Source organism: Ursus americanus, chromosome 25 (genome assembly GCF_024610735.1).
Source record: "Ursus americanus isolate L20-20 chromosome 25, mUrsAme1.1.p, whole genome shotgun sequence".
Lineage (NCBI taxonomy): Eukaryota > Metazoa > Chordata > Mammalia > Carnivora > Ursidae > Ursus > Ursus americanus.
The window spans coordinates 28,794,538-29,043,401 of record NC_142151.1 but is presented as its reverse complement, the minus strand read 5'-3'; the positions used below and the strand labels follow the sequence as shown (position 1 = coordinate 29,043,401).

At 39.4% G+C, this 248,864-nt stretch overlaps 2 protein-coding genes and 1 long non-coding RNA gene across 21 annotated transcripts; all 3 read left to right on the top strand.

Annotated features, from left to right (window-relative positions):
- Window positions 1-40,935: 40,935 nt before the first annotated feature.
- On the top strand, window positions 40,936-43,232 carry LOC148107799 (uncharacterized). Its single transcript, XR_015721572.1, has 3 exons — window positions 40,936-41,179; window positions 42,644-42,755; window positions 42,836-43,232. It is a non-coding gene; the product is annotated as an uncharacterized LOC148107799 (long non-coding RNA).
- Window positions 43,233-52,578: 9,346 nt separating this feature from the next.
- CAPRIN2 (caprin family member 2) lies at window positions 52,579-99,047 on the top strand. 17 transcript variants are annotated; one of them, XM_045811802.2, is made up of 19 exons: window positions 52,579-52,762; window positions 54,154-54,419; window positions 56,283-56,345; window positions 66,860-66,946; window positions 72,837-73,075; window positions 74,347-74,429; window positions 76,460-76,627; window positions 77,689-77,732; window positions 78,622-79,293; window positions 81,238-81,360; window positions 82,714-82,795; window positions 84,496-84,551; window positions 86,917-87,021; window positions 89,138-89,284; window positions 92,019-92,187; window positions 93,507-93,689; window positions 94,419-94,519; window positions 96,723-96,786; window positions 98,125-99,047. In XM_045811802.2, the coding sequence occupies exons 2-19, from the start codon at window positions 54,168-54,170 to the stop codon at window positions 98,691-98,693; spliced, it is 3,207 nt and encodes a 1,068-aa protein (XP_045667758.1). In that variant the 5' UTR covers window positions 52,579-52,762; window positions 54,154-54,167; the 3' UTR covers window positions 98,694-99,047. The 17 variants fall into 17 exon arrangements, with proteins under 17 accessions (XP_045667758.1, XP_087711874.1, XP_087711873.1 ...); XM_087855748.1 differs by lacking the exon at window positions 52,579-52,762 and adding an exon at window positions 52,839-53,050 and having other exon boundaries at window positions 93,567-93,689; window positions 98,081-98,284; XM_087855747.1 differs by lacking the exon at window positions 52,579-52,762 and adding an exon at window positions 52,839-53,050 and having other exon boundaries at window positions 98,081-98,284.
- An 11,500-nt stretch (window positions 99,048-110,547) lies between these two features.
- IPO8 (importin 8) lies at window positions 110,548-181,799 on the top strand. 3 transcript variants are annotated; one of them, XM_087855737.1, is made up of 26 exons: window positions 110,548-110,890; window positions 114,334-114,366; window positions 116,402-116,483; window positions 122,110-122,266; window positions 124,684-124,842; window positions 125,882-126,038; window positions 129,271-129,360; window positions 130,517-130,611; window positions 131,241-131,325; window positions 134,020-134,154; window positions 135,780-135,879; window positions 138,732-138,808; window positions 139,093-139,209; window positions 139,909-139,998; window positions 141,731-141,896; window positions 142,901-143,061; window positions 143,912-144,037; window positions 147,941-148,007; window positions 151,333-151,458; window positions 152,115-152,212; window positions 155,680-155,775; window positions 167,330-167,550; window positions 168,789-168,994; window positions 171,231-171,434; window positions 171,981-172,097; window positions 179,812-181,799. In XM_087855737.1, the coding sequence occupies exons 1-26, from the start codon at window positions 110,807-110,809 to the stop codon at window positions 179,907-179,909; spliced, it is 3,147 nt and encodes a 1,048-aa protein (XP_087711863.1). In that variant the 5' UTR covers window positions 110,548-110,806; the 3' UTR covers window positions 179,910-181,799. The 3 variants fall into 3 exon arrangements, with proteins under 3 accessions (XP_087711863.1, XP_045667725.1, XP_087711864.1); XM_045811769.2 differs by lacking the exon at window positions 114,334-114,366 and having other exon boundaries at window positions 110,551-110,890; XM_087855738.1 differs by lacking the exons at window positions 110,548-110,890; window positions 114,334-114,366 and adding an exon at window positions 114,391-114,591.
- Window positions 181,800-248,864: the final 67,065 nt, after the last annotated feature.

Below are 248,864 nucleotides of genomic sequence, written 5' to 3'. Positions count from 1 at the left end.
GGGTGGAATTATTTTATCATAGGATACGCGTGTGTTCACTTTTCAGAGATATTGGCAAATGATTTTCCCAAGTGTTCGTACTGTTTTGTACTCTACCAGCAGTGTATGAGAGTTCCATTTGTTCCATATCCTTGCCAACAATTGTTATTTATCATCTTCTCATTTTAGTCGTTCTGGTCACATTTTAGCTTTGATCCACATATCCTTGATGACTGATGAATTGAGCACATTTTCAGGTGTTTATTGGCCATTCATATAGCCTTTTATGAAATATGTGCAATGTCTTGTCTTTTCCTAGTTGACTATCTTTTTTTTCTTACTGATTTGTAAGAGTTTTATACGTATTCTGGATATTAATCCTTTGAGTGCCATGTTTGTGTGTGTGTGTGTGTGTGTGTGCGTGTGTACATAAATGTGTGGCAAATATCTTCTCCCTCTCTGTAGGTTGCCTTTTAGATCTCTTAATGCTATCTTTCAGATGTTCTTAATTTAATTTAATTTGTGTAGGGAGTTGTGCCTGGCTTGGTCAATTCCAGGTTTGGAGGAACTGAGACCTGAGAACTGTTTTTTATAGTAATTCCAAATACTTTCAAATAGATAACTAATTATCGTTTTTTTCCAGCTTTGAGGTATAATTGACAAGTAACATTGTAAGATATTTAAAAGTAAACAATGTTATTATCTATACACACACACACACACACACACACGCACGCATATATAGTGAAAGTGTTCCCCAAATGATTAACATAGAAGCTCTTCATTTTAATACAAACTAATTTATCACCTTTTTCTTTCATGTTTATTTTATTTTTTTTAAGGATTTTACTTATTTAGGGGCACCTGGGTGGCTCAGTCGGTTAAGCATCTTCCAGGGTCCTGGGATCAAGCCCTGCATTGGGCTCCCTGCTCCACAGGGAGTCTGCTTTTCCCTCTCCCTCTGCCTGCTGCTCTCCCTTCCTGTGCTCTCTCTCTGTCAAATAAATGAATGAATGAATGAATGAATGAATAAATAAATAAATAAATAAATAAATAAATAAATAAATAAAATCTTTTAAAAAAAGATTTTATTTATTTATTTGAGAGATAGGGAGAAAGAGAGATTGGGGGAGCAGAGGAAGAGGGACAAGCAGATTCCATGCTGAGTGCAGAGCACAGAGCCCAATGTGGGGCTCCATCTCACTATTCCAAGACCATGACCTAAGGCCAAATCAAGATTTGGAAACTTAATTGACTCAGCCACCCAGGTGCCCCTGTGGTTATGTTTTTATGTCTTCTTTAAGAAATCTTTGCTATAGGGGTGGCTCATGATCCTGGGTCCTGGGATTGAGCCCCACATCTGGGATTGAGCCCTGTGTTATGCTCCCTGCTCACTGGGAAGTCTGCTTCTCCCTCTTCCTCTGCACCTGCCCCCTGCTTGTGCTCTGTCTCTTTCATGCTCTCTCTCAAAAAGAAAGAAAGAAAGAAAGAAAGAAAGAAAGAAAGAAAGAAAGAAAGAAAGAAAGAAAGAAAGGGAGGGAGAAAGAAAGAAAGAAAAAGAAAAAAGAAAAAGAATCTTTGCTACAAGGTATCTTGTGAAATGGACTTTATATGTAATGGAAAAGGAGGCTTGCCATTGAAAGGAAGTACGGGAAAAATAGCATCATATGGAATGGTCTCTCTCCAATCAAAGGAGCTCAGAAAGGAGCATTGCTTGGGATTTATAGGCTCTGAAGTGAAACTGCGGAGTGTGCTCTCTATAGAAAATACTGCCAACTTGACCCTTACTGTAGTGCATATTCCCGGTATCAGCTCTGCCAGACAGCTTAGAGAACCAAGCTGCCCTGATGTTTTACTCATCGGAGGGAGAGAGCTTTTAGACCTTCACCATGTGTAAAGCCTATATTTTAGTTATTTATTATTAGTTATTTATTTTTTCATATTGTGAGAGAGAACTCACTACTTGGTTAGATATAGCTTTCTTCTTTTATGGATTAATATACATATATATATATATTTTATATATTCGGTGAGTAAGTTCACACGGTTTTCCTGGACTGCAGATACCTCATGTTATGTAGGGTGCAATGGGTGCATTAAACATGACCCTCCTTGCATCAGAACAAATAACCATAGCCATGAAGCCAGGCTGTCTGGCTTTAGAAAAAGGTATTCTCATTGTAAAGATAATGGTACATTTTTAAGAACAAAGTAAAAAATCACGTGTAAGTCCAGTTTTCCATTCCCGACCCCCAGTGTACTAATAGCCTTGTCTTTGTCATTGGCTGTGGAGCTCAGTATCTAGTCCTGCCCTATTTAATTGAGAGAGAGATGGAGAGAGAGTGCACACAAGCCAGGGGAGGGGCAGAGGGAGAGGGTAAACCAGACTCCCTGCTGAGCAGGGAGCTCCACGCAGGCCTCAGTCCCAGGACCCTGGGATCGTGAGGGACGTTTATCATCATCGTCATCATCATCGTCATCATCAAGGCAGATGCTTAACCGACTGAGCCACTCAGGCGCCCGTTTTCCTAGTTTAATCGGCACAATCCAAATGCCAGCCAAATATTCAGTCATAAAAAGGAATGAAGCACTAATTCCTGCGGCACCGAAGTGCCACAACAAGGATGAATCTTGAAACATGTTGCTAAGTGAAAGAAGCCAGGCACAAAAGGCTACATATAGTATAATTCTATTTATCTGAAGCACCCAGGACAGGTAAACCCATAGGACAGAAAGTAGATTAGTGGTTGCCAGGGATGGGAGAAGGGGGCAATTGGGAGTGATTGCTAATAGTATGGGGATTCTTTTGGGGGTGATGGAAATGCTCTGGAACTAGATGGTGGTGATGATTGCCCAATCTTGTGAATATACTAGCAATTTCTGAATTGTACATTTTAACACTGTTAAAATGGTAAATTTTGTTTTGTGAATTTTATCTCAGAAAATTTACCAAAATAATTTGGCTTACAAGGATGTTCACTAAATTTTTTTTTTAAAGATGTTATTTATTTAGGGGCACCTGGGTGGCTCAGTTGTTAAGCGTCTGCCTTTGGCTCAGGTCGTGGTCCTAGGGTCCTGGGATTGAGCCCCGCATTGGGCTCCCTGCTTGGCGGGAAGCCTGCTTCTCCCTCTCCCACTCCCCCTGCTTGTGTTCCCTCTCTCACTCTCTCTCTCCCTAAAATAAATAAATAAATTCTTTAAAAAATAATAATAACATGTTATTTATTTATTTGACACGGGGTTGGGGGGGAGCAAGCACAAGCAGGGGGAGCAGCAGGCAGAGGGAGAAGCAGGCTCCCCACTGAGCAGGTACCCCAAATTGTTTAATTTTTTGTTTTTTAAAGAAGATTTATTTATTTAGAGAGCATGAGTTGGGGGAGCAGCAGGGGGAGAGAATCTTTCACATGGATTCCCTGCTGAGCACGGGCCCAGCGTGGAGCTCAGTCTCACAATCCTGAGATCATGACCTGAGCTGAAACCCAAAAGTCGAACGCTTAACCGACTGAGCCACTCAGGCACCTCTAAATTGTTATTTTTAATATAAAAAAAGAAGGAAAAGAAAACATTTTAAATGTTCCATGATGGGATATTCTTGAATAAATTGTGCTACAGACATGTACAGATTTGTAGACATTAATTTATTGACATAAAGTTCATGATATTGAGTAAAGAAGAGCTAGTTAAGGAATGACAACAAAATAACACAACAGTGAGAGACTGGGAGGGCATGCACTAACATGTCAGATAGCTCTGGGTGGTGATTTTGTTCCTTTCTTCCCTTCCCCTTCCTGCCTTCCCCCTTCCTCCCTCCCTTCCTTCTTTCCTTCCTCCCTTCCATCCTTCTTTCCTTCCTTCCTCCCTCCCTCTCTCCCTCCTTTTTTCCTTCTTTCTCTCTCTCTCTTTCTCTCCTCATTTTCTCTGATTTTTCCACAATAAACTTAGGCTGTGTTCTTTAAAAGTTATGTTAAAAACAAAGCTAAAGAGCCAGAAGAATTATATTTCATGCAGAGGTGATCCCAACTCTAGCTCTAAAATTTGCTCCCCAAATTTCCCTCTACCCTTTCTCTTTCCCTTGACAGATTATGGTGAAAGAATTGGCAAGAATGGAGGAGTCTAGAATTCTGAAGTCCTATGCCACCTGGGCTCTCGGGCTTGTCCAAAGCAGTGTTTTCCTCAAAGTCGGGAAAACATGACAATTGAAGCGGAAGGAGAAGGGTCTCTAGGGAATAAAGAAATCGATTTAGAAAATGTCATTAGGCAAATGGTGCCTATAACTGCTAGAGTGCCTGCTGCTTGACTATTTCCTCTGGCCCTTCATACCTCTCTAGTGTAGGAGGTAAAAGAGACCAGTGTGTTGGCAATAAAATTGTTATAGCAGCACCTGGGAGTGCTACTGTAATTATGGGTCTCTGAGCACTTTCCTGCAATTCCAGTTTTCAGATGTTTAGAACTACGTTGTAAACTCTTCATCCACATTGAAACTTAGCACCTTTGATTGAAGCCCAGAGATTTAATTGTTAAAAACAACACCACCTTTTGACTGGAGGGAAAAGAAAAATAGGACTGAACATTTTTGGAGCTTGGAATATATTCTCCCACATCATTTTGCTTTTCTAAAATGAAAACTTTTACACAGTAGTCTTTATTTATTATTTATTTTTGGCACGTTAGTCTTCTTGTATCCTTAGCAGACTTAAAAACAATATGAAAAGTTAATATCTTGCAAAGCCATTTTTAAATGACTTATTGGTGAATGTTGAACATTTCTAAACACTCCAATAAATGATAAAATAAGTTTTACTATCAGCCACAAGGAACAGAGGAGACATTTATTAGCTCTTTACTGGTTGTGTAACTTCAGGAAATTTACATAACCTCTGTGCTTCATTTTACTTTCCCCAAAACAGGGATCATTATAGAACCTCCCTAACTGTGGCCGCCGTGAGGTGCACTGCTGTGCAGCTCTGGGGAGCGCTTCAGCTCTTAGGACCTTCAGGAGCCCCCTCGGATTTTGAGGCAAGATCATGATGTTCCTAGGTAGCCCCCCAGCCAGTGACTGAGCTCAGTGGGAGGTGGGCATCACCATTTCAGCCCAAGAAGAGACTCCTTCTTGGAGGGTGGGCAAGCGTTGCTCCAGAGTTCCTGATGGCCAAGGCGTCAGACTGCATCGAGGTCAGTGAGGCTCTCCCCGTCCAACCTGACATTTAATAAATGTCAAATCTGCAGTGTGGTCTGAAGACTGCCTGCCCAATCCTACTTTTCCACCTTTTCCCTCTCATAGGCATGGTGCCCCAGTAAAGCTCCATCTGCTTCCCAGACGGTCCAGCTGACACAGATGGGTGGTAAACTTTAAGTGGGATAGTACATGACAAATGTAGATGAAGTCTGGCACATAGTAAGCTCTCTCAACGAATGTTTAATATTATGGGCACCGTGTGATTGATTTTAAAAATGAGTTTTTATTTTTGATCACCACTGTTTTCTCATTCCTGGTTTGTTTTTCACCATCCTTTCCTACTGGTATGTAAATGTGATTGCATATACACTGATTATGATTTTAAAATTTTTTTTTATTTTTTATTTTTTTAAAGATTTTTATTTGTCTACTTGAGGGAGAGAGACATGGAGAGCACAGAGGGAGAGGGAGAGGGAAAAGCAGACTCCCCGCTGAGCAGAGAGACTGACACAGAACTCGATCCCAGGACCCTGAGATCATTACCTGAGCCAAAGGCAGACGCTCAACCTACTGAGCCACCCAGGTGCCCTGGTTTTTTGTTTTTGTTTTTTAATAACAGTTTTATTGTGGTTTCCTTGTGTGAAGAAAAAATTTAAATTCTGGGGGCTCCTGGGTGGCACAGCGGTTAAGCGTCTGCCTTCGGCTCAGGGCGTGATCCCGGTGTTATGGGATCGAGCCCCACATCAGGCTCCTCCGCTGGGAGCCTGCTTCTTCCTCTCCCACTCCCCCTGCTTGTGTTCCCTCTCTCGCTGGCTGTCTCTCTCTCTGTCAAATAAATAAATAAAATCTTTAAAAAAAACATTTAAATTCTGGCTAGCATTTGGCGAAGAAGTTAAAGACAATATAACAAAGAGAGGAGAATATTGTGCGTGGAGTGAATATAACAGATTCTGTGAGGGCAGAAAATTTTATTTAATATTTTTAAAATATTATATGTTGTATTCTCTTAACCACTCACCTGCTTCCTCTGCTCCACAAGAGTTCTTCGTCAGCACTTAAAAGTTCGCTTTTAAGAAGAGCCTTGGGTCCGTAGCTTAATCTTTTGATAAGCTAGGCATTTTTATTTCCCAAAAGATTTTCCAGAACTATGCCTTCATTAGTTTGTCCAATTCAAATTTAGGCTTGTTCAGCTTTTATCCTTTTCTAGTAGATTAGATTGGTTAGATTTTTCTATGTCATTTCCAAGCTTATTGACCATTTATTTGCAGTCATTTTTAAAATATCTTCTGTGACATGATTGCCATCATGACCAATTGTTGACATTTCTCTCTATCCCCCCCTCTCTCTTTCTCTCTTTTAGTTTTGCTCTTAAGGCCTTTCACCTGATTGTATGAGGCTCACCCAGATTCTCAGGATAATCTCTTTTAACTTAAAATCAACTAACTATAGATGTTAACCACATCTAAAAAAATACCTCACCTAGATGGGTGTTTAGCTGAGTAACTGGGGTGCTATATCCAGGCCAATTCGGCACATAAAACTAGCCATCACACAGCACATCAAGTTTCTTTCTTGCTGTAGGTCAGGAAATATAACAGCCATTTCTACTTTCCATTTGTTTATTCATTCCTTTATTCAAGAACTATATCTTTTTTTTTCTTTTCGAAGTTTTATTTACATTCTAGTTAGTTAACATACAGTGCAAATTTGGTTTCAGGAGTAGAATTCAGTGATTCAGCACTTACATACAGCAGCCAGTGCTCATCATAACAAGTGCCTCCTTAATGCCCATCACCCATTAGCTCATCCCCCACCCACTGCTCTCCAACAACCCTCAGTTTGTCAAGAACTGCATCTCGAGCACAAGCCATTTACCGGACACTGTGATAGATGCATGGATACATATTCTAAGATTCAGACAACCGACTTATAAATGACTGTTAGAATACAACCTACTTGTAGTTGAGACCCTATTTTATGTTTTTAGGGCTATCGTCTTATTTCTTTTTGAGTTACTTTATTTCCCTCTAGGACATAGACAGGAATGTATTCATTTTCATGGCTTTCATAAATCTTGAGTAGTTCCTTGTCAAGTAAATATAAATATGTCTTATCAAAAACAACATTTAGATTAAACCAATTGTTTTACCAAAACAGTTGAGCTCAATGGTTATTGAAGAAGAAGAGAAGGGCACCTGGGTGGAGTGGTTGAATGGTGGAGCACAGGGGACACAGTTGAGCGTTGGATTCTTGGTTTCGGCTCAGGCTGTGATCTCAGGGTCCTGGGATCCAGCCCTACGTAGGGCTCCATGCTTAGCACAGAGTCTGCTTAAGACTCTCTCTCCCTCTCCCTCTGCCCCTCTCCCACGTGATTATGCATGCAGGTGCTCTCTCTCTCTAAAATGGGTGAATAAATCTTTAAAAAAGAAAGAAGAAAGAAAAAAGAAGAGAAATCTCAACCTAATTTGGCAGCTTATTTCCAAAATCAGAAAGGACCAGCCTTGTTGCATAAATGATTAAAAAAAAAAACTTTTTATTTATGTATTTGAGACAGAGGGAAAGCAAAGAGGGAGAGTGAGAGGGAGAAGCAGAGAGCCCGATGTGGGGCTTGATCGCAGGACACTGAGATCATGACCTGAGCCAAAGGCACACGCTTAACTGACTGAGCCACCCAGCTGCCCCATAAATGCTTTTCAAGCCACTTCTTCCATTACAGTTGCTAATGTCCCATCATTACCCAAAGTAAGTCACAAGGCCGGTCCAGTTGCAAGAGGTGGGGAAATAGAATCAACATCTTTATAGAAACTGTTGCAAAGAATTTGTACTTATTTTTGTTTTTTTCTCATATACTACACAGTTTTGAACATAATATGCAGCATATGACAGTTTGGAGCTAGTCAGAAGATCACACCAATGGAACCCAACTGGACATACGCTGGGTTATATGGGCTTTCCCTGCCATTCCATGATACCTGGTCACTTTTTAACGTAAAGGGAAAAGCTGAGGATTATGTAGTTAAATCAAACAAACCAGCTAATTCAAGCGTAAAAAAAAATATTTGAAACCGGAATTATTGATTTTCCCATTACATTAACCAGACACCTTGTCAACTGTGCCCCTTGTTTTGAAGATCTTAGACCTACAATTTAAATTACTGCCTCTTTCCTTTATCCTTATGCACATAACCATTCCATTAACCGTTGGAAAAATACCCAAATGTCCTTCTTTTCCTTGATTATACACCCTCTAAAAGATTACTCTATTATTTATTTATGTATTTATTTATTTTTAAAGATTTTATTTATTTATTTGACAGAGATAGAGACAGCCAGCGAGAGAGGGAACACAAGCAGGGGGAGTGGGAGAGGAAGAAGCAGGCTCATAGTGGAGGAGCCTGATGTGGGGCTCGATCCCATAACGCCAGGATCACGCCCTGAGCCGAAGGCAGACGCTTAACCGCTGTGCCACCCAGGCGCCCCTGCTCTATTATTTAGATTCAGAATAAAACATTCTACTCACCTGGCGATACCTTTTTATGTTTTCTTACATAAGTAAACTGAAAGATACATGTGCTATGGTCGTTGTTCCCCCACCCACCCCCTACCCCATGGAGAATTACTTAGTTTCTGCAATAAAACATGCTATGCTTTAAAATTTGGCAAGAAATAATGAAAATACACCCTTCCACAAAGTTCTGCTGGGACACCTGAGTAAGCAGTAGTTCAGATACTACTTAGCTACGCAAATTCAACCATAACTTTCTAATTCAACTGTGCGCTAACATTCAGGATCTTGCAATGTGACCCTACTGATCTGAAAGAATGAATGCACCTTTAAAGAATGAGATTACTAGCTTCCCATCAGCAGGCTTAAAGGCTCAGTATTTTCATGGCTGTGAAATAAAGCTTTGAAAGGAGCACAGTTAAAATACCACTTTGCCAGAGGAGGAGAAGATTCAACTCAAACATATTTCAGTTCTCTTAAACAAATTTGGCCTGGGGTGTGCACACATACAATTGGTTACTTTCCTCAGTGAATGTTGGACAGCCACATGCCCTAGAAGAATCTGGCTGTGTTCAGTTCCAATTAACAAAGGGCATTTTTCAAACACCTCAAGAGTGGTATAAACAGTTGAGAAGGGTGTTCATTGCAGAAGTAAGCTGGTTTATCAAGTGAATATGTGAATGAGCTTTGTAAACGTCACAAAATGCTCTAAAAATATTTGTTCTCATTCTTTTTGTATTTGTGTGCACAATACATGCACAAAGACTAATACATTCCACCTTCCACAAAATGGTTTTGCAGTGTGTTGGGCTGAAAATGAAATCATTTTGGTAATGCTCGTGGTTAACATTGTCAGATAATTTAGGTTTGAATTCTGGCTCTTCCACTTTCTAATTACGGTAATCTGGGCAATTTATTTATTATCAGTTATAACTCAGTTTCCTTAGCTATAATATGGAATAATAGTAGTGATCTACTTTGTAGGGCTATAGTGAGGACTAAGTTAATTAATACATGTTAACATTTGGACCGGTTCCTAGCACATTATAAATATTCAGTATTATATTTAAGGTTTAAATAATTTTTATCACATAACACCAAGGCATAAGCATTTCCCAAAATAATTTAAAACACGTATTTAATGAATGTGTGACCGAATATCATATTCCATTGAATAGCTCTGCCATAATTTACTTGACCAGTTCTGTTGTTGAATATTGTGATTCCAAATTGTTACTATTATCAATATTATTTTGATGACTATCTTAATGCCTAAAGTCTTCTCTGCCTTTTGGATTATTTGATAAAGTAGATTAAGTTGATTCCTACAAGTAGACTGTGGTGACCAGCCTCCAATATGGCCCCCAACAATCCCCTTTTCCTAGTATTCTTGCCCTTGTCAAAGTCTTCCCCACCTCAAACCCACACTAAATAGAGTTTTTTTGTTTAACCAGTAAACATGGTGAAGGGTGACCTCTGAGGCTAGGTCACAAAAGTCACCATGGCTTCTTTTCTCTCTCTCTATGGGATCACTCAAGCTGGCAGCAGAAAGCTGACATGTTGTGAGGATGCTTTGGTATCTCCATGGAGAGGTCCTTGTAAGGAATTGAGGCACCTGCCAGCTGCTACGTGAACGAATTGTCCTGACAGCAGATCTTTCCGCCTTGGTTATGCCTTCAGATAACTGAAGCCCTGGCCAAGAGCTTGAAAAACACTGAGCCAGAACCATCTAGACCAAGCTACTCCCAGATTCCTGACCTGCGGAAACTATGTGACATAAATGTTATTGTCTATAGTGAATGTAGACAACAGTATTGTATTATAATCTTCAAACCTGCTAAGGGACTAGAACTTAGTTATTTCAACCACTAAAAAATGATAATTATGGAACGTGATACAGGTGCTAATTATCACTGCAATGGTAATCACATTACAATGTATAAATGTATTAAATGTACATGTTATACACCTTAAATTTATGCAATATTACGTGTTAAATATATCTCAATAAAAATGTGCTATAAGATGCTAAATTTGGGGGTAATTTTTCATTCAGCAGTGGATTAGTAATATACAGACAAGCTGGATTAAAAGGTAGAACATTTAAACATCCTCGATAGTGTTAAATGACTTTCCAGAAATGTGAGATTGATTAATTCTCATCGGAAATATGTGAGAGTGCTTATATTATTATACCTTCATCACCACTGACTGCTCAATTTTGTAATCTTTGTTAATTTCATAGAAAAAAGTGGACATTTTGCCACTTAAAATTTTTGCTTTTAATTGATCTCTAGTGAGATTAATATTTTTTTCTCACAGTCTTTCTTTAGCCTATTTTTTGGAGCAGTTTTAGGTTCACAGTAGAGTACAGGAAGGTAGCGAGGTTTCCCATTCACCCCCTTCCCCACACATGCACAGCCTTCCCTACTCTCAGCATCCCTCAGTAGAGTGGTATATTGTTTACACTCGGGAACCTACACGGATACATCCTGATCACCCTCGAAGTCTGTAGTTTACATTAGAATTCACTCTTGGTGGTGTGCTTAGGTTAATGTTTTCATATTTCTTTTCCATTTGTATTTTCTTTTCTTTCTTTTTTTTTTTTTAAAGATTTTATTTATTTATTTGACAGAGATAGAGACAGCCAGTGAGAGAGGGAACACAAGCCGGAGGAGTGGGAGAGGAAGAAGCAGGCTCATAGCGGAGGAGCCTGATGTGGGGCTCGATCCCATAACGCTGGGATCACGCCCTGAGCTGAAGGCAGACGCTTAACTGCTGTGCCACCCAGGCGCCCTGTATTTTCTTTTCTGGGAATCCTCTTTAATATATAGTTTGTTCAGTCTCCTTTTGGGATCTTAGAGTTTTTCTTAGTAGTTTGTATGAACTCTTTATATATAAAGGACATTAATCATTTAAATTATTTGTTATGTTTTTCAACTGGTTGTTACCATTTGGTTTTGTGTTTAATGATACACCAAGGTTTAAAATTTTTATGCAGTCAAATGGAATGTGATATTTTCTTTTGTGTGTAAGTTTAGAAAGTCCTTTCCTATTCAAGGTAAAGGTAAATATTCATGTTATAGTTTTTGGTTTTTTTATACTTGGATCTCTAATTCATTGAAGTTTATAATTTTTTTGTATCACCCAACAGGTAGTTATCTTTACAACACTATTACAACACTATTTATGCAGCAAATGGAACAAATTTCCCCCTCTTTCCTGTTGATAGTGAATTTTTATATATTAAGTCCTGTTAAAATCTAGTGCCTGTTTCTGTGTTATCTTGTTTCAGTGAAAAACTCTTCTTGTGTCAGTGTCGCTCTGTTTCAATTACTGTGGTTTATAATGTTTTAGTAATCGAAAGGACTAGTTAGTAGAATGACCTTAAGAAGTATGACCTCATGGTCTCACAAACTGCAGAGCTTTTCAGAATGCAAAGAAACGCCATTCAGAAATGTTGAAGAGTTGGGTGGCCCTTCACCTAGCAGAGTAGGAAAGAAGGCAAAATTTCATAAAGATCAGAGGTCTGTGGAGCTGGCCAGAAAAAACATTTTAACATTCTAAGAGCCACAGAAATGAAAAGTGCAATCAAGTGTTTTAGCAGCCTGGGGGAGACTCGCAAACTTCCATGAGTAAATGGAAGAAAGAAGTCATGAGATGATTCAAACCCAAGGATGTAAATGAGTTCTGCTGCATAAACAAAGTTTGGCCAATAAATTAGTTTTCATATTTTTGTGCCTGTTTGTCAAACTATGGAAAGTAAAATTCCACTGCAAAACTAACTGAGCTTGGAAAGCTTCTGTGGACATTCCTGGGATAACTTAATATTTCAGTTGTAAGTTTCAGGTTTTCAACTTTTGAGTCAATTCTGGCAATTGCGATTTTTCTACTAATCATTCAATCGATATTCAAACAATACTGAGATTTCTGTTTATCTGCATATACTGATCTTCATTATTTTGTAATAAAACATTTCCAGTATATTGCTCATTTCTTATTTTATTTATGTTTTTCTCTCCTTTGTGTGTGCATATCGAATTTGACAGGAGATGTTTATTTTGTTTGTTTTCTTTTTCCCCCCCAAAACACCTATTGGATATATCAATTTTACTGTTTTTATTTTCTTTTAATTTAATTATATTTAAAAAATATATATATATATTTTTAAAGATTTTATTTATTTATTCGACAGAGATAGAGACAGCCAGCGAGAGAGGGAACACAAGCAGGGGGAGTGGGAGAGGAAGAAGCAGGCTCCTAGCAGAGGAGCCTGATGTGGGGGTCGATCCCAGAATGCTGGGATCACGCCCTGAGCCGAAGGCAGACGCTTAACCGCTGTGCCACCCAGGCGCCCCTATTTTTTAAAAATATATTAACTACTCTTTTTTATGAGTTGTATAGCTCGACTTTTTTTTTTTTTAAGAAAGAAAGCATTTCAAGTTTAAGGTCATTTAGCACTGAGTATAGATAGATTGGTTACATTTCCCAAACTAAGTTTTCCATATATTATTCTCATTTTCATTATTTCACAAATAGTTTAATATTATATTTTTGTCTTTGCCTCATTATTTTACTAAAAAAAAATATTAAGTCCCGACTAAGCAAATCACTTCTTTTTACATTCTTAAAAAGTGGAACAACTCTTTTTGTTCCATACTTCTCTAAAAATAGTTTTTCAAAATTGTGCCAGAGCCGAATGTTGGGAAAACCAGTAGAAGTCACTGCAGTTGAGTCATGTAGTTCACATATTTGATGCTGCTTCCGTTATGTCCCAGATTAAACCAACTGATTTAGAGGATATACATTTTATACTATTTAACACTGAACAAGAGTGTAAAATGAAAGACGTAAGAAAAAAGGATATTTTTGACATCAGCTAATTTGTGCCACAGCTAATACCTTGGATGCATGATTCAACTGCAGAAATGTAACTAAAACAGCAGTTTCATTTGCCCAGAGCGGTAGAAAGGTACAGGTGAAGGTTATAGAATGCAAAACCCGTGGGAAGGAGGAGCCACGTGACTATCATCTTCGGGAGAAAAGCAGCTCTGACCCCAGCTGCTGAGCCCTCAGGCTTCCCAGTGGCCATCCTGGGGGAAACATCCTTACTGCCCCCCCCCCCCCCAGGGCTTTTCCTGCTGATCACGGGGTGTGTGTGTGTGTGTGTGTGTGTGTGTGTGTGTGTGTGTGTGTGTGTGTGTGTCACTGCAGCGACCTGGAAAGGCCTCGTGGATCACAGAACCCAGGGCCCTTGAGACCGAGGCACAGCCTAGAGCATTAATCTGTGCTCTGCTTCTTTTTCTGTACGATTGGGAAAGATTACTGCCCTATTAAGGGAAAACCTAGCAAACTCGACAAAATATCTCCACGCTTAAGTGCTTAACCCTTGTGTCCTGTCCTCTGAGCCCCATCCTGATCCCACTGAGTCCTTGATACAAATACAAAAGGAGATGAGCCCCAAAGAAATCACCATGGAAAAAAAGAGTGATGGGCTAGCCTCTTGCGCAAGCAGGAGAGATCTTCTTACTTTGCGGTTTCCAGGGACAGTCCCGCCCTCCTCCTGCGATCCGGGTATTCCTGAGCCCCCAGCCTAGCGCGCTCTTCATCGAGGTTGGGGTCATGGACTCGGAGCCCCTGATAGAGCCATGGAACCAGGAGTGAGGAAGCCTCGGGTCTATCACTGGCTGTCTCGTGGACAGATTATGGTGAGATTTTTCTTTTTTTTTTAAAACAAGCCTGCATCAGTTTTATTGAAGAAAACTCATGTGTGATTTACTTTCCACCAGTCTGTTGTGGCATGTTTCTAATGATATCAGAATCACCAGTAATGGCCAGTGTGCCCACTCTGTAGTGTTTCGCACGCGCTGGGCCCAGCTCGGTGTCATTGCCACCGGACGGGTGGACACCAGTGTTGGCCGACACGGCGTAGCATTCTAGCTCGGATTTGCTCAGGGCCGCGCAGGCGTTGGCGAGGATGACCAGTTTCGCTTTGCCCTGTCTGATCGTTTTCAGAGTCTACTTGTACCCAGCAAGTTCTTCCCACTCTTCATAGAGTTGGAGCCTAGAGTTGATCAACTCCAGCAACTTGTTCTACAAAGCAAACATTTAACATGGACCTGAAGGCCTTGTTTTTAACCATCTCAAAACCAGATCCAGCTTTCTGGAAGCCAAACCCTCTAATAAAAACTTGTAAGTCTAGGGTCCCAAGTCACTGAGGAGACATCTCGTTTCCTCTGGGGCTCATCTAAGCCAGTGGGCATGCTGTCTCTCCTAGTGTGAGTACTTTTGCAAGCCACATTGCCTCTCTGGTCCCGGTTTTCATCATTAAAAAAAAAAAAAAAAAAAAAAAAGCATTGGGATTGATGATCTCTGAGGTCCCTTCCTGATCCCAAATTCCTGACTTGATTTTCAGGAGTTTGGTCGAAGAACACAGCCTGGGATCCCGTCATGCCTACCCTTCCGTTTGTGAGGCTCTGTTGACTGCTTAACATGCTCCCATGCTCTGAAGGCTTGCGAGAATCTCACGCTGTCTCCATTCGACAGAGTGGAACTGGGAAGCTTCCAGAGGTTATGGACTTTATCCAGCTCATACAGCTAACAACCAGTGTAACTGAGTTCAGATTCTGGTTGACCTGACTTTAGAGCCAAGTCTTCTTCGCAACACATTACAACGGACTCTGTTTCCTGCTTGCTTCTGGATTATTTTGTCCTAGTCTTTACAAGTCAAGAAACTAAAATGAGAAAGAGTAGAAAATGTTCAGATTTTAGACGTCAATGAAGTTGTTTTTTTTTTTTCTGAAGATTTTATTTATTTATTTGACAGAGAAAGAAACAGTGAGAGAAGGAACACAAGCAGGGGTAGTGGGAGAGGAAGAAGCAGGCTCATAGCGGAGGAGACTGATGTGGGACTCGATCCGAGGACTCTGGGATCACGCCCTGGGCCGAAGGCAGATGCTTAACGACTAAGCCACCCAGGCATCCCCTGAAGTTGGTTTTTTTTAAAAAAATATTTTGCTCATTTATTTGACAGAGAGAGCGCTCGAGAGCGCATGAGGGAGAGCAAGCACAAGCAGAGGGAGTGGCAGGCAGAGGGAGAGGGAGAAACAGGCTCCTTGATGAGCAGGGAACTTGACATGGGGCTCGATCCCAGAACCCTGGGACCATAACCTGAGCTGCAGGCAGATACTTACTGAGCCACCCAGGCAACCCTAGAAATCAATGAAGTTTTTAAAAAGGAGGAGGAGGAGGAGGAGAAAAGCAACAGACATAGCTGTTTGGGATAGTTCAGACAAACAGCAATGATTGAGAATTCCACAGGGCAAATTTTGGGAACTAGTTCTCCCCATCCCGCCCCCTCACTCCCAATTCCTTTTTGAAAGAAGGACTTTCTGTAGCTAATGATACTTTAGAGGGCACTAAATCAATGGGATAAATCATGTTTAAACATAGTGTTGATAAAGTGTCTTGTATTCTCAAGTTGTTGCCTTGTTTTAATAAATGAAATCAAGACATGATAAATTTCTTATAGTTCATTGTGCTGTAGCTCCATTCATTACAACAGTATTTGTTTATTTTTAAAGATTTTAATTATTTATTTGAGAGAAAAAGTGAGAGAGAGCATGAGCAGGGTGAAGGGCAGAGGGAGAAGCAGACTCCCCCGCTGAACAGAGAGCCTGATGCTGAACAGAGAGCCTGATGCGGGGCTTGATCCTGGGAGTTTGGGACCCTGGGATCATGACCTGAGCCAAAGGCAGATGCTTAACCGACTGAGCCACCAAGGCACCCCCAAAAGAATTTAAAAGTAACTCTAAACTAATGTATTTCTAGATATTGCCTATATAAATCATGCCTCTATACTTCATATACCAACCTTGATCATTTTATAGGTCACAGAAGGTTAAAGTTGGAGGGAAACTTACGTGTTAATTTTTCTCTCCCCAAATACTAATGTGACATCATATCTGTGAATGCTCTAGGATCACTGCACATATATTCAGTTGTTCTAAAATGTTGGGGAGCGCCTGACTGGCTCAGTCGGAAGAGTGAGCGATTCCTGATCTTGGGGTTCTGAGTTCTAGCCCCACACTGGGTGTAGAGATTACTTATATAAATAAATATTAAAAAAATAAAATGTTTGGAAAGAGGTAAGAAGATTTAAGCTCACTTTAGAATTTTGTGTAAGGTCTAATCTTCTATCTTCAATTGAAATTATCTTTGAGTTTTAAAAATATGCTGATATTGACCAGATGGATTTAGCGTACACATGTCTGAAATGCGTTTAAGCTCAGAAATTGAGGCCATCTGTGTATTTGTTTGTAACTAGCTCCCTCTAGTGAGAATCATTCAAAATTGAATGGCTCATTTCTGAATCTTTGAACCGGTAAGTTTTTGAAGAGCAGTTTTCAATTTTTAAGAAGTACAAATTCTTGAATTATATTCTTTGTAGAGTCCCGGGTAATAGGCTAATGAAATTTTTGTTATTGTAGGGCCTATTTTGGAAATAATTTACAGTGAAAAACAATCCAAAGACACACATTATAAATTAGCTATGTGTCAACATCATAACTGCAACTTTTTAGAGAAGTAATAAAATTGACTTGAAAGAGAAATCTTGGCAGAAAAGTAAAATACCAACAGTTCTGGAGACAAGAGTTGAGTGTGGGGCTTCACAGAAGGGTGGTGATGAGATTGCTACAGAATTCATGAAGGCTGAAAAGAATAACCTTGTTAACAGTTTACAAATCACTTGCACTTGTTTTCATTTGCTCTTTGGGCTATCTTGTGAGGTCGGTATTATTCTCTTATTTTGCAGGTCAGGGAACAGGCTCAGCAAGGTAAGCGACATGCCCAGTGTTACGGAGCATTGTGGATGCTGTGGTTTGCCAGCCAGATTTCCCTTCAAGGCTGAGGTACTCATTCCTCCAGTTCCCTGACTGGGGGCCGGGGGGGTGTGTGTGTGTTTGGGGTCATTGGCAGATGCCTCTCAGCTGGACTGCTTTCTGCAATTGTCCTCAGCCAAAGAAAGACACTTCACCCAAGGTTATGCGATACCCACCCCGAGCCCCCCCACTCACCCCGGGACCATGCGTATCTGATGACTGGCTCATCTGCTGACAAAGACTTGCCCACCCTGCCTCGATGTGGGGTATCTTGTTAGAGCTATGCCAGCTTCAGTGCTCCCATGGGAGCTGCTGAGACCTCCCCTGAGCTGTGATACAGTTCAACCCTTTTGTCTGCTGGGTCTTTCTTTCTCCACCACCCACAGGTTCTGTTTCTGCAAGGACTCTCTGATAACCTCTGCACAGAAACCTCAGTGTCTTAGAGTCTGCCTCCCGGTAAATCCATCCTGTGACAGCTGATCCTGGATGTGGTCCTAGGGAGCTGTCTCTAAAATGAGATCTTGTTTCTGGACCTGGCTGAATGTAATAAAGATGCCCTTGCTGGTCGTAGGGGGAGCCCAGGCATGCAGTTCCAGTGCGATTGTTAAAACTTGGACAGGTGAGAACTGGGATGGGCTTCTGATGGAAGGCAATGAATGCATTGGTAGATGCAATGTCCCGGGGATTTGAGGGTTTCAGGGGAAAATTAAGTAAGAATTGCGGAATTAGATGGTCATTTCTTGGAACCACAGATGTGTTGGAGAGGGACAAGGAAAGGCTAGGATGATTACTGGCCAATACCATGGGAAATGTGCAGCCGGAGTGCTGCTTTGGCTGTATCTAGACTCCTAGCTCCTATAGCCTGGGAGCAGTAAAGCTGGAGACTTAGAGATGATAAGAGTAGCAGAGTGCCACAGAATGCAAATTCTCAAAGGTAGTGAGCTTGCTGTATCCAGGCCAGGGCCCTGACTGGGAAGGAGTGAGACTTTGGTTGGGGACATCTGGGTCGACGCACTAAAAAATCTTGACTCCTCAGTTTCCCTTGAACCCTCTGGGCCTGCAGACAGGATGCACATCTTCCTCTTTTTCTTTTCTTTCTTTTTAAAAAATATTTATTTATTTGAAAGAAAGAGTGCATGAGTGTGAGAGGAGAGGGGCTGAGAAAGGGGCAGAGGGAGAGAAGCTCAAGCAGAGCCTGGCAAGGTTCCTGGATCCCCAGACCCTGAGATCATGACCTGAACTGAAACCAAGAGTTCCACACTTAACCGAGTGAGCCACCCAGATGCCCCGCACCTCTTCTTCTTTAAAGACTAGTGCCAGGACGTCTGGGTGGCTCAGTCCGTTAAGCATCGAACTCTTGATTTTTGACTCAGGTCATGATCTCAGGGTCGTGAAATCGAGCCCCCTGTGGGCTCCATGTTGAGCATGGAGCTGCTTAAGCGTCTCTCTCCCTCTGCTCCTCCCTCCCTCCTACCCTCTGCTCCTCCTTCCCTCCTTCCCTCTTAAAAAAAAAAAAAGTCTAGTGTCTTTCGTTTATTTGCAGATGGTGCAGAGGATCTTGCCTCGGAAGAAAACCGTTCCCTTCTCAGGACGCACTTCTCTCTCCTCTCGTGGCCGTCAGGCCCCTGACACAACACAACACAATGTGGCTGAGAAGGGCTGGGCCGGCTAAGGGAGAAAGGGGCTATGCTTGAAGTCGTGGTAGGACCTGGTCGACACGTGGCCTCCAGGAGTAGGAGCAGCGCATGCGTGGAACTGGATCCCGAGGGTGCGCAGAATGTCACAGCGGAAGAGGGGAGTCTGTTCTTAGCCAGCCGCGCACGCGCTCGTGGCGCAGGAGTTACACCTTGACGAGGACCCCAGCAGGTGGCGCTCATACACTGTCAGTTTGCCTCCTCGAACCGGGGCGGGGGGGAGGATTCGCCCCCATGAAGTGAGGTAGAGCTGGAAGAACAGCCGTGACAAACGTGACGAACGGTGATGGATGGAGTCAGAATGTCCAGAGAAGTGGGGATGCGAGATTGAATATACTATATAGACCAGAAACCCCACCAGGCTCTGTTCTGTGGGAGGGATACTCCGCTTACCCTGCGTTAAAGGGTGGCCTGGTGAGAAGGTAACAGCATCACTGAGAAGTTTTTTTTTTTTAATTATTAATTTATGTATTTACTTAAAAATTTTTTTTCTTGAATAAATTCGACATGTAACGTGTAAGTTTAAGGTGTACAGCGTGTTACTCGGATGCATTTGTATGTTGTAATATGATTGCTGATGTAGCAATATTTATCACGTTACATAATTATCGTCCAGTAATATCACCTGTGTTCATTGTACTGCGCATTAGGTCCCTGTGGCCTATTTACTACTCCAGACGCATTTGTACCCTTTAAACACCAGCAATCTTATCCCTCCCCTCACCAAATAGCTCTTGTAGCTACTCTCCAGAGCTCTGAGGGCCAGGGCCGATGGTAGGAGATGCTGTTCCAGAACTGGGCTCACTGATGGTAACGGGCTGGTGGGGTCCTCAAATAACCGAGGCCAGGTGCCCCAGCTCAGGGCCATCAGCAAGGTGGGTGTAGTTACCGTAATGAGCCGCCGAGAGCGCACCGGCGGCAAACACGGAATTACAGTGTCAGAGTCAGGAACGGCTTCGCCCCACCTCCGGAATCATACCCCTTGGGCTCAGCGACGCTTGAAACTCCTCGAGGTGAGATCTCCACGTTTCAGGGTTGGGCTCTAACTTTTGTTTTCCGTTATTGTTAACTGTCTTTTGAGCCTTTCTCAACAATGAAGTCCCAGGGCCCTATGGCACCCGTTGCATGAGATTCTTTAACTTCTTCCCGATGCCTCAGAAGAGGGCCACCCATTCCCACCCATTCCGGATTCTAGACTTACTGCTCTTGTGAGAGTGGGGAACAGCCACTCCAATCGTGTTATGGGTTCAGACGAGGAACTCCGACTGAGAAAATCTGCAGTCTACCTATATCCTTAACTTCTTCTTAACCTTTTCCAACAGTAATTCTTTCCTTTAAAAGATCCTGTTTCTCCCCAAACCTTCTCAAAAAATTTTGGGGGGCCATTCTCAACATACTTCTGTTTCTCAAGCTTGGAATCGGGCTGTCAAACTTTCAATAGCTTTCATGTCTGTTCCCTCACCCTTCAGCCCCAAATTCCTCGTCCCTTTGGAATCACTAGAACTCAGGCTTTTGAATTGCTTTCTTTTAGTGAAGGCGACATCTCAAGGGAGCTCCTCTCCTCTCTCCTGACCTTTCTTTGCCTCAGAACACTAATTATTTTGCAACATTTATATAAACACATATAAATAATCTAGTTAATTATGTAAATATAAAATTGCATGTAATCACTTTATTAGTAGGAGTAGGAATCTTCCTAAACTCAGATATGCAAGAAGGGTAACTTAAAAATTTTTTGTAACAGGAGAGTTTCTGACGCTAAGCCTTCATTCAGCCCAGGTGTGAGGCTTGATCTCAGTCATGTCTAGGGTTCTCTGCTGGCCCCAGCCCCTGGGGTTTATTCAAGGTCAGATGGTTTTGCAGAGTTCCCTGGATGGTGGTTACTCGTGTGGTTTCTCTGGTCCCTGCTTCTCAGCCTCCTTTGCCTGCCCCTGCCCTTCTGTTAGATCCCTACGTTTTGGGGGGAGCCCAGGGCTCAGGGACGGCTCTGAGCTCAACTACAGTCTCTGTAGATCATTTGCACAGCCTAATCTGGACATAACAAGTAAGAGCTGAAGCTGGATGTCTTGGGAGAGGATTGGGCTGGGAAAAGAGATTTGAAGATAGAATTAATTAATCCTATGATAAGAGTCACAGTTGATTGCCAGATCATTTCTCTCTAGCACCCAGACTTCTCCAGTGCCTCAGAAATAGAGAAAATAGATTTAAAGCTTTCCCCCTGTATTTATTTCTTCCTTCCCCACTTTCTCCCCTCCGTTCCTCCTTTTCTCCCTTCCTTTCTTCCATAAATACTTACTGAGTGCCAGCTATATGCCAGGGAAAGGACTAGATCCTGGGAAATGTATTTTTTATCTCTCTGGATACAAAAGATGTATCATTTAGAGAAGTTTTTGAATGACTTATAGTCTTCTCTGAAATCATCTACTTAACTGTCATCTATTTCAACTTGAACTGTCTTCCGTTATTAAATGGACCACTGTTAAGTGTTGTGATGGTACTAGAAAATAAGTAATTTGTAAAGCATTTGCACAAATGCTAACCAGGCTTACTACTTTGGTTTTCTGTATTATCTACTTAGCAATCGAAGCAACTCCTTAATTTAACATATGATGTTGAAAATAATTTTACAATATTTCCAATTAAGTTAATTTTCACATTGCTTTTGTGTTCTTTGTCATCACATGTAGAATGCTAAAATTCTATTTTGCATATTATTAATGAATATGGTGTGTGTTTCTCCATTTGGGTCAATAAGAACTCATTATTACCTCATTTCAGAAATGAGTTCAGTGCTCAATCTACAAGTTACACAGTAACCAACTCCTCCGAATTAACCACAATTCAGAGTTACGCTAACCAGCCGCTTTTCCTACCTTTGTGCCGATCTGCAAGAAGTCAACACTTAATGATTTACAACAGCTAAGTAGGTTGGACAGAGTTTAAATGTCCATTAGCAAGAAGTCTGACCCAGAACCAAGATGGGTCATCACAGAAACGAAGAAAGTAGGAAATTATGCAGTGTGGGCCAACTTTATTCAATCTCTGATTTGTGATTGGAGAAGGCCATTGAGGTGACAACCCTACTTCTTATTTAATAAAAGACTTAAAAAATGGGAACAATATTTGTTCTGTTTTCAAGTTCTGCTAATTATTGAGACTATTACCAAGAAAAGTATATTGTAAAAGCCAATCTATGGAGATTATCGGGAAATAAAGTAATGTTGCATGGGAACATCTAACTTACTGAATTTTGATTGGTGTTTGAGCTACCAATTCGGTTACACTATTAGGATATTCTGATAAAAGACAACTATTTTTCTTTTCTTTTTAAAGATTCGTTTATTTGAGAGCGAGTATGCGCTTCTATGCTAGCTGGGGGGGGGAGGGGGCAGAGGGAAAGGGAAAGTCTCAAGCCGACTCCCTGCTGAGCTCAGAGGCCCCACCCATGGCTCCATCCCAGGACCCTGAGATCACAACCTGAGCTGAAATCAAGAGTCAGATGCTTAGCTGACTGAGCCACCCAGGTGCCTGGAAAGACAACTATTTTTAAGGGATAAATCTGAGAGAATCTCATAATAGCTTCATTTGGGCATTTAAAAAAGTCATGTTGTTGCCATGGAAATATTCTGATGATTTACATGGCTGTGCCAGAGCTTTTTTATTTGTCTATTAGAATAGATAAATTTGGCTATTTGAATAGACTTCCTTTACAGAAGTGTTCATTTTTATGTGGCTAATAGGCCAATACAGATATTCTCCAAAGAATATCATCATCACGAATCAAATAAAATTAGCATACTAAAGATTCATATTTAACTGCTGAAAGTGTTCTTGGGTCTAAATCAGTCCATCAGTAAGGCTTTATTAAACACTGACTAAGTGCTTGGCATCCTTCTGGGTACTCAGGGGTTATGAAACGCCACACCGACTGAACACCAAGATCTAATGGAGAGCTTTATGAAATAAACCACCACAGGTCTGCAATCCCAATTCTGAAGATTCTAATTGGTAGGGTTTGGCCTGAAGCTCCTGGGAATCTTTTTCTTTTTTTCTAAACCTCCCTGGTGATTGTGATGCGTAGTCAGGACCAGGACCCTCGTCTGCAGCAGTTGTCCCAGCCTGGTCCCTGAACCCACTCATCAGCATCACCTGGAACTTGCTAGAAATGCAAATTCTCCAGCCCCACATTACTAAATCACAGACTCTGGAGAGAACATTCTGTGTTTTTAACAAGCTCTCCAGGCAATTTACTGCTTGATAAAGTGAGAGAATCGTGGCCTTTTCTCTGGACTGTGACGGATGCCCTAGGTTCTCTCTTTGCTGCAGAGCTAAGGGAATAGGACTTGCTTTTTCTCCTTGGGCACGGAGCCGGCCACTCTACCCTCCTCTTCATGCTCCGCACACCTGAGGAAGTGGGGAAGGGAAGCCTGCGCCTCAGCTTCCTGCTTCCTTGCTGCTTGGGAAGATAATATACAGACAGAGTCCCTTTTGTCTTCAAGGAAAACAGGAAGGGGATAGAAATAATAACCGATCTGGGGAACAGGCAGAAATTCTGGGATTTCAAAAAGTCTGTCCTGGCCCCTGGCCTTTTATCCTCTGTTTTTATTCCTGACCAGGGGAAGTCACACCCTCCCAGTTTTTCTCACTTTACCTTTAGCAAAGCCATGACTCTTTACAACAACTCAAGGTCTAAAAATAACATAAAGCCAAGAAAGTGATATCCCCTTTTGGCATAAGTTTTCTTTTTACTTTTTAATAGAAATTGTTCTAAAACAAATTTTATTTAGTACATTCTGGATTTTTCTTGATCATGTCATGTAATTATAATAAAAATTAACTGTCCTATCCTACAGCAAAGAATAATATCATGGACTATTGAAGACTAAAGATGTGTTTGTCTGTTAAATAATTCTAGATGTCTAGGATTTTTTTTCTTGTATTTTTTTTAATTTTTGTCTTTCCTCTCACCTTCAAGCTATCAGCAAACATGCCCAAGTATCTTTTTCAATATTCTTTCCCCTCTAATTTTTTGCTTTCAATTTCAGAGGGCTGGGAAACCAGAAAACAAGTTTGTCAGAACTATGTTTTAAGTGGGTATAATAAATTGGCAAATTTTATTTTTTACTGTTAATACTCAATGTTAGTGAGGTCGTATTAAAGTTAATACTTCCTGGGGTTCCTGGCTGGCTCAGTGGGTAGAGCATGTGACTCCTGAGTTCAAGCCCCACGTCAGGAATAGAGTTTACTTAAAAAAAAAAAAAGACCCCAGAAATGTCTTAAAGTACATATTCAATATTCCACAGGTCTTGAAGGGGAAAAAAATGATTAAAATTCTTTTTTTTTTTTTTAAGATTTTATTTATTTGACAGAGGGAGACACAGTGAGAGAGGAACACGAACATGGGGAGTGGGAGAGGGAGAAGCAGGCTTCCCACTGAGCAGGGAGCCCGATGCGGGGCTCGGTCCCAGGACCCTGGGATTATGACCTGAGCGGAAGGCGGATGCTTAACGACTGAGCCACCCGGGTGCCCCAAAATGATTAAAATTCTTTAAAGAAGAGTGACGTTAATACTTCCTGATATTGCTCAAGAAAACATCAATTAACGTGATCCTTTGGGAAAGCAACTCGGCAATATATGCCAAGCTTCTTAAAATTTTCATATTCTTTGTGGTGCCTGGGTGGCTCAGTCGGTTAAACATCTGACTATTGATTTTGGCTCAAGTAATGATCACAGGGTCTTGAGATTGAGCCCCATGACTGGCTTGGGAGTCTGCTTGAGATTTTCTCCCCTCCCTCTGCCCCTTTGTCTGCCCCTCCCCCTGTTTGTGCCCCCCCCCAAATAAATAAATCTTTAAAAAAAAAAAGAAATTCATATTCTTTAATATACTGTTTTTACTTCTAGAACTAATATAAAGAAATAATTTATTACAAAAAATATTTATCCACATTGAAGTTTGTTGTTTTATCATTTGTAATAGAGAAAAGCTGGAAATGACCTAAATACTTAATAATAGTAGAGTTTTCTTGTTGTTGTTTTTTTAAAAGATTTTATTTATTTGACAGTGAGAGAGACAGCCAGCGAGAGAGGGAGAGGAAGAAGTGGGCTCCCAGTGGAGAAGCCTGATGTGGGGCTCGATCCCAGGAGTCTGGGATCACACCCTGAGCAGAAGGCAGATGCCTAACGACTGAGCCACCCAGGCGCCCCAATAATAGTAGAGTTTTTAGATAAATTATGGAAACTTTAATCAATGAAATTATAAATACCCACTGAAACTGATAAATATAAAGATTCTGAAGTAATGTTAGCATATGTGCATACAATATAATATTAAATAAAGAAGGCATTTCGCCCATCCACTGCAGAGCTTGGGAATAATATAATAATAATGGCTAAGTGTTTTATACAAGTTACTTCATTCAAACCTCACAAAAGGCCCTGTTAAGTGAGTACTATTATAATCTCCATTTAATAGATGAGGAAACCATTTCTAAGAATTTAAGGAGCTGGCAAACAATTGTCATTAGTATTCAAACCCAAGCTAGGTGGGTCCAAGAGCCTCTGCTTCTAACCAGTGAGACTTTAAATAGCAACATCCCAGTTGATGCTTGCTGTACTAGCATAATTATTTTTATTTTAAAAAATATTTTATTTTATTTATTTATGTATTTATTTATTTATTTGACAGAGAGAGAAAGAGAGAGAGAGCACAAGCAGAGAGAGCAGTGGGCAGAGGGAGAGGGAGAAGCAGGCTCCCTGCTGAGCAGGGAGCCGTATGTGGGGCTTGATCCCAGGACCCTGGGATGCTTAACCGACTGAGCCACCCAGCTGCCCCTGTGCTAGCATAATTTCTCATGACGCCCCATTGCATCCTCATAAGGCCCAACTGAGATGATAAATCCTATGGTTACACCAGCTCTACGTGACCGCAGCTATGCTCTAAAATGAGAAAGAAATTCTCCAAGGATGAGAACCTGAGGGTGTTCTGGGACTGAACATACATGGAATCAGAAGTAAGAGGGAACTAGTGACCCAGAACATGATGGAGGTAAGAAAGCAGATGATCACAAAGGAGCAGTGACCAAGTGGGCCTCATGCCCAGACGCTGTCAGGCCAGGGAGGGGTCTAGGGGAAATCAGTATGGGGAATAACAGGTTACGAGCAGGAAGAGTGACTTCAGGTGTGACAGACTGCAAAAATGGTCACGATACATCTCCCAGCAAGAGGTGGTATCTGTTTCTCCACCCTTTGAATCCAGGCTGCTCTTTCGACTTTCTCTGAGCAAAAGAATGTGATGGAATCGACACTGTAGGAGTTCTAAACTCTGCTACCATGTGAATCAGCCTTGGCTAGCCTGATGGAAGATGAGAGATCACACAGAGAAGGACCGAGGGGCCACAGTTGATAAGCCAGCCACCTGTCAGACATGCAAGCAAGCAGGGCCACTTAGGACCAGCCAAACAGCAGCCCAGCCAACTGACTGCATATCCAGCAGCTGAGTACAAATGCGTGAGCAGGACCATAGCAGAACTGCCCACTGAGCCCAGTCCAAATTGCTGACCCGCGGAATTGTGAGCTGAATAAACTGGGTGTTATTTTAAGCCGCTGAGCTCTGGGATGATTTGGGATGCAGCAAAGCTAACTAATATACCCTTGCAAAGATCCCCAACTTCCACTCCTCAAAGGTCTAGGCAGTGTTTCTTTGGGGTATCTGTGCCAGGCAGGAGCAATGCTTGGGACGGAAGGGTAGTGACTGTGTATCTAAAATCCCTACCTGCAAAAAATCAAAGATCCCTGAGCCCAGAAAAATCAGCCATGAAATATCTTACCCAAGAAGATGTGTGCAGTCCCTTCTTCCAGAAGATAAATCACATATATTGCAAAATGAGATAAGAACAGAGTAAATTTTGCCAAATACCTAAGAAGCCTTTCTTTATTCAGAAGCTATTCATTTTCGTTATTTAATGTTGCTGTTGAAGAAGAGCCTGCCCATTAGGCCCGTTCTTCTATGTAACCCAAGTACTAGAGTTACAACTGCATTGTTACCACCGGCCATAATTGTTGCCCCAAGAGAAGTTATAAAGAGAGGACATTTCCCCCCTTTGAAGCAGACACTTGGACATGCCACAGATTTGGCTGTAAATTGCAGACAAACCCCCTGTTTCATTGCCAAGATAAGTGAATGAGATCAGAACTGCTTACGTGTTTGCAAAAAGTAATTGATCTCACCAGCAGAAGGCAATCTCCAGTGTTGTCTATGTATTCATTTTTTGTGGAGGTGAAATTCACAGCTTACAGAATTAACCATTATAAAGTGTACAGTTCCGGGGCATTTAGTGTATGCACAATGTTGTGTAACTACCACTTCTCTCTAGTTTTAATACTTTTTCATCATAGGGGTGCTTACGTGGCTCAGTAGGTTAAGCACCTGCCTTAGGCTCAGGTCAGGATCCTGGGGTCTTGGGATCGAGTCCTGCATCGGGCTCCCTGCTCAGCAGGGAGTCAGCTTCTTCCTCTCCCTTGCCTCCCACCCCCCCCCCCCGCTCATGCTCTCTTTCTCTCAAGTAAATAAAAGCTTAAAAAAAAAGAAAAAAATACTTTTTCATCATAAATACCCATACACGGAAGTGATCACTGCCCACTCCCCTCACCTCCTGGTAACCATTAGTATGCTTTCTGTCTTCTACGGATTTGCCTATTCTGGGTAGATCACATAAAGGAATCATTCAATTATGTGACCTCTTGTGTCTGGCTTCTTTCTTAGCATAATGTTTTCCAGGTGCATGTATCAGTACTTCCTTACTTTTTATGACTAAATCATATTTGATCGTATGAATCTATGACAATTTCTGCATGTATTTATTGATGGGCGTTTGGGTTGTTTTTACTTTTTGGCTATTATGAACAATGCTGCCATGAACATTTGTGTACAAGTGTCTGTGTGGACATATGTTTTCATTTCTCTGGGTATATAGCTCAGAGTGGAATTGCTGGGTTATACGGTAATTCTATATATAACTTTAAAAAAAAGGATTTATTTATTTGAGAGAGAGAGCTAGAGAGTGAGCGAGCACAGGGGTGGGGGATGGTAGGAAGGGAGAGAGGAGGAACCCCAGCAGATTGCCTGCTGAGCTGGGAGCACAATCTGGGACTCAGTCCCAAGACCCTGAGATCAGACTGGAGCTGAAACCAAGAGTCAGATGCCCAGCCGACTGAGCCACCCAGGCACCCCTATATATAGAATTTTTTGAGGAATTTCCAGCATTGTTTAAGATAGAAAATACCCTTTAACTGGCTTCTGTGTCTTGGTGTTCTGAAATTTTGGTGCCCTGAAACTTTCTCTCATTATCCATTACAAAGAATTAAAAATAGGCCTAAGAAGAAAAAGATTACTGTTATTTTCAAACGATGCACGAAGATTAGAAAAAGATCTAAAAATATTTATTAGGCAAATAATAAAATTGTATCACAGGTGAACAATATTAAAAGAGATCAAGAAAAACATTTCTATAGTGATAAAAGGAACATCGATCCAAGAAGATATAATAGTTATGAGGCATAATAGTTATGTGGAACCAGCCACAGGTCTGTGATACAAATCAAAAGTGGGTGGAACTACAAGGAGAAATGGACAAATTTATAATTAGAATGAGATTTTAAGCACACTCTCTTTTGCAGACTGACAGATCGTATTTGCCAAAAATCAATTTTTTGAGAATTCAACTAACACAATGAACAGGCTTTGTCTAGTAGGTATATATACAAATCCGAGCCAAATCCATCGCTTTCTAATCAGTAGTTTCTAGGCTTTTGTTCGGCACATACATGGAGCTGAAGCGAAGTGGCTCGGCTCGCGTTGCAGAAGGATCGCTGGCTGATGGAGCCAGAGTGTGGGGCTTTAGTCTACCGCCATCAACGTGCTCAGTGACTTGGACCACTCAAGCCCTGGACCTCAAATGTCTCGTCAGTAAAATTCAGAGCTTTACCGGATTCAATTAATTAGGCAAGTATATACAGAGCGTCTAAGTTGACTCGGGCACTAAGCCAACACGGGGAATAAAAGGGTGACCCAGACAGTCTTTACCTTCAAGGAGCTCAGTTTGGTGGCAACAGGGAAAAATTCTGTTTCGTGCAGTGGGTTGAGAGAAGAGCAGTGTGAAGTCAGGGTTCTTTGGAACCCTTCTTGGAGAGTAAGTGATGCGTCAGGGAGACTTAAGCTTGCCCTTGAGTGAGGTCGACAAACAGGGAGGAAGCGGAAGCCTTCAGGCCAGGGGTCTGATGTGTGCAAAGGCCCCAGTGAGGGAGAGGTTGGCCAGTCCAGGGAATCCTTGTGTGTGGTTGGAGGGCTTCATGCTAGTGGGAGAATAAATAGCAGTAGGGTTGCAGAGCGCCCCTCTGAAGGGGTCCTGTGAGATTTCTCATGAATCGGGGGCCTTATGAAAGATTTCAGATGAAAGACGGGGCAAGAGCAGGTCCATTTCTGTATCAGGAAGCGCATTGTGTTTAAGTTTGGTTTTGAGGAGAATAACTACTATGACTCATTGTTCAGGTTACATACCGTTAACTATGTTGAATCAAAGGCGTCAGGGAAGCGCGCTTGTCTCTGGTACCTATAATTTTGGATTGATGGCTGAATGCTGAATGAATTCTATGTAAACATACATTTAGAAATATGTCTATATAAACAGGCATACCTCTTTTTATTGCTCTTCTATTGGACTTGACACATATTGCATTTTTTTTTTTTTTTACACAAATCGAAGGTCTGTGGCAGCCCTGCATTGAACGAGCCTATCGGCGCTATTTTTTCCAGCAGCACGTACTTACTTCATGTCTCTGTGTGTCACACTGTGGTAATTCTCACAAGATTTCAAACTTTTTCATTGTTAGTATATTTATTATGGTGATCTGTGATCAGTGATTACACCTCCCTGAACGCTCCGACGATGGTTAGCCTTTTTTAATACTTTCAATACTTAATGAAGTATTTTAAAATTAAGGTATGTACATTGATTTTTAGACATAATGCTATTATACACTTAGTAGACTACGGCTTAGTGTAAACATAGCTTTTATTTTTATTTATGTAATTTATTTCTTTATTTTTGTGAGTAAAGCTATAGAAGTTTATTAAGTGAAACTACGGAAAACAGCTCTCAAGAGTGAGGGGTCCTGAGGCTCTTTAGGGTTGGTCCTTTATAGAAAGCTAAGCAGCAAACTTAAATCCTTTTAACATCTCTATTGATAACACTTTCAGCGGCTTACTTCCTTTTTAGGGGCTGGTTATTCTTTGTTGGTCACAGGTGATTATCATAAAGACCCCCACCCCACATGCCTAGGGCAGGATAGTCCCATTTGTCCCCTTACCTCTGGTTTCCCCACACCTCCATATTTTTGGGATTTCTGTGAGCCTGATCACACAGCCCGCTATCTATCTTTCCCTGCCTATCTCTTCCTGTCCCTTACTCATTCCTGCCCCTGGAATAGTAACCCTAACTGCGTGTTAGGGAACAAACGATGACTGCTCCGGTGCTTCCTGCTGAAATGGGGCAGCGGGCCATGTGGCAGCTAGAATCTGTCCAGGGTCGGTCCTGGTGCTTGTGGTATGGCTCCAGGTTCATGATGGGCAGCACACGGTACGTGCATCAGCACATGGAAAAGGATGAACAGTTAGGCCCCAAATTATGATCACATCCCTTAGATAAGATCCCCAAGTACCAATAGATAAGTGGATATCTTGATCTTATTTAATTGATCACAAATGTCCCCTATTAATTAGGACACATTGCAGAAGTTAACTGTAATGTTAAAACAACACACAAGGAAATTTCACACGCCAAATGTTGTAGCCATAGTTAACAGGCAATTGTGGTTCTCGAGAAGTCCTTCTCTGAATTTATTTAATTCTTGGCTGAGTGCATTATGTGCCTGGGAAGTATCATTTAGAATCCTGCTGAGCAAGCAGACTGCTTTGCTTATTTTATATCGCAGTCCTAATGTAAGGCCTGGAAGTGCCATAGTGAGCTTTGAGGCTCTTTTTACCAGGAGGGCTAGTGTATGCTTGGCTAAAGCCTTTGTTTGCAATTGTATGTCAGTAGAGGTGGCTCCTAGGATAAAAGACTATGAGGGATGAAACTATCAGAAGTCCTTTTTGCTTGAGGTTTAGCTGAGCAATATCCTAATTGCAAGGAATCACTGGCAAATGGGAGAAGACTTGTCTCAGGAGATAAGCTCATCTCCAAGTGCATCATCTAATCTAATCATAAAGAAAGTGGAGCCAACCATTACCTCCATGGGGTACGATTTTATCATCCCAGCCACATAGAATTGGTCAAGGTGATAGCTGAGTTATACAATTGTCAGGGACTCTATCCCATTTTCCAGTTGTTCAAGTTATCATATGCCCTTGGGGTCCTGTTGTCCCCACAGAATGACAAGGAGATTGTCTACACATGAGCTATTGTGACAGATTCTCTGAAGTTTACCTCAAGTTGTCAAGCTTAGGCAAACAACATTCAAAGACAATCAGAACTAAAATTTAGCATCCACAAAGGTGTGTTATCAAAACGTAATTTGCCTCTCTAGAATAACCCTCATTTCCAGAGATAGCCAAATAAGACTAATTTGTTTGAAAAACAAGTCCAGTTTTAACAAATGGCGTAATCATTTACATAAGCTCAGCAAGAATGATTTATCTTTGAGAATCTGCTTTGCTGGAGCTTTTTATAAGGACTCTCTCTAGGTTGAACTTTTAGTAGCCTCTCCAGGCCAGAAGCCAAGCCAGGTACTTGCCATCGGACATGCCTGCAATACCTGTAATGTGGGCGATTTCTCTTCACAAGGTCCCCAATATATCCTGAGGCTCCTGCACCTGCCAGGAGGTGACATTCTTTACTCACCTAGTGAGGCTGCTGGGAACTCTGTACGCAAGGCTATCAGGCCAACATTTCCAAGGGCCTTAATGGCTCCACATTTCATAAAGTCAATCTCAGTTGACTGAGTCTATGCATGTGTCTCTCAGATATGACATTCCAGTCAAAGCCTCGGTAAAATAACAATGTTCCAGTGGTGTCCTGTTACAATGGAGAACAGATTGTTATCGAACTTACGCAAATGACTATGGTTGCCATGGAAGAAAGAATACTTTGTGAGACCTTTTGAATTTCAGAGGGCTCAGGTAGAGAGCAAAGTTAAATACTTCAATATGTTTACAAATGAATACTTTATCACGTTTCTGTAAGTCATATCTTAAAAGAAAGTTTTCCTTAATCTAGGAGAGCAAACACTAGAGAATCAGCAATGTTTTAAACAAAGAGTCACAAAACTATAATCATCTTTTTAGTTTATTTGGTCCCGTGTTACTAATTCTTGTTTAATTTGAATGTAGCCTTTTAGTTAGTTCTGGAAATTCTTACCTATTTCAGTTTTGATCTTAAAGATCTCAAAACCTCTATTTGTCCTAAAGTCCTTTTTATGAACCTCCTTGAAGATGAAACTCATTTTGCAGGAGAATAAGGACAATTATAAATGACAAAAACTCAGAAATGGACATTGTTAATGATCTGATAGGAGAGGTCATTATGATGCAATTGACAAGGAAATTCAGTTATTTCTATGACACATACCAGAATATCGAGTGCCGATGACCTTACACCGGAATGTAACATACCAATTAGACAAGCCTAATTAGTCAACGAGACTTTGTTCATGATTTAAATCTTGAGGAAGTTTGTTAAAACCTTAGAAAGTTTTGAAGCCCATGCCTAAATAGGGTTAGGGATCAAAGACCTGACAAAGGAAAAACATAGAAACTGTTTTTCTGTGCAGACAAAAGAGAAAATAGCTGTTTACATTTTATCAAGAACATCAACAATTCAAGAAAACTTTGTCTTTTTAACAGAGAGATAGCAGACTTTCAACCTTACACCAATGTACTTTAAAATCTCTTTATTTTAATCTTAGTCCGTTCTGACCACACCTAAAATTCCCTTCCAAAGATTTCCCTTCACAAATTTAGAACTTTCTTTTGCATTCAGATTTTGTCCCAAGCCATTTCTCTCCAAATAAGCATCTTATTTAGGGCAAAATTACCTTCTTTTGCCTTCAACAGAAACGTATTCCCATTCCTTATATCTTGCTTATATATCTCCTACTTTTCTACACACAGAGTTGCCAAATTTTGCACTCTTAGAAATCTTAGTCCCAGTGAAGACTAAATACTAACCAATTGTGAACTGTCACACCGGAATTCTTTAGATGACAAATTTATGAACCAGTTAAACACAAAACATGTTTACAGCAGATTTAAATATCCTTAGTTTCTTTGCAATATAAGTAGTCAAAAGCATAAACCTACGTCCAGTAATCAATGATTTAGCACCTTATCCTATTTGGAAAAGACCTAGATGTCCAATGAATTTAATCCCAAAGACTTTGAAAGCTCTTCTAACAATTTCCTGTTAAAATTTTGATGAGACATACAATTAACCATCATTTTAGCCATCTTTTTGCTAACAAATCGCAACAGAGAGAAGACGAGCTTATTTGACCTTCAGCAAACCTTGGCAGAATAAAAGTTTCACATTTAAGGCTGGTAACTTTAAAGACATGTCTATCTTAATTAAGCCAACAAACTTAACTTAGTTTAAATACCAGTTATGTTCCACCTGGTCCATTTTTAAAAGTCAATCAGTTTGCTCCCCATTGTCAATTTTTACCTGAGACCCTCGTGGGGAAATGTGAAGTGAGCAGCGTAGGTAGGCCGAGCCCAAGGTACCGACACAGGAGCGGGTGAGGCGGACGGAAGAGGCAAAGTGCTGCCGGAAGACAGAGAGAAAGCGTTCCCAGTTTTAAAGCTCGTCCACTTGGACAATGAGTAAACGCCATGTTTATCTGCTAACAAGTGGGGTTAGGCAATCCATGTCAGCTCGGAGAAGATGGGGAATTTCCCCGAAACAGAGGGAGTTTCAGCAGCTGCTCGGGAATATTCCTTAAGGTCCCCGTCCTGAGGTAGACTAACCACAGTTGGCTCACTTATAGCCATTAAGCTGGGGAATGAGTGAGGGAGAAGTCCCCCCATCTCTTAGGAGGAACAGTGAGAGAGAGTCAGCATCCCCTTTGCTAGGGATGGCTTGTGTTTCTTCCAGCAACCTGGGTTTATTTGGAGGAGGCCTATTTAGACAATTATCCAGTCTGTCAGGAGGGAGTTTACTGGTCTGGTTACCACGAAACATGTTCTGCAAGAGGCCCTGAGGTCTGGGTCCTGATTGAGAGCCCTGAAAGCCTGGATGGACCTAGGGTACCTCCATCTATTCGCCCTGTTTCCTGCAGAGGAGACCTGAGAGCTCCCACTGCGGCCGTGCAGTGAGTGTTACAGGAGCGCAGGCCTTTCCTAAACTTGCAATCCAAATTGTTACCAGTGGGTGAAAAGGCACCCCAAGGGAGAGTCCTTGGGAACTGAAGAAAAGACCATGCCTTGCCATGAAGGTCACGCCTTATTTTACCTTGCCTTTAGAACCTGCCGTTTAACCCATGGAAAGCACTACAAAAGTTTTACAAGGGGAAATTACCCAATTTTGCAGTACCCAATAGAGAGGAGCCCCCGCGGAGCATGGTTTGTTCCCATCTCACGATCCCGGTAGGAGTCACCCCGTACCTGCTATAGAGAGGTGGCTATGAGGGCATCCCTACACACCAGCTCTCCCCAGTGAACCAAGGTGTCCCATGGTTTCCTATCCAAGGTCAAAGAGTGGCCTAACATCTTGGGTTGAGGGGGGCTCAGGCGGGTGGGAGTAGCCACTCTTACCCATCCGTCACCTGACCCTCCTTTTCTCCTCTGGATCCCCCCCCGCCAAATCTGGCCCAATCATAAAGGCTTAGTGAGGTTAACAGCTTGAACTTTGATTCGACTATGTTCCCTTGCCTTACCCCTATGTGCTTTTTCCGTCCGTATACCTGAGGTCCCATTTGCAAGCATGGCCTGTTGAGGGGTACAGACCCCGAGATTTAGCATCATCATAATTTCGTATTTCTGTTGAGACAAGAAAGCCTCAACTATATGACCCATTAAAGTCCCAGCCGCTAATGCAACCAATCAAGGAATTGGCTGGCGGTTTGTAATTCCCTCCTTAATGCCCAAAGTATTCCAAGGGGAATAAATGCCAGGAAATATTCGGCTCCCTCCAACGTCACATATGAAGAGAGAGCTCTAATCCCACTTGCTGGTAACGGGTTTTGATCCCTGGCCGTGATTAAACCTACGTTGGACCTAACAGAAAAACGTATGTCTTCGCAGGCAGCAAAAATGAGGAAAAGATTCTCCTCCTGACCTAAGTTCTCAGGACAGACATCTTTAAATGTAAAAGCCTTGTACCTACACAGACGACACTCCTCCTGAAATGAATCCCTGATCAAAAGGGCACACTGACCATCAGAGACGGTAGGGGCCCTCCTGTAGCAAAGTCCTTAAGGTGGGAGAAAGCCGTTTAAAAAAGCCAATGAACAGAAGCTGAACTGGGGAGGGTTAGGCCAGCATACCCTTCTTTTGAGGAAGAGGGATTGACCAAACATTTGTCCTGAAGCCTGTCACCTGAGACTTCAGACTGGGGGCTGTGCTATTTGCCTTTAACTGGCCGATAGGGGCCCGGTTTTGCTGTTTATGAGAAGAGGTCATCTAAGGGAGAGACGTCTCCCAGGAAAGAAAAGAAAAGAGTCTGCTTTTACTCACCCTGCAGTGGATGTGATCCCGGGTTTTGGCACCAAAATAAAGTGCAAGAGCGAGGTTCTTGTCTCATGGAGTCGAAGAATAAATCTCGTGGACAACGGAGAGTGAGTAAAGTGATAGAAGTTTATTAAGTGAGGGGCGCCTGGGTGGCACAGCGGTTAAGCGTCTGCCTTCTGCTCAGGGCGTGATCCCGGCGTTCTGGGATCGAGCCCCACATCAGGCTTCTCCACTATGAGCCTGCTTCTTCCTCTCCCACTCCCCCTGCTTGTGTTCCCTCTCTCGCTGGCTGTCTCTATCTCTGTCAAATAAATAAATAAAATCTTTTTTTAAAAAAAATGAAGTTTATTAAGTGAAGATACAGAAAAAGCTCTCAAAAGTGAGAGGGGTCCCAACAGCGTTGCCTGTAAGCATAGCTTTCGTGTGTACTTGGAAACCAAAACATTCCTTTGACTCACTTTATTGTGATATTTGCTTGACTGCAGGATTCTGGAACCGAACCCACAATACCTCCAAGGCTGCCTATATGTAGCTATTTCTGCTTCAGCCTTGCCACTGGCTCACTAGGGTAAACAGCTCAGGCCCTTTTATTTCAGACACAGTTGCCCTTGGCACCTTTCCTTACCTACCCGCCGAATACTTCCCACGTGCCCGACAGATGGTAGTTGCTAAGGTCTGTCGAAGGGAAAGACCACCACTCAATCCTTAAATAAAAAGCTAGATTGAATCCTCAAGGAAGCACGGGTTTCTCCGCAAAGCAAGGAGCTGATCTAGAGAGCGTCTGGGAAGTGTGGAGTCGAGGGATTGGTGGACTTTCAGAGGCAGGAGTGGGTTGATGCCAGCTGAGGAAATCTGCTTGCTTAGCTGAGAACGGTGTGACTTGGCTGGGTTTCCAAAAGCATGGGGCCATTTCTGGCTGACGTTCAGAAGTCTGTTTGTTCACTTAGGGAAGTTGCCATTGATCCATTAAACCAGTTCAGAACTGGTTCTGGTGGCTCCTTGTTGCTCTAACTACAGAACATTTCATCTTTTCCTAAGAGGGTGGGAACGTCTTTATTTTCAGGTCTCTGCCTCCAAGAAAATCGTAATCTATGTGGAGGACAGACGTGCAAGCAACACACAGATACAGCGTAACAGGTTAAAAGCACAGGTTTCTTGCTGAACCTGGAAGATTGGATACTCACAGTCACCTCCGCTCCTTCCTGAATCCCCACCCGGATGATATTTAAGGAATTAAAAAAGACCTCCGAGGAGGAAGAGAGCTTGAGGGGAGACAGCAGGAGAACAGTTGAGAGATGTCAGTCAAACTTGGGAAGCCAAAACGCAGCTGGGCAATTGCTAACGGATGGAGCAGCCCAGAGAAAGCTGACACCACACAGCCTGCAGAGGGGGAAACAGGAGGCAGAGCCCTGCTGGAAGAGCCTGGAAGATCTCAGGAATTGTGCGGTTGGTCATCTCGGAGGGCAGGGTGAGAGGCAGGGCTGAAAACGGAAAGATGGGCTGAAATTCTATAAGTGGAGCAGTTAGGTCCCAAATCCCTTTTCACACCACAGGCAACCAAGCAACCCACCCCCCAAAGAAAAGGGAATGGTATTGAATGGACGGACTCCAAGTTCAGGCAGAGGGGAAAGACAGGGAGCCCTGCAGAAAGCAGGAGGACTAAGTGGAAGTCAATATCTTGCAAAGTAACATTCCCAAGCATCTTCCCCTAACCTGACTCCCAGAATGCTCTCAGCCAGGTTGACACTTGCCACGGTCAGGAAGTCTACCACTTCCCCACACAGATTTTCTCGTTAGGTTTTAGTGTCTCACTCTGAACTATACACGAACGCATAAAAATTACAAGACATTTGAGGAAAGTCTCCAACATGAAAATGTAGAGATAAAAACACAGAAAAGAATTTGGAGGAAACTGAGACCGTAGACTAATCAAAAAAATTAAGACCTGTAAGTTATGGTCTCAGAGTGATGAAAGAAGCTTTTGCATTCATGAAGAAAGAACGAAATGTTTCTTAAAAGCCATATTTAAATGAATAAAGTGATCTCTTGAAAATAAAAAACATGATAGAAATAAAAAAAATCAATGGACAGAAATTAAAAAGAAAATCACTAAAGGTCACATACTAGTTTTATGACTTTGGGGATATTATTCAACCTCCCTGTGTCTTAACTTCCTTCTCTATAAACAGCGATAAGTAACTCACAGTGTTGCCACGAGTATTAAATTCTATGAAATGAGCACATAGTTATTGTTATATGTTTTTTTCACTTGCTGTCTTACCATATTATCGCAGAGCAGATACCAGTTTGTTGTTCAGTCTTAACATGTAAATAAGCTTATTTGGATAATTGCTACTTTTTAACTCATTGATTTCTTAGAAAAATTGGTCTTTGCAAAGAACATGGAAAAGCATGTGATTTACTCAAAAGTACATTTAAAACTAAACCAGTAGTAATTATTTCTAAGAAAAAGAGGGCAATGGGAAATTCATGAAGCCTATTTTTTTTAAAGAAATAAAAAAAATTTAATATAGTTCCAGTCAATGTACCTAGTTCTTTTCAGCTCCCTCATTTCCAAACCTGGGGGAAGGGACTGCTTCAGTTTCTCTGCCTCCTCTTTGTGATGAACAAGGTATAAAAGTGTCTGCTGTATCAAACTTTAAGCTTCATATTATCCTTATTATTATTATTATTATTTATCTTGACAAATTTGGCCTCTTTTCACCTGGCTATGAGCAGAAAGAAAGTCCTTGATTTCCTGGCTACAAGGCATGCAGAGTGGAAGATTGCGGGTTGAAATCCACTTATGTTTTATTTATTTTTTATTTTTTTCTAAAGATTTCATTTATTTACTTGAGAGAGAGAGAGTGAGCAAGTGAGCAAGGAGCAGGGGGGAGGAGCAAAGGGAGAAACAAACTCCCCCCTGAGCTGGGAGCCCAATGTGGGGCTCGACCCCAGGACCCTGGGATCATGACCTGAGCCGAAGGCAGATGCTCAACGACTGAGCCACCCAGGGGCCCCAAAATCCACTCATTTTCTAAAAACTATATATTCAGCAGCTATTCCCATATGTCAGACACTATATTAGGGGCTGGTATTTGTTTGTTTTTCATAATTTCACTTTAAAAAATATAGAAGTAATTGGGGCACCTGGGTAGTGCAGCGGTTGAGCATCTGCCTTCGGCTCAGGGCGTGATCCCAGTGTTCTGGGTTCGAGCCCCACATCAGGCTCCTCCACTAAGAGCCTGCTTCTTCCTCTCCCACTCCCCCTGCTTGTGTTCCCTCTTGCGCTGGCTGTCTCTCTCTGTCAAATAAATAAATAAAATCTTTAAAAAAAATATAGAAGTAACTGAAAAAAAACCTTTTAAAAAGTAGGATTGTGAATTAAAGGTGAGGAAATCTCTCAAAAAGTAGAAGAGAAAGACAAAAAGATGAAAAATAGGAAAGCAAATAAAAGAAAATTAGAAAATCAGCTTAGAAGATACAATATCTGAATAGTGGAAGAGAGAGGGAGAAATAAATAAATAAATATAAGACTAGATAGATAGTATAGCTGGAAGGAGGGAAGAAGTTACCAGATAAATTATTTTATTATTTTGTTTACAATTTAGTTTAGGTAATCTCTAACACAACATGGGGCTTGAACTCACAACCCCAAGATCAAGAGTCATGCTCTACCCCCTCAGCCAGCCAGGCACCCCTTAGAGAATCACATTAAATAGCACACTTTCCTCTAGGAGGAGAAGGAGATGCAAGTGGGAAAAGAGGTGAAGAGAGAATAAATAAAATAAGAGAAGGAACTTGCACAGACCAATGATGATAAAGTGCTAGGAACTGAGCAGTATAATTAATTCAAACTTCTGCATCCAAGAGCCATAATTAAGGCCAAACCAAACTATGTGATTCAGAGATCATAGGAGACATCATAAGGGGTCTCCAGTCTAAAGATAAGCAGTGTCGGATTAAATACTAGAAGGCAACCTACGCTAAGAGTCTCCCTATCATCGATGACTCCTGCCTTTCCCTCCTCCTCCTTATGCAACCAGGCATTTGGGTGCTTCCAACTTTCTTCTCGAATTAGTCTCCACTTCTCTTGGGTCTCCATCACGAATAGACTTAGGTTCAATTTTCTTGCCGCTGCTGCTTCACAGGCGATGCCATGGTCCTCCGCTAGGAAGACGGTCCTGTCTGACGATCTCTCTTCGTGTGGTATTGAGCTAGTCATGACCAATGCTGCAGTTTATGTTAACGTCTCTTAGTCATTTTGATTGTCCAAGGCTAATTTTCTAGCACATTTCTCAGGAGGAGTTTGTGGGAATACTATTCTCCTTTCTACTTGGGAGAGATTATTTTAAACAATTGATGGGGTTTATCTTGTGAATGCCTTATGTAGTGCCCTACTTCCTTTCCCTAGGCTGTCCTCATGGTCAAGAACTCTCATGGGATATGTTCTTCCAACTCTTTACTGGGACTCTAGAGTAGATAATGTCATAAGAGTGGAAACTGTCTTCATAGGAGTAACTACCAATTATTGAGTCTTAATCATATGCCAAACAATGTGTTAAGTACATCTATCAGCTCATTTAACCATCAAAACAACACTGGGAATTATTATCCCATTTTAGAAGTAATAAAACTGAAGTGGTAAGAAGCTGACTTACACTTTGCTAATGGTTTTATCTACCTGTGTCTGAATGTAAATCTCTTTCTTAGAAAAAAGAAACTGCATCAATGGATATGGATGGATCATTGATCAATGGATCAATTATTATTTCTCCTCCTGTGTGGTTTAACTTGTTAGTTGTTAGGCATTTTGAAAAAAAAAAAACTATTAAGAAGGTTTTAAAAGTCTACATCTTAAAAAAAAATTCTTATTAAAATCAATGTATTTATTTTCCTTTCTTCTCTATGTCCCAAGAATCATTTCTTTCTTTCTTTTTTTTAAAGATTTATTTATTTATTTTATAGAGACAGCAAGAAAGAGAGTGCATGAGCATACATCAGAGGGAGGAGGGACAGAGGGAGAGAGAATCTCCAGCAGACTGCCTGCCCAGCGCGGAGCCCTATACAGGGTTTGATCCCACAGCCCTAGACCATGACCTGAGCCAAAACCAAGTGTCAACTGCTTAATCGACTGAGCCACCCAGGCATCCCCCAAGAATCATTTCGTTGTCAGCCTACAGGAATACAGTGTGCATTCTCTCAGGATTCCTCCTAAGATTAAGGTAAATATTCTTTTTTTTTTAAGATTTATTTATTTAATAGAGAGCATGAGTAGGGGGAGGGTAAAGGGAGAGGGAGAGAGAGATGAAGAGAAGCAGACTCCCCGCTGAGCATGGAGCCTGTGGTGGGGCTCAATCCCATGACCCTGAGATCAAACCTGAGCCGAAATCAAGACTCAACCAACTGAGCCACCAAGGTGCCCTGGTAAATATTCTTATTTTTAAATTTATTTTTATTTAAATTCAAGTTAGTTAACATATAGTGTAGTATTGGTTTCAGGAGTAGAATTTAGTGATTCATCACTTACATATAACCCCCAGTGCTCATCCCAACAAAATATTCTTACTTTTAAAATAGGTAATTCACGGAATTTATCCTAGCACAGACATCGGCTTTAACGCTTTAATTAAAGCAGCATAGTTTTAAAGAGATTAGTTTCCAATAGACTGAAAAATATCAATATTGTGATGAGTGAGAAATAGATAGAGGAACATTCAGATCAAATAATAAGAGGAATCTCAACTACTTTTGGGGGGGTAGAGCTTGCCCATCCCACTTTTGCCTGATTTTAATTTCAAACAAAAAGAAACCAGGGAAGGCATTTCAAATTGGATGGCTAGAAAGGGACACTGGAAAGGGAAATAGGGAAGTGACACAGAGAAAGTAAAGCAGCTAATAAAAGTTACATTATTAAGCCAGTCTCTTTGTAGGAAATTCCTGGCAGCTAACGCAACATACAAGCTTCAGAATGATCCCACCTGAGGGATGAAGGACCTGAGAAATCATGGGTGAGGGCTGCTGCGTGTGGGTGTGGGGGGGGGCGTAATTTCCTGTGCATCTGATCTCCCCCACAATCCTACAGAGCACCTTGTGCAATTGGGGATGGGAAGGGTAAGTCGTCAGGCACAAGGATACAGATGCTGACAGCTGTAAATCACGGGAACACACTGACAGGTGTTTGGAATGTGAGCAGGGCTCATGGCAGATGCCACACGTGGTCATGACGGTGAGGTCAACAGGCCTCATTGTATGTTGCTGAGGGGAATCTCAATGGAACCGCTTTTACTGGGGGCGGAGTGATTTGGAAACACTTAACCAAGTACAACTGATTCAGGAATCCTGCCTTTAAGGATTTCTCTGCCAGAGACTCTCACAAATGTGCAAAATGGTATAAAAATAAGGCTATTCCTTGCAGCATTATTGGTCAAGGCAAAAGGTCGGAGATACCCTTAGTATTCTTGCCTAGAGGACGGGCTAAATAAACTGCTGCCGTGAGACATGAAACTGTGCGAACTGTTTGAAAGAACGAGGAGGCGCGTGGACAGTGATACCGGAGGACTGCGAAGATACTCGGTCAGGGGAGAAAAAACTGAGCTGCAGCGGTATTTGTATGCAAACATTTGGCTAAAAAAGACTGTTGGTGGTGGGAGAATGTGTATTGACTGTATTTGCATCAAAATCTACAGGAAGGTACACAAGGAACAGTGCGGGTTGCCTTGGAGGAAGGAAGGGAGGAGATGAGCGCGAAGGGAGTCATTTCCTTCTGCAGAGTGGCTGTACTGCATTAGCTATTCAAAGGTAAAATTTAAATAATTTACAAAGAACAGTTGATCTTGAGGTTAGGAGGGAGCTACTCAAATTTTGTTGTGATCTTTCAGTGATGAGAGACAAGTGACATCATCAGACCTGTCAGGACAGACTGGCAGTGAGGAGGGACCCACGGCTTCAGGGAGCCAACGATTGAAGAAAATAGAAGTGGGAACAAAAGTTTGGTTCCCAAACAATTCCAAACAACAGGGAAGATTATTCAGCTGTTACCCACTCAGACAATGTACTTGGGTCGATGGGAGACTTGCTCTGAAGGTAATAAGCAGGGGAGTATCTGTTCTGTGTCTAGGTTCTGGATGTCTCCGTGGCATCCATGCGTCCCAGCCGGTGTTTACCCTTTTGCAAGTCAACCTGTCTGAACTCAGCACATCGTCTTATGCTCTCACACACCGAGCCAGTATTTCCCCTGCCTTAAATCATTCCCCACAACTAGAGACCACTCTGTGTAGCGCGAAGACTGCTGGAATTATTCAGACTGACCAACCCTACCCTGGTTACTTTGCGTGCCTTGTCTTTCCTGCATTAAACCCCAACTACGGCCCTGGCCTGTGCCTTCCCCTCACTCCCACCTCTGCCTCCTCACCAAAACCTGATGCCGCCCACGTGGCCCTGTGTGGTGTGGCAGGCGCCCTCCTCGTGGGAAACGTAAGTAACACAGATCTTCTTTCAATGGCACTGACCTCTCTGGGCTGTCCCTCGGTCACCTTCACAAATGAAAACCCCAAAGGTACAAATGAGACAGTATCAAATTTTGGATAGTAAACATTATTGGGGGCAAATTTTGGGGTTGAGAAGAATGCAAATTATCTCAGACTGTTTTCTAGTCCGGGCTCTTCCTAGGAAAACAGAATCTGTGATAAACTGAGGAACTAAGCACTGTAAGACAACGGAGAAAGCAAGATTGCTTTGTCTGTGGCCCAGTTCCAGAATTAAACCCGGGTGAGACAAGGATTTCTGAGACAAGAAAGAATGAAAGACTCAGGAACCAATGGATTATGCTGCCCGGCAGCTACGATAGTTCGTGTGCATGAAACATGAGTTCTGGGCCCCCCAGGAGAAATCGTCATGGTTAGGGCTTTCCTTCGCCTTCTACACTTCACTGTTCTCCGCCATTGGAGTATATACGTTTCCACTGACGACAAAACTAAAACCAGAGTCCTTAAAAAAAAACCCTAAAAAAAAACCCCAAACAGCTTTATTAGGATAAACCCCACATACCATATATGTTCGTTTCCAAGGGCTGCTATGACAAATTACTACAAACTAAGTGGCTTAAAACAGCAGAAATTTATTCTGTCACAGTTCTAGAGACTACAAGTCCAAAATCAAGGTGTCAGCAGGGCCATGATCCCTCCAAAGTTTCAGGGGAAGAATCCTTCCTTGCCTTTTCCTAACAATTCCTAGTTTCTGGAGCCTATTGGCAATCTTTGGGGCTCTTTGCCTTGTAATTCCAGGGTTTCAATCTCTAGCTCTGTCTTCCTATGGTCTTCTTTTCCATTTCTCCTCTGTGTCTTCAAATCTCTCTTCTTTTTTTTTGAAGATTTTATTTATTTGACAGAGAGAGAGAGAAAGAAAGCACAGCAGGGGGAGCGGCAGATGGAGAGAGAAAAGTAGGCTCTATGCTGAGCAGGGAGCCCGACACGGGTCTCGATCCCAGGACCCTGGGGATCATGACCTGAGCTGAAGGCAGATGCTTAATTGACTGAGCCACCCAGGCGTCCCTCAAATCTCTCTCTTCTAACGAGGACACCATTGGATTTGAGGCTCGCCCTCATCCAGTATGACCTTGCCTTAACTTGATGACATCTGCAAAGACCTTATCTCCAAGTAAAGTTATATTCTCAGGTACTGGGGTTAGCACTTCAACATGTCTTTTTGGTGGACACAAATCAACCTACAGCACTGTACCATTCACCCCTTTAAAGTTTACAATTTAGCGGTTTTTAGTATATTCGCAGAAGTGTGCAACCATGACCACTCTCAACCTTAGAACATTTTCATCTCCCCACCAGGAGACCCTATATAGTTAGCAGTCACTCTTCATTTTCCCTCTAAAACCACCCCCAAGCCCTAGACAACCACTAATCTACTCTCTATGTCTATAGACTTGTCTATTCTGGACATGTCACATAAATGGAATCATGCGGTATGTGGCCCTTTGTGCCTGGCTCTTTTTCTCATAGTGCCGTGTTTCCAAGGTTTGGCTTTGCTGTGTCCAGTGTACTTCATGCTTTCTGATGGTTGGATAATATCCCTTTGTAGGAGTACACCACATTCTATTCATCCACTCCTCAGTTGATGGACATCGGGATTGCTTCTACTTTTTGATTATTTGAATAATGCTGTTATGAAAATTTGTGTTTCGACTTTTGTGTGGAGATAGGTTTTCATTTCTTGTGGTATATAGCTAGGAGTATACCCTTGGCACTGCTGGGTCACGCGGAAGGAAACCGCATGTTTAACTGAGGAACGCCACACCGTTGTCCAGAGAGGCTACACCATTTTACACTCTCACCGGCAGTGATTTTTTACCCATTTTAAAATTAGTTTGTCTTTATATTATTTAGTATAAGAGTTCTTTATATTCTCTCTTTTTTTTAAAAGATTTTATTTATTTATTCGACAGAGATAGAGACAGCCAGCGAGAAAGGGAACACAAGCAGGGGGAATGGGAGAGGAAGAAGCAGGCTCATAGTGGAGGAGCCTGATGTGGGGCTCGATCCTAGAACGCCGGGATCACGCCCTGAGCCGAAGGCAGACGCTTAACCGCTGTGCCACCCAGGCGCCCCATGAGTTCTTTATATTCTCTTATATAAAAATGTGTTAAGAGGCACCTGGGTGGCTCAGTTGGTTAAGTGTCCAGGTCTTGCTCTCAGGGTCATGAGTTCAAGCCCCATATTGGGCTCCATGCTGGGTGTGGAAACTACTTAAAAAATAGTAACACAATTTTTAAAAACATATTGTATATAATATATAATACAATATGTATTTTTAATGATACAAGCACCTTATCAGATATGTGATTTGCAAGTATTTTTCCAATTCTGTGGATTGTCTTTTTTTTTTTTTTTGGTGGGCAGCAAAGCAAGAAACATTGAGCGATAGCAAAGTGATAGTACAAAGCTCCCAAAGACAGGGGACCTGAAAGGATTGCCACCAGAGTTTTTAAGTCTAGGGGGTTTTATGGGCTTGTTGACAGGCTGTTTTATATCTGATTAACCCTCCCTATGCCTGTCATCAATCAGGCTTTTGTCACCTATCTATCCCGTGGGAAAGGGTGGAGGGCTCCTTCCAGGGAGGTGCAAAATCCTTTCAAGGGCGGTTTCCTCTGGGGGGGGTTGTCCCTGCCTGCCTGCCTTTCAGTTATCCTTCATCATTCCCCCCTCTGAAGAGGTAACCCTAACTAATGTTAGGGAAGAAGGGCAACGATCAATTGTAGCTACTTCCTGCTCATCAGGGGCGCTGGATGGGGCAGTAGTCAGGGTTCCTCTCGTCTGATATATCAGGGGGTCCCCTGTAGATGTCTGGTTTGACTTCCGCGTGAGGCTCCATCTGAACCACCACCATTTGGAGTTTGATGACCTTTACTGGTTAGTTGTCCTTAATAATGGTGGATTTCCTGGACGAGCCCCCAAAAACATTGTAAGATTTTTTTCTCCGTCAGTGCCCATGGTTCTTGGTCATGCCACTTTGAAGAATGAAGAGGTAGACCAGATGGAGTGGTGGGCAGCAAAGCAAGGTTTATTGAGCGATAGCAAAGTGATAGTACAAAGCTCCCAAGGAGGAAGGGGACCCGAAGAGGTTGCCCCATTTTCTTTTTTCTATACAATTCTACATTCACATTTATTTATCTAATACAATGAAAATACAAAGAAAAAAGCTAACATGTCTCAGTAAGTAAGGGACAGAGTTTGCTTTTTTCCCAACCTTTTAAACCTTTCATATTTTACCCTAAAAACTGCTGTTACGCAACAACATTTATACATCACAGTGTTTCCACATCAAAACTGATGGCAAAGTTCCATGTCTCAAGGAAACTTTTTTTTACTTTTCATTTTCTTGATGTGTCCTTTGAAGCACAGAATGTTTTCGATTTTGATGAAGTCCCATTTATCTGTTTGTAATTCTATTGCTGTGCTCTTGGTTGATGTAGTTATGGAATTTAGGTGAGGTTCGGTGGGGTAGAGTCTGGAGCCAACGACCAAGAAAGAATTCTTGACATCCTGCTGCAAAATGGTGGTTTTACTAAAGCACGGGGAGAGGGTCAGTGGGCAGAAAGAGCTGCTGCCCCAGGGTCTTGAGGAGTGGCTGATTATATACTCGGGAGTTGGGGAAGTAAGGAAAAAGGGAGGTTTCAAAGGAACTTTCATATGCTACAGAGGACCAACCTAGAAAATACCTACAAGATGCCAGAGGCCTTGCCATTGTCAAGTTAAGGTTGTTTTCCCCTCTAGCAAGTTACTAACATTAAGATAGTTGGGAGATTCCTGGAAGAAGGTCACACATGTCCAACCCAGGAGTGGGGGTTGCGGGGTATCAGCTTGGGCTTTGTCTTCAGCCAGCCTTTTGCTCCCTCATCAGTGGTGTCACACCTATTGCTTATTGAAAATGAGTAAATAACTTATGTGAGAAGTTCTGGGGTAACAAAGTGATGGTGAATAAGAAGTATTTTTCAAATGGCAAAAGAAGCTGTACTCTCTTAGGATAAGTTTTTCATGTTTCATTTAGGATTCTTGTCCTTTTTTGAGAGCAAGAATTATGCAGATGACCATTTACTCAAATATTTACTATCATATATTATTGTTGTGGTTCCTACTTGGATGATTAACATTTCTATTAAATAATGAGCTATCACCTAAAAGCCTATTTTTCTAATTTCTAACTTGTTCACAGGAAAGTAAAAAGAGAATTAATATCATATGAAATTCTATCTCCCAAAGCCAACTCAGAGTTAAAATTTGTGGGGCACCTGGCTAGCTCAGTTGGTAAAGCATGTGACTCTTGATCTCAGGGTCTTTTTTTTTTTTTTTTTTAATTTTTAAAAAGATTTGTATTTATGAGAGAGAGAGAGAGAGCGCGTGCGCACAAGCTGGGGGAGGGGCAGAGGGAGAAGCAGGCTCCCCACTGGGCAGGGAGCCCCATGTGGGACTTGATTCCAGGACCCCAGGATCAGGACCTGAGCTAAAGGCAGATGCTCAACCTACTGAGCCACCCGGGCGCCTCTGATCTTGGGGTCTTGAGTTCAAGCCCCATGTCGGGTGTAGAGCTTACGTTAAAAAAATAAAAAGTTAAAATTTGTTTTAATAGAAAAATGCTTACTATATTTTAAGCAAAATCTAGAATTACCACATATGTTTAGTTCGTTCCCATTTTTGTAAATAAAATTATACAGGTATTTGATTTGCTTGGAAATAAATCTGGAAGTTAAGCAAAAAAATTAATAGTGGTTACCTTTGGAGAGACATTTTCTGTCTCATTTGACATCCAGAATAAACATATGCTATAAACAACAGAGGAAAATATCTTCTAGCCTTTCCTATGCATATAAAATTAAACATTTTACAAAATCACAATTGTACTAAATAATGTTTTATGTCATGTTATTATCCTACCTTTTTAAAAACTTCACATGTTACTGAATATTCTTTAAAAAGATTATTTGTATTGCTGGAATTATAATTCATGGGTCAGAGTCACCTTATCTAGCTATTACTCTATCACTGAATGCCTAGGTGGTTATCATTTTTCATCACTTAAAAAATGCTGTAATTAACATTTTTTTTAAAGATTTTATTTATTTATTCGACAGAGAGACAGCCAGCGAGAGAGGGAACACAAGCAGGGGGAGTGGGAGAGGAAGAAGCAGGCTCCCGGCAGAAGAGCCTGATGTGGGGCTCGATCCCATAACGCCGGGATCACGCCCTGAGCTGAAGGCAGACGCTTAACCGCTGTGCCACCCAGGCGCCCCTGTAATTAACATTTTTCTACATAAATTATTGTCTATATCTCTGTTTATTTCCATAGCCAGGTTCCTAAAATAAGGACTATTGGGTCAAAAAATAAGACTGTTTGAAGATGTCTTACTGACCAAATTCCTTTGAAGATGTAGTAGTACCGAATTGTTTGTTCCTTTTACCTTCACTTCCGCCAGTGTAATTAAATGCCTTCTTCTATATTTTCTATGGAAATAGCAAGGAAAAGGGGTGAAAAACTTGGGATGCCCATTGCACTAGTAGGCAGGAAACCTAGATTCTTTAGGTCCTTGGAAAACTCCAGATGTCCAGAAGCTTCACTTGTCTTATCTTCAAGATAAGGGAGGGATTTCACAGCCCTCAAGTTCTCTAGTTCTCCTCAGGCTACCAGGAGAAATGTGGGGCCGTGCGCTGTCAGAAAAGCAGCAAATAAAGATACCTCAGTGAAGGATTTTCGTGGTCCCTTACCAAGAGCTATGCTTTCTCTTTTTTTAAAAAAAGATTTTAAATCTCTATACCCAACGTGAGGCTCAAACGCACAACCCTGACATCAAGAGCCGCACGCTTCACTGACTGAGCCAGCCTGACCCCCAAGATATGCTTTTTCATAAGTGAACTAAAGTCTTTAAAAACACTATTAAGCAGGTATTATTAGGTGTGTCTTATAGCTCAAGGACCTGAGGCCCAGAGAATTTGAGTAACTTGCCCCAGCAGCCAGATCGTGAGTTTTAGAGCCCATCTCTTCAAGTGGCTGGAAGGGAGAGAAGCACAGCCAGAATCAGCAGGAATCGTGAGAGAGGACCGAGTGGCCGTTGGAGCTCAGCAGAGGCCGAGGGACGGGCTTGGGAAGTCTTGGTGGCGGGTGCCAGCCACCCCACAGTGAAACCAATAAGCAGCTGTAGGAGACGATAGAGCGGCAGGCAGAGTGGGGGTTAGGACACAAGTAATCCTCAGAGAGTGAGTTTACCCCAGCCCAAAGATTACTGGCCTAAAAACCAAGACTGAAAATGTTTCATTGCAGGCTTAATAATTCTGCAAAATAAATAAATAAATAAATGAGATCACTCAACTAAAGGGCAGGAATTAGAATGAAATCGAGTTTTGTGTGGCTCCGAAGTCCGTGTTGTTGACACTTTACAATATTTGGAAGTTGGACAGAAATTGTATATTTATGGGCTTGATGTTATTGACCACACACATTCGCAAGTTCTACACTGATCCTTTCTCTCCTAAGATTTTATATATATGTTTTTTTTCATAATCTCTATGCTCAACATGGGGCTCAAACTCATGACCCCAAGATCAAGAGCTGCATGCTTCTCCAACTGAGCCAGCCAGGCGCTCCAAGTATTTTTCTTTCAAAGGGACTTAAAGGTGAAGCACTATTAGCGCATTAATTCCAATACCAGAAAAACAGTATAAACCAAACCACTGGGAATGTGGTATTATAATTTTATGAAAAAATAAGCCCACACGAATATTAACTTTAGAAGCTATAGGAATTCTCTCAAAAATGCCTGAAACTATTATGGCAACTTTTTTTTTTTTTCTGCCTGAAGTCTATATTGGCCGGTCCTTTATTTTCATAAGTTTCTCTCCTCAGATATTTGCAAAGACACCTTATGAATCTGAAAGCATGTGAAAGTGCAATATTTTAAATAATTTTACTTGGTTAAATGTTTCCAGAGAATCTCTTTCTTAGCCTTCTTGTTATTTTTCTTGGCCCCCTTTTTCTTCCATGTTAACAGTTTGCAAAGCCTTGTAGAGCCAGGGAGAAGCAGATTTCTATCACCCATAACAACATTTCTAAGATCATTTCTTGTATCTCCACCCATATGCTTCCAGCTTCAGCATCTTTTGGTGAATTAATCTTTCCAGTTTCGACAACATGAAGCTCCACTGATTTTAAGGGACTACAGTATAACCATCCCTGCAGGAAGCATACATTTGCCAGACAATGCATATTTGAAATCTTCACATTTTCAAGGGTTGTAAAGTTTGGGGGTTTTTATAGAAATCAAACAAACCATCCATTACTTTAGTATTTTTGTTTTTCTATTTTATTGACTTGGTTGTTTTTGCTATTTATTCCTGCAGCTTTTATTGAATTCCCACTCAGCTCCAAGAGAGGAGGGGCTACATCTGTCTCACTCACCATTATATCCCAATCACCCAACACATAGCAGATGCCCAATAAATATTTGTCTCCCCCCAGGTTCACTGAGATATAACTGACATATAATGATAAATATTTGTTGAATGAATGAATGTATTCTTTCCCTATGGATTGGAAACATTAAAAAAAAATCCCTTTTTAAATATAGTACTTCTTTGCTAAGCTTGGAAGTGACTTTCCACAAACACCTTATAGTTGGCAAGACAAATTAAGGTGCCTTGGAAATTAGGGAGTGGGGTAGAGGAACATAGATGATAAATTTGTGCTTTGGGCATGTCGTTCCAAAATAAGCCAGATTCACTGGCTTAAAAGATCTTCTCTAGCAGGGAAGCTTTTTTTCTGAATCACTTTTTTCTTTTTTTCAGAAGACATCACTGCAACTTTATTTACTGAGGTACAATCTGCAAATGTTATGTTATGCTTATACAGACTCTATCTTACTGGACTTGAAATTTCATTATTTTTGCTTTTGCATTCCTTCTCGATTCATTTTCTGAATCCATTTTGGGAATTAAATCCATACAGATTTACTCCAAATTATTCCTTTAATGGAATATTTAGGACTTATGGCCAGATCTATATGACCCAACGGATAGTTTTTTCCTGGTCAATTAGAAGGCAAACATAGCATGATTAATATGACTGAAATGCCATTCTTGGGTATTAGTTCAGGCTACAACAGTCATAACCCGTGCTGTAACTTTGTGCCTTCTCATTGATCCAAAAGTGTGTCCTTCACTTTTTTTGAAACTATGTCCAGTATTTTGTTTCCTTTAATGTTCAGCAGCTTCTGTTCTCTCTAGTTATAAACAATGAAACAAATGGACAGTCTAATATTTGTCTTACCCTCAAGGTCAGACATGGGATTCAGAGATTCAAAGCTAAAATGCAACATTCAGGTACATTACTCAATGACAAGAACACAGATAATAAGTGGCAAAATACTGTATCAAGAAATGTTAAAAAATCATGGTAATTTTTGTGTGGGCTTGGCTGACACTTTTTAAACTGGACCATTGTTTCCTTGATTGTATTTTTGATTTTTCTCCATTCTTTTCTTGCTGGCCTAAGTAAATTTTATCAGAGCTTCAGGGACAGGACCTAAATCAATTCTGTGTGGTGTAACAGCTGGACACAAGTTGGGGCCAGATGTCGCTGGGTGGTCCCCCCCCTTATTTGTTTCGTATGAGAAACACCATGCCTTTCCAGACTTTTCCGTTAATTTTATGCAACCTTACCAAGATTTTTATCAGTCTTTTCTCCGAGCGCCAACAGATCCATCTGCTTCAAAGCAGCAAATGACATAGCCTAAATAACCATAATCCTATATCGAGGGTCGCGCGGAGTCTCACTCCGTTTTTATGGCAAAGCTGATTCGGGGCATTCTGCTCTCACAGGCTGAGTCCTCTCTGAAGAAACTGTGATTTTCCCCCTCCTACTGTGAAGGATGGAATCTAGGCGAGCAAAGGCACGCCAGCATTTCAAGAATGCGCACCTAAACCACCAGAGGCTTGAGCTCGTTTCACTGGCAATGCCACATAGGGCGCGCCGCCCTTCTCCGACGATCGAAATCACCTGTTCAAGGTCGCACATTCACTAGTTACCGCCTGCAATCAGCAAGGTCGGGCAGGGCTGCTGGGTCTACAGCCGGTTGGCTCTCGGGGACACACTGGGCCCACCTGGGGCCCCGCAATCTGCGCAATCGCAGGGAGAACGCGCCCTCTCGCGACCGACTTCCCGCCGCAGCCCGGCGTGGAACAAACGCCCTCCCGGGCCGAGACCCGCGCCGGCGGCGGCGGCGGCGGCGACTGGGGCACCGGAAGGAGGCGGTGCGGGGCAGCCCGAGGATGCGCGTGCGGGCGGATGGGGGCGGGGCGCGCCTATATCAGCCCCGCGCGGCGGAAAGGGCGGGCCTGGGCAAGAGCGGCTGAGTCGGCGGAGCGCCCGGCGCCGCAGACGCCGCCAGCGAGGACAGGGAGGGGAGAGGGAGGAGGCGGGAGGAGGAGACGCAAGTGCGGGGTGGCGCCGGTCCACCTCCGCAGCTCTCCTGGCTCCCGCCGGCTTTCGAAGGCGGGCCCGGGCTGCGGCAGCGGCAGCGGCCTCGGGGGCCTGCGGAGGTGAAGCCGAGCTGCGGCGGCCTGGGTCGACGCGGCGTGGGGAGGCGGCCCACCCGGGCGGGGTGGGCAGGGCTGGGTGGCCGCAGCGGCAGAGAGGTGGAAGGGCGGCTCGGCATCCTCGGGGCGGGGCCGTCGAGGGCAGGTGGCCAGTGCGTTTTGTTTCCAGGTCGGCCTCCCCAGAGGCACCTGCAGAAGGGGCCCCAGCCTGGTGCCTCGGCGTCCGGAAGGCTGTGGGAAGGGCGGGGGTCGGTGCCCTCGGGGCGCTGAAGTGGCCGCCCTGTAGTGGCGACTCTCGCGCGGGCCCCTGCGGGGATTGAGGATCGGCGCTGGCCTGCATGGGGCCTTTATGTCCTTGCTTTGGGGGTGCTCCGTAAGGGGATGCGTGGGGGTGAAGGAGGTGCGAGGACCACTGACCAGGGCGGTGTAAGGCTCGCGACGATGAGCTTTTAAACTGGTGTGGTGTGAATGGTTATGGCTTAGTCTAAACGGAACAGAAAACCAAGTTGGGGCTCTTGCAGGTACCTCGCTACAAATGTCCAATAGTGACGGACTTGCCTTGTAGGCCCCCGAGCAAGCAAAGGGAAGTTAGGGGTCTTGTTCAAGAAGCTACTCTTTAGTGAATGAGGCTGTGAAAGAATGTGTGCTCGGGATTTTCTCTTAAATGGCGTTGTTTATGACTGCGTTGGGGCTAGTGGTGAGGGATAATGTAAAGAGGTTTGAAAGGCTGCCTTAAGGTCCTAATGGGGAGAGCTTATTTTTTGTGTGTCATCATTTGACCATAGAAATTATTCAGAATGTGGATTGCCCTTACGAGAGAAGAGGAGCTCTGAAGCCATTGCTTGATTAGCAGTTCTCCCTCTGTGGAAAGTTGGATTTCTGGAAACATCCCCTGTATTGTAGATTTTGCCTACGTAAAGGCGCTAGTGCTTGGCACTAATCACCTTAAAAGTAGTGAAATAGAAGCACCATTACTGGGTTTTGAGTTCACTTCTGTGGAAGAGAATTTTGAGGGAGTGGGTCTAGACTTCTCAGGGAAGTTAAAGTTTCCTTGTATTCCTCTACCCTGAATTTACTTTTATATCTAACTTTTTTTCTTCCTTCAGCTTCATCTGTTTCAATGGTGCAACTCTCTTCATCTCCTTTTGGTTACCAGTCACCTTCAGGCCGTTCAGAGGAGGGAAGAGAGGGGAATATGAAGTCAGCCAAGCCCCAAGTGAACCACAGTCAGCATGGGGAAAGCCAGCGGGCCATGAGCCCCTTGCAGTCTGCTCTCAGTTCTGCTGCCTCTCCTTCCCAAGCATATGAGACATATATTGATAATGGACTCATATGCCTTAAACACAAAATTAGAAACATTGAGAAAAAGAAGGTAACTATTCCCCTCGCATCCTTGTATATGTACCATCTGTAATAAGTAATAAGGGCCAGAGAACTGACATTTTTACTTCCTAAAAGACGTAACTAACCTTGGGATTTAGCTGGCTGAAAACATACAAGCAGGTTAAATGTTAGGTATATTAAACATTTTCTGTTTGATTTTTCAGCGTAACTGAAAATATTCTTCATAGTAAAATTATTATGTATGCTGCTGTTGAAATACTTGAAGAGCTAGCAGCTTTAAGTCAGATTCTTTGAGTGTAGTATTAATGTTTCTTTTCATAGATGAGTAATAGCCTGATTTTTTAAGCTTGTTTTCCTTGTGACTTTCTGCAGCGGTTGATATTGCAGTATAGCTGCTGCAGTCATTGGAAGCCTCAACCACGGTAGAGCCAGAAAATGTTTTAGCACTAATTTTTGTGTTGCTAGGTGATCGTTTAAGATTGGTAGGTGAAAGCATTGTAGAAAGCCTTATAAAGGGACTCCTTATAATCAGCCTAACGTTACAGTAAATGCTGATGTAAAGATCCAACTCATTGCTCATTTCCTGAGTCATGGAGCCTGTGAAGCAGGACTGCACGTTGCTTTGTTGTGTCATGATTCTCTCTCGCTTGTGATAGTAAGGTGAGTGACTGTCTGGACCTGGGAACTCTTACATGGTTTTATTCTATGACCTAGTTAAACCTTAGGAAAGTTGCTTTTAATGGAGGAGCGTGAAGAGATTGAGTCTAGTTGACTCTGTTTCTCTCCCCGCGACCCAAGGTAGTGAAGAAAGGCCAGTTACTAGTAGCTTCTGTGTAGCCCTAGCTCTCACCAGTTGTCTTTTGAATGCATGCAGTGATGCAGTTAATCCCAAGCATGATAAGGTGAGTGTGCCTGGGTCAGCAGAAATTCCCTGCCACTATGGGAAACTAGTCAAAGCAGGATCCATGCAAAGCAGGATCTGTCGGTGGAAACTCTTTAATGTCTTTTACCCCCGGCAGAGGAACTACATGTATACGTTTATTCTCTAGCTGAACTATAGTACCTGTTTAATTTTGAATACTTATCTGGTCAGTACCAATGCTTTTGTTTCAAGCTTCTGGGAAAGCACTTTAAAGCTATAAAGCCGGTATGGGAGGAGCCTAAACATTGCTTTTGTATTTACTGAAATACATACCAAATTTAATATGAAAAAAAGATTTTGAATTAAGGCTATTATAATGCTAGAGAAAATATCTTTTGCGTTTCTATACTTCCATTAAGAAGTTTGCTATTGGACAAATGCCACATAATTCAACAGGTAACTAATAGTTTAAGCATGAGGTTGGAGGAGGATTTCTCAGCCTAAACGCTATTGACATTTTGTGCCAGATAATTCTTGTTGGTGGGGGGAGGGGCTATCTGGATTGTAGGGTGATTGGCAGCATCCCTGGCTTCTACCCAGAAGATGCCAGTAGCACTCTCCACCTCCTTCCCATCCTCCAAGCAGTGATAACCAAAAATATCTCCAGACATTGCCACAGATCCCTGAGGGTCAAATTTGTCCCTGATTGAGCACCACTGGGTTAGGGGCATATGATTGACTAGTTAAGTCCCTATGTGTTAAGTAGTCTTATTATAAACAGAGGCCACCAAGAGAAAAGAGTTTCATTACTGCTTAACTTTCCTAATTCCAGACTAATGTTGATTGTGTGTAATATTTTTTTCCCTGACTGGACCTTACCTGCAGTTGCTGCTTGCCTTATAGTAAACTGGTATTCTTACAGATTAATAGCTTACTTCAAGAACTTTGTTTTCTTAAGAAGCAGACTGTTAGTTTATTTCTTTAGAATTTTATATCAGACTATAGCAGATACAAGTTTCTCTTTTGTAGCTCAAACTTGAAGACTACAAGGATCGCCTGAAAAATGGGGAGCAACTTAATCCAGACCAGTTGGTAAGTGGTTTATGATCCTTTGGTCACACTTGCTCGTTTTTTTTTGTTGTTGTTGTTGTTTTTTCCTTAATAAAACTCTATATGGGTTTGGTGAGACCAAAGATTTGAGAAGGCCAATAAAGAAAATCCACTGGATTTTTCAAAAGACTGTCTTCTTCATGAGATCTGACGGATTACTTTTGCACTAACAGAGGGTATGGATGGGGTTGTGGGTTGTTAAATTTAAGAGTGAAAATGTAGACCATCACTAAGAGTTAACGTATGGATTTAAATTAAACTTTTGCTAGGGAGGAATGAAGAAGTGGAGGGAAGACTAGCTTTCCACTGTTCACTGATTTACTCTAAAGTGGTCATCTTTCTGCTCTAAAATGTCAAAGAATATTCTAGCTTGACTAGGTTTTCTCCTTTTTCTTCCCCCTAATCCCTTTTGCGTTCTCCCCTTACTTTTCTATCATAGATTGCTATGAAACCTCTCAGGGGGCACGTGTATCTGATATCTGGCTATCTGGCCTTTTTTTTTTTTTTTTAACCTTACTTTAAAAGAGTATTTGCACCTTTTAAAAATATATTCTATGGTATACCTGGCAACTGCAAGTTTTATCTAATGTGAAAGAGTTTTTGCGATATGAAAATAAAAAAACTGTTTAATGGATCTTTGCCTAATCACATCTCTTGGCTAGGAAGGGACAAAATTAAGTTATTCGATCTAGTCTGTAGATCTGTTGTTGTCTTCTTTTTTAGCTAAGATTTTTGGTTGTGTATCAAAAATACTGGCATTCAGGGTCTTTTCCCTTGCCATGTGGACTCGTCTTCACTGACCTAGAATTTTTGTGATGTAGGAAATTACAATTTTGCTGAGGCACAGATTTGAATTGTGTGAGCTCCGAGAATGATGTGCTCACACTGCTGGTGAGAGGACTTAGCTGGACATCCAGCATTTCAACATAGCTTTGTTTTCAACTGGCCTGGTATGTTCAATGATTTTTAAAGTGATAATACTTTTCTTAGTGTAAATATCCTTGAAGGAAGTGTTCTGTTATAGTAGTATGTGATTTTGGGGAAACGGGGGGTTAGGGGTAGGGAGGTTGGTGGTTCTCATGGTAGCTCTCTAAGAAATAAATGTCAAGGACAAGATATATTTCCGACTTCCAGCCAGGCAAACTCTAAACTCAGTCTTTCAGTACTGTCTTAATAACTACATGTTGCTTCTATAGGATTCACTTTGAATTCTCGAGTTAAATGCTGACAACTGCCAAATTTACATTGCCAATAGATAAGTCCTCGAAACTGTAGATTTCCTATGTTCAGTTGCCTATTTGGCATCTCCTGACTTCACCCTGCCCCCCAAAACCTGTTCCTCCTCTAATTAGTGATGTCAGTTAATGGCTTGAGGAACTAGAAGGATGGTGTTGGCAAGGAGAATTTCTCATCTTTCTCCTAATAGAGACCACACATCTAGCCCATTAGCAAGGTCAGTTCTCCCTTCAAGGTAAATCCGGAAACTGGCCATTTCTCAAATTCCGCTCCTGCCATCCTGGTCTAAGCCGCATCATCTTTCATCTACATTACTGTAGTGTCTTCCTCACAGGTCTTTCTATTTCTGTTCTTTGTCCAAGCCTGTTCTCAGCACGGTAGCTTCAGTACCCATCATGGTAGCAAAATGTCCTTACTGTGGCTGACAGAGTCCTATAAAAGATACTCCCTACGTCCTTTCAACATCTTTATTGCATTTCCTGCACTTCATCCCATGCTAACTTCATTCCTGCTACACTGGCCTCCTTGCTATTCCTCAAACATCCCAGGCACACTTCTGTTTCAGGGCATTTGCACGTGCTGTTCCTACTGCCTGGGATGCTTTATTCCCAGGTGTCTGAATGGCTCAGTTTTCAGTCTCCTTCAGCTTTTTATTTGAAGGTCATCTCAGTAAGGCTTGTCCGCACAACACTATACCTCCATTCCCCCATTCACGCTCCTTAGGTCTTTGCTTTAATTTCCTCTCTTTTAAGATTTTTTTAAAAAGTTTTTATTATATTATGTTAGCCACCATACAGTACATCCTTCGTTTTTGATGTAGTGTTCCATGATTCATTGTTTGTGTATAACACCCAGTGCTCCATGCAATACGTGCCCTCCTTAATACCCATCACCAGCCTATCGCAATCCCCCACCCCCTCCCTTCTGAAGCCCTCAGTTTGTTTCCCAGAGTCCATAGTCTCTCGTGGTTCATTCCCCCTTCTGTTTATCCCCCCTTAAATTTTTTTTTTTAAAAGATTTCATTTATTTGAGAGAGAATGAGCGCTTGGGGGGGTGGGGCAGAGGGAAAGGGGGAGAGAGAATCTTAAGTGGACTCTGCACTGAGTGTGGAGCCTACGAGGGGCTCCATCGCATGACCCTGAGATCATGGCCTGACTCAAAATGAAGAGTCAGATGCTTAACTGACTGAGCCACCCAGGCATCCTGCCTTGCTTCTCTGACCAGCTGTAAAATTCATTTTGTTTCTCTTGAAATGAAAGTTCCATTAAAGTAGAAATTCTGTCCATTGCTGTTTTCCTAGTACTTAGGATACTTTAGAGCATATAGTAAACATGTAAAGTATTTGTTACGTATAGATTTACTAAATAAAAAATGATAGAATGTTTTTAGATATAATTAAGCATGTAGTTTGTGGTACTTTTGAGAACTAACATATACAAGCAGTATATATTTGAGGTAGAAATTTAGAAAATGCAGATAAATGGGAAGAAAAAAAATGTAAAAATCTATGATCTGAACCCTCAGAGAACCGTCATCAGTAGTGTAGTATTTAATAAGTTCTAAGTTTAGGGTTTTTTTTGTTTTTTGTTTTTGTGAGTAAAGCGATAGACATTTGTTAAGTGAAGATACAGAAAAAGCTCTCAAGAGTGTGAGGGAGTCCAGACAGGGTTGCCTGTCTGGCAATGAGGGCCTTCAGGGTTGGTCTTTTATAGAAAGCTAAGCAGGAAACTTAAATTCTTTTAACATCTCTATTGATAACACCTTCAACGACTTCCTTTTTAGGGGCTTGTTATTCTTTGTTGGTCACAGGTGGTTATAATAAAGACCCCCACCCCACCCCACCCACCTAGGGCAGGGTGGTCCCATTTGTCCTCTTAGCGCTGGTTTCCCCACACCTCCACATTTTTGGGATTTCTGTGAGCCTGATCTCACAGCCCCCTATCTTTCCCTGCCTATCTCTTCCTGTCCCTTAGTCATTCCTCCCACTGGAATAGTAACCCTAACTGCGTGTTAGGGAACAGGCGATGACTGCTCTGGTGCTTCCTGCTGAAATGGGGCAGCGGGCCATGTGGCAGCTAGAATCTGTCCAGGGTCGGTCCTGGTGCTTGTGGTATGGCTCCAGGCTCATGATGGGCAGCACACGGTACGTGCATCAGCACATGGAAAAGGATGAACAGTTAGGCCCCAAATTATGATCACATCCCTTAGATAAGATCCCCAAGTACCAGTTTGGTCAAATAGGTAGTGGATATTTTGATCTTATTTAATTGATCACAAATGTTCCATATTAACTAAGTTTAGTTATTTAAGTTGGTAATAATTTACATAGTTCAGAAATTAGGAAATGTTTTATTACTTATTTTTTAAAGATTTTATTTGTTTATTAGAGTGCATGCAAGCATGAGCAGTGGGAGAGGGAGAAGCAGACTCCTTGTTGAGCTGGGAGTCCCACACGGGGCTGATCCTAGGACCCACAGATCACAACCTGAGCTGAAGGCAGATGCTTAACCTTCTGAGCCACCCAGATGCTTCAGAAATGAGGAAATAGGGGCACCTGGGTGGCTCAGCCATTAAGTGTCTGCCTTCAACTCAGGTCATGACCAAGCCCCACATCGGGCTCCCTGCTTGGAGGGCAGCCTGCTTCTCCCTCTCACACTCCCCTTGTGTTCCCTCTCTCGCTGTCTCTGTCAAGTAAATAAGTAAAATCTTAAAAAAAAAAAGAAATTAGGAAATGCTTTAAAAGACAGTTTTTCTTTTCACCATGTCTTTTGTTCACTTCTTATCTTACAAAGTCCAGTAGTCCCCCTCCCCCGCCTTATTTGTGGTTTTGCTTTCCCTGGTTTCTGTTACCTGTGGTCAGCCGAGGTCTGGAAGCAGAAGATCCTCTGATGTACGGTCAGAAGGTCAATAGTAGCCTAACACTATGTCACAGTGCCTGCGTCCTTCACCTCACGTCATCTCACCATGTAGGCATTTTATCATCTCCCATCATCACTAAAAGGGTGACTACAGTACAGTGAGATATTTTGCAAGACCACATTCATAAAGCTTTTAGTACTGTAATATTGTTATAATTTTTCTATTTTATTAATCTTTTTACTCTGCCTAATGTATAAATTAACCTTCATCCTAGGAATGTGTATATAGGGAAGGAAAAAACAGTATATATAAGGTTCAGTACTATCTGTGGTTTCAGGCATCTACTGGGGTCTAGGAACACATTCCCCCATGGATAAGGGGAACTATTGTAATGATTGCTAGTAGATTCTTACATATCTGTCCAGAGTGTTGTCTCTATAAGCGAGCAGATATTCTTCTTCCTGCCTTCTCTTCCTCCATTTTCTATACAATTTAGTTTAGCTATAGATACTCTTGGGGCCTTTATTCTTGGCCCTTACTTTTTTTTTTAATAGACTATTTTTTGAGCAGTTACGGGTTTATAGCAACCCTGAGCAGAAAGTTAAGAGTTGTACCCACTGATCCCACATGTGCACTGCCTCCTCTACCATCAGCATTACTTACGAGAGAGGTAACATTTATTATAATTGAACCTACGTTGACACATCACCATCATACCAAGTCCATAGTTTACATTAGGGTTCATCTTATGGTTTTGTACATTTTGTGGGTTTTTGACAAATGTATAATGGCACGTATCTACCATTATAATATGTAAAATAGTTTCAGTGCTCTAAAATCTGCCTTGCTCTGCCTGTTCATCCACTGCTTCTTTTTCAATACCATGTCAGTGTTTCCATAATAACATAGTCTTTAAGGATTGAATTGTTTTATGAAACTCTCTCAGCCTGGTTCTTGTTTTGGGTGGGAGGTTTTGAAAATATTCTGTCTCTTTTTTTTTTTTTTTTTGAAATTGATTATTATTATTTTTTTTTTGAGTCAACTTTTCAAAACTTTTCTTTGAAAATCACTTACTTCATCCAGCTTAAAAAACTTACTTGCATAGATTGGGGCAAAGTAATTTTTGGTAAAAGTCTGTCTCTCTCTTACTTTGTTTTTTTCTAATTTTGTATGATTCTGTTTCCTCAGTTTACTTTTAATTAAGTTAGCTAGTTTGTTTTTTTTTTTTTAAGCTAGCCTCTGGGTTTATTTTAGTTTTTCTCTTCTCCTTTTTTCTTTCTGCTTTCCTTTGGTTTATTTGCTTCATTTTCTAACTTTAAATTGCATGGTTTCCTTTTTTCCCCATTGGTATGCATTTAAGGCTGTGAATTTTCCTTCCAGCACTGCTTTAGCTAAAAATTGGATACTGACTGTATTTTCAATATTGTAGGCTAGGAATTTTGTAATTTCAGTTTGTAGTTCTTCATTAACCCAACATATATTCTTAATATTGCAAGTAAAGCTTTCTATGATCTGCATGGCTATTATAACCTCTGTAGTAGTAACTTTGAAGTAACCTGTCAAGACTAAGCTAAAGATTAAAAAGATTTCATTAAGATTTTTAGTACAAACCTAGATTTTTCTTTTGAAACAGGGAGAAGATTGTCCTTTTTTTCCCCAAAGATTTTATTTATTTGAGACAAGAGAGACCGAGAAAGCAAGCAAGCACGCTGGGGGTGGGGGGGCAGAAGCAGGCTCCCCGCTGAGCCTGGAGCCCAGGAGGGAGTTGGGGGGGGATCATTCTGGGATCATGACCTGAGCCAAAGGCAGCCGCTTAACCGACTGAGCCACCCAGGCGCCTCAGAAGATTGTCTTAATGAGGTTTTTTAGAGGCCCACTCATAACTTAAATATCTATTTTGGTTCAGCTCTGGATTTGAAATGGAGAACTGAGATTCAGGTGAGTGCTTGAGCAAATGGCAAGGGACACTTTCAGCTTCATTGAAGTTTTTATTTTTAAAGACTTAGGATTTGGTACCCATCTCTGGTTGCTAAACTCTGACCTTATGTTATATGTAATGCACAATGCAAAACTCATTAAATAACACGGAATCTTTTCTGCTTTGTAGTCCCACAGCAATTGGCCTAGTCAAGGCACACCACCCAAATGTTATGTAGCCTTTCTAATTAACATCCTTTTCTTGAGACCTTCCTTTTCATTTCACCAGTCCTATTCCCGCTAGTGTTCTTTTTTTGAAACAGAAATCTCAGTATATAATTCTGTTCGAAATTTTTAAAATTCTATTCAGAATCTTCAGCATATTTGTGACTAAAATCGTGTTCTGAACTGCGTTTTATTATTTCAACAATAATACATTAAGTATTTATGCTGGGAGGTTCTGTGCTTAATGTTAGGGTTATAACCTAAGGGGAAATGTGATCCTTGTCCGCATGGATATAGTGTGATGGAGAAGAGGTAGGAAATAAGTAAATACAAATATGATAGATGTTAGAGTGAAGTACAGAGTGATAATGGATTATAATGAGGAATCTAACCTAGTTTGGAGAATTGAGGACAGCTTCCTTGAGAAAGAAAGTGCTTTAGTTAAGACCTAAAAAATGAATAGGACTTAGCAAGTTCAAATGGAAAAGGAGGAAGAGCAGGCTAGGCGGATGCTAGCATGTGTTATGGGCCTGAGTGGGAAAAGAATGATTTTACAAAGAGCCTCTCTAGGAAACTGGAAAGAAAGCCAGTATGGATGGAATAAAGTAGTTGGAGGGGGAAAGCCACTTAAACATACATCTTTGTTTGCCATTTAAAGGCTTTGTGTTTTTTCTTAAGGTTATCAGAAATGATACAGATAGGTTTTAAACAGAGCAGGACTATAGATCTGTAATTAAAGAAAATCACTTTATAGGGTGAGTAATGGTTTGGAGATGGTAAGTGTGGATGTAAGGAGACTAGATAAGGGTTGGCTGTAGTCTGGGTCAGGGGTTATAGGTACCTTGCTGGTACCAAGGTAGCAGCAGGGAGGGTTTGAGTAAAGTAGCCGGATTTGAGAGGTGGAATTAACATAGCTTGGTGACAGGATATAGGAGTAGAGGGAAGAGCCAAGAATGTTTCCAGGATGGATGGCAAAACCATTTATTGGGCCTGGAAACACTGGGGGTGAAGGTTTTGGGAGGATAGGATAAAGAGCTCAATTTTGGGCCATTGATTTTAATGTGCCTGTGAAACATTAAGGGGTGATATGTAGTAAGTATGTAAGATACAGGTGTGGAGCACAGAGAAGTTTGGTTAATAGATACTTCATCTCTATGGCTGCTAATTGAAACCATGAGAAAAGATGAGACTGTCTTGGGTGAGAATATAGAAAGAAAAGCCTAGGACATTTGACATTTGGTGTTTGAATAATAAACTAAAAATACTTACAGTGAGCTTAATCAGGGTCAGGCATCATTTTGAGTGATTTATAAATATGAAATCATTTGAATTGCCCAACATCTCTAATGTAGGTCCTATTTATTTCATAAATGCTAAAAACAGAGGTGAGAGAAGTTCATGGAAAAATTACTGGTAAATAAACAGCTGGCGAAATGGGAGAAGAATGGAAGTTTAGTGTTATTAAAAACAGATGTTTGTAGAGCAAGAGGATGCCTTCATCTTGAAGTCTTCTGAGAAGTAAACCAGAATGAGAGCTATTAAAGATCTATGGGTTTGAAAGGTGGTGTTGACATTGCTGACTGCAGCCAGTATAGTTCTGCCAGAATGGTGGAAACAGGATCCAGGTTGATAAGGGCTGAAGAGGAAATGGGAGACCCTGTAGACATTTTTGAAATTTTTCTGAGACTGGAAAAGGTGGTAGCCAAAAAAGTACTTTTTATTTTTCTAATTTAGGCTGGGGGAGACTTGAACATGTTAAATGCTGGTTTAAGCATCAACAGAGAGGGAGAAACTCAAGATTTTTAAACGGGAATCACAGAGTAAGATTTCATATGAAAGCGTAATTGAAAAGGATCCAGAGCACAGGTAGAAGAATACCTCCTCCAGTAAACAAGGAAAGGGAGAAGAAAGGATGGATGCACATTGGGTAATGGGAAGTTGAGGTGGTTCCCATTTGATGCTGCTTTTCTTGAATCAAAGTTGATACCATTTGGGAGTAAATATGAGGAGGTTGTTTCCGTCTGGTTTTACATACCTCTAAGGGCTGTATACTATGGTTGTGTTGTCTGTGCATTCTTGGTTCTATAGGAGGAAAGCCTCTTCACCTTTGTTTATTATGAAACATGATCCCAACAAAATGCTGCCTTAGGTTATATTGCACAGTAAAGCCAGCATTGGAATCTACCACTCAACTCCAGCAGTACATTTACCTATCATGGGGTACAGGGTATGCCCATAGTTAACTTCATAGGTAAAAATGCCATACTCTTCCAAAATTATTTTGCTAATTTATGCTAACACTGGTAGTATCATAGGAGTTCTTATTATTCTATATTTTTGTAAAGATTTAGTATTATTGGGGCATCCGGGTGGCTCAGTTGGTTAAGCGTGTGCCTTCGGCTCAAGTCATGTTCCCAGGGTTGTAGGATAGAGCCCTGCATCGGGCTCCCATCTAAGCAGGGAGTCTGCTTCTCCCTCTCCCCTTGCTCATGCTTGCTCTCTCTCTCAAATAAATGAAATCTTAAAAAAAGATGTAGTATTATCAGACTGTTTTTAAAACAGCTTTTCGAAGTATCATGTACATAAAATTAACCCATTTTAAGTGTATGTCAATGTATAGTAAATTTGTAGAGCTATGCAACTTCATGACAATCTGAATTCAAACACCTGTAACCCCTCCAAGTTCCTTTTTGTATCCTTATTTGCTTTCTAACTCTGTAAGTTTGTCTTTTCTAGATATTTCATATAAGATAGTCTTTCCCATATGGCTTCTTTGACTTAGTGTTATGTTTTTGAGGTTCGCCCTCATGTATCATCATGTATCAGTAATTCATTTCTTTTTATTGCTGACGAGTATCCTTTGAATGGTTATTCCACATCTTCTTTATCCGTTTACCTGTTGCTGTATATTTGGATTGTTTTTATTTGGGGCCATAATGAATATGCTGCTATACAAATTTGCATGTAAGTCTTTATGTGGACATATGTTTTCTTTTAGGTAGATAGCTAGTAGTGGAGTACTGTATTACTTTAATTATGAAGACTTTAAAATATATCTTTTATGTGGTTCGACAATTTCCCCATCTTCTTCTGTTTCATATTATTGGTCTTCCATCTAGATTTGAGTTAGTCTCATTAAAATCTACGCTTTTTCTAACTACCACCTTTGCTCACCAGTGAAATCTTTTTTGTTGTTGTTGTTCATCTATGAAATCTTTAAAAAAAAAAAAACTCCTTTAAATTTACAATCTTTCTGTTACAGTACTTAATTTCATTTTTTATAGGTAATTGTTTACAAATCTTTTCTACCATAGTATAATTTTTTTTTAAAGATTTTATTTATTTATTGGACAGAGAGAGACACAGTGAGAGAGGGAACACCAGCAAGGGGAGTGGGAGGGGGAGAAGTGGGCCTGACGCGGGGCTCGATCCCAGGACCCTGGGATCATGACCTGAGCTGAAGGCAGACGCCTAACAACTGAGCCACCCAGGCGCCCCTAAATTTTTTTTTTTTTTGAAAGACTATTTGAGAGAGAGGGAGAGCTCCTGCATGTGGGGAGGGGTAGAGGGGGAGAATCTTTAAGCAGATTCCCTGCTGAGCATGGAGCCCAAGATGGGGCTTAATCCCATGACCCATGAGATCATGACCTGAGCCAAAACTGAGAGTCGGATGCTCAACTGACTGAGCCACCTAGGCGCCCCAGATTTCTTGAAGTTGCTTATTCATCTGTGTCATGCTCACTATGCTTCTTGTGTACTGTATTTGAGTAGTGAGTGAATATTGACAGAGGAATTCTGTTGGCTTATTGCTCTTAAAAACAACTGGTCTCTGTGACCTTGCACTTTATAGACAGGAACTCAGCTCCTTTATTATGGCTCAGATTATTAGTATAAAAATTGAATTTTTATATTTATTTTTAAATTTTTAGATTTTTTTTTTTAAGGGGGTGAGGGGCCCAGGGAGAGAGAGAATCTCAAGCAGGTGCTCAGTCTCACAACCCTGAGGTCATGACCTGAGCCAAAACCAAGAGTCAGACACTTAACTGACTGAGCCACCTAGACTCCTAAAAATTGAATTTTTAAATTTAACTTTATATAACTTCTATTAAATGCTCTTTCTTCCTACTTTTTTGAGTAAGTATTGTAAATGGCTAGTTCATAAAGTTTTACGTCTTCTGTTGTTTTTATAGGAACACTTATTCTGATGTATTTGTACTTAGAAGTTAACAGAATTGATGTTTTCTTATCCTATTTGGTAGGAAGCAGTGGAGAAATATGAAGAAGTACTACATAACTTAGAATTTGCCAAGGAACTTCAGAAAACCTTTTCTGGACTGAGCCAAGATGTGAGTATGTTTTCTTTGCTTTTTTCTGAAACCACTCTATTGATCTTGAGGAAAATATTAGTGTCCATTAATGATGTTCTGTTACCATCCATCTAATTCCTGCTGATATTTTATTGGGGTTGACTATAACTAATGTAGAATTAGTGTTTCCAGATTTCTGGAGTCTCAAGAAAACACAAATGTATCTAAATATGAGATACTGTGAATAAAGTATTTGTTCTTTAATGTGTATTCACTGTGGTGTTACAACAATCATTGAAAAGGGAATAAAAACTGTTAAATGGATACATTCATGAACAAGATTTTATTTTATTTTTTTAAAGCAGTCATTTTTATTTTGTTTTTTAGAAAGGGAGAGAGGGAGGAGGAGGGGCAGAGGAAGACAGAGAATATTAAGCTCTCATGACCTTGAAGTCATGACCTGAGCCAAAATCAAGAGTTGGACACTTAACCAACTGAGCCACCCAGGCATTCCTATGAAAGAGATTTTAGAATATAGGTTTATAAATTTATATAACATAGGCTTGTAAGTTTAGGATTATTTAACATATTAGGAACAGAATTGGTAAACTTTCTCTTGACACCATGATAGTTACTAACAGGAAGATTTGTAATCGTTGTTAAATAGAGTTAAGTCTGGTTTCACAGCTTGTTAGATTCTTGGTGTTGGCAGTATAAACTTTTATCTCTGACAGATTTAGTTAGTAATTAATAGGAAGCCTTAAGCATTCATTAATGAAGTATTCTTTGCTCCTTTAGAATTGTATTAAAAGGGGGCGCCTGGGTGGCACAGCGGTTAAGCGTCTGCCTTCGGCTCAGGGCGTGATCCCGGCATTAGGGGATCGAGCCCCACATCAGGCTCCTCTGCTATGAGCCTGCTTCTTCCTCTCCCACTCCCCCTGCTTGTGTTCCCTCTCTCGCTGGCTGTCTCTATCTCTGTCAAATAAATAAAATCGTTAAAAAAAAAAAAGAATTGTATTAAAAGATCCTTTAAAGATCATATTCTAACAGTTAAGGAAATTTTTTTGTAAATTCATTTCTGTGGTGGGGAACATGCTACCTAAATTTTTTGGATGTCTGTCTTTCTTTCTTTCTTTCTCTCTCTCTCTCTCTTTCTTTCTTTCTTTCCCTCCTTCCTTCCTTCCTTCCTTCCTTCCTTCCTTCCTTCCTTTTTTCTTCCTTTTCTTTTTTTTTTTTTTTTTGTAATATTTTATATATTTATTTGAGAGAGACAGAGCATGAGCAGGTCAAGGGGCCCAGGCAGAGAAATAATAAGCTGACTCCCCACAGAGTGTGGAGCCTGATGCAGGGCTCCATCCCAGGACCCTAAGGTGATGACCCCAGCCGAAGCCAACGCTTAACTGACTGAGCCACCCAGGTGCCCCTGGGTATTTTCTTCTTGTATGGTGAACTAAAAATTCTCTCTTCCATTCATTCCTCTGGCATCAGAAAACCTCCCCAAACAAAAAAAGCCAACATATCATTTCCAGGCTGAAGACATCTACCGTCTTAATCCTTGTAATATTGTTGCTCTCTCTGGATGTTTGACTTAATTAACTCTTAAAAGGTAGTGTGTAAATCTAAAGTAACCTAATATAGAACAATTACTTTCTGTTTTCTGGATAATTCTGTTAATGCAAGTTTAAGATTGGGGTGCCTGGGTGACTCAGTTGGTAGAGCATCTGACTCCATCTCAGGGTCCTGGGTTCAAGCCCCACACTGGGGGTGGAGCCGACTTTAAAACAAAGTCTAAGATGATATTAGTTCTTTTTGCCAACCATAGCATACTTTAACTCAAGTTTACTCATTTATCATTTAATTTTAGTACTTTCTGTGAATTCCACAGTTATTTAAATATTTGTAGGCTATTTTAGATAAAATACTTTCAAATCAAATTTTTTTCTTATACATGTGTGATTGCCCCTCCCATGTTAGATTTATTTAGTTTTGACCCACTTTACTGTAAGAAAATATTTCATACCTTTCCTGTGGTTGGGTGTTTGGAAGTGTACTTCTATAAAAGTTAAAATTTTCTATTAACTCTCTTTACTCAAAAGTTATTTGATAATTTTAGTTTTTTAGTCAGGTGTTTATTTTTTCAAAGTATGGGTTTTTTTTTTAATTCTTTTTAGATTTAAGTTTTTTTTTTTAAACAACTTCCATGTGCCAGGTACTTATGTAAGTTCACTTGATTTTTACAGCAATCTAGAAAATAGATGCATAAGTAGCGTGGTTTTAAAGATAAGAAATCTGATGCTTAGCACAAAAGGGAACTTCTTCACAATTGTATTGCCAGTAGGTGGTAGAGTATAGGGCCCTAACTATTTTTTGCTTCTAAAAACCATGTTGTTTATACTAGGACATAGTATCTTTCTATTTACATGTTCCTCTACTGCTCTTGTGTGGAGGTAGTTACCACTTCACCAAATTCTATTGATACCCATGAGGTTATTTTTTTCTCATTTATACTGTGGATTTACTTTCACTTTAGGTGAGGTGTAAAGTACTTTGGAACATGCCTTAATGAATCAAGACTCCAAAGGTGCTTGCTAGTTACCTTCCAACATAGTACTTTTTGGACTTTCCTTTTTACTAAAGTCTTTCTTTCATCAAACCTCTTCTATGAGAGTCAGTTTTGCAGTGTGTAACATTTTCTTTCCCTTCAAAGTAAAGTTGGAAGCCTCTCTGTTCTTCCCAGCTATATCTCTGTCTTCGTGACATGAGCTCTGTCCCTTGGTGGGGATTTATCATTCTAAGAGGGATCAGAAAATTAATTTTATTATTCAGTATGATTTGTCGATAATGGTTTATTTCATGTCTTCTTCCTTCTTTACAAATCAGTCCTCAGCTGAAAGAAGAGAAGAAAATGTAACCTGACTTAGTTTCTACATAAATAAGAAGAAATAGGCTATTGTTAGTAGTTTTCTGATTATGATGTAGGAAACAGCATACTTTCTTACTTGGTACTTGATTGATTCAACAAATATTTGAGGTCCTTTCATCTGTTAGGCTCTGTGCTGGGCACTAGTGATAGATACTGGTAAACAACAGAGATATAGTCCCTGTCATCACAGAGCTGAAACCTAATGGAGATGCAGCTAAATATAAAAAGATAACCATTGAATGTAATCGGTACTTTGATAGGGAAGTTCGGGGTATCCTGAGCTGGTAAGAACATCTCCTCCAGCCTTGGAAATGGCTAACCAGTGAGGTAATCATGGGATACAAACTTGAAGATGCCCTAAGCATCAGTTGCATTTCCCTGTACCTTCATGAAATTGTCCCAAGAGAATCCCACTGTCTTGGAGAGCTAGAATTGCCATCTCTATTCTCTTTCTTCCTCTCAAGCAGAAACTGAGAATCCTGTAGTTTTGGTAAATGTTAATTGGCTTAAGTTCATACTGAGGTCTTGGAAAAAACGATTCTGAGCCTTTGGAATCCTGAAAATATCTTAGTCCACATAACCCCAACCAGTCCTTTGCTCATTATCAAGATTTTACCTTCACCTACTGTCTTTTTTTTTTTTTTTTATATTTTTTTATTATATTATGTTAGTCATCATACAGTACATCCCTGGTTTCCGATGTAAAGTTCAATGATTCATTACTTGGGTATAACACCCAGTGCACCATGCAATACGTGCCCTCCTTACTACCCATCACCGGTCTATCCCATTCCCCCACCCCCCTCCCCTCTGAGGCCCTCAGTTTGTTTCTCATCGTCCATAGTCTCTCATGTTTCATTCCCCCTTCTGATTACCCTCCCTTTCTTTATCCCTTTGTTCCCCTACTGATCTTCCTAGTTCTTATGTTCCACAGATGAGAGAAATCATATGATAATTGTCTTTCTCTGCTTGACTTATTTCACTTAGCATTATTTCCTCCAGTGCCGTCCATGTTGCAGCAAATGTTGAGAACTCGTTCTTTCTGATAGCTGAGTAATATTCCATTGTATATATGGACCACAACTTCTTAATCCAGTCATCTGTTGAAGGGCATCTCGGCTCCTTCCATGCTTTGGCTATTGTGGACAATGCTGCTATGAACGTTGGGGTGCATATGGCCCTTCTCTTCACTACGTCTGTATCTTTGGGGTAAACACCCAGTAGTGCAATGTCTGGGTCATAGGGTAGCTCAATTTTTAACTTTTTAAGGGACCTCCACACTGTTTTCCAGAGTGGCTGTACCAACTTGCATTCCCACCAACAATGTAGGAGGGATCCCCTTTCTCCACATCCTCTCCAACAATTGTTGTTTCTTGCCTTGTCAATTTTTGCCATTCTAACTGGCGTAAGGTGGTATCTTAGTGTGGTTTTGATTTGAATTTCCCTGATGGCTAATGATTTTGAACATTTTTTCATGTGTCTGTTTCACCTACTGTCTCTTATCCCTGGTAGTAGCACAAGTTAAATTTATTAAGTGACTTTCATACCCCCTAGAAAGGAATTAATAATACCGTAATGAATCTTTTCCTGGGGTTTCCTCCCATCTTCATCTGTTAGGATTTATGAACATGTCTTTTGTAGAGTCTTCAATATGATGGTGTATCAAAGTACTTTAACCCCATATAGGAAAAATGTTCTTTTAGATTTTTGTTTTGTTCTCTTAATCTTCATAACTTGGAAAATATCCAGTAATGATGGAAATACTACAATTAGAAAAACAACTCTGGGGAGAAAAGACGTTTTAGGTTTCTTACTGGAAATAGATGATACTTTTTATTAATTGGTATTTTATAAATGGGAAGCGACTTTTGAGACCCATGTGTTGTGTCAGACTTTAAGGGATTACGTTTTTTTTTTAATCCTTTTTTTAAGGTTTTATTTATTTCTTAGAGCGTGAGAGCACAAGTAGGGGGAGCAGCAGTAGAGGGAGAGGGAGAAGCAGGCTCTGGTGCCCCAGGGAGTACGGTTCTGAGCTTTAGAGTAGACTCAGGGCTGCTCAATCTACGTACACTTTTACTTGATGGAAAATTTGTGTTCCGGTAACTATCCATATATGTTTGGTTAGCTAAATACTGAAAAATATAGCTCCATACAGACTGATGAACTATTATGAAAACCTTTTTTTTTTTTTTTTTAAAGATTTTATTTATTTGTCAGAGCACAAGCAGCGGGAGTGGCAGGCAGAGAGAGAAGCAGGCTCCCTGCTGAGTAAGCAGCCTGATGTGGGACTTGATCCCTGGATTCTGAGATCATGGCCCAAGCTGAAGGCAGATGCTTAACTGACTGAGCCACCTAGGCCTCCTGAAAATATCCCTTAATTTTATTTATTTATTTATTTATTCCTTAATTTTAAAAATATCTCTTAATTTTACTTAAAACTATTTGCTGTGGATGTTTTTTAGCGTTATGCTTATAAGACATTTTATTTGTTTGGTTTTCAGTTCCTTATGCTTTAGCTAGTTTTCTTTGGTTTGTTGAAAATTGACCATTTTAGTTGAAATATTCTTCTCCTAGAACAAGAAATTTAAAAAACAAAACCAAAAACTTCAAAACCAAACTGAAGCATTTTCTTACAATCTTTGGCCTAAAAAAAGGCTTGATATACATAAATATGGAAAAGTTAAATTTTGGGATTAATATGTATATCAGTGATAGGAACTTTGTTTCTTATCATGGTGTTACCAGAAGTACTAAATACAGCCTGGAGTTCGGAGATATTTGGACTTTCTCAGCTCCGGTTACCTGAGACGTACCGCCTTATTACTCAGGCCCTTCCTCAACTGAAAAGGAAAGGGATTAAATGACCCTGTCAGTTTCATAGTTTTTATATACATGTGAGATACATCATCTAATCTCAACTCTTTGGGATTAGACTTTTGTGGACTCTGAATTGCTAATATGGGGAGGTAGAGAGTTGTCAATTTAAATTAGTATTTGTTTTAACAGCTACTTAAAGCGCAGAAGAAGGCCCAGAGAAGGGAGCACATGCTAAAACTTGAGGCTGAGAAGAAAAAACTTCGTACTATACTTCAAGTTCAGTATGTATTACAGAACTTGACACAGGAACATGTGCAGAAGGATTTCAAAGGGGGCTTGAATGGTGCAGTGTATTTGCCTTTAAAAGAACTTGACTACCTCATTAAATTTTCAAAACTGACCTGCCCTGAAAGAAATGAAAGTCTGAGGTAAGCTAATGAAAATATTTTCCTAAAAGAGAACATAAAACATTTTAGCACAGTTTTTTAGTTTTATATAGAGTATTTATATATACACACACACATAATAACATATGTATTACAGCGTATATAGAGAGACCGAGAGAGAGAAATTAAGAAAGCATTCATTTGATTGACCATGGCAAACATTGGCCAGACCAGACTGTGACAGTGTTGATAGGCTGTCTAGAAGGAAAGTCAATTTGAATGATCTCATGAATGTGCTTTTTTTTTATTGGAACATTGATTTAAAAAATGTCTAATCCAGTTTTACCTCTGTACAAGTATTAACCATAAACTGATTATTATACTTAAAGTTTTTATCTCAGGCTGTTGTATTACCTGAGAGTCTTTGCCTTTTTTACTACTGCTGTACTTAAGTGGAGGTAAATAAAATTTAACTTGGCCAGTATCATTAAACTTTCAGACTGAGAATTATTTGGTGGTCTTCTTACACTGTGAATAAATACTGAGAAGCATATCTAATAATTTAAGAGACAAAATCAGCAAATCGAGGCTATCCAGTTTATCCCCCCATAGTTATCCATTTGCTGGTTTTGGTTTGATGGAGGAACTCAGCTGATGAACAGATCCCTGTGCTTCTGCTTTGTTAGGTATAGGTCCTTCCAGTGTTGTGTCTCTTGGGCTTGCCCAAGCACAGTCAGATTTCAGTTGTTACTGGAAATTAGTCCTGTATCAGGGGAAAAAAACCTAATAAAACTTAATTTTAACCTATATATAGCCATATAGATTTTGTTATTTCCATTCTGATAGTCTAGTCCATCATCATTATCTATGTGGCTGTTTCCTTACTTCACTTTGATGGCTTTAGGGAGTGTAGCTTACTTTAATGTTTAAGTGAAATATAATTTGGAAAATAAGCTGCTGTCTTTAAAGCGAAATGTAGCTCTTAATATTGCCATTCCACTGTTCTCTCATCTAGGACATATACTTGATGAGTTTTTAAACTCTTTTTTGTCTATTCTTTAATAGTTCTATGTGGTAAAATATTTTAGTTGTTTTAAGAGAAAATGCTTATATTTGAAATCCCTAACTGGGCGTCTAGTCGTCTTTTATAAAATTCGAACTTTTCATTTTGAGAGAGTAAGAAGACAGTAAACATTGAATGTTTTGACTGTTGATGAGCTGTACTGTATAAATTGTATTGCTCCATATAGATGTGTATATATATGTATGTACCTCTAAAGCTACTTTGTTCTGCTGCTGCTTTTCCTTGTCAGTGTTGAAGACCAGATGGAGCAGTCATCCTTGTACTTTTGGGACCTTTTGGAAGGTAGTGAGAAAGCAGTGGTAGGAACGACATGTGAGTTTCTCTACTCTGGACTTATGCAGTAAATACTAGACTTTATGTTTAGAAGTTTAGGACTCTCTTGTTTGTTGTTCGTTTGTTTTGATATTGAGGGCTGAAACTGTGTCAGTCCATTAGAACTTAACATGTCTGGCGATACTATATTCATTGGGAGAATGATCTCTGTTTAGTTCTGTTAAAAGCAGCTATTGTATAATTGTACTCACTAAAATGGAACCCAGGGAGAGTTTTGAAGTAGCAAGTCACTATGATTTGGGAATAAGAGCTAAATACTCATACTGGCTTGACCATTTTGGGGTTCAGTTCTCTGCATGGTAACTTGTTCTATTTAGGAATCACAAATCCACACATTGTTAATAGTAAGTCTTATCTACTGGATGTGTCTAAGAAAATATGAATGATATGGGTACATAGTTTATTGAAACATTGTTGTCTATCGATCTGGAAATGATCTGGAGAGAAAGAGTCCTTTGGGCTTCCTAAATAGACTTTGGCCAAATGATCAAGTAAAAATGGACATGAAGTACATAGTTTTCTGTACTGGCTTAGGATAATGAAAATACTAGAAGCTAGTAAAACATTTTGTTACTCATGATTGCTTCCTTTTGAAAAATATCTAAGTATGCAGTATAACTATCTCAAAATTTCTAAGTCCTTTCAAGTTTAAATCATAGAAATTTTTTTCTTGGTTAGAATGCAAAATGATAATAACTTTGGGACATAGTTTGGCAGTTTCTTATAAAATTAAGTGTATGCTTACTATGTGACCAAGCAATTAAACTTCTAGTACCCAAGAGAATTGTAAACATACATTCACATAAGTACTTGTACATGAATGTTCATATCAGCCTTATTAATGACAGCCCCACACTGAACACAGCCTAGATGTACATCAACTGGTAAAAATTAATAAACCAAATTTGGTATATCCATACAGTAGAATCTACTCAATAATAAAAAAGGAATGAACTATTGATACATGAAACAACATAGATGTGAATCACAAAATAATTATGCTGAGTGAAAGATGCCAGATCAAAAAATGAGTATATACTATATGGTTCCATTTATGTGGAATTCTAGAAAAGACATAACTAGAATGATAGCAGGTCAGTGGTTCCCACGGTGTGGGTGGAGGGGATTGATAGGGGCATGAGGGAACTTTTGAGTTGATGAAAATGTTTTATATCCTGGTTCTGGTGGAAGTAATGTGGCTATGTATCTGTTAAAACTGTATGCTTAAAATGACTTGACTTTGTTTTTGTAAATTACACCTCAAAATTGATTTAAAAAAGAATCTATGTCATAGTACTCCTGTGGAAGAAATAATAGACCCAGATCAAATATGGATACTCTGTTTAATTTGGGAATTATGTTTTTAGTGGATATTAAAAATGAAGTAGACTTTCAGATCTGTTTATGGTACAGCGAATTCAATCATTTTAAGATTTTTTCTTATCAAATAGTGATATGCTAGGAGTCACAGAGAGCATAATTCAAGAGTAAAATCTTTATCATGGGATTTTGCAATTTAAAAATCCTTTAGAGATTGTCCAAGATAGGGTTTTCTAATGGTTATGTTTGAAGAGCTTTTACTTCTCTAAGATTTTAATTACTTGGAGGGTAGAGTAATTGTTAGTTGTGAGGTCTCAGGGACAGATAGGAGAAACAGCTTTTCTGTCAGCTCGGAATAGATGTGTGCTTTTGTAACCTGTTAGTCTTTGATTAGGGTCTCTGATTTTAGCCATTTTTCAAATGGTGGAAGTGGCGGCCCAGAGAAAGTTAAGTGACTTGCTAAACTTTAGGATTCTGGATCTTTAAAATTTATTTTGATTGACCATGACACAAAGATGGACTGCATATTCACTCTGCAAGGTACTGACCAGTTCTTTGAATTCCCCCAATGTAGGATATTATAATGATATACTGTAACTAGGATAAAATTATATTAGGATTTCTGTTCCAAATAATTTCAATGAACTATTAGGTTATGTGATAACTAAGTCTTAATCACTCTTTCTTAGACAAACACATGAAAGATCTGCTGTCTAAATTGCTGAACTCAGGCTATTTTGAGAGTATCCCAGTCCCAAAAAATGCTAAGGAAAAAGAAGTATCATTGGAGGAAGAAATGCTAATAAAATCAGAGAAGAAAAAACAATTATTGAAAACTGAATCTGTCAAAGAGTCAGGTTTGTTGTGATCTCAGAAATTCTTTATAGTGGTTGCATTTTTAATACTTAAACAAAATGAGTCAAATCATTGTAAAAGGATTGCCTTATTTTGATATGTTCATTTCCTCATGCATGGAAATCTTTACTTGGCAGCAGGATAAGCTTAGGTTTGGTATATGTCTGTAGGCTTAATTACCATATTTATGGAGTGAACCTTAAGAGAAACATAAGGTTATTCCTTGTTACAAGAGAATACACTGTTCAAATGAGACCTTTATGGAATTTGAATGGATTTCTTGGTTAAATTATCAGTAAGATAATTCCATTTAAAATTGTTGTTTAAAATGCTCATAGTAGAATTCAAAATGGTAGTAGAATGAAATATAAATAATCTAAGGTTAACATATTCGGATAAAATGTGCCAAAGTCAGTAAAAGAAATAAACTTTTCAAAATTCACTTTACTGGGGGGAAGAGATACTTCGAGTCAGTGGCATTTTTGTTACTGTTTTTTGGGACTCTGTTTATTTAAAAAAATATCACTTCTATGTAGGTAGTCCAGGGTAGGGTTCCAGTAGCCTCTACTAGCATGATTCAAGTTATTTCTCATGTTTATTTTCTATTAGTTCTTAACACTAAGTCTAATGCTTCAGTGTCTCCATTCCCTTACCACCTTCCATTCCTAAACTGGCTTTTAGGAGGCCTTTAAGGCCTCTGTTTCAAGCTGAGATGACTAATTTTTACCCCATGGCCTGGAGCTGTAGTGTCAACTTGAAAGGAGCTGTATTTGTGCATAAGAGGAGATAGTCTTATTTTCAACTAAAAATCAGTTTATAGCTGGAACTTGACTTTAGAAAAGTGGCATAGAAGGAGAGCTGCTAGTTTCAGCTAGTTTCAGACCACATGCTTTTGACCAACAAGCAATAGTGGGGATTACTCCTGCCATGAATATATTTCACTATACTATCCTTTTTCTCTAACTCTTCTGAAATATTAGAATAAATTACAGTTGTACTCAGCCTAAAAACATGTGGTTTATTTAGTATTTATTTAATACTCAAGGGAGTATTATCTTTCCAGAGTCTCTTATGGAACTTGCACAGCCAGAGATACAACCCCAAGAGGTAAGTTTCTGAAAGGTAATTTGCTGGTTTTGGTTTTCGAGACTTTGTATAGTGTGTTTAGGAGCTGAGGCTCTGGAACTAGATTTCTGAAGCTTGAATCCCAGTGTCGCAGGCTTACTAGTTTAGTGACTTTGGGTAAGAGGTCTAGCCCAGCTGTGTCTGTTATCATATATAAAATGGGGATCATAGTAATGCCTGCCTCATGTTACTGTGAGGATTAAAGGGGTTCGGTTCTAAATTGCTTGGAATTTGGCTTGGTGCACATTAAGTGCTCAAGTGTTAGCTGCTGTTCTTGGCCCTTGTGTTAGAATTTAAAGATGGGTAGGATTTTGCTTTTTGTCAGAATTACTCACATTGGTAATTATTTGTTCTCTTTCTGAAGTGACATTAAAATTCTTGAAAGCTGAAAAGAACTGAAGAGTCAGTCACAGTATGATTGATACATAATAGAAATAAAGAAAAGGCTGGTAATTCAGGAAACATAAGGCTTAAGGTTAAATAGTGTAAATGGGTGTAATTGAACTATCCTGTGCCTTAACAGTTTAGGGAGTCAGGTGGGCAGAGTGGTCTAAGGTTGGCAGAGGCAGAATAACCTTGGTAAAAGAGCCCGAATCAAGCAAACGTGGCACTCTGATGTGCAGTTCTGCTAGTTTTAGGTGGTCACGTATACAGATTGCTGCTTTTGAAGTATCAAAGGTGGTATTTCTGTTAATTGAGAGAAAAGGAATGGACAAAGAAGATGGTCTTTTCAAGTAGAATAAGGACAGACGTTTCCAGTTAGCATAGTGACTCAGACCAATGGACGTAGGAATGCTAAACAGAATTCAGTGTTCCCCTCAAGGTCTTTTAAAGATTTTGTGACTCAACCATGTTTTTTTCTCTGGTCTAGTTTCTTAACAGACGCTACATGACAGAGGTAGATTATTCAAGCAAACAAGATGAAGAGCAATCTTGGGAAGCAGATTATGCTAGAAAACCAAATCTCCCTAAATGTTGGGATATGCTTACTGAACCAGATGGTCAGGAGAAGAAACAGGAATCCTTCAAGTCCTGGGAGCCGTCTGTTAAGCACCAGGAGGTATCAAAGCCTGCAGTTTCCTTAGAACAGAGGAAACAAGACCCAAAACTCAGGTCCACTCTACAGGAAGAGCAGAAGAAGCAGGATGTCTCCAAACCCAAGTCAGCCCCTAGCCAGTGGAAGCAAGAAGCTCCTAAATCCAAAACAGGATATATTCAAGAAGAACAGAAGAAGCAGGAGACACCAAAGCCTTGGCCTGTTCAGCTGCAGAAAGAACAGGATCCAAAGAAGCAATCTCCAAAGTCTTGGACACCTTCTGTGCAGAATGAACAGGACATCAAGTCATGGACCACTACCATGTGTGAAGACCAGGATTCAAGACAGCAAGAGACTCCAAAATCCTGGGAAAACAATGTTGAGAGTCAAAAACACCCTTTAACACCACAATCACAGATTTCTCCAAAGTCCTGGGGGGTAGCTCCAGCAAGCCTCATACCAAATGACCAGCTCCTGCCCAGGAAGTTTAATACAGAACCCAAAGATGTGAGTTTGTATCAGTCTGCTTTGGTCAATATAGGCATAAATAAGGACTTGTAATAATTTTTTAGTCCTAAATCTGCAAAACCCATGTTAAGTTAATGTATAAAGTATTTCACTTTACTCTTTCATGCATAATTTATTGTTTTCCCTAGAAAATTGGAAGTAGACGTAGTCTGTGTTTTGAGCCTAACCTTCGATGAAATTTCCAGTTAAAATATACTGTTCGAATGCCATAATTTTAATGACACGGTATGACATAAAAATAGTGAATGGTTTGGACAAGACCATAATGTGAATAAGTGAGAAAAGTAAATGCATGTCACAGGATGAGGATCTTATTTTACTCTGTTTCACTCATTATCTTCCACCTGGCACACATGACTTTCTGACAGAAGTTGTATTTCTCTGTGTTTTCTTGCTTCTCTTTCACTCATTTGTAATCACTCAGATTAGCCTGTACTCTTTGGTGGTTTTGTGGTTGCAGATATTCCAGAAGGTGGGATAGGATGTGAATTAGATTGCTACTTCTGTTTCAAAATGAGAATTTTCTGGAGATAGAAACTATAGACTTTAAATAATCTGTAAATAGGTTTTGGAGTATGAGATTTAGTTCAAATATAATACCTAATTCTGTTAATGATAAATAAGCTATTTCAGGAAGATAAGGTGGATTATAATGAATAATCCTTGGATGTGCTATTTAGTTAAGTTTCAAGTTACTTACCCCTATTTAAATGCAAACTTGTTACAAGCTTGTTTGCTAAGAAATGTGAACTTCTTATGTCTTATTTCATTAACCAGATATCACACAACAGTAGTTGTAATATATTTTGAGAAACTTATTTTAGAAAACCAATTTAATATCTCAGTAAAGCTGTTTTAAAAAACCCAATTTAAAATTCCATTAGGTATTGCAGCACTGAGCTTTTTTTTTTTTTTTTTACCATACCAGAATATTATGCTATTTGTTGAATAATATTTAAAATTAGGAGTGTTTAGTTGGAAAGGCCAAAACTCATTTAATTTGCTTTTATGGTACCGATGACATTATATTGAAGTTGCAGGGCCTTTCAGTGTCTGAGAGGACACTTTTCTGTACAGTACACTATCTTTCTATCTGTCTTGCAATCTCGGCCATCTAGAACATGACTAAGTACAGTCAAGGGTAAAATAGAGTTCAAAGCTAAAAGATAACGTGAAATTAATCACTAAAGCTCGTACTTTTCTCCTAAGAGTCTTTCATATATTCATTTAGGGCCTGTTAACTCTTATTTTATGACACTTTTGACAGGCTTAGCTGTGTGACTTCCGAGTGAATAAGAAGGTGGGGAAGAGCTTGGTAGGGGAGGCACACTGGCAGCTGTAAGAAGTTAACTATATAAGCATTAGATCTTTCAGGGTATACAGCATTTGTAAGTGATTTAGTGTAAGGGCTAACCTCTTTGTAAACATCAGTAGCTCCCCAAAGTATACTTAATCGATAACAAAATGTAACAGTGTATTTCCTCAATTTTAGGATGTATATGTATACAGTATTTTTACATCTTAATGTTTCTGAAATCAGACATTTAAAAATGGGATGTATATTTAATGTAGCAATTTTTTTCTCTGGGGAAAAATCACTTGTGTATCTTACAGTTAGTGGCATCTAAGCTGATAGTCTACAATGAAGAAACTTGTCAAGGAAGTTCTGTAATTCTTGGTGTTCCCTTTAAAAAGATGATGTTTTAGAAATATTAAAAGTGTTCTGAAGGGGAAAAAGTGTTCAAAGGTTGCTTAAATTATTTAGAAAATGTATTTATGTGGAAATTCTTCATCTGAGATAAATCTGAAATGGACTTTGCTATGTGTTTTGATTTCATTAAGATGTAGTGATAAGCTGAGTTTCCTAAATTAGGCTGCTGAATGTGGATTTCACTCTTCCTACATTGTGGGTTTATTTTGTAGGTGCCTAAGCCTATGCATCAGCCTGTAGGTTCTTCCTCGACTCTTCCAAAGGATCCAGTATTGAGGAAAGAAAAACTGCAGGATCTGATGACCCAGATTCAAGGAACTTGTAACTTTATGCAAGTATGAGTCATTCTTAAATGAGTCTTGAATGATATTCCTGGGACTACTAGCTTCTGATGTGAAGCATTTATAGTGAAATCGTTAAGAGCGTAGGTTCTGGTGTTCAGAATGCAGGTGAATCGTGGCTCTGCCGCTTCCTAGCTCTCACAGTTCAGTAGGCAGGTTGCTTCACTGTCTCAGTGTCTTTTCTTGAAAAATGAGGATAATCGTTTCTTACGCCTAAGTTTGTTGTAATAAAATGAATTAAACATGTAGAAAGTGTAAGTGTTCAAATATAATTTGTCCTGTAGATCATTGGTAGTTTCCACTCAGACTTTGAGGACCTGCTCTGTGTTGGTATCTGGTAGGTGCTAGTGTGCATCTAAGACATTTATCTCCTTCAATGAGTTGATATTCCAGTTGTAGAAAATTGTAGTGTATGACAATAGTTAAGTGCTAAATTGTGTTGTACTGAGTCTTACAGAATTTCAGAGTAGTGTGATATTACTGAGGGAAGAAGTAGACAAATAAGATATCTTTTGTGTAGTAAAAAGATCTTGAACTTTGGAAGGAGATCTGTGTTTAAATCCCAGTTCTGCTATTTTCTAGCTGTAAATTCTGTGGCAAGGTATTTAGCCTGTAACCCTCTACTTACGTGAAGATAAATGAAAGAACTAAAATGGTTACTAAAAGTGTAGCTTAAGTATTTAAAATGTTGGAAACATTTCTGGGAGAACCAAGATGGGCAGATGGGAGATGAGAATGGTTTCTCACTATGAAAGTTTTAATAATAGCATGAGTTAGTTTAGTGGTTGAGGTAAGATAATTAAACCCTCGTTGGTTGGACATAATAAAAGTGAGGTTATAGGATTCATGCTTAACATTTAAGTCCTCAAGTCAAGGGGGTTTTTTGTCCTTTTTTTTTTTCTTCCCAAGGTAAGCCTTGGAATTACTTGACATAATTTTACGGTTTGACAGTTACTTTAGATTTTAGATTTTTTTTTTTTTTAAAGATTTTATTTATTTATGTGACAGAGAGACAGCCAGCGAGAGAGGGAACACAGCAGGGGGAGAGTGAGAGGAAGAAGCAGGCTCATAGCAGAGGAGCCTGATGTGGGGCTCGATCCCATAACGCCGGGATCACGCCCTGAGCCGAAGGCAGACGCTTTAACGACTGCGCCACCCAGGCGACCCCTTGATTTTAGATTTTTAACTCTTTTTCTCTTAGTAAAGACTAAGTTATTAACATTTTGTGATAGTTACTAGCTAGATTCTTCATAGCTAATAGCTGTGGACGGCATCATGAATAATTTAATAGTAATAGCTTTTAAATGAGTGATTGTTTCTAATCATGATTTAAAATCTTGTCTTTAGGAATCTATTCTGGATTTTGACAAACCTTCAAGTGCAATTCCATCGTCACAACCGCCTTCAACTACTCCAGGTAGCCCAGTAGGTAGGTACTGATCCTTAATACTCAGAATAAACATGCATAGGTTGAACAGTTGTTTCCCTTTACAAATAATTTTATTCTGGATATCTTAAACTATGTGTGTGAATTTATTCTAAATGTATCTATATGTCATCAGTTATGTAAGGGTAGATTACCATTAAGACATTAGTATACTCATCTGTTTGCAGTTTATTATTTTTAAAAATTTATTTATTTTTTAAAAAGATTTTATTTATTTATTTGACAGAGAGACAGCCAGCGAGAGAGGGAACACAAGCAGGGGGAGTGGGAGAGGAAGAAGCAGGCTCATAACGGAGGAGCATGATGTGGGGCTCGATCCCAGGACTCTGGGGTCACACCCTGAGCCCAAGGCAAACGCTTAAAGATTGAGCCACCCAGGCGCCCCTTATTATTTTTTTTTAGAAGATGTTTTTTTCTTTTCTTTCTTTCTTTCTTTTTTTTTTTTTTGAAGATTTATTTGTCAGAAAGAGAGAGGGAGAGTGAGCACGAGCTAGGGGGAGAGGGGAAGTAGGCTCCCTGCTGTGCAGGGACCCTGATGTGGGATTCGATCCCAGGACCCTGGGATCATTACCATTAAGACATTAGTATACTCTTCTGTTTGCATTTTATTTTATTTATTATTTTTTTTAGAAGATGTTTTGTTTTTTTAAGATTTATTTATTTGTCAGAGAGAGAGAGGGAGAGAGAGCAGGAGCAGGAGAGAGAGGGAGAAGTAGGCTTCCTGCTGAGTAGGGACCCTTATGCGGAACTCGATCCCAGGACTCTGGGATCATGACCTGAGCCGAAGGCAGACGCTTAATGGACTGAATCACCCAGGTGCCCCTCTGTTTGTATTTTAGAGAAAGTCTCCAGATGTTTGAACGGAGATGTGCAATGGCCATTTTTGCAATTTTTAATGTTCTTTTTGAAGTGACTGGAGTCCTTTCCACTCTATAAATCTAGTGTTGGAACTTTACAATCCTAATTATGAGTGAAATTACCTCAGTCATGTTGGTACTCTGATTAACACAGTAACTAATGATGGAGCTTAGAACCGAATCTGATCTGACGTTCAAACTTTAGGCTTTCTTGCTCTACGCTCATTTATCTCAGGGGAGGAATGAGGTAATTAAAGCCATAGTCCAGTTTGTAGTGAGTCCCAGACACCAACTAGTAGATCGGTGTAGTAATTTCTGGGTGAGGGAAGGAGAATAGAGCGTAATTAACAAAAGTGATGGACATTGACAAGAAGAAACTAAACCAAGAGTGTGTAATTGAAAAGTGTAGTAATATACATGATCAAATAGAAAAAACCGGAAAAGACCTATGATCCAGCTAAGACTTACTTTGAAACCTGGACCTTGAGTGTAAGCAGTTGATTATAATTCATGATAGCTCAGATTTTACCTTCCAGATTACTAGTACTAGTTAGTTTTTAAAGTAATGGTTCTTTTAGAAACCTCGAAATGCTGCTTTTGCCCATTTAACTTTAAAATACCATTATGTATCACAGAAGGGACTAGTATTCTGTTCTTCTCTGATCCTCTCTTTTTAAAGCTCTAATAGAAAATTCATGATGAGCCTGAGATCTAGTTCTTCCAGCTACTGCTTTTTTGGTAAAGTAATAACTTCAGTTCCACTCAGTGGGTCGCATAAACTTTTCTCCTCCCTCAGTATTTTACTGTTGATTTCACTCTCCGCAGCATCTACAGAACAGAATCTATCCAGTCAAAGCGATTTTCTTCAAGAGCCATTACAGGTAATTCTCCAAAGTAATATGTCTTTGCTATTGAGGGAAGAAACTCTTGCTTTGGTAAGAATGATCAGACTTGCTGATTTCTAATATCTAAATGACTGAAAATGTTCTAGGGATAATATAGTTTTTTAGCTTAAGTACAACTAGTCCTCAAAACATTACCTCAATACCATGGGGAAGACATCTGTTAGAAAAGAAGGCTAACCGACTCTAGTAAGGAAAAAGCAAGTCTGAAGAATTCAGAGGTACCTTGTCTGGCAGTCTTACTTTGCCACTGAGCTCCCTAAGTCACTTCGTGTAGGAACATCGTAAAGGGTCTAAAGAAAGATACTAATTTTGTTTAACCCATGGTTAGCTAATCTCCCACCTCCCTCCACACATAAGAGTTAACCTTCTGAGGAACTGATCTTCACAGAACACACTTAGAGATATAAAGGGACCAGATCATTGAGATCGCTGATGCCGCATTGCATTTCCATCATCAGTCGTTCGAGGTTTGCTAGTTTTCTGCTCATTACCTTTAAAAAAAAAACTTGTCATGATCCCTCGGAAAACCTTATGGCACTTTTCTTAACAGTAACAGCTCTGACAGGTTAAATATTTTGACCAGATGGCTCAACAGTTGTTGCCTTCCTGTCCAAAAACTTCCGAGTAAATACCATTTGTTTACAGTGGTTTTTATATTTAGTTTGATAAGGTGTGGCTCTGTTTTTAAAATGTATTTGTCGAGCTGCTCGTTGCTTTAAGGGTTCCATTTTATCTTTTAACTGTTAGGTTCTACATACAAGTTAAATGTTTTTGAAAAGCCACTGGTCTAGTTTAGTACTTCTCAGGGGCAGGTCTGTGGATGGCTGCATGAGAAGCACTTGATCCCTTTAATAGAGAGATATATTCCTAGATATCACCTTAGACCTATCGGATCAGAATTTCTAGGGATATTACCTAGTCATCTATTTATAATAAGCTTCCTGGGTGGAATCTGCACATCCATTTTATGGGAACCACTGGTCTCCAACGTCATGTTTACTCACTAATACCCAAAACTACCTTCAGCTGGTCCGCTTAAAGAACAGTAATAAGGAAGAACTGTCTTAACTTCCGAGTAATACTAAGGCGAAGAATGTGTCTTTATTTTGTTGTTGTTAAGTGAATCTTTTAGCTAAAATTCAAAAGCTTAAGTATGAAGTGCCCTGAGTTGCCTTAACACAGCATTTGTAAGTCTTTCTCTGGCAAGAGAGAGTTGTGTCCCCACATCAGCCAGTCCCAATTGTTTTGGGCAGTTGTCTCATCATTCTAATGAGGGCCAGAAGAAAGACCTAGTTTTAGAAACACTACAGCCTCGTAATAGTTCTAATATTTTGGTCAGATCTAAGTTATACCTATTTATTTAGGTATATAAAATGTTCTAAAGTATTTCAAAAATCTTTTTTCTTAAGACCGTTTTAAAACTTGGTCTCCATTTCCTTCCCAGGAAGTGGCCTGTTATGATGACCAGCTCTAGAAGGTCACTGCAACGTAACTGCAATTTGGTTGCCATTCATTAGTTTCCACTTTACCCATTCTACTACTGGGGCTTCTGAGAATCACATCAAAGCATATTTAGATAAAAGGAGTAGATGCACTGACACTTGAGACTGTGCAGTTGCTAGGTTTTTATAGATCTCTGTTATGTTCTAATATCGTGCCATAGAATTATTTTCTAGCCACTTCTAGTTTTTTATTGGTGACAGTTGTCACAGCCTTAGTTCTGTGTTTCCAATTTTTGTTTATAAATACTGTTAGCTTTCATTTTTTGTTAAAATTTTGATGCCGCTGTGATTTATGTAGAGCGGATCCTTTCTATTTGTGCTTCTACCTACCTCTTTAAGACATTGGGAGCGCCGAGTCAAAACATAGTTACAGTCCCTGGCAGAGCTGTGCCCAGAGTGTTAAATGTACCCTGAGCTGCTTCTGGTGAAATGCTGTTGGTGCCAGATGGAAAATCTGGACCCAGGTTTCCAGGGCCAAGAATCTTGATAAGTGAGGACGGGATTAGATGTGCAGCTTTGGTGACCAGTCCTGGAAAGGCACTTTAGCTGACTGCTGGGGTTTGGCTCTCAGCTCTAACCCTTAATTTTTGCGTGATCTTGGGTTAATTACCTCACCTTCCCTAGCCTCTGCCTTCTTATTAATAAAATGGGGATAGTTGTATCTGCCTCACAGGGTTATTATTAGGATTCAATATATCATTACTATGTGTGAAGTGTTAAGCATTGTATTTGGCACTAGTAAGTGCTTGGTAATAGTAACATGTTGGGAAGCCCACGGCCCAAGAAATAAAAAGTGAACAAAATGTCTTTTACAATGTTTTATATTTTCCCGTGTCTAGGCTGCTTCTTCTTCAGTTACTTGTAGCTCAAATGCTTGCTTGGTTACTACCGATCAGGCTTCTTCGGGATCTGAGACAGAGTTTATGACCTCAGAGACTCCTGAGGTAATAAGAGACCAATTGTCTTAATTTCTTTTCTGTCTTAAAGAATAGCAGAACCAGCTTACCTTATGCATTACAAGCACGATCGGTTGAATGATTTAACATTTATACTTTACTCATGTATTGCTTTCTGTAGATGTTGTGGTCCTGGAGATTACACAGGTAACTTTGTTGTGACTTTGTCATATAAATAGACTTAATAGTGTGTTGCCTTACCAGATACAACAAATAGGTCTAAGTTGCTGATATCAAAAAAGATGAAAAGTTCTAGATGGGAGAAGGTCAAGTTTCTCACTATATTTATATCGAAGAAATCCTTAGTGGAAAAATCTACTTCTGTAACTGAAGACTCAGTAAGTTTATAGTGTTAGTATTAGCACTGCCTCCATTGGAAAGAGTTACGTTCTCTTTTTGGCTAATTTTGTCAAGAGCATTTTGATAGTACAGTTGACCCTTGAACAACACGGCTTTGAACTTACACTAGAGGTCCACTTATACTAGAATGTTTTTTGGTAAATACAGCATAGTACTATAAGTGTTTCCTTTTTTTAAATTTAGTTTTTATTTTAATTCCAGTTAGTTAACATACAGTGTTATATTAGGTTCAGGTATACAATTTAGTGATTCAACACTTCCATAGAGAACCTGGTATTCATCACAATAAGTGCTGTCTTTAATTCCCATCACCCACTTAACTCATCTCCCCACCTACTTCCCTTCTGGTAACCATCAGTTTGTTCTCTGTAATTAAGAGTCTTTTTCTTGGTTTGTTTCTCTCTGTCTCTCCCCTCCCCCCTCGTTTGTTTTGTTTCTTAAATTCCACATATGAGCGAAATCGTGTGGTATTTGTCTTTCTCTGACTGACTTACTTTGCTTAGCATTATACTCTCTAGCTATATCCATTCATTGCAAATGGCAAGAGTTCATTCTTTTTTATGGCTGAATAATATTTCATTTCATTTTTGTGTGTGTGTGCGTGCGCGTGCACGGGTGCACACATACATTCCACATTTTATTTACCCATTCATCAGTTGATGTGGTGGACACTTGGGCCTTATGATTTTCTTAATATTTTTCTCTCGATTACTTTATTATAAGAACACAGTATATAATATATATAACTTACAAAACATGTATTAGCAATAGGCTTCCTTTCTGTCACTATAGGCTATTAGCAGTTAAGTTTTTGGGGAGTCAGAAGTTATATGCAGATTTTTGACTGTTGCAGGGGGTCAGCACTCCTAACCCCTGTGTTTTTCAAGGGTCAACTATATTAAGTTTGTGCTTTCAATTCTAAAGTGACAGTTTTTGCTAAGTTCGAGCAAATCCTTGAAGTGGATATAGCAAGATACCATGATTTTTTTGGATTAATTTAGCAACTCTTAGGTTTTTAAAAATTATTTCTGGCTATTATTACAAGAGAATGTATTCATTATAGAATATAAGGAAATATAGATACTCATTAAGTTTTATGGTGCAGACTTGGTCTAAATTAAAATTACTTGGTTCCTCATTTTAAGAAGAGGAAAGTGTGACCAAGTGAGTCACAGCTCTCTACTTCATAATATGATTGGGATTGGTTTTTTGGTATCTCTTTAAGCTTTTGGATTTGTAATCTGTTACATCAAGGACTTGCTTATTACCGTAGATAAAGGATGATTTAAATTAGATCAGGTTTGATTTTCTTTTTTAGGCAGCTGACATAGAGATCCAGGAATAAGACTTTAAAATCAAGAAAAATTAACATTGACTAAGCAACTAACCTAAGATTCTTCTTAATTCTTCTGTATAGATTTGAAATAATATTAGATTCTTAGCTGGAAAATACCATTTCAGGGTTTGAAAAGGACTAGGTACTCATAAAAAGTTGAGCATCTCATTTGTTAGACTGATAATAGTAAGACTCTTTGACCTAGTCAGCAAGCTGTGCAAAGCAGATGCTAGTGTGCGTCCTCAGCAGTTGCAATTTGGAATTGTAAGCAAAAGCTATTCTTTTGCATTCCTGTGTCCAAATGTCATCCTATAGAACTTGCTGACTTAGGCCAGTCTGGGGTTTAGTGTAAGTTAACTGCTTGTTATGTGGCAGGTGATTGGCTGATGCTGCATTTCTCCTCCCCAGGCAGCAGTGCCCCCAAGCAAGCAACCGTCTTCACTAGCTTCTCCAAATCCTCCCATGTCCAAGGGCTCTGAACAGGGCTTCCAGTCTCCTCCAGCGAGTAGTAGTTCAGTAACCATTAACACAGCGCCCTTTCAAGCCATGCAGACAGTGAGTATGAAGCGTGAATGACGAGTGCACTTCATTGTTCCTGTTAAAAAGCCATTGCTTCTCTTACATCCATTATTGGGTACTAAGTATGTGAAAAACTTTGCCTTTGTATTACTCTTATTTGGGTTGATAATTTACTTTTGTCAATGCAAATACTGTTTGTAGTGGAAGAGCATTAAATCCAAAGCCTTGAGAATTTTGAATGGGTATTTTATCAGAACATTTTCCCCTCTCAGAAAAATAGTAGCAGGCAAAGCTGAGGATCCATATTAATTAAATGAAATGTGTGGCTGAGAAACATAATTTTCTTTCCCTTTTATTTATTTTTTAAGATTTGTTAGAGAGTGAGTGGAGGGGAGAGGGAGAGAGAAACCCAAGCGGACTGAGCATGGAGACTGATGCAGGGCTTGATCTCATGACCCTGAGATCAGACCTGAGTGGAAACCAAGAATTGGACACTTTCACAGACTGCACCACCCAGGCACCCCAAGAAACATAATTTTCTATGAACAGCTTAATAATACTAACCATTACTAATATCACACTAGTGATGTTCGTAGCATCCATAACCTGAAATACAGGACACGTTATTGGGTGTTCTATCATTCCTGAAACTTTGTTTTGATTTCTTCTTGATCTGGTGCTGGTTTTTGGATTCCAGTTTGTTATTCTGAATTACATATTCCTCTACAAATTAAGTTTAAAACTTTTTTTAAGGTAATATTACAACTAGGTTTATATATTTATTCTGTCAAATAGGATAGTATAAAACAGCTCTTTAGGGAAAAAAAGTCTTAGCTTGTAAGTATCTGATGATGCTTTAATGCCCCACTCTAGGTAGTTTTGAGTGATGATGGAGGGCTGGGGTCAGTGGAGTGGCCTTGGAAAGCAGATACAATGCAGGGAGATAGGTTGGTAAATTCAGAAACCTGAATTCACTAATCTTATCACTTCCTGCTTGGCTGCTTGAACTGCTTAGTTTTTGTTTTCCCTCTTACCCTGTCAGTCCACCCTGCACAGTACTGCCACGTTGGTTTTACTAACTTCCTAATTAAAAGCAAACAGTGATTCATTACAGAATGAAATTGAAAGTCTTTTGCTTGACAATAACTGTGGAAGTCTGGTATAACCTTCCAGGCTAGTCTCACGTACTTCTTTGTATGTTCTTGTCACAGTACCTTTTTTTTACTCACGCCAGTCTGTCTTCTCTACCTGTTCGACTCCTTTCCAGTATGAATTGGTTCTTGTTTGTTCATTAATTCAACAAACAGGTAGTCATGAAATCAGACACAGTTCTTAGTCACTGGAGTTGGATTTTAGCAATGAAAAAGAGACAAGTCTTGGTGCTCAAGAAGCTTACGTTTCGTAATAGAGGGCTAGAGAGAAAAATACTCGTATATATAATACTATGAAGTGGTGTATGTTACAGGAAAAAATGGAGCAGGGTAAGGGAGCTAGAGAGTAATGGAAGTGCTGTTTATAGACAATGGCCAGAGTTTGGACAGGTCACTGCCTGCCATGTGGTAGGAATTTAGTAGATCCAGATTTTTTTCGTTCATCTCTAATCTTTCCGAAAAGTACCCTCTTGCCCTGTGTAGCTTTCATTCTCAGTATCCATTATAAGATAATAATAGTAGCAGGAAAATTAATTTTTGTACTTGAGTTTATATCTGTTAGAAACCAAATAGAAGTGTTTTCTTTGCCATGGTAAAATATGCATAACATAAAATTCACCATTTTAACCATTTTTCAGTGTATAATACAGTGGCATTCAGTACACCCACAGGGTATTCCTCTCTCTCTCCAGCTCCTGGTTACCTCTCCTCTCCTTTTTGCCTCTGACTTTTACCTATTCTGAGTGTTCATATAAATGGAATCACAGTATTTGCCCTTTTGCGTCTGACTTGTTTCACTTAGTACGATGTTCTCAAGGTTTTCTGTGTTGTACCGTGGATCAGAATTTCATTCTTTTTTATGACTAAGTAGTATTTGTACGCATATACTACTGTTTTTTAGTGTGAGGCTTGATCTCACAACCCTGAGATCAAGACCTGAACTGAGACTGAGCTGGGTGCTTTAACTGACGGAGCCACCCAGGCACCGCTGTGCTGCGTTTTGTTTATCCATTCAGCTGTTGATGGACACTTGGGTTGTTGCCACCTTTTGCCTATTATGAATAATATTTTGTTCTTATGTGTAATAAGAAAATTATCTAAACTATATAGATTAGAACCAAGCTATAGATGTTTTAATCTTAGCATACAAAACCTGAATCTCTGCTTTCAGTTCTTTTGGGTGTATGTTAGAAGTGGAATTGCTGGGTCCCATGGTAATTCTATGCTTAACTTTTTGAGGAACCACCATCCTGGTTTCTACAGTTCGTTGCACCATTTTGTATTTCCACCAGTAACGCACAAGGTTCCATTTACACCACATCTTCGCCAACATGTAGATTTTTGTTTTTTGTTGTTGTTGGTTTTTTTTTTTTTGTAACAGCCATTCCAATGGGTATGACGTGGTATCTCATTGTGGTTTTGATTTGTATCTCCCTAATGACTAATGATGTTAAGCACCTTTTCGTGTGCTTATTGGCCATTTCTCTTGGGGAAAAATGTTTGTTCGAGTCTTTTGCCCATCAAATACAGGTTTTTGAATGTTGCAGAATTTTGTTAGATGTCACGCTTAATTTTCTATGAAACTTCACAGATGACTCGGTGTACCCTTGTCTTTTAAGGTATTTAATGTTAATGCACCTCTGCCTCCACGGAAAGAACAAGAAATAAAAGAATCCCCTTATTCATCCGGCTACAATCAGAGTTTTACGACAGCGAGTACACAGACACCACCCCAGTGCCAACTGCCAGCGATACACGTAGAACAGACTGTCCTTTCTCAAGAGACGGGTAAGATCTTTGCATATGATGTTTTGAAGACCTAGAGGACAGCTGACTGAATGGAAAGCAATGCGCTAGTGATGGTTTAGGGGTTCTTTCTTGACTAGTTAAGCATTATTTCTTCACATGTTCAAGTGTTGAGAAACACTTAAATGCCTTTTTTTCTATTTAGTTAAGTTCACCTCTTAATTTTGTGTCGAGGCAGCCCCTGGGTGGTTGATTTCACCTTGAAGGAGGCTCATGTTTTAAAATCTGATTGCTTTGATTCCCATAGACAGTGAGAGAGAGGTTGGTAGGGCCCTAGACGGCTGCTTTTATGAAGGGTTTGAAACCATTCTGTTGAATTTTTTAGTGCACACAGATAGCTATCTGGTCTTTTCTCTTTTCTTCCCTCTTAAAGCATTAAGACCAAGATACAACTTAGTGTGTTTATTCCACTGTTTGCTTGGAGATGAAAACCTATTTTGCTCTTCCATGCTATTCCGATACATGAAAGAATAGGCAACTTTGTAGTTATTTCCTAGTTTAATAAACACCTGGAGATTTTTAGTGTTGGTATTTCAGACCCCTTTTGAGTTTTCTAAAACTTAAGCCTAAGTAAGTGAGTTGGGCATTCTGGGTACTTGGTTCATCACGAGAGGTACTAAATGTAAATCCTTGGACCCAGCCACCCATGACCCCGTTCTCTTCTCATCTGTGCTTAGGTGAAAACATAGGGCAGATGATTTACATAAGGAATATTGGTCACACGCTTTCTTAATTACAGTATTAGAATTCATTATCTTTTACTCCTTGATTGGAATATTTAGCCTTTTTTTCTTTAATTGTGGTAGAATATACATAAAATTTCCCATTTTAACCATTTGTAAGTGTACAGTTCTGTGACAGCCAGATTGTTGTGCAGTCAACACCGGCATTCATCTCCAGGACTTTCTCACCTTCCCCAGCTGAAACTCTGCCCACTTAACACGAGCTCTCAACTCCCTCTCCCTACAGTCCCCTGGCAACCTCCATTCTACTCTGTGAATTTGACTCTTCTAGGTACTTAACCTAGAGTGAGTGCAGTCATACAGTATTTGTCCTTTTGTGACTGGCCCGTTTCATTCAGCATAATGTCTTCAAGTTCATCCATGTTGTAGCATGTGTCAGAATTTCCTTCCTTTTTAAGGCTGAATAATACATACATACATATATATAGTACCTGTGTGTTTTTTTTTTTAAAGGAGAAAATTGTATTAAAGGTTTTGATATACAATGACTTTTAAGTATAAAGAATATTAAATCTTTGTTACCATTTAACTCTTGGACTCTAAAACTGTTTCCTTAAGCAGCAAGTTATCCTGATGGAACTATTCAAGTAAGCAATGGTAGCCTTGCCTTTTACCCAGCACAGACGAATGTATTTCCCAGACCCTCTCAACCATTTGTCAATAGCCGGGGATCTGTTAGAGGATGTACTCGTGGTGGGAGATTACTAACCAATTCGTATCGGTCCCCTGGTGGTTATAAAGGTATGCTCTGAACAAAATTTAATTATACTGAATTATTTTGTGTATATATTTACTTAACTCAAACTATTTTTACTTTACGTTGTTCCCTTTTTAGTTGCCCTCCATATTGTGTTAGAGAATTCCCTATTTCTGCAAAATGCAGTATTTCTAAAATACCTGTTGTGTATATAACAGGAACTTTTTGTATGAAAAGCAGATTGATCCTGTGACTTGCTGAAGTGAAAGATTGAGCATCTTGTTTTTCCAGGGATGAATTTTGGTTTTCATATTTAAATATTAACTTTCCTTTGTTAATTGACTGCTCAAAATATGTCATAATTAGGCAATGTCCACTTTCTAGTTATTTAATAGAGGATACTGTAGATAAAAACATAAACTTTGAGACTATAATTTTTATTCTCTTAAGTCTTAGAGGTGGTTCAAAGTGTTCTGTCACTGCTTGGTATTAGCAATCGTGCTGTAGACAGGCCTTAGCTACCCCACTTTCTGCACTCCACCTGCATTCCGGTAATAGTAAATTTCTACAGTTGTATTATTTGAAGTCAGCGATAATGTTATAAATATGTGTTTTGTTGTGGAAGCAATATCAGTAGAGTTTGCTTAAAGAAGGCATAAATCAAATGATGGTATTACAGGATCAGTTTAACTTTTAAAGTGGTATAGAATTAGACTCTTTAAAAGTTCAGTATAATTTTGCCCATAATTTTATTTAAGTTGTTTATTTATTAGGTTTTGATACTTATAGAGGACCACCTTCAATTACCAATGGAAATTATAGCCAGCTACAGTTCCAAGCTAGAGAATATCCCGGAACACCTTATTCCCAAAGGGTAAGAATAGTTGTTGTAGTTGAATAGTAGTACAGCTTTTGATGTTAAGCCTGTGATTCAACTACCGCAGAGTCACAGTTTATTTTGTATAAGGTGCTCTTTGTTTTAGAACTGCTTGTCAGTACCGTGGAGAGTAGTTGAGTTGGAAGCTTTTCCAGTAACCCATAGAGGATGAATGACAATTGCCTGTTAACACAGAACTTGGAAGGTCCTAAGGACTTTATCATGTTGTCTGTATTAACTCATTTACTCCTCTACCTCGTAAGAGACTGGGGTTCAGAAACAAGTAACTTGTCTAAGGTCATTCAGCAGGCAAGTGGTAGAACAGAGATGAGAATGCAAGTTTCCTAACTCCAGACCATTGCGTTGCTTTCAATTTAACTTTTCTAGATATCAGGTGTAGGAGAGGCTTTTCTTCATAAGTTTAATTTTTTTGGTTTATTATTTGCATAACTAAGCACATTTTCTTTAAAACTATGATAAAAGGCTGATAAATCTTGGGATCTCCCTGTCATTGATCATATATGGATATGACTGTATACATCAGAATTTTCAGTTTTGAAGTTTTATAAGCCTTTAAGTATGTATTTGGTACCAAACTGAGTTCTGTTATAATATGTAAAGTACCTGTATTTGAAGAGCTTACAGTTAGTTCTATGACGAAAGGTAGATGTCTGTTCGGAGGCAGTACTGAGAAGGGGTTAAGAACACACTTCAAAGAACATACCAAATCACCTAAGTGTCCTGGGTTTGATCCTTGATTTCTTTACTTCCTTTGTTGTGTGACCTTGGGTATGTTGCGTAAACTTTCTGAGCTCTGGTTCCTCATCTGTTAGATGAAGACTCATCTGCGAGTTACTCATCTTACTCTGAAGTGTTGTGAGGATTATTCTGAGCTATCCTGAGGATTAAGTGAATTAATACATATAAATGCTTAGTACCACAATGCCAGACGTATATGAAGCATGCAAGTATTAGCTCTAATAACATGTATGTGAAGGGAGTGTGTTGATTAATATAGACTTCAGTAATGGAGCTAGTTGTTTTTTTTTTTTAATTTCAGATGAGACTAAAGGATTGGTTATTTATTTATTCTTGAAGATTTTATTTATTTGTCAGAGAGCAGGCCCATGCACAAGCAGGGGGAGCCTCAGACAGAGGGAGAAGCAGGCTCCCCACTGAGCAGGGAGCCCAGTGTGGAACTCAGTCCCAGGACTCTGGGATCATGACCTGAACTGAAGGCAGACGCTTAACAGACTGAGCCACCCAGGCGTCCCAGTGGAGCTGTTCTTAACACCAATCTTCTAGCATTCCTGGGGCACCTGGCTGGCTCAGTCAGTAGAGCGTGCATGACTTTTGATCTCAGAGTCGTGAGTTCAAGCCCCATGTTAGGTGTAGAGTTTACATTAAAAATAAATACATAAATTTCTTCCTGAAGAACCATAAGATAGTAATAGTGGCTGCTGTCGGGAGGAAGATTAGGAGTTTGGGGTAGGAGACTTAATTATTGTGTACTTCTTGTCCTGTTTACATTTTTATTGCATATATTATTTTAATCACACCAGATATTTTCATGAGTTGTATGGAGGCTGACTTTCACCATATTTGGGAGTCTGTTTGAACTGTTCCTCCTGAACATTTTTTCATGAAGATACTAAATTATGTTTTCAGGAAATAATACATTCATACAATATAATTCTTATCAACTCCTGTATCAAAACAGAACAAAACAATACCCTAATGTAGTTCATACATGTCTTCACCATTTGGTTTATAAATAGGGCAAGATTGAAATAGTCTGTGTTCTTGCCTTATTATTTCCTTGTATCTTGAGATAAGGGATAGAGGACCATGCCATATTTCTGAATCTCCCTCATTACCTAGCATTATTGTATCTTTTACTTAGTGTTTCCTAGATGCCTTATCATGTTTGCAAATATTAGCATACCTAGTTGGTCAGGTTAATTAACAGATGAAGCAAGTATTGCTATTGTGGCCCTTGCTTTTGTTTGTTTTTTTTGTTTTGTTTTGTTTTTTTCTTGGTGTTTGGAAACATCTGAGCCTCTGTGGTTCCTGGGGAAGGCCAGATAAAAGGCTAAGAGGATTTTAATCCTACAGTTTTACCAGCCAGTAACACTGGGAAATAACTAATTATCATCTTGCATTTTTGGTGCCAAGGTTAAATATTTTGTGTTCGTTTCAGGATAATTTCCAGCAGTGTTACAAGCGAGGAGGGACATCTGGTGGTCCTCGGACAAATTCAAGAGGTAAGGATAATTAACTGGGTTACCCGAAACATACCTCTAGATCTTTCTTTATCTTCTGTGAAGTTCTCTCTGAAGCGCATTGTTTTCACTGTTTGTCTTTTAAAGTTTTCCTTTTGTGTAAGTGTAGTACTGAAGACCTGAGGGAGATGCTAGACTACTGGAACGGCTGTGGCAGTCAGTTGTCCATTTAATTAAAAGTGCCTGTGTGTGCTTCTTTCAGTTGGCCTGACACCACAGTTTATTTCAGCCTTTGATACATACTCACTATGTATACTTCAGATAGTTTCATGTGATGATTCAGGATGATGGTTCTTGTAATAATGGGAACTTCTAGATACTCTAATGTCACTACATTGAAAGATAGGAATAAACAACAACTAAGACACCATGACTTAGGCACCTGAGTGGCTCAGTCAGTTAAGCGTCTGCCTTTGGCTCAGGTCATGCTCGCGGGGTCCTGAGATCGAGCCCTGTGTCGAGCTTCCCTGCTCAGTGGGGATCCTGCTTCTCACTAGCCCTCTGCTGTTGCCCCTGCTTGAGCTCTCTGTCTGTCAAATAAATAAAATAAAATCTTAAAAAAAAAAAAAAAGACACCATGACTTGAAATTTCAAAAGCAGGGTGTTATAATACTTTTTAAAATGTGACGATACTATTAAAAGATTCAGTGTAACTGAGAAAATCAAGAATTACTGAAGATTAACTAACTTTATCACAAGAAAACAGAATCTTTTCCATTTAAGAAAGAAGTCGATATTCACATCTTGGTCTTATATCTGAGCTGTGTTTTTGTACAGTAGTTAAAGCATTAACATTTCATGATATCACGTTAACGTGGCAATGTAGAATAGACATTCATCGTGGTCTTAGGACCATAACAAAATAATCTTTAAGTGGCTAGGAGTTCTAAGAGTTGGTTCTTTTACGTAATCTCAGTTTTCTTGAATCCTCATATATTAGATACTTTGAGCGGATTTGTCACTGAGGAATGAAGAACTGAGTGAGAATTATGGAAGAAAGATAAAGAAGTAAAAGTGTTCAAACCTGGGTTTTTCAGACCGTGGTTTCTTTAAAAAAAATTTTTTTTTTTTAAAAATGAGGCTACTAGACAAGATCATTGTAGGTCCTTTTTGGCTTTTGGGGGGGGCTTTAGAATTGTAGTATATAAGCCTCTTGCTAGAAAAATCTAGGAAAGTATACTATAGCTATACTTTGTTGCTTTTGTTTTACAATTTACTATAAAATGTATCTTTATCTGTTTCAGTAGCCGACTAATGTTAAATATTGTGTTCAAAGCTAACTGCTTCATTATGAGAAACTCACTGTTGCTAATAAAACAGCAGGGTGGAGTGATTCTTCTCAGGTGAGCAGCCCAGAAAGAGACAACGAAACCTTTAACAGTGGTGACTCTGGACAAGGAGACTCGCGTAGCATGACCCCTGTGGATGTGGCCGTGACAAACCCAGCAGCCACCATACTGCCAGTACACGTCTACCCCCTGCCTCAGCAGATGCGAGTTGCCTTCTCAGCAGCCAGAACCTCTAATCTCGCCCCTGGAACTTTAGACCAACCTATTGTGTTTGATCTTCTTCTGAACAACTTGGGAGAAACTTTCGATCTTCAGCTTGGTAGATTTAATTGCCCGGTGAATGGCACTTATGTTTTCATTTTTCACATGCTAAAGCTGGCAGTGAACGTGCCCCTGTATGTCAACCTCATGAAGAATGAAGAGGTCTTGGTATCTGCCTATGCCAACGATGGTGCTCCAGACCACGAGACTGCTAGCAACCATGCGATTCTTCAGCTCTTCCAGGGAGACCAGATATGGCTACGTTTGCACAGGGGAGCAATTTATGGAAGTAGTTGGAAATACTCTACATTTTCAGGCTACCTTCTTTATCAAGATTGAAAGTCAGTGCAGAATTGACAGTAAAAGGATGGTGTTCTAATTAGTGGGGTTAAAGGAGAAGTAGTCTTTGCCGTTGTGACTGATTGGTTTAGGAAAATGGTATCATTCCTAGAGGAAGGAGGAGGTCCTTACTTTTTTGTTTTCCTCCCCAAGGTGAAAAATTTCAAGCTGAATGACAATTAGCACTAATCTGGCACTTTATAAATTGTGATGTAGCCTCGCTAGTCAAGCTGTGAATGTATATTGTTTGCACTTAATCCTTAACTGTATTAACGTTCAGCTTACTAAACTGACTGCCTCAAGTTCAGGCGAGTTATAATGCCTTGTTGTGCCTCAATAAAAAAGTTACATGCACCTTCAGTGTTCTTATTTGATTAAACATTAGTTGAGAGGTAAAATATTTAATTTTTTACTATTCATCACTGATAACTTTTGAATGGGCATTCATGGGTTCATGCTATTTTTTTTTTTTAAGATTTTATTTATTTATTCGACAGAGATAGAGACAGCCAGTGAGAGAGGGAACACAAGCAGGGGGAGTGGGAGAGGAAGAAGCAGGCTCATAGCAGAGGAGCCCGATGTGGGGTTCGATCCCACAACACCGGGATCACGCCCTGAGCCGAAGGCAGACGCCTAACCGCTGTGCCACCCAGGCGCCCCCGGGTTCATGCTATTTTAAAAGAAGACGAACAGTTCTTTTTTAGACTGATCTTATGTGTCCTTCACCGAAAGATTTCATCTGTTTTCCATTGCCTATTAAATAACATTTCTCCTTGAAGCTGGACATGTTATCTTTAAGCACCTACTACGTGTATTATAATACAAAATACAGTAGGAGATCACAGGTGATACTACCGGTGTGCCATCAGGAAGACTTCCCTTCTAGTGGCTTCTCACTTTCAGGAGGCAGAATGTTTGGTCATCAGAAAGCATGGCAGTGCTGTGTTTGAGTCCTCATTTCGCCCCTTGGTTATCGATCTTGGGCAAGTTATTTTACCTTTAAGATTTCTGTTGTCTTTTGAGGGGGGGTGCAGTAATGAACTTATTTCTGTGACCTCATTGGGCAAACGTGAAGTTCCACTAAGAATATATCTAAAAGACTTAACACCATGTCTGGCACATAAGCATTTAATAAATGTTAGGTGCTCTAATTTTTTCATTCCAAAAACTTAGAGAATCCTGTGCATGTGTATAGACTGTTTTATGTAGTGTTACTGCAGCAGGAGCTGCCAGAGTTCAGTATTCGTTCTAGACACATATTCTCACAGTTCACAGTTTAAGCTTACCTATGTTTCTCATGAATAGAACTTACATCACTTATGTAACTGGAATACTAATATCCCTAACCCAGAAATTACCCACCGTGTGTTTAAAGAATTCTGTTAAATAGTTAAGCACATTACATCCTCTTTCTTGAAAACATTATACTAACATTTAACACCATGGAGAGTTAAATGTGGCTTCAGAGTTTAACTGATGAACCCATGCCCAGCTCAGAAAATATTAACGATGATAATTCAATGCTCTTATACCAACTCCCCGAGATTATTTAACACCTCAGGGTAAGAGGCATTACACAGTAACTTCCAAAACAAGAACTTCCTGCCTTAGCAAGTTGGTTGCAGGGTTCACAGTGCCCTTCTCCAGCCGTCCCCTGTATCCCAGAATACTGCAATCAAGATGCTTGCTTTTAAAAACCATTCTTTAATCAATAAAATAGTTTATACACTAAGTTCCCCCTGAAGTTTTCTTCTTTCATTTTAAATTTTTTAGTCTTTCGTTAAATAAACTCTTACCCAACAATTGTGAGCATGTTATCGCCTCTATAATTTAGTGAGTAAATGCAGTTTTTAAAAGAAGGTGTTTTTTTTTTTTTTTTGAGATTTACTCACTCCTGTACCAATGCTTTGTCAACTACCTCATTGTTTTAACTTTCTCAGCTCCAGAACAGCTGTGTTTTCACACTGCTCTGACATCACATACTATGTTTTTATACTATGATCTTTCCTGTTTGCAGATTTTAATTCTTTAGCCTTAAGGGCTGATGCTCTATTGTGATTTCTCATGATAACCAGGGTGATAGTTTATGTATTTTATAAGGTGGAGTAATCGTTGGCATATAGACATTGAAGTTTTTCCTTATGAATTCCACTCTGCTTCCCTGCCACATGCTTGATTTTGATGAAAAATTTAGATTTGTCTCACTCGTTCTGTACTTGGCTGATTTATCTCGAGGTATTCTTTTTTTTTTTTTTTTAAGATTTTATTTATTTATTTGACAGAGATAGAGACACCCAGCGAGAGAGGGAACACAAGCAGGGGGAGTGGGAGAGGAAGAAGCAGGCTCACAGCAGAGGAGCCTGATGTGGGGCTCGATCCCATAACGCCGGGATCACGCCCTGAGCTGAAGGCAGACGCTTAACCACTATGCCACCCAGGCGCCCCTGTCTCGAGGTATTCTTAATCACTGCTTTAATGATACCAGCTTTTGGGCAGCTGTTGACAACTGATGGGTGCAGTGCCCTTGTTCTCGGTGCAAGACGCCGAATGCCGGAGTGTAGAATACTGTTACCCAATGTCAATACCAGGAGGCCCGAGGCTCACTAATTCTAAATTGTCCAAGCATTATTTCTTTATTCATTTTATTTCAAGGGCTTCATTCCTTGAAATGATTAATCTTGAAAATAGGTGGGTTATATAATTTGTGTCTGGCTCTGGGGCTACGAAGATAAATGGCGTTCAGGTGGTCAGACACATGAGTTACATCAATTCCATCCGTTTCATTTGCTGACAGCACATCACTCTTACATGATGCTGTGCTCACGATAGGCGTAGCTGTCGCCTGTCACCGTACAGTGCTGTCAGAATACCGTTGGCTATATTCCCTGTGCTGTAGCTTCCATTCTCATGACTTACTCCACAACTGGAAGTCTCTACCTCTCACTCTCTTTTACTGCTTTCATCCTTCACCCCTTCCCCTCAAGCAACCACCAGTTCTCTGTATAGATGGGTAGGTTTCTGTTTTTTGTTCTACATGTAAGTGCAATCATGGCATTTGTCTTTCTCTTACTCCACTTAGCATAATACCTTCTAGGTTCGTCCATGCTGTTGGATATTGCAAGATCGAATTCCTTTTTTATGGCCGAGTAGTCCCCTGTAAATATACAGCACATCTTTGTCCACTCATCTACCAGTGGGCACTTGGATTGCTTCCATAGTTTGCCTATTGTAAGTAATGCTGAAGAACAGTCTCTTCTTGAATTATTTCTTCGATTCTATCACACATTCCCCCCCCCCCCCCGTTCTATATCTGGGACTCTTTTTTTTTTTTTTTTAAGATTTTATTTATTTGACAGCCAGCCAGTGAGAGAGGGAACACAAGCAGGGGGAGTGGGAGAGGAAGAAGCAGGCTCCCAGCGGAGGAACCTGATGAGGGGCTCGATCCCAGAACACCGGGATCACGCCCTGAGCCGAAGGCAGACGCTTAAGGACTGTGCCACCCAGGCGCCCCACTGTGCTACCCAGGTGCCCCTATATCTGAGACTCTTAACCATTCAGAACCTAGAACTCCTTAGACCCATTCTTTAATCTTCTCTTGTCTCTGTTCACTTTCTGGGAAAGTTCCTTCATTTTATCTTCCTACCTTTTCACAGAGTTTTAAATTTCTGCTACATTTAAAATTTATAAGGACACTTCTGTCATCTGAATGTTCCTTCCATGTATGTGTTCTGCTCTTGTCTCATGATTGCATTATTTTCTAAGGATAATGTTTTAAGTTTTCTAGCCTCTGCAGCCCATTTCCTACACTTTTTCTGTTCTAGTTTCTTATCCGTATTGTTATATTTGCTCAGAATCTTGTGATAATTGGATGACCGTTCAGATTTAAGAATGGGGCACCAAAGATATAATTGGAAACTTGGAACGCAGAGGTGGGACTACTTGACTTTAGGGTTTACGGTAGCATGATTTGGAGGGGGGGGTCAGTGTGGGAGTATGGAAGAACTTTCTAAGTGGGACACAAAACCCAGACGCCATAAAGGATGGATAAATTTTACACATAGAATTTATTCCCCTAAAACTCTGTTTGGTGGAAATGATGTCAAAAGACAAATGACCACCTGCAATGGGAGGAAATTGAGAAAAAGATGGCCAAAAAAGGGGCAACATGTATGAAGAGAGTTCATACAAACATAAAAAATGATCAGTAAGCATATATAAAGCTTTTAAGTGTGTATTTTTGGCAAGCGTTGGGAAATGAACACTCATTGTAGATGGGAATGAAAGTGTTATGTTTTTGGAGAGTAAATGGGCAATAACTATCTAGATAAGAAAGCATGTTTTTTGACCCAGAAATTCCACTGCTGGAATATACAAATAGTTTTAGAATTATGCCATGATATATGCATAAAAATACTCTGTATAATATTAATTATAATAGCAAAATCTGGAGAAACAACCTAGATGCCCGCCAGTAGGGAACCAGTTAAGTCAGAAGGGAAGATACAGAACACAGCAGAGTACGCAATATTATTTGTGGAAACATTCCCAAACGTATGTGTATGTGATTATTCGGATCATTTTTTTCTGGTAGTTTGTACAAGAAATTTGGTAATGTCGACTCTAAGGAAAGGGGGTTGTAGGAAGAGGGAGGAAGACTTTTTATTTTGAATCTTACTGTAGAACTTGAAATGTACATACCACCTTTTTGTTAAAAAAAATTTAAAAGATAAAATGGTAGGTTTATGGTTCTTACACCACCTTGTCTTTCCTTGGATGGAGCTTGAGGTTTTGTTTTCATTATCATTAAGCTGGGATAACACATGAAAGAGTATTACCATAAACACCTAACTGCTTGGGTGCCTGGGTGGCTCAGTTGGTTAAGCGTCTGCCTTCGGCTCAGGTCATGATCCCAGGGTCCTGGGATGGAGCCCCCCTCCATGCCTGCTCAGCGGGGAGCCTGCTTCTCCCTCTCCCTCTGCTACTCCTCCTGCTTGTGCTCTCTCTCAAATAAAATCTTAAAAAAAACAAAAAACAAAAACAAGACCCTAACTGCCTTCCACCTTTCACTAATATTTGCATTTCACCTCATCATTTACAGAGTACCCTTATCTACGTGATCTTACTGGGTCCTCACTGTGGCCCTGGTGAGGTAGATATTGTTTTAGGGCGTAAGAAGGTGGAGACTATCGGAGATTGATTTTCTAAGGCCACTAGCGGAAGTGCCTGGGCCAGATTTAGCTCTCTCAAGCCCAAATGCAGCCTACCATTTTCTACAGCACTTTTTCCTCTTCTTTAGTTTCCAGGTGCTGTTGCTTTTAGCATATTTCCCATTGTTTTGCACACACAGATGTTTTTGGTTCACTACCCAGTTTTGCTAAGGTTAACTAAACACTTTGTGAACTGGACAAACTGGACTGCATTGAGCTGTCGTCACTAGGTAGTTCCAACAGATCCTGGAGTTGAGATGGGTGAGTCCTTTTCCGGTGTGAAATGTGGAAAGCCCGAGGAAATAGAACATTTGGAGGAAAACAAACCCCACAAAACTGATTTGAAACTAAGTATTTCTTCTTTAGTCCTAGTTAATACTACTATCTTTAGGTTCTGTCCCTTCCCACCACCACTACCACCATTTTAGTCTCTTGGAGAAGAGACTGACTTCTGGTCAGAAACTTCCTAATCCCCTATTACTTGACCTTATTGATCACTGATTTTTTTTTTATTTTTTTAATTTTATTTTATTTTATTAATTTTTAAAAAAGATTTTATTTATTTATTTGACAGAGAGACAGAGACAGCCAGTGAGAGAGGGAACACAAGCAGGGGGAGTGGGAGAGGAAGAAGCAGGTTCATAGCAGAGGAGCCTGATGTGGGGCTCGATCCCAGAACGCTGGGATCACTCCCTGAGCCGAAGGCAGACGCTTAACAACTGAGCCACCCAGGCGCCCCTGGTTTTTTATTTTTAAAACTGAGAGAAGAGGTCCATCACATTCTTTTAGAAAAGTGCACTCAGGGCTTTTGGTTACATGTGTCATTTTAAAGGAGACTATTATTGACTTCTAGTACATTAACAAAATACTAAAGATCTTAAATCTACAAGATGTGTGTATACATGCTTGCATATATTTCAGATGCTCTGATGTAGGCAATATAGACACTTGGGGTAGAGGTATACACTTGCACATTATTTATCATGGTTTAAAAATATATTATTAAACTTACAGATAGGGTTTTTTGTGCATTGGATTTTAACTCCCATTTTCTCTTTACCGTGTGAACTAGATTCAAGCCTACTAACATAGACCAGCAGATGAGCTGCTGCCCACAGATGGGGAGGACAGCTGTGTGATATTCCATTTAGAGGACGAAAATGTTAAATCTCAAAGGCCACAGTGGCAGTGCTTGGAGTAAAAACTACTTCCCGTAATTGGAGTTGTAATCATGCCAGTTATTCTCACTCTGTGCTGTATTTCTTGGGTAATGTCCATGTCTATGTGCCAGCTAACCTATATACACAGATGACTCATAGTTCTCTAACAGCATCCCTGTGTTCCTAACTCTAATCCCTGCCATAGCTTTTTTGGGAGTGCCAGATGTGAATTTCCAATTGTCACTGGAAACCTCTAGCTGTCTAACACTTCAGCACTTGTAGTTCAACAAACTGATCTCTTCAAATTTTAATACTCCTTCAGGTTGCACTGGCTAATGACTTCCATGGGTCATCAAAGCTTGAAACTTCAGAATCATTCTTGACTTCCCTTTGTTACTTTATATATTGCGTAAGTCACAAATTCCTGTTGGTTCAATCTGTGAAATGTCTCCTATCTGTCTTACCTTCTTAATTTCTATTGTGGATATCCTATTTCAGACCCCTTATCTCTCTCACATGCATTCGTTTATCCGACAGTATTTGCAGTATTTATTGATTGCTTTTTATGTACCAGGCATAGTGTGAGACTAGGTCTCACTATGTCTCATTCGATAAAGGTTGAACAAAGTCTGCCCTCTTTTTAAATAGAATACAAAGACATAAGCAATGTGCTTATCTCATTTTATCCTCACAACAGCTCTTGGAAGCAGATGAGGAGACAGACGTACAAAGAGGTGAGGCATATGCAAACCATGGTAGTACAATAAGACAATATAGCTGGCTCACATTCTACCGTAAATAATGTAAATGTATCAAGAAATAGACATCCTCTCATGTAAAGTAAATAAAAAAGGGGACTCAAAAACAATGAGCCGTATATAAGTTAAACCTAAGTTATAGTTTAGGGAAAGCGATTTTAAAACACTTGCAAAGAATCATAGATGCTTATGGTTTTTTTTTTTTTGTCTGTTTGGTTTTTTTTACTGTTGCCTTAGACACTGCTAACTTGACAGCATTGTTTCTTTAGCAATTTATCTTCACTGAGTCTTTCCAAAGCCCACAGTTTTATTTTTTTGTCATATTTGTGTTTTATTTATTTTTATATTATGTTAGTCACCATACAGTACATCATTAGCTTTTGATGTAGTGTTCCATGATTCATTGTTTGCTTAAAACACTCAGTGCTCCATGCAATACATGCCCTTCTTTTTTTTTTTATTTTAAAAATTTTTTTTTATACACGCCCTTCTTAATACCCATCACCGGGCTAGCCCATCCCCCGACCCCCTCCCCTCTAAAACTCTCAGATTGTTTCCCAGAGTCCATAGTTTCTAATGGTTCGTCTCCCCCTCTGATTTCCCCCCCTTCATTTTTCCCTTCCTTCTCCTAACGTCCTCCATCCTATTCCTTATGTTCCACAAATAAGTGAAACCATATGATAATTGTCTTTCTCTGCTTGACTTATTTCACTTAGCATAATCTCCAGTTCCATCTGTGTTGATGCAAATGTTGGGTAATCATCCTTTCTGACGGCTGAGTGATATTCCGTTGTATATATGGACCACTTCTTCTTTATCCATTTGTCTGTTGAAGGGCATCTTGGCTCCTTCCACAGTTTGGCTATTGCGGATATTGCTGCTATGAACATTGGGGTGCATATGGCCCTTCTTTTCACTGCATTTGTATCTTTGGGGTAAATACCCAGTAGTGCAATTGCTGGGTCATAGGGTAGCTCTATTTTTAACTTTTTGAGGGACCTCCACACTGTTTTCCAAAGTGGCTGTACCAACTTGCATTCCCACCAACAGTGTAAGAAGGTTCCCCTTTCTCCACATCCTCACCAACATTTGTTATTTCCGGCCTTGTCAATTTTTGCCATTCTAACTGGTGTAAGCTGGTATCTCAATGTGGTTTTCATTTGAATTTCCCTGATGCAAAGCCCACAAAGTTTTAATGGGAGCATCAACTCTCTTTAATTAGGCATTTTGTTAAAATATTTATCTGAGATAACTGTAGATTCTCATGCAGTTATAAGAAATAATACAGATGGATCCTGTGTTCTCTTTAATTTCCTTCAGTGGCAACATTTTGTAAAACAAGATACAATATTACAACCAGGATGTTGAGATTGATACAGTCAAGATAGAGAACATATCCATCACCAGAAGGATCCTTCATGTTGCCTTTTATGGTAATGCCCATTTCCCTCTTTTCCCATCCCCATTTAAGCCCTCACAACCACTCGTCTGTTCTTTCTATGATTTATTATTTTAAGAATGTTATTTAATTTTTTTAAAGTAGGCTCTAAGCCCAGCATATAAGCCCAAAGTGGGGCTTGAACTCACGACCCTGAGAGGAAGACTCTGAGATCAAGACCTGAGCTGAGATCAAGAGTTGGACACTTAATTGACTGAGCCACCCAGGTGCCCCATTTAAGAATGTCATATTAGTAAAAGTTATATAAATGAAATCAGATAATATGTGAGCTTTTGGGACTGGCTTTTTTCACTTAGCTTAATTCTCTGAAGTTTCATCCTAGTTGTTGAATGTATCATTCCTTTTTATTGCTCAGTAGTATTCCATGGTATAGATGTGCCAGTTTTCTTAGCCACTGTTTTCCAGAGAGGTGTTATCTTTTTAAACCCCTACCAATAGTATATGAGTGATCCAGTTTCTCTGGTGTCACTGTATTTTTTTGTGTGTGTGTCTTTTCTCTCTTTTAATGTTATTGAAACAATGGCAGCAAGTCTCTCCCTACTCCAAACCATCTTCAGGGCTGCCACAGCTCACTTTTAGACGTGTGCCTTAAAGGTTTTGGATACGTCCGGGTAGAAGCATGGAAGGCATTTGGATACATTTAGTTTAAGGAAAGAGATCTTGGTTAGAAGCAGTTTTGTGAGTTGTCCCTATTGATTTGATGGTTATATAAGTGGATGAAATGACAAAAGCAGAATGGATTTAAGAGAAAGAAAAGAAAGAGATGAGGGCTAAAGACGGAGTCCTGAGAAGCACCAGTGTTTAAGACTTGGGTGATCAAGTGAGCAATCAAAATATTACAAATATGGGCGCCTGGGTGGCTCAGTTGGTTAAGCGTCTGCCTTCTGCTCAGGTCATGGTCCCAGGGTCCTCGGATAGCCCTGTGTCAGGCTCCCTGCTCAGCGGGGAGTCTGCTTCTCCCTCTCCCTCTGTGTTCTCTCTCTCTCTCAAATAAATCTTTAAAAAATATTAGAAATACATTCTTTTTTTTTTTAAAGATTTTATTTATTTATGTGACAGAGAGACAGCCAGCGAGAGAGGGAACACAGCAGGGGGAGTGGGAGAGGAAGAAGCAGGCTCCCAGCGGAGGAGCCCGATGTGGGACTCGATCCCGGAATGCCGGGATCACGCCCTGAGCTGAAGGCAGACGCTTAACGACTGCGCTACCCAGGTGCCCCTAGAAATATATTCTTTAAAACAAGGAAAAATATTTTAGAAAAAAAAGAGCATATAATACAGTGTCAGATGCCAGAGAGAGACATTTTCGGATGAGAACTGAAAATGTCTCTTGCATTTGGTATCCAAAGGATAAGTGTTGATTTTTGCTTGGCAGTTTCAGTGGGGGAAATGAGGGCAGATAGCTGATTGATGCACGAGTAGGAAGTAAAGAAGTAGAGACAAGAAATGAAGACCATTCTTTGGTATGAAAAGTGAAAAAGAATGAACAATAATTAGCATTATTGGAGAAGGATTGTTATTTAACTGGGGGAAATGCTTTTAGGCTGAGGTTGAGTCAGTGGAGAGAAAGGGGTTGAAAATATAAGAAAAGTTTTACAAAATTGTCAATTGTGAGCATGTAATTACTCAAAATTTATTTTATTTTTAATTTTTAAAAAGATTTTATTTATTGATTTGAGAGAGAGAGAGAACACGAGCAGGGGGAGGGGTAGAGGGAGAGGAAGAGCGAGAAGCAGACTCCCCACTGAGCAGGGAGCCTGGAGGAGGTCCACCCCAGGACCCTGGGATTATGACCTGAACTGAAGGCAAAACTTAACCGATTGAGCTCCCCAGGTGCCCCTCAAAATTTATTTTAATGAAAAATATATAGAAAAGATAGATTTATTGAGCAAGGTCCCAGAAGAGATGGGAGAGAATTGGGTTCAGATTGGAGGTAAGGAGGTGAATAGGGGTATGCAGAGATTAATTTGTGTTTGAGTGAGTTGAGCCTGATGGCTTTGCTCATCTTTGCAGGGCTCTATGAGACAGGGAGTTTGAGAAGCGTCTTGAGGGTTGGAACAGTTGCTGGGAAAATGGAAGATGGTTCTGATCAAAGAAGGAATAGGATTGTTGAGCCTAAGAAAAGAACACACATTTGTAGTGATGTCAGTTTGCATAGTGGGTCAAGGGTAGACTTAAGAAGCTGCATTGGGAGTTTAATAGCAGGGAAGGATGTGTAGTCAGGAATGGGGACCCTAAGGAGAACTAAAAAAGTAATTGAAGAATTATTGAGCGAGAAAGAGATGGAAGAATATGTCTTAATTTGAAAAGAGGATATTGGAGTTAAGATTTCAGAGGTCAAGGAGCTTTAGATATCATGAGGTCCAAGAAAGTGGCTTAATGAAATAGTGTGGAGATGAAAGTACTACGTTTCCTAAGACACCAGAGTGCTAAGGAGTTTGAATATTATCTTAAAATTGATGGGAAATCATCAAGGAAGGGACATGATAATATTAACCTTTAAGAAACATTACTCTGATGGCAAGCAGTGTGGAGAATGGACTAAAGAGGGGGAAAACTGGAAGCATTAAGAGACATTGCCAACCGCTAGGCCATTGAATTTATTGCGCCAGATAAGGCCACAGTGGGTGGAAATTGTATAATCCTTCTTGCTTTTCACTACTTTTCTGAGAAGGTACAGACATCTTTCAGAAACTCTCAGGCACATAGTTTCTATGATCTCTTTATTTTCACAATCTGTAAATATTTGTACATTTGTCTCTTCTATCAGATTGTAAGTTCCTTCATAATAACCTGCATCTTGGTCATCTTGTTATAATGTGGTACCTAAATATCTCAGTACTCTGGTCCAAAAACATATGTTTAACAAATGTTCAGTGAATGAATGAAAGAATGAATGATGGCTCCCATAGACCAAGGGAACCCTGTCCTACTGTGGGCTAGATGATCTTAAGTTCCCAATAAGTCTGCCCTGGAACAGGGTCAGTTGTGATGCCCAGTTCCGTACTAACAAAAAGTGCCATTCCATCTATATATGCTTAATTAGGAAGTATCTGTAAAGAGACCTCGAGCCCGCTTGTGTCCTCATCTGGGAAGCTGCCGAGGCTGTTTTCCGTAAGACAGCATGGCGGCCGCCGGCCGGAGCTAGTGAGCGCAATTTCCCTTCCGCGAAGAAGCCATTACTGTTTTCCGTACAGCAGCATGGGGGCTGCCTGCCGGAGCAGCCATAGCATCACGCCCTGGGGAAGAGGCCGCCGTAAAGGAAGCTCCGCTTCCTTTTCTCACTTCTCCCGCCTCCCACCGGTTGTCGTAAAAGGGTGAATGGAGAGCGAGTTGTGGGGGGTAGAAAGGGAGGACAGGGGGCGCGGAGTCAGAGTGGCGCAGCAAGTGGCTGCAGGTGGCGACGGTGGCGGGGGGTGGGGAGTGAGGTAGTCCAGGGGTCGCGGAGAAGAAGGCTGAGCGGGTCAAAAGAAAAACTAAAGCTGCAGTCTGGCCTACTGGTCCGGGGGCCGCGGAGCCCCCACCCGGGGAGATGGACCTCAACCGGATCATCCAGGCTCTGAAGGGCACCATCGACCCGAAGCTGCGGATTGCAGCTGAGAATGAGCTCAACCAGGTGAGGAGCGGGCCTGCGGCGCCCCCCTGGCACCCCCCGCGGGCTAGCCCGCTCTCCCTCCTCGGCACCCCTGATCTCCACCCCAACCGGGGCTAGGGACCCTGACGCTAGTCTCGGCCCGGCCCGCCCCCCGCCCGGGGGTCCAGTTTAGCCGCACTCCCCGGATCTTCTCAGAACAACTCGCGCACCTGTTGGCCACCTTTGCATCTTTTCGTGTCGTTTTCCTTCCACAGTGCAGTTTGCTCAGTCCACTTGACCCGCAGAAAGAGGCTTTGGAGAGCTTTGATAGTGTTTGCCAGGTGTGATTTCCCTAAGCACGCTGATTTAGGGACGAGGGTGGGAAAATTCACTCAAAATTCAAATCTGAGTTCAGCTTTTCTCCAGACCCAGCCTTTTTTAGGTGTTGCGGTGGGAAACCCTGCCCATCGCCTGCTTCTGTGGGGTTGGAAGGTCTGTGTTGGCACTGATTGGCAGAGTTTTGTTGGAGCGCTGGGAAATGCTGCCGGGAGAGTGCAGGGGAGAGAACAGGGAATTTTCATCGTGGTACTATTTTACAAAAGACACGTCGACTCATATACGTTTGGAGGGATTTCTTATAGCGCTAAAATGTGTAAGACTTTCTTTTATCTTCCATCCTCTGTTCTTACTGGCCCTGTCCTTATTCCAGCGTTACCACCGACATTTCGGAATTGCAGTGATCCCAAAATGTAGCGCATGTTTTTCCTCCTCACCTGTAAGAATGAATGATAGACCTCTCACTAAAAAGTACGAATTAAGGTCTGCTCCCCAGGGTAGAGTGACAGCTGGTTGAGGTTGGGGTAATCCTTAAAATGTAAAGGAATATACCTAAATTAGTGGTTTTCAAAGTGTTGACCAGAATGAGCAGCATGGACATCACCTGGGAACTTGTGGCAAGTGGAAATTATGGCTTCACATTTAGGGAATCAGAAACTCTGGGGGGTGGGTCCCAATTATGTTTTAATTAGCTAGCTAGGTGATTCTGTGCTTCCTGAAGTGTGAGAGCAGCTGTCTTAAGTAAAAGTTTCTGTGGGAGTTCACTAAGGTTTTTTCCCTGGTTAGAATTGACTTTAAAGTGCAGCTGTGCATTTTAAATCTTTGAAATCCAGTGGGAAATCTGGATGGCGTTTGGAGTAAGTGTGAATTCAGGATTCCCAAGAGATAAAAGGGAGAGTGAAAACTCTGGAGGGAAGGTTGAGTTAAACTGAAGTCTAAAGAGAATGCGTTGTTACCTCAAAAAGAAAAGGACTCTCGCTCAGAATAGGGGAAAGTTAAAGTCAGTACCTGTCCCAGGCTTTGCAGAGCCGAGGTACTGTGTGTTGGTTGGCTAGAAGAATAGTAATCCAGGGGTTGGTTAGAAGGCACAAAGCAAGAGCTGAACTTGCAATCTATTAGTATGAACAGGGGAGTTGGCCTGTTTGTGACCCCCTTCTCTTCACAATGAGGCCAGATGTTATTTTGATAGTGTCAGTAGGGATCATCTTTGATATCATGTTACACCTTCCTGCCTCTGTTAGCCTATCCTTGCTTTTTTTTTTTTTTTAAAGATTTTATTTATTTGACAGAGATAGAGACAGCCAGCGAGAGAGGGAACACAAGCAGGGGGAGTGGGAGAGGAAGAAGCAGGCTCATAGCGGAGGAGCCTGATGTGGGGCTCAATCCCATAATGCCGGGATCACGCCCTGAGCCGAAGGCAGACGCTTAACCGCTGTGCCACCCAGGTGCCCCCCTTGCTTTGTTTCTGATTCGTCAATGTGTAAGTGCAGTTGACCGTATAGAAGCGGAAAGGTTGGTGGGAAAGCCTGCAGAACTAGAAGAGATACTTGGGACCCAATTCTACATTTTTCTTCATGGCATTTCAGTTCAAACCCATTTCATCCTCACTTTGCCCTGCCCCATATCCACCCATTTCATCACAGACTGTAATTTCTCTGCAACTTCTAAAAGTAGCTTATTGCTATGCCACTCCTTAGCATTTTTATTTTGTATAATGTTTTGGATTGTAATATGCTCTTACTAGCCATTCTTTTTTTTTTTAGTTGTAAGTAAAAGACAAGTATAATGTCACATAACATAACCTTATAGTAAAATACAGCTATAATGTTGGGTTTTGTGTGCTTATTCTTTATCACCACTGTAGTTTCCTGCCTTGTTGGACAAATGTGTGGGTAATCTACCAGAAGTGATTAGGGTCCAGCTCACTTATTTTAGTCTAGGTCCCCCCTCAGCAAATATGCTCTGTGTAGGAAGTGGGGGCAGCTTCAGCAGGGTACTGATGATTTGTCAATTGCCTTGTGGAAGAGTAGGCAGTTTCAAAACATAACAGCCTCTGTTCTGAAGGATAAATTCTTGTTTGGAGCAATATTTTTCTGTTGCCAACATATTTCTGTTACCAGTGACTGGTTCCTTGATTGCTGTGTGTGATATTGTTTCTATGGGAAAATGCACTTTCATTTTTTCTTTTCTTTCTTTCTTTCTTTCTTTCTTTCTTTCTTTCTTTCTTTCTTTCTTTCTTTCTTTCTTTCTTTCTTTCAGATTTATTTACTTAGAGCTTGTGAGCATGGGGAGGGGCACAGGGAGAGAGAAACTTTAGCAGACTGCACTGAGCATGGAGCCAGACACGGGGCTTGATCTCACAACCCTAAAATCACTACCTGAGCCGAAACCAAGAATCGGATGCTTAACTGACAGACCCACCCAGGGGTCACCGGAAAACTCATCCTGTGCACATTCCTCCTTGTCTCTAGGCCCAGAAGTCCCTATAGCAGCAGCAAAGGGAAGTAGGAAAATGGGGAGGTATCTTGCTCCAGTAACTCATCCACAAAGGTATCTTCTTTTAATAAAGCATTCTCCACAAGGCCTCAATAGGGAAATAAAAATAATTACCTTCATTGCCGAGCTTTGGAATCCCTGCCTTTCCATGCAGCTAATTTTTATTGCCCTTTAAGCGAGTTTGCTTATATGAATAACATATTTATTGAGTTCTAATGCAGGCACTAATACAAGGCTCTCCTTTCACAGAGCTTGCATTCTAGTGGGGGATAGAGACAAGTAAATAATAGCAGGTCCTAAGTGCTATAGATAGTAAAGTCCTGGAGAGACAGTGTTGGGGTCTATAAATAGGGTGGTCATTCTCTGAAGAATGACATTGAGCGTAGACCTAGATGTTTTGAAGGAGTGAACCAGGTGAAGAACTGGGAGTGGGAAGAGCAGGTCCAATAAAGGCCTTCAGTTTGGCATGTTGGAGCCCTAGAAAAGTTAATGTCGTGGCAGCAGTGAGGCAGAGAGTGGGAGACAGCAGCTCTTTGCTTTAAGATGAGTTCTTGTCAGATGCAGAATTATGCTATGCAAGTAAACTCTTTATTTTCAAAAAACTTCACAGATAAAAAGTAAATATCAAATGTCTTATTTTTTTTTTTTCTTAGAAACTTGAATCCCAAGGTGAAAGAAGAAATTGGGTAAATATTTGTGAGGAAAGTAGTATGAGACTTTATCTGAATTTACCCCTGGATGTTTTAGCTGGCTAAATTAACATAGTTTGAATCAAGGCTGAAAGGAGAAGACAAAAAGTTGCACAAGGTCATTGAAGTGGCATGCAGTTGCAAAAAGAGGAGTTCCAAGATGTGTACAAAGGCAACAGTGTTGAAATGAAAGCAGTCTCCACAATAACCACTTTTAAATAGGTACCATTAATCTAAGTGTATAGGTTATTTTGTACTTATTTGTAGTAAGATAAGTATCTAAACTATAGAGATTAGAACTAAACCATGGATGTTTTAGTGTGTGATTCACTACAGGATTTTCTGTATCTCAAATGTTACAAACATGAGTTATTTTATGATAACGTACACGCAGAAGGTTAGAAGAATGGGCTAAGTCTGTATTAATTTTGACTCTTGTAAACTGCTGTTAAAAGAAATCTGTTTTCTTAAAAATTAAAATGGTGGTTTCAATTATGAATAAAGGAGAACTTACTTTATATACAATAGATTAAAGATTCTGAAGTTTATCCAGGATGAAAGGAAGAAAAATTATAAGATAATTCAAAATTTTATAGAAAGATTTGGAAAGCAAAATGTTCCTGGATGGAAAAGATCGATTATTTTAAAGATGCCAATTTTCTCCAAATTTTTTAGTCAAACGTTTATCTTCATAAATGCTATTCTGAATAAATGAGGAGGAAAGGTGATAAATTAAACAGTTGAGTGGTATACATAAACCTCGTGGTATGCTGAAAAGGATGCTGCTGTCGGTCCAGACTCCCGGAGGAAGGGAAGCTCTCGGCTTTAGCCTTGCTGAGAGTTTATGAGTCTTTTCTGGGAATGTCTGCAGGCAAGGCCAAGTGTACGCTCTGGCAGTGTAGCAGAACGGTAACCTGGTGCAGGCTCTAGACAGCTGGAGGGAGTATTAGCAGAAGGAATGGGCTGCTCTGTATTTTTTTTTTTTTACTTCTAAAGTCAGCATGTCCAAACTCAGGAGCAGGTCAAAGTGGAACATGTGTGTGTGGCGGGGAGTGACCCAGGCAGGGCCACTTCAGCACAGGCTCATTTGGGTGTCGTGTTTAAAAAATGCTCCACTGGTCACCTGGGTGGCTCAGGTCATGATCCCAGGGTCCCGGGGATTGAGCCCCCAGTCTGGCTCATTGCTCAGCGGGGAGCCTGCTTCTCCCTCTGCCCTGCCGCTCCCCCTGCTTGTGCTCTCTCTCTCTGACAAGTAAATAAATAAAATATTAAAAATAAAATAAAATAAAAAAATAAAGGATGCTCTACCCATAGAGGGCAGCTGGTGATGACAACTCGCAGCACTGTCTCGGGAGGCGCACTGTTCCACCCTGGGCTGGTTCCTCTCCATAGCTCAAGCACAGACAATTAACATGATCGTGTCTGTGTTCCGGCGTGGAATCTGCTGTTTTCTGTAGCCCATGTTTTCCATGTTTCTGTTTGTCAAAAATACCATAAGCAAAATTAAAGCACAAGTAAGCTGGGAAGAAACACTTGCAATGTATAGGTCCAATAAAAGGTTAAGATTTTAAATTCATAAATAGCTCTTAGGATTTATTAAGGATGAAACAAATATTGTATTCAAAGAAAGATGAAGGGAATGAGGAATTTGTAGAAGAAAACAAATAGTCAACAGAAAGGATAAATTTTAACTTAGAAATGTAATTTAAAATATGAGTCCGTTTTGAAGGAATGATAATGCTGGACCTTGGATAGATGGGCAGATACTACTTTTGGGAGTGTAAATTGCGACACACTTTCTGGAGAGCATTTTGACAATTTATGTTAAAAAAACATAAAAACGTTCATACACCTTTATTGACCAATTTATTCCAGTTTCGATTTGAAGTATTTCAGTAGTCTTAATTTTGCCTTGGAGAACTTCTCTCACTTTAAGTTTTCCTTTTATTTGGACAGTAATGTATTCAGTAACCGTGCTAACAGTTATTCATTTACATTGCCCTGTTTTATAATTATTTCTTTGTAATTTCAGTCCTACAAGATTATCAATTTTGCCCCCAGTTTACTTCGGATCATAGTCTCTGATCATGTGGAATTCCCAGTACGCCAGGCAGGTGAGTAGGTTTTTCATCCTTTATAAAATTATTTATATCTGTGATTTCTTTAAAAAACAGGAAGCACACATAAAGTATTTCAAATGGCTTAAAAACTCACTTTCTTTTTCCCTGGCAACTTGGAGGTAGATACTCAGCCTGACATCTTTCCTAGCTTTCCCTCTCCTTCTCTCCTTTTTACCTACCGATTTCTCGCTTCTGTAACTTTGCCAGTTTCCCCCTTGGCTTTCACAATTTTAATGGCCTAATCTCCGTAATTTTTTATGATTCCTGGTGGCCCACCCTTTGGGTCCATAGATGAAGACTGTGAGTTTACGTATGTGGATTTGAGCTCCATTCGTAAGTCGGACCATGGAGGTAATACGTGCGCAGATACTCCTAAACACATGTTTGGGGAACAGGACTTTTGTTTTATTTTATTTTATTTATTTATTTTTTTTCTTAAAGATTTTTTGTTTATTCATTTGACAGATAGAGACAGCCAGCGAGAGAGGGAACACAAGCAGGGGGAGTGGGAGAGGAAGAAGCAGGCTCATAGCGGAGGAGCCTGATGTGGGGCTCGATCCCAGAACGCCGGGATCACGCCCTGAGCCGAAGGCAGGCGCTTAACGACTGAGCCACCCAGGCGCCCCAGGACTTTTGTTTTAAACATGAGATTTACTTTCAGGTCTGTGGGACCTTATGGTAGTTCCATGATGTTGGGCCTTCCTCTTTTTGCCTTTTTAATGAGCTGGTCATTAGAGCCCAGAAGGTAAAAAATCAAGAAAGTTTTGGAGTGTCATGAGTCCTGAAAAGATAGTAATTTCAAGACAAAGGGAGTAAAATGACAAATGCTAATTTAAAAAGTAGAAATTTAAAAACTCTTTTTTAAAAAATTAGGTCACTTGATATATACTCATTATAAATAATTTGGGCAATACAGAAAAACACAAAGATGAAAGTAAAAAAAAAAATTACCCGATATTCATTGCTCAGAAATGGCCGTCATTAACATTAGGTGAACATTAGTCTTTGCAGGTTCAGGTAGAAAGAGAGAACAGTTTTATACAGATAGGATTGTACTCTACATGCTGATAAAAGTATTTAATTTGCCTTGAACATAACAACAACAACAAAAAGGTAAGGAATCATTGGCTTTGGGAAAATACTTGTAGCAGTATATATGATTTCCTGAAAGATCCCTTTGTTAAGACAACCGATGGAAAAACCTACATGTTGCAATTGTTTGTTACTTTAATAAGGTAAGTCTTATAGGCTTTAATAAGAGGACTTCTTTGTAGATTTTTTTGAAACTGTAACTTTCAGTTGTTTAAGCTTTGTTTTATGAAATAGGGCTGTTCTGAAATCACATTTTGCTAAATGGAAACTATTTTAATAATCTAAGTGTTTAAAGGGCCATCGTGGAGTTCCTGTGAAGCTTTGTAGAAATAGTATTTTTAAAGATCTTAAAGCAGTTTATTGATTTAGTATGTCTTCTTTACATGACATATAAACATTGCAAAAACTCATTGGATTGCCTTAATTACATCCCCACAGATAGCTGCTGTCAGCTTTGGTGCAAGGTTCTCCAATTCCTTTTTTCTTATAGATAAGATGGTTTTAAAATGTAACAAAAATCTGTTTTTATTCTACATGGTGGTTTTTTTTTTTTTTTTTTAACATGTATTATTTGTTTCAGGGGTTCTACATGGTATTTTATAACTTTTTTCTTCCATTGGACGATATACCCTTGGGGGGCTGTTCCATATCCGTATATATGCATATACATGTACTTTATTCTTTATAACAATTGTTCATTATTTCTTTGTGCAGAACTACTATAGTTTATTTAAATAATTTGGTATTGATGGATATTTCCTTCACTGTCCATTTTTGTTATCATTGTTGATAGAGGCAAAGCTATAATCAGGATCCTTGGACATTTATCTCTGGATACTTGTGGGAATATTTTCATAGAATAAATGATAAGAAATGGGGATGCTGGGTCAATGGATATTAACGATATTAACATTTAGAATTTTGAATCTTCTCACCAAGTTGCTTTTGCTTACTTTTTGTATCAACCCTGCTATAATGCTAGGTTCCTCATATCCTCTATACAACTTTGAATCTTAATAACTTAGATAACTAAGTTTTGATATGAAATGTAAATAGCACTTGTAGGCAATTTTTCTTCATAATTTATGTAGATTTCAAATCTGTTAGTTATAGGACAGAGTTTATCTTGGTGGTTAATTTTTTAATAGAACAGTTTTCTCTCTTAGAGCATCCATTTTATCATTGAATCTGAAATACACAGTATAAAATTCTACATTGTATCTATCCTAAACTTATAAATTTTCTGTCCTATTTAATGTATTATTAAAATACAAAGATGCCCCAAAAACCATATGGCGACACCCAGACAGGTAATTTATCATTTTATCTTGACATTTAAAAAAGAATGGTGTGATCTTTGCTTTTAAAAAAAAGTCAGCCTGCATAAAACTGTAAACAAATTATGCTAATATTTAGTGGAAAGACATAGTTCTGCAGAATATTCAATTCTTGATTTCTTGGCTTGTTAGCAATCCTAAAATATTCCTGCTACCATCAGTCGAGCTCATTAGTGAGTGTCCCTTATTACCTTACTGTGAAGAAATAGGAAAAAAAATGTAATATTTTGATATTGGCAAGCAAAACAAAATAAATTTAGATGTTCTGTTATTTTCCTTTTGAGATATTAAGATCCATAATAACATTATTAATATTATTATGTAATGTACAGAGAAAGGAGCCCATCTTAAATTTAGTATAGTTATGATTAAGAATCTCTCAGGTGACTTTGTTTCTAGTTTTTTACTCCTTGCCTGTGGGGAGACCCTCTAATATATGTAAACCTAGTTTCAGAAATGTAGTTTCTTTAGTACATTTTGGAGTTGTTATGAGCAGAAAAGTAGTTTGAACTTAAAGGTGGTAGTTGAGGTGCACATGGCTGGCCCAGTCGATAGAGCATGTGACTCTTGATCTCAGGGTTATAAGTTTGAGCCCCACGTTCGGTGTGGAGATTGCTTAAAAATAAAATCTTTTAAAAAAAGGATTAAAAAGTAAATACATAAAAGTGGTAGTTGAGGGTTGGGTGTTACATTAGACCTGATGAAGTCATTATTGTTGACTGATGTGGGGACCCTCATTTGAAAAATAGCATGGGTTCTGTTTTCTGCAAGTTGCTTGATTTTTGTTCTGACTTTTTGTATATATTTTTAAAAGATGGGTAGGGAGGGATGTAAAAATTCAGCTTTATAGCCAAATTATTCACAAATTCTTTAAGGTTAACCTCGTTCTAGAATATAGACCCTAGAAAAAACTGGAAAGATGCCTCTGATCAGTCCAGAAGCATTACAAGAAACTCTTTCATTAAAGCTCATGTGTCTTATATGTAGGAAGCTCCTTGGCTCTTACTCAGAATCTGTATAATCTTGTTTTGGATATAATTTACATACACTATTCAGTTTCTTAGCCTTTAACGGATTAAACCAATAAGAGAGAGAGGGTCTACCAAATTACAATGAAAAATGGAAAAGCTTAGAAACATCAACTCAGAAAGCACAGCATTGTGCTTCAGTGAGTTCTCACTGGCATCCTTTTCCCGTTGAGGTTATGGGATCGACTGACCTGTGTAGTTGTGAGTCTGGATCCAGAGCATAGGGCTTAAGTGATGATTTGTTGTGCTTGAGAAGGAGAGAACTGTGTGTATGCTTTAGAAGGTAAAATTTAAACTTAAGATGCTTGGAATGGTGGATTTTGCAGAAAAAGTTTAATAATTTCCATATGACTGGATTAAGACGATATTTGTGTTTTGTTAGCTCTGGCAAATGGTTAGATAGATCACTGTAATTAAATGATTAAAGGGAGGTTTTTAGATTATTGATAGTTCAAATTATCTTTGGTACTTTTTCTTCATTATTCTTAGCAATCCATGATTATCCATAAGAGAAATTAATACTCTCCTATTAACTTAATGTAAGTTCAATTTTATCTTAACTAATTGAGGATTTATTTAATTTTTAAAAAAGATTTTATTTATCTGAGAGAGAGAGCATGTGTGTGTGAGCACAAAGTGGGGAGGGAGAGGGACAAGCAGACTCTTCACTGAGCATGGAGCTCAATGGGGGGCTCAGTCTCAGGACCCTGAGATCATGACCTGAGCTGAAATCAAGAGTCAGATGCCTAACCAACTAAGCCACCCAGGTGCCTCTAATTGAGGATTTATTTTACTTTATTCTGTTTTTTTAAGAACTTTTTTTAAAAAAAGATTTTACTTATTTGAGAGAGAGAGGGAGAGCGTGCACAAGTTGGGGGTGTGTAGAGGCAGAGAAAAAAGCAGGCTCCCTGCCCAGCTGGGAGGCTCACATGGGGCTCAATCCCAGGACCCTGAGACCTTGGCCTGAGCCGAAGGCAGACGCTCAACTGACTGAACCACCCAGGAGCCCTGAGGATTTATTTTAACATACACAAACTAGTGTGCCTTTCATGCAGGCCATCTTGTATGGTGCCCAATAAAAAAATATTTTTTAGTGGTAAAATTAATGGTATTTAATGACTGTATTATAAATAAGTCCACAATTTTACCATGTCTCTATCTTGCTGTTTGTCAAGTTCATAATTTCATTACATTTCAGTTGTATTATAGCCAGTGTAGAACATGTTGGTTTATTCTGTGTCATGTAATGCTTCTGTGAACCAGTCTAGTTTTATGTAAAATTGGGTTGAAGGTGAGGTGGGGGAAGAAGGGAGAGGAGAAACTCAAGGGAAGAAAGTTAAAATGCTTTGCAGATCCTATCTCTTCATTCTTATATATTATGTATATGAATGTATCTGGTGTTATAAATAAGCATTTATTTACATTCAGTGTTCATTTGGGATAGTTAGAAAGTTTCACATTGCCTATCAAAACCCTATCTGAAGTATGTCAGCTTGTTTCTTTCAGAAGCCTTTTCTAACTATTGAAGACGGTTAAACAGAATAGGAACAAAATTATTTTGTATTTTGATAGAAATAAGCAGATAAGAAATTTCCTGAGATGTTACAAGGATATTTGAAGGTTGATGTCTTTTTCCCTATTCTTTTATTTACAAGTGGTAAATATTTCAGAAGGGTAGGACAGAAATTAGTGCTATTTCAACTATGGTGGTGCAGGATAGTGGCCAGTGAAAGAAGATAAACAAGAAAAGCCGTGTACATGAAGGACGGTGGGATGTCACCTGTTGTGGACTCAGCTTTAGGCATCAGGGGCAGTATGGTCTTTATGCTATCAAAATACAGATAGTAGAGTTTCATTTAGACTACCTCATGTTTAGTCTGAGGATATATACTTGATTCCTAAATCATTTTTCTGTCCTGTAAGCTCTGAAGCTTGATTTAATGAAATGTTTTCTGCTTAGATTTGCTTTACTAGCTCAAGAGAAACTTTAAATTCTTGTACATTTTCCGTTCCCCATTTGGCAATTTATAATTGTAAGATTTTTCCATTTTTGTGGAGTGTCATGTTTAGCAGTGAAGGGCTTAGCCTTTCCTGCTCTGTAAAGCTGAGTTACAGCCATCTTTTCAATACTGCTACATTAGCATTTTTTCCCCTCTACCTTAGCTGCCATTTACTTGAAGAACATGGTGACACAGTACTGGCCTGACCGAGAACCTCCACCAGGAGAAGCAGTATTTCCATTCAACATTCATGAAAATGATCGCCAGCAAATACGTGATAACATTGTGGAAGGAATAATTCGGTCTCCAGATTTAGTGAGGTACATTATGCTATATATGAATAGTAGGAAGCACAGAATGTTTGGATGGGAGAGGTTGGATTTAATCATCAGCCTCAAGTTTGTATTTCTGAAGAGGAAAAGTAATGAAGGTGGGCACTCAAAAAATATTGTTTTACTTGTCTTTGCAACTGTAATTCTTTACCTCAGATCATTTTGGAAAAGATTTAGTTGCCCTAAGTTGCCAAAAAAGAGTTAAGGCTAAAAAATTTAACTAAAATCATATAAATCCCTGCTATTTAAATAACCTATGTTCTTAGTTATGATCTCTTTACTTTTTACCATCTGCTCCGTCCCCAACCCTCCCCCGTACAGGGAAATGGACTCCTGGGAGTTTTACCTACCACTTTTCTTTATACTTTACCTATCTTTTCATTCATTCATTTTTTTTTTTTAATGAACTGAGTATCTTTTTCTTTGGAGAAGACAGGGTGGAGTAGGTATAAGCTGGAAGACTGCCTCCGGTTTTTAAAATTCAGGTTAGATGCTAGAGAGCAGCCCTGTCCAGTAGACCTTTCTGTGATGATGGAGATCTGTATCCACCCTGTCCAATATTTAGCCACGTGACATACGTGGCTGTTGAGTACCTGAAATGTGGCTACTATAACTGAGGAACCAAATTTGTCGTCTAATTTTGGTCAAAGTGTGCACGTAATGCTACCGGCTTCCCCTCTTGCACAGAAGTGCTGCAGAGTCATAAACAGTTTGCAGTTTTAAAATAAGAAACACAAATTCTTTTCCATGTGAGCTCGTAATTAGATTTCTGTTGAAAATGGAGGAGGGAAAGAGGTGAAACTGAGGTAGGGGAATGAAATTGTTTAATGTCAAGAGATGAGATAACACTTTGTCCCTGAGTGTCTAATGTACATTATGTCATAAGCAGTAGGAATAGGGAAGAAAGTGTGAGGGGAACAGCGAGGAAGGAGAGCAAACATTGACCTCCTCTTCGTGTAGTTCCTTTGTTAGTTAAGAGGAGAAAAGACCCATTATTCTCAGTGGGTGCCCGCATGCCAACCTGGCAATGGCTCCCCTACGGTCGCATCGTGTGTCCGTGTCTTGTCAAAATCTTTACACTTAAAGTCCCTCTGAATCTTGCGTTGCTTCTGCATGGTAACGTCTGAAAGGACGGCTGCTCATAGCCATTTTTTGCTTGCTTGGAATAAGAAGGGATTAGGAGGACTCCTGAAGATGAAATTTGAGAAAATGAGAAGTTTCAGTTGTATTGCACACAGATATGACATATTTACTGTTTAGGCACAACTGCTGGGGCACAAGAGAAGACCTTTATCTTTATCATGAGACAGTTGCTTCTTGTATGTCTTGAAGGCTTAATTGTAATCACTCTTGAAGAACTATTCTCAAAGTTTATTTAAAAGTATGGCAAAGGAAATTTTTCAAATGGATTTGGTAACATAAAGAGAAGGCATTATTTTGTGTGTTTCATTTCAGCAATTGAATTATTAGCCAACTGAACACACAATTTTTTTTTTTTTTGGCATTATGGAATCCTAATTTAGTCAGGTTCATTTTCCGACCATTTGCAAATGACCATATAAGGACATATTGATAGTTTGTTGAAGAGAAATTTTTTCCTCTTTTTTTTTTTTTCCAATCCCAATTATAGTAGGGAACCCATTGAGGAAGTGGTTACTGACATAAACGTTATGAGATCACATCTTTTATAAACTTTGTGGTTTTATTAAAGAGCAGTCTCTCTGTTTTAGGTCTTTCTTTTTGTTTTTGTCTTCATTTCTTTGCGAATAACAGCTTTCTTCTTCAAGAATTTCCAGCTAATATGGTTTCTTATTCTGAAGGGCAAAATTACCGTCTTAGGAAGCTTTGATAGGAGCAGCATACCGTGTGGGCTATTAACTGATAATAGATGGTTCAGGCTCACACAAATGCTTGCCACTGTTATGGCAGCCTCCGTTTTACCTACTTTGACTATTTTTAGGCTAAGTTTTCCGGTTGTAATGACACAATACTTTTGTTTTGTTTCCCCCTTAGGATACAGTAACTAAAATACAAAAGGTTTAACAAGCTGGGAAATTTTGCAGAGCTGTGGTGGAGTCATTCTTTCTTTTTTCTTTTTTTTTTTTTTGGAAATTTTTAAATGAATTTTTATTTTTAAATTTTTTCCCCTAAAGCTGTATTTAGGATAATCCCATTTGAAAGTTTTCGTTCATTGTAGGAAATTCCCCATTCCGTTTATTTTCAGGAAGTGGAGCTGCTGAGGAGGTTTTTCTTTGTAGGACTGTTCTTTTTCCCTGCCCGAGATATGTAACTATGTGATATAGGTAAATAGGGGTTAGAGTGCTTTTGTGTAAGATATTAGAGGTGTTTGAAACCTGATATTTATAACTACTTAGATTTTGGACTTTTTTCCCCCCACCTTATAGAGTCCAGTTAACAATGTGTCTCCGTGCCATCATTAAATACGATTTCCCTGGTCACTGGCCAGCGGTAGTCGACAAGATAGACTATTACTTGCAATCACAGAGCAGTGGAAGCTGGCTTGGCAGTCTATTATGTCTGTATCAACTGGTGAAGACATATGAGTAAGTTGATTTCTATTGGCTGACGACACCAGCCTTGTGTTACTTAGAAAGAATTAAATTGCATAGAGAGGTGTGCTGTATGGGTGTTCTGCAGAATCAGGTTAGTTTGGGAAATGTTGGGTTAAGCACAAACCTGTTTATTTACTATAGTTATTCAGAGAACCTTTAATCTGCTAAAGTACATTGCTAATCTCTAAGGCAGTGATATGATATGCAGAGTGTCTTGAATTTATTGACCAGTTTCAGAGGCCCATTTATTAACAGCTTTCCTTGGAAACTCATACAGAAGTACCCTAATATTTGAGTTCTTCAAGTGAGCACATTATTAAGTAAACCAAACATGTAACTTTTTGGATGCAAGATAGAAAATGTTAAAGTTTCCTTGCTAGTGATGTTCTTTTCCATAAAAGTTGCTGGGGAGGTAAGAGACTAGTGAGTGTCACATTTAACAGCACTGCTTTCTGGTTTCCAGGAGGGTTGCTCCTTACGCATGCAGAGTCCCGTAGTTTTCTTTTAAAAAACTAGTTAGTTCAGACTCTGTAGAGTTTTTAGAAGATATTTGAGATCTGGAGAAATTGAAGTAACCTAACAGCACCTAAGTTTGCAAACTATTTTTAACATTTCAATTTAGCATATGATAAGAAGAAAGTTTTTCCCCTACATTATTTGTTATATGATAGGAATGTCTATTTAAACAAGCATATCAACTTGTATTTTATAGGAAGAATTGTGGTATGATGAAAATTAAGTAGTGGAAAAAATCACTTAGGAAATTTGCAAAATAGTCTAGAATTCTTTGAAATCAATTTAACCCTTTCTAGAAAGATTTTGGGTTTCTCTGCCTAAAAGAGAGATGTGCTCTTTCAGAGTTTCTTCCAAGTTTATTCTGACAATCCAAACAAAACACGTAAGCCATTGTTTGGAATGCTTTTGTTTTGTTAGCTTTATCTAGTTAAAAAAAAATGTTTTCATTCATTATTTATAGCTCTTTTGTAGGGGGAGAAATTATTTTTTTCTCTTCTTGTCTTTGCTCATGTAGATATAAGAAAGCAGAGGAAAGAGAGCCTCTTATAGCAGCAATGCAAATATTTCTGCCTCGTATTCAGCAACAAATCATGCAGCTCCTTCCTGATTCCTCGCATTATTCTGTTTTACTACAAAAGCAGATTCTGAAAATCTTCTATGCACTTGTTCAGGTAAGTTTCTGTTGCAGAAGATAAATATGGGACCTTGTATTTTTGACATATGGAAAGTGCTTAATAAGTGTAAGTTATTGTTAAAAGTTATTATATATTCTCACATGTATTTCTTTAAAAAAATCCTATGGGAGAACAAGCTCACAGAGATTACCTTAATTGTCCAAATTGATCTTCGTGGCAGAGCTGAGATTCACTGATGGTGCCTTTCACTCCAGTGTCTGAAGTGCTGGGTGAGGAAGAACCGGAGTAATTAACTGCCTCAGATTGCTTGACTTATCTGTCAGTAGCATTCTGCCTGTTGCTAAGTTAGGATTATAAAGGAGAAGAGGAAGGAAAAGAAGAGGGTCCCTCTTTTACTGGGAAATCATACTGATGACAGTTTCTTTGTAATTTGACCCAATTTAGAGCTAACAAAGAAGGTTTAGTACCTCACTTTCCTTCATTTAAAATATTTCCTTTTCTTATCTGAAAGCTATCAAGAATATTAATATGAGAGTCTAAAAAATAATTAGCAGAGGACAGAGATGGAATGTTTTAAGTATAAAAATATTTAAAATTTAATCCTTGAAAGATTTGGATAAATTATTTAGATGTGGGTGGAGGAAGAATAATTGTTGTCAGTCTATAAAGTGTTTGATGATGAATGAGTCAGACCTCTGTTACATACTTTTTTATTAGATCAGTCACATAAGAGGGTCGTGTTGTCAAGCTAGAGAGATCGGGAGCCAAGACGGTTGGTTTTATGCTTGGCTTCATGTCACTTTAAGTACTTTTGTAGTGTTTCAGAATATTTCGCTTCAATAAAGATTTATATCTTTAGACTCCTCTTTTAAACTTTTTTTTTAAAAAAAGATTTATTTATTTTAGAGAGGGAGAGAGAGAAAGCGTGGGGGGGAGGGGCAGGAGGGGGAGGCAACAGACTCTGCCCTCAGCATGGAGTCCAATGGGAGGCTTGATCTCAGGATCCTGAGATCAAGACCTGAGTTGGAAACCAAGAGTAGGACGCTCAACTGACTGTACCACCCAGCGCCCCTGATCTTTTAAACTTTTAATAGAGAATGGTCTGAGGTAATTTTTTTTTTTCAGTTTAGCAGGGAGAAAGAAGGGGGGAGGAAGTAAATCTGAGGAGAGAAGAAACTAGGGTACTAGGAAACTATATTCCACCCCCCTGCCCCCTACCCTTTTTTTAAAAAGTAATAGGGAAGGAAGATACATGGTGCCTTTGGCTTTTTATTAAAGCACTGTTCAGAAATTTTCCTGGGGGGGCGCCTGGGTGGCACAGCGGTTAAGCGTCTGCCTTCGGCTCAGGGCGTGATCCCGGCGTTATGGGATCGAGCCCCACATCAGGCTCCTCTGCTATGAGCCTGCTTCTTCCTCTCCCACTCCCCCTGCTTGTGTTCCCTCTCTCGCTGGCTGTCTCTATCCTGTCGAATAAATAAATAAAATCTTAAAAAAAAAAAAAAAAAGAAATTTTCCTGGGGACAATCACTTTACTCAGAGGCAAACATTTTTTATTCAGTGAGATGTTTTGCTATTAGATATAGTAATATCCCATTTATACAGAGGCTAGATAATCCCTTTCCCATCGGGAGAAGCATAGTAGAAATCAGGAAGTAAGACAGGCTCATGAAATAATTTTCCAAACGCCTCCACCTCTGTTTGATTTCCTAAGAGGGCAAAATCTAAAATGTTTTCTCTCAACATATGCTGCTACAAACCTAAAAACCAGTGCAGAACCTCAACATTTTTAATCGTTTTTGTGATCTATTATATGCTACCAAAGTAATATGCTCCCTCTGGGAATCCTGGAAGCAAAAATTTAGGCAGCTTCAAGAGGCACGATACAATAATAATGTAAGTAAAAAGTTAATGTCTGGTAATTTAGGAAGAGGCAGAAAAGTTTGTTTTAAAAAGTATGATACAATTAAAATGACTTTGTGTAAGTAGCATGTATTAAATGTTTACTGTGTACAAGACACATGGATATTCCATACATACTTCAGAATTCAGTTTGTCCAGAAGTGAACTCCTCGTCCCTCACCCACTAACCTGGAATCTGTTCCTCCTCTGCTCCCTGTCTCAAGCCCAAACAACTCCCCATTGCACTTAAACTGGGAACTTCTTAACATAGTCTCTAAAACCCTTCATCTCTCCACCTTATCTTTTACCATTCTTACCTTCGTACTTCACACTCTGGCCATACTGGAATTCTTTCAGCTTCACGAACAGGTCACGCCTTCTCTCATTCTGAGCCTCTGAAATTCTGTCTGGAACACTCTTGTCCTTTATGGCTGGCCAATTCGTGCTCTTTCTCCAGGTCTCAGCTTGTGCGTCACTTCTAGAAAGATGTCCCTGATACTACCAGCCTGGATGAGGCAATCCTCTTGTGTGTGTCTTTAACAATATTGTACCGTTTTTGTCTGTATTGTATCTTACGATATTATAATTCCTTGTTCGTATGTGTGTTTTCCCCAACTAGTGTGTAAGCTTTGTGAGGACAGAGACTGTGCCTCTTACTTGTTGTTATGTCCTTAGCATGTAGCAGGTTTTGAACTTTATGGAGCAGAGGCCTTGTGTCTTACGGGAGTGTAACTCACAGTGTAGCAGGGAGACCCACAGTAGTGCGCTAGTCGTGATGTGATGCTGCCGTGTAGAGAAAGTAACCTTTATGAGGTAAAGATTTTCATTAAAATGGTTAAAATGAGTTCTCACTACAAAAGGTAATTATAGGAGGTGTTGACCTTATTTTAGTAATCATTTCACTATATATATGTGTGTGTGCGTGTGTGTGTGGATCAGATTATCACATTGTATATTTTACACTCACACAATGTTATATGTCAATGGTATCTCAATAAAGCTGGGAAAAAAGTGGTTAAAATGAAAAGCTTGACACACAAAGGGGTAAATGGTAAAAGTCACTTTTCTAGACTCTCATGCTGAATAAATGAAACTTTACTGTATTAGTTTTTTTTTTTTTTATTTAAACAAGTAGCCTAGAGAAATACTTCATGGCATGCATATTCCTAGATTTTCAAAATTTTAATTTATTTGCATATGCTTACAGACCTATTTTAAGTTAAATTTTAGGTTAAACCATATGAGATTACTGTTTTCATCATCAAATGTTAGCCATTTCGTATATTTCAGCCTTTGACTATAGATGAAATTGCTGGCTCTTTTGGAGGGGAGGAATTACTGTTTGATGGTGGTGTTCTTCTGTTTTCAGTATGCATTGCCTCTTCAACTGGTGAATAACCAAACCATGACGGCGTGGATGGAGATCTTTCGAACTATTATTGACAGGACGGTTCCTCCTGTAAGAAAGGGCTTCTTGTTGAGAAAAATTGTTTATTGGGTTTGGGATATTTGTGGTAGACCGATTTATTATCCCGGCTTGCTTTTTGAAAAAAATTAATATTGTAATAAAAATAGTAATACATACTAATTTTTATAAAGTTCAGATAAGCAAAAATGATAAAATAATTATATTTAATTCTACTAAAGATGATAAAAACCATTTTTAAAACTTGGTATTTATTCTTTTGTCCTTTTTTTCCCTCTGGGTCTATATACAGCCACATTTTATTTATAAAAATGGCATATGTAGATCCGGTTTTGAAATTTTCACTTAAAATCTCTTACAAATATTTTTTATGCTGTCATTTTTGTGGAGTGTTTCATTTGCTGGACATTTGGGTGGCTTTAGGGTGTTGGTGTTGTAACTGTAAGGATGTAGTTAAATCTTTATGCACATACATGATTATTTTCTTTGGATAAACTCCTAGAAGTGTTTAGGGCTTTGACGGATCTTGTAAAGTGCTCTCTAGAAACATTGCTCTGGCTTATGCTTTAATAAGTAGGGACTGAGACTGTCTGTTACATTAAATTCTAAGTTTGCCAGTTTGATAGGTGAAAGATGGTGTCTCGTTTTTATCTGTAATAGCAATGATGCTATATGTCACTTATCAAATTAACTCTAACTATTCAGAATAACTAAATTAAATTACATAGTTTTAAATTTAAGCTTGTCTTCAAATGTGCAGTATTCTTTCTTTTATCTGTATCTTGGGACAAATTATCCTGAGGTTTACTTTATATACAAAATACACAGAACTTAGGGAACAGATCGGTGAATTTTGACAAACACACACCTGTGTTACTATTACCCGGATCAAGATGTAAAACCTTTCTGTCATCTCAGAGTTTCCTCAAGGGACATGGTGTCTTGTATTTTGTTTTCCACTTATTTAGGCCTTTTGAAGATAGGAGATAAATGTGAACAACAGCATTAGTTAGTTGAAATTTACTTTGCTTATTTAATTCCTACCTAGCAATCTGTAAGTAAGAATTTGCATTTGCAATCTAAACTCACATTTAATATTATTTAATCTGTAACAAGATTTATTCTGCTTTTGCTATTCGCATGAACCCTTTTATTCAGAAATTTAATCTGGGTGTTTCTGTCCTCTTAGGAGACTCTGCAGATTGATGAGGATGATAGACCGGAATTAGTCTGGTGGAAGTGTAAGAAATGGGCACTGCATATCGTAGCTCGTCTCTTCGAACGGTAATTCTGTTTATTAGATTTACGATCTTATGCTCAATACCTCAGTATTATATCCAGTGCTGGATAGGCCCCTTAATGCTCCACAGTAGACCATTATTTGTGGCTTTAAAAGCCATAGTGGGCAAGAAAAAACAGTCACCCTGTGTTTTAAGGTAGGCTTAACTGTGGTCGTTGGCTTTGAGATCATAATGATGTGGACAGTCTTCTCTGGATCCTTCTGTCTTCTGTGAAAAAAGAATGGAGACATGACATTGTGTAGCTCCTTGGAAATATGTAGGAATCATACAAGAAGGTACATGGCTCCTCAGCTCCATAGGAAAGTTAGTCAAATTTAATTGTAGAAACATTTATTTAAAAAAGGTCAGATAATAACATTTTTATTTGTACTATGTGCCCTTTAGAAACTCTTGCTTAAGTAGGTGGAAGCTTCTGTCTGAAATTTTAATTATGGCCCAGAATCTAAGTACAAACTCATCCTGATTTCATCTTGGGGCTTGTGGAAAAGAGGAAAGTGTTAGTTTTCTGCCCAGATAGAATAGATCTTTCAACAAGGGACTGTATTGAAACTAGGGAGCATGCTTTGTTTTAAAAATTTGTAGTATTTAAACATTTTCTCTTTGTATTTTAAGATATGGAAGCCCAGGAAATGTCACAAAAGAATACTTCGAATTTTCTGAATTCTTTTTGAAAACCTATGCAGTGGGAATTCAGCAGGTAATAAATGTATGCTTTTTAAGTGGAAGGACAGTTATTATTGAAAGTAGTTAAGTCATTTCTATCCATTTAAAAGTAGGTTATAAACATATTAATATATTATATGTTTATAGGGGATGAAATGGCAGCTCTAGGAACCGAATACAATGCAATCAGCCCTAGAACCAAATGTGCTAGGGCAGCTTCCTTCTAAACTCCTAAATGCTAGACTCAAACCTTTTAAATTTGTTGATACTGATGTTGCAGTGACCAGTGCTTGAATTGGGTTTTTCTGTTAACTCTCGGACCTCTTATGGGTTTCTTATTCTCTGTTCCTTCGATCCTCATCTCTTTGTTCGAAGCTTTTGTATCAGAAGATTTATGTAATGAATTGATCTATTTCAAGAGGGGTGGAGCTCAGAAGTTAAGACCTTCAGCTGAGAACTTACACATTTTTGTGGAAGTTTGGGAACCATTTTGTACAGTGAAAATTTGTTCTTGAGAAATAATCCAAGTTGGTATTAATATTTAAAACCTACAAAGGACATTTGGGTGTGAAGAGTGGTTGACCTGTATTGCCATTTAATCACATTTTTGTTTATATTTCAACGCATGAAGTTTAATAACTATTCCAGCACTGGTTGTGTTGAGACCACAGTGAGGAAGCAAAGATTAAACAAACATAGTAAAGCCATTAATGATATAGAGGGTGTTTCTAGATTTTTATAAATCTGTGCATATTAGTCTTCTTTATTGTCAGTGATACCAAGTTAAATACTTCAACCCTGTCATCGTAGATGGAATACTTCCTTTTATGGATGATCATTTCTAAAAAGTACCTCACAACAATTCAGGAAAGCTATGGCTATAATTTTCTCACAAATTATTTTGTTGGCCCACAAGGAGGTCTGTAGTGCAAATCAGTGAATAATGAATGAAATGGTCTGTTCAGCCATTCTCTATGGAAACTGGGATAATCAGGAAGCAGATCAGCTCTGTCTTCTGCCGTTTCCACGGCTGTTACACTCATGAAGCATCCTAAAGTCGATGCCGTCTTGAAGTGTGCCCAGCCTGGTTTTTCCGGTGCCACGTAAACACGTGTATGTCGCTGTACGTACATATGCTTTCAGATTTCATGGCCTTTCATCCATGTCATAAACTATTTGTACCTTGGTTACTTAACGTATATATTCCTAGTATTTAAAAATTGTTGTCTTATGAGAAACTGTTCTCCCCTTCACCGTTGTTTCTCCTCTCCCACCACCTCTGCTTGTGGAAGCCACAGCTGTCTTAGGAAGAACCACGTGCAGTAGCGTCCGCTTGTAGCTTGCGTCGCAGAAAGGGCAGCTAGGCGATGGCAGCCCTGCTGACAACTTGAATAAACCTGAATTTTTATGTAACTTGAACTGAATTCATGTTCTTTTTTTTTTTTAAAGATTTTATTTGTTTATTTGGCAGAGATAGAGACAGCCAGCGAGAGAGGGAACACAAGCAGGGGGAGTAGGAGAGGAAGAAGCAGGCTCATAGCAGAGGAGCCTGATGTGGGGCTCGATCCCAGGACTCCAGGATCACGCCCTGAGCCGAAGGCAGATGCTTAACCACTGTGCCACCCAGGCGCCCCTGAATTCGTGTTCTGAGTTTATAAATTCTGTGCATGTTTTGAAAGAACTCTTTAATCAGCACTTCAGTTTTAAGCTTGCTATAGTGACGTGCTCTGGGAGCAGGAGCTGGAAGATTTGGACTTTGTTGTACTGCTACCTCTGATGGAGGGTCCTAGGGACAGTCACAGCTTGGGCGTGGTTCCTTCCTCATGAACAGTTTTTTTTTTTTTCTTAAATAAGACTTAAAAAAAATAACTTTTCAGTTTTGTATTATGTTTACAAAGACTTTCTGTGGTCTGAGACTATAAAATAAAATTCTTCAATATTTTCTGTTTTTTTTTTTTTTTTTAAGATTTTATTTATTTATTTGAGAGAGAGAGTGAGAGAGCACAAACAGGGGAAGCGGCAGAGGGAGAAGCAGGCTTCCCGCTGATTAGGGAGCCCGATGATGTGGGACTTGATCTCATGACCTGAGCTGAAGGCAGACGCTTAACCGACAGAGTCACCCAGGGCCCCCTTCAATATTTTCTTCTACGCATCCTATGCTTTTATTTTTTTTGTTGACGTTGCTGAAATAGCTCCCCATCTGGAATTAATTTTGGTGTGGAGTTTAGTTAGGGAGCTGACTCCCCCCCCTCCCCCCGACAGAGCTAATCTGTTGTCCTGATACTGTTTTTTGGATAACTTACCATTTCTCTTCCAATTTGAAATGTAACTTTATCAACTATTACAATCTGTTTATGGTGTCTCTTGCTGTGTGGATGTTTTCAGTGTTCACTTAGTGAAGTCTGTTACTACTTCTTTGAACAGAAATCTTATTTGAAGAACTTAGTTACGTGGAATAGAGCGTAGACTTACCCTGAATAGTCCCCTAGGTTAGAAGTGGGACAAATGGCTGGAAGTTACAGTGAGACACCCTTCGGTTCAATATAACGTGGACCTCTCTAATAATTAAAACAGTCCGCGAGTTTTCTCACAAAACGTTGATTTCCCCCCAAATCTGTTTATTTTTATCTCTATGGATTCTGGGTTTTATGTCATGCTTAAAATGCCCTCCCCTTAACCTTAAAATTATTTCTGTTCTCCTGTACTTTCTTTTCCTCTTTTCCTGTAGGTACTACTAAAAATTTTAGACCAATATAGACAGAAAGAGTATGTAGCCCCCCGTGTTCTTCAGCAAGCATTCAACTATCTTAATCAAGGGATTGTTCATTCTGTCACCTGGAAGCAGATGAAGCCACACATACAGGTTAGTGTCAGGGAATAGCTCTCCAAGCTTGTTCTCTGGTTAAGTTAGGTTTTCCAGACAAAGTAAGTTACTAATCCTATATTATATATTTAATATATTTTTATTTCCATGAATAATTTCAAATGCGTACAGTCTTATATCTGATACGATGGGCTTGGAAATTTAAGTATTTGAGAAGAGTGAAGCCTTCAGGTTTAATAGTTTTAAGACCTGGATTCAGTTGGTCTTACTTGGAGTCTCATTTAGCCTCAGTTTCTCTTGTGTTCAGTCAGATAATGTTTTCCTAGCCTTCTTATCTAAAGGTTGCTAGGCTCAAATGTGGTATTTTACGTGATAACATTTTGAAAAGAGTCACCAAGGCTCTACTAAGGTAGCATTATTTTGCAGGAAATGAAACAAGATCATTTTCTTTTGTAGGTGTGAGCTAACAAGGTTTTTATCTCTCTTTGGGAATTAAGTTCGAAGTTATCTGTTTTTAAATCAGTTGTTAAAGATAGAATTCAATGTCATTATTTAATTAAAGAACAAATGAGAATGAAAAATTATTGGCTATTAATAAATTCTTATTTGCATTTAGATAATTTTGGGTAATTCAAAGATGTTAGGAACTGAATTCTTTTTTCCCCTCTCTCAAACTAAGAATTCTTAACGTTTTGTAATCTCTATGATAGTATCTAAAAAGAAAAATAAATTCTTTTACTTTGCCTTTGGTGTCCAGGATAGAATTTGTTTAGTGTTGCCTTATTACTGGTCTTATAAATATAATCTTTTTTTTCTATTTTCTGTGGACATCTTAATATTTGTCTAATCCCCTTGATCAAATAGTGATAGTTTCTTTGCAATTAATAAAGATATTGATTTCATTTTATATACTATGCTGTTATAAATTAAGAGTGGATTTTTTTTCTTTACTTGATGCCTTTGGCCTTATTTTTTATATTGCTGTAATGTAGGAATAAGAAAAGTCCAATTCCTCGGTTGAATTTTTTCTCCTAGAATTTAATTAGGAATAAGTGAGAAGAGATGATCCTATTTTTGCGTCTGTAGTTATTACAGCACAAACAGTCTTAGTAGGGCTTTAGCAGCAGTGTGCATAGAGGCTATTAGATACGATTTTTTTTTCCCACCCGAAATCTATATTTCTACAGTAGGAAATTTTTTAAGAATGGAAGAGGAAAAGAAATTTTAATATTGCTGGTACATTGACATTTAGGACCAAAATGGAAATGTAAAAATTCACAATAAGAAACACTATAGTAAATAAAACCTTGGCTTGATATTTATTTTTCTTCCTTAAAGAATTAAGGTGTGTTTAATATTAATTTGTTAGTAAAACTTTATTATCTCTGCTATTGCTTCAAAGAATAGCATTTCCATTCATCTCTTTCCCTATACTTTTAATCAGTTATTGTTTAAAAGCAATCTTAAGTTTAATTCTTTCTCCCCCACGCCCCTAGGCTTTTGCTTTCCTGCTTTCCCCTCAGCCAGTGCAAGCTTAACACAAAGATTAATGTAACGGTCTGGAAAGCTAACATCATAAATACCGTAAATACATTATAAATATTCCTCAAATTTGAATAGCCCATAGCCATTTGTTGTTTTGTTTTGTTTTTTTCTCTTCTTAGAATATCTCTGAAGATGTCATTTTTTCTGTGATGTGTTATAAAGATGAGGATGAAGAGCTGTGGCAAGAAGATCCGTATGAGTACATAAGAATGAAATTTGGTAATCGAGATGATTTTATTCCTCATCAGTTCCTGGATATGTAGAATAGTATAACTAAATTTATATTTTTAAGCAGATTTTATTACTTGGTTACATTCCCAAAGTTCTGCGTTGCCTGATAAAGCCTGAAACTCAGGAGAGGTTGATGTTCTGTTGAGCCAATGTACTTGAGACCTTTGCGTGTAGATGATGGAACGCTGTCTTGTTCATCCATCTTAGGGGTGCCGAAGCAGTCATGGAGACACCTACAATTTTTTCTGTTGTGACGCTGATCTGGAGGGGTCATCCCTTTCTGTACCTTTTGGGATACCCATTTGTAGATTGGGTTGTTCTTAGTCTGGGAGATTATTTGGATTTCTGCATATTTTGGGAGCACCCCAGTTTAGTATGCCTCTTTATCTTGGTGGCTAAGTATTCCACAAGAGAGTGAGAATATCACTGCATGGCCCCGTTCTCTGGAGGAAACTTTTTGCTTGGATCTTTCTGGAAGTTACTGAACTGTGTAGGTTGCTTTAGTTCATTCCCTTTTATCCCCAGTTTAAACTAATTGCTCCATGGAACCGTCACTTCATATAGCAGAATGTTACTTGTGTACCTCTGTTTGTCCTGCAACTTAGTGCTATTTGAGGGCAGGGACTTTTTCTTGTTTATTTGCTTTATTTTGCATTCTCCATCCCTTCTCCACCTCTCCATTCCTCTACTAGTGCTTGGCTCTAGTCTGCCTTCCATAGATGTTGAAATAAATAATTGATAAAACTAGCACTGCCCCAGGCATGTCAAAGATAGTGACAACGCAGTGCTTTTTCCCTTGTTGGGCCAGGTTACCTGGCTACTTGAGTTAAGCCTGCTGGTAGGGATGCTAGATGATGGGTTATGTTGTTTTTACAGTGCTTTGTGTTTAGTATCATTTGGTTCAGAGGGCCTCTTCTCTTGGAGACAAAGTACCAGAGAAGCAAATGAAGGAGAAACAATATTTACCATCTGCCTTATCCCTCTGTTCTAGTTTCCTTTTGAAAATCATTTCACATATGCTGGATTTATTATTTCCCCTTCCTAATGACTTTGTTTTCCTGGGAGCAGAATGATTAGCCAGTCTTTCTTCTACTTTCTTTCTTTGTTTTTATTTGTTTATTTATTTATATTAACACATAATGTATTGTTTGTTTCAGGGGTACAGGTCTGTGATTCATCAGTCTTCCACAATTCACAGCGCTCCCGTAGCACATACCCTCCCCAGTGTCCATCACCCAGCCACCCTATCCCTCCCACCCCCCTCCACCCAACCCTCACTTTGTTTCCTGAGATTAAGAGTCTCTTATGGTTTGTCTCCCTCTCTAGTTTCATCTTGTTTCCTTTTTTCTTCTCTTCCCCTATGATCCTCTGCCTTGTTTCTGAGATTCTTTCTTCTATATTCAAGGTGTTCTTTTAGTGTTTAGTTTTCCTGTAATACCTGTGTGTTTCTGTGATGGCGGGAGTATTTGTTTAGTGTTCAGAAAGCTACCATGATTTCACTTCCTCTTTGTGTCAAATAAGATAGTATCTCAGTTTTTAGAAATATAATAATAAAGAGCTGTGAGTGTTGACAGAATTGACATTTTTACTTTTGGATAACTATAGGAAAGAACAGTTACACAGTTATGTAGTTTTCTTTTTATATTTTTGCCATTTATAGTTATTTATATGAACGAAGTAGTCTTATCTAAATGCATTGACATTAATAATGTTTTTAGATTTGGAGAGCTCAGGCTCTTGATGTTAAGATAGTGCGGGCGCAATTCTGTCGTGGCCACTTACTCATTGTGTGACTGTGGGCAAGTTCCTTAGCCTCTCTGACATGCGCTATTTTCAGCTATAAAATCAGCAATACTAATGGTGTTGGGAGGATTGAGTGGGATAATACATGTAACTAACTTCCTTAACTGCTCAGAGGAGAATATTAGATGTTTGTAGCATCTTCGCATAGCACCTGCCAAAGAGTAAGTGCCTGGCACAGTGGGTGATCTCCTGAGTGTGGTGTCTGGCACTCGATACGTATTAGTTATTAGTATTATTACATTTGTATTTTATATTTTGGCAAAGACTTAGATTTGGTTTTATTTTTATATTTAAATATGGACGTATGAGATACTTTACAAATATCTGCCTGTTCTGAAATTTGTGAAAGTTCTCATGATGTTCAGTGGTGTGTTTTAAATATGTATATTCAATAAATAGCCACTGAATCCCTGCTGAATCTGCCTGTTGACAGAGCCAAGCACTGGCCTATTAGTCCCCCAAGGCTTTTACACTTGTGGTTTCCTTTGTTTGGAGAGCTTCATCTTTAGATTTCCATGTAGAGTTTGCTCCCTCCTTCATTCAGTTTCTGCTTAAGTGTTACCCCAACAGAGAATTAAAGAGACACTATATTTGAACTAGCACTCCATATAACTCCATATAACTTCACTCTCTTTCTCCTTATCCTATTGTACCTATTATGTATGTATGTGTATAATCTGTCTCTCTCTCTCACCTTGTGAGTTCTGTGAGAACTCTTTTTGTTTGATCTTTGTATCCCCAGAACCTTGACCAGTGCCAGGCACATAGTAAGCACTAAATAAACTTTTGTCCTCAGTGAAACAGATATGCCTAATATATATTGTTCTCTTTAATATGATTGTTTAAAAGGACAACATATGGAGTTTGAGAAATAATTGTTGTGTACGGGAGCACTGATGACATATCCTTAGCCTTTTCCTGCTGTAAACCAGTGTCCTGTGTTTTATTTTTTGTTTTGGAATAGTGGTCAGTCGGGTTCAAAATCTATAATAAGTAATTATATTTTTAACCTTTGGTTTAACCTTTTAAAATCCTAGATATATTTGAAGATTATGCTTCTCCCACCACAGCAGCCCAGACTCTCTTGTATACTGCTGCAAAGAAAAGAAAAGAGGTATATAGTTATTCTTTTTAAATCCAAAATTGAAAGATGGACTGTGTTGATTTGACACTAGTTATACCCCCTACTATTTGAAAAATTATACTATTCGTTATAATCTATCACTCGAATATTTTCCTGTCCTAGTTAGGGAAAAGGGTTGTTTTCTTAATTATAATTGCTTGATAAAACACAATAAAATGGCTTTAGTTTTGCAAATTTGTATATCGTACTTAACACTATAGTAATAAGGCTGTGGAAGGTCACATAGACTAAAATGGATTCTTCTGTTTCTCTAGGTGTTGCCCAAAATGATGGCATTTTGTTATCAAATCCTAACAGACCCAAACTTTGACCCAAGGAAGAAAGATGGCGCCCTGCATGTGATTGGTTCCCTGGCTGATATTTTATTGAAGGTCAAGCTACTCATAATATTATTTACTTAAGCACAGGCAAATGAGAGAATATGAAAGTTGTGAATAATTTAAAACTTGTGACTGCTTCTGCATAATTGAGTTGACTGTAAACATCCTTTTTTGTGTCACCTGTTTCTTTAATTAATTTTTTAATTAATTAAAAAACAGTTTTTCAGTGTGAAACTATTGCCATATGAAAAAAGGATACAAAATGACTAGTGTTATTTATTGCTGCAAAAGTCAGTCAGTATCAAATTATATGTAAGGTACTGTTTCTGTCTTGTTTTATTTATTTATTTATTTATTTATTTATTTATTTATTTATTTATTTATTTATTTAATTTTTTAAAGATTTTATTTATTTATTTGACAGAGGTAGAAACAGCCAGCGAGAGAGGGAACACAAGCAGGGGGAGTGGGAGAGGAAGAAGCAGGCTCATAGCGGAGGAGCCTGATGTGGGGCTTGATCCCGTAACGCCGGGATCACACCCTGAGCCGAAGGCAGAGGCTTAACCGCTATGCCACCCAGGCGCCCCTCTGTCTTGTTTTAAAACATACAATACGTAGGTCAAATAATTTTATAAAATTTCACATAGAAGTATATTAAGCATAAGTCATAATAAACATACTTTATTAGCTGTGATTTTTATATATGTAAAAGGCATTGCGAAGTTGAAACTTCATTCTGTTTCCTTACAGAAGAGTTTATTCAAGGACCAAATGGAGTTGTTGCTGCAGAATCACGTATTTCCATTGCTATTGTCTAACCTGGGATATCTTCGAGCTAGAGTAAGTTTTCCATATTTCCATTATGTATCTTAAAGTATTCATTTGAGGGGCACCTGGCCAGCTCAGTGGGAAGAGTGTGCAACTCAATCTTGGGATCATGTGGGGATCGTGAGTTTGAGCCCCATGCTGGGTGTAGAGATGATTAAAACAAAACAAAACAAAAAAACTTAAAAAAAAGTTCATTTGTAAGATAGTTATTGAACTAAATGTTTTTGGGTAAATTGACCTTTTACCATCTATTGGGATAAAACGAAGTCAATTAGAATGTCCCTTATGGTCACCTAAGCTGAATAAAAAACAAACTAGTAAGTAAGGGATTTATGGATTTTAATTCCAGCTGCTTTAAATGTTCACCCTAACCTACTTGCTGCATTTGTAACACATGCAGGGAGAGGGATGATGTTACAGCAATAATACAATGTAAATTCGTAAACTGATTAATTTTCAGTCTCTAAAACAGCATGAAATTCTAGTTTGGCTAAAAACTTGATTAGTATAAATCGTATATTAGGTTGACATATATGCCTTAGAAAAATGGAGAAAATAATAATCCATGTAAACTTATTCATGTTCTAAGTGTATATTACTTCTAGAATCAGTATCTTTTATGGAGAAATAAAAGTAGAACTTTAATTCAAGAGCCTAGTATTTATCTTTATAACTACATCAACACAAAAAATGTCTTGCTATAAAGAGCATATGTTAACAATGTCTTACACACTAAAACATTTTATAAACAGAAGGTAGTGTTCACTGGAGAAGTATTTGGGCATGTGTAGATTAGAGGTGCAGAGGGTGTGCAAGTATTTTTATAGGTAAGCTGTTGTCTTTGACAGGCTGTGTGAATTGTAACTCTCTTGCTAAGAGTCTTTGGCAATTCACATTATCATTAATTGTGTTTCATGTACGTAGACAAAGTAATAGTCTAATAGTTTAGACTAATTGTGTTTCATGTACATAGACAAAGTAATAGGTCTAATAGTTTAAAACTTGGTAACCTCTAGAAGGTTTAAAATTCTTCATACCTTGTATGAGCAAAAAAAAAAAAAAAAAAACCAAAAAACAAAAAAAACGAAGCTTGCTAAGTCCTGATGCTAGTAAGGGAAATAATGTTTCATTTGTTTGCTGTGAAGGCCAGCAAATGAAAGTCAAACATTGGTTTGTAGTAGCTCTTACATGTAAATAAATAACAAATTAGTTATGAATCATAATATTTATTAAGCTTGAACAGGATTTCTTTTTTTCAGAGACACTTCAATTTGGTTCCATTTTCTTTTCCCTATAAAAAATGCATATAGGTAATTTAGAAGTAACAAAACTGCCTTTTTTTTTTTTTAAGATTTTATTTATTAATTTGACAGAGAGAGACAGCCAGTGAGAGAGGGAACACAAGCAGGGGGAGTGGGAGAGGAAGAAGCAGGCTCATAGCAGAGGAGCCTGATATGGGACTTGATCCCATAATGCCGGGATCACGCCCTGAGCCGAAGGCAGACGCTTAATGACTGTGCCACCCAGGTGCCCCAACAAAACTGCCTTTTTAAATTAAAAAAAAAAAAAAAAAAAGGGAAATCCAGAAGTTAGCAACTAAGGCTAATATGCTACCCTCCAAAAATAAACAGTACTTGGTAGAGTTAATGATATTTTACCTAGTAAGAAGTTCCTTTATGCATGACCTAATTATAGAATGCCATTATCCTAATAGTTCCCTACTTAATTTCTTCTTCTAACGTAGTCCTGTTGGGTACTTCATGCATTCAGTTCTTTGAAGTTTCATAATGAGCTCAATCTAAGAAATGCAGTTGAACTGGCGAAGAAGAGCCTGATTGAAGATAAGGAGATGCCTGTCAAAGTTGAAGCTGCCCTTGCTCTCCAGTCATTAATTTCTAACCAGACACAAGGTAAAGCCAAAAATACCTTTTAGAAGGTTTATTCTATTTTTATGTTTGACATAATCTTCTCACATAGTTTCTTTACTTCCTTCCCTAATAGGGATGATTCTCTGTGTCTTAAGATGCAGGGTTTAGATTTCTGAGCCTTTGTCCCCTCAGAATTTTATGGAATTTTCTTCTTCCCCTTTTTAGGAGTTCCTATTGACTGGTTTCCAGAAAAATTTTAGATTAGGAAATAAGTTGGTAATCACGGGGCGCTGGGGTAGACTGGGAATCCAGAGACCTGGTGTCTAGTTTTGATTGTCCTACAGGTTGCTGTGTCAACCTGGGCAAGCATGCCATATGTCAGGGGCTAGATAGACATATATTTAAATACGCAGGCTTGGACTAGATGGCCTCAGGATTCTGTGATTCTACTTTCAACTCTAGCATTCAGTGATTCTACTAGTTCTGAAAGTAGCAAGTGGGATTTCTAGTTGGTGATGGCACAGATAAATCATTTGTGTTCAGAAGAATATTGTTTAAAGTTCAGGTAAACCTTTGAAAGTAAATTCAGTTTTATGAAGAACACGAACGTAGTTTACTTCTATTCAGCAGTGTTTCAGTGAGTATTGTATGGGGATATGTGGCGGGGAACGGGCACCATCAATACTGGGCTTATTTTTTATGTACGTGATTTTTTTATACTTGTATCTTGATGTCATATACACGTCCTATAAGTCATGCTGATGATAGAGCATTTGTGTAATTAGAATTTCTCAATGAAAGCTCTTGGCATTTTGGTTAGAACAGTTCTTTCCCATGTGTAGGATTGATTACCCCTAATTACTTAGGGGGAAATGGATATATTGGTGAAGATATTTTGGTACAGCTTTGTGTCTTATTTACCATAGAGCAAGCATCTGCCAAGAATCTATTACTCTGTGTCACTTTACCTTGTCACCAAGTTAATTCCTTTCACCACTTGTGAATGTCTAAGTTTTTACTGATTTTTGTTTGTTTTATTGCATTAGCTAAGGAATATATGAAGCCACACGTGAGGCCTATCATGCAGGAGCTGTTGCACATTGTTAGAGAGACAGAAAATGATGATGTAACTAACGTTATCCAGAAGATGATATGTGAATATAGTCAAGAGGTAGCCTCAATTGCTGTTGATATGACACAACATCTGGTAAGAATGGGCAAAGTTTTATGTTAATTTGAAAGTAAATTCAGCCTTGAATAATAAAAATAAAAGCCTTGACTTATCTGAATTAATTAAATTACAGAGTTTGGAGTTTAGTTTTATATGCATTTGAAATGTTAATATAAAAATGTTTGCTCTAATAATTCTGACAGTTGTTAATTTCTATAGTCAATTAGACTTAAATCTAATAACATTGGGATCATTTCATCTGTAATATTCTGAGATTTCATAATGATGTGCTTTGATGTGAGCCTTCTAAATTTTCACTTTCCGAGCGTTGAATCTGGAAACTAATTTCTTTCAGTTTTGGGCAATTTCTTGAATTACCTATTTGATTAATTTCTCCCTACCATTTTTTCCCCTGTTCTATAATTCTGATGCAGAATATTGGGTCAGGACTGAGTCTTTAGTTTTCCTTTTTTCTCCTGTTTTCCATGTCTGTCTGTCTTTTTCTGTTTCATTTTCTAGGTAATTTCTTGACTTTGTCTTCTACCTTCTATCAAATTTTTCATTTGAGTGTTGCTAGATTTCACTTTTCCCAGACTTTGGATTTATTTGTTTAATGATAACCAGAAGTTAAAAAATAGCTATCTAATTGTTATAACTCCAGTTATTAGATGTATATTCCACTCCAGTGATTAGATAAGGAAAAAATGGCCATATTTAAAACATGACAGTTTCTATCATTGATTTAGTAACTTGAGTTAGTGTGTAACTTAAGTGTGAGCAAGACTGACATCTAGATGAGTGCCCTGCCCTTTTATTAACTTATAACAACAGTGAGGGGTAGGTATGACAGTACTGATTGTGGAATATGTATATGTTACGTTCATAGGCTGAGATATTTGGCAAAGTTCTTCAGAGTGATGAATATGAAGAAATTGAAGACAAAACAGTAATGGCTATGGGAATTTTACATACTATTGATACTATCTTGACAGTTGTGGAAGATCATAAAGAGGTGGGATTTCTTTGTGTTTTGTTATGTCATTGTAATAACATTAACTGAAATTTACATGATCAATGGGCATGACTTTAAAATTACTATTTAGTTATGTTGCTAGACTTTAAAAATTACCTTCAAATATTAAAGGAACATACTAAAATAATTGAAGGGGGAAATATTACATGTTGTTGTAAGATATATAGTATATTCCTTTGTACTAAACTGAGTTTATCGCATCTGCTATGTTCTAGCTAGGTTGTTGGGGAATATCAAATTTAATAAGACATGAGCTCTGCCTTGTGGAACCCACAGTCTTCTTGGTAGAGAGAGAGAGCCATTCAGTCACAGTGGCAGATATTAAATAATGGAACAAAATTCAAATGTAACAAACATCATGAGAATGGAAGGGAAGAAGAGCTTAAAACATCATCTTTCCTAAACTGAATTCCAGAAGAATATTGGGATAAGAATTCGTGCAATTATTAAGTGCTTTCCCTCTATTAGCTGATAGACTTTCACTAATGTTCCTGTGCGATCACTGGAGCAGGTAAATGGTAGTGTCCTTTTGCAGAAGTGGAAAACAGGTTCAGATAGTATTGAGAGACTTGCTCACAGCCACAGAGTTTTGGGTTTGCAGTCAGATTATTCTGATAATGCATCCATTCATCTCCACCCGAAACCTTCTGCTCTCCTCCCCAAGCATTACACAGCCTCTCCTTCTTTTTTTTTTTTTTAAAGATTGTATTTATTTATTTGACAGAGAGAGACAGCCAGCGAGAGAGGGAACACAAGCAGGGGGAGTGGGAGAGGAAGAAGCAGGCTCCCAGCGGAGGAGCCTGATGTGGGGCTCGATCGCAGGACTCCGGGATCACGCCCTGAGCTGAAGGCAGACGCCTAACGACTGAGCCACCCAGGCTCCCCTACGCAGCCTCTCTTTAAATCAGATTTGCGTTCGTTACTTCTGTGAGTTCAGGCTGACTTGCTCGGCAATGGCGGCAGCTCCTGTCTCGTACAGTGTGACTTAGGAAGCAGCTGCCGGTTCTTTAAATAGCGTTGTTAAACCCTGTGGCTGTTGACTTATCCTGTGTTTATCACATACCAATGGAAGATTACCAGATTCTTTTTTTTTTTTTATTTGAAAAGATTTTATTTATTTATTTGACAGAGACACAGCGAGAGAGGGAACACAAGCAGGGGGAGTGGGAGAGGGAGAAGCAGGCTTCCCGCCGAGCAGGGAGCCCGGTGCAGGGAGCCCGATGCAGGGCTCATTCCCAGGACCCTGGGACCATGACCTGAGCCAAAAGCAGACGCTTAACAACTGAGCCACCCAGGCGCCCCAATTACCAGATTCTTAAAAACAGTTTGTTATTCTTCTCCTGGGCAGGCCTCCTTCACCTAAAAGGCTGAATATGAAGTTTTACTTCCATCTTTATTTTTATATCCTTGTTAAAACTGTACGGGCCGTTCAGAACAGTGAGATGTTGCAAATTAAATTACAAGTGTACTTAAGGATAATTCTTTCGCCTTATATGCAGAACTTGTATTTTAAATTTGGAGAGACCTTAGAAATCCCCTCGTCCAGTTTTCCAAAATACGTGTGTGTAGAGGATGGGCAGTAGTCAAATGAGCAGCAGGATTAGTTTGAAAATAAAATAGTATTTTAGCTTTCCTTTTTAATTTTTTTACACTTGATGTTAAATTTATTTTGCATTTCAAATAAAGGAGCATGCGAACTTACTGTGATTATCAAAGGAGGCACAGATTAAAACTGAGAGGCGCTAATCAATTCCAGCTTCCTTACCTACAGATGAAAAAACTTAGAAACTGAAAGCCCTCAGTAAGTGGCTGAACCAAGGTCAGAGATAATTAGAGGCAAAACAAGCGCTGGAATCTTGGTCTCCTGACTGCCTGTCCTGTGATTTTGAACTTTGACTTATTAAAAGCAAACTTTGAGAAGAATATATTTCCTTAAAAGGAAAAATCACATGTGTATGAATACATGTACAAACAGTATATGCAGAACAAAACTAGAAATCTAAACCGGATGCTTATGCATATGCAGTTTTTCTTTAATGGTTTTAAATATATTGACAGATTTTTAAACTCGGAGATTTTTGGATCATTTGAACTTTAAGATAGTACCTTATTTTTTTTCTATTTTTTTAAACAGTCATTGTTAGCATTTATTATATATTCTTCCAAGTAATGTTTATGTACATGTGTCTTTTTCCAGGGCTGGTTTTCAGGGATATCCAGTGATAAATAAGCAGATCAGTTATTTACAACCGGCAACTGCTCTGGTACCTTGCTCTCCATGCCTATGGGTGGCAAAATGTGTTGATTATTTAAGACAGTACTTTAAAGCTGAATATTCAGAGAATATGCCCCAAACTTGAAATAGGATACTCAGATGAAAATTGTAACCCATGGTGGAGTTCAATTTTTGCTTACTTAAAAAATATTTCGAACAACAGATGTTGAAAAATCCGAAAGGTGTGAAAAGATAGTGAAAATTCACTTTCTCGCTCAGCTCCCCAGATCTAATTCTCTCTAGAGGTAACTCCTCTACAAGGTTTCTGTATCCTTCCAGAGATTTTTTTTTTTCTATAGCTAAGCAAAAAAATGAGTGTGTGTATTTTTCTTTTATGAAAATGTTAGCATACAGTTTTTATCTGCCATTTTTGAATTATATTTTGGTGATCCTTCCACATTAGTCACGAAAGTTAAATATTTTTATTAGTTGCATAATATTCCTTAAAAAAAAAGATTTTATTTATATATTTGTCGGAGAGCACAAGCAGGGGGAGTAGCAGGCAGAGGGAGAAGCAGGCTCCCTGATGAGCATGGAGCCCGATGTGGGACTCGATCCCAGGACCCTGGGAGCATGACCCGAGCCAAAGGCATATGCTTAACTGACTGAGCCACCCAGGCACCCCCCCCCCCTTTATTTTTTTTAAAGATTTTGTTTAGTAGTTTCATAATATTCCTTTATATGATATGTCAAGTTTATTCAACCAGTCCCTCATGAATGAATATAATTTAACTGTCTCTTGTTAAATGGAACCTTGGTTGATATTGATCACAAACATCCTGTAGTGAGTGGCCTTTTACATGTCATTTGCATCAGTGATAATGTGTTGGAGAGCAAAGTCCCTGAAGTGGAATTGCTGGGCCAAAGGATGTATGTATGAGTAAGCTTGAGAGATATTGCTAACTTGGCCAACTTAACACTTCCCAAATCAATGGACAGCAGTGTCTCTTTTCCCAGCCATGTACTTTTTGATCATTACCAGTCTGATAGGTGAGAAGTGGTAATCTGGGGCTTAGAATTTGTACTCTTACGATATATTTGAGTGAACATCTTGTTAAAAGTTTAAGGTCTGTTTATACTTCTTTTTCATAACCTTTGCCTTTTTTCCTGTTGATTTGATTTCAGGGGAGGGAATTTGATCTTGGTGATACCATTTGAAAATAATTCCCTCAATTTTTCATTTATCTTTGACTTCCCCCTACCCTATACAGATATTAATTTTTGAAATCAAATGGCTCGATATATTTATTTCTGATTTCTGTGCTTTGAGCCATTTTCCGTCTTCAGGATTATGCACAACTTCTTTTCATTTTTTCTGGTATTTTTATGGCCCAAGTTTTTACATTGAAATCTTTCATTCATTAGGAACTTATATTGGTATAAAATATGAGGTAAGGAACTAACTTAATTTATAATTTTATTATGGATTTAACTCCCACTTTTATCATTAGTTTACTTTTCAGAATTTTTGGTTATATTTTTCACTTGAAATTTAGGATTGTCAACTTCTCTTTTCAAAAAAATCCTGTTGGTATTTTTATTGGGCTAATATTTATAGGTTAAGGGTTATGATGAATTTTAAACTAAATGTTTAAATTTGTCTTTAGGTTACTCAGCAGTTAGAGAATATCTGTCTACGGATCATTGATCTTGTTTTACAGAAACATGTAATTGGTAAGTTCAAAGGTAGAGTAAAAAGGTAAACTGATATTTTTAAATTTGGTGAACTTAAAGTGCATTTTTAGCCCTTCAAATTCAACAATATGGACAATTTTGAGAAAGAGAAGCTTGCATTTTCTTCTGTTTTTGGATATACTTTCTAGTATTAGGTATCTATGTTTTCATCTAGAGAAAAATTCAATATATCCAATGAATTTTTAGTCTTGGAATTTTTAAAGGACAGAGAACTTTAAATTTTACATTTGTAGAGAGGAAAAACTGGGATGAGGTTCAGGCAAGGTTACTTTAATCTGGAATTGAAAAATGTGAAATGATAGACCTATGTATCCTATCAGAAGTATGAAATAACTGTTGTTCTGTTATATTATAGTGCCTGACTTCTGAGTAGAATGAGTAACTAATAGAATCAGAATGTTGCAAACTGATGGGAATTTGTGGAGGAGACTGTTTGTCCATAGTATCCAAGCATTTTGAAGATGGCAGCCCCACGTCATGTGGACAAGGGGAAGATGCAGCCTGTGTAGTGTGCAGACAGAAAGCGGAAGAAAAGCATGTGACTGCCTAAGAGCAGTTGTCTCCAGACTTTTTATCATTGATACCATTAATAAAAAATTGAGCATGCACTTCTAATATAGGTGAATAAGATTTGAATACATATTATAGGCAATATACATATGTTACTAAATGACATTTACATCCATAAAAATAGAAATGTAAAAGGATGGGATTAAATGTCTCTCTATATAAAGTGTTCTAATATATTATTTTCCCTTCTCAGTGGATTATCTTGTACGTTGCCTAGGGTACATCCTCCTTCCTTTTGAAATCATTGCTGTAAAACAGTAGTTCTCAAACTTTGGTGTGCGTGAGAATCACCTGGAGCTAGTTAAAATGACATTTCTGGACCATAATCCTAGAGATTCTGATAAGCAAAAAAAGAATATATTCCCCGATGTCCTTATTCATGGAAGAGATTGTAACTGAACATTTTCCATTTAAATTTAAAGTAATCTTGAGTGAAACCGTGAAGTAAGGCGAAGAGAAAAAGTTTATACCAACCAGCTATTTGATTTGAGCAATTGCGACATCAGGATGTTAAGGAAACAGGCTATTTTGGGGTACAGTGGGTAGAGGAGAAAGCCATGGCTCCAATTGCCTGTCTGATAGCCCATCCCTAGCCCTAAGGTGATGGATGATCTTTCTTATGTTTTTAGCTGTAATGTAATGTTAATGGCCCATTTTGAACCGATATTTGGCCATACAGGATCTTAGATAAGAAAATGTATATATATTTGTTCTGCAAGAGGTCATGGGCTGACTGTTATTCTAGGACCTCCACCCCAGCAGCCTGACTTCATTCGTGTCCATGGCCTAATCTCTTTCCATTGTCCCACTTTCCTTTTATCGCTGGCCCATTTTCATTGTTAATTTGCTCCTAAAATTTCATTTATTATTAGAAGCCAGGGTGAGCTATTACTGCTTTAACGGCTTTATCTAATGCAGAAAGTCAAAGTAAATACAACCATCCTACCCTAATAGTCTTCTTGGTTGAGAATGATTGAAATAACTTTTGGTGAATTCAAGCATACATGGAATTTAGTGGAAGGCTGTTTGGTAGTTCACTGAATCTGTGGGAAGGCTGGAGTTGGCTGGAGCCAGCGGGACCGTGCCCTAGAAGTGGTCTGCCGAGGAGGCCAGTGCTGCCTTTGTCAACACGGGGTCCCGCACGGCTGCCCACCACAGTCCAGACTCCAGTACAGCCACAAGAAGTAATCTGCAACAGATTTGCAGCTTCTAGTTTCTCTGTCAAGGCTCGAAGTCCTGATCTTCAGCATCGCAGTGGCTGGGTCGTGCACACGTGCTGAAGCTGTGAAGGGTGTGCTCGGAAATCTTGGGCGCCTTTTCTGTCTTTAGGCTTCAGCTTCATGTTAAGAAGAGGCATTTACTCTCCTTTCCTCGTCTCCACGGTGTGGGGTGATGATAAACAGAACTTTCAGATATTTCATATTCAGATAGTGCTGTCTTACGTAACAAATTATTTCCCAGTATCTGTGATTTCCATCTTACTTTGCTCTTGGTAAGGCAAGTATCTATCTACTAGCTTTTGAATATATTGTTTTAAATGTTACAGAAAAAAACTCCCAAGTGCATCCAGGGTGAATATTCGTTCCTTTTATTAAAGATTTTTTAAACTTTTTGAGAGAGAGAGTGTGCACACAAGTTGGGCGGGGGGGAAGAGGGAGAGGGAGAGAGAGAATCTTAAGCAGGCACCACGCTCAATGTAGAGCCCGATGTGGGGCTTGAATTTACGACCCTGAGATCATGACCTGAGCTGAAATCAAGAGTCAGATGCTTAACCCACTGAGCCACCCAGGCATACCTAGTTCCTTTTAAATAAGAGGGGAAAAAAACCTTTGGGGTTAAAAGACTTTTGCTTAGTGACACGGTAGGAATTATTTGAAAATTTTGTATTAAGAACTGTGTTTTCTCATTGTGTGTTTAGATATGATTTCCTTTTGACAGAGGGTAATAATAAAAAATACATATGCACATACAATAGCATTCCGTTTGGACTCTTTTTAGGGGGTATAATTGTCTTGCGGTAAATACCATACAAATTTTACAAGGTTTGTAAATTGACAAAATATGGTCCAGAATAGTTTGTAAACATATGTGAGGCAGGAAGATATTTTAGCCTAACTTAATTAAGCTTCCCAAAGAATATTCTTTGTACATTAATAATCCTGTGCATGAGAGATATACAACCATCCATTCCTTCTCGTATTCATTTCTAACATAGCTTTAGAAGTATAAACTATATTTTATTTATTATACAGTATCAAAAATACACATATTTCCAGTATTATGGGTAAGTTTAGTAAAAACAAATCTTTGCACTGTCTTACTGGGTAGGGGGCAGAGCTTCTTAAGAAATGGAAGGTGGCAGGGGCACCTGGGTGGCTCAGTCGTTAAGCAGCGGCCTTCAGCTCAGGACATGATCCCGGGGTCCTGGGATTGAGCTCCGCATTGGGTTCCCTGCGCAGCGGGAAGCTTGCTTCTCTCTCTCCTGCTCCCCGTGCTTGTGTTCCCTCTCTTGCTGTCTTTCTCTGTCAAATAAATAAATAAAATCTTAAAAAAAAAATGGTTGATGGCAAATGGAAGTAGCTGAAGATGGGAGTGTGGACAGAGGGGTGCTCAGAGTATGTTAGGTGTAAGAGGAATGTATGCGAGTGGATAGCTTAAACCTTCCTCTGTGGTCTTTGTGTTTAAGTTTTGCTATTTTCTAGCATTCTAACTAGAGATTTTTTCTTCCTTCTAGAATTCTATGAAGAAATTCTTTCACTGGCATATAGTTTAACCTGCCATGGTATTTCCCCTCAAATGTGGCAGCTGCTGGGCATATTATATGAGGTTTTTCAGCAGGATTGTTTTGAATACTTTACAGGTACGGCTTTGACCATCTAACATTTTTGCTTTTCTGTGTCTGGACATGATTTCCTTTGACAACTTGACATAGAGACATATATGGCTCCAGTACTAATCAGAAAATAATTGTTCTTTCCCTGTTGCATAAAGGGTGGTGCTCTCAGAGCAGTGTTTTGCAGCTCTAGGAATACAAGCCGTAGAAGGGAGACTGTTCCCTGTTGTCTCTTAAATTAGTTTGCAGTCTGGACATATACCCGTACATTAATTCAGTTACTATTTTCTGAATACCGTCGATATTTCCAAGCACTGTGCTAAGCACGGCAGTATAGCAGTGAACAAAGTAGGCGGCCTGCTGTATTGACGCTTCCGTTCTAGTTGGGGGGGGGGCGGGGAACACACAGACCAGCAAGCAAGTACACAGTTTGTCAAGTGGTGATGACTCCCGTGGAGAGACAGGCATTCAGAACAATCACTGTAATAGAGGGTGAGCATTTAATCTTTCTGATCCACGTTTCCCTCGCCTGTAAATAGAGCGGGTCTGTCACTTTGTTACTAGCCCTTTTGTGGTTGTGAGGGGAGATAGTAATGTGTGGGTGCTGCAGATTTCAGTAGGAATAGTTTATTTCTACTCTTGTTACTCAGATCTCATTGGGCTTTTGAATTTTTTTTTTCCAGATATGATGCCTCTCCTGCATAATTATGTGACAATAGATACAGATACTTTATTATCTAATCCAAAGCATTTAGAAATACTTTTTACAATGTGTAGGAAGGTAAGTGTGTCCTAATCAGTTATTACAGTGGTTCTTACTAATGTTTGAGTGTTTCACCTCAGGACTCTCTTTCGGTTTGTTTCTTACACTTTAGTTCTGTATTGCCTTCAACATATATTTGTTATTTTTTATTTTCTAATAGACCTTGGAATTGTAATTTGAAAATTTTATATCACGTGTTGTGCTTAAGAATGTTTGCCACTTTTATTTATTTAATTTTAAAATATCTTAAATTTATTTTACTTTTTAAAGATTTATTCATCTATTTGAGAGAGAGAGAAAGAGAGAGAGAGAGAGAGAGAGAGAGCAGAGCAGAGGGGCCGAGGGAGAGAGAGCATCTCCAGCAGATTCCCTGCCGATGTGGGGCTTGATCGCATGACCTGAGATCATGACCTGAGTCGAAATCAAGAGTCTGAGGCTTAACTGACCAAGCCACCCAGGCGCCCCTTATTTATTTTTTTAAAGATTTATTTATTTTATTTTAGAGCGAGAGGGAGAGAGAGATTGTGTGTGTGTGTGTGTGTGTGTGTGTGTGTGTGTGTATGAGTGCGAGTGGGGAGAGGGACAGAGGGAGAGAGAGGATCCCAAGCAGACTCCAAGCCAAGCACACAGCCTGATGTGGGCCTTGATCCCGTGACCCTGAGATCATGACCCGAGCTGAAACCAAGAGTCAGATACTCAACCAGCTGAGCCACCCAGGCACTCCCGATGTTTGCTGCTCTTGTAGCTGTGTACTTTATAATGTTTAGGATAAATAATTTTGTGTTTTTTCTTTCAAAAATGCAAACTTAACTACTTGATTAAAGAAAAGTGCTAAAAACAAAACAAAACAAAACCCAACAACAGAAAAGCAAAGTGCTAAGTAAATAACCACAGTTTGTCAATCACTGATTTTTTTTAATTGAATGTGTATATTGGAAGCCACTATATATATAGATAGGTATGTCTATACATATAGGAATATAACAGACAAAAAATTGGAATAGTTGGAAAAATGGCATCATTTAGCTCAGTACAGGATGATTTATTAGCCATATATTGGCTACTGTTATGTTTACATACAAACAGGATCATCACGGGTTAGATTTCGCCCTCTGTTGGTTATATCATAGAATCATTGATGACTATAAATAATGTTTTCCTTCTCCTTTAGGCGAATATTTATACATGCATAAATGTAAAACTGTATCGCATAGAGCTGCCAGATACTTAAGTTTGGCCTTGAGAGTAAAATATCTAGTGTACAACCTATCTTCCTCTCTAGAGGAGATGTGTACCAAGATAGTAAACGCTCTGAATTGATAATCAGCACATCTGATTGAGGTCTCAGTTCGGTTGTAAAGAGCCTGGGAGATTTTGGGAGGTCACTAAGTTTCATCACCTATAAACTGAAGGAGTAAAATCATGACTTTTAAAGACCCATTTAGCTCTGTAATAACCTAGCTTATTAAATCATAATCACTTGGCAGTCTTCAGTATCCTCTCCTAAGTTGTGGAGACCATTGCTAGTGAGGAAAAGGGAGGAGAAAGCAGCAAGCAGAAAACAGAGCAGTCCTACAGCCATTAGTACGGCCGCTCTGTGTCACAGCAGCTGGGGTAGAAGTGGTGTTCACATTGATGTCCTTACACTTATCAAATGGTTAATGTGTTGTATTCTTGGTTTTTAATAATAGCGAATACTTACTGAACTCTTACTGTATATGAGGTATTTCCTAAGTACTTTATACATATTAACTTCTTTTATCATTACAACATTATGAGGAAAGTATCACCTTTTGGTCAAAGAGGAGACTGAGGCACAATTTTTTGCATCATGCCTGAGTCAGATCGTCCGAAGTCACGGAGCGAGTCCACGTTGGAGCCATATTTGAAGCCAGGGAGTGTGGCTCCAGAGTTTTTAAAATTACTGAAATATATTTTGTTTCTTCCCCTTCTGGAGGTGGGGACCAAAACCAACCAACCAACCACAAAAAAAACCCCGAGTAAATGCAATTTGGGACAAAGGGAGTGATTTTTTTTTTTCTCTCTCTGTATTTTCCAACCCCACCACGTAAGTGTATTCTTATCCTCCTTTTACAGATGGGGACAGTAAGTAAGACACAGAGGTTGATTCTTAAAAACACAGATAATAAGTGGCAGAGCTGGAATTTGAACCAAGGCATTCTGGTTCCAGAGCCCATTCACATTTAGAATCTAGATGTAGACATATTGCCCTAAGAGGTGGAATCTTAAATTTTATGTAAATAGGGTTGATTCTTGGCTTTGCCAGCTATCTGCTTACGATTCAGCTCACTGATCTGTTTTCCAGTTTCCAAAATTGTATAGCTGTCTACTTTTTTCCTTTTCTCTGTCTTTGTGGATTTATGCCTCTAAAACCTCTTTATTATCATTTTTAATGGTCTTTGGGAAGTAATAAAATTAAATGGGAATGTTCCATCTGTCTTCTTTATCTGGAATTTCTTTTTAATTCAGTTTTCTTAAATCGTATTTGTCTAGGAAATTACCCAGTCCATCTGAGTTTTCAAATGTATAAGGATGTATTGTGTTCTCCATAGTATTTGCTTATTTTAATCTCTCCTTTACCTGTATTTATGTCTTTTTCGTTTCTACTATTTTTAAAATTTTGCTCTCTGCTTTTTAAGAGTAATTTTGACAAAAGTTGTCCACTTTGTTGTCTTTATTCAATGAGTCTGTCTTTTGTTTCTCTGTTACCTCTTTTTGTCTGTATTTTTAATTTCTGTCCCCTCTTAGGTTAAGTCTGTTTTTTTTCCTTATAGTTTGTGTTTGAACTCTTATTAATTTTTCCATATTTTCTAATTTCCAATATAAGCAGGGCTCTACTCTATGAATCTCTCTTCTGGGAACCTTAATGTAAGGCAATTATATTCCAAATTTTATGTATGAACATGTGCATTGTAGAATTATTTGTAATTGAAAATACAGAATTGACAATAGAGGAATGGTCTGGTAAACCGTTATATTTATGTACTGTAATTCTTATAGTCCTAAATGGTTATAACATCCATGGAAGAATGTTTGTAGTTATAAAGTCCATATGGAGAAATTAAAAGGTGTGTGATAAATTATGGTTATTATTATGAAAAAATGAACTCAAACAGAAAACTATAGGGTTTGTTTCATTGTTTAAGTGGAAGGTTTCTTTAAATTTCTTTTGATTTCATTTTATTGTTTTGTTGTTTTGTTCCCTCTAAAGGGAAGCTTCACTTATCTGGACAATTAACTCACATAGTTTACTTTATTGCGATTGTGATGATTGCGATGTGGGGCTTGATCCCAGAACCCTGGGATCATGACCTGAGCCGAAGGCAGACACTTAACTGAGCCATGCAGGTGCCCCAAAGCTATGATTCTAGTGCCTGAATTTTTATGGGGAATTTGCTTCATGTAGACGCGATTAAATTCTGCGCAATGCCGCTCACTGCGGGGCTGGGCTGTCATTACTGTAGGTACTGTGTGGAGATGCAGGAGAAGATGCGGAGTGTCATGCAGCCAAACTCCTTGAAGTCATCATCCTTCAGTGCAAAGGAAAGGGAATCGATCAGGTAATACACGTGTGGAAAGTCTGTACTTGTTTGTGTTGAAAATTCACCTGCCTGAATGACGTTTTGTTTATATTTGATGGAAAATTAAAAAGATAGCCTGTAGTTCGTGCTTGCTGGTACAAATCCTATTTAAATGACAAAGAAAAATACCCATGCAGTTTGAAAATTGCACCCTGCATTCTAGTTGAGAAAGTAAACAGGAAAATATGTAATAATTTAAGAGGCAATCAAGCAAGTCATGAAGGAGATAAATATGTAAATTCTACTCTGTAGGTTTTCCAGAGATTTGCAATTTCCCTTTGTGTTTATGCATTCTATTGAAATATTCTCAGATATATTCTTTTAATCAGAATTGAAGATACTGTGCATAAAAGAAAAAGTTTCTTTTAGTGATTTAAAAAGCACTATAAATTTTCAACAAAGATTAATTTGACGTTTGGTATAATCATGGCATGATAGTTACAGAGAAAAGTGTGAAGTGTTCAAGTAAAATTGTGGAGTTGTCTTTTTCTTTCAGTTCTGTAACTCTTGCTCCATGTATTTGTTTTGTAACAGCTTTATTGAGCTATAATTCACATATCGTATAATTCACTCCTTTACAGTGTCCATACCTCAGTGAATTTGCGTATATTCACAGAATCCTGCAACTATTATGACAGTTTTAGAGCATTCCCTCACTGTCCCCCCAGAACTCTGTACCCTGTAGTGATCACTCCTCATTTCCCCTTAACACTCACCCCCCACCCTAGGCAACCATCACTCTACTTTCTTATTTTAGAGATTTGCCTATTCTAGACATTTCATATAAACAGAATCATGTGGTCCTTTGTGAATGACTTTTCTCACTCAGCACAATGTTTTAAAGGTTCATCCGTGTGGGAGCATGTACACTAGTACCTCATTTCTTTTTATTGCTAAATATTCCGTTGGGTAGATATATCACATTTATTTTAGCTGTTCATCAGTTGATGGACATTTGGATTTTTTCCACTTTATTATTATTATTATTATTATTATTAAAAGATTTTATTTATTTATTAGAGATAGAGACAGCCAGCGAGAGAGGGAACACAAGCAGGGGGAGTGGGAGAGGAAGAAGCAGGCTCATAGTGGAGGAGCCTGATGTGGGGCTCGATCCCATAACACCGGGATCACGCCCTGAGCCGAAGGCAGACGCCTAACCGCTGTGCCACTCAGGCGCCCTTCCACTTTATTATTTTTAAAGTTAGCTCCATGCCCAATGCAGGGGCTTGAACTCGCAACTCTGGAATCAAGAGTCTCATGTTCTACCAACTAAACCAGCCAGGCTCCCCTGATTATTTCCTCTTTTTGGCTATTATGAGTAATGTTATGAACATTTGTATGCAGACTTTTGTGTGGACATGCTTTCATTTCTTTTGGCATGTATCTACGAGTGGTAATTCTCTGTTTAACCATTTGAGGACCTGCCATACTGTTTCTCCAAGGCAGCTGCACCATTTCCCAGTCCTGTCAGCAGGGAGCGAGAGTTCCAGTTTGTATCCTCATCAGCTCTCGCTTTGTCTTCTTGCTACAGCCATCCTCGTAGGTGTGAAGTAGGATCTTGTGGTTTCGATTCGCATTTGCTTGACGGCTGATGATGTTGAGCATCCTTTCATATGGCCATTTGCTTATCTTTTTTTGAGAAATGTCTATTCAGATTCTTTGCCCATTTTAATTGGGTTATTTGTTTATTATTGAGTTACAGAGGTTACTTATAGATTCTAAATTCAAGTCCATTATCCGATACGCAGTTTGCAAAAATTTTCTCCCAATTTCTGAATTGGCTTATCACTTTCTTAATGGTGTCCTTTGAAGCAGTTTTTAATTTTGATGATGCCCAGTATATCTATTTTTTTTTCTTTTGCTGCGTGTGGTTGGTGTTGTATTTAAGAACCCATTGCTAAATCTGAGTCTACAAGGAGTTCCTTCTTTTTTCTTCTAAGAGTTTTATAGTTTTAGCTCTAACATTTAGGTCTTTAATTCATTTTGAGTTAATTTTTCTGTGTGGCAGGAGGAAGGAGTTTAAATTCATTATTCTGCATGTGGATAGAAAGTTGTCTCAGGGGGCGCCTGGGTGGCACAGCGGTTAAGCGTCTGCCTTCGGCTCAGGGCGTGATCCCAGCGTTATGGGATCGAGCCCCACATCAGGCTCCTCCGCTATGAGCCTGCTTCTTCCTCTCCTACTCCCCTTGCTTGTGTTCCCTCTCTCGCTGGCTGTCTCTATCTCTGTCAAATAAATAAATAAAATCTTAAAAAAAAAAAAAAAAAGAAAGTTTTCTCAGTACCATTTGTTGAAAAAGCTATTCTTTCCCTATTGAATTGTCTTGGCACTGTTGTCAGATGAATTGACTGTAAACATGAGGATTTATTTCTGGGTTCTCATTCTGGTTAACTCTTTATCCTTAATCCAGGACTACACTGTCTTTGTTATTATAACTTTGTAGTAAGTTTTGAAATTAGGAAGTTCGAGTCTTCCAATTTTGTTCTTTTGCAAGACTGTTTTGGCTATTCTGGGTGCCTTGAATTTCCATATGAAATTTAAGATCAGCTCGTCAGTTTCAGCAAAGAAGTCAGCTGGCATTGTGCTGAGTCGCTAGGTCACCCTGGGAAGTATTGCCAGGGCTCAATCCCACGTCCGCGAGACCACCACCCAAGCAGAATCAAGAGCTGGATGCCCGACTGACTGAGCCACCCAGGTGCCCCAAGCTGTTTGTATTTTTGAATCTAAAGTGTGTTTCCTGTAGTTAGCATTTGGTTGAATCTTTTTTTTTTTTTAAATCCAGTGAGACATTCTCTCCCCTTTGATTGTTTAATCTATTAATATTTAATATTGTTATTGTTATGCATGGATTTAGTCTGTCATTTTTTTATTTTTTGTCTCATTTTTTTGTTCCCCAATTCTTTTACTGTTTTCTTTTGAAATAAGTAAATATTTGGAAATGAGTAAATATTTTCTAATGTCACATTTTAATTTCTTTAATTTTTTTTCACTATTTAAAAAATTTGGTTATTGGTTGTTCTGGGGCTTACTGTAATACATCTTACCTTATCAAAATCTACTTCAGATTTAGATTAACTTAATTTTAGTGAGAAATAGATGCATTACTCCTATGTAGCTCTATATATTCTTCCTCCTTTTTGTACTATTACTGTTATATATATTACATTTATATATGTTATAAACCTAGTAATACACAGTTTATAATTATTTTTTTGTAATTTTATGTGTTGAAGCTAAGAAAGGCAAGCAAGTATATATTTATAGAGTTTGTCATACTAACCTTTTTACCATTTCTCAGTTCTTTTTGTTTGTTCCTTTGGGTTGGAGTTGCTGTCTGGTGTCATTGCTTCCTCCAGTACGACCTTGCTCCTGTCTCCTTTGTATTGTTATTGTTGAATATATTTCTATATTTTATAGTCTCAACAATACAATTTTAAGATGTTTTATGCAGCTGTTTTTTCTTTTTTTTAAAGTTGCAATTGTTTTTTTTAAAACAGTTAAGAAAGTCAAAGAAATAGTGTTTTTCTATTTTTGAAAATTACATAATTACCTTTAGTGGAGCTTGTGTATGTATGCATACGTGTGTGTGAGTGTGTGTGTGTGTGTGTCTTTGTCTTTGTCTTTGAACTGCCTTCTGGGTCACTTGCTTTCAGCTTGAACTTCCTTTAGTATTTTTTATAAGGTAGGTCCGCTAACAGTGAAATCTGTTTTTGTTTTCTGAGAATGTTTCTATTTTATTTTCAATTTTGAAAGACAGTTTTTACTGAATTCTTGGTTGACAGTTTTTTTCTTTCAGCAGTTTGAATATACCATCCTTCTGGTCTCTGTTGTTTAACAGTTGTTAATCTTATTAGCATTCCCTTGTACTTGGCAATGATGTATGTTTTTTCTTATGCTGCTGTCAACATTTTCTCTTTGTCTTTTACCATTTTTACTATGAAATGTCTCTGTATTTATCTTACTTGGAATTTGTTGACTTTCTTGGATGTGTATTTTTGTCACATTTGGAAAGTTTCCAGCCATTAGTTCTTCAAATATTTTTTCTTCTTTCTCTTCCTTCTCTCCTTCTGATGCTCCTGTTACACATATGTTAGTGTGCTTACTGGTGCTCCACATGTCTTTGAGGCTCTGATCATTTTTCTTTATTCTTTCTTTTCTCTGGTCTTTGGATTGTTACTCTTTTTCAGTCTGTCTTTAGGTTTGCTGATTCTCTCTTCTGCAGTTCAGATCTATTGTTGAGTCTCTGTAGTGAATTTTTCATTTTGTTTATAGTACTTTTTTTTTTTTTTTTCTTAAGGTGGGCTCTGTATCCAACATGGGGCTTGAACTCAAGACCCTGAGATCAAGAGTTGCATGCCCTACTGGCTAAGCCAGCCAGGTGCCCCCCATAGTACTTTTAAACTCTAGAATTTCCATTTGATTCTTTTTATAATTTGTATGCCCTAATAGATATTTTATATTTGATGAGACATGGTCATCATAGCTTACTGTAACTTTAAAAATGGTTTCCTTTATTCTTTAAACATTTAGAATGGCTGTTTTGAAGTTTTCGGAGTCTGTGTCTGAGTTCTGACCCCGGGAGGGTTCTTCCTGATCACCTCTTGCCTTGCTTTTCCCATGTGAACTGCTAGCTTGGGTTTGTCTTCTTATTTTAATTAGGAGGAGCCACCAGCCTCCTCTTATTTGCTTACCACCAAATTCTCCATTATTTTTGAGAGTGACCCTCCAGCTTTCTTTTTGTATTGATAAAGTTTTACACATATTTTTGAAGGCTCATTTTCTCCTTCGATGAGCAGTGTTTTAGGGATGACAAAACAAGGAGGTGGTAAAGCACAGGACTTGATTGAGAAGAGAAGGGAGTAGAGAAGGGTTTAGTTCTGTTGACTGGCTTTTGGAAAGTTTTGAGCAGTAGGATCTAATAATGCCAGAAAGGTATAGAATAAATCCACGCCAAAGAGTTTGGAATCTCTCCTGTAAGCCAGAAGTGGGCAAGCTATGGCCTGTGGGCCAAATCCAGCCTGTGACCTGTGTGTATGGCCTAGGAATGAAGAATGGTTTTTACATTTTTGAAGGTATGTTTAAAAAAGTATGCAACAGAGATTGTATGTAGCCTACAAAATTGAAAATATTACTAAGAAATTTAAAAAAATATTTGTTTATTTACTAATTTTTGAGAGCAAGAGAAAGCATGAGTAGGAGGAGGGGCAGAGGGAGAGGGAGAGAGAGAGAATCTCAAGCAGGCTCCACACCCAGGGTGTATCCCAACGTAGAGCTCCATCTCATTACTCTGAGATCATGACCTGAACCAAAATCAAGAGTTGGTTGCTTAACTGACTGAGCTACCCAGGCGCCCCAAAGTTGTGAAAGTATTACTAAATATTTACAAAAAGTTTACCAACCCTTGCCATAAATAATTGAACAGAGAATCCACTGAGCAGAGAAATGACATGATCAAAGATAGGCACTTAGAATGATGAGTCTGCTGGCAGTATCCTTAATCTAAACAGGTCTTCTGCCTACACTGGGCTATGAAGACAAGCGAGGAGGCTACTAGCTAATTGAAGTCTGAGGGTACTGGTTCTGCTCTAGGCTAATAGCATTGGGAATAGAAGACTAGAACAAGATTTACAGTGGGGACCATAGCAAACATTGTACTGAAAACACCTGAAAAAAACAAGTTGTTAGATGAGGAGGGCAGGAGAAAGCCCAAGGGCACAGGTTTACGTTGGAAAGTTATAAAGCTGACTTTCAACAGATACAAAAAGTGTGGATACCAGTAGATAGGAATAGAGTGATACTGCTTAAACTGTGACCATCTAATGGTGTTAGTAGGTGTTCATTACAAAAAGTATTCAGTGGTCAGATAAGCCTCGGAAATACTGGGTAAAACGAAATTCAACAGATTTCATTATTGCCTGACTTCTAGTGCCTTTATCTGAAAATGTGTCTAAGAGGGTGTTAGTATCTGTGTATTCCAAATTAATTTAACTCTGGGATGTTTTTGTTTTCCAAACGCAAGGAAAATCTATTAATTGTTGTGAAAGTGCTGTTTGGATAATGCTGATAAAAAGATGTCTTGAGGTAGAAAGAAGGGGTGTGGAAGCTTAAGTCCAATAGCTTTATCTTCTCAGTAAAACAGGAAGGGTTGTAGAAAGTAGAAAAAGTTAAAATTTCAGTATGGAGGAGTCTAATATGTAATAAAGAGTTGAGTGAAAGAATTGCTTTTATTAAAATCAACTACTCTATGATCCAGCAATTGCACTTCTAGGTATTTACACAAAGAATACAAAAATACTAATTTGAAGGGATACGTGCACTCCAGTGTTTATAGCAGTATTAACAATAGCCAAATTATGGAAAGAGCCCAAATGTCCATCAACTGGTGAATGGATAAAGAAGATATGGTATTTATACAGTGGAATATCACTCAGCCGTAAAAAAGAGTGATTGCAATCTGTCCATTTGTAATGACATCGATGGAGCTAGAGAGTATTATGCTAAGCAAAATAAGTCAAAGACAAATACCACATGATTTCACTCATATGTGGAATTTAAGAGACAAAAACTAACACGGTGGGGGGGGTGCAAAATAAGAGAGGCTAACCAAGAAACAGACTCTTAACTATAGAGAACAAACTAATGGTTACCAGAGGGGAGGTGGATGGGGGGATGGATTAAATGGGTGATGGGGGTTAAGTAATGCACTCGTGATGAGCACTGGGCGTTGTATGTAAGTGTTGAATCATTAAATTCTGTACCTGAAACTAAAAAAAAGAAGAAAAAGAATAGCTCTTAGTTCAATGGACTCATTTGAAGTTCACAAGTAAAAATTTGTAGTGTAATATAGTGGGTTTCTACTCCTAAAACTGGTTTGCAGAAGGATTGGAAAATTGTTATTCAAGAATTTTTGTCAGAAAGTTAGGGTTCCTAGGGAACCTTTAATGTCAGGGAGGTTACAGCGGTGGTGCACCCTAGCAGAGCTGAAGGACTGTATCACTTGGAACTACATTCCTCTGTATTTCCTGTCACTTGGGAGTTAGGTATAGAGATTTGTTAGATTCATTAGTTATTCTTTCGGCAAGAATACGTCATAGATGGTGGTTTGTATTTCTACTAGGAGGCACAGAATGTCCGGTTGTCTCTCATCTTAGGATGTTAGTGCTGTTGGTGGTGATTATTCCGTCATTCCTTTTTCATGTATTAGCTGAAATATTTCTATGAAGAGAAAGGTTTTTTTAATCTATTACGAGGTTACTCTGAGGAACAGTTTGAGTCAGTCCGTTTATTTACTATGATTCAAGATGCAAGTTTGTTTCCTAACATTCTCCAAAGATGACCAAATGAGGTGTTTTGCTTTTTTTGTTTTTTAAAATATTATTATGAATGTAAAGATTCAAATTTGTTTGATGTGTTTCAGTATATCTCAGGTATACAAAGTTGTTTCAGCTTTGGCCAGTGGGAACTTCTTGAGTTTATCATATGAGTGCTTTTGACCTGATCCTCATAGTGTTGGTAGTTTCCTTGCTGTCTGGTATGACTAGATATTCCAGGTTCGTCTTGTCCATTTCATGCCCTATGCCGGGAAATGGTATTTCAAGCCTACAAGCACAAGGGATATTCATTGTTATTGAGTTTGGTCATTATTTCCACAAGAGAGCCAACAAATACATATCGTATCATTTTAAGATTTACCTATCATTAGTACACACATTTCTAATTCAAATTCAGGACTGCATTATTTTTACTTAACCTAAGTGATCTGAACGTATATCTGCCGTACCAAACATCCTGGTTCTCCTCGTAAGTACTCATGTGTTCTGTCCCACTAGTATGTATATATAGTGTCAGAGTAATTACACCAGATTATCACCAACATGCGATTACTATTAACCGTTTAAGATTTTGTAGCGGCTCTTTTTATCTCCAGGGTATATCCATATGCTAGGGGTATATGTAGCCAGAATATAGTCAAATCATAAATTTTAAAGTCCTTTAAAATAATCCCTGTTTGTTTGTTCATTTATTTCATTTTATTTTAACTTTTAGGGATGCCTTAAATTTTTTTCTAAGTATATACTGTATATGTAATTCTAAAGTCTCATCTACAAAACGAGGTATATTCAGGGATGTCTAGCTTCCATCCCTTTCCCTCCACCCTTACTTTCTTTTCCCTTCTCCCCCACCCCCAGTTTTTAGTTCATCCTTTCATTTTAAAAAGTAAGCAAATAGGTGTATCCATTCTTTCCTCACTTTTTTCTTTCCTCACCTTAAGCAGTAGTATACTATACATATTTTTTCCTATCTTGCTTTCTTCGCATAATCATAGATCCATCCTGAAGATCACCCCATAGTAGTATCTAGAAATATTCTGCACCATCTGTCCCCAGAACTGATTTTGTTTTAATGTAAAGGGATAATTTTAGTTTTGTTTTAAAACCTCAAAGTCTCTTTGTATTCTTAATGGCCTTGTATGTAATAATAAATATTTGTCAAAATGAAACTTTATTATTCATCTCAAGAAGAGCTTTTCAAGCTTAGCTTACATTTTCTTGTGGCTTCATTGATTCACAATAATTAACTGTAGTAATAATTTTTAAAAATTTTTAATTTTTTATTTTTAACTTTAATTCCAGTGTGATTAACATACAGTGCACTAGCAGTTTCAGGTGTACAATATAGTGGTTCAGCATTTCCACACATCACCCTACGCTCATCACAGCAAGCGCCCTCCTTCAGCCCCATCACCTGTTTCACCCATCCCCTCAGCCACCTCCCCTCTGGTAACCATCCGATTGTTTTCTGTCGTTAAGAGTCTTTCTTGGTTTGCCTCTCTTTTTTTTTCCTTTGCTTGTTTTGTTTCTTAATTTCCCTATATGAGTGAAATCATATGGTATATCTTTCTCTGACTTTTTTCACTTAGCATAATATACTCTGCCTCCATCCACGTCATTGCTAATGGCAAGATTTCATTCTTTTTTATAGCTGAATAATATCTGTTGTAGATACCGTATCTTCTTTATCCATTCATCTGTTGAAGGACACTTGGGCTGCTTCTATAATTTGGCTGTTGTAAATGATGGTGCTATAAACATAGGGGTGCATGTATCCCTTTGAAGTTGTGTTTTTGTACTTTTGGGGTAAAAACCCAGTAGTTCGATTACTGGATCACAGGGTAGTTCTATTTTTAACTTTTTGAGGAACGTCCATAGTGTTTTCCACAGTGGCTGCGCCAGTTTGCGTTCCTACTGTGAAGAACGTTCCCCTTCCTTCCACGGTAATATTTTTTAACGTAGCCTATATCCTACATGTGTTGTGATACCTGAATGCTCTCTATCAGAATTTGAGAAGAAATCAGTAGGTCTTTTTTTTTTTTTAAGATTTTATTTATTTGAGAGAGAGAGAGTGTGTGCACAAGCAGAGGGAGAAGGAGAGAGGGAGAAGCAGACAGGGAGCCCGATGCAGGGCTTGGTCCCAGGACCCTAGGATCGTGACCTGAGCTGAAGGCAGGCGCCCCATCAGTAGAATTAATCAAGCATCAAACTAGTCATCTCCTTTATAAAATCTCAATCTTAAAAGTACCATGTGGGGGCACCTGGGTGGCTCAGTCGTTAAGTGGCTGCCTTTGGCTCAGGTCATGATCCCAGGGTCCTAGGATCAAGCCCCAGGTCGGGCTCCCTGCTCAGTGGGAAGCCTGCTTCTCCCTCCTCCACTCCCCCTGCTTGTGTTCCCTCTCTCGCCGTGTCTCTGTCAAATAAATAAAATCTTTAAAACAAACAAACAAACAAAAATATAAAAGTACCACGTGTAGTTATGTATTTTAATTTTATATATCCCCCTAAAGAAGGCTGGTATTCTGCTCCTAATATATTTATAGTTCGGACTACAAAACATATTACATTTAATTCAAATTTCTACACAAAACTTTATTTTTTAGTTTTTCTTTTCAAAAATTTTATTTAAATTCAAGTTAGTTCACATTTACAGTATTATTAGTTTCAGAGGTAGAACTTAGTGCTTCATCACTTGCATGTAATACCCAGTGCTCATTACACCCAGTGCCCTCCTTAATATCCATCACCCAGTTACCCCGTCCCCCCACCCACCTCCCTTCCAGCAACCCTCAGACAAAACTTTATTTTTTAATAGGCTATTTTTTAGAGCAGTTACAGGTTCACAGAATTGAGCAGACAGAGATTCCCCATATACCCCTGCCCCACACATGCACAGTGTCCTCTCTTACCAAGGTATGCGCTAGGGTGGCACCGTGGTTACAGTTGATGTGCCTACACTGGTAACGTATCATTTCACCCAGAGCCCACAGTTTACTCTAGGGGTCGCTCTTGGTGTTGTACATTTTATGAGTTTGGACAGTTGTATCATGGCACGTATCTACCATTCCAGTAACATACAGAGTGTCTTTGCCCCTCAAGTTCCTCTGCGCTCTTCCTAGTCCTCTAATCCTCCCCTGAAGCCTTGATTTTTAAAATGAGCTTGTGTTAAGACCTCAGAATTTTGTTTTACACAGATCATTTCAGCCCATCCTTTTTGGTGAAAATAGGAAATACTTCTTTTTTTTTTTTTTTTAAAGATTTTATTTATTTATTTTGACAGAGATAGAGACAGCCAGCGAGAGAGGGAACACAAGCAGGGGGAGTGGGAGAGGAAGAAGCAGGCTTCCAGCAGAGGAGCCTGATGTGGGGCTCGATCCCATAATGCCGGGATCATGCCCTGAGCCGAAGGCAGACGCTTAACGACTGAGCCACCCAGGCGCCCCAATAGGAAATACTTCTAATGAAAGTAGTTCATCAATACTGTAGAATTGGAGTCAGGTGCCTTCATTTTCATGTGCGAAGTTCACCATTTTTTCTTCAGTCTTTTACTAACAGGAATTTTGTTTTTGAGTTATTGACCAGTAGCTTGTTAGTTTCAGGTATATAACAATGATTTGATATATATATATATATATATATGTATGTTGTGAAATGATCACAGTAAATCTAGTTACCATACACCATACATAGTTATAATTTTTTTACTTGTGGTAAGACCTTTTAATATCTACTTAGCAACTGCCAGATATGCAATACAGCTTTCGTAACCATGCTCTACATTACATCTTGTGACTGACTTAGGAATTTTCTTTCTCAGGAGAAATTCTGGTCATATCATGATTATTTTCAGTCCCATTCAATTTGATTTAACAAAGAAAAATTCCAACCTAGTCATTTTACCTTGAATGTGGAAATGGCTGAGTCTACACTCGGATTATTGCCGTCATTTGTGTGTGGACTCTCGTGGAACAATTTTCAACTAACTGTAATCTGCACTCAGAAAGGAAGGAGACTTCCTCACACTGCTGCTCTCGGACCTCTTTTTGGCCATTTAATCTCTGGGTTTTATGAGAATATGAACTTGGCGAATAACTCTAAATCAGCAAAGGTTTAATTATCATTAAGTGTATCTTATTTATTGATGACACTGTATCTGGTTTCTATGGGTATGGTTGACTCTCCTTTTCATTTTTTCCTCTAGTGCATTCCACTCTTTGTTCAGCTTGTTTTGGAGAGGTTAACCCGAGGAGTCAAAACTAGTGAGCTCCGTACCATGTGTCTTCAGGTTGCGATTGCTGCCTTGTACTACAGCCCTGACTTGCTGCTCCACACTTTAGAACAAATTCAGTTGCCTCACAACCCTGGACCTATAACTGTACAGTTTATAAATCAGTGGATGAATGATACAGATTGTTTTCTTGGGTATGGGTCTTTTGGATTTTACTCTACATTTCTGTTTCTGGGAAGTTGACTTTTCGAAGTATATAAATAGCATATAGAAAGATAATTTTCGTTTTTAAGAATGATATTTAGCATATTGCTAACAATATTTAATTTTTAGAGAATTAATGTGTTTCGTAGTATAATCTAGTGGAAAGAATGCAGTCTCTGAAAAGTAGGTATAGCCTGTCCCTACTTGTTTTTGACTTAGGTGCTATCATTGTATCTCTAGGCAACAAGAATTAAGTGCCCAGCCGGTTCCATGACCCTTAAGTGTCTACAGGCAAAAACATTCTAAATGGGGTCAGGTTTCTAAGGCGAATGCCAGTTTGGTAAAGAGTTATTGTCCCAGGATATTGAACCCTGCAGCTCTCAGGGGAGCGTGTTCTCAAATATGAGATCAGAAAGAAGGATTGTTCGTTGTAGCCTAGGCAATGCCCCGGTGGAAGAGTTTGACTTTACATGAAGTGCTCTTCTAGTTTCTGAACTTAGGAAAAGCGAGATGCCAAGTAGTAGGTACATGGCCTCCTCCAGTGACTGGACACCTATTCCCGACTGTGTTATGCTAGAATTTCAGCTCTGACGATGGCTTACTGGGAGTGTTAAACCAAATATAGTAGTCTTTCCATTCTTAATATATTTAAACAACTTAGAAGAAACAGAAAAATGTATATAATATATATTGGTCAAACTTTTTTCCTTCAGAATCAAATTTTCCTTATCCTATGTTAAAGCAGAGAACAATTAATGGATTTAGTTAGAGTTGTCAAGCTCAGCTTATTATATGCTGAGTTTCTGAGTAGCTTTTGACACCTGGAGCTAGTGTACAGGGTATGTGCTAGGAAACCTTGTAGACCAATCTAATGCGGAAGACAGAGTCTGAATTTTTCCTTTTTTCCCATTGGCTAGGAATTTCATGTAGTCTTGCTTTAATAGAACTTGTTATGCCAAGAACAAGGCCTAGATATAGCATTCACGTCAATCATAAATTGATATTATAGCAAGATTCACCACATTGCAGACTTCTTTAGCTCTTTGATGATAATAATTGGTTTACAAAACCGATTTTATGTAGGATTTCATATGGTACAAAATGGGGAATACTTCTGTATAATTCTATTGAATAAACCCTAAAATATACCTTGGCTATTTTTTTCTTGTATTTTCCTCAACTGTCTTCACTTCTCGTGAACACATTTTTTTTTCTTTGTAATTTGTAGGCATCATGACCGGAAGATGTGTATAATAGGACTGAGTATCCTTTTGGAACTGCAAAATCGACCTCCTGCAGTAGATGCTGTAGTGGGACAGATTGTGCCCTCAATTCTTTTCCTTTTCCTTGGCCTGAAGCAGGTCTGTGCTACCAGACAACTGGTAAACCGTGAAGATCGCTCAAAAGCAGAGAAGGCTGATATGGAAGAAAACGGTAAAGTCTTCTAATTGCAATGAGTGCTAGAATTGAGTTTGATTTGGGCATGCGTTTTTAAAAAATTTTAGTCTATTTGGAGTCATTAAACAGAGTTACATTCTTTGGCTTATTATTGCACATTTAACAAATATTCTGTTACATATCATGTGATTAAATTTAGATTTATTTTTTGACATTTAAATAATTATTGAACTTAATGAATGTTGTTACACCCTGGGAAATACAAATACATTTATAACAGAATCACATGGTTTTGATAAGTTAGCAACCAGTTATTTCATTTTCTTATTTGTGCCAACAGTGTCAATGGAGTCAGCAGCATGAATTAAATTAGCCGAAGTGTCACTATAGCAGATTAAGAGAGAGTGCCTGGTATTTTTTTTAATGGTTCCTAATCAGAAACTGTATTTGGGAGATACTTACAGTTAATGTATTAATAAATTTAGAATAAAGTACACAAAGGAAGGTTATTTGCTTAATGAGAGTCAGAATAAGATTGTTAGAGTCAAGGATACTGCAAAAAACTACTTACTTGGGCCCAGGAAGTAACATTATCCAACTCCAAATGGAGTTCTTCCTCTTCTGGTTAAAAACAGGCATTTCTTTAAATGAGAAAAATCAGAACTTATCATGGAAAAGCTATATCTCTATTTTTGATGCTAAATTCTATGATTTCAGCAAGTGTAGATTTAAAACCTTTTAGACTTAACTGGCATCATCCTGGTTTGTTCACGTACAAGGAATGGTACCCTTCCCTAACCCTAACGCAGAGCACAGCATCTGATCTAATTTGGTTTTCTTTCTTTCCCTCTCTCAAAATAAAATTTATGAGAGAGCGTGCTTGTGTGTGTGCTGAGGGGAGGGGCAGAGGCAGAGGGAAAGTCCTGAGCAGGCTTCGTTCCCCAGCCTGGAGCCTGATGCGGGGCTCAATCTCTCGACCCAGAGGTCATGACCGGAACTGAAATCAAGAGTCGGATGTTTAACCAACTGAGCAACCCGGGCGCCCTTAATTTGTTTTTCTGAATACCACGTAGAAGTTTTGCAGTAATGCTTATTAGGAGGGTTTTGGTTTTTTTTGCTAAGTATAGGCCAACAATTACAGAATTCTTTTCAGAATGTTATATAATGTTCTCTAATTTTTTGTTTTGTAAACTGTTGGTTTATAACTAACATGACTAGAGAAAAAATTTTCTAGTACTTGCCCAGATTTTCCTGTTGAATTTCCACTGAAGTATAGAATGATTAATTAGGAAGGTATTTTTTGCTGTCTTTGTAACTATACCTTTGTTATATATATATGTATGTACGTGATCAAAACTGTGGTTTCTTGCCTTACCCCTAAAACCGCTTCGCAGTTTCACTCAGCTGCTTCAGTGTGCTATGTTTTACAGAACTATCTTTGGAATAATATTTCCTAGTTGGGGTTTACTCTAGGTTTTTCCCTCTTAGGTTGATTTTGTGCTGCAGACTGTCTTGTGGTTGTTTACAGTACTGGCCTAACCTCTCAAAACAGATCAGCACTGAAAACAGAATCCATGATGATATACAGTTCAGCTCTCAACTTTTCAACCCACATGTAGCTAATTTTTCTTTATTTCTATATTTTTGTTTCTATTAGCAGAAATGATCTCCTCATTTGAACACTTCTGAGCAGTTCATAATCAACTTAGGTAACTGTTAAGAGACCAGATTCTCAGTGCGAGGTCATTGTTATTTAAAACATGTGCACTGGCTGTACAGGTGTCTGGGACTCTGTGACGAAATAACATTTTTGCATTAAAGAGTATGAGGCAGCCATAGCAAAACAGTAGTCATGTCCAGCGGACTTTAGATTTAGGGTTACTTGGAAGTTGTTTTTAGTGAGGAGGATAAAGTCATTTTCTTTTCTTTTTTTTTTTTTTTAAGATTTTATTTATTTATTCGACAGAGAGAGAGACAGCCAGCGAGAGAGGGAACACAAGCAGGGGGAGTGGGAGAGGAAGAAGCAGGCTCATAGCGGAGGAGCCTGATGTGGGGCTCGATCCCAGAACACCGGGATCACGCCCTGAGCCGAAGGCAGACGCTTAACCGCTGTGCCACCCAGGCGCCCCGATAAAGTCATTTTCAATTTAGCAAACTACGATAAAGGTTTATTTTTAGAACTTCATGTAAAAATAGGTGGTAGTTTTTCCATTTCCAGAATGTTTTGTCCTTTTGTGTTTTCATTCCTCTTAAATAATTAATGAATTCACAGAGGAGATTTCAAGTGATGAAGAGGAGACAAACGTAACCGCTCAAGCCATGCAGTCAAATAACGGAAGAGGTGAAGAGGAGGAAGAGGAGGAGGATGACTGGGATGAAGAAGTACTGGAAGAAACCGCCCTGGAGGGCTTCAGCACCCCACTGGACCTTGACAACAGTGTGGATGAATATCAGTTTTTTACACAAGCTCTGCTAAGTATGTCATTACTCCCGAAATCTGCAGATGTTTTCTCTGAAGTCTGTCTTAAGTTGTTTTGGGATCTGCCCAAAATTGGTTTAGATGTTAAATTTGGTGTTAGTTGTGTTGAGTTTGTGGTGAGCTGTCCACGTGGAAAAACCTGGGAGGCTCAGGGGATGGTTTTGCCTGAAGCAGCCATTGGAGTTCTTGGGGTGGGAGTGATGTTGCAGCTGCTGTGAGAATCTGGGGGAGGATGGCCGCATTGGAGCAGAGGTGTTTGCCGAGATCTGGACTGTAGGGAGCATGGCTAGTAAAACCTCAGGAGGAAGAGAACTGGGCAAAGCAGAGATTTGCACCGTCTTAGCCGCCCTCTGATCGTCCCACGTGGTTGCACACGGCGTGGGTACCCGGAAATAATCCTTTGCTGGAGTAAGTTTCCCCACCTGGTGTTGGTTAGGGTTTTGTACTCTGTCTCTTCCTGTCTGCAGTCATTTCATCATCATACTCTTATTATCTTGTCACCAGACTCTTACCTTTTTCTCTCCCCCCGCCCCCCCGCAATAGCGGTGCAGACCCGGGACGCTGCCTGGTACCAGCTGCTCACCGCCCCGCTCAGCGAGGACCAGAGGCGGGCGCTGCAGGAGGTGTACACCCTGGCCGAGCACCGGAGGACAGTCGCAGGTCAGCCGCCTGCTTTCCAGCCTGGAGCGCGTGCAGTTGCGTGCCAGTAGTCAGCCTTAGTAATGAGTCCTGGGGCACTTAAAGACTTAAAAATCGTTAGAGGCCAACCTTTCTAGATAATAATGAATTATTGTATGATTTAAAAAAAATTTTTTTAATCCCTTGTGATACCTTAGCTCTGCACAATGCTGTGCATTACTGCGTGTCTTTTAGTGGTGTTGTGACTCATGCACTCACCCTGTATCTTAGAGCCCAAGTTAAGACATAAAGGGGGGGCGAGTCTTGCTGAGGGAGAGTTAATCAGTTGGGTCACCCATTTAGATCTGGGGTAAGATGTGGGTCACACATCTTACCCCAGATAGACTAAAGGCACTTCATGAGCTCTTGCAAGGAGCTTGTTTTCCTGGAAATGAAACACTCTTCATTTCTTTTTGCTGGGCTTTATGTGTTGGTGATTCTTGTTGATTTTCAGTTTTTTTGACCCGGAGAAATTATTTTATGCAGACATTACTATGGTCACTCCTAGAAAACCAATGGAAAAGATTTTGTAATTACAAAAATATTGTAGCGGAAAACCTCATGGAACAGGCACCTGGGGTTTAGAGCCTAAGTGCTTCACATGGACTTCAGTTTTCACCCCACACAGTCTATGTCAGTCCCCCTGATAGAATTGTGGGCACACTTCCAGCAGTAGACTATGGAACTATGAAAACAAACACAACTTTGAGACTTGTTTTCATTTTGCTTATTTTTACTGGAAGTTGAGATAGGGGAGGTCGTTTTTTTTTTTTTTTTTTTTTAAAGACTTTATTTATTTATTTGACAGAGAGAGAGACAGCCAGTGAGAGAGGGAACACAAGCAGGGGGAGTGGGAGAGAAAGAAGCAGGCTCCCAGCGGAGGAGCCCGATGTGGGGCTCGATCCCAGAACACCGGGATCACGCCCTGAGCTGAAGGCAGACGTTTAACCGCTGTGCCACCCAGGCGCCCCAGGGGAGGTAGTTTTTTAGCAGTTTTTCTGTGATAGCAAATATATCTACTTACTCACATAGCCCTGTTAAAGGTTAATGCTCAGGGACTCAGTTGGCAGAGTAGGAGGACCCTAAGCTCACATCGTCTCACAGATAACACTTGCATCAGGGTAAATAACCCAGAGAATGACTCAGAGACTGGCGGAACAAACTCCACAACGAAATGTAGAGAAGAGTCCACATCAAAGAGAATAGGAAGGGCGAAGATGCAGTGGGGAGCAAAACGGTGCACAGGTCTGTCCACTGGCGGGAGGGACCTGCAGGCGTGGAGAAGGGAGAGAAACAGACTATCATACTGTGATCCTGCATGGAAAGGTGAATCCCCATAACATCTGTCTTTGAAAACCAGAGGGGCTGAATTTCATGAGTTCTTACAACCAGTGTGACTTAGAGCTGGGCACTTTAAAAAGCAGGTTCAGTTCCAGGAGAGCCTTGAGGGCTATAGAAAACTGAGTTTCCACCCTCACAGCACAAGCAGCCTACAGAGATACAGCATAGAGGCAGCACTTTGAAAAATGCCTGGGGCATACAGGAGGGAGAATTATTTACTAATCTCAGAGTGTGATTACTGGAAGACTGCACCAGGAACAAAGTTGCTGGTGGGTGCCATCTCCCTTTCTTCACCCCCGCCCCCAGCCTGAACACTCAGATACCTGCAGGAGCCGGCCTAGAGCTGGCATTCACTACCTAGCTTGCTCACACTATGCACCACCCTTTTCAGCCGGGCCTGCTCAGGCCTGGTGCTGTGGGTGCCCTTCTCTAGAAGACCGGTGCAAACCTTGCCAACACTGTCTTTCTCCGCTGTGCACATTGTGGGGTCTCAGTCCCAGCAGTGGCGGCCAGTCTTGTTAAAACCGTGCACCCTGCCTGTGCGTGCCATGCAGATTGTGCTGGTCTCAGAGACGGAGACGCATCTCTGGCAGAGGACCCGCGCCACCTTGTTAAAACTGCATGCTCCACCCATTACTTTCAAGACAAGATATGTAGCTGAATTTCCTAACACAAACACAAAAAGTTAGACCAAATGAAGAGACAGGAATATGTCCCAAATGAAAGAGAAGGACAAAATGATAGCAAAACACCTAAGCAAAACAGAGATAAGTAGTATGCCTGATACTGGACTTGAGAAAACAGTGGAGGATTTCAGTGAGAACTTTAACAAAGAGAAAACATTGAAAAAGCACCAGAGATGAAGAACTTGATAACTGAAATTAAAAATACACTATATGGAACAAATAGTGGACTAGGGGAAGCAGAATGGATTAGCAACCTGAAGGACAGAGTAATTGAAAGTAATCAAGCTGAGCAGATGAGGGAAAACAAATTATGCAACATGAAAATAGACTTAGGGGGGCGCCTGGGTGGCACAGCGGTTGAGTGTCTGCCTTCAGCTCAGGGCGTGATCCCGGCATTATGGGATCGAGCCCCACATCAAGCTCCTCTGCTATGAGCCTGCTTCTTCCTCTCCCACTCCCCCTGCTTGTGCTCCCTCTCTCGCTGGCTGTCTCTATCTCTGTCGAATAAATAAATAAAATCTTTAAAAAAAAAAGAAAATAGACTTAGGGAACTCAGTGACCCCATCAGGCATAATAACATTTGCATTATAAGGATCCCGGGAGAAGGAGAAAGAAAAGGGGGCAGAAAATTTATTTGAAGAAATAATAGCTGAAAATTTCCTTAATCTGGAGAAGGAAATAGAAATGCAGATCCAGGAGGTACAGACATCCCCAAACAAAATCAACCAAAGGAGGTCCATTCCAAGACACATAATAATTAAAATGGCAAAAAGTGGTGATAGAGAAAAGAAAAGCAGCAAGAGAAAAGAAAGTTATGTACAAGCCTAGCAGTGGATTTTTTCAGCAGAAACTTTGCAGGCCAGACAGGAGTGGTAAGATGTATTCAAGATGCCTGAAGGAAAATATCTACAACCAAAAATACTCTATCTGGTAAGGCTATTATTCAGAATAGAAGGAGATAAAGCATTTCCAGACAAACAAAATTTAAAAGAATTCAGGACCACTAAACCAGCACTACAAGAAATGTTAGTGGAAAACAAAAACCATGAATAAGTAAAGTAGGAAGCACAAAAGAAGTGAAAATAAGTATATCTTTAAAAACCAGTCAAGGGACTCACAAAATGAAAGGATATGAAGTATGAAACCATATACCTAAAATATAGGGGGGACAGTTGTCAAGAATAGGTTCAAACTTAGGTGACCATCAACTTAATAAAGATTGCTATATGAAGTAGATGTTGTGTACAAACCTAATGGTAACCACAAATCAAAAACTAATAGACATAAAAATATAAAGACAAAGAAATCCAAGTATATCACTGAAGAAAGCCAACTTATGGGGAGAGGAGAGCAAGGGAAGAAAGGAATGGAGAAGAACTTCAAAAACGAAAAAATCAAGTTACAAAATGCCAGTAAATACATAGCTATAAATAACTACTATGACTGCAAATGGACTAAATTCTCCAATCAAAAGACAAAGGGTGACGGAATGGATAAAAAAACAAGACCCATATATATGCTGTGTAGAAGAGACTCATTTCACACCCTAAAGACACATGGAGACTGAAAGTGAAGGGACAGAAAAACAATTATGAAAATCGAAGTGAAAATAAAGGCAGCATAGCATTACTTATATTGGACAAAATAGACCTTAAAACAAACACTGTTACAAGAGATAAAGAAGACCCTACATAAAGGGAACAATCCAAGATGACATAACAATTTTAAATATTTATGTACCCACCATGAGAGGTCCCAAATATATAAAGCAGCTATTAATGAACAAAGAAAGTAATCAACAGGAATACAATAATAGGGGACTTTGACACCCCACTTACATCAATGGATGGATCAAAAGAAAATCAAGAAGGAAATAGTGGCCTTAAAGGACACATTGGATCAGATGGATCGAACAGATATATTTGGAATATTCCATCCTAAAACAGCAGTGTGCATATGGAACATTCTCTATAATACATCACATGTTTGTTAGGCCACAAAGCAAGTCTTAAATTCAAAAAGAAGTCATACCATGCATCTTTTCTGAACACAACACTACGAAAGTAGAAATCAACCACAAGAAAAAACCTGGAAAGAGCACAAATACATGAAGATTAAATGACGTGCTAGTAAACAATGAATGATTTCTTGGTTGACCCAAAGAAGAAATAAAAAAAGATACATGGAGACAAATGAAAATGAAAGCCAATGGCCCAAGATCGTTGGGAGCAACAAAAGCCATTCTAAGAAGGAAGTTTATAGCAGCAATACAGGCCTACCTCAAGAATCAAGAAAAATCTTAGACAACCTAACTTACACCTGAGGGAGCAAGAAAAAGAACAACAAATCCCTGAAACAGCACAACGAAGGAAATAATGATTAGACCAGAAATGAATGATATAGAAACTAAAAAATAGAACAGATCAATGAAATCAGGAGCTGGTTCTGAAAGATCAACAAAATTGATAAACCTTTAGCCAGATTCCGAGAGAGAGAGAGAGAAAGAGAGGGGACTCAAACAAAATCATAAATGGAAGAGGAGAAATTACAACCAAAACCACAGAAATACAAAGGATTGTAAGAAATACAAAGGACCATACAAAAAATTATATGCCAACAAATTGGACAACCTAGAAGAAATGGATAAATTCCTAGAAACAATCTCCCAAAACTGAACCAGCAAGAAATAGAATATTTGAACAGACTAATTATCAACAATGAAATTGAATCAGTAATCAAAAGACTCCCAACAAACAACAGTCCAGGACCAGATGGCTTCACAGGTGAATTTTAACCAAACATTTAAAGAAGAGTTAATACCTGTTCTTAAACTTTTCCAAAAAATAGAAGAGGAAGAAAAACTTCCAAATTTGTTCTATGAGGCCAACATTACTCTGATACCAAAATGAAATAAAGACACCAAAAAAGAGCTATAAGGCCAATATATCTGATGAACATAAATGGAAAAATCCTCAATGAAGTATTAGCACACTAAATGCAACAGTATGTTAAAAAAATCATTTACCACAATCAAGTGGATTTATTCCTAGAATGCAAGACTGGTTTAGTATTCATAAACCAATCAGTGTCATACCTTATATCAGTAAGAGGACAAAAACCATATGATCATCTCAATAGATACAGAAAAAGCATTTGACAAAGTACAACATCCATTCATGATAATAACCCTCAACAAAGTTGTTGCAGGTGGAACAGAGCTCAACATAATAAAGACTATATATGAAAAACCCACAGCTAACATCATCCTCAATGGTGAAAAACTGAGAGCTTTTCCCGTAAGGTCAGCAACAAGAAAAGAATTTCCACGCTTTTATTCAACATAGTACTGGAAGTTCTAGCCACAGCAATCATGCAAGAAAAAGGAAGAAAAGGCCTCCAAATTGGTGAGGAGGCAGTAAAAGTTCCATTATTTGCAGATGACATGAGACTGTATCTGTGGAAAACTCTAAAGACTCCATCAAAAAACTGCTAGAACTGATAAATGAATTCAGTGAGGTCACAGGATATAAAATCAACGTACAGAAAACCACTGCGTTTGTACACACCAATAATGAAGTAGCAGCAAGAGAAATTAAGAAAACAATCCCATTTACAACTGCACCAAAAAGAATAAAATATCTAGAAATAAACTTAACCAAGGAGGTAAAAGACATGTACATTGAAAAGTATAAAAGATTAGGGGTGCCTGGGTGGCACAGTGGTTAAGCGTCTGCCTTTGGCTCAGGGCGTGATCCTGGCATTCTGGGATCGAGCCCCACATCAGGCTCCTCCGCTATGAGCCTGCTTCTTCCTCTCCCACTCCCCCTGCTTGTGTTCCCTCTCTCGCTGGCTGTCTCTCTCTCTGTCAAATAAATAAAATCTTTTTTTTTAAAAAAAAAGAAAAGTATAAAAGATTAATGAAAGAAATTGAAGATGACATAAACAAATGGAGAGATATGCCATGCTCATAGATTGGAAGAATTATTGTTAAAATGTCCATACTACCTAAAGCAATCTACAGACTTAATGCAATCACTATCAAAATATCATGAGCATTTTTCACAGAGCTAGAACAAACAATCTTAAAATTTGTATGGAACCACAAAAGACTCCAAATAGTCAAAGCAGTCTTGAAAAAGAAGAAAAAAACTAGAGGTATTGCAATTCCATATTTCAAGGTATACTACAAAGCTGTAGTAATTAAAACAGTATGGTACTGGCACAAAAATAGACACACAGATCAGTGGAACAGAATACAGAACCCAGAAATAAACCCACAATTATATGATAATTAACATAAGACACAGGAGGCAAGAATACGCAATGGAAAAGGGTCTCTTCAACAATGGTTTTGGGAAAACTGGACCACTTTCTTATACCATACACAAAAATAACCTCAAAATGGATTAAGGATATAAATGTGAGATCTGGAACCATAAACTGCTAGAAGAGAGCATAGGCAGTAATTTGTATGACATCAGCCATAACAACATCTTTCTAGATAGGTCTCCTGAGGTAAGGGAGACAACACCAAAATAAACTGTTGCGGGACTATATCATATTGAAAAGCTTCTGCACAGTAAAGGAAACAACCAACAAAGCTAAAAGACAGCATATGGAATGGAAGAAGAGACTTGCAAATGACAATCTAATAAGGGGTTAGTATCTAAAATATATAAAGAACTTATTAACATCCAAAAAACCAATCCAATTAAAAAATGGGCAGAAGACATGGATAGACATACAGATGGCCAGCAGACACGTGAAAATGTGCTCAACATCACTCATCAGAGAAATGCAAAACCACAATGAACTATCCTGTCACACCTGTCAGACTGGTGAAAATCAACAACACAAGAAACAAGTGTTGGTGAGGATGTGGAGAAAAAGGAACCCTTGTACACTGTTGATGGAAATGCAAATTGGTGCGGCCACTGTGGAAAACAGCATGGAGGTTCCTCGGAAAGTTAACAATAGAGCTACCATGTGACCCAGTAATTGCACTACTGGGCATTTACTCAAAGAACACAAAAACACTAATTTGAAGAGATACATGTGTCCCTATGTTATTGCAGCATTATTTGTAATAGCCAAAGATGGTGTGTGTGTATATATATATACACACAATGGAATATTATTCAGCTATAAATAAGAATGAAATCCTGTCATTTTAACAGTAAGGATGGATCTAGACAGTATAATGCTAAGCAAAATAAGCCAGTCAGATAAAGACAAATACCATATGATTTCACTCCTATGTGGAATTTAAGAAACAAAACGAATGAACAAAGGGGAAAAAGAGACAAACCAAAAAACTGACTCTTAACTATAGAGAACAAACAGACGGTTAGTTACTAGAGGGGAGGTGGGTGGGAGAACGGGGGAAGTAGGTGAAAGGGTTTAAGGGTACACTTACCATGATGAACACTGAGTAATATATGGAAGTGTTGAATCACTGTTATACACCCGAACTAACATAACACCGTATGTTGTTAACTACACTAGAATTAAATCAAAAAAAGGCTAACGCTCAGTTGGACAGAATAACTAATACTGTGAGTCTCATGCCTTCACAATGCTAAGCATAAAGAAATCTAGCTCATTTGAGGTTGTTTCCAACTTTGTCACCTTACTCTTCTTCCCTCCCCCCTTCTCTTGGCAAATGCTAGAGGCAAAGAAGAAGATTGAACAACAGGGAGGCTTCACGTTTGAAAACAAAGGAGTCCTCTCCGCATTTAACTTTGGGACTGTGCCCAGCAACAACTGAAAGAGGGAACGTCAGCCTACCAAATGTCATCGCTACACTTTACTTCACCAGGGGACTGGGAAGCTCAAGGGGAGGAGAAGAGTGGGCTGCTCTTCGGCCCCCTCCTGCTGTGCCAGTTCGCTCTGGCTTCAGGCAGCACTTCTATCCACTCCCGCTTCCCCTTTGACCTTTCTCCCCCACGAAATATATATTCCACGCAGCTACTGTAATGTATGAAATTCAAGGAAAACAAAATCAGTGGACTGAAAAGGACAAATCATATTCTCCAAAGGATGAATGACCAAGGTGGTTTTAGAGGATTGAATTGAAATGCACGTCTCAGGTTTTTGCCATGCAGAATCAATGGATTTATGCGGATAACAGTGCCTTCTGTTGTACATGAATTATCTGAAAATTTTTTTGGAGTGCATTGCAATTTTTTTTAAAGCATAAAACATATTTCTAGATACAATGTAACCTTGGCTATATGTTGACTTATTCTGCGTTTTACTATGTGAATTTACTGTTAGGCAGTTAGCTACAAGTCACGCTGGTTTCAAAAACATCCCTGCTCCCCTCGCTCACCCTGTTGCTGGGGGCTGTCTTCAGGGGTTGTAAGATATGCACTGGCTCTGGTTTTTCATCAGATGTTTTGTGGCTTTCCTAATAAGTGTCTTATTCTCTCTTCCATCATATTTTTGAGCCCTGAAAGAGGTGGTATTTCTTTTGGAGCCAGCAAATAGGAGTATAAATTTCATTTATAACCTGGTAAGTTCCAGACTCAAAAGTTTCTTGACAGCAAGTGGCAGGAGCTCTTTAGTCACTGGAATTAACAATAAGAGACCGAGAGTATATTCTGAATCATGTACTTAATTATGTAATGAATTGATAATTATACTAAAGCACATTGAACTCTTATGAGAAGGGTGCTATATAAGCACGTGGTCTTTCTGGATGGGGGCTTGCATTTTCAACAACATATCATTCCAGCTATGTTGGACCTGGGTCCAAAACATTTTCTAACAAAATTTTTTATCTAGGATAAGGACCCAAATGAATTTAACTTCTATTTCTCACACATCTGAATTTCCCCCTACCTAATTCATTCTAGCCTTTACTATAGCTAAGTTCAGCTTGTTATATTTTTCACAGGTTGGGATGTTGGTCAGCTGCACTCTTAGATGGTAATGATACCTATAGGAAATATTGCAGATGGAGGTTCTGGCTCTTTTTCTGAACAAATTCAAGACTAAAACATGGATCATAGTGTTTTCATACAGTAAAGTGAAAGTGTATTTTCAAAACCTAATGTATTACTGGATACGATACAGTTTTCCATTTTTGTGAAATGTCTGCAGCTTATATTTCCCCTTAGTGACTGGAGGAATTTTCTCCAGGTGCTTCCTATATTGCCATCCCTTGTTAATATTAACTCTTTTTAGAAGTTTAGGTTATTTAAATAGTTTTTACAGAAGTAGCCTAAGAAGCCATGAGTTTCAGAGTTAAATGATCCCTCACTTTCCTCTGTCCCTCTTCCCAAGGCATTGATGTTGAATGTGCCAGCTGGCAGAAGAGAAAGATGGCACTGGGGGACATTTTAGTTATCTTAAGCTTTGAAACTCTTCTTATTCTCCCCATGTCCAAAATGGTTTATTTTAACATAAATAATATGCCTTCACACTGGATTGTAAAAGGCATGTGATTTTATTTTTGTGAGGTATTGTCTTCTGCAGTATTAAAGGGAAAGAGATGTTAATGTGTATCATCCTATCTTGTTTTTGAAGCCAGGGTAGTTGTATAATTTTGTTACCAGCAGTGCTAACCTGAATGTGATCTGGTTACCTTGGAAATGCAGGAACTTATATGAATGTACTGTAAAATAAAACACGGACTGATTCCCAGGATTCTGAACCCCTCTGTGTGAAATGTTTTCTGAAATGTGGAGGTGCTTAAAGCAGGTGACAAAAATCCATATGTTTTCCTGATTTGGGGGGAAGATGGAGCAAGGTTGCTCTTGGCTTGGGAGGGTAAGAAGGGCTCCTCAGGAGCAGCTACAGTGGGCAGTGAGTGGGGGCTGGAACCTATCTGAAACAACGGTGTCCCAATGAGAAAGACAGAAGCCCTGAAAAAGCAAAGGTCATTAAAGCCACATCAGAACCTTGAAGGAAAATAAAAATGGTGCTGGAAAGAGAGCCATTTTCTGACTGACTTCTCCTAATCTGATGATAGGCTAAGTCGAGTGGAATGGGGACTGCCAGGGAAGATGGCAGTGTAGAAAGATCCTTAGCTCACCTACTTGCGTGACTACACCTAGATAAAACCCACATCAGTGTAAATGAGAAAACAACTCAAAGACTGGCAGAACAGACTCTCCACTGCACATGTAGAGAAGAGGCCACTTCAAAGAGGTAGGAAGGGCAAGATGCAGTTGGAAACCAAACTGTCCCTCAAAACTGATCACGGGAAAGCGGGACACCTCAGGCATGGATAGAGGAGACTAGCAGACCCCGTACCGGGCACCCCAGGCATGGGGGACCTGCAATGGGAAGACTAATCCCCATAACATTTGCCTTTGAAAACCAGAGGGACTTTGTAAGTTTTTATAGTCAGTGGGGCTCAACATTGGGAACTTGAAAAATCAGCAGACTCAGCTCAGAGAGCAAGAGGGTGAGAGGAAACGGAGTCCCCAGCCTTAAAGAGCATAGCAAAGAACTCCACTGAGATATGGCATAGAAGCAGCAGTTTAACAAATGCCCAGGGTGTACAGGAAGGTATATTTACTAATCTCAGGATGTGTGCTGGAGGGGCAGGGATCTTTAGGAGATTTCTCCAAGAACAAAAGAGCGGGCAGGCACTATTTCTCTCCCCTGGTCCCTGGGCTAGATAACATGCACCCCTGCAGGAACCCGCAGAACGTGAACACTTCCCACCTAGCTTGGCTAACAAGTGCACCCACTCCTCCAACCTACACTCAGAAGTCCATCCAAAGTAGTGCCACAAGCTTGGTAGTATGAAAGCAGACCCAACAGGGGCCAGCACCACCCCAAAATGACTCCTGCCCTGAGGGGAGGGGAAGAAAAAAAATATACCAGTCTGAATGTGGTGACAGCAGTGGCTGTGGGCAGACATCCCGTCTGACTGTAGGCCCCGCCCACCAGTGAACATCTCTCAGGGGCGAACGTAGGGAGATTGCCCTGCAGTTAGGTGCTGCTACAGCTTTGGCAAATGCCTGGTCTGACCCAACTCATGCCCAGGGTAGTTCCAGACTGCCCCATTAATAACACAGGGACAAAACCCTCCCCACAGCGGGCAAAGAGAGCCATTGCTGATGCCTGGACTGAAAGCAAAGCAGCCCAGCCATAAAGTAGGTGCATACAACACACAGGGGAGACACCCCTGAAGCACCAGGTTCTGGTCAAGAGGGGACACTGCACTGCAGGGCATCACAGGACCTCTTCTTCTTAAGGGCATTACTTTCAAGAGTAGGAGATTTAACTAACTTTACTAACACCCAGAAACAGACCCAAAGTTAGACAAAATGAAGACACAGAGAAATATATCCCAAATGAAAGAACAGGACAAAATCACAGCAAAAGAGCTAAGGAAATGGAAATAAGTAATATGCCTGATAGAGAATTTAAAGACTGATCATAAAAATACTCATTGAACTTCAGAAAAGAGCGGAGAATCTCAGTGAGACCCTCAACAAAGAGATAGAAAACAAAAGAACAAGTCAGAGATGACGATCTCAATAACTGAAATTAAAAATACACTAGCGGGAATAAGACCAGAGAAAGCAGAAGAACGGATCAGTGACCTGGAGGACAGAGTAATGGATGGAAGTCAATCATGACAAACAGAAAGAAAAAAGAAAAAAATGAGACTAGATAAAGGGAACTCAGTGACACCAAGAAGCATAATAATACATTATAAGGATCCCACAAGAGAGACAAGGGGACAGAAATTTTATTTGAAGAACTAAGAGCTGAAAGCTTCCTTAATCTGGGGAAGGAAACAGTAAATCAGATCCTGGTGCACAGAGAGCCCCCAACAAAGTCAACCAAAGGAGGTCCACACCAAGACACACAGTAATTAAAATAGCAAAAAGTAGTGATAGAGAATTTGAAAAACAGCAAAAGAGTTACAGATAAGGAAATCCCATAAGACTATCAGCTGGTTTTTCAGCTGAAACTTTGCAGGCCAGATGGGAGTGGCCTGATTTATTCAAAGTACTGAAAGAAAAAGCCTGCAACCAAGAATACTCTATCCAGCAAGGCTATCATTCAGAATAGAAGGAGAGATAAAGTTCCTACAAAAATATAAGTTAAAGAAATTCATTACCCTTAAACCAACCTTACAAGAAATATTAAAGGGAGGGGCGCCTGCGTGGCACAGCGGTTGAGCATCTGCCTTCGGCTCAGGGCGTGATCCCGGCGTTATGGGATCGAGCCCCACATCAGGCTCCTCTGCTAGGAGCCTGCTTCTTCCTCTCCCACTCCCCCTGCTTGTGTTCCCTCTCTCGCTGGCTGTCTCTATCTCTGTCAAATAAATAAATAAAATCTTAAAAAAAAAAAAAAGAAATATTAAAGGGGATTCTTCAGAAAGGAAAGACCATAGGCAGGAGTAAGAAAAATAAGAAGCAGAAGAGCAGTAAATCAAGTATATCTATAAAAATCAGTCAAGGGATCCACAGAATAAAAGGATGTAAAGTATGACATGATATACCTAAACTGTGGGAGAGAGAAGAATAAAACTAGTGCTCTTAGAATGGGTTTGAACTTGAGTGACCATCAACTTAACATAGACAGCTATACCTATGTTATATATAAACCTAATGGAAACCACATATCAAAAACCAGTAATAGATATGCAAAAAATAAAGAGAAAGGAATCCAAGGATTACACTAAAAAAAGCCAAAAACGGCAGAAGAAAGGAACAGAGAAGAACTTGAAAAACAACTGTCAAGTAACAAAATGCAATAAGTACATACCTATCAATAATTACTTTGAATGTAAATGGACCAAATGCTCATATCAAAAGACGGGGTGACTGAATGGATAAAAAAGTAAGACCTATCTATATGCTGCCTGCAAGAGACTCATTTCAGACCTAAAGAAACATGGAGACTGAAAATGAAGGGATGGAAAACCAATTATTATGCAAATGGCAGTGAAAAGAAAGGCAGTGTAGCAATACTTATATTGGACAAAATAGACCCCAAAACAAAGACTGTTATATAAAGAAGGACCCTACCTAATCATAAAGGGAACAATCCAACGAGAAAATATAACAATTGTAAATATTTATGCACCCAGTATTGGATCTCCCAAATTCATAAAGCAGCTACTAACAAAGAAAGTAATCGATAGGAATAAAATAATAGGGGACTTTAACACCCCACTTACATCAAGGGATAGATCATCCAAACAGAAAATCAAGAAGGAAAGAGTGGCTTTGAAGGACACATTAGACCCAATGGATGTAGTGGATATATTCAGAACATTCCATCCTAAAACAGCAGAGTACACATTATTTTCAAGTACACAAGAAACATTCTCTATAATACATCACATGTTAGGCCACAAAGCAAGTCTCAACAAATTCAAAAAGATAGAAGTCATACCATACATCTTTTCTGAACACAATGCTATAAAACTAGAAATTGACCAAAGAAAAAATCTGAAAGAAACAAATACTTGGAGGTTAAAGAACATGCTAGTAAACAATGAATGGGTCAACCAAGAAATCAAAGAAGAAATTTACAAAATACATGTAAACAAATGAAAATGAAAACACAATGGTCCAAAATCATTGGGATGCAGCAAAAGCTGTTCTAAGAGAGAAGATTATAACAATACCAGTCTACCTCAAGAAACAAGAAAAATCTTAAATAACCTAACCCTACACCTGAGGGAGCAAAAAAAGCAGAACAAACAAATCCCCAAACCAGCAGAAGGAAGGAAATAATAGATTAGAGTAGAAATAAATGAAATAGAAATTTCAACAACAACAACAAAACAACAAAAGAACACAATGGACTAGACCAATGGAACTAGAAACTGGTTCTTTGAAAAGATCAACAAAATTGAAAAACTTTCAGCCAGACTCATCCAACAGAGAGAGAGAGAGAACTCAAAATCAGAAATGAAAGAGAAGAAATATCAACCAACACCACAGAAATACAGACAATTGTAAAAGAATATTATGAAAAACTGTATGCCAACAAATTGGACAACCTAGAAGAAATGGATAAATTCCTAGAAACATGTAACCCCCCCAAACTGAACCAGCAAGAAATAGAATATTTGAGCAGACTGATTACCAGCAATGAAATTAAATCTGTAATCAAAAAATTCCCAACAAACAACAGTCGAGGACCAGATGGCTTCACAGGTGCATTCTACCGAACATTTAAAGAGTTAACACCTATTCTTCACAAACTATTCAAAAACTTACAAGAGGAAGGACAGCTTCCAAATTCATTCTATGAGGCCAGCACTACCCTGATACCAAAACCAGATAAAGACACAACAAAAAAAGAGAACTGCAGGCCAATCTCTCTGATCAACACAGATGCAAAAACCCTCAACAAAGTATTAGCATACTAAATCCAATAACATATTTAAAAATCATTCACCCTGATCAAGTGGGATTTATTCCTGGGATGCAAGTGTAATTCAATATTTGCAAATCTATCAACATACATTGCATCAACAAGAGGAAGGATAAAAACCATATGATCATTTCATTAGATGCTAAAAATGTATTTGACAAAGTACAATATCCATTCATGATAATAACCCTCAACAAAGCTGTTGCAGGTGGAACAGAGTTCAACATAATAAAGACGATATATGAAAAACTTAACGTACATCATACAACAAACAGCTAACATCATCCTCAATGGTGAAAAACTGAGAGCTTATCCCGTAAGGTCAGCAACAAGACAAGAATGTCCACTCTCACCACTTTTATTCAACATAGTACTGGAAGTTCTAGCCACAGCAATCATGCAAGAAAAAGGAAGAAAAGGCCTCCAAATTGGTGAGGAGGCAGTAAAAGTTCCATTATTTGCAAATGACATGAGACTGTATCTGTGGAAAACTCTAAAGACTCCATCAAAAAACTGCTAGAACTGATAAATGAATTCAGTGAGGTCACAGGATATAAAATCAACGTACAGAAAACCACTGCGTTTGTACACACTAATAATGAAGTAGCAGCAAGAGAAATTAAGAAAACAATCCCATTTACAACTGCACCAAAAAGAATAAAATATTAGGAATAAACTTAACCGAGGAGGTAAAAGACATGTACATTGAAAAGTATAAAAGATTAATGAAAGAAATTGAAGATGACACAACAAATGGAAAGATATGCCATGCTCATAGATTGGAAGAATTATTGTTAAAGTGTCCATACTACCTAAAGCAATCTACAGATTTAATGCAATCCCTATCAAAATATCATGAGCATTTTTCACAGAACTAGGACAAACAATCTTCAAATTTGTATGGAACCACAAAAGACTCCAAATAGTCAAAGCAGTCTTGAAAAAGAACAAAACTGGAGATATCACAATCCTGTAATGCTACTACAAAGCTGTAGTAATTAAAACTATGGTACGGGCACAAAAATAGACACATAGGTCACTAGAATAGAGAGCCCAGAAATAAAGCCATGATTATATGGTCAATTGATCTACTACAAAGGAGGCAAGAATATGCAATGGGAAATGGTGTTGAGAAAACCGGAGAGCTAAATGCAAAAGAATGAAACTGGGCCATTTTCTTATACCATATATAAAGAGAAACTCAAAATGGATCAAAGACCTAAATGTGATACCTGAAACCATAAAACTCCTAAAAGAGAGCACAGGCAGTAATTTCTCTGACATTAGCTGTAATAACATTTTTCTAGATATGTCTCCTGTGGCAAGGAAAATAAAAGCAAAAAATAAACTATTGAGACTACATCATAATAAAAAGCTTCTGCACAATAAAGGAAACAACGAACAAAACTAAAAGACAACCTAGTGAATGGGAGAAGAGATTTGTAAATGATATATCAGACAAGTGTTAGTATCCAAAATTATATAAAAAATCTGATACAATCAACACCCAAAAAACAATAATCCAATTAAAAAATGAGAAGACATGAACAGACATTTCTCCAGAGAAGACATCCAGATGGCCAAACGACAGATGAAAAGACACGCAGCATCACTCATCATCAGAGAAATGCAAATCAGAACCACAATGAGTTATCGCGTCACACGTATCAGGCTGGCTAAAGCAAAAAACAGAAGAAACAACTCGTGCTGGTGAGGGTGTGGAGATGAGGAACCCTCCTGCACTATTAGTTAGGAGTGCAAACTGGTGCAGCCACTGTGGAAAGCAGTATGGGGATTCCTCAAAAGTTGAAAATAAAATTACCATATGGTCCAGTAATTCCACTGCTGGGTATTTACCCAATTAATTAATTTGAAAAGATACATGGACTTCTATGTTTATTGCACCATTATTTAAATAGCCAAGATACGGAAGCAGCCCATGTGTCCATCACTAGATGAAGGGATAAAGAAGACGTGGGGTGTGTGTGTGTGTGTGTGTGTGTGTGTATACATGTATATATAAACAATGGGATATTACTCAGCCATAAAAAGAAATAAATTTTGCCATTTGTAACAACGTGGATGGAGCTAGAGAATATAATGCTAAGTGAAATAAGTCAGAGGAAGACAAATACCATATAATTTCACTCGTATGTGGAATTTTAGAAACAAACAAACAAAGACAAAAACCCCCAGACTCTTAATAAGTTTAGTGAACAAACCAGTGGTTACCAGAGGGGAGGTGCATGAGGGGATGAGTGAAATAGGTGAAGGACTAAAAGTATACTTCTCTTGATGAGCACTGAATAATGTATAGGATTGTTGGATCACTATATTGTACACCTGAAACTAATATAGCACTGTACGTTAATTATACTGGAATTAAAAAAATAAAATAATAATAAAAACAATGGAATAACAGTACAATAAAGCTGAGTGGGATGGTAAATGTGGCCTTTAGATTCTCATGTACTTACCTAGCATGACAGTAAGCTCCTTTCCCCATCTCTGATGTTAAGACCATATTGAAACCAGTAAATCATTGATCAGCAAAAATTCCTAAGATAGAAAACAATTATTTTAAATTATGTCATTTAAGTAATATAGTGAATTACAGTCCACTTTTCAGTAAGGGAGAATGAAAACTAAAAACTCCATGGAGTAAATCAAGGGGGAAACTTGGCCATGTGATCGGAGACCACTACATGTGTGCTTGTGTTTTGTCTGTTAAAAAAACAAATTTCAGGAGTGCCCAGATAGCTCAGTCGATTAAGCATCTGCCTTGAGCTCAGGTCATGGTCTCAGGGTCCTGGGATCGAGCCCCATATCAGGCTCCCTGCTCAGTGGGGAGTCTGCTTCTCCCTCTTCCTCTGCTCCTCTCCCCGCCCCCCCATGCTCTGTTTCTCTCTCAAAAAAATACATAAAATCTTAAAAAATTCCAGATGAGCCTTAAATGGTAATCCTTCCTGATCCTGTTTCATTCTCTCCATTAAGATCAGTGTATAAGTGTTGCCTCTGGGTGGGTTGGAAGCTTCTCGGGCAGTCTACTAGGGAATGAAGCCACAAAAATTAAAGAACAAAGGGTTGGAAGCAGCTCAGACACCAGGGCAGCCATGGCTGATGTGACAGCCAAGAGAGAGGCGTGTGTGCAACAGAGAGGGAGTGGCTGGGCAGCCGCAGAGTCTGGGGCAGGCAGCGGTGACCGTGGAGGGAGAAGAGGGCTGTGTTGAGGAAAAGAGGGAGTGCAAGGCTCTGCTGTGAGGTGAGAGAGTGCATGTGCTCCCTGCAGGTCACGTGAGAGGAAGTTCACCCTGGAGATCACCCAACTTGAAAAAGAGATGTGGCAAGTAGATGGGTGCCTCTCAAGAGCTAGAAATTGGAGGCTTCCCAATGGATTTGGAATGTGCAGGAAGCTAAGAGCAATTCAGGCAAGAGTGACTTTTTCCCACAGGACCTCCTTGGGCATGAAGGGAAGAACTAGGGCAGATGGGAACTAAGCAGCAAGGTCTTATGAGCACCTTTCAGCTGTGGGCCAGTGTCCCTCACTCAGCTCTCTTAGTTTATAGTGACCCCCATTCCAACAACCTAGTGAGTGAGGTCAGTACCCTCATTTCTCTTGCTTGGCAGTCATTGTCTCCAGAAACTTCTGCAGCTCTGCTCTCACGGCTGATTTCCAGACCGTCTAACTCCACTGGTCTCTCCTCACGCATGTCAGTAAATGAGAATTCCTTCACAGTGGGTGGTCTCTCGCCTTGCTGTTAGCGCCTTCCTCCTCTTTTTCACAGCACTTGAATTTTTTTTCTGTTCTGCCTTGAATTGCTCATGCCATTGATTGCAAGTTTGAGGGCAGACACTATGTTTTACATAGTTTTTTGTACACATTTTGTCTTCTTTATATACCCTGCGACTGCAACCAGGCGTGGTTAATGTGAAAAATGACTGGGTATTTGTGGTTCTGCCCTTGCGCTTGGAACGTAGCGTTTCTCGGAAGCTCAGTGAGAGCTCCGAGACCGGTAGCAGGCACCTGGCTCTTAGAAGGAGAGAACGGCTGTACGGTAGCTGCCGCCTCCGCCCTTGGAAGATGACGTAGATAATATGCTGCTGGGGGGAAGCTGTTGACTGTGGATCACCCCGGTCTCTACCGTAAGAAGGTTGGGGAGGGACAGTCAGGACTCCCCCAAACTGGGAAGGCGCTGGGAGACTGGCAATGAAGCAGGTGACTTCATACAATGTACAGTTTTATCAGAGGGACTTACGGACAGCGGGGTTTGGGTGGAAGACGATCCAGGCTCTGTACAGGTATTCTCTGCCAAGTTGGACCTTAGTGTGCTGATTTTTTAGAGCAAGGGCGTGCACAGAAAGGCACTGTAGTGAGATCAAAGGGTTCACATGCATTTAATTGACGGCTAACCTTTAATCAGATCTTGTGGCACCACCTATGTATCAGGAAGGGGAAAGAATGTTATCTCTAACAGATTCACAGGAAGCCAAAACAAGCCTCCTTCTGTCCTGGCCCTGGGGGGCATTTCTGAAGCAGAGGCCCAGTTTCTGATGTGCAAAGTGGTTTTTCAGGATCAGAGAAGACATTCCTGGTTACCTTCAGTGACACGGGTCTCTCATAAGGATTCAGGAGCACGTCGGGTCTCACAGGTCATCATCTCCCTCTGAGTTCCCAGTCACCCTTGGTCCCACGGATGGCTACACAGCCGGCCTCATGGCACACCAGCACAAACCTCAGCAAACGCGGGGCTAGAGCTTCCATTTCTGCATAGCTCCTTGAATCTGTGTCTGTTACAAAGAATGAAATTGGTCAGTTCGCCATTACCCTCTGCGGAGTTCCTCTATAGCGCATGGCTTTGCTCAAAACTCCAAAAAGGTGTCTTCAGAGGCAAGATATGGGTGTGGTGGGCAGTGATGAGTGGGGCATAACTGTTAATTCAAGGCAAATGATACAAGTAACACTGCTCTTGTGCTGTGTTCCCTGAAATAATAAATATACAGGCTTATGCATTTTGTTTTTTTGTTTTTTGGTTGGTGTTTTTTGGACACAATGTAACATGTGTTCTTACATTTTAAAAAAAATCCTTTCAAGCACCACAGAACTTCAGAGCACTTATTTTTAATTCCCCCCTAGCTACGCTGTGTCTCCACTACATTCTCTCAGCTTTGCTACTCAGAGTGTGTTGATCCAGAATTTAGCCAATAAAGGAAGAGAAACATCCATGCTATTATTTTTTAAGTGACTCTGAGCCTATTTCAAAAGCAGCACTCATATGTAGTTATCGCTTATCATTAAGGCATTATAAAGCCCCTGAAATAATTTTTTTAAAAATACAAATTATCAGTGGGATTTATTATTTACTGTATTTTAGAGTTTCATGAAAAAATCTGGAAATAATCTGGTCTGGAACTCAAGGTTTGAGTGTTTTCAAAATAAAAAATATATGATTTTTAAATATATTTTAATATACTACAGACAAAGGGAGAGTCATGCCTATTGTATTCAAAGTAACTTAATATCATTCTATCCTATAACACTGTTATAAAGAAAAATTAGTAGCTCACCAGCTGCAGTGCAAGTATAGCAATTGTGGTTGGTGCTGGAATTCAGCCATCTATGAACTACTCCATCACACTGAACTAAATTAGAGCCTATACAAAGCGTTGTTGAATCAACAGAGGATTAAGAAAGAGTTATTCACATTACATCACTTAAATGATAGATCTTAATCCCTATAATAAAGTCAACCGTTGTCATGTTTGCAAAAGAATATGAGATCATAGGACTGGCCTTTTCATCTAAGATTAAAGAATGCATCTGGAGAGATCACATTACCACAGCAGCCCTTTGCGTTACCCTTCATCCCATCTTGGAATCCAGTGTTAGAGCTTCCCATCTTGTCTGAGTGAGTTTATCAGGGCCTATTAGCACCACATTTAGGGGCCAAAATTATTAGGCCATCTACATTGTGATTTGGAGGATTATGAAAAGGATCCCTGTCCACAAATATATTTCCACTATCCTCTAATATCTAAAATCCAGGTCTCGAAAGCATTTCAGGCTTCCTGACATTTTTGTTGCTACAGAAGTTGGTTGTTTCTTTCTCCAAAGCACAAAATGTGCAGAGCTGACCTTGTTATCTGGCCATGGTGATGCATACAATACTAGCAATGCAATGAATTTGGAATGAATAACCGGCACACGATGAGGTTTATAATCTGGTCATTTGTGCCCTTTCTGTTAAAACGAGTACAGCTAAATGCACAATATAACATATCTAGGAAGAATTAAAAGAATTACATGACACTTCTTTAACTTAAAGTTTATCAGTTGTACCTTGACCTATTCTTGGCTTACAAATTTAAAATGAAAATTTTCTGAGAGTATCACAAGGCTCTAAATCCTTGTTTTACATCAAAAACCCATCTGGGGAAGATGGTAGAGTAGGAAGATCCTAAGTTCACCTGTCCCATGGGAACAGTTCCACGGGATACACCTAGATAACACCCACATCAGTGTAAATAACCCAGAAAATGACCCTCCACTGCTAATCATAGAGAAGAAGCCACATTGACAAATGGTAGGAAGGGTGGAGACATGATTAGGAATCAAACTAAAGGGTGAAGATGCAATTAGGAACCAAACTGACCTGTGAGACTGGCTGTGGGAGGGAGGGACACCACAGGCACAGAGCAGGGGGAGGAGCAGACCCCACAGCAGTCACCTGAGGCACGTGGGACACACAATGGGAAGACAAATCCCCATAATATTTGGCTCTTAAAACGAGAGGGGCTTTATTGGTGAATTATTATAATCAGTGCGGTTCAACACCAGAAACTTTAAAAATTAGTGGCTCAGCTCTGGGAGAGCAAGAGGGCAATCGAAAAATGAGTCTCTGCCCTTAAAGGGACAGCATAACAAATAGTACTGCAGAGACACAGCATAGAAGCAGTAGTTTGACAAACACCTGGAGTACATGGGAAGGAGGTCTATTTAGTAGTCTCAGAATGTGCTGGAGGGGCAGAAATCTCTGGAGACTTCTCCAAAAACTAAAGAAGGGGTGGACACCATTTCTCTCCCTGCCCCACCCCGCCCCCCAGCCAAGAAACAGAGACACTTGTGGGAACAAGTGTAGTGTCAAAACTTTACATGTAGCTTGCTAACAGCAGCTCCCCCCGTGGTCTTCTCTGGACCTACCCCCTACAACCCACCCTTGGCTGTTCTCCAAAGTAGCAACAGATCCCCTCCCATAGCACACCAGCATACATAATGCTAATACCCTTTGCCCTACCCCCATGTTCTCCAGTGGACCTGCTCCAGTTAACATGATCTCCTTAGGAGTTCTCCAAAGTGGCTCCAGGTCTCCTCCCAGCAGAAAGTGCAAACCTTGCTAACATTGTGAACCCCACCCCCACGTTCTCCTGCAAAGCCCTCTTCCAACCTGCCCTCAGAAGGGGTTCATCCAAAGTGGTGCCATAGTCTGGAAGTGTGCAGGCAGCCCTGATAGAGGTCAGCATCACCCCCCAAGTGACTCTTGTCCTGAGATGAGGGGAAGATATCACACACACCAGTTCCATTGCAGCCCTAGCAGTGAGCTGGGGGCAGACATCTGGTCTGACTGCAGACCCTGCCCACCAACAAATGCCACTCAAGAGGACAATACAGGGAAAGTGCCCTGCAGTTCACAGTGTGACCACAGTTCTGGCAAATGCCCAGTCTGACCCAACTCAAGCCCAAGGCAGCCCTAGACTGGCCCATTAACAACCCAGGGACCAAACCCTCCCCACCACAGGCAAAGAGTGCCATTGCAGATGACTGGATGGAAAGCAAATGTGGCTCAGTCACTACAGTAGGGGGCATGCAACACACACAGGAGACACCCTTGAAGTGCCAGGTTCTGAACAGGGGATACTGTGCTGCAGGGCACTTCAGAACCTCTTCATAAGACCACTAATTACAAGAGCAGGAGACATAACTGACTTTCTTAACACCCAGAAACAGACCCAGAGAGTTAGACAAAAAGAAGAGACAGAGGAAAATGTCCCAAATTAAAGACCAGGACAAAATCACAAGAGAGCTAAGTGAAATGGAGGTAAGTAATATGCCTGATAGAGAATTTAAAGTAATGGTCATAAGGGCATCTGGGTGGCTCAGTCAGTTAAGCATCTGATTCTTGGTTTCAGCTCAGGTCATGATCTCAGGGTAGTGAGATTGAGCCCCACATCAGGCTCCATGCTCAGTGGGGAGTTTGCTGGTGACTCTGCCCCTCCCCCTGCTTGCCTCCTCTCTCTCTTTCTCAAATAATAAATAAATAAATAAATAAATAAATAAATAAATAAATAAATAAATAAATAAATAAATGTTTAAAAAATAAAGTAATGGTCATAAAGATATTCACTGGACTTGAGAAAAGAGTGGAGGACCTCAGTCTCTCAACAAAGATATAGAAAACATAAAAAAGAACCAATTAGAGATGAAGAACTTAATAACTGAAATTAAAAAATACATAGAGGGAATAAATACTAAACTAGAGAAAGCAAAAGAATGGATCAGTGACCTGAAGGACAGAGTAATGGAAAGTAAGCAAACTAAATAGGAGAAAGAAAAAAGAATAAAAAAAAGAGAATGGATTAAGAGAACTCAGCGACACCATCAAGTGTAACATCATTTGCATTATGGGGATCCCAGAAAGAGAAGAGGGGGAAAAGGGGGCAGAAAATTTATTTGAAGAAATAATAGCTGAAAACTGCCCTAATCTGGGGACTGTTATATGCGTAAAGGTTATATATAAACCTAGTGGTAACCACAAATCAAAATCAATAATAGATATAAAAAAAATTAAGACAAAGAAATCTAGGTATATTGCTAAAGAAACCTAGCAAACCACAAGGGAAGACAACAAGAGAAGAAAGGAACAAAGAAGAACTACAAAAATAACAGTAAATCAAGTAACAAAATGGCAATAAGTACATACCAATCAATAATTCCTTTGAATGTAAATGGACTAAATTCTCCAACCAAAAGACAGAGGGTGACTGAATGGATAAAAAAGAAAGACCCATCTATATGCTGCCTGCAAGGGACTCATTTCAGATCTAAACACACATGCAAATTGAAAGTGAAGGGATAGAGAAGCATTTATCATGCAAATGAAAAGAAGGCCAAGGTAGCAATACTCATATTTGGACAAAATAGACCTTAAAACAAAGACTGTTACAAGAGACAAAGAAGGACCTTATATAATCATAAAAGGAATAATCCAACAAGAAGATACAACAACTGCAAATATTTACACTCAACATGGGAACACCCAAATACATAAAGCAGCTATTAACAAACATAAAGGAACAAATCGATAGGAATACAATAACAGTAGGGGATTTTAACAACCTACTTACATCAATGGACAGATCATCCAAAAGGAAATCAACAAGGAAACAATGGCTTTCTTTGAAGGACACATTGGATCAGATGGATGTAACAGATGTATTCAGAACATTCCACCCTAAACAGCAGCGTACACATTCTTTTCAAGTGCACATGGAACATTCTCGACAATAGATCACATGTTAGGCCACAAAACAAGTCTCAACAAATCAAAAAAGATTGAAGTCATGCCATGCATCCTTTTCAACCACAATGCTATGAAACTGGAAATCAACTACAAGAAAAAAATCTGGAAAGAACACAATACATGGAGGTTAAATAACATGTTACTAAACAATGAGTGGGTAAACAAAGAAATCAAAGAAGTAAAAATAAGAAAATACACGGAGACAAATGAAAATGAATACACAATGGTCCAAAATCTTTGTGATGCAGCAAAAGCTGTTCTAAGAATGAAATTTATAACAATATAGACCTACCTTAAGAAGCAAGAAAAATCGGTTGCCTGGCTGGCTCAGTTGGTAAAGCATGCAACTCTTAATCTCGGAGTCATGAATTCAAGCCCCACATTGGGTGTGGAGCCCACTTAAAATAAAATTAAGTAAAAATTAAAGAAAAAAAGAAGCAAGAAAAATCTCAAATATACAACATAACCTTAAACCTGAAGGAGCTAGAAAAAGAACAAACAAAACCAAAAACCAGTAGAAATGTTGCCAGGTGAACTGGGGAGATCACAGACCCTGAGGCATTGACCTAGCCCATCCCAAAGATGTTGCTGATGGCTCTTGGTTTTGTTACCAGAAAGAATTCAAGGACAGGCAACTCCACAGTGGATAAGTGACACAAGCAGGAAAGTTTACTAAAGCAAATGTACACTTTTCAGATGTGAGAGCAAGAGTAAGAGGGAAAGAAAGTGTGTGTGGGTGAGTAAGGTGCTGTGCCCCGGGGTTTGAATTTCTATCTTTTATCAACAGTTGTCAGTAAGGGGGAGGAATATTCATTACTTGCACAGAATTCCTGGAAGCAGTGTTTCAGGCTTTCTCTTCCTTAATTTGTCAGGGGTTTCTGCCTATTTTGTCAGCCATCTTAGGCCTGTCTGGTTTGATCCAGCTGCTTGTGGTTTTGCTTTGGAGTGCTGCCAGGACAAGCTTCTGACTTTCCAGAGAGATCACCATGACTTCCTCTTTGCTGGCCTCCAGGTATCTTGTTAGAACCTAACTGCCTCTGACATTCACCCCTCAAGGACTCTGGGCCCTTAAAATCTTTTAAGGGAAAAAGGACGATGGTCCATCTTCTGTAACTACTTCATGCTGGCAGGGGATGTTGACCCTGCCTGAGGGCTCCAGAAGTCCTCGCTATCTAAGTTTTAGGAAACCTGAATGGACAGTGGGGTGTAGAAGTCATGGTGTAGTGGGTGTTGGTCTAGTGGGTGTTGATAGTCATTTGTTTTAGGGTTTCTTTGGGGGTTGTTGTGGACCACCATCTGGAGATTTACCTGACTGGAGGCTTTCTTTAAGTTCTGTGGATGAATTGATCCATATACAGCACGATGTGTTAGCTCTTGTGCAGTCTTTCTGATTTCTGTAGGAATGTAGTCAAGGGCCTCTTGTAGCCAAGTAACCAGTTTGGTGCCTGATTTTATCTATATGGATTCCTACTTCTCAGAAGGAGTTAATATGGTGCAGCAGGTGGTGTTAGCCATCATATAGACTCTGTCTTGTTTAACATACAATCAATTAATAAGAGGCATTTCTATGGAAACAAAAGAAAAACATAGGTTAATGGTTGGAGCAAACCTAGTGTCTGAGTCCTAAGTGCTTCCAGTGAGAAGATTTCTAGATGTCAGGCTTGAAGCATCCTCAGATTGGGGGTGGGGAGGGGGAGTAAACAGTGGCAATCTGATGGGTCCTTTTGGTTTGTTGTTCAAATGCCTCTGGTGATCCTTTCAAGTGGCCCATAGACAATAGGCACTAAGATTATCTATACATGAGTTCTGTGGCAATTTCTCTGAAGTTGACCTCAAGTTGTCCAGCTTCAGTATGCAGGGCTTTGGGAAAAAGGGAAGTTTTGGTTCTCAATGATTCCAAGTCAAGAGAATGAAAGAAAATTGGACACCTTAGTTTGGAGAGTCCTAGCCAGATACTCAAGGAAACCAGAACATTTCAGGATCCAGCCTGGTTTTACATTCAAACACTAAGACAGTCAGAACTAGAATCTAACATCCACGAAGACATGTTATTGAAACATAATCTTTCTCTAAAATCACTCTCATTTTCATTAAAGATAGTCAAATCAAGACTAATTTGTTTGTGAAACAAGTCCAGTTTTAACAAACCTGCCTAATTATTTACATAAGCTCAGCAAGAATAGCGATTGGCCATTTAAGTTTTCTTTTAATCTGCTTTGCTAGAACTTTTCTAAGGAATTTCAGGTTGAACATTTAACAGCCTCTCAAGACCAGAAGCCAAGCCAAATACTTGCCATCAGACATGCCTGCAATACCTGTAGATTTGGGGGAGTTCTTGAGGTCCCCCAAATATTCTGGGAAGGAATTTGGCACCTGCCAGGATGTATCATTCTTTACTCACCTGGTAAGGCTGCTGGGAACTCTGTTAGCAAGGCATCTGGCCAACATTTCCAAGGGGTTTATTGGCTCCATCAAGTCAACCTTAATTCCTTAAAGCTGTGTGGTCATATATGAGTCTATGCATATCTCTCTCAAATAGGACATTCCAGTCAAAGCCTTGATAATATAATGTTTCCAATGGTCTCCAGTTACAAGGAGAACAGATTCTTAGTGAACTCCTGCAAACAACTGTAGTTGCCATAAAAGAAAGAATCCTCACTGACAGTTTCTGAATCTGGAGGGTTCCAGTAGAGAGAAAAGTTAAATGTTTCAGTTTGTTCACAAAGGAATATTTTATCATATTTTATCACATTCATCTTCTTAAGAGAAGATGTTTCCTTAAATCTGGAAGAGCCAACATTAGAGAACCAGCAATGTTTTAAACAAGAGTCATAAAAACCGTAATCATCTTCCTCAATTCATTCAGTCCCACGTTACTAATTCTTGTTCTGTTTGAATGCAGCTTTTCCATTAGTTCCAGAAATTTCTATCCAGTTTAGTTTTATGACCTTAAAGATATCAGAAATCTGTATTTGTCAAAAGTCCTTTTCATGAATTTCCTTGGAGAAACATTTGTCAAGAGCATTAGAACAATAACTATGAGTGACAAAAGACTCAAAAATGGACGTGGTTAAAGATCTGGTAAGAGTTCATTATAATGCAGGTGACAAGGAAATCTGGTTATTTCTGTGACACATAACATTTTAATAATTAGAATGTCAAGTGGTGACTTTTTGACAGGATATATTAAAACTTTAAGAATTTCATATATTTTCTAGAATGGTTATATCATGTACTCTCAAAATATAACCTAAAAAGGTTTATCATCTTTTTTGGACAATACTTCCTATATAACTTTACATATCAAATAAACAAGCTTAATTAGTCAAAAAGACTTCATTTAGAATTCAAATTTTGGGAAATTTGTTAAAAACCTGAGAAAGTTTTAAGGTACCTAACTAGGATTACAGATCATTACAAAACTTAGTATTTAATTATCTAATTAAACCAAGGTGGCAATAAGAGATTCTACAGAAGGTTATATAGTTGTTAGCAAAACTTAACTCTTTTAATACTGAGAAGTTTTAGTTCTCTTATGTAATCAAAGACCCGATAAAGAAACCTTGGTTTTCTGGGCAAAGAAAAGAAAAAAGACACATTTGTTTGCAATTTCTTATCAAGAACAGACCAACAATCCAAGAAAACTTTGTATTTTTAACAGAGAGTAAAACAATTTCAATGTTATACCAGTATCCATTCCAATCTTAGTCCTGACCACACATAAAATTGTTTTCCAAAGTTTTCCCTTTATAAACCTTCTTCAACTCTCTTTTTCATTCAGATTTTGTCCTAAGCCTTCTCTCTCTCATTTTAGGACAAAATCACTTTCTTTTACCTCAACAAAAATGTATTCTCATCCCTTACCCCTTTTTTACACATCTCCTACTTCCTACATACAGAATTGCTTCCCTTATCATTTCCATCAATTTCATTTAGAAGAATTTTACTTTTAGAAACTTAGCCTCCAGTGAAAACCAAGTAGTAAATAACTATGAACTGTTATACCAGAATTCTTTAGATCAGAAATTTATGAATATATTTCACAATTTCTAGAAACATGTTTTTTTCATAATACAACTTTAATAAAGCATAAAACATGTTTACTAACAGACCCAAGTGTCCTCAGTTTCTGTGCAACAAGAAGCCCAAATCAGACAAACCTACATTCAGTAATCAATGCTTTAGTATTCTATCTTATTTGCAAAAGTCTTAGATATCAAACGAATTTAACCTAACTTATCATTTAACTTAGCAAAACTTGAATGTTTTAGGTTAGCAAATATTTTGAAAGCTTTTTAAAAGTTTTAACTACAAACCTTTTTTTTTTAATCTATTTCACCTACTCGTTCTTAACAATTGCTCACGAAAACTTTTATGAGACAGACAAATTAACTATCAGTTTAAGTTGCAAATTGCAGTGGACATAACATGAGTTTATTTGATCGTTAATAAACCTTGGAAGAATAAAAGTTTTATATTTAATGTTGATAAGTCTAAAAACATCTTTATTTTAATTAATTGAACAACCTTGAATGTGGTGCTTGTTATCAATTTGTTCCCAATGTCAATTTTACTTGGGACTTCTGCGGGGAAATCTGAAGTGGGTGGTTTAAGTCCAGGGGAGTCCTTGGGCCCCTTCATGCTGATTTGGGAGGTGCTTCAGTTTGAACTTTGTAAGGTGGTAGCCCAATAACTTGGGGTGCTCTTTGCTTCTCAACAGTGAGGGTAAGGAAGCAGGAGCCAGTGGTGCCAGAGGCACCAAGGACAGTATAGGAGCCCGTTATACAAGCCATTGTTCCCAATGTAGAAAGAGGAGTAGGGGGAGGCAGAGGCACAAGGGCTGAGGTGCTGAAGTGCAGCCAGCAGGGCTGGAGGCAGATAAAAACTCAGAAGGCAGAGAAAGAGGAATCCCAATGTGCACATAGGTGGACTTACCTAAAGTTCATCAGGTTGAACAGATGAACAGATGCATGTTTTCTTTCCACCAACAAATAGTGAAAATAGGCAGTCCACACTGGGTCAGAGAAGACAGAGAGCCTCCCTGAAACAAAAGGAGTTTTGATAGGGATGAGAATACATCGACAGCAGTCCCCGTCCATAGGTAGACTAACCACAGAAATTGGCTCCAATGATCATAGCAATTAACATGGGGAATGAATGAGGTAGAAGACCCCACATATACCAAGAATTAGGCAACATTCATTCAATTCTCTCAAGATATATTTCAGATCTGACACACAAAATAAGCAGACAAAGAAACGAGAGACTCAGGAAAAACAGGGGGAGGCATATACACAATCTTGGCAGCAACTTACAAGAGAGACAAAGGAGGAGCATACAGAGAACACAGGTAAAGTGGTGGATTAACAGAAGTAGAACTGCCTGAGGCTGTTGGTGAGCTGATGGTGGACTAAGGGGTAGAGGGTGAGGAGGGTAGTACCGTGGACCTCCTGAAAGAGTATGGACAGATCAGAGTTTTGGTATAAGTCCTTAAAGGCCTGACCATATGGTCTTTTTTTTTTTTTTCCCTCCAGAAGAGATCAAGTTGTAATATGGTATTATAGTTAAGACTATCATTCTCTGGTCAGACTTCCCTGTCCTCTAGTTCACACTGGCCAAGAAGTGTTACAAAAGAAGAGAAGCATTTTTCTCTTAAGCCTTCTGATGGGAACTGGTCCCAGCATCTTAAGATACATCTTAGGAGAGAATTTGGGATGGAGGTAGATTTTCCCATTGTCTTCAGGGAGAGATGACTCCTGTAATGAGAAAAGGAACAACTAAACATGGGCTCCCATTGTTCCCAAGAGGGGCTCTGATCCTTTCATGAGAACTTCTATAGAAGCCTGGAGTCCTATTATCCTGAGGAGAGCTGATTTTCTCCCCGGATCTCAATAGGACCTTAATCAGGAACTCTTCCAGAGACTTCTGATGGTGAGTGGACTGTGGGCATCCCCAGCCTGCTGTCCATTTACCCCCTGTCATAATGGCAGTGGCTAGCATGACATGTGATGAACAGGCCAGCCCTCGTCCCAGGGCCTGTGCCTCATCCTGACATCTACGGTGACACGAGTGATGGCCTTCCTGAAAATCCTGATAAGAATGATAAAAACAATGTTTGATAAGTAACCCTGAAGTCCTGAGGTGGATTCCTCAGAAGTGGACATTATCATGATTTCAAGATCTCTGAATATCTCATTTCCCTTGCTCTGATAGGCCTCTCAACAATTGGTGGCAAACAATAGTTGCCAAGGATAGGGATTGCCTTAGATTTTCTAAATATTTTTTGTCTGACTCACAGAAACATTTTGATCTTTTCCACTTTGTAGCCAGTCTAGATAGCACTAATCTCTATGTCCCATTTTCCTCTGAATCCCTGAACTGCTTCGGTTGAATGGCATTCAGTTAAATGGTGAATAAGGCAAACCCACAGGGAAAAATCTTGTTGGGCGGGTCCCTTGCTAGGGTATAAAATGGCTTATAGTCTATTTTATGGTGACCTACACAAACACAACGGTGGGAGTTACAGGATCTCTGTGACAGGCAGCAGAACATCCCACAGGTCTCTCTGTGCCCCACCATCAGCAAAGGAGAGCACTGAAGCAGATATGACAGAGGCCAGCTGAGGCTCCACATGGGGCATCCAGGAGATGTGAAATAAACCTTGCAGATACTCCACAATACAAGGACAAGTCTCTGCCATTCTCAAGATAATCTTTCAAAGTGAACTTGATCTGCCTGGTGTCAGCTTTGTGCCATCCCACCTCTGGCGGTTGGCAGAGGGAGCAAACACCAATGGGCTGAGAGGAGTGAGTCTGTTGTTGATCAAAAAAGATGAGAGGGGCACCTGGGTGGCTCAGTCAGTTAAGTGTCTGACTCTTGATTTCAGCCCAGGTCATGATCTCAGGGTTGTGAGACTGAGCCCCATGTCTGGCTCTGTGCTGCCTCTGCATAGAGCCTGCTTGAGATTCTCTCCCTCTCTTTTTGTCCCTCCCTCTGCTCATGTGTATGCACTCTCTCTCTAAAATAATAAATAAATAAAATCTTAGAAAGGAAAGGAAGAAAAGATGAGAGATATAAGTACAAGATGCTTAACACATAATAGAAGGACCAAAAGAAAGGCTTCTGAAGAGATAGAGATCATCTGGGAATACCGGACAGTCACCTAAGGATTAGTGAAATGGATCTCAGTGTGCTGCTTGTGAGTATCATTTCCATGAATGATCATGAATCACTCTCTTACATGTCTCAGTTTCTCCCACTGGGAGTCTAAGACAACCAGGGGGCTCAGAGCACTGGTGTGTCAGTCTCTATATGTGTGTTTGTGGATGAGCCAAAGTTTTAATGATCAGTGAGATGGAAAGCCCTATGGGACTGCTGTACCTTTGGAGAAATAATCTCTGACATTTCCATAAAGCTTTTAATCACTGAAGAGTGCCTTTTGACTAGAAGGAGCAGGTGTTCCTTTATTCTTTAGAGCTGAAAATCAGTCTCTCATAAATGCTACTGGACCATCTACTTCTCAGGTAGATCAGAAAGAGAGGGTAGAACAAAGGAGTGACTAAGCAACTCTCCAGTACAAGGGAGGCAAAAGTTAGAGACTCACTGATGAATAAAGTCACTTAACACACGGTTACCTACATTGTTGCCAAAAGATGGTGCTGGATAAACTGGGGAGACCCCAGAGCCCTGAGGCCTCAACCCAGCTCATCCCAAAGATGTCACTGATGGCTCCTGGTCTTGTTAAAAGAAAGAGTTCAAGGACAGACACAACATAGTGGAAGAGTGACACAAGTGGGAAAGTTTATTAAAGCAAAAGTACATCCTTGAGATGCGAGATGTAAGTTGGATAGAGAGAGAGAGAGAGAGATGTGAGCCTGGGGGTTCAGGTTGGTTTCTTTCTTTCATTTTTTCTTTCCTTCTTTCTTTCCTTCTCTCTCTCTTTCTCTTCTTCTTTTGTTTTCCTTCCTTCCTTTCTCTTTTCTCTTTCCTTCCTCCTTCCCTCCCTTCCCTCCACCCTTCCTTTTTTCCTTCCTTCCTTTCTTTCTCTTTTCTTTTCCTTTGTTTTCCTTCCTTCCTTTCTCTTTCTTTCCTTTTTCTTTTGTTTTCCTCCCTCCCTTCCTTCCTTCTTCTGTTTTCTTTTCTGTTTTCCTTCCTTCCTGGCTCTTTCCCTTCCTCCCTCCTTCCCTTCCTTTCTTCCTCTTTCTTTTCTTTTCCTTCCTTGCCTCCTTTTTTTTTTTTTAAACTCAATGACCCTGAGATCAATGCCTGAGCTAAGATCAGGAGTCAGACACTTAACCAATAGAACAACCCAGGCACCCCCTGGTTTCTATCTTTTATTGATAGTTGTTAACAAGGGGGAGGAATATTCATTACTTGGTGGGGGTGGAGTTTTTGAAAGCAGGGTTTCAGCTTTTTCTTCCTTATTTGGCCAGGGGTTTCTGGCCTATATTGTCAGCCATCTTGGGCCTGTTTGGTTTGGAGTACTGCCAGGACAGGCCCCTGACTTTCCCAATAGCTGGCCATGACTTCCTCTCTTCTGGCCTCCAGGCATTCTGTTAAAACCCAAGTAACTGTGTCTAACAGAAGGAAGGAAATAATGAAGATTAGAGCAGAATAAATGAAATAGACAAAAAACCAATAGAACAGATCAATGAAACCAGGAGCTGGTTCTGTGAAAAGATCAACAAATTTGATAAACCTTTTGCCAGACTCATTAAAGAGAGAGAGAGAGAGAGAGAGAGGATTCAAATAAATAAAACCAGAAATGAAAGAGGAGAAATAACCAACACCACGGAAATAAATACAAGAGATTTTAAGAGATTATTATGAAAAACTATATGCCAATAAATTGGATAACTTAGAAGAAATGGATAAATTCCTAGAAACATATAAACCTTCCAAAACTGAACCAGGAAGAAATAGAATATTTGAACAGACTGAATCCTTGCAATGAAATTAAATCAGTAATAAAAAACAAACAAACAAACAAAAAACCTCCCAACAAATAAAAGTCCAGCACCAGGGGCACCTGGGTGGCACAGCGGTTGAGCGTCTGCCTTCGGCTCAGGGCGTGGTCCCGGCGTTATGGGATTGAGCCCCACATCAGGCTCCTCCGCTATGAGCCTGCTTCTCCCTCTCCCACTCCCCCTGCTTGTGCTCTCTCTCTCTCTCTCTCGCTAGCTGTCTCTATCTCTGTCGAATAAATAAATAAAATCTTAAAAAAAAAAAAAAGTCCAGGACCAGATGGTTTCACAGGTGAATTCTACTGAACATTTAAAGAAGAGTTAATACTTATCTTCTGAAACTATTCCAAAAATTAGAAGAGGAAGCAAAGCTTCCAAATTCATTCTACAAGGCCAAAACTACCCTGGTACCAAAGCCAGGTAAAGACACTACAAAAAAAGAGAACTACAGGCCAATATCTCTGATGAACATAGATGTAAAAATCTTCAACAAAATATTAGCAAACCGAATCCAACAATACACTAAAAAAATCATTCACCACCATCAAGTGGGATTTAATCCTTGGATGCAAAGATGGTTCAATATTCACAAATCAATCAGTGTGATACATCATATCAACAAGAGAAAGGATAACAATGGTGTGATCATTTCAATAGATGCAGAAAAAGCAGTTGACAAAGTACAACATCTATTCATCCTCAACAAAGTAGGTTTAGAGGGAACATACCTTAACATAATAAAGGCCATAATGGAGAACCTACAGCTGACATTATACTCAGTGGTGAAAAATTGAGAGTTTTCCCCTAAGGTCAGGAACAAGACAAGAATGCCCAGTCTCCCTACTTTTATTCAACATAGTACTGGAAGTCCTAGCCATGGCAATTACTCAAGAAAGAGAAATAAAAGACATCCAAATTGGTAAGGAAGAAGTAAAATTGTCACTATCTGCAGATGGCATGAGACTATATAGACAACCCTAAAGACTTAATCAAAAACCTACTAGAACTGATAAATGAATTCAGTAAGGTTGCAGGATTCAAAATCAACGCACAGAAATTCATTACATTTCTATACACTAATAATGAAGTAGCAGAAAGAGAAATTATCATGGATTGGGAGAACAAATATTGTTAAAATGTCTATCCTACCCAAAGCACTTTATATACATTTAATGCAATCCCTATCGAAATACAAATAGAACAAAAAATACTAAAATTTGTATGGAACCACAAAAGATCCCAAACAGCCACAGCAGTCTTGAAAAAGAACAAAATTAGAAGTATCACAATCCAAGATTTCAGGTTATACTACAAAGCTGTAGTAATCAAAACAGTATGGTCTTAGCACAAAAACCAGAATCATAGGATCAATGGAATAGAATAGACAGCACAAAAATCCCACAATTATATGGTCAATTGATATACAAAGGAGGCAAGAATAGGCAATAGAAAAGAGACAATCTCTTCATGAAATGGTATTGGGAAAACTGGACAGCTAAATGCAAAAGAATGAAACTGGACCACTTTCTCACACCATACACAAAGATAAAATCAAAATGAATTAAAGGCCAAAATGTGGGACCTGAAATTATAAAATTCCCAGAAGAGAGCACAGTCAGTAATTTCTATGACATCCTAAGTAGCAATATTTTTCTAGATATGTCTCCTGAGGCAAGGAAAACAAAAGCAAAAATAAACTTTTGGGACTACATCAAAATCGAAAGCTTTTGCACAGCAAAGGAAACAAGAAAACAAAAAGACTATCTACTGAATGGAAGAAGAGATCTGCAAAATGATATATTGGATATGGGGTTAATATCCAAAAATATATAAAGAGCTTACACAACTCAACAGCAAAAAACCCCAAATAATCCAATTAAAAAATGGGCAGAAGACATGAGCAGATATTTCTTCAAAGAAGACATCCAGATGGCCAACAGACCTACAAAAAGATGTTCATTGTCACTTACCGTCAGGGAAATCCAAATCAAAACTACAATGAGATATTACCTCACACCTGTCAGAATGGCTAAATCTACAACACAAGAAACAATGGGTGTTGGTGAGGATGTGGGGAAAAAGGAACCCTTATGCACTGCTGGTGCATAAGTGCAAAACAGTATGGGGGTTCCTCAAAAATTAAAATAGAATCACCATATGATCCGGTAATTTCACTACTGGGTATTTACCCAAACAATGCAAAAACACTAATTCAGAAAGATATTTACTGCAGCCTGATTTAGTATAGCCAAGATACTGAAGCAACCCAAGTGTTCATCAAGAGATGAATGTATAAAGAGGTGGTACATATACAATGTAATTTACTCAGCCATAGAAAATGAAATCTTGCCATTTGCAACATCATGGATCACTCTAGAGTGTATAATGCTAAGTGAAAAGAGTCAGAGAAAGAGAAGTACTTGTATGATTTCATTCATATGTGGAATTTAAGAAACAAAACAAATTAATAAGGAAAAAAAGAGACAAACTTAAACACAAGGTCTTAAATATAGAGAACAAACTGGTGGTTACCAGAAGGGAGGTGGGTAGAAGGATGGGTGAAATAGGTGAAAGGGATTAAGAGTACACTTATGATGAGCACTGAGTAATGTGGAGGACTGTTGAATCACTATATTATACACCTGAAACTAATATAACACTGTATGTTAATTATACTGGAATTAAACCAAACAAACCCATAAAATTTGGTTGGAGGAGCAGAAATGTAGAACTTTATAATGTTTTCAAAGTTAGGTTGTCATCAACTTAAAATTGATTTATTAATAAAGTTGTTTTATGTAAGCCTCATGATAACCACAAAACAAAATTCTATAGTATGTACAGAAAATATAATGAGAGAATCTAAGTATGCCAGTAGAGAAAATAAATCACAAAAAAAGAGAGCAAGAGGGAAAAAAGTATAAAATGTCCAGAAAACAATTAAGGGAAATACAGTATATTTATACCTATCAATAATATAAACGGACTAAGTTCTCCAGTCAAAAGATATAGTAGTTGAGTGGATTGAAAAACAACAACACAAGACCCACTTATATGCAGTCTACCAAGACTCACTTCAGATTAGAGACTGAAAGTGAAGGGATGAAGAGAGATATTCCGTGCAAATGGAAATAAGAAAGCTGATATAGCTATACTTATATCAGACAAAATAGACATTAAGCCAAAATTCATAATAAAAGACAAAGAAGGTCATTATAATGATGAAGCAGTAACCCAAGAGAATATAAGATCTGTTAATATTTATGTATCCAGCATAGGTGCAACTAAATATATAAAGGAAACATTAGCTGATGTAAAGGGAGAAATAGATTGCAATACAGTAATAGTAGGGGACTTAAGTATCCTATTCTCATCAGTGGATAGATCATCCAGACAGAAAATAAGGAAACGGCCTTAAACAACACATTAAACCGGATGGACTTAACATTCCACCCCAAAGCAACACAACACACATTTTTTCTGGAGCACACGTAAAACATTCTCCAGGATATATCATGTTAGTCCACAAAACAAGTTTTTTATTTTTATTTTTTTTCACAAAACAAGGCTTAATGTATTTAAGATGGAAATTATATCAAGTATCTTTTCCAACCACAATAGTATAAAACTAGAAATCAATGACAGGGAAAATACTGGAAAATTCACAGATACGTGGAGATTAAACAACAGGTTTCTGAACAACAAGTGGGTCAAAAAAGAAATAAAAAGAGAAATTTAAAAAATACCTTGAGACAAGTAAAAATGGAAATACAACAGACCACAATTTATGAGTTACAGCAAAAACAGTTCTAAAAGGGACAGTCATAGCAATAAATACCTACATTGAGAAACAAGAAAGATCTTAAACACAAATAACTTTACATCTCAAGGAACTAGAAAAACAAACTAAACCCGAAGCTAGTAGAAGGTAATAAAGATCAGTGAAGAAATAAATGAAGGAGTCTGAAAAGAGAATAGAAAATGGGTGCCTGGTTGGCTCTGTCGGTTAAGCATCTGATTCTTGATTTCTGCTCAGGTCATGATCTCTGGGTCATGAGATTGAGCCCTGCATCAGGCTCTGCACTGATGTGGAGCCTGCATAAGATTCTCTCTCCTTCTTCCTTTGCCGCCCCCCCCCCCGCCCCCGTGCATGCACTCTCCCTTTCTCAAAAAAAAAAGATAATAGAAAAGATCAATGAAACTAGGAGTTGATTTTTTGGAAAGATAAACAAAATAGATGTATTTTTGGCTAGACACACCGAGTATAAAAGAAGGGACTCAAAATCAGAAATGAAAGAGGAGACATTACAACTGATACCACAGAAATAAAAAAGGATCATGAGGAGACTATTATGAACAATTATATGCCTACAAATTGAACAACATAGAAGAAATGAATAAATTTGTAGTACCTTACAACCTATCAAGACTGAATCAGAAAGAGAAAATCTGGACAGAATGATTACTAGTAAGGTGATTGAATCAGTAATCAAAACCTTCCAAAAAAACCCACAAAAGTCCAGGAACAGAGGACTTCACTGGTCAATTCTACCAAATATTTAAAGAGGAATTAATACCAATTCTCCTCAAAATCTTGCAAAAAATAGAAAAGGAGGGAACACTTCCAAACTTATTTTAGGGGGTCAGCATTACTTGGATACCAAAACCAGACAAGGACACTACAAGAAAAGAAAATTATAGGCCAATATCCCTGATGAACATAGATATAAAAATCTCAACAAAATATTAGCAAACTAAATTCAATAATTTGAATTAGTAAACTAAATTCAGTAATTTGAAAAACTAAAAGGTACATACACTATGAGGAAGTGGGATTTATTCCAGGGATGCAAGGATAGTTCAATATCCACAAATCAATTTATTAACCCACGTTAACAAAATGAAGGATAAAAATCATACGATCATCTCAACAGATACAGAAAAAAAACATTTGTCAAAATTCAACATCTGTTCATAATAAAAACTCTCAACAAAGTAGGTATAGAAGGAAGGTACCTCAATATAATAAAAGCCATATATGTTAGGCCCACATTGCCATTATACTCAGTGCTTAAAAGCTGAAAGCTTTTCCTTTAAGATCTGAAATCTAGAGTTGGATGCTTAACTGGCTGAGCCACCCAGGTGCCCCCTCAACAATCTCTTTAACTTTTTTTTTTATTATGAAAAATCACAATCTTAACCATTTTTATGTTAAGCATGCAGTTCAGTAATGTAAACTATATTCTTATTGTTGTACAATAGATCTCTAGAACTTCTTCATTTTTCAAAATTGAAACTCTATGCCCATTGAACAATAACTCCCTATTTCCTTTCCTCCCAGCCCCTGGGCAGCCACGATTCTACTTTATTTTTATAAGCTGATGGTTTTAGATATGTCATCTAAGAGGAATCATACATTTTTTTTTCTTTTTGTGACCAGCTTATTTCTCTTAGCAAAATGTCCTGAACTTTTATTCATGTTGTAGCATAGACATGATTTCTTTACTTTTAAGGATAAATAATATTCCACTTTATGTATATACCACGTCCTCTTTATTCATTTATCTATTGATGTATTTATACCCCACATTTTCTTTATTTGTTCTACCTCTTGACTATTGCAAATAATGGTGCTATGAACATGGGTATACAAATAGGTCTTCAAGATCCTGCTTTTAATTCATTTGAATCTATACCCAGAAGTAGGATTGCTGGATCATATGGTAACTTTTTTTTTTTTTAAGATTTTATTTGTTAGAGAGAGGGAAAGCACAAGTGGGGGTGGTGGTAGTGGTGGTGGTGGTGGTAGGTGAGTAGTGGCAGAGGGGGAGGGAGAAGCAGACTCCCTACTGAGCAGGGAGCCAGATGCGGGCCTCCATCCTAGGACCCTGGGATCATGACCTGAGCCAAAGGCAGACGCTTAACTGACTGAGCCACCCAGGTGCCCCAGGAACTCTATTTTTAATTCTTTGAAGAACACTATACTATTTCCGTAGTGGCTGCACCATTTTACATTTCTACCACCAATACACATATGTTCTGATTTCTCCACATTCTTACCAACACTTCTTCTTTCCTCCTCCTCCTCCCGTCGTCGTCATCGTCTTCTTCTTTTTTTTTAATCGTGGCAATCCTAATGGGGTAAGGTGGAATCTTATTGTGGTTTTGATTTATTTTTCTAGTTAGTGATGTCAACCATCTTTTCATATGCTTGTTGGTGTTTGTATGTCTTCTTTGGAGAAATGTCTGTTCACGTCCTTTGCCCTTCATTCATTAATTCATTGCAGCATAATTAAGAGTGTTATAGTTTCAGGTGTACAATATAGTGATTTATCAATTCCATACATTATTCATTATCTTATAATCAAGATAAGTTTATTCTTAATTGTCTCCACCTATTTTATCCATCCCCTCACCCATCTCCCCTCTGGTAACCACTAGTTTGTTCTCTATAGTTGAGTATTTTTGTCTTTTTCCTCCTTCATTTGTTTGGTTCTTAAATTCCACTTACGGGTGAATCATATGGTATTTGTCTTTCTCTGACTTATTTCACTTAGCATTACACCCTCTAGACCCATCCATGTTGTTATAAATGGCAAGATTTCATTCTTTTTTATGGCTGAGTAATATCCATTGTATATATACATCTTCTTCATCCATTCATCCATTGATGAACACTTGGGTTGCTTCTATATCTTAGCTATACTAAATAATGTTGCAATAAACATAGGGGTGCATATATCTTTTTCAATTAATGTTTTCATATTCTTTGGGTAAATTCCTAGTAGAGGAATGAATGGATCATATGGTAACTCCATTTTTAATTTTTTGAGGAACCTCTATTCTGTTTTCCATGGTGACTGCACTAGTTTGCATTCCCACCAACAGTGCACAATGGTTTCTTTTTCTCCACATCCTCAACAACATTTGTTATTTCTTATGTTTTAGGTTTTAGCCATTCTGATATCTTATTGTGATTTTGACTTGCTTTTCCCTGATTAGTGATGATGAGCATCTTCTCGTGTGTCTGTTGGCCATCTGTGTATCCTCATTGGAGAAATGTCTGTTCATGTCTTCTGCCCATATTTAAATTGGGTTACTTGGTTTTTTGGTGTTGTTATGTAAGTTCTTTATATATTTTTGGATGTTAATTCCTTATTGGATATATCATTTGCAAATATTTTCTCCAACTCAGTAGGTTGTCTTTTAGTTTGTTGATGGTTTCCTTTGCCGTGCAGAAACTTTTAATTTTGATGTAGTCCCAATGGCTTATTTTTGCTTTTGTTTCCCTTGCCTTGGGAGACATATCTAGAAAAATGTTGCTAAGGCTAGTGCCAGAGAAAGTATTGCCTGTGTTCTCTTTCAGGATTTATATGGTTTCAGGTCTTACATTTAGGTCTTTAATCCATTTTGAGTTTGTCTTTGTGCATGGTGTAAGAAAGTGGTCCACGGGGAGCTTGGAAAGATGGCAGGGTAGGAGGACCCTGAGCTCATTCTCTTCCATGTTTTCACCTAGATATCATCCATATCCAAATCAACAAACTAGAGAGTGATCGAAGGACTGGCAGAACAAACTCTAAAACTAAATATAGAGAAGAAACTTCATCTGAAAGTTTTGGAAGGTCAGGGGGAGCTCTGTGTGTGTGTGTGTGTGTGTGTGTGTGTGTGTAGAAGACAGAGAAATGGGCCCTCATACCAAGGAACTCAGACAGGGAAGACTAATCCCTATAATGTTTGGCTTTAAAAATCAGAGGGGCTGAATTCTGTGAGTTTATAAAACCAATGTTACTTGGAGCCTCGAGCTTTAAAAATCTGCTAAATAACACTGGGTGAGCTGGGAGGGTGACAGCTCTATTACCATCCTTGAAGACAGCAACCTGCATGGAAAGGCAACATAAAAATGGCAGTTCATATTATGTGGGGGGCAAAGGGGTGACAGATCTGTTCATACTGATTTTGGAGCATGTTGGGGGACTTCCCTGAAAATGAGGGAGTTGGCAGGTGCCATTTTCCTCTCCCACACCCCAGCATAAACACAGAGACACCCATGAGAGGTAGGACTGCAAAGACACTTGCTACCTAATCCACTAGCAGTGTGTCAAACCCATGAGTTCTCCTGAGAATTAGCTCACTCCAAGCCTGCAAATTTTGCTAAAGCCATGTATGGGCTGCAGCCAGCCACTGGGTATGCATAGTTGCCACAGTGCACCACACTGTGCCCAGTCACATGTCCCCAGCTGCTGTTCACTGTGCTGTGCCCAGCTGTCACATCACACCCAGGCACACACCCCCAGCCATTATCATGTGCTGTAGCCAACCTTGCATTCCCAGCAATCCCCAGCTGCCAAAGCTCCTTGGAGGATCTGACAGGACTAGTGGCACATGACAAATTTTGCTAATATTGCTGCCCACTCCCAAGTTCTCTAGTGGGTATGCTCCCCCTGGAGCTGGCGTGCCTGGGTCCCACTAACACTATAGAGAGTAAGCACAGTCCACAATAGCCCATAAAAATCACTAGACACAACAGCAGGGCATAAGCAACACACATAGGATACTATTCTGAGGTTCCACGCACTGAACAGAGGACAATGCACTGCAGGGTGCTCCAGGATCTCTTCTTCATAAAGAGCAATGAGCTGACTTTCAAGAGCAAAAGACACAGCTGACTTAACACACAGAAACAGACACAGAGAGGCAGATAAAATGATGAGACAGATAAATTTATCCCAATGAAAGAATAGGCCACAGCTAGAGATCTAAGCAAAACAGATATAAGTAACATGTCTGGTAGAAAATTTAAAGAAATGATTGTAAGGATACATACTGGACTGGAGAAAAGAATAGAAGACATGAATGAGACCCTTAACACAGAGATAAGGAATAACAGTAGAGACAAAGGGCACAATAAATGAAATGAAAAACATGTTTGATGGAATGAACAGAGGGATGGAAGAAGCAGGGTAACAAGTTAGTGACCTAGAAGATAGAGTAATGGAAAGTAATCAAGCTGAACAAAAAGGAAAAGAATTACGCAAAACGAGAATAGACTTCGGGAACTCAGTGACTCCCTCAAACATAATAACATTTGTATTATAGGAGTCCCAGAAGAAGAGAGAGAAAAGGGGGTAGAAAATTTATTTGAAGAAATAATAGCTGAAAACTTCCCTAATATGGGGAAGGAAACAGATATCCAGATCACGGAGGCACAGACAACCCCCAACAAAATAAACGAAAACAGACAAATAACAAGACATACTGTAGTTAAATTTGCAAAATATAGTAAGAAAGAAAAAAATCTTAAAAGTAGCAAGACAAAAGAAGTCAGTAACTTACAAGGGAAAACCAATAAGGCTAGTAGGAGATTTTTCAACAGAAACTTTGGAAGACAGAAGAGAGTGGCATGATATATTCAAAGAGCTGAATGTGAAAAAACTGCAGCCAAGAATACTCTATCCAGCAAGGCTATCATTCAGAATAGGAGAGATAAAAGTTTCCCAAACAAAAACTAAAGGAGTTTGTGACCACTAAACAAACTCTACAAGAAATATTAGAAAGGAATCTTTGAGTAGAAAGGAGAGACCCAAAGTGACTGTATAGAGGTAGGAACACAAACGAAGTAAAAATGAATAGTTCTGTAAAAAATCAGTCAAGGAACTCACCAAAAAAGGACATAAAGATAACATATACCTAAAATGCGGGGAGGTGAGGAGGGAAGAATGGGTTCAAACCTAAAAGACCATCAACTTAAGATACACTGATATATAAAGAAGAGGTTATATACAAACATAATGGTAACTGTATATTGAAACAACTAATACATGTGCAAGGAATAAAGAGAAATAAATCCAAATATATCACTAAAGAAAATCAGCAAAACATGAAAGAAAGAAAGAGAAGAAAGGATCAGAGAAAATCTTTAGGAGCAATCATAAAACAAGGAATAAAATGGCAATACATATCTATCAATAATTACTTTGAATGCAAATGGACTAAACACTCCAATCAAAAGATATAGGGTGTCAAATAGATTAAAAAAAAAAAAAGCAAGACCCATCTATGTGTTGTCTACAACGGACTCATTTTAGCACTGAAGTCACATGAAGATTGAAAATGAGAGGATGGAGAAACATCTACCCTGCAAATGAATATTAAAAGACAGCTGGAGTAGCAATACTTACATTAGACAAAGTAGACTTTGAAACAAAGACTGTAACAAGAGACAAAGAAGGACGCTACATAATAATTAAGGGAACAATCCAACAGGAAGATTGTAAATATTTATGCATGGACCATAGAAGCACCCGAATACATAAAATAGTTAATAACAAACATAAAGAACTAATCAATAATAATATAAAAACAGTAGGGAACTTTAACACCCCAGTTACATCAATACACCATCTAAACACAAAATCAATAAGGAAACAATGGCTTTGAATGACGCACTGGTACAGATGGATCTAACAGATAAATTCACAGCATTCCATCCTAAAACAGCAGAATACATGTTCTTTTCAAGTGCACATGGAACATTCTCCAGAATACTCACATGTTAGCCCATGAAACAAACCTCAACAACTTCAAAAAGATCAAAAATCATACCATGCATCTTTTCTGACCAAACTCTATGAAACTAGAAGTAAACCACGGGGAAAAGTCTGGAAAGACCACAAATACCTAGAGATTAAATAACATGCTAAACAATGAATGGGCCAACCAGGAAATAAAAGAAATTAAAAAGTACATGGAAACAAATGAAGAAGAAAATGGTCCAAAACCTCTAGGAGGTAGCAACAGCTGTTCTAAGAGGGGAGTTTCTAGCAATACAGGCTTACCTCGAGAAGCAGAAAAATCTCAAATAAACACCTTCCTTGCACCTAAAGGAGCTAGAAAAAGAACAACCGAAACCTCAAATCAGAAGGAAAGAAATAATAAAGATTAGAATAGAAATAAATATTGTAGGAACTAAAAAACCAAACCCCCTTCCTCCCCAAAATAGTAGAACAGATCAATGAAACCAGAAGCTCGTTCTTTGAAAAAATAAATAAAATTGATAAACCTCTTATAAGACTTACCAAGAAATAAATAGAAAGGACCCAAATAAATGAAATCACAAATGAGAGAGGAGAAATCACAACCAACACCACAGAAATACAAACAATCATAAGAGAATATTGTGAAAAACTACATGCCAACAAATTGGACAACCTAGAAGAAATAGATAAATTCCTAGAAACATACAACTTTCCAAACTGAATCAGAAAGGAATAGAAAATGAACAGACCATAACCAGCAAAGAAATTGAATCAGTAATCAAAAAACTTACAACAAACAAAACTCCAGGGCCATATGGCTTTACAGGTGAATTCTACCAAACATTTAAAGAAAAATTAATACCAGTTCTTAAACTATTTCAAAAAAATAGAAAAGGAAGGAAAACTGCCAAATTCATTCTATGAGGCCAGCATTACCCTATACCAAAACCAGAGAAAGACACTACAAAAAAAAAAAAAAAAAAAAAGAGAGAGAACTGCAGGCCAATATCCCAGATGAACATAGATGCAAATTTCTCAACAAAATACTAGCAAACCAAATTCAACAATATAAGAAAATCACTCAACATTATCAAATGGGATTTATCTTGGGTTGCCAGGGTGGTTCAATATTCACAAATCAATCAGTGTGATACATCACATCAAGAGAAAGGATAAGAATCATATCATTTTTTCAATAGACACAGAAAAAACATTTGACAAAGTACAGTGTCCATTTATGATAAAAACTCTCAACAAAGTAGGTTTAGAGGGAACATACCTCAACATAATAAAGCCCATATATGAAAAAATCATCATAGCTAACATCATTCTTAATGGGGAAAAACAGAGCTTTTCCCCTAAGGTAAGGATATCCATTTTTGTCACTTTTAATCAGTATACTACTGGAAATTCTAACCACAGTAACCAGACAAGAAAAAGGAATAAAAAGCATCCAAATCACTAAGGAAAAAGTAAAACTTTCACTATTTGCAGATGACATGATACTATATATAGAAAACCTGACAGACTTCACCAAAAAACTGCTAGAACTGATACACAAATTCAGTAAAGTCACAGGATACAAAATCAATGTACAGAAAGCTGCTGTGTTTATATACACCAATAACAATGCAGCAGAAGGAGAAATTAAGAAAACTCCCATTTACAATTGGACCCAAAATAATAAAATACCTAGGAATAAATTTAATCAAAGGGGTGAAAGACCCACACTCTGAAAACTATAAAACACTGATGAAAGAAATTGAGGATGACACAAAGAAATGGAAAGAAATCATGCTCATGGATTAGAAGAACTGCTATTTTTAAAATGTCTATACTACCCAAAGCAATCTACAGATTTAATGCAATCCCTATCAAAATACCACCAGTATTTTTTCACAGAGTTAGAACAAACAATCCTAACATTTGTATGGAACCATAAGAACCCTAAATAGCCAAAGCAGTCTTGAAAAGGAAAAGCAAAAGCAAAAGCAAAGCTGGAGGCATCAAAATTCTGGACTTCTAGCTATATTACAAAGCTGTAGTAATCAAAACAGTATGGCACTGGTACAAAAATAGACACACAGATCAATGGAACAGAAACGAAAAGGAGAGAACCCACAACTATAAGGTCAATTAATCTTCAACAAAGCAGTAAAGAATATCCAATGCAAAAAAGATAATCTCTTCAACAAATTCTGTTGGGAAAACTGGACAGCAACATGCAGAAGAATGAAATTGGACCATTTCTTACATGATACACAAAAACAAATTCAAAATGGACTAAAGACCTAAATATGAGACCTGAAACCGTAATACTCTTAGAAGAGAACACAGGCAGTAACTTCTTTGACATCAGCCATAGCAATGCATTTCTAGATAGGTTTTCTGAGACAGGGGAAATAAAAGCAAAAATAAACTATTAGAATTACATCAGAATAAAAAGATTTTGCACAGTGAAGGAAGCCATCAAGAAAACTGAAAAGCGTCAAAAAAACTAAGAGGCAGCCCACAGAATGGGAGAATATATTTGCAAATGACAGCACAGATAAAAGACTGGTATCCAAGATCTACAAAGAACTTCTCAAACTCAATACACGAGAAACAAATAAACAAATCAAAAAGTGGGCAGAAGATATGAACAGACACTTTTCCAATGAAGACATAGAAATGGCTAACAGACACATGAAAAAATGTTCAAAATCATTAGCCATCAGGGAAATTCAAATCAAAACCACACTGAGATACCACCTTACGCCAGTTAGAATGGCAAAAATAGACAAGGCAAGAAACAACAATTGTTGGAGAGGATGTGGAGAAAGGGGATCCCTCCTACATTGTTGGTGGGAATGCAAGTTGGTACAGCCACTCTGGAAAACAGTGTGGAGGTCCCTTAAAAAGTTAAAAATTGAGCTACCCTATGACCCAGCCATTGCACTACTGGGTATTTACCTCAAAGATACAGACGTAGTGAAGAGAAGGGCCATATGCACCCCAATGTTCATAGCAGCATTGTCCACAATAGCCAAAGCGTGGAAGAAGCTGAGATGCCCTTCAACAGATGACTGGATTAAGAAGTCGTGGTCCATATATACAATGGAATATTACTCAGCTATCAGAAAGAACAAGTTCTCAATGTTTGCTGCAACATGGACGGCACTGGAGGAGATAATGCTAAGTGAAATAAGTCAAGCAGAGAAAGACAATTATCATATGATTTCTCTCATCTATGGGACATAAGAACTAGGAAGATCAGTAGAGGAAGAAAGGGATAAAGAAAGGGGGGTGTAATCAGAAGGGGGAATGAAGCATGAGAGACTATGAACTATGAGAAACAAACTGAGGGCCTCAGAGGGGAGGGGGGTGGGGGAATGGGATAGACCGGTGATGGGTAGTAAGGAGGGCACGTATTGCATGGTGCACTGGGTGTTATACACAACTAATGAATCATCGAACTTTACATCGGAAACCAGGGATGTACTGTATGGTGACTAACATAATATAATAAAAAAACATTAAAAAAAAAAAAGAAACAAAAATAAGATATTTCTGCTTCTGAATATGATGGAATTCACGGCAGGAAAACGCTTCCACTGAGAATGATTACAAAATCCAAATAAACTTAGAATCTTATTTTCCAATACATCAGAGGACTGCAAAAACAATCAATACCAGAGGGACTAAAATTCAAAGACTAATAGGAGAGAGAACATTTTATAAAGGAGCAGAGAACCTACAATTGCCTTTTTCAGGAGATTTTATGCCATTTCCAGATATGGGCTAGAGGTAGAGGGTCTGGGTGTGGTCTCTCCTAGGGAGAGAGACAAACTCAGAGATTTGGGTAAACATTCAGGACTGGTCTTAGAGTAGGGAGTTAGTTAGGTTCTAACAGGATAATTGGAGGCCAACAAAGAGGATATCATGGCCAACTATCCAGGAAATCAGAAACCTGGCCTGGCAGTACATGGCAAGAAGTGGGCTCAAATCAGATGGGCCCAAGATGCCCAGTGCCATGACAAGAATCTCCTGACCAAATGAGGAAGAAAAGGCAAGAAATCTTGCTTCGAAGAAATCCTTGCCCCAAAGAATGACTATTTCAGCCCCTAGTTAACAACTGTCAATGGAAGATCCCGAGGGCAGGCAAGGGATCTTTTCCCTATTCGGTCTCTCTGGTTCCCTCCTGGTCTCTTGTCTCCTTTTCTGTCTCTTTCTCTGTATGTAAAATGTGTTTGCTTATATACACACATGTGTTAATCTTTGAATGATGCAGGGGTTGGGGTGTTGGTCCCCACATGCTTGCTAATGTACATATAACTTTGACTCTCCAAAAGTTAACTACTAATAGCCTAATGTTGACTAGAGGCCTTACTGATAACATCAACAGTGGATTAACACATATATTGTATGTTATTTGTACTATATACTGATTCTTTCAATAAAGTAAGCTAGAGTAAAGAAAATCATAATAGAAAATACATTGGTAGTGCTGCGTTTATTGAAAAAAATACATGTATAAGTGGATGTGTGCAGTTCAAACCCATGTTGTTTAAGGGCAACTGTATATACATATATATAATCAAATGCTTTTAAACTCCATTCTTATACTTTTTTATTTAAAGATTATTTATTTTAGAGAGAGACAAAATTGGTGGAGAGGTAGAGGGGGAGCAAGAAGGAGAGAGAGAATCTCAAGCAGATTCCCTGCTGAGCATGGGGCCTGACATGGGACTCAATCTCATGACCCCAAGACCACAACCAGAGCCGAAATCAAGAGTTGGCTCTCAACTCACTGAGCCATGCAGGCGCCCCAAACTCCATTCTTATATTTTGCTATAAAGTATTTTAAGTTAAATATGTCCTCGAGGACATTTATGATCTTATTAAGCATGCTCTGGAAAAAAGATCCATCATGAAGAAATGCACTTTACAGCATTTAAAAAATTTAGCTCTTTAATAATTAAAGAACATCGCTAATCACAGTACGACTTGACTGTGTTGATTTCATTCCATTACAAAAATCTCCTAGAGTTTTTGTCAAACCTGATTGACAGCTTAATCTGCTACTCTAATTTAGGCTCCAGAAGCTTATATTGCACAATTATTAGACTGTAAGTGGGATACATGATTCACGGTTGACATAGGGGTCCTAAGAGCAGAATAGCTTCTCTAAGAAAATAATATTTGTGCTCTGAAGTGAAGATGAAGAGAAATTTACCTGGTTAAGGGCAAGGGGAAACAAGAGAAAATAGCTTCTGTGAACCTCCTGGAGGGAGAAAAACACAATGAATTGGAGGCAGTGAGGACAGGCAGCTGGAGTGTAGTAAGGAAGTAGCACAGGATGAGATAGTTGAGGCAGGGCCCAATCACTCAAGGTCTTTTGGGCCACGTCAGTGATGTTATTTGCATCCTAAACACCACTGAGAGATCTCAATCTCTCAGGTTAGTTATACAATCAAGGTTTGCACTTTTAAAAATCTTTCCACCTATCGCGTGAAGAATAGGTGAGGTCAGTGAGGTTGGGCACAAAAGTACATGTAAGACCTCAGATTTGAAGGTACGGGAATATTCTAGCAAAGGGATGGTAGTGGCTGGCACTCAGGTGATACGGAAAGAAGTAGACAGGCTCAAAATATTTTTGACTGGTAGTGCCAATCTAGAAACACAGGAGCGGGCAAGGTGGGGAGTAGAAGGGACAAATTGTGATTTCTATTTGGACATATGGGGTTTATTCCCCTAACTCTCAAGAGGAGGTGATTTGTTCTATATGTCTGAATGTCAGAGGAGACATCAGGGGTGTAACTAAAGCCAAGAGTAGAAGAGGGCCTCAGATCAAACATGGAGAACTTTCTACACAATGAATGCCTGATTAATGAACAGACTCTTAAAAATTAAGTAGAGGAGAATGACCCAGAAGGGGAAAGGAAAGAAACAGCAGGATTTAGGAGAAAGGGTGCTTTGTTATGGAAATTATAGGAAGAGGGATTTGAAAAAAAGAGGACTCAAGTGCATAAAACCTGTCACTGGCTAGATTCAGAAATGGGAAGATCAGTAAGTATAGGACTGTTGACAATACTGACTCCATCTTTGGCCCTCCTCGATGACCTCTCCTGGGGCCACATGTTCTGGACCCCTGGAGATTAAGTGACTATATGAGGGTTTCAGTTGCTTCACATCCTTGTTGACACTTGGTATTGTCAATCATCTTGATTTTAGTCATTGTATGTGAAATTATCTGTGGATTTAATTTGCATTTCTCTGATCACTAGTGACTGGGCATCTCTTTACATGCTTATTGGCCATTTATAGGCCATCTTTGGAAATGTTTCTGTCCAAATCGTTAGCCCATTTTTTAATTGGGTTGTTTGTCTTCTTATGATGAGTTTTTTCCTACTGAGTCATTATTATTATTAAGATTTCTTTATATATTCTATAGACACAAGAGCTTTATCAGATACATGTTTCTACAAATATTTTCACCCAATCTGTGGCTCACTTGTCTTTTCATTTTCTTAAGAGTATCTTTTAAACAGCAGAAGTATGTTTTGATGACACACAATTTATCAATTTGTTGTGTGTGTGTTTTTTTGTTTTTTTTATAGTTTGTGAGAAATCTTTGCCTAACCCAAGGAAGGTCACTGTTACATGTTGAATTGAGTCCTCTCAAATTAATATGTTGGAGTCCTAACCTCCAGTACCTGACAATATAACCGTATTAGGAGACAGGGTGTTTACAGAGGTAATGAAGTTAAAATGAGGTTATTAGAGTGGGTCTTGATCCAATATGATTGGTGTCCTTATAAAAAGAGGAAATTTGAGGAAAGACACAAACACACAGGGAGAATGCCCATGACCATAAGCCAAAGATTGGGGTGATACTTCCGTCCACAAACCAAGGAATGCCAAAAACGCGGGCAAAGCACTAAGAAAGAGGCACTGGATAGATTCTTCCTCACAGTCCTCAGAAGGCACTAACCTTGCTGACACCTTGATCTCAGACTTCTAGCCCCTAGAACTATGAGATAATACTTTCTGTTGTTCCTTTTCAGTTTGTGACACTTTGTTATAGGAGCCCTAGCAAACTAATATAATCACTAAGATTTTCTCCTATTATTTTTCGTAGAAGTGTTGTACCACTTTTGTAAGGTCAATTCAGCGGAGGTATGAAAAAGAGTTAATGAGGTCAAAATGATTTCCAAATGAGTTTAAGGAGCGGGGGGATGCTGGTAGCAATCAAGTTTTTACTGGAATAAAGAAATTCTGCCTTGTGTCTGTCAAGCAGAGAGAAGATTTCATCCTTGTGTAAACTGATTTTATTGAACTAAGAAACCATTTGGCATCTGTCTCACTATAATTTAATGAATTAGAAATATAATTTGGGGGGGATGCCTGGCTGGCTCAGTCAGTGGAGCATGCAACTCTTGATCTTGGGGTTGTGAGTTGGAGCCCCACATTGTGTATAGAGTACTTAAAATCTTTAGGAAAAAAGGAAATATAATTTTTTTGGCCGAGAAGCTGCAGTTTGCTGAACCATCATTCTTTTGTTCCATTCTGAGGAAGTTCACTGCTTCTTCATAGGCGGTGTTCAAATAGAAAATTTTGGAATTAAGCAGTAAAGTGTCAAGCTGGATATTAAGTAGCTAAGACAGGCAATGAGGTTTGTGTTAGATTTTTAGCAGAGGCCGCTGGCTGAATTGCACCTCAGGTCTCAGCAGTGTTTGCTTATCATCCTTTATTCAATCAATCATCTTGAAAAAATAGGGATCAGGAAATTCAACTAGAAACCACAGAGGGCTCACCCTACACTCATCATTGTCAGGATAAGAAGCCATACGATGAAGACCTAGTACTTATGAAATCTGTAGGGCACTAGATTCCAGCCATCATGTCTACTTAAGGACAGCACTCATGCTGCCTCTTTATGGTAGTCCTACGGGAGTCATTGCCCCTGCTGGGACTCTCAATGAAGAATTAGAAGCATGCTACAGAAAATGCCAATTTATCATAAAAGAGGAGCTTCAGCATTCCAAAAAAAAAAAAAAAAGCATGATACGGGCTGAGAATGGTGATCTCATTTCTGTGAGTTAAATAAAAGGGGGTATCATAATTATGTTTTATAAATGAGGATTGAATTAGAGAGAAGCTAGAAGGACATACATACCAGATTATCAGTATTATCAGTATTATAATAGCCAAACTGTGGAAGGAGATGAGATGTCCTTCAACAGATGAATGGATAAAGAAGATGTGGTTTATATATAATGGAATATTATTCAGCCATCAGAAAGGATGAATACCTACCATTTACATGGATGTGGATGGAACTAGAGGGTATTATGTTAAGTGAAATAAGTCAATCAGAGAAAGACAATCATCATATGGTTTTACTCATGTGGAATATAAGAAATAGCACAGAGGATCATAGGGGAAGGGAATGAAAACTGAAGGGGAAGAAATCAGAGAGGAAGACAAACTATGAGAGACTCTTGACTCTGGGGAACAAACTGAGGATTGCAGGAGGGGAGGTGGGTGGGGGGGATGGGGTACCCTGGTGATGGGCATTAAGGAGGGCACGTGATGTGATGAGCACTGGGTGTTATACACAACTAATTAATCAATGAACACTACATCAAAAACTAATGATGTACTATATGTTGGCTAATTGAATTTAAATAAAAAAATACTATCGGTGTTAGCAATATTTAGCGAATGCTTTCAATTAAAGTTTTGTGTGTGTGTGTGTGTGTGTGTGTGTATGTTATGCTGGTCAGAAGTATTTTTTTTATTACAGAATCTTTGTTCATGGGGTTGTACAGAAGATAATTCAGCAAATTTCCAATCCCTCTGTTCCTCCAGCCTCTGCGGGTGCTGTGGATCCCCTCCTCACCCTGATGGACTTTGGACTTAGCCACCTAGATTGCTTTAGCCGGCGGGATGTCAACAGATGGGAGCAAAGGCTTGAAGTGTGCTTGCACGTTTGGACTTGCTCTCCTGAGCTCCTGCCTTTAACCGTGAGAAGGACATGTCGTGGACACGGCTAATCTAAGAAAGATGGGAGACGTGGAGCAGGCCTGGACCCAGCCTGCAGCTAGGAGTCTGGCCCAGCTAAGTTCTGCCCCTGGCAGGAGAGCCTACAGACATGTGAGGGAGCAACATATTGCTGCAAGCCCCTGAAATTTCCAGGTTATTTGTTAAGTATCATTGTTTTGGTTAATTAAATCAATACATACTTTTGCAGAGAGCCAAATAGCTATGGGGAGCAGGTAGCAGATGGTGCTTATGTATCTGCATAGACTGGAAGCAGAATAAGAATGGAGGCTGAATGATTTGAAGAAACAGCACAGACCTGGAAATGATAAGACCTGGGTTGTATCGGTTTTCTTACTTTTATTTTATTTATTTTTTTAATTTTTTTATAATAATTTTTTATTATGTTATGTTAGTCACCATACAGTACATCCCTAGTTTTTGATGTAAAGTTCCATGATTCATTACTTGCGTATAACACCCAGTGCACCATGCAATACGTGCCCTTCTTAATACCCATCACAGTCTATCCCATTCCCCCACCCCCCTTCCCTCTGAAGCCCTCAGTTTGTTTTCCTACCTTTAATAATAATGGTGTATCCTTGTGAAGTGCTGACTATGTGACAGGCATATTTTCTAGCAGTTTTATTAACTCATTTATTTATTAACAACTCTATGAGGTAAGCTGAGTATTATTCTCACTTTGAAGATGAAGAAACAGAGGCATACATGAAGAAACTCAGCAGGGCTCACAGCTAGTAAATGGCTGAACCGAGCCTAGGACCTAAACAGGCTGTGTCATGGGTGCTGTCGTGTGCTACCCAGACAGCCTGGTCACGACGGAGGCACCTGTTCACCAGCTGCTGGGAGCGTCGGCTCCAGAGGGCTCTCAGCTGAGTCTCTCTCTGCGAGTGGCCCTTGACCAAAGGGAGCTGCCTCACCCAAGGTCATATACTTTCTTGGGGGTAGCACACCCAGAGTCTGGTCAATATGTGACCAAAAGGCTGGTCAAAAACCCCTTTGCTGGGGCACCTGGGTGACTCAGTGGGTTAAGCATCCAGCTCTTGATTTCGGCTCAGGTTGTGATCTCAGGGTCCTGGGCTGGAGCCCCGTAGCCGGCTCTGTGCCCAGCGGGGAGCCTGCTTGAGATTCTCTCTCTCCCTCCCCCGCTCCCCCTACCCCTCCCCACCCTTGCACATGCTCTCTCTCTCTCCCAAAATAAATAAAATCTTTAAAACAAAACAAAACAAAGAAACCCTTTGCCTTCATTAGGGGCAACTTGAAGTCCCTTTCCAAACCAAGAGCCTCTGCAGGGTGATTAAACCTTTGTAACGACTTCATCGCCTCTGCCCAGTCCTGCTTCCCTCATCTCCTGACAGATGCTGGCTTTGAAAATGCTCCCCAACAAACCTGCATACAAATATCCATCCCCGAGTCTAGTTCCAAGGAACTCCATCTGGGAGAGCAGCATTCAGAGTCTGAGTTCTCAGCCACTGCCTGATACTGCGAGCCACCACACTGAACTTCAGGACAAAGGGGGGACGAGGACACCCATCTCGTTGGCAGGATTAAAAGTGGTAGCATTTTACATCTATTTTCACTTTGGAAGGTGGCTACCTCCCTTCCACCCACCCTTTCCCACCGCAGGGAAGCTCTTTCTACGAAGGTCAACAGTGACTTTTAACGGCAAAACCCGGCTGATATTGTTTATACTGGATTCTGCTGCATTTGATTCTATCATCACTTCAGAATCTGGCCTTTCAATGATTGTTTTCCCCAGGATTCCAACTCTCCCTCCCTTGTTCATCTACCACCTACATACCCGGGACTTCCCACCCCACTTCGTCTCTGGGCTTTGGGACTGTTCCCTAAGCAGCTGCCTATGCATTGCCACTTGTCTTCCAACTTCCTCAAACTCACCATTTTCAAAATGGAAGTCAGCATTTTCTCTGGGGAGCCCACTCCTCCTTCTGTATTTAGCTTTCATTGGTGACACCATTTTTCCAGGCCACCGTTCACACACAAGGATATCTTTCTTGAATAGTTCCTCTTCCTCATCCCTATACAAAATCAGTAAGTAGGGCTCATTTGATCCACGTCCCCCAAACTTCTCCAATATGTCCCTCCTCTCCATTCTTTCCGTCACTGCCCTCCTTGAGTCCCTCATCATCTCCCACCTAAACAATTTCAATAGCTTCCTGACTGGCCTTTTTGCTTCCCGCCTTGCTTTCTCAAAGTTATCATCCAAACCACAGCCCGCACCATCTGCTTAAAAGGAAAATCTCATCATGCCATTCTTCTGCTTAAAACTCTGTGGCAGCCCCCATTGTCTACAGGATAATGTCAATCTCCTTACGATAAAAAGTTTTTCCTGATCTGACTGCACAGAGCCGTGGCTAAGACGCAGGCTTTAAAATCAGACAGTTGATTAGATCCTGGCTCGCGGCTTAGAGGTGCTGTGGCCCTGGCTAATACACTTCACCTCTCCAACAGAATGGAGATATAAGAAAGGTTTCCACCTGAGGCAAGTACTCACCAGCTCCTCACGCTCCCTTATGCTTTCCAGCCTTTCTGGAAGTGGGGTTGGGGCCATGTGACAGTCAACTGGGAATGGAATTGATGTGAGGCCCACAGCCCTCCATCTTCCTCTTTTCTTGCCATGACAACCTGGTACGCCACATGTTCAGGGGGCAGAGCTAGTGTGGCCAATTCCTTCTTTGCCTGTCGGGGCCCCCCACCGGACTGTGAGCCCCTGAGGACACACAGGGCTTTATTGTGGCCCCTCCACTACTAAGCAGAGCTTCATCCACATTGGGTGGTCAACAGTGTTTGCTGAATAAATCGACAACCACTTTGGACTTTGGAAAATGGAGTATCCTTTTCTTTAAAATGTGCAGAATAGATTTTTATGCTTGTATTAATTTGCTAGGACTGCCATAACAAAATACTACAGTCTGGGTGGCTCCAACAACATAAATTAATTTCTCACACTTTTGGAGGCCAGAAGTCCAAGATCAAGGTGTTGGCAGGTATTCTTCTGGGGCTGCTCTCCTTGGCTTTGCGACAGTCACCTTCTCTGTGTCCTCACATGGTCTTTTCACTGCATGTGCAAGTGTCTGGTGTCTCCCTGCATGTCCAAATCTATTCCTTTTATAAGGAGACTGGTCCTATTGGATTGGAGCCCACCTGAATGGCCTCATTTTAATTTAATTACCTTTTTATTATTTATGTATTTATTATTTTAAAGATTTTATTTACTTTTTTGAAAGAGAGAGAACAGAGCAGGGGGGAGGGGCAAAGGGAGAGAGAGAGAGAAACAGACACCCCACTGAGCAGGGAGCCCGATGTGGGGCTTGATCCTAGGACCCAGAGATCATAACCTGAGCTGAAGGCAGATGCTTAACCAACTGAGCCACCCAGGCGAATCTTAATTACCTTTTAAAGACCTTATCTCCAAAAATAGTTACAATTTGAGGTACTGGGGTTAGGATTTCCACACCTGCATTTTGGGGGACAGAATTCAGCCCATATCATCCCTCATCTGGAGACCACCCTGGATTAACTCCAACAGACCAGAGGGTCTTTTCCTCCTAGGAGAAAATACCTTGTAATAAGAATGATCAGGACAGCAGAAAGTAACAGCTGCTGTGGATGGCATGATAGCAGCCCCTGCTTCCTGTCCACTCACTATGTGCACGGTCTTCTGCCAGGTTCTGTAAGTGCGTTGTCTCTTTCAATCTCAGAATTGAAGTACAGGGAGTACTGCCCTCCTCCTCATCTCAGTGAGTCATTGCAAGTGCCCTGTGAGACACTATATGCTTTTTTAATTTTATTTAAAATTTTTTTTTCACTATGTGTTTTAAAAAACTGATAATAAAATAGCAAGCATTCATACAATGCTTTCTACATAACAGGTCCTCTTTCAGGTATTTCATGTAAGCTAACATTTAGTTCTCATAATAGTGCCATGAAGTAGGTATTGTGTGGTCAGTCCCACTGCTGAAAGTGACCAGCAAAGAGTGGTGGGGGAGGACTTGAGCCCAGGCAATTTAACGAAGGGCACGCCAGGGAGAAGGGAAACACTGGGATTTGAACCTGTCTGCAGACCCCACACTCCCTTCTTTACTTTGTGTCACAATCTCTGCCTGCACCTTACCTGCTTTGTGTTTTCCTCCCCCTTTTTGGTGATATGAACAGGTCTCCCAACTCTAATGCTGAAGAAACAAGGGTTGGAGAAAATGCTCCTTTGTCACGTGATTGGAGTAAACTCTGTTTTCTCTGAGACTGATTAGCTATATGTTTAAAATTTCCAAACACAAATATCTTCTTCCATTCCGTAGGCTGCCTTTTAGTTTTGTTGATTATTTTCTTCACTGTGCAGAAGCTTTTTATCTTGATGAAGTCCCAAGAGTTACTCTTGCTTTTGTTTTCCTTGCCTCTGGAGATGTGTCTAGTACGGCTGAGGTCAAAGAAGTTGCTGCCTATGTTCCCCTCTTAGATTTTGATGGTTTCCTGTCTCACATTAAGGTCTTTCATCCATTTTGAATTTATTTTTGTGTATGGTGTAAGAAAGTGGTCCAGGTTCATTCTTCCACATGTTGCTGTCTAGTTGTCCCAACACCATTTGTTGAAGAGACTTTTATCCATTGGAATTCTTTCCTGCTTTGTTGAAGATTAGTTGACCAGAGAGTTGTGGGTCCATTTCTGGGTTCTCTATTCTGTCCCACGGATCTCATCTTCAAGCAATCAGAGTAGTTAAATCTGAAGGGGCTGGGAGTCTTCAGCAGGCTGGTAGTTGTGTGCAGATTGCTTGGCTCTTTTATATGTATGAAAGTTATGTGTGTCACCAGGCCTCTCAGGGCCTTTGCACAATTTAAAATACAAACTAGAAAAAGTATGTGGACATATTGTGATGGGTTCACAAGAAAAACCCCAGAGAGAATTATTGATCAGTGAGTTCATTCCACCCTGGCTGAAGCTTCCTGCCTTCCACAGACTTGTTCTGTGGTCTCTCCTCAGGCTTCGGTGGAGCTCTTCACTACTTGACAAAGTTTGATATTATTTGGAAACTTCTAAGACTGCACTGTGCATTTCTTGCTGAAGCTCATATGTTGAAAGGATTTACGAATCCTGATGATTCATAAATTAGAATGTCGAATTCAGTGTATTAGTAAAACTTCTATCTTGAATTTTATAAAGATGACTTCTTCCCTGCCTCCCCTCCCAGCCTGTAACGTGCACTCCAGGGAGGATAAGGCAGTTGCCCCTGTTCCCCCCAGTTAATTTCATTCCCCGGAACATGGGAGGAAGCAGGGAAAAGGGAGCAGGAAGTTCTTACTTAAATGGTACTATCTGAAGATGGTTTTTGCACTCTCTGGCCCTGGAAGATGTCTATAACTGATTCCTGTGGGCACCTTCATGCTTTGTTTGGTACACCCTCTGATTATAAACCTTTTTTTTTTTTTAAAGATTTTATCTATTTATTTGACAGAGAGAGAGACAGCCAGCGAGAGAGGGAACACAAGCAGGGGGAGTGGGAGAGGGAGAAGCAGGCTCCCAGCGGAGGAGCCTGATGTGGGGCTCGATCCCAGAATGCTGGAATCACGGCCTGAGCTGAAGGCAGATGCTTAACGACTGAGCCACCCAGGCGCCCCTGATTATAAATCTTTTGACATGGGTGATGCATTCTATTTCTTATCTACAATTCTCCCCTTAGCCCCCATTTTTCTGACAGTCTATTCTGCACAGATTTCCACTGTTGGATTCCTCCTCTCGGGCAGTAGTCGAAATGACTTCAAGTCACCCCTCCCTGGTCCACATCTGGTCCATAAGAAGCAATCATGTGTCCCTTGCTTTGACATGTCAATTTGGAGGCATCAGGCTCCTTCTGATGTAGCCCTCTATTTTTGTTTGCAGGCCACTTTTGCTGTCCCTCTGTGAGTCAGGCACAGTCCTCTGGGCCCCCATAACTGCAAGGAACACAGGAAAGGTTCTCCAGGTGGTCCTGCTGGAGCTTTTAGCCCTAGGGTTGAGTTGTGAGAAGAGCACCTATCCTTTCCCGATAAGGTGAGAGTCACAGCATACTAACTGTTTTCTCCAAAGAAATATATTGCAGGTCCCCTCTGTATCAACACACTCTCAACTCTTTGAAATTGTCACACTATGAAGGTCTGCCTTATACTCAGAATTTGGTATCCATTGTATCTTCATGCCTCAGTTGAAACTCCTAACTTAACACCTTATTACACTCATTTACTGTCCCTTTGCTTTGCATCTACAGCATTTCCCAAGTCACAACAAAACCTCTCCTAATAAACCCCATCATTACGTTTCTCTGTTGCTTTTGAGGTGGAACCCTGTCATAGGCTCGTTAACAATTCAAATTGTTATAGCACAGTTTAGAGCTACCTTGCATAGTGTCTGGCACATACTGAATACTTGGTGAATGATAGTTCCTCATTTCCTTGGATACGAATCAACACTGCACAAGGACTATTACTGAAAAGTTAGCTGCAATGTGGAATCTGAAACCATACGACTAAACCTTTCAAACTCTATTACGTTAGAATCCATTGGTCTGTCCTGCACTGTGAATGAAGCTTTTACTCATGCATGGTTTTGTAACATAATGCATTGGATATTTGGAAAATATCAATTCACTGAGTTATACAGATCTTCCTAATGGTAGTGCATTTCATCACTCCATATCAAAAAACCACATACGTTGGGGTGCCTGGCTGGCTCAGTCCGTGGAGCATGTAACTCTTGATCTCCAGGTTGTGAGTTCAAGACCCATGCTTGAAGAGATTACTTAAAAATAAAATCTTAAAAAAAACCCACATACATTGACATCACCACCAATCTCACCAAAAAAGTCTGTGAGCATTGAAAAGCTGATGATGAATACAAATGAATAGTCTGATGAATACAATTTTTCCAAAATTATTATTATTATTATTATTACTTAAAAGCTGGAATTCTATCATTGGCAACAAATAACGATTAGTGATTTCCGTGAAGTGATGATGGGCTCTCTGTTTACTTTTGAGAAACTATGTGCTAAATACCCAAGTCTGCAAAACTATGAACTCTGGCAGTAGTTCTGTCACATAGAAATTGTGTCCATGGAGAAAAATGACTAGTTTGGCCTGTGGTTCAAACAAGTACACAGGGCTTTACCTTGAGATGACCATTACTCTTGGGTTCACAGAAGTGCTTTGGAAGTGTAGTTCCCATTTGGCACACAGAATAGTAAAAGGATGTGTACTCTGGGTTGAAATTTTGTAAAATTAAGAATTTTGAGGGCTGCCTGTGTTGCTCAGGTCTTGATCTCAGCTCAGGTCTTGATCTCAGGGTCTTGATCTCAGGGTAGTGAGTTTAAGCCCTGTGTTGGGCTCCATGCTGGGTGTGGAGCCTACTTAAAAAAAAAAAGATTTTAAAAAAATTTTATTTGTTTATTTGAGAGAGAGCAAGAGAGAGCATGAGCGGGGCAGGGGGGGCAAATAATCGATTAATATTATTATGAAAATAATTTTGACTTTGTGGACTCCTTAGTCTTGTGGACCTCCAGGGATCCACAGACCACACTTTGAGAATTACTGATCTAGAACATTCCCTCAATCTTCTCCTTCTCCTTCTCCTTCTCCTTCTCCTTCTCCTTCTCCTTCTCCTTCTTCTCCTTCTCCTTCTCCTTCTCCTTCTTCTTCTTCTTCTTTTAAATCTTTCATGACATAGACATTTTGGTAAATTTAGATCAATTCTCCTGTAGAATGTCCCACAGTTTGGATTTTTGGGTTGTTTCCTTGCATTTAGAATTCAGGTTAAATATGTATACATATTTAAAGATTTTATTTATTTATTTTAGAGAAAGAGAGAGAGACAGAAAGACAGAGAGACAGAGAGCCCCAGGAGGGGCGGGGGGGGGGGGAGGAGGGGTAGAGAAAAAGGTAGGAGCAGAGGGAGAAGGACAAGCAGACTCTGTGCTGAGTGTGAAGCCCGACGTGGAGTTCGATCCCCCAACCCTGAGATCATGACCTGAGCCAAAATCAAGAGTTGGATGCTTAACTGACTGAGCCACCCAGGAGCCCCACAGGTTAAATATTTTTAAACAAGAATACGGTACAGGAGATATGTGCTCCTATGCTGTATGTCAAGAAGCACTTACTGTCCATTTGTCCCATTATTGGCAATTCTACATTTGATTGCTTGATGAAGATGGTGCCTGAAAGATCTCTTCATAGTAAATACACTCTTTATCCTTTGAAAGTAATAGTAATAAGAAATTTATATGTTATCATCTGTGAAATAATACTTGGAGACCCTGTGAATACCTTATTCTGCAAAATGGTTTTAGCCATTGACGATTCTTGCCTAAATTATGATTACGTTGGAGATTGCAAGATGGTGATTTTTGAATTCTATCATTTTACATTTTTTTAGCAGCTGTTATTCTGTAAAGAAGTGCTGTCTCTTCACACCACCCCATTCTCTTCATAGATGTGTGGGTTCTTTTTATTTATTTTTTACAATTCAGTGAATTGGGCAAATGAGAACCCTCTTAAAGTGGCTATTATGCTCTTTTAACATGTCTTCATCAACATTTATGCATTTTTCTTGCATTCTGGTATACAATATCCAAGATTAATTTTCTTTTTTTTTAATAATAATTTTTTTTATTATATTATGTTTGTCACCATACAGTACATCCCTGGTTTTTGATGTAAAGTTCAATGATTCATTAGTTGCGTATAACACCCAGTGCACCATGCAATATGTGCCCTCCTTACCACCCATCACCAGCCTATCCCATTCCCCCACCCCCTCCCCTCTGAAGCCCTCAGTTTGTTTCCCAGAGTCCATAGTCTCTCATGGTTCATTCCCCCTTTGGTTTACCCCCCCTTCATTCTTCCCTTCTCTCTCCTACCGATCTTCCTGCTATTTCTTATGTTCCATAAATGAGTGAAACCATATGATAATTGTCTTTCTCTGTTTGACTTATTTCACTTAGCATTATCTCCTCCAGTGCCGTCCATGATGCATGTTGAGAAATCGTTCTTTTTGATAGCTGAGTAATATTCCATTGTATATATGGACCACCAAGATTCACTTTCTACTTATTGTGGGCCAATCATGCAATTAGCCTATTTGTCCAAGGAGATTGGATGCCTTTTAGTGTGAATGGTATTTAGAAATCAAGATCTGGAGGCACCTCAGTGGCTCAGTTGGTTGAGTGTCTGACTTGGTTCAGGTCTTGATCTTAGGGTTGTGAGTTCAAGCCCCTTGTTGGGCTCCCCACTGGGTGTGGAACCTACTAAAAAAAAAGAGAATTCAAGATCTGGGCACTATTTGTATTCATTGCTACCAGGGTTTTTCGACCCTTTCAGTGGACAGAGCTAGAATCTACATGTTTTAAAAAGTGACCAATTCAGAATCACTGAATTGCTCATACCTACAACCACATGGATGAATTTCAAAAACATTACAGAATAAAATAAGCTTTTAAAAAAATGGCCTATAGAGCAGAAACAGAAGCCTGGAGTCCCTACTGGCCCAACTGAGCTCCATCTAAATCAGCTGAACTACAGCCCACCTTTAGATCCGTGAGGAATGAAAAGGTGGTTTTAGCAAGCCACTGGATTTTGGGATTGTTTGTTTCCAGCATTATTTTAGCCCCAAACTGACAAATAACAAAGAAAGCCAAGAGAGTGTGTGGTCTTAGAAGCCAAGAAAGTGCTTCAAACACTGCTGTTAAATCTACTACATGGTAGACTGGGAATTGACATTGAATTTAACTGCATGGAGTTATTGGTGAACTTAATAAGAACAGTATCGGGGGACCTGGATGGGTGGATGGCAAGTCTGATTAGAGCAGGTTTAAGAGAGAATAGGCTGTGAGGAATTGGAGACAGTTTAGAAAAATCTTTCTAGGATGGGGCGCCTGGGTGGCTCAGTCGTTCAGTGTCTGCCTTCGGCTCAGGGCGTGATCCTGGTATTATGGGATCGAGCCCCACATCAGGCTCCTCTGCTGGGAGCCTGCTTCTTCCTCTCCCACTCCCCCTGCTTGTGTTCCCTGTCTCTCTGGATGTCTCTCTTTCTGTCAAATAAATAAATAAAATCTTAAAAAAAAAAAGAAAACTCTTTTTAGGAGTTTTGGTGGGAAAAAAGAAAAAAAAAGAGCAGTAACTGGCAGGGGAAGTGAAGCCCAAAGTTTTGTTTTGAGAAGAAATAGCAGCATGTGTCCGTGCTGACGGGTCAGTCACGAAGAAAGTAAAAAACGATGGTAATGATGTTAGGGATGAAGGGGGAGTCGTTGGGTGGTGTCTGGAGTGGGCAGGGGTACACGGAATCTCCACAGGATTCTGAAGGGCAGAGTCAGAAGGGTCTCTGTTGACGCCAGCATCTCTCTCAGGGCCGAGATCTCCATGAACTATAGTTGAATTTACTGGAGTTGAACATAAGTTCAAGAGGACTCGTGAAGAGCAGTATGGTACCAACACTGCGCAGGCCCATCCCCACCTGGTGGCCGCTGCTCAAAACCTGATGGCCTCCTGCCTGATAAATACTCTGGTCAGCACTTTCTTCCTTAATTCCAAACCCCTCCATTTGGATACCATCTATGAAAAAGTGGCAAATTTCATTCACAAGGAGGACGGGAAAAAAGGAAAGCTGGGCTAGCCACTGCGGCTTCTAAGCCATTAAATTGCAATGGGACCCATGCCAAACTGTTAAGATTCTTTAGTTCAATCAGATTTACTGCCTTCCAAATGGAATTCTTAGCTCTCTGCAGGATATCTTTTTTCCCAATAAAAACTTTATTATGCATCATCTAGCTCCCTAAAGACAATCTGAAATCACTGTGATCTGTAACTCTTGTTTCTACACACTCTGCTGTAGCAACCCCATGAAAGCCACATAGTATTGTTTACGCCCTCAAGCACTGACAGAGATTTCTGGGAGGCTCACCACGTGCAGAGCGCTGGGTACCAACTGCTAAGAATGGGGTGTTGTAACTTCCTTCCTTCATATCATCCTTAGAGTCAGATTCCCAGTAGGCATGTAATGCATACTGACCTATTCTGCATCCAATCATTCAATGGCATGGGACACAAATGACAAACATATGGGTGAGTGTTCCCCGCTGAAGGAAGCCTGCCAGATTTACAACAAACAAACAAATGAATAGCAGGATATGACATTAAATTTGAATTTCAGATAAAGAAGAATAATTTTTTAGTATACGTATGCCCCAAATATTGCATCTTTTTTGAGAATCAAATGAGCCCCTTCCTGGTAGCATTCCCCAGTTGGCTTACTCCGGGGGGATTTGCCCACTTTGAAACATCTCACTCCTTCAAGAATAGAGGCTCTGCCTCAGTAGCGGCCAAGCTTTTGTATTTTTGGAATTAAAGGCTAAGAAATGGAATTAGATTCCCGGGTTGGCAGTGTAGAGAGAGGTATAAATGAAAGCTGAAGTGAAACCAAGCATAAATGGATAAAATATGAGGTCCTCCCCTCCCTCTTCACTAGCTGCCTTTTAAATATTCGCCACAGAAATGCAAGTCTCTTGGCACCAGAGTTATTAGCATATGTCCCCAAATGTGCAATGCTGATTTCGGAAAGGACAGTGTCGCTCGTTATGCCCTTATTGATGGCAGAGCAAGGCCTCTACCACTCTTTGCTCTCGCAGCGGCACCAGCATTATCCCACCACACAGGTTCTGCCCGTGCAGTCCTCCAGGTGGGAGACCGAGAGAAAAGCGAACAGAAGATGGTGAATCTGTTATTGGATAGATCCAAAATAATTTTCACTCCTTCTTGGCTGGTAGATTCAGCAAAGGTAGTTTTCCTCTTAAAAAAAAAAAATGGGGTGGTGGGGCGGGGAAGCAAGCTTATTTACCAGGAAGAGAAAAAAAAAAGGAAAAAAAATAGATATTAAGAAATAGGAGGGGCGCCTGGGTGGCACAGCGGTTAAGCATCTGCCTTCGGCTCAGGGTGTGATCCCGGCGTTCTGGGATCGAGCCCCACATCAGGCTTTTCCGTTATGAGCCTGCTTCTTCCTCTCCCACTCCCCCTGCTTGTGTTCCCTCTCTCGCTGGCTGTCTCTATCTCTGTCAAATAAATAAATAAAATCTTTAAAAAAAAAGAAATAGGAAAAAATTATTTAAGGGGAAAATAGTAATTAAAGTAACCCTTTATTTTACATTTGAATAAAAGTGTGAGAAAAATAAGCCAACTAAATTCTAATAGGCCTTTAGTTCACATAAATAAGTTTATAATTGCTGTATATGTTCTATTTGTGATCAGTAAAATCATCGTGCTGCATTAATACACTTTTTTTTTCCTTTGAAGAAAAAGTGACGCAGGACACTTAACATCCTGATAACATAAGGCAGAGCACAAACTGCTATTTTCACTTTTAAACATCTATGTTTTGGGTCTTTAAGTAATTTAGTAAGGATATAGGTTTTTAATAATTTAAGTGAGAAGAAATGCAGAAAGAGAAAACACGAAAGGAAAACGCAGTCCCCATGGAAGTGGATTATTTCTTCTATCCTGATGTGTTGGACTCCACCCATGTTCACCCAGGCCTGTGCTTGATCAGATTTAGTTCCATGGCTGCTTTAAAGCTTTAAATCAATAAAAAAATATTTTCAGGTTAGGAAATGAGAACCCATCTTTAACACTACAGGCTTGTGAAACCACTCTTCACATACAAACATTTAAATGGTTAATACAATAATTATCACTGTTATTTTCTGTTATTGCCCAAGTAATAGAAAACCAGTCACTATTCTTTTGCAAAATGCCATGCACAGCACAAGTTGTTGATTCTAAAGTGAAGAAACCTGGAATGTGTCATTTCCCTGCAGAGAGAATCTTGTGCACTTGAAGACACTCAGGACGCCTGCAGGGAATCCAGGTGATTTCTATTAGAGTGCATCATTACCTGCTGGCCTTGACCTGCAAGAAATCTGTGCTTTTCAGCTATTCTAAAAATGGTTTATAATGGAGTTGGCAAGAAAAACTTGTTTTCTCCCAATTTTTTTCTTGTGGTAAAATCCACATCCATAAAATTTATTATCATAATCATTTTTTTGTATGTACAGTAGTACATTCATGTTCATATAGTTTTGCAACCATCATCTCCATCCATCTCCAGAATTCTTTTAATCTTGCAAAACCAAAACTCTGTATCTATTTTTTCAAAGATTTATTTATTTATTTTAGAAAGAGCGCAGGCACCCTGCGTGTGCGCTGGAGTGGGGGGAGGGGCAGTGGAAGAGAATCTTCAAGCAGCCTCCCTGCTGAGCTCAGAGCCTGACTGGGGGCTCTATCCCATGACCCAGAGGATCATGACCTAAGCTGAAACCAAGAACTGGATGCTCAATTGACCGGGCCACCCAGGTGTCCCTAAAACTCTGTACCCATTAAACAATAACTCCCATTTCTCCCTCTCTTCAGCCCCTGGAAACTACCATTTTACTTTCTTTATCTGTGCATTTGACTACTATAATGTTAACCTTAAAAAATAAAACTGCCAAAAAAAAAAAAGTGCCAAAAAAAAAACCCCCAAAAAAACAAAAACCTGCCAGGTTGTGGTTTTTTTTTTTTTTTTTTTTTTACCAGCAAAAATAGTTTTGTTTGGGAATAGCAGAGAATGGCAAGACCATAGGCAAGTTTGAGAACAAAGGAGAGGTATGCTCTTTTGTAGAGGAAAGGGGGAAACTGGGAAGGTTGTCATAAACAAAAAGTCCATTGGAGTAAACTAGGAGTTCAAAGCATAGTGGCTTTTCATAGGCTGAGGTGTGATAGTCTTTCATTGCCCGGGCTGTTGCCAGGGCAGGAGGAAAACCTTTCTTCCTCTTACTGGGGTAGTAAAGTAGTAGCTAAAGTAGTATCCTCTTGCAAGGTAGGTCTTTTCCTGTTGAGTCTTTAATTAGGAAGGAGGAGTAGGCCATGAGAGCCCCCTCACTGCTGGCTTCTTAAGTCCATTTTAAAAGAGATTCTTGGGGGCGCCTGGGTGGCACAGCAGTTATGCGTCTGCCTTCGGCTCAGGGCGTGATCCCGGCGATCCGGGGTCGAGCCCCACATCAGGCTCTTCTGCTATGAGCTTGCTTCTTCCTCTCCCACTCCCCCTGCTTGTGTTCCCTCTCTCGCTGGCTGTCTCTATCTCTGTCGAATAAATAAATAAAATCTTTAAAAAAAAATAAAAGAGATTCTTTCATTAATTTTCATAGTAGTTACCTCATATGAATGGAACCATACATTACTTGTCTCTTTGTGACTGGTTTATTTCACTTAATATAATGTCCTCAAGGTTCATCCATGTTGTATCATGTGTCAGAATGTCCTTCCCTTTTAAAGGAGGACTAATATTCATTATATGGATAAATCACATTTTGCTTATCCATTCATCTAACATTTGGGTTGCTTCTATCTTTTAGCTCCTATTAATAATGTTGCTATGAACATGGGTATATAAATATCTCTTTGAGACCCTGCTTTCAATTCTTTTGAGCGTATACCTAGAAGTAGAATTGCTTGATCATGTGGTAATTCTATTTTCAATTTTTTTGAGGAACTGCCATACTGTTTTCCATAGCAGTTGTACCATTTTATATCCATTCTATCCAACAGTGCACAAAATTTCCAATTTCTCTACATCCTCACCAACAGTTGTTATTTCCTGTTTGTTTTTTGTTTTTTTTTTTAGTAGTAGCCTTACTAATGGGTTTGAGGTGGTATCTCATTGTGGTTTTGATTTGCATTTCCCTAATGATCAATGATACCAAGCATTTTTCATGTGCTTACTGGCTCTTTGTGTATCTTCTATGGAGAAATGCCTATTCAAGTCCTTTGCCCAATTTTGACTCAGGTTGTTTCTTTCTCTTGTTGAGTTTTAGGAGCTCTCTATATATTCTGGGTTTTAATCCCTTATCGGCTATATGATTTGTAAATATTTTCTTCATTTCTGTGGGTTGCTCTTTTACTCTGTTGATAGTACTTTTTGATGCACAAAGTGTTTTAATTTTTGTGAAGTCCAATATGCCTGTTTTTTTTTGTCTTATTGCCTGCGTCTTTGATGTCATATTCAAGAAATCATTGCCAAATCCAATGTTGTGAAAACTTTGTTCTAGAAAAACTTTTCATTATCATAAAATTTTAGAATAATTGCCTAACTATCTCAACATCCAATTCAGTAATATCTCTTATTGCATCACGGATCCACTTACCGGGCCTAGACTGAAATACCTCCATGACAAGATGCCTAATACTTTGTAAGGAAGACAGCATCATTAATGACAGAAAGTCTAGGAGGATTAGAAAGTCTCTTTATTTTAAATGGAATTTTTTATGTCTCCAGCATCTACTACTCAGTTTCAATTTGATAGTCTATCCAGAGTAACACAAAATAAAATTTTTTTAGCCACAGTAAATGTCTTCAAGTATCTGATGAGCATTATCCTACCCCCAACTCCTAATTCATAATATGTTGTTTTAAGATGAGTAGGTAAGAATATCTAGTAACTTTATATGCAATAGTAAAAGCAAATTTCTTGGGCAGGTCATTTTTAAATTAATTCATAATATAATTCATGTTCCAGAAAACAGAAAAGCTTCAAATGTATCAGAAAAAAATTTCTTTGAACTTGTCATGTTGAAAAAATAATTAAAGCTCAATTTTACCACAGGCAGCCAGTCTATTAGTTAATGAGAATGAAATAATGTTCTTACATTAAATTCAACATCTTTATTTTCATTATTAATAAATATTCATTATGTGCCAACAATATATGGAGCTCTGCACAGATCATAAAAAAGCAGAATTCCAGCCCAATATATTTTACATTAAATGAGATGCAGTAAGTGTTGTTATAGAATGCCTGCCATGCAAGAGCTCTCTATTATCATTTTGATTCTATAAGGCATATTAAAGAAGAAAAGAGAAAAAAAGTGCTGAAGCTTTGCAGCATCTGTGGAAACTAGGGCCAAGTATGGTGACTAGATCGAAATGCAGGTTTGGCAGTGCTGTTCAGGTGCGTTGTAAGATCGTGGATTTAAAAATTTGGATAAATGGTGCTAAAAGAAACCACTACTTCCTAAACCATCAAAACCACTCCCCATATCCTGCAGAGTTTTCCTTATATTATGGCACCTGGGCACATTTTACTGAGCTGAACTTGAGGATTTAGAGAAGTCACAGTCCCAAGGTACAGTGTGATGTCAACAATGTGAGCTTCCTAGGGGCACCTGGCTGGCTCAGTTGGCAGAGTATGGGACTCTTAATCTCAGGGTCAAGAGTTCAAGCTTCATGTTGGGTGCGAAGCCTACTTAAAGTAATAAATAACATAATATAACATAAAAAATAAATTAAAAAAAGCTCATATGATTAAAACAATAACGACAATGTGAGCTCCCTGCCAACCCCAGTGAGGTCTATTTCTGGGGCATCATTGGTGTTACTGCCATTTTCTTGATAGACCTGATCAGCATGATCTAACCCTAACAGAACAGTTTTTTTTTTTTAATGATTTTTTATTATATTATGTTAGTCACCATACAGTATATCCCCGGTTTCCGATGTAAGGCTCGATGATTCATTAGTTGTGAATAACACCCAGTGCACCATGCAATACGTGCCCTCCTTACTACCCATCACCGGTCTATCCCATTCCCCCACCCCCCTCCCCTCTGAAGTCCTCAGTTTGTTTCTCATAGTCCATAGTCTCTCATGTTTCATTCCCCCTTCTGATTACCACCCCTTTCTTTATCCCTTTCTTCCCCTACCGATCATCCTAGTTCTTATGTTCCATAGATGAGAGAAATCATATGATAGTTGTCTTTCTCTGCTTGACTTATTTCACTTAGCATTATCTCCTCCAGTGCCGTCCATGTTGTAGCAAATGTTGAGAACTCGTTCTTTCTGATAGCTGAGTAATATTCCATTGTATATATGGACCACGACTTCTTAATCCAGTCATCTGTTGAAGGGCATCTCGGCTCCTTCCACGATTTAGCTATTGTGGACATTGCTGCTATGAACATTGGGGTGCATATGGCCCTTCTCTTCACTATGTCTGTATCTTTGGGGTAAATACCCAGTAGTGCAATGGCTGGATCATAGGGTAGCTCAATTTTTAACTTTTTAAGGGACCTCCACACTGTTTTCCAGAGTGGCTGTACCAACTTGCATTCCCACCAACAATGTAGGAGGGATCCCCTTTCTCCACATCCTCTCCAACAATTGTTGTTTCTTGCCTCGTCTATTTTTGTCATTCTAACTGGCGTAAGGTGGTATCTCAGTGTGGTTTTGATTTGAATTTCCTTGATGGCTAATGATTTTGAACATTTTTTCATGTGTCCTAACAGAACAGTTTTTAACCTCACTTACCAGGCTTGGCTAAGAAAACCCTGTAGTTGTTGTGTAAGTCTGAGCTTTCTAGACATTTCCTTACTCCTACCTGATAGTTTCCTCAGCTTCCTCAAATTGATTTTCAAAAGAGAATAACCAGAAAATGCTTGAGGGGTTAAAAAAAAGCTAAGACTAAAATCAACTCTAATGGGAGAGGGAGGGCCAATGGGAGAACTGTTTACCGAGCATCTACTATGTACCAGGTACTGTGCTAAACACTGTACATGCTTTGGTTGTATTTATGTGAACATTAACCATGGAAAACACCTACAGTTCCAAACCATGTTTACTAACTTTAAATTCAGTTATTGAAATTCTTGGAGTTTTATTTTCCAACAAATATCCTAAGAATGGATAACCTACTGCACATGGAAAATGCATATTGGTTATCTTTTTTCTTTCTCTCCCACATGCGAATCTCTTTCATTGTACAATTAGAAGAAGAGCTGCTTCAGAACTCAATGGCCTTGGTACAACATCACCTCCCTGGAGGTCATGACCTTCCTGCTAAGGCAACCCTAAGGTTTCGGGAAGGAAAAAGAAAATAGATTGTGATGCTTGGGACCAGCCGAAAGCATCCAGGAAAGCAGCTCCCTTCCCACAGTCAGCCATATTTCCTTGTGAACTCTATAGAATGAAAGCCACAAACATGCTTTGTATCATGAAGATGTACCTGGCTTTGCAAATACCCATCTGAAGTCCTAGAGAGGACCTAGTTCATGCACCCTAAAGCAGTGCTCAGAGCGATGTTGTGCTCAGAGGGTAGGGCCAACAAGCTGGGGCGTGCTGGAAAGGGACATCTGGCTGTCTGGAAGCATTTGGACCTAAACAAGTATACACCTTTAGGACAGGAAAGAGCTGGATATATTTGATTGGAAAGGCTGCCCTTTAAGATAGGCAAGGGGCTTTTATTTTTAGTCCAGTGACTCCCCAGATGAGAATGGGGGACTACTTTTGGAGCAGTGACAGCTCCACTAGGGTCTATAAGGATCAGCAGTATTCAAAGCTGCTTTTTATCGCTGCAAATTTTCATGGTTTCTTTTCATCTACACTGCACCACTCATTGGGGGCGGTTTTGCCTGCGTACGGATGCTCAGACAGATCCTTTCCTGGGGTCATCTCCACAGCAGAAGGCTGGCGGCACACTGAACCAACCACCACTCCCAGTGACAGGCCTCCTCCGGGCAGGACGCGCGCCCCTCACTGACCCCCTTCTAAACCCGACCCGCGCTTCAGGCCCCAGATCAACGCCGCCCCCTCTCTGCGCTATTCCTCCGCGTCCCGCCGCAGGACTCCGCACGGCCCTGCGCTCCAGGCTCGTCACTTTCCAGTCTGTAGAGCAGGTGTTGCTGTTCTCTCTCCACGGAGGACAGAATCATGCCCGCACCTCCTAGGCCCGAGAGCGCACACGGCTAAAAATAGCAGGTTAGTTTGGCCCACAAAACCAAGTAACATTTTTTCCTTAGTTGCGACCATTGAGAAATGTTTACATACAATCCCAGCCTTTTGATTTATCTTGAAAAACTGGAAGATCTGACATGTCAAGACTCACATCCCCTTCACAGATACAATGAGCAGAAAATGACTCTTCATTAAATGAAGCAGATGCTCTTCATTTGTTTTCAATCACCTGCTTGTAGCCATTAGGACGTGTGCCTCCTTGCGTAGGCATTTTTTGCACAAGATGCCCCAAACTCGCTATGTGGACCACACAAACGAGAGAGCAAGCTTATCTTCTCGTCTACCAAGTCACCATGTTGATTTCCAAGACCTACACGGTTCTTCAGGGCTTTTGAACAGCCTGAATAAGCATTTGGCCACACTAAATCTCTTTCACTCCTCCTTCGATTCTTTTGCGCAGACCCTCGCGTATCAGAGAACACGTCCCCTGCTGCTAATTCATTTCTGGTCACGGTCCTGCTGGGATCAACAGCAGCCTATTAACTTTCATAGTCGTTTTTAACCACATCCTCAGGGTTTCTCTGTTCATTAATTCACTTTTGAAGGGAAGTTGTGAGACCATTAAAGTGAGGCATGTTTAATAGCCCTGATTTAACCAGGTGCCTGGCAATCCCATCCACATTGCTCCGCTCGCGGGGTCTCCTGTTACCCCGCGGCAGGACAGGGGCAGTCAGCCACAGCCCCACCCCATGTCCTGGGGCCCCCGGAGGCCGCCACTGACACCACTTACACTTACACCGTGCTCCTACAACCCAAGTCAGGTGCCCTGGAGAGGTCTATTTTAATTTTTTGTTCAAAAGAAAACTATGCCCTGTGGGGGTACCTCTTCTCACACTGAGCCGTGTCCTACCCACATCCGCTGGTTCAATATGCCATCATAACACTGATTTTTATGAGCTTTTAGATTTCAGATGACACATTTTCCACAACTTAGATTACATCATCAGATCTTTTTCACTTCTACGCGATAGCTGGTAGGATTGGATGAATTAAAACTACTGAGGTTTAACCATAATCGGATAATTTTGTTGACTTCCTAGCTCAATTCTGAAGGTTAGACAAAGGAAGTGATCCAACATAAAGCCAACAGTGATATTTTTTTTTAAAAGATGCTCTGAATATGGACATTTTTCATAACTTTATGCCAACTTGCTACTACTGAGTATTCACCCAGAAAAAAGAAAAGAGAATGCAGAGTGATAATTAAATTAACATTTTCTCAGAAATAACACCTTTAGCTTGTGAATAAAAATGTGTTAGAAATCGCATCCGGCCCTGTCATGATCCAAATGTCATCCTATCTTACTACACCTATTATCACTAGCTCTACCAACACAGATAAGGTATGCTTAAAAAAAAAAATCTGTGGATACGTTTAGATTTCAAAAGCATCATTTTAACTTAAGCTAAACTGTTTCCTGAAAAGATACATTAAAACCAATTTCCTCACATTGTAACTTTCAGAAGCAAAATATAACACTAAACAACAGTTTCCAAGTCCATTTACTGGCTTTTAATTTTACCTTCCCCCACTTTCTTGCTGATTAAATAGACAGAGACATTGTATTTTTTCACCTAAAGTGTTTTGCTTATGTTTCTCTATTTCTGAGCCCGATTTCAATTCTGAAGTCCTAAAAGGTAACAAGGGATCCTAACTGATCATTTGTGATAAAAACAAATGATCTCTTTAGTCTCAAAACTCTGGTTCAATGAAAGTATTCTCAGGAGCCAACTTTCTCTCCTTGCTCTCATGATTCTAAATTTGAAGGAGTGATTAACACTCTACTTATAAAATATATGACAAGGAGCCACTGTAGGAGGGAAATACCTTATGTGTATGTTATTTTAAAAATGTTTGTTTTTGTAATTCTCTGGAAAGGCAATGTATTATTTTTAAGAAGTCTAAGTGGTCTGATTTTTAAGTATTTTGAATAGTCAAATCATTTCTAAGTTGTCGATTTCAAGAAGGTCATCTTCCACTTAATTCATCAAATTAGAGGGTTCTGAACCAGGCCTGGCCATTCGGGTTCTCTACTGACACTGTGAATTTAGGAGGAAAAGAAGATGAAGTACATACAGCACATCCTTAATTAAGAACGCATGTGACTGGGGAACAGTCCTGCCCGCCGTACTGTCTGCTATACCCCAGAGTCTCCGGCTAGTCACGGCCTCACACAGTCAGCCCTGCAAACAGAGGGGCAGCATTCTGTGGGGGCTCCTCTCTGTGGATCAGAAACCTTTGAAGTGAGCCATGGGGAGGAAACAGAACATAGGAAACACTCCCTTCTTGTGGATTATAATCACCCAGCCTGGCATGCTTTCTATCTCCAGAAAGAGTGATCCGTAAAAGTTCTCAAGGAGGTAAAGGATTCATGAAATTTATTTTTCCTCTTGGCATAACTGATACAGTTGGAAAACTTTCCCATGACTCAGATAGCAAGAGCTTGGAGGAGAAATGGGCATTGACTTAATGGAGGGTGTGTAATAACGCATACCCACTCTACAGATGGACAGGGTGTGGTATCCCAAGGATTCGGGAAGCAGCTGATGAAGGGAGACGGGTTTGTGGGCTGCCACCACTGGAAATTGGCCCAGTGTCCTGACATCGCTGTCACATATCCGAAACACCTTCTGGAAATCCCTTCTCTCTAGACCCTGATGTAAGCACATAGGATCCCGAGTTATCTCCCTAACTTTCTAAGTTACCGCATCTCTAGGAAGCTGAGAACCAATGGGAATTTGGGGTTATGCTAATTATTTTTCTAAGAAACATGCAATTCAAAACACACCAAAAAATTAAAATTAAATTATTATTAAATTCAAAGTAATTTAAAAAATAAAGCAGAGATACCTCTTTTATGCTCTCCACTAAACAGTTCCCTCCCCTCATCTGTCATCAATATGGGCATTTTATGAGAAACACTTTTCAGTATTTGCTCACTCCTTTTTCTTGCACATGCGGTTGAAATGAATAATTTAATCTGGCATTCTCCCCACCCACCCACCCACCCAGCAAATGTTTTTTTTCTAATCTGAGGTTTTCTCAGCACCCAGCAGAGTGTGATCAACACAACACAGTGACAATTTAAGCAAGAGAGAAATATGACTTTAAAGAGGAAATGCCAAGAATTGTAAAAGTTAATGAAAAGTGTGACAGAGCTGTGAGCCACAAACACAGAGGTTTAGCACTGTCAGGGGCCCATGAAATTGTGGGTGTGGGGGTGACAAGAGACATGAAAGAGAATCATGTAGGTAACTGCAGCTTCCTTGACCCCCACTCATCTCAGACATGTTTGCTTCCATTTTCTACACTCCTGGGGACACTGACCTTCTTCCTGTGCCTGGAATCCTTTAGGCAAAGTGCATTTTATTTTGACTTGCCCACTCCTAAAGGGGCCTAAGAGTCTGAAAATATCTAGCAGATAAGAAGAAGTAGAAGAAGAGAAATGGACCCTGGATCATTTAGGTCTATACAGCAAACTAAGATTTTACTGGAACAATTTTCTTTTTGCTATTCTGCTGGGTGAAGTCATATATGAAAATGCACAAAAGGAAAGTATCTGATTGGATGTACTATTAATTAGCCTAGTTTTTTTTTTTTAATAGTTCACAAACCTGAGGCTAGTAATAATTTATAGGTGGCCAGAGTCATAAAGGAATGTTGATTTTTTCTCTTTTACTGCTGGTGACTATTACCTGAGGCAGAACTAGGCAATTGGTAATGTTTGTGTGCTTGTAAATGTTTAAGAGTCTGTCTGTGGAGCTGGGGAACAGCCAGTTATCTGTGCTACAGGATGATCAGAGGAGAACTAGTAAGCCAGAGACCACCCCTTTTTCAAATCCAAGAGTTTATCTCTCTCTTTGTTTTTTGTTTTGTTTTGTTTTGTTTTTGTTTTTGTTTTGCTGCTTTTGGACACGGTGCTCTCATCTTCTGTTTGACAAAAAGTTTTAGTCTTTAAGTTTAACTTTAGTCTTTAACTTTGAGAGCCAATGCACTTTCGTTGTTCTCTTTCATGACCTTCCTTTCCCCTCATTACCTGTTATATGTTTGACCTTGGACAAGCCATTTCATTTTGAGCACCTCATCTGTAAAATGGGAAGTTAAAAAAGAACTGCTTTAAGGTTCATCTTCCAAAATTCTCCATTTTTATTCACTCCCCTGGAGATGTTATGTTGCCTGTTAGATTATATTTATTAGTTATATTTGAAAAAGTCCTAAATCTATAGCTCCCACCTCAATTTCTCTCACTCTCAACAGCCCATATGCCATTACAATGTAGATATCTCATTAACATTCAAGACCTAAATGTTGAACACTGCTGATGGAAATGGAAATTGGTACCCTCTTTTAGATGCAAATTAGTAAATGTCTTAAGAAACATGAAATATACTCATATATGTTAACCCTGGAATTCTACTTCTAGGAATCCATCCTAAGAAATAATTCAAGATATATTTTTGAAAAGTCATAGGCATAAGTATGTTTATTGCTCCCCTTTTCCCAGACTGAAAGGAATCTAAATGACCAATCGCAAAGGAATTAAGTAACTTACGATAAATTGATAATTTACCAAAAAACTATTAAAATAGTTTAGTTCCATCTAGCCACATAGAAAATAAGTGCAATATTACGTATAAAGTAATGTAATGACCTGAGCTGAAGGCAGATGCTTAACGGACTGAGGCACCCAGGTGCCCCTGAGTATCTGATTCTTGGTTTTGGCTCAGATCATGATCTCAGGGCCCCAGGATTGAGCCCCTAGTCAAGCTCCATGCTCAGTGGGGAGTCTGCTTGAGATTCTCTCCCTTTCCCAGTGTACCTCCCCTTGCTTGTGCTTTCTTTCTTTCTGTAATCAATCAATCAATCAATCAATCTTTAAATAGCCCCATCTCAAATTCTCTACTTTGGCCAGAATACTCTGCTGAGCTCCACTTCCGTGTTATGTACCCATCAATCCTTTTGCTTATTCCCTCAAAACCCACTTTCAGTCTATATAATCTATCCTATCATCTTTGAGATGTTTTACTCCATGTATCCTCAATCCTTATTAACATGGACTTTCTAAGCATGTTAGTGAGATTTAAATGTGATAAAATATTTGAAAAGTGGTACATGGATATTTGATAACATGTTGTTACAATGTAGCATAATTCTTAAAGAATTGTAAATGGCTAATATTTTTTCTAATTTTAAAAAGTTTGGAAAAAAATGGATCTAGAAATAACAGACCAGTGAACCTAATATCAGTCACAGACAAAATACTGGGAGGGATTCTGACACCTATAATTTTGTTGTCACTGAGCACAAGAAATGGTCATCAGTAAAAGCAATAAGAATAGGGCATTCCGCACTCATTTTGATAGAGTTCATTAGCCTCAATCAGGGGAATGC

Bases quoted from the DNA above. Each gene is read 5' to 3' on its own strand.
- IPO8 (XM_087855737.1), top strand. From the start codon at position 110,807: ATGGACCTCAACCGGATCATCCAGGCTCTGAAGGGCACCATCGACCCG. The intron at 126,039-129,270 runs GTAAGTTTCTGT...TTCTGTTTTCAG, and splicing joins TCTTCTATGCACTTGTTCAG to TATGCATTGCCTCTTCAACT. The intron at 143,062-143,911 runs GTAAGAATGGGC...TTACGTTCATAG, and splicing joins TTGATATGACACAACATCTG to GCTGAGATATTTGGCAAAGT.
- CAPRIN2 (XM_045811802.2), top strand. From the start codon at position 54,168: ATGGTGCAACTCTCTTCATCTCCTTTTGGTTACCAGTCACCTTCAGGC. The intron at 89,285-92,018 runs GTGAGTATGAAG...TTGTCTTTTAAG, and splicing joins CCTTTCAAGCCATGCAGACA to GTATTTAATGTTAATGCACC. The intron at 96,787-98,124 runs GTAAGGATAATT...CTAATAAAACAG, and splicing joins TCCTCGGACAAATTCAAGAG to CAGGGTGGAGTGATTCTTCT.